Source organism: Rhinopithecus roxellana, chromosome 6, assembly GCF_007565055.1.
Source record: "Rhinopithecus roxellana isolate Shanxi Qingling chromosome 6, ASM756505v1, whole genome shotgun sequence".
In the NCBI taxonomy this organism is placed as follows: Eukaryota; Metazoa; Chordata; class Mammalia; order Primates; family Cercopithecidae; genus Rhinopithecus; species Rhinopithecus roxellana.
The window spans coordinates 81529645-81818002 of record NC_044554.1 but is presented as its reverse complement, the minus strand read 5'-3'; positions in this window follow the sequence as shown (position 1 = coordinate 81818002).

Genomic DNA, 288358 nt, shown 5'->3' with positions numbered 1-288358 from the left:
GGGATTCAGGAATTAGGAGATCAGATGTTCATGATGAGAAGAGGCGTACCACAGTTCTAAGTTTGTTATTGTCATACGCTTAACTCAAATTCACAAGAATATGTATTTGAAAAAAAAGCTATAATGAGCTGATTTGCCAGTGTTCAGAGGAGAAAAGCTTGGATTTTGTTAGACTAAATTCCATGAAGATCCAAATTCCAGAGATACTAGTACACTGTGTGCTCATCTGTCCTAAGACTCAGATTTATCACCTCTGAAATGATAATCTGTTCACCTTAGGGAATCTCCACTGTTCTGGGTCAGAAAAGAAAGGGACAGTGTTGTAAGATCTTGTATTTGAGTTACCCATTAAACTAAGATTGCATTTAAACTTGTCACTTTGACGCTTCAGAGCACACTGTAAAAGAAAGACCTTCTTAACCTGAAAGACAACAATTCTGTATTTGATGGATTAGGACAGGTACAGATACATACGTGTGGCCAGCAGAGGACATCTGGCCTGGGGGGATCCTGAATCTTAGGGGAACCAGAAACATGAGGGCTTTAAAGTATAACAGTGAGACCTTAGAGGAAACTTCCACGGTGTAGCAAGAGCCTGGAAAATACACTTGTCCTTACAACATGGTATGCCACAGAATTTTTCCTCTTCTGAAGACATAGACAAGGCACAAAGTAACTCTTGAAGTGTCCTAAAAAGAAACTATAAAAACCCAAGTAATTATCTCGTGTGGTTTCCATGGGTCCTTTCTTGTTTGCTATTTTAAAGAATAACTTCAAATCAATGGTATCACTTCCAAAGAACTATTTAATATATGATTGGATTAATATGTTTTTTCTTTCTCAGCTTATAATTTGATTAAAGTGGATTTAGATTTTGCAATTTTCATTCAAAAGACTGAATACCTGCTGCTCTGAAACAACATGTTGACTCTCTGTTCAAAAGCTATTAATTGTAACATTTTATTTGCTTGTTTTTCCAGGAAGCATCCATGATGCCCAAACCTTAAGATGTGAATAGAATATTTGCCAAGGTGAAGAACTAGGTACTCAGTGGTAAAATGACATTGGTACCGCCTGAAGTTTGCCTTTAATCAAGTCCATGAATGACACATGAGAATTTTTTTTTTTGCAATTTCTTAACATCAGAAAAAGTATTTTCTGCCAAAAAGATTTGAAAACTCAGAGCCATGGAGAAAGGCAAGCACTTTAATCCAGTGCCGACTTGGCCCCTTTATTGAAGAGTGACGGGAAGAGAGATGACAGACCTACTGCAGATCATCATATTGAAAGCCCAGGGGGAGATTCATTCTTTCCCAACCTAGTGGACTCCTCTGAAAGCAAAAAGTCAGCCCAGTGTGGGCTATTTTTGATCTGCATAAAGGACTGAAAGTACACGCTTGCTCTCCTACACTCTCATTTTTGTAAATACCAGATCACTTACCTGTGGAACACTATTTCTAAAGGGGTCAGCTAATAGTATTATGAGGTTATTCCTGTACTTGGAAACTTAATAAGCAAGGTTAGCCCACCCAACGGTGAGGTACTCAAGTTATGCATTGAGATTTTTTAGTATATTTTTAAAAACTTCAAATGTGCCTACAAAAATTATTATTGGTGACACCCACGTATTCTTTGTGCTTTTTTTTAATTGTCCTTTTTCTTCCTCACCCAACCTCATACCATGTTTATGATCATTTATAGGGACGTAACAAATAACTAACATGCTGACTCTCCTAACTTGAGCTCTTTCCCTTGAACTGGTTGGAGTTTTGGGAGCTCTTCCATGTTCCATGTCACTCACTTTCTGTCCACCTCTCCAGCCCACTGAGCTCTCTGGTCCCCCCCATCGTACAGACCTCCATTCATAATGCTACTCATTCATCTAGAATGTGATGAAAGCCTGCCTCATGCCAGAAACTGCATTAGACACTCAGGAGACCCAAGGGACAACCATCCCTGCATGCACTTGCTGAGATTGTACGGATCAGGGAGGCAAACAATGGCCAACAAATACGACTCACCATATTATTTACTATCTAGGTCAGAGGTATGTGTTGTGCAGATAAAATAGAGAAGGGTAATTTCTTCTGAGTCAATCCAGGGCCGGGAGGGGTGGCCAGGGGAGGCCTCACTGTGAAGCAAAGGACGGATCTGGTAAAAAGGATACATATCATGGGACAGCAGAGCAAAGCTCTTACCCAGAGGGTCCAGACTGTCCAGAAGCAGCAGGCAGGCCAGGGTTGTTGGAGCCCATGGACAGGAGGAGTCACTGTAGGCAAGGGGTAAGGAAGGGAAGTAAGAGCAGCCAAAAGAGAAATACTGAGAATGGAAGGTTGAACAGAGTAACACGGACATCTTCCCTTAGCCTAAGGGAAGAAGAGTTTCTGCAGACTTGTGGGGACAAGAGCGTGGGAGGAGTGGGCTCAACAGCAAATTGGAGAGGCAACAGGAATAGTGGGCAGAGATGCTTCAGAGGCAATTCTGCTGTGAAAGGGGGCTAAGAAATGGGTCCTCAGTGAAGACAATGGGGCAAGTTAGTTCTTCACAGAAAACTGAGGGATTTCAGTGGTATGCCATTAATTAAAAGCAGCACACAGGAATAAACTTATCCCAATTTAATGACAAAGGGCTTAGAAAGCATGCCATCTGTGTGGTTGAAACAATAGAGATGTGAAGATCCAGTTGCCTTTAAATTTTAAAACTTACCTGCCTGTAATTTTAGAAGGCTTATCATTTGAAGGAGGGATTAGGCTTTTTCTGCTGGCAAATCAAGGGAAATAATATAGTGAGAAACAGATTTTGGCTCCATTCAGTGGAGACTCTTTGATAAACAAGCCCTACTGATTCATGCTCTGGGAGGGACTCCCTGTCTCCATCACCATTTGCACGCTTGAAGGCAGTTGTAAATGGTGTTTCTGCACAGTGTCAAGGGATAAAGCAGTGATTCTGCAGGTGCCCTCCAACTTTAAGTTTCTAAAGAGGAAGTGATATTTGAAGAATGTGCTCTCTGTGTAAATCTATTCTGTTCCACGATGAAGGGTCAGAATTGGCTACTTTCTCCCAATGGGAGAAGTGGGACTGCACGGGTTTCATTCAGCTTCTGCCTCCTGCTGTGCCACCTTAATCAAATGCTTATCCTCCCCAGGACCTCAACAGATGCGTGTTACTAAAACACTTACAAAAATCGTAAGTCAAATAAAGTAATTTACAGAAAATTGGCTCTCTGGGCCATGTATATTTCCACAAGACAGAATGGAGAACCCTATACATAGTCTTTCATAATCAAGGACATGGCTTAGAAAGAATCCCTAATCAGGATCAAGGAGATGAACTGTGTTGAACAAGGATAAGTATCATGCAAATATCAGACAAAATCAGAAAACAGGAGTGTGAAACAAATTCCTGCTCTGCCCCTTCCTGTCTAGTGGAGCCATTGCCATAAGGATACAGATGAAAACGCTCAGGCTACACCATGGCATGTGCTGTTCTCCGAATATGGACTGTAACAATAGTGCTTCAGGAACACAGAAGACAGAGCCAGCTCCTGACTCTGCCAAGGTTATGTCAGGGAAGGATTTGGAAAAACCAGGACAAAGGAAAGATGGGTGAGAGTTCCTTAGCAAAGGAAATAGGGTGTTTTCACCCAGAAAGAAATCCATGGGCAGTGTACAAAGACCACCTTGGGCTTTTGGTATGGCTCAACCTCAGGATCTGTTTTTGGGAAAAGATGACAGATTTGATTGGAAGGAAATTAAGACCAGGTCTTGAAGAGCTAAGCTATTTGGACTTTCTCCTGGAGTCATCAAAGGATAATCCCATCTTCAGGTCACATAGATGATCCAGATGGCATGACTCAGACACACTTACTCACCACCTCGCCCTGAGGACACTCCACCACACTGTACCATCATCTCTCACCTCCATTTCTATAATTGTCCTCTACTTGGTGGCCCTGCTTTTCCCTGACTGTGCTCTGTGATGCATTCTCAACACAACAGCCAAAGTGGTCCAGTCAAACACTAAGCAGAACTGCTCCTGATCCTGCCACACAGCCATCTCATTCAGAGAAAAAATTCTAGTCCCTACAATGGCTAACATTGGAGGAATTTTTCTGAGCTCAGAAATTACCACGTCTCTGCTCTAGAAACTCTCATGGCTACCTATGGCTCACCTAATAAGGAGAAGCTTCTACCAGCCCTTTAGACTCGCCATCTACCTTTCCAAACTTACTCTCTACTGTTTACTACTTTTTGTATATTCTTGCTCCAGTCAAACTGGCCTGCTTTATGGCTTGAGCATGATCCCTTTCCTGTCTTTTGTTCATGCCATTGCTTCAGGAACTGTTTCTCTCCTCAAACTGCCATACACCCACCATAATGCCAAAGTCACCATGGAAGTCTCCACTTCTTTAACGAATCTGCTTTGCTTTTCTACCAACCAGTCCAGACCAGGCCTCTTCAGATCTTCTAAACTGAGGACAAGGATCTTCTAAAACTCCCAGCTCTGAACATTTCTTGTAATCTAAACTTCCTTCTCTGAACATTTCTCATGAATCTCCTCTTGCCGCAGCAAGGATGCTATAAGCTAGTTGTAGATGGGACTTGCACACATATTTGTGACAATATAGCAAAACCACTACAGTGATTAATACATGTTTTTGGGGCTATGCAAATATTCTCCTCCTTAAAATGTTACTCAATAATGTTACTGTTGTTTGGTGGACCTTGCCTGCAGAAAATGTTACCATGGTTTGCTAATGGCAATTTTGTATTTCCCTCACTTCTACATTTATTATTTGGGATTATCCTGTAAGGACCATTGCCCGCTTTCCCTTATTTATGTATTCAATCATTTAAATAAATTTATGGATATTACTTTTATTCTTAGAGTTATAATCCAATACATTCATAATTTTTCTTGTTCTTATTAAAATAGTTTCAGCTTTGGCCATTGGGAACTCCTTCAGGATGTTTCTGTGAGGTTTTTGTTTGATTGTTTGTTTTGTTTTTTTTTTGACATGTTCTCATTCTCTCTCTCTTCCTTGCCCCTTTCTTCTTCCTTCCCTTTCTATCTGCTATCTTTTCTCTCTCTTCTTTTTCTTCTTTCTCTCTCCCTTCCTTCCTTCCTTCTTTCCTCCGTCTCTCCTTCCTTCCTTTCTTTCTTTCCTTTCTTTTTCTTTCTCTCTTTCTTTCCTTCCTTCCTTTCTTTCTTTCTTTCTTCTTTTCATTTCTTTCTTTCTTCTTTCTTTCTTCTTTCTTTCTTTCTTTCTTTCTTTCTTTCTTCTTTCTTTCTTTCTTTCCTTCCTGCCTTCCTTCCTTCCTTCCTTCCTTCATCCTTCCTTCCTTCCGTTTCTTTCATCTTTCTTCCTTCCTTCCTTCCTTCCTCCTTCCCTTCCTTCCTTACCTTCCTTCCTTCCTTCCTTCCTTCCTTCCTTCCTTTCCTTCCTTCCTTCCCTCCTCTCTCTCTCTCTCTCTCTCTCTCTTTCTTTCTTTTCTTCCTTTCTTCTTTTCTCTCTTTCTTTTCTTTCTTTCCACTTCTTTACTAGCCCTATTCTTCAGGCTCTTCTTGTATTTTCTATGCTTCAAACCCATACTAAAGTTATTCAGAAAACCTTGTTTTTTGGTATAGGTAAATGGCACCAAAAAAGATCTGGGTAATAGGTATTTTAATTGCTTCAGAAATATTAGCACTTCTAGGGTCCTCAGCAGACAGAGATAAGAAATTATATATATAGGCCAGGCGCGGTGGCTCAAGTCTGTAATCCCAGCACTTTGGGAGGCCAAGGCGGGTGGATCACGAGGTCAGGAGATCGAGACCCTCCTGGCTAACACGGTGAAACCCCGTCTCTACTAAAAAAAAAAATACAAAAAACTAGCCGGGCGCGGTGGCGGGCACCTGTAGTCCCAGCTACTCGGAGGCTGAGGCGGGAGAATGGCGGGAACCCGGGAGGCGGAGCTTGCAGTGAGCCGAGATCGCGCCACTGCACTCCAGCCTGGGCGACAGAGCGAGACTCCGTCTCAAAAAAAAAAAAAAAAGAAAGAAAAAAAAAAAAAAAGAAATTATATGTATATAATCAAGTGTTAAATATATATATACAGTGTTAAATATATATATATATAGTGTTAAATATATATATATATATATATATATATAGTGTTCAATACTTTAAAATTCTCAAACTATTTTTCTTGCAAATAATATCACAGTAGGAGACAGAAGGAATCAATGGTTCTGGTATTTTCTACTCCTAATTTTATTGAGAAGTGGCAAAGTCTTCAGAAGTTTACTAGCTACTCTGCACATTTCCTGCTTAAAGGAAAGAAAAGATAAGATGATAAGATGACATTTCCTGCCTAAAGGAGATGACACACACTCCCCATGGGATATCTTCACTGTGACTAAGGAGGATATTTTTCTCTTCAGGGTGAGAGAGGTGAACCTAATATATATTATATATTATATTATATTATATTATATATAATAATATATAATATATAATGTAATATATAATATATATTTATATATAATAATCCATGAATATCCACATATCTATATTTCTATAACAATTATCCTGTGTATATATATCTTGATATCTCTGACTGTAATCTAACTGTAATTTCAATAGAGCATCACCTGTGTGTTTATTTTATCATCATCATGGCTTCATCTCGCTTAGAAGAATGTAGGCCAGATTTAGGAAGGTTTTGAAGTAAGCTTGATTCTCTCTTTAATAATGGCTTATTTTGTATGTTGTTAAATTATATCTGCCACTATAGAGGAGATTTTGTTAAGTTAATGGATAACTCTAAAATCACATTAGCTTAAAAAAATAAAAGTTTTATTTCAGGCTAAAACAAAGCCTTTTGTGTGGCCAGAGGACATGCTAGTAGAGCTTTCTTTCTTTTTCTTTACTTCTTTTTTTTTTTTGTTATTATACTTTAAGTTCTGGGATACATATGCAGAATGTGCAGGTTTGTTACCTAGGTATACACCTGCCATGGTAGTTTGCTGCACCCATAAACCCATCATCTATATTAGTTATTTCTCCTAATGCTATCCCTCCCCTGGCTCCCCACCCCTCAACAGGCTGTAGTGTGTGATGTTCCCCTCCCTGTGTCCATGTGTTCTCATTGTTCAACTCTCACTTATGAATGAGAATATGTGATCTTTGGTTTTCTGTTCTGTGTTAGTTTCCTGAGAATGATGGTTTCCAGCTTTGTCCATGTCCTTGCAAAGGACATGAACTCATCTTTTTTATGGCTGCATAGTATTCCATGGTGTATATGTGCCATATTTTCTTTATCCAGTCTATCATTGATGGATATTTGGGTTGGTTCCAAGTCTTTGCTATTGTGAATAGTGCCACAATAAATATACGTGTGCATGTGTCTTTATAGTAGAATGACTTATAATCCTTTGGGTATATACCCAGTGATGGGATTGCTGGGTCAAATGGTATTTCTGATTCTAGATCCTTGAGGAATCACTACATTGTCTTCAACAATGGTTGAACTAATCTACACTCCCACCAACAGTGTAAAAGCTTTCCTATTTCTCCACATCCTCTCCAGCATCTGTTGTTTCCTGACTTTTTAATGGTCGCCATTCTAACTGACATGAGATGGTATGATCTTTGACACATCTGAAAGAAGCAGTGGGGAAAGGATTCCTTATTTAATAAAGGGTGTTGGGAAAACTGGTTAGCCATATGCAGAAAACTGAAACTAGACTCTTTTCTTACCCCTTATACAGAAATTAACTCAAGATGGATGGAATACTTAAAAGCAAGACCTAAAACCATAAAAACCCTACAATGATACCTAGGCAATACCATTCAGGACATAAGCATGGGCAAAGACTTCAGGACTAAAATATCAAAAGCAATGGCAACAAAACCCAAAATTGACAAATGGGATCTAATTAAATGAAAGAGCTTCTGTACAGCAAAAGAAACTATTATCAGAGTGAATAGGCAACCTACAGAATGGGAGAAAATTTCACAATGTATCCATCTGTCAAAGGGCTAATATCCAGAATCTGCAAGGAACTTAAACAAATTTACAAGAAAAAAAAAAAAACCACCAAAAAATGGAGCTTTCTTTCTTAAGATTCTCAGCATCATTTCTCCTTGATATGATATATGTAAATCATGACATACAAAGAAAGAGAGAAGTGAAGAGCTCAACACCAGCAATTAAATGCTTTAAAGCAGAAGAGACACAGGATCCTGTTGTTCACACTTTATTGTCAAAGCATATCTTATGACCATAACGAACCTCACACAGGGGCTGAGGAAATGTAGCTTTTCCACATGTCCACAAAGCGAACATTGCAAATATTGATGGACAATAGAAAAATTTGCCCAAAACACTAAGTGAAGTATTTTTTAAATTATTCTTAATATAACTACTTACCTTTCTATTTTAACTTGTTTTTCTATTATTTCCCTTACATGGTTTTATGTAATATTGTGATGTTCATATAGGTTTGAGAAAATTATCATTTTCTTATATAACCTACATTTGTTGAAAAAAGGATGAAAAACTTACTCCTCTAATGGTATTTCCATGGAATGGAAGGATATATATATATATGAGGAAGGATGGCACCAAATGAAAAGCAGAGTAATGGAATTACAACCCATACTGAAGTTTTCTGCTACTGAGTGGGATGGAGGATCCATTCAGCCCAACTTTTCACTGAAAACAATCTGAAAGCTGGACAAATTCCCAAATATATGACCTGCCCACATATAGGTATCAATATAGATGTGGCAACAAAAACTAAAAGAAGAAAATTCCAGATGAGAAGGCATGGTTGTAGGAGAGTCCCAGGGTCCCTGGAAACCCTAGTAGCACCTGTTGGTTTTCAGAAGGAGCCAGAGCTGCAAGACTGGGCTTGAGTGGAGCTAAGGGCAGCTGCTGAGGGGCAGAGAGGTTGGACAAGCAGAAGGGGCTCAAACACAGGCAGTTTCTTCCTTCAGGTATTTGGTAAACTCCAAAGCTGTGTAGGCTGAAAGCCAAAGAGCTAAATCACAAAATCTGAAAAGCAGCAAGGAATGTCCTTCTACTTCCCAGTGTTTGGACGCTCACAAGACAAGGATCCAAGAGAAGAGGAGGTACTGGACACACTGGTGAGAGCGGCAAGCCTGGAGTGGGTGAGGAAGTGAAGTGATATGGAAAATCTGCCACCAGTTTCTCTCTGGCCAATCTGGGCAAAGCTGAAGGCTAAGGAGCTTTTTATTTTTATTTTTTTAAACTGTGGCTGGCATTCTACCAAAAATTACTAGCCATGAAAATAGATGGGATTATCTGAAAACCAAAATAAAAATCAAGGCAGACCTACAGGTGATTATAATTACAGCTAGCAGTAGACTTTAAAATAACTATTATGACTATTTTTAAGAAAATAAGAAAAGAAGCGTAAAATAGGTGAAAAGCTATGAAAATTTAATAGAAAATTTTATTATATGAAGATAAAATTCATACTTATCAACCGAAGAATAATGACTGAAATTAAGAACTCAATGTATGCATTGAACAAAAGACTGCAGAAAAACACATAACTGATGACATAGAAATTAGATTCATAGGAACTACACAAATAGAAATACAGAGAGAGGAAAAAATTTTTTTAAATACCACAAAACAGATTAGAAGTGATATATAGTACATCATCAGAAGGCCTAATCTTCTTGTAATTGCTGTCCCAGAATAATACAGGAAAATGGTTAAAAATAATGTTTTTTACAATGGCAAGGAATTTCCCTGAAACTGATGAATAACATTGAAGTGTATATTTGAGAAGCTCAGTCAGCTCAAGCAGAATTTTTTAAACAAAGAAAAGAAAAAGAAAAAAAAAAAAGCCACACCCAGAACCCAGACACACAAAGTTCAACTATTGCAAATCAAAGCAAGGAAAAAATGATAAAGCATCCAGAGAAAAAAGGGCACATGGTTTATAAATTTACAAGTAATATATGCACAGCTGACTTCTCAGAACAATGGGAGAGGTTAATACGTGAGAAAATACAAAAGAAAACTTACTACACAGGCATTAACAGTAGCATCCTGTGGATTTAAAATGATAATAATTACAACTTATGGTTAACATAAAGCCAGAGTTGGAAGTAGGAGATATATATATATATATATATATATATATATATATATATTCATTGCAGGTGTAGACCTATGTAACAAACCTGCATGTTGTATATGTGTGTGTGTGTGTGTGTGTGTGTGTGTGTGTGTGTGTGTGTGTATGTATATCCAATTCCAAAGTCCTGAGATTATTAAAAAATAGTAAAAGTAATATTTTGGTTCATACTTTATATTTTGTAATATACAAGATGACAACAAAAGTATACTCAAAGATGAAAGATAGTGTGGGTGGAGCAAGATGGCCTAATAGGAACAGCTCCAGTCTCCAGCTCCCAGCGCGAGCGACACAGAAGATGGGTGATTTCTGCATTTTCAACTGAGGTACCAGGTTCATCTCACTAGGGAGTGCCAGACAATCAGTGCTGGTCAGCTGCTGCAGCCCGACCAGCGAGAGCTGAAGCAGGGTGAGGCATCACCTCACCTGGGAAGTGCAAGGGGGAAGGGAAACCCTTTTCCTAGCCAGAGGAACTGAGACACACAACACCTGGAAAATCAGGTAACTCCCACCCCAATACTGTGCTTTACCAAGGGTCTTAGCAAACGGCACACCAGGAGATTACATCCCACACCTGGCCCAGAGGGTCCCACGCCTGGGGAGCCTCCCTCATTGCTAGCACAGCAGTCTGCCATCTAACAGCAAGGCAGCAGTGAGGCTAGGGGAGGGGTGCCCGCCATTGCTGGGGCTTAAGTAGGTAAACAAAGCCGCTGGGAAACTCGAACTGGGTGGAGCCCACAGCAGCTCAAGGAGGCCTGCCTGTCTCTATAGACTCCACCTCTGGGGACAGGGCACAGCTAAACAACAACCAGAAAAAGCAGCAGAAACCTCTGCAGATGCAAAACACCCAGTCCGACAGCTTTGAAGAGAGCAGTGGATCTCCCAACACAGAGGTTGAGATCTGAGAATGGACAGATTGCTTGCTCAAGTGGGTCCCTGACCCTTGAGTAGCCTAACTGGGAAACATCCTCTGTTAGGTGCAGAATGACACCCCACACCTCACATGGTGGGGTACACCCCTGAGAGGAAGCTTCCAAAGCAAGAATCAGACAGGTACACTCGCTGTTCAGCAATATTCTATCTTCTGCAGCCTCTGCTGCTGATACCCAGGCAAACAGGGTCTGGAGTGGACCTCAAGCAATCTCCAACAGACCTACAGCTGAGGGTCCTGACTGTTAGAAGGAAAACTAACAAACAGGAAGGACACCCACACGAAAACCCCATCAGTACGTCACCATCATCAAAGACCACAGGCAGATAAAACCACAAAGATGGGGAAAAAGCAGGGCAGAAAAGCTGGAAATTCAAAAAATAAGAGCACATCTCCCCCTCCAAAGGAACGCAGCTCATCACCAGCAACAGATCAAAGCTGGATGGAGAATGACTTTGACTAGTTGAGAGAAGAAGGCTTCAGTCCATCAAAATTCTCAAAGCTAAAGGAGGAATTATGTACCAAGCGCAAAGAAACTAAAAATCTTGAAAAAAGAATGGAAGAATGGATAACTCGAATAATGAATGCAGAGAAGGCCACAAATGAACTCACAGAGATAAAAACCGTGACACGAGAAATACGTGACAAATGTACAAGCTTCAATAACAGACTCAATCAACTGGAAGAAAGAGTATCAGCAATTGAGGATCAAATGAATGAAATGAAGTGAGAAGAGAAGTCTAAAGTAAAAAGAGGAAAAAGAAATGAACAAAACCTTCAAGAAGTATGGGATTATGTGAAAAGACTAAATCTACGTCTGATTGGAGTGCCTGAAAGTGAGGGGGAAAATGGAACCAAGTTGGAAAACACTCTTCAGGATATCATCCAGGAGAACTTCCCCAAGCTAGTAAGGCAGGCCAACATTCAAATTCAGGAAATACAGAGAACGCCACAAAGATACTCCTTGAGAAGAGCAACTCCAAGACACATAATTGTCAGATTCACCAAAGTTGAAATGAAGGAAAAAATCTTAAGGGCAGCCAGAGAGAAAGGTCGGGTTACCCACAAAGGGAAGCCCATCAGACTAACAGCAGATCTCTTGGCAGAAACTCTATGAGCCAGAAGATAGTGGGAGCCAATATTCAACATTCTTAAAGAAAAGAATTTTCAACCCATAATTTCATATCTAGCCAAACTAAGTTTCATAAGTGAAGGAGAAATAAAATCCTTTATAGATAAGCAAATGCTTAGAGATTTTGTCACCACCAGGCCTGCCTTACAAGAGACCCTGAAGGAAGCACTAAACATGGAAAGGATCAACTGGTACCAGCCATTGCAAACAAATGCCAAAATGTAAAGACCATACATGCTAGGAAGAAACTGCATCAACTAACAAGCAAAATAACCAGTTAATATCATAATGACAAGATCAAGTTCACACATAACAATATTAACCTTAAATGTAAATGGACTAAATGGGCCAATTAAAAGACACAGACTGGCAAACTGGATAAAGAGTCAAGACCCATCAGTCTGCTGTATTCAGGAGACACATCTCACATGCAGAGACACACATAGGCTCAAAATAAAGGGATGGAGGAAGATCTACCAAGCAAATGCAGAACAAAACAAAGCAGGGCTTGCAATCCTAGTCTCTGATAAAACAGACTCTAAACCATCAAAGATCAAAAGAGACAAAGAAAGCCATTACATAATGGTAAAGGGATCAATTCATCAGGAAGAGCTAACTATCCTAAATATATAGGCACCCATTACAGGAGCACCCAGATTCATAAAGCAAGTCCTTAGAGACTTACAAAGAGACTTAGACTCCCATAAATAATAATGGGAGACTTCAACACCCCGCTGTCAACATTAGACAGATCAACGAGACAGAAAGTTAACAAGGATATCCAAGAATTGGCCTCATCTCTACACCAAGCGGACCCAATAGACATCTACAGAACTTTACACCACAAATCAACAGAATATACATTCTTCTCAGCACCACATCACACTTATTCCAAAACTGACCACATAATTGGAAGTAAAGCACTCCTCAGCAAATGTAAAAGAACAGAAATTATAACAAACTGTCTCTCAGACCACAGTGCAATCAAACTAGAACTCAGGACTAAGAAACTCAATCAAAACCACTCAATGACGTGGAAACTGAATAACCTGCTCCTGAATGACTACTGGGTACATAACGAAATGAAGGCAGAAATAAAGATGTTCTTTGAAACCAATGAGAACAAAGATACAAATACGAGACTCTCTGGGACACATTTAAAGCAGTGTGTAGAGGGAAATTTATAGCACTAAATGCCCATAAGAGAAAGCTGGAAAGATCTAAAATTGACACTCTAACATCACAATTAAAAGAACTAGAGAAGCAAGAGCCAACACATTCAAAAGCTAGCAGAAGGCAAGAAATAACTAAGATCAGAGCAGAACTGAAGGAGATAGAGACATAAAAAACCCTCCAAAATAATCAATGAATCCAGGAGCTGGTTCTTTGAAAAGATCAACAAAATTTATACACTGCTAGCAAGACTAACAAAGAAGAAAAGAGAGAAGAATCAAAGAGATGCAATAAAAAATGATGAAGGGGATATCACCACTGACCCTACAGAATACAAACTACCATCAGAGAATACTATAAACACCTCTACTCAAATAAACTAGAAAATCTAGAAGAAATGGATAATTTCCTGGACACTTACAGTCTCCCAAGACTAAACCAGGAAGAAGTTGAATCCCTGAATAGACCAATAGCAGGCTCTGAAATTGAGGAATAATTAATAGCCTACCCACCAAAAAAAGTCCAGGACCAGATGGATTCACAGCTGAATTCTACCAGAGGTACAAGGAGGAGCTGGTACCATTCCTTCTGAAACTATTCCAATCAATAGAAAAAGAAGGAATCCTCCCTAACTCATTTTATGAGGCCAACGTCATCCTGATACCAAAGCCTGGCAGAGACACAACAAAAAAAGAGAATTTTAGGCCGGGCACGGTGGCTAAAGCCTGTAATACCAGCACTTTGGGAGGCCGAGACGGGTGGATCACGATGTCAGGAGATCGAGACCATCCTGACTAACATGGTGAAACCCCTGTCTCTACTAAAAAATACAAAAAAAAACCTAGCCGGGCGAGGTGGCGGGCGCCTGTAGTCCCAGCTACTCATGAGGCTGAGGCAGGAGAATGGTGTAAATCCGGGAGGCGGAGCTTGCAGTGAGCTGAGATCTGGCCACTGCACTCCAGCCCGGGCAACAGAGCGAGACTCCATCTCAAAAAAAAAAAAAAAAAAAAAAAGAAGAGAATTTAAGACCAATATCCCTGATGAACATCAATGCAAAAATCCTCAATAAAATACTGGCAAACTGAATCCAGCAGAATATCAAAAAGCTTATCCACCATGATCAAGTGGGCTTCATCCCTGGGATGCAAGGCTGGTTCAACATATGCAAATCAATAAATGTAATCCAGCATATAAACAGAACCAAAGACAAAAACCGCATGATTATCTCAATAGATGCAGAAAAGGCCTTTGACAAAATTCAACAGCCCTTCATGCTAAAAATTCTCAATAAATTCGGTATTGATGGAATGTATCTCAAAATAATAAGAGCTATTAATGACAAACGCACAGCCAATATCATACCGAATGGGCAAAAACTGGAAGCATTCCCTTTGAAAACTGGCACAAGACAGGGATGCCCTCTCTCACCACTCCTATTCAACATAGTGTTGGAAGTTCTGGCTAAGGCAATCAGGCAAGAGAAAGAAATAAAGGGTATTCAGTTAGGAAAAGAAAAAGTCAAATTGTCCCTGTTTGCAGATGACATGATTGTTTATTTAGAAAAACCCATCATCTCAGCCCAAAATCTCCTTCAGCTGATAAGCAACTTCAGCAAAGTCTCAGGATACAAAATTAATGTGCAAAAATCACAAGCATTCTTATACACCAGTAACAAACAGAGAGCCAAATCATGAATGAAGTCCCATTCACAATAGCTTCAAAGAGAATAAAATACCTAGGAATCCAACTTACAAGGGATGTAAAGGACCTCTTCAAGGAGAACTACAAACCACTGCTCAGTGAAATAAAAGAGGACACAAACAAATGGAAGAACATACCATGCTCATGGATAGGAAGAATCAATATCATGAAAATGCCATACTGCCCAAGGTAATTTATAGATTCAATGCCATCCCCATCAAGCTACCAATGACTTACTTCACAGAATTGGAAAAAATGGCTTTAAAGTTCATAAGGAACCAAAAAAGAGCCTGCATTGTGAAGACAATCCTAAGTCAAAAGAACAAAGCTGGAGGCATCACGCTACCTGACTTCAAACTATACTACAAGGATACAGTAACCAAAACGGCATGGTACTGGTACCAAAACAGACATATAGACCAATGGAACAGAACAGAGTCCTCAGAAATAATACCACACATCTACGGCCGTATGATCTTTGACAAACCTGAGAAAAACAAGAAATGGGGGAAGGATTCCCTGTTTAATAAATGGTGCTGGGAAAATTGACTAGCCATAAGTAGAAAGCTGAAACTGGATCCTTTCCTTACTCCTTATACGAAAATTAATTCAAGATGGATTAGAGACTTAAATGTTAGACCTAATACCATAAAAACCCTAGAAGAAAACCTAGGTAATATCATTCAGGACATAGGCATGGGCAAGGACTTCATGTCTAAAACATCAAAAGCAATGGCAACAAAAGCCAAAATTGACAAATGGGATCTAATTAAACTAAAGAGCTTCTGCACAGCAAAAGAAACTACCATCAGAGTGAACAGGCAACCTACAGAATGGGAGAAAATTTTTGCAATCTACTCATCTGACAAAGGGCTAATATCCAGAACCTATAAAGAACTCAAACAAATTTACAAGAAAAAAACAAACAACCCCATCAAAAAGTGGGCAAAGGATATGAACAGACATTTCTCAAAAGAAGACATGCATACAGCCAACAGACACTTGAAAAAATGCTCTTCTTCACTGGCCATCAGAGAAATGCAAATCAAAACCACAGTGAGAAACCATCTCACACCAGTTAGAATGGCAATCATTAAAAAGTCAGGAAACAACAGGTGCTGGGGAGGATGTGGAGAAATAGGAACACTTTTACACTGCTAGTGGGATTGTAAACTAGTTCAACCATTATGGAAAACAGTATGGCAATTCCTCAAGGATCTAGAACTAGAAGTACCATATGACCCAGCCATCCCATTACTGGGTATATACCCTAAGGATTATAAATCATGCTGCTATAAAGACACATGGACACGTATGTGTATTGCAGCACTAGTCACAATAGCAAAGACTTGGAATCAACCCAGATGTCCATCAGTGACAGACTGGATTAAGAAAATGTGGCACATATACACCATAGAATACTATGCAGCCATAAAGAAGGATGAGTTCGTGTCCTTTGTAGGGACATAGATGCAGCTGGAAACCATCATTCTCAGCAAACTATCGCAAGAACAGAAAACCAAACACCGCATGTTCTCACTCATAGGTGGGAACTGAACAATGAGATCGCTTGGACTCGGGAAGGGGAATATCACACACCAGGGCCTATTATGGGGAGCGGGGAGGGGGGAGGAATTGCATTGGGAGTTATACCTGATGTAAATGACGAGTTGATGGGTGTTGATGAGTTGATGGGTGCAGCACACTAACATGGCACAAGTATACAAATGAAACAAACCTGCATGTTATGCACATGTACCCTAGAACTTAAAGTATAATAATAAAAAATAAATAAACAAACAAATAAATAAATAAATAAAAAGATGAAAGATAAAATGCAACTACAGCAGTAATTCAATTAAATGCAAGAGGTCTATGTACAATTTCAAACAAAAATCCCAGCAGATGTTTTAGTGGAAATTGGCATGCTGATTCTAAAAATGTATATGGAAATGCAAAGGCAAATATATATTTAAGAAAATATTGAAATAGAACAAACTTGCAGGGTTGGCAGTTCCAGATAATAATGTTCATTGAAATTTGGTAGTAATCAAGACAATGAAGTAGTAGAGCAAATATAGACACATATACCTAAGGCGTATCTCTTTTCTATTTCAAGACAGCATTTAAAGCCCATATTGGAGGTAAAAAAGAGATGGAATTTAAACTGTGCAAAATCCAATGAACAGATTTGGATGAAATACCTGAAAACCTCTACCCAGACTTCAGGGATAAAAGAGAGACATTAGAAAAAGTGTAAAGTGGATACATCTTTGAAATAAAAAAAATAAGTGAAGATTGCCACATTGTAGGCAAATTCTGTAAAGAGGAGCAAAACCTGACCATACTCTTACAAAACATTTAAACTAGGGAAATAAAGAACAAAGTATTCTATCATTCAAGTAGGAGAAAATACCAATTTTGACCCAAAGAAATAAACATCTGCCTAGCATTAAGCTATTCCTAGCAATGGTAAAAACAGAGCAATAAGCAAAGATTTTAGAAGGCAAAAGTGGTAGATTTATTCACTTTTATTATTATATATGTGCATGTATGAGTGTGTGTGTATATAAATGTATATGTACTTGTGTGCATGTATGCATTTATGTCTATCTATGAAGAAATATTACCCCATCAAATAAGAAATGAAGAAAAATTAGATATCAAGATATGTAATAACTAATAGCGAATAACAAAATCATTTTAACAAGAAAAGGCAAAATAAATATTGCCAATTATTTTAGATCATCAATGACCAGGGAATTCCCCTGCCACATGAACTGTTTCAAGAATATGAAAACAGAAAAAGTTTCCTTTTTCCTTGTATGTTAGCATGCTCCTAATTCTTCATTCATTCCATATTCTGACTCCCCAAAAAAGGTTTAAATTAAAATTGCAAGCAAAAATTATTCAAAACTAGAGATGAAACATGAAAAACCAAGTGAGTACAATTCTCGAATATAAAATCCAAAACTAAGCTGTGAGCAGGCAATGTATATTCATGGATGAAAGAAAAATTTCATTTTGAAAGTATGCATGAAATAATAAGCCCTAAAAATAGAAGGAAAGATATAGACAACTAGTAGGCATTTGAAAACATACAAATTTCACAGGTGGTTAAACTAACAATTATGAAATGGAATAGCAGAATCCTTTAGCATGACAAACAACATCCATCTTAAATCAAAGGGACTTCCCATTTCCAGTTTGACATTAAAGTGCTTGCAAGTCATCCACTCCATCCTTACAACAAGAAAAAGGATGAACAAGATGAAAATCAGCACTTCTATTTGTCTTGGAAGAAGCTGAGGGATGGGGAGAACACCTTACTTACAGAGAAGTGAGGATTGGAATTACACAGGACTTCAGAAACAAGACCAACAAGACAACAAGAAGAAAGTGTAGTAACATTTTTAAAGCTTTGAAAGAAACTAAGCTAGTATTCTATATCTAGAGAAATTATCTGTAGAAAGTGAAGAAATCATTTTTTCAAACAAAAATTGAGAGAATTGGTCACCAATAACTTCACCATGCAATAAATTTTGAAAAAAAAAGTTAATTTCAGAAAAAAGGAAAAATGTGCTAAGTCAGAAACTTGGTTACAGATACAGAAAGGAAGAGTGATAGAGAAGGAACAAATGAAGGTAAAGTATTATTTTCATTTTTCTAATTCTTAATTGATGTAGCAAATAGAAGTTTGTTCAAATTAATAACAGCAACAATGTGTTCAGTGATTATAACGTAGATAAGCATTGAAATGAATGAAGGAATGTTATTAGGGATAGGTGGAAGATATTGAAAATATTCATTTATAAGGTAACTGCACTACTTGTGAAATGATAACTGTTTTTCAAAAGTGGACTTGGATTAATTGTAAATGTATATTGCAAACTCTAGGACAATCACCAAATAAAAGAGAAATACAATTGATATGATAAGAGAAGAGATAAAATGGAGTACATCATCTAATGATAAAATAGTAAATACAAAATAGCTCAACTAAATACAGGAAAAGCAGAAAAGAAAGAAAAAGGGAAGACAAACAACAAATATAAAAGTTATAAGTATATGCATATTAATACTATATCACATTAAATGTGAATGGCCTAAATACACCAATTAAAAGACAGAGCTTGTCAGAGTGGACTAAAAAGAAACAGGAGCTAAGTATAGTTGTCCACAGAAAACCCATTTTAAATATGAAGATCCAGGAAAATTAAAAGTAAAGGGATGGGAGAGTACATACCATGATAGTACTAATTGAGAGAAAGCTAGAATAGCTATATTAATTTCAGAAGAGCAGATTTCAGGGCAAGCTAGTTTATTAGGGGGGACATTACAAAATGATAACAGAGTCAGTTCTCCAAGAAGATATAACAGCCCTTAAAATGTGTGTACCTAACAACAAAGCATCAAAATACATGAGGCAAAACAGGTAGAACTGCACATCAAAATAGATGAATCCACTATCATAGCTGGAGACTCCAACACTATTAGAAATGAACAGACCCAGCAGGCAGAAAATCAGTGAAGACATAGTAGAACTCAACAGCACCATTAACAAATTTAAAGGAGTAGAAAAACACCTTAACAAATTTAGAAGAGTAAAAGTCTTATGAAGTATGCACTCAGACCACAACAGAATTGTACTACAAATTAATAACAGAAAGATAAATGGAAAATCTCCAAATATTTTAGGTTTAAACAACACAGTTCTGAATAATACATGGATCAAAGAAGTCTCAAGAAAAGTTGAAAAAAGATCTTGAACCAAATGAAAATGAAAATATAAACTATCAGGCTTGGCCTGGGGGCTCACATCTGTAATCGCAGCACTTTGGAAGGCTCAGGCAGGTGGATCCCTTGAGGCCAGGAGTTTGGGATCAGCCTGGCCAATATGGTGAAACCCCATCTCTACTAAAAATACAAAAATTCCCCAGGTGTAGTGGTGTGTGCCTGTAATCCCAGCTACTCTGACATGAGAATCACTTACACCCAGGAGACAGAGGTTGCAGTAAGCCGAAATGGCACCACTGCACTCCAGCCTGGGCAACAGAGCAAGACTCTGTCTCCAAAAAAATTCTTAAATACATAACTTATCAAAATTGCAGAATATAAGAAAATAAGCACTTAGATGGAAACTCATAGCATAAAATATATATATTAGAAAAGAATAAAAATCTAAAATTAAACCAATTGTCTGAGATGCTCAAATGGTGTGATACAATGATTTTAACATCTGTCCCAAATATCTTAGAATCCCAGCTCACTATTGTCAGAACAAGAATCATACATACAAAAAATAAACAAGAACTAAAATTTTTAAAAACTGTAAAGGACAAAAAATTATCCTAATTTAATTGTCATTTTGGAAGGAAAAAATAAAGAGAAACAACTACAGCCAAGAACAAAATTAAATAAAGTAGGTGATTAGAAAATAGTATATGCTTGCCAGTAATAACTCACTATATAATAGATTGATATTGATATTTTCAAAAGCAATAAAAATATAGAAATAATTTAACATGATTTTCAAAAAAATTCTTTTCTAACATCTATAAACAGTTTGAATAAATTAATAAAAGAGTGAGTAGAAATAGTGATTGTAAATAATATGAATCAATGGTTTAAAATTGAAAATTGTTTCCAAATCAGCTCATATATTGAGGTTTCATTTTGTTTTGTTTGTTTCGGTTCTTGTTTGTGACAACATCCCAATGAGATGTTTTTTAACTTTATAAATTCATATTTACCTTCCTGTAGAATCAAATTCATAAACAGAAAACAAAGGAACATCTGAAAAAGAAGTTTCCTTGTGGAGAAAACGCCATGTGTAGGCTTTATGTTATAAATCTGTAGGTGATAAACAACATTGAGCTAGATTGATAAAATCAAACTAATAGAGACTAACACTATAGTGCACTATAAGACAAACTATAAAAAGGTGAATGCCAACAAATTTTGCTCAAAATTAGATACTCTTACATGCATGCATAGATGCACATATGTATTTAGATGTATGTATTTAGACACCCATCAACCCATCTAACATCATTAAGCAATTTTCACATATGCCTTTTCTGTGCATTTGTATTACTTTCTAGCTTTCTACCAAAAATAGATATGATCATGGGTAACATTGTTAGACTCACCTACTAAAAATCTATATAGGTCAAAGATAATTTAAAATTAAAATAATATAATCAATATTTGGACCACTTTTTTTCCTATATAAAGTGGAGATCTCACCCATTATGAATTAAGAAGAAACTCGACAAATACATAAAGGGCACATTGCAAAACAGTGTATGCCATATGTGTTCATCTGTTTTCACACTGCTATAAAGAGCTGCCAGAGACTAGGTAATTTATAAAGGAAAGAGGTTTAATTGACTCACAGTTCTGCATGGTTGGGGAAGCCTCAGGAAACTTACAATCACGATAGAAGGCGAAGGGAAAGCAAAGCACCTGCTTTACAAGGTAGCAAGAGGGAGAATGGCCGAGCAAAGGGGGAAGAGTCCCTTATAAACCCATCAGATATTTGATGAGAACAGATATTTGATATCTCACTCTCATGAGAACAGCATTGGGAAAACCACCGCCATAATTCAATTACTTCCACCTGGTCTCTCCCTTGATACACAGGTATTATGAGGATTATGGGGATTACAATTCAAGATGAGATTTTGATGGGGACACAAAGTCTAACCATATCACCATATAATCTATTTTATGTATGTACATTTACAAGTATGTGGAAATTAAATATTAAACATTTCATGTAATAGTGTGTATATTAATGTGTTATACATATACGTAAGCATACGCAAATAGCAAATAAACTTTGTTGTTATCTCTGGGTGGTGGAATTACTCGTGGTTTTTATATTTATACATGAAATGGTATCAGTTCAATTATAAGAGAAGTTGATAAAGATTACAATTAAGGTCAGTATATTTTGTAGTGAAAATATTTAGCTTTTATTCTTCATCAGTGTGTTTACTCAAAGATGTTAAGATTTTTCTGGCCCATGTCTGCTCCAAGAGCATCATTTTGCATAGATCTTTATGGGGATTATTTCTAACCTTTTGGGCAATATTTTATGTCCACTGCTGAGAAAATCAATAATTTTATACACAAGGCTGTATTTTTATTTTTGTTTCTGAAATTGTTTATTTGCTTAAGATCTAACCTAGCCTTGGTTAGCATTTCAGCTTGTGCTATGTTTAAAGAACACCTTCCAAGTCAAGGTCAGCCCCTGTGGAAGACTCCTCAACAGTCATGGACGGGATGGAGGAGGGAAGTCGCAACATGTTTCTTGCTAAAAGAAACTGTAAACCGTAAATCACTTTCTCACAAGAATTTGTTCATGTTTATTTCCTAAGAGGATATTGAGCAATGTTGCCCCCTTAACCTGGTAAATATGTTAATTTAAGATGTATATCTAATAGTTCCATGATGCATTTGACCACAGTGGTTACCTGAAGGGTGGAATGAGGTAGCTATCTCCAAAGGAGGGATGAGGAGAGGAGTGTCCTCTGACATGATAACTGGACGTCACCACACTTGCATTCCTGGAATAAGCCCCATGTATATAATTCTTTTTATATATTGGTGAATTCTGTTGACTAATATCTGGTTAAGAATTTTTGTCCAAATTTATGAATGATATAACTTATACTTTCATTTTCTTTCTTTTTTTCTTTCATACTATCTTTGGTTTTAGTATTGGGGAAATACCACCTTCATAAAAATAATTCAGAATTTTTTCTCGTAATTTCAGGAGGGGATTATGTACAGTTAGTGTTAATTCTTCTTTAAATGTTTTGTAGAATTCTCCAGTGAAATCATCTTGGCTTGGACATTTTGGAGGTACAGGGTGTAGTTATTAAATCATACATTATAATTTTCCTAATAAAGTGTTATTCAGATTATCTATTTCATATTAGATGAGTTATTATAGTTTTGAATTGGTCTATGTCATCTAAATTGTCAAACAGATATGTATAGAGTTGTTGATTGTATATCCTTATTATTCTTTTGATGTCTTCAGTGTTTATAGTAATATTCCCCCTTTCATGCCTGAGATTAATAATTTATGCCTTCTCTTTTTTTTTCTCTGTCAGTCTTGTGACATAGTTTGTTTCCCCACCCAAATCACACCTTGAATTGTATCTCCCAGAATTCCCATGTGTTGTGGGAGGGACCCAGGGGGAGGTAATTGAATCTTGGGGGCTGGACTTTGTGGTACTATTCTCCTGATAGTAAACGAGTCTCACAAGATCTGATGGGTTAATCAGGGGTTTCCGCTTTTGCTTCTTCCTCATTTTTCTCTTGCTACCATCATGTAAGAAGTGCCTTTCACTTCCCACCATGATTCTGAGGCCTTCCCAGCTATGTGGAACTGTAAGTCAAATTAAACCTGTTTTTGTTTCCAGTTTTGTGTATGTCTTTATCAGCAGCGAGAAAATGAATTAATACAGTAAATTGGTATTGGTAGAGTGGGGCGTTGCTGAAAAGATACCCAAAACTTTGGAAACTCCATAACAGGCCAGGGCTGGAACACTTTGGAGGGCTCAGAAGAAGAAAAGAAAATGTGGGAAAGTTTGGAACCTCCTAGAGACTTGTTGAATGGCTTTGAAAAAAATGCTGGTAGTGAAAAGAACAATAAGGTCCAGGCTGAGGTGGTCTCAGATGGAGATGAGGAACTTGTTGGGAATGGTAGCAAAGGTGACTCTTGTTGTGTTTTAGCAAAGAGACTGGCAGCATTTTGCCCCTGTCCTAGAGATTTGTGGAACTTTGAACTTGAGAGAGATGATTCAGGGTATCTGGAGGAAGAAATTTCTAAGCAGCAAAGCATTCAAAAGGTGACTTGGGTGCTGTTAAAAGCATTCCATTTTAAAAGGGAAACAGCATAAAAGTTCAGAACATTTTCAGCCTGATGATGCAGTAGAAAAGAAAAATCAATTTTTTGAGGAGAAATTCAAGCCGGTTGCAGAAATTTGCATAGTAGCAAGGAGCCTAATGTTAATCCCCAGGACCATGGGGAAAATGTCTCCAGGTCATGTCAGAGGCCTTCATGGCAGACTCTCCCATCACAGGCCCTGACGCCCAGGAGGAAAAAGTGGTTTAGTGGGCCAACCCAGGGTCCTCATGCTGTGTACAGTCTAGAGATTTGGTGCCCTGTGTCCCAGCCATAACAGTCATGGCTGAAAGGGGCCAACATAGAGCTCAGTCTGTGGCTTCAGAGGGTGGAAGCCCCAAGCCTTGGCAGCTTCCATGTGGTGTTGAGCCTGCAGGTGCACAGAAGTCAAAAATTGAGGTTTGGAAACCTCTGTCTAGTTATCAGATGTATGGTAATGCCTAGATGCCCAGGCAAAAGTTTACTGCAGGGGTGGGGCCCTCAAGCAGACCCTCTGCTAGGGAAGTGTGGAAGGGAAATGTGGGGTCAGAGCACCCACACAGAGTCTCTGCTGGGACACTGCCTACTGGAACTGTGAGAAGAAGACTACCGTCCTCCAGACTTCAGAATGGTAGATCCACTGACAGCTTGCAACGTGCGCCTGGAAAAGCTGCAGACACTCAACACCAGCCTTAAAAGCAGCCAGGAGGGAGGCTGTACCCTGCAAAGCCACAGGGGCAGTGCTGTCCAAGACCATGGGAATGCACCTCTTGCATCAGTGTGACCTGGATATGAGACCTGGAGTCAACAGAAATCATTTTGAAGCTTTAAAATTTGACTGCCTTGCTAGAGTTCAGACTTGCGTAGGGCCTGTAACCCCTTTGTTTTGGACTATTTCTCCCATTTGGAATGGCTATATTTACCCAATAGCTGTAACCTCCCCCCCCCCCCCCGCCCAGTACCTAGGAAGTAACTAGCTTATTTTTGATTTCACCGGCTCATAGGTGGAAGGGACTTGCCCTGTCTCAGATGAGACTTTGGACTGTGGACTTTTGGGTTAATGCTGAAATGAGTTATGAGTTCAGGAGACTATTGGGAAAGCATGATTGGTTTTGAAATGTGAGGACATGAGACTTGGAGGGACCATGGGCAGATGATATGGTTTGGCTGTGTCCCCACCCAAATCTCAACTTGAATTGTATCTCCCAGAATTCCCACATGCTGTGGGAGGGCCCCAGGGGGAGGTCATTGAATAATGGGGGCCGATCTTTTCTGTGCTATTCTTGTGATAGCGAAAAAGGCTCACAAGAGCTGATGAGTTTATCGGGGGTTTTTGCTTTTGTTTCTTCCTCATTTTGCTCTTGCCACTGCCATGTAAGAAGTGCCTTTCGCCTCCTGCCATGATTCTGAGACCTCCCCAGCCATGTAGAACTGCAAGTCCAATTAAACCTCCTTTTGTTCCCATTTTTGGGTATGTCTTTAACAGCAGTGTGAAAATGAACTAAGACATCTTCCTAGGGTTTTTCTAAAATCTTTAAAAAGAACCGGTTACTTGTTTCCCTAATATTCTCTAATGATTTTCCATTTTCAATGTCATTGATTTATGTTCTTATTTTTATTACTTCCTTCCTTCTGCTTGCATTGGATTTATTTTGCCCTTCTTTTACTAGGTTCTTGGAAGGAGACTAGAGTAAGACTCTTTGCTCTCTTCAAAATGCATACGTTCAGTGCTATAAATTTCCTCCCCAGTACTGCTTCAGCTGTGACTCACAACCACTGACAAATTGTATTTTCATTTTGACTCAATTCAACCCTTTTAGACTTCATTTTTGACCTGTGAACTATATGAAAATGTATTGTTTTTAGTTGTTAGAAAATCTATTTCATTTTTGCTCTTGATTTCTACTTTGATTCCATTGTAATCATAGTGTACACTCTGTATGCTTTCAATTATTTTAAATTTGTTGAGATTTTTAATTGTACTTGAAGTGAGGTTTTTCATACATTGCATATAGTTTGCCCATGTTCATTATTCTGTCAATCTCTGTCTTGTACTTGATGTTTTAAGACCATTTACAGTAAATGTAATTACTGCTGTTAGAACTTAAATCTGCCATTCTATTTTTTGTTTTCTTTTTGTTCTGTTTTCATTTTGTTAACTTTTTTCTCCCTTACTGGAGCAGTTTTAGAATTTCATTTTGATTTATCTATAGGATTTTTTAATGTATCTCTTTGTCTAGCTTCTTCAGTAGTTACTCCATTTATTACATTACATATACATTAATTTGCCATCACGGTGTGCTCATGCCATCATTTTGCCAGTACAAAGGAAGTATAGAAATCTCATCTGCGATTACTATCTGCCCTCCTCTGTTTATAATGTAATTGTACATTTATGATTGTTGCATTTACACATTCACTTATTTATTTTGCTGTTTCCCTGTTCTTTCTTCACTCTTGACGTTCCTATATTCTGTGTTTTGTCTTGTCTTTCTTGTTTAGAGAATTTCCTTTAGCCTTTCCTTTATCGTAGATCTGCTGGCAAAGCATTTTCTCTTTTTTTTTCCAACGTCAGAATGTTTTGCCTTCCCCTCTATTCCTGAGGGATATTTTTGCTTGACAAGTGATATTGGTTGACAGTTTCTTCTTTTAGCACTTGAACAATGCTTTGCCCCACTTCATCTTTCCTCCATGGTTTCTGATAGAAAATCTGCTGTCTATGAATTCTTTTCCACCCATAGGTAAGGTGGTGTTTCTCTTTGAATACTTTAATGATTTTCATTTGCCGTTAGTTTACAGCAGTTTAACTGCGGTTTGTCTTGGTGCTATTTTATTTGGGTTTATTCTGTTTGGTGTTTGGCCCACTTCTCAAATCTGTAGTCTTACATCTTTTGCCTAGTTTAGAGAGTTTCAGCCCTTTTTTCTTCAAGTACTTTTATAGTATTATTTTTTATTTCCTCTGCTTCTGAGACTCTGATAACAAGAACAATATACCTTTTGTGACAGTTCCACAGGTCTCTGAAGTTTCTTTTATTTTGAGACAGAGTCTCACTCTGTCATCCAGGTTGGAGTGCAGCAGCACTATCTTGACTCACTGAAGCCTCCACCTCCTGGGTTCAAGTGATCCTCCTGCCTCAGTCTCCTGAGTAGCTAGGATTACAGGCATGTGCCACCACATCCAGCTAATATTTGTATTTTTATTACAGATGGGGTTTTACCATGTTAGCCAGGCTTGTTGTGAACTCCTGACCTGAGGTCAGGATCTGCCCACCTTGGCCTCCCGAAGTACCAGGATTACAGGCATGAGCCACCATACCTAGCCCCTGAGGCTTTTTCCTTTTTATTTTTTTCCAGTCTCTCTCTCTATGGTTTAGAATGAATATTTCTTATTGTTCTACTTTCAGGTTCACTAATTCTTTCATCTGTGCCCTCCATTCTGCTGCTGAGCCCATCCATTGAGTATTTTTAAATTGTTGTTTATGATATTTTTCAGTTCTAACATTTCCATTTGGTTCTTCCTTATAATGCCCATTTACTTACTGAGGTTTTCTTTACTTTTCTTTTCTTTTTTCATTTGTCTCAATCACATTTGGTATTGTTCATTGAAGCATTTTTACAAAAGTTGCTTCAAAATCTTTGTCAGGGACTCTAAAACCTGTCACTTAGCATTGACATCTACAGATTTTTTTTTTCATTCAAGTGGAGACTTTCCTGGTTTTTGTATGGCAAGTAATTTTTTATTGAAACCTGAATATTTTGTTTATTATATTCTGGGACTTTGGATCTTCTGGAACCTTCAGTTTCGCTTGGCTTCCTTTGACACCACTCTGGCAGGGGAAGGGAGGGAACTACTTCATTATCTCCAAGTGAATTGGAAGTGCAGATTTCCCTCTTGGTCTCTGCTGACCCCTGAGGAGTATGTGCTCCTCATTACTGCTAGATGGGTGTGGAAGTTCTGCCTCCCCACTTGTCCCCCATGCAAACCTCCTTGGCTGATGTAAATATGAGTTCCTTTTTCTTGTTCCCCACACAGCCTCTACCGACACCCCTGGGGTGGTCTAACTACTGCTAGGGGTGGTGAAAGTCCTGACTCTCTATGAAGCCTCCTTTGACACCATCCCAGTGAAGAAGTAGACTGGCATTTTGTTACTGTCAGGTGAGGCAGAAATCCATGTTCCCTATGTGGTCTCCACTGAGACCACTCAGGGGGTCAGGATCATCACTTCTTGGCAGGGACGAAAGTCCTGGCTCCTGTCTGAAGCTGGCACCACTCTGTTGAGAGCTGTGGGTGGAGACTATTGCCTGGAGAGTGTGAAAGCTTCTTACTTGGCCTTTCATGGCCTGGGTGTGAGTGAGACCACTGTTGTTTTCTGTGGCATTTGATTTGAGTAGATCATGTTTTGCTTAAAAGTATTATTTCTGTTATGCTGCCCCTTTCCTGGTTCTTTGGCTAGACAGAGTAGGGCTTGGGTGAAGGAAGAGATTTAGTTTGTGCCAGTTGACATTTCTGGGTTTCTGGCTTCTTCATCTCCAAGTCTTAGATAGATGAAGCAAAATGAAAACCCAGGAAACTCACCACCCTGTTGTTTCTAGGTCCCAGGGTCCCTGGCCTATCTGCCTTCTCCTTTCAAACTTTCAGAGTTTTCATATGTTTGTTTTATATATACTGACAGTTATAGTTAGCAGGAAGGGTAGAGACAAGAAAGTCCACTCAATCTTCCTGAAAATAGAAGTAAAATGTGATTTTAAAATATAAAGTATGACAAAATGTACATGATAGTGCAGATTTGAAAGTCCCTCATCCATGGGAAAAGACAGATTGTTTTATAGCCATGGTAACAAGTAAATGCCAGAACTGGTTTTAATCCTGCCTGATCCATCAGTGACAACACACCTTAATCCAATCAATTAATAACTGAACACACCACAGAAAGTTGGCCAGTTAGTGACACCTGACACCATGCTTGAAGACAGTGGCAGTCTCACTCCAGTGAACATACTTCTGAACCCAGCCAGTTCATCACAGTTGTGCCTGATAATCTGTTTCTAATGCTGTTGACAACCCACTGCTATCACTGTAACCAACACAACTCTAACCAACACTAACCTGATATGGTTTCTAAGACTAGCATGCAGCTCTGTTCAGTGAGACTGTCCCTAATAAGCACAGCGATTTTTAATTAAGCCTTAAACTCCTCTTTTTTTTCTGTTTTGAAGTTGTTTATTCTGCCTTGGACAAAAGGTAGTCTGTAATGAGGATGAGTTATGCATCCTTTTGATTTACCAAATGAAAGTTCACCCAGGTGACCCAGAGCTCCTCTTCTCTATGTTAGGCTCTTTGCTGTCTACCCTTTGCCTAGCTTCCTTTTACTCCCAATAGAGGTTAAACTGCTAAGAAAAGGTCACTAATTGGAGGAATGAATGAACTTGATGCAGTATTTTTTAAATTTATTTTTAAACTTTCACTTCTACTTCATTCAGCAGAAACATTCTCCTCTCCCTGGTTCCATATAGTTGTGTGAGGCAATAAATTCAGAGCCCTTTACAGAATCTCTCTCTCTCTCTGCCCCCCGCCCCCCCACATCTCTGTCTCTCAGTTTCTCTCACTCTCTCTCTCTCTCTCTGTGTATCTCCAGTCACATCTAGGCATTCTTTCTAAGGAAATGAAATTAAATTAGAATTAGTGAGTCATTTGCTCCTATCTAATTTTTGCCAAAATTTCATGTCAGGAACTATGGAAGAGTTGAAGAGTTAATACATTTTTACATTGGTATTGATTGGCAGGCAGGTTAGTGCATTAATGTGACTCTGGAATAATATCTTCTAAAGCCCTTCAACCTCTCTGTATCTCCCTCTAAGACAAACCAGCACTACACTGCCCACTTCTGTCAGGAAGGGATTAGAAAAGATAAAGGGACATAAAATAAGCAACAGATGTATTGATTTATCAGCAGTAGACAGACCATGCATGGACAAATGAAGGAACTTGTGGACTTCTCTTACTAGATCATGTAGCAGAAATGGGTTAGATGCATTGAGCTAGGTCCATGCTATCTATTTCAATCCAAGCATATAGTTATTGCTTCCCCTTGGCTGAACATTGAAAATATATGAAGATCCATACATTAAGACCCTGCTGTTAATACAGTGTCACATCAAATGTGGTAAGTGCCATGTTGACATTCATGGTCTTTTGAAAGTGCAAAATAAGAAAATATAATTCTAAAGGGGTGCAAACCAGAAGGCTACATAGATGAAGTAATATTTGTGGCCTTGAAGCATGCATAGAACTTTAACAGCAAAATATACAAGAAAGTTAAGTGGGCAAAAGTGATGTGTGATTGTGGAGTGAAGCGTAGTTCTGCTGGTTGGGCCCCTTTAATTCTAAATCAGGATCCAGGAAAGAGATAACACTGGACAGGCAGGTTGCAGACATATTATGACCTGCTTTGCATAAAAAGATAAAGAAATTTGACTTGATCTATAGGCAATGAGAAGCCATGGAAGAGAAGCGGGCATGAGAAATATGGTCATGCTCTAGTGTAGAAACTGGAGAGGAACAAATAGATTCCAGAGGTGGGGAACCCACTGAGGGACGAATAGTGCAAGTGAAAAATGAGCTGTGAAAGCTGAAGTGGGTGTGAGAGAGATTTCAGAGATGGGATCAAGGAGATTTCATTCATTTGGGATTTAGAGGGAAGGATCAAGTGGTGGTTCATGGTAGAAGGCCAATTAAGTTATTTAGGATTAAAGGGAAGAGTCAGATTTCCAGCCTTGACAACTGGATGAACACTATTCAATTAATCAAGCAAGAATAGTTCCACTGAAAAGCAACTGAGTAAAAACAGCGGGATAAAGTGCTTCCTATTTTCATCCCATTTATCAAAAAATTATTGTTCTCCACTTGGCATGTCCTTTCTGAATGCACAGGCTTTCAAACTCTAACATTCACTCTGCTTTTGCCTTGCCGGACTTTGGGCAAAGATGCTACTCTGCTGCTGTGCTGTCAAGGCCACTCTGCTGCAGACAGATGGGGCTCAGAGTTCATTGTGCTGGTCATCATTTTTTTTTTTTAAGTAAGCTAATATTTCAAAAGTCTAAATGTTTTGGCCATAGTTCCACAGTTTGAGTGGCTAAAACAGAGCTGAATCCATTTGTTTTGATGGAAAAATATCTTTAATATCCAATTTCTCCATATGAGTATTTATTATCCTTTGTAAAATACATTTGCATTACTCCCTTTTCATACTGCTGTAAAAAACTATCTGAGACCTGGTAATTTATGAAGAAAAGAGGTTTAATTGACTCACAGTTCCCCATGGCTAGGGAGGCCTCAGGAAACTTACAATCATGACCGAAGACAAAAGAGAAGCAAGCCACATCTTTCCACAGTGAAGCAGGAGAGAGCGAGCGAGCACCCATGGGGAAGTGCCACACAGTTTTAAACCATCAGATCATGTGAGAACTCACTCACCATCATGAGAACAATGGAGAAATCCGCCCCATAATCCAATCACCTCCCACCAGGCCCCTCCTCTGACATGTGGGGATTATAATTAGAGATGAGATTTGGGTAGGGACACAAAGCCATACCATATCAACATTATTATTTAATATCCATGCAATTACAACATTTCAGAAATAAGAGGTAAAATCGTAATAAATAATCTTTGAATTTTACTGTTTTCCTGTTGAATATATAAACGTTCATAACAATGCAAACCTGAAGGCTACTATTTGATAAAAATAAGATTATATTAAAATTGAATTTTCCCCCTAAGAGTCACATAATGAAAAGTTTTGCTACCTTTCTTCTCTGCAGCCATGTACCAGGCTCCTGTCTTTTAGAGAACTTGACTGCCTCACTCATGTTCCTCTTAATTTCCTTAATCTTTTAAATTCTTGGCACTCACTTGTGCTGGGAAACATGACATTTTAGAGGATGGTTATTCCCTCCGCATTTTCAGCCCAGATTGGTGTTCAGCTCCTGGTTCAGCATCTGGGCTCCATCTTCAGAACCTTTCACAACACAACCAGTTTTTCTCCTAAAATGACTTTGTTATCATCTCAAATGACAATGTCCCAAGGCTTCTCTAGACCTTTACAGGGGATTTAAAAGTAACTGCTGTTGAAAGTATCAGAAAGTGCCAAAGAAATCATTAACTCGCTGCAGTGAGTTGCCAAACAAACAGAATTGCTGGTGTCCCACAGACTTCCAAGTGCTTTTTAGCTTATGACTAAAGGTACTAAGAGAAATATTGGAAGGTATTTTATGACTTTTTTTTCTTTAGTTGTTGCTGCAATTACACTTACATTTCCAGAGCAGCTCTATGCTAAAATCCAAATTCTCAAGAAATTCAAAATTTGACCAAAAGAAAAAAAAAAGAGAGTATATTGGATGTTTTCGTTAGAAAAGTCCACCTTCCAGCGACATTCTAAAAAGTATCAAAAGAGAATGTTTTGTATATGATTAAGTAGGTTTGTATGTAAATCCGCAGACATTTCAGAAGGGAGGATTTTTGGATATTGGTCAAGTTACTTGACCTCTTTGAACCTCAATTTCCTCACCTTTATAATGTAAACAATAATTACTTGTTGTAAGATACTATGTAAGTTTCTTTGACAGTTTCCAGGAAGTATTTGATGAGAACAAAGTGACAAGCAAAGACTACACCTAAAAGCATACATGAAAAAGTAAGCATCATGCAATAGGCCTATGGCACCCTGGCTTGGTGCAGCTGCCCCTTCATTACAGCAACACCAGTACGTTCAAATTAACATCCAGCTCTGACCTGCTCATTGAAGAGGAAATCCATGGACAAGAAGTAGAACATCTTCTAGGATATAATTCAACTGCCAGCATTCCTATCTCAACCCTATTATGAATTCTGTGACTTTGGGCATGTTAATTAATGTCTCTGGGCTTCACTTTCCTTGTCTGTAAATCAGTATATTAGTAGTAACTGACATATAAGACTGTTGTAAACATCAATAAAGAACCTACTAAGCATAGTCCCTGGCACTTTTTAAATATGCAGTTATTTATTGTCAAGTTGACATTCATGTCCTTCCACTGCAGCTATTTTGAGGGACCTCACTATTTTCCCCAAACAGTGGTCTTACTGTGCCGGCATCTCATTTCATAGGAGGAAAAGAACACTTACTGCAATGACAGATCACCTTGGTCTAAATCGATGCCACTTGTATATGTTTTATTGGACCAGAATTGCCCAAATAACAAGAAAATATATAAGTATGTGTGTGCATAGGTAATTGACAGATAGACAGAAAGATGAAGAGAGACTAGAAAAGGGGAAACCAAGGAGGCATTCTTGTTTTATAAATATAAGAAAATACATACTTTTTTACACCAAATAATTACAAAACAAAACAAGAAAATGACTAAATCCACATGCCTATATATATCTCGATGCAGAATATCAATATCAATTGCTTTAAATCAGTGATGCATAAATTGCGAGAGCGATTTACAGGAAATAGAATTTGAATATGAGCAGACAAACTAAAATACATATGCGGGTCAGGTCATAATGTTACAAATTTCAAATATTTAAGGAGATATTTACATCCATTTTATTTGTAGTTGCTGTCATTTATTAACATTGACCTAAATGTCTTCCTTCGATTTCTCCTTAAATTTCATCCTAAATTCATAGTTTGCTTTAATTTTACACACACACACACACACACACGCACGCACACACAAACAGACACACAAAGCCAGAATTAAATATATAATCTATATTATTTGTCTTAAAGTTGTTTTGTCTCCCGGAACTTTTAATCTATATTGTAGTTTTGGAATAATGAGTTTGTATGTGTACAGGCATGGAAGTATCTGTCTGGATACTCCAAGTTTTGGAGCCATCTTGCCCCAGCAGAAGACGAAGTCAGCACAGAGAAGAGGCCACAGAACCACACGCAGACCTGGGTCCCTAATCACTAAACAAAATCTCCTTGAGCTTTCTTTATTGATATAATATAAAATCATTTCAGCCAATTTCTGTTTGGATTTTTACTATGCACACCATTGCAACTAAAGAAGGCAACCTAAGTGATCTAGAGAAGGCCCTTTACACACACACACACACACACACACACACACTACACTGGATTTACACAGAGTGATGTTCAAATTAAAATTCTACTGTAACAGGATGAAGTAATGTTGAAATTCGAGAACCTACTTTGATGAATGTAATAATGTTATGTCAGAAGTTATCAGGAAAATTCTAGGTTGACTGATGAGAAAACAGTCATATAAAACCCTCCATAAGAAAACTGAGTCTAGCTCATGAGTTACCTTCTATCTCCTGATTCCAGACCTCACCTTCCTCAGATGCACAACTAGTTCCCAACCCCAACAGACCAGATGCTTGGCCATTCACACGATTCTTATTTGAGTCCACACGACCCATCACATATTTTTCACTATTTAGTCAAGAACTCCTGGTTATTGTTGTGTCTCCAATATGAGTGTTTTGCCATCAAGATCTTACAGAACCTGGCCTAATGTGCTAAAGAGGCAGGAAGCCCTGCACCATGCCCATGGTCTAAAATATTGTCAGATATGAGATGACAACTGGGTTCATACTTTGGAGAGCATTTGTCCAGGCCAAATGAACTAGTTCAAGAAAATGCATATTTGTTTCATCAGCCACAGAGATCTGACCCAGGACATCAAAGCCAAAACGTATATCAAAACCAATTACTTGTTCTTCTATGTTCTGTTAATGACGGTAGTGGTGGGGTAGGTGTAAGGTGTTTGATATTGTGCTCAGAAACTTAATTGTTTTAGCAACAACTAATGTTGATATGGTGGCTCAATACTGATGCATGATGCCCACCTCCTAAATCTAACACAGTAGGCTGGAAGCATACCCATACTCTCAGGAATTGCCTCCAAGATGAAGGGCATAAATCAATCAACACACTGGTACATTGACTATGTATATTTCTCCTCCATCCCTCAACAACAAGAAAACTCAAAGTCTCTTTCCAAGCGGCATTACCATAGAGAATCTGAACAAGAAGTCAGTCTTCTGAGGAGGAGCTTTCTGGTGCTGTGCTGCTGTTTCTGAAATGAGGATGAAATAGCTGTATGGGAGAGTTAACTTGTGGCTTCCCTTACTCTGCCACATTCTGTTTTTTTTTTTTTTGTTTTTTTTTTGTTTTTTTTTTTTTTTTTTGAGACGGAGTCTCGCTCTGTCACCCAGGCTGGAGTACAGCTCTGCCTCCCGGGTTTACGCCATTCTCCTGCCTCAGCCTCCCGAGTAGCTGGGACTACAGGCGCCCGCCACCTCACCCGGCTAGTTTTTTTTTGTATTTTTTAGTAGAGATGGGGTTTCACCGTGTTAGCCAGGATGGTCTCGATCTCCTGACCTTGTGATCCACCCGTCTCGGCCTCCCAAAGTGCTGGGATTACAGGCTTGAGCCACCGCGCCCGGCCTACTCTGCCACGTTCTTAGCTTTCTTCCATAAGCATTTTTTTTCCCCTGAAGCAAGAACAGATTCTTCAAAATCTCAGGAGTTACTCTGAGACAGAAAATTTCATAGAAACTTTAAAAGATTTACAGAAAATTTTTAAAAATGGAAGTGACTGGAAACTAAAACATAATAGGTTAAAATATGTAGAATGCTGCTGAAGCAGCTCTGAGAGGAAAATTTATAGCACCAAATTATTACATTTTGAATGAGAAAAGGCCTTAACCCAATAATGTAAGTTCTTACCTTAAGAATCTAAAAAATAAAGACCAATAAGCAAATAAGCAAACAGGAGAGAAAATAAGGAAAAGATCAGAAATCAATAAACTGAAGACAGAAAAATAATAGAGAAAATAAATAAAATGAAAAGCTGGTTATTGTAAAAAATATCATTGAAATTGATTATTATTATTATTATTATTATTATTTTGAAATAGAGTCTCGCACTGTCACTCAGGCTGGAGTGCAGTGGCGTGATCTCGGCTCACTGCAACCTCCGTCTTCCAGGTTCAAGTGATTCTCCTGCCTCAGCCTCCCAAATAGCTGAGATTACAGGTGCCCACCATCACGCCTACCTAATTTTTTGTATTTTTAGTAAAGATGGAGTTTCATTGTGTTGGTCAAGCTGGTCTTGAACTCTGACCTCATGATCCACCCATTTCGGCCTCCCAAAGTGCTGGGATTACAGGTGAGAGCCACCGCACCCAGCCCAAAATTATTAATATGTAATAATATAAAAAGAAAAAAGAAGTCAACAATAAGTGAAATTGGAGATATCACTAAAAATCTTGCAGCCACTAAAAAGATAATAAGGGACGACTATGAAAAAAATAGATGCTCGTAAACTTGGGAACTTAGAAAAAAATAAATAGTTCCTCAAAGCCCACAAACAACAAAAACTAAATCAAGATGAAACAGATAATCTGAATATCATCGTAAGTATTACATATTTCTTTTAAAATAATTCTTTGTCTAATTGGCACTTCCCTTTTCATATCCAGGCTGGTTAAAACCAAACAAAACAATGCAGCTAAACTCAGATGCTCTACTTCGACACACCTTATATTTTCACATGACTTAGTAGAACAGCTTGCAGAGTATACCTATAGAGGTGATATAGTTGTGTAATCTGTTACCTATTATTTCAGAATAGCTTGCAGAATACCTGTAAATTTAAGGAGAATCTATCAGTCCATCATACTTTCATCATTCTGTACAAAGGCCCCTTTATACTTTCATCATTCTTCTTGTAGAAGTAGACAAAGAGCTCAGATCACACCTCCCACTGAAAACACAACCTCAACTGTGTGTGGAGTATGCTGCAGAATCCAGTTCAGTGTTCAAAAGCCACATCAGCCCTATGAGTTTTTTTCTAATCATTAAGAAAGACCTGCAAAACAGTTATGGTAGAGGCTTCATGCTGGTACTCACACAAGTGAGATCCAGTCTGCCTGATAAAGCCTGCTCACTTCCAGGGGTGTTAAAAGTCTGTATCTTCTCTCAAGAAAAAAACTGGTCACAAACAAGTCAACAAACTGCCCTGAAATCCACCTTTGTAAAATTGAAAAGTCTAGTTTGAAATCAAAGTAGAACTTTGCCCAGACTTGTAGCAGAAGCCAACCAACCAAAAGACATCTTTACAGGAGGATGAAAACACGAGCCTAGACTCCAATTATTTCTAGGACATCTATATCTAGATTTTAGATTCCAATATCTAGAAAATAGCAAAAGGCAAATTGTCATGCAAGAAGGCAAGAAACATGACTGGGAGCCCATGGGTAGGTTGGGAGGTGGGGAACAGAGAACAGAAATGGACTGCATCCACTTAGAAACTAAAATTTAAAAATTCTGATTATAAAACAAGTCAACTTACTACTTACAAAAGAATATGAGCCAAGTTTTTAATATGTGAATTAGAAACCAGAACAAAGTGACATTGCAGATTTGGGAAAGAACCAAGCAAAAATTCTGGAACTGAAAATACTAAGAATGAAATTAAGAACACAAAGGAAACTAATAAACACAGCTGAAGAGATAAGTAGTAAAACTGAATGTGGACCAAAAGTCCATAGAGAGACAGAAATTTAGAAGCCAGGAATAAAGGGCAAAATATAGAGAAGGAATTCAGTGGGCCAGTCTGATCTATATTTAATTGACATCCCAGAAGGAGCAAATGGGGTGATTATTTTTCCTGAAGTGGTAATAGCAGCAAATATTCAAGAACTAATAAAAGATAATTCAAGAATCCCCAGAAACCACCGGGGTGTAAACACAATTCCCACATAGACACACTATGTTATTGAAGGAACTAGGGCAGTAAGACCAGATATCCACACTGAGGTTTGCAGCAGAGGAAGGCGTTTACTTGCAGGCACCAAACAAGAAGGACCAGGGAGCTCATGCTTAAGCTTTGACCTCCCTGATTCCTTGAAGGTAAGGGTTTTCAAAGGCAGTGTAACTGCCCAGCAGGTTCACCTTGCTTGCTACTTAGAGCCAATTTATCAAGATAGGGTAACTGCAACAGAGAAAGAGCAATTCACGCAGAGTCAACTGTGCAGGAGACAGAAGGAGTTTTATTATTACTCCAGTCAGTCTCAGTGAGCATTTTGGGAGCAGAGCTTTTAAAGACAACTTGGCGGGTTGAGGGAAGCCAGTGAGCTAAGAATGCTAAGATTCTCCTGCCTCAGCCTCCCAAATAGCTGAGATTGCAGGTCCCCACCACCTGGTTGGGTCAGAGATGAAATCACAGGAAGTCTAAGCTGTCTTCTTACCCTGAGTCTGTTTCTAGGTGGGGGCCACAAGATCAGATGAGCCAGTTTAACAAGCTGGGTGGTGCCAGCTGATCCATCAAGTTCAGGGTCTGTCAAATATCTCAAGCACTGATCTTAAGCTTTGCAATAGTGATTTATCTCTAGAAGCAACTTGAAGAGGGCCAGAGTCTTGTAGCCTTTGGCTGCATGACTCCTAAACCATAATTTCTAATCTTTTGGCCAATCTGTTAATCCTACAAAGACAGTCTAGTACCAAGGAAAGAAGGTGGTTTGTTTCGGGAAAGGGCTGTTATCATCGTTGTTTCCAACTATAGACTATAATCTAAGTTTCTCCCAAAGTTAGTTTGGCCTATGCCCAGGAATGAACAAGGACAGCTTTGAGGTTAGATACAAGATGGAATTGGTTAAGTCAGGTCTCTTTCACCATCTGTTATAATTTTGCAATGATGGTTTCAGCAGGGGTAAGTTTTGGGAAAGCCGAAGGAAAAGTTGTAGATCATTACAAGGAGGTCACACATTAGTTTTAGCCTAAAAGGGCAGGATACCTAGACATGGGGGCTTACAGGTCACAGGTAGTGTTAAAAGAAAAGCTTCAGCCAAATTAAATTTAAAGGAATTTAATTGCGAATGAACGATTTGCGAATTAGGCAGCCCTAGCCCCTAGAATCACAGCAGATTCAGAGAGACTCCAGGGATGCTTCGTGGTCAGAACAAATTTATAGACAAAAAAAGAAAGGAAAAAAAAGGGAAGTGATGTACAGAAATTGGAAGTGAGGTACAGAAACAGCTGGATTGGTTACAGGTTGGTGTTTGCCTCATTTGGACACAGTTTGAACACTTAGCAGTTTATGAGTGGCTGAAGTGTGGCCGCTGGGATGGGCCAGGGCTCAGCTGTTGTTAAAGGCCCATACTCCTAATTTAGGTTTTCAGTCTTGTCTGCCTATTAGGCTAGGTTACAGCTCACCCACAATGACTCAAAGATGGAAGCAGGGAGTCCTTCTCAGGTCATATTTAGTTTGCTTTAGTAGCAGATTTAAAGATTTTACAATTTGCAATTGGTTAAGGAATAGAAGCTTTGTTTTTAAAAATTTGGAGTCAGCAGAGAAGAACGTCAGCCCTGGCTCATGGATGTGACTTCCTCCAGGCCTGTCAGGAAAAAATGTAGAACAAAGAACGTAGGTCAGTCAGAGTTCAGTCCTCAGGTCCCCCTTATCTGAGGTCTACATGGCAGTGGATTGGATCCCACTGGTGGGGTGGCGGTGATCTGGGTTTCTGAAAAACAACTCAGGGATATATGTTAAGATGTTATCTTAGTTTCTATACAGAAGCAAACATATTGTGATTCTAGCTGCCTTGGCTATTGTTTTGAGCTACTGTTGCTCCCTTTGCTTATTGTGTTGCTTATTTACTTCTCAGTGCTAGCAAGATGCCTGGTACTTCCCTTGAAGGAACTCAAGATTTTCCTTTATTGCTATGCCGGGAGGGGCCCACAGGCTCCTAAGTTTGGTGGGCGGGTGGGGGGTCTGTGTTCTGTCTTATTGTATTGGATATACTGAAAACAAAAGGCAAACAGAAAAACCTCAGAAGCACCCAGCCAGGAACAAAAGAAAGAATTCCCTTAAAGAAGTAAAAGAGACCATCCTGGCGAACACAGTGAAACCCCGTCTCTACTAAAAAATACAAAAAACTAGCCGGGCGAGGTGGCGGGCGCCTGTCGTCCCAGCTACTGGGGAGGCTGAGGCAGGAGAATGGCGTAAACCAGGGAGGCGGAGCTTGCAGTGAGCTGAGATCCGGCCACTGCACTCCAGCCTGGGCGACAGAGCGAGACTCTGTCTCAAAAAAAAAAAAAAAAAAAAAAAGAAGTAAAAGAGATTATGAAAGTTGACATCCCAAGAAAAAAAGGCAGGTGATGGGGATGATACCTTCAGGCTGCTGAAAAGAATAAATGACTGTCGTGGTAAAATACAGGATATATTATTATTAACTATAGTCACCATGCTGTGCAATAGATCTCAAAAAATGTATTCCTTCTGTCTAACTGAATATATGTCCCCCTTAATCATCATTTCCTTGTTTCCCCCATCCCCCTATTCTCTACTTCCAAAAGTTTTGACTTTTTTAGATTCTGCATAAAAGACAAAAGATAACGTGTTGGTGAGGATGTGGAGTAAAGGAAACCCTTTTATGCTGTTGGTGGGAATGAATGTAAAACAGTACAGCCATTAAGGAAAACAGTGTGGAAGTTTCCTAAAAAACTAAAAATAGAATTACCTCATGATCCAGCAATTCCACTTCTGGGTATGCATTCAAATAAACTGAAATCAGTATGTTGAACAGATATCTTCACTCCCATGTTTATTGCAATATTATTCACAATAGCCAAGATATGGAATCTACCTAAGTGTCTACCAAGAGATGAATAAAGAAAATGTGGTACACACACACACACACACACACACACACACACACACACCCCACATGCATACAATGGAATACTATTCAGCCTTAGAAAAGAAAGAAATTCTGTCATTTGTAACAACATCAGTGAACCTGGAAAACATTACTCTCAGTGATATTTCACTTAGAATGTCCAAATTTGTGTTTAACTTATGCTTGTGTTAGTTTAATAGCCTTGTTTTATTTTTATTTGATATGTATCCTATGCTGACACTAAATGTATCTATTTTAAAGCTGTTTTAGAGAATTTTTATATTTGTATTTGTCCTTTGTCAAATTATCTTTTAAATATTAAATTTCCTCATTTCTGTTGTAATTTTGACTTCTATATTCAATTCAAATGGGTAGGATTTTTCTGAAGCTCTTTCTCTAAATAGTGACACATATCCTATTTCAGTGAATTTTTCACAGTTGTCTACCCGACACATCAACTACCACTCTATCATCAATTAGAGACTCTGATCTTTCTTGTCCTTCTGGAGGTAACAGAGACTCTATCATTGAGCCATCTGGAGAAGGGCAGGACCTGGTCTGTGGACTCACTGATACACGATTTTCCATCCTAAATGTGACTCTCCACTAATGTCCAGAGCTTAGTAACAATCACCAAGATGGGAGTCCAAGGATCTTTCTAATTCTTCCTTGTTTGTCATTCATCCATCATACAGGGGCGAAGCTAATTAAATCCTCCACTTCAAACTTCACACCACCAGTGGGGCTGTTCTCGGCCATCCCAGCAATGTCCTCCCTCCCTATTCATGGCCATCATAATGATACAATGATAAAGGCAGGAGGCAGAGAAATTCTAAGCAGCTGGGGTGGGTCTCTGGAGAGGATCCCACCCTTAAGCAGAAAAGCCTGAGATTAGGGCCCAAAGTGAGATCTTGTATCCCTGTTTTCTCACTTGAATGTTGCCTTTTCAGAAACCACCCATGGTATCTGCCCCATGCCTATAAAAACCCCATACTCAGCTGGGAGAAGGGAGAAGCAGTTGGACATTGGAGCATGTGGCTGGACTTTGGAGAGAAGTGGCTTGATTTGAGAGGGACACCTTGATGGCACAACTTCAGAGAAGAATCCAGCTGGAAATGGCTGTACTTCAGGGGCAGGTGACCTTCCTGCCCCATCCCCTTTTCAGCTGTCTTTTTTCGCTGAGAACCACTTTCATCAGCAATACAATCTCCAGCATGTACCATCCCTTAGTTTGCTCATGTGACCTCATTTCTCCTGGATGCTGCAGAAGAACTTGAGAACCATGAGTGCAAATGCAAAAGGTTGTCACACTTGTCCTTTGCCCTTGAGGGAGGAGAGAGACCCTCTCATGTTGTTTTATATTGTTTTATACTCAGAAAAGGAAAGAGAAGCAAAACAAAAGGCAGGTAGCCCGGTGCATAGGAACCAGACCCAAAACCAGGGAACCAGACCTGAAACCGGGCCTGGGCCTGCCTGACCTAAGCCTGCTAGTTAAAATTCGACCCCTGACCTAGCAACTGTTGTTATCTATAGATTCCAGACATTGTATGGAAGGAACTGGGACACCTCCTGTTCTGTTTGTTTCACGTTGACCACCAGTGCTCGCAGCCCCCGTCGCGTACCCCCTGACTTGCTCAATGGATCACGACCCTCTCAGGTGGACCCCCTTAGAGTCGTGAGCCCTGAAAAGGGACAGAAGTTGAGCACCTGACGAGCTCAGATTTTAAGAGGCTAGCCTGCCGATGCTTCCAGCTGATTAAAGTCACTCCCTTCACTATCTCGGTGTCTGAGGGATTTTTGTCCACAGCTCATCCTGCTACATTTCTTGGTTCCCTGACCAGGAAGCGAGGTGATTAATAGACAGTCAAGGCAGCTCCTTAGGTGGCTTTAGCCTGCCCTGTGGAACATCCCTGTGGGAGACTCCAACCAGCTGGAGCAATGTGGGTCCTGAGAGTGCTCCTGGGTAGGCATTTGCCCCAGTGGGATGCCTCGCCAGAGCAGTGTGTGGCAGGCCCCCATGGAGGATCAATGCAGTGGCTGAACACCGGGAAGGAACTGGCACTTGGAGTCCAGACATCTAAAACTTGGTAAGACTAGTTTTTGGAACTTGCCCACTCCATTTGAGTGGAAGCGTGGCCTAATCACCCACGGTGTGCCTTTATTTGCACTTTGGTTTTGTTTTTGGTTTTGACTTGGTTTGAATTGCTTGACAGGACTGGTTTTGGGAACTTGTCCACTCCATTTGAGTGGAAGCATGGCCTGATCACCCATGGCCTGCCTGTACCGGCACTTTTGTTTTTGTTTTTGACTTGACTTGGATTGCTTTATACTTTAGTTTGGGTTGTGACCTGGCTTGGATCTCTTGATACTCTGATTTTGGTTTTGATTTTTGTTTGGCGTAAACTGCGAAAGTGTGTATGTGCCCTTTTTACCCGTTGTTTGTTTTGTGGTGTTCATGTGGTGTGAGCGTGGTGTTTTGTCTCAAAGAAGCATGGGTCAGGCACAAGTAAGCCCACCCCACTAGGAACTGTGTTGAAAAATTTCAAGAAAGGATTTAAGGGAGATTACAGTATTACTATGACACCAGGAAAACTTAGAACTTTGTGTGAAATAGACTGGCCAGCATTAGAGGTGGGTTGGTCATCAGAAGGAAGCCTAGACAGGTCACTTATTTCAAAGGTATGGCACAAGGTAACCTGTAAGCCAAGGCACCCAGACCAGTTTCCATACATAGACTGTTACAGTTGGTTTTAGACCCCCTTCCCCCTAACAGTAGTTAAGAGAACAGCAGCATAAGCAGCTGGCAGAGGCAAGGAAAGACCAGCAGAGAAAAAAAGAAGAAAGAGACAGAGAGAAAAAGAGTCAAAGAGAGATGAAAAGACAGAGAGGAAGAGACAGACAGACAAAGGAGTCAAGAAAAGAGAGAGAGAGAGACAGAAAAAGAGGCAGAAAGAGAGGAAGAGACAGAGGCAAAAGGAAAGTCAAAGAGAGACAGAGAGAGACACAGAAGGTCAAAGAGAGAAAGAAAAAAAGAGAGAAATATACAAGTAGTTAAGAAAAAAAAAGTATACCCTGTTCCTTTAAAAGCCAAGGTAAATTTAAAACCTATAATTGATAATTAAGGGTATTCTCTGTAACCCTGTAACACTCTAATACCACTTTATTGTCAGTGTAAACAAGGGCGTATCCTGAAAGCACTGAGGCCTTCCTATAAAAAATCCTTAACCGAGTAACCCGCGGATGGCCCAGATGCATTCAATCTGCAGTGGCATCTGCTTTGCTAACAGAAAAAAAAAAAAAAAAAAAGAATGGTTATCTTCAAAAAAAAAAAAAAAAAGGAAAAAAAAGGGGGAGGCAGAATTTATGTAACAAGAGTGTTATATGGTAAATTCTTGTCCTGAAATAAATTAACTGGTTGTTTAAAGAAAGAAATGTTTGTAATAAGTCAAAAAGTTGAGACACGTCGAAGAACTGTCTGTGAAAGTCATGAAAGAAAAAAGTTATAAAAAAAATTTATGCAAAAAATGTATAATTTAAAAGTAATAAGGCTTCCTGAATACTATTGAAGAAGTAGTGTATGTGCAAGGTGTATAAGAAAAGTAAAATATACCTTTGGTAAAAGGTTATAAGGAAGCATAGAATGTCAATTTTTACCTACATTAAAAGGTTTAAAAAATTATTGTTTTGAAAGTTTAAGCAAGTTTTAAAACATTAATTGTAAAGAAAATTCTGTGTGTAAACATATTAGCTAAAGTTAAAAAGGTATCATCCAGTTTTTCTGTGAACTTGACATTAAAATAAAAACGCAACAGGTTTTTCTTAAAGCACCAACCTGCTCTTTAACAAAAATTATAAAAGGCTAAAAAGAGTCTATAAAATCTTACCTTATGGTCAAACATGAAAAATTGGATAAATATGTCTACAAGGTTTTATTAAAACTAAGTTTAACATTAATAACACACCAATATAAAGGTAAAATTTAGCTGATCTGGTATAAAAATCATACAGGAAGCATTATTAAATATAAAATGGTGTTTAGCTTTCTTTGTTCTAAAAACTAATAAAAATAGGTGCTAAAGGAAATATTCATTTTACTAGAGGTTCATAGAAGTTTAAGACTTAAACTTTGGCAATTAAGACAGCATACCAAGATGCAAATGCCTGGTTGAAATGGATCAAATATTCTATCTGCACGTTAAACAAAGGCAATTGTTATGCTTGTGGACATGGCAGGCCAGAGGCCCTGATTGTCCCCTTTCTACTAAGGTGGTCCTCCAGTCGACCAGGCATGGACTGCATGGTAGCTCTTTTCAGGATTCTACAACCTAGAGTAATAAGTCATGCCAACCTCTCTCTGTTATATCCCAAAGTCCATCAACCTGTGGGTCAGCCCCCGAGGGCCATCTAGCCTCCGTCTCCCAACACTAAGTTCACTTCGTATCTCTCATGACAGAGAGGAAACTTAGCATTCCTTGAAGACCTGAAGGGATGTGATGAGCTTAAGAATTTTCAAGAGCTTATCAATCAGTCAGCCCTTGTTCATCCCCAAGCGGATGTGTGGTGGTATTGTGGTGGACTTTTACTAGGTACTCTGCCGAATAACTGGAGTGGCACTTATACTTTAGTTCAATTGGCTATCCCTTTCAACCTGGCATTTCATCAACCAGAGGGAGAAAAAATAAGACATCGTAAAACGAGAGAAGCCCTGTATAGGTCTTTCAACTCTCACATCTATTTAGATGCAATTGGAGCCCCACAAAGAATGGCAGATCAATTTAAAGCTTGAAATCAAGTAGTTACAGGATTTAAGTCAATATTTTCATAGATGACAGTCAATAAAAATGTAAATTAGATAAACTACATCTATTACAACTAACAGCAACAAGTTTTTCATGAGTTAAAAGAAAAACTCAGGTCAGCCCCAGCCCTGGGGCTACCTGACCTGACAAAACTTTTTACACTCTATGTGTCAAAAAGAAAAAAAAAAAAAAATGGCAGTTGGAGTTTTAACCCAGACTGTAGGGCCCTGGCCAAGGCCAGTGGCCTATCTCTCAAAACAACTAGACAGGGTTTCCAAAGGCTGGCCCCCATGTCTAAGAGCCCTGGCAATAATGGCCCTGTTAGCACAAGAAGCAGATAAGCTAACTCTTAGGCAAAACCTAAACATAAAATCCCCCCATGCTGTGATGACTTTAATAAATACTAAAGGACACCATTAGCTAATGAATGCTAGACTAACAGGATATGAAAGCTTGCTCTGTGAAAATCCCTGCATAACCATTGAAGTTTGCAACACCCTAAACCCTGCCGCCATGCTCCCGGTATCAGAGAGCCCAGTTGAACATAACTGTGTAGAGGTATTGGACTCAGTTTATTCTAGTGGGCCCAACCTCCAAGACCATCTTTAAACATCAGTAGACTGGGAGCTGTACATGGATGGGAGCAACTTCACCAACCCCTGCAAAGTGACTCTGAAGAAGACGACAAGCCCTGCTCCAGTCACACCCGGAAGCTGACTGGTCCTCGCACAGCCAAAGCATGAAGAAACTCATCACGGGACTCATTTTCCTTAAAATTTGGACTTATACAGTAAGCACTTCAACTGACCTTCCTCAGACTGAGGACTGTTCCCAGTATGTACATCAAGTCACTGAGGTAGGACAAAAGATTGCTACAGTCCTATTATGTTATGATTATTATAAGTGTTCCGGGACTCTAAAAGAAACTTGTTTGTATAATGCTATTCTATCCAAGGTATGTAGCCCAGTCTCTAAATGTTACCTTTGTGGAAGAACTGTAATAGGAGATCAATGGCCATAGGAAACCTGAGAATTAGTATCTGCAGATCCAGTTCCTGATGAATTCCCAGCCCAAAAGAATCACCCTGATCACTCGTAGGTCCTAGAAGTCTCAATCATTAGACGACACTGTATAGCAAGAGTGGGAAAGGACTTCACACTTCCTGTAGGAAGACTACATGGTGGAGTTCAAACCACACAGAAAAAAAAAAATCCATTCAGTAAATTTCCAACGTTTCAGACTGTTGAGGCCCACCCAGAATCCCACTGGGACTAGACGGCCCCCACTGGGCTATACTGGATATGTAGACATACAGCCTATGCTAAGCTGCCTGACCAGTGGACAGGTAGTTGTGTTATTGGCACTGTTAAACCATTTTTCTTCCTACTGCCCATAAAAACAGGTGAACTCCTGGGCTTCCCTGTCTATGCTTCCCGGAAAAAAAAAAAAAAAAAAAAAACATAGCTATAAAAAAATTGAAAAATAATGAATAGCCCCCTAAGAAAATCATACAATATTATAGGCCTGCTACTTAGGCACAAGACGACTCATGGGGATACCGGACCCCCATTTGCATGCTCAACCAAATCACATGGTTGCAAGCTGTTTTAGAAATCATCACTAATAAAAGTGGTCAAGCCTTGACTATTCTGGCCCAGCAAGAAACTCAGATAAAAAATGCTATCTATCAAAATAGACTGGCTCTTGACTACTTGCTAGCAGCTGAAAGAGAGGTCTATAAGAAATTTAACCTTACTAATTACTGTCTACACATAGATAATCAAAAGCAAGCAGTTAAAGACATAATTAGAAACACAGCAAAACTGGCACATGGGCTCATACAAGTGTAGCATGGATTCGACCCTGAAGCCATGTTTAGAAGGTGGTTGCCAGCACTAGGAAGATTTAAAACTCTTATAATGGGAATTATAATAGTAATAGAAACCTGTTTACTGCTCCCTTGTTTGCTACCTATACTTCTTCAAATGATAAAAAGCTTTGTTGCTACCTTAGTTCACCAAAATGCTTCAGCACAAGTGTACTATATGAATCACTATCAATCTGTTGCACAAGAAGACATAAGCAGCAAAAATAAGAGTGAGAACTCCCACTAATAAAAAGTGAGAGTCTCAAAGGGAGGAAATGAGGGAAGAGAGAGACCCTCTCATACTGTTTTATATTGTTTTATACTCAGAAAAGGAAAGAGAAGCAAAACTAAAGGCAGGTAGCGTGGCGCCTAGGAACCAGACCCGAAACCAGGCCTGGGCCTGCCTGATCTAAGCCTGGTAGTTAAAATTCGACCCCTGACCTAGCAACTGTTGTTATCTATAGATTCCGGACATTGCATGGAAGGACATTGTGAAACCTCCTGTTCTGTTCTGTTTCACTTTGACCACCAGGGCTCACAGTCCCTGTCACGTACCCCCTGGCTTGCTCAATCAATCATGACCCTCTCACGCAGACCCTCTTAGAGTTGTGAGCCCTTAAAAGGGACAGAAGTTGAGCACCTGATGAGCTCGGATTTTAAGACGCTAGCCTGCCGATGCTCCCAGCTGATTAAAGCCACTCCCTTCACTATCTCGATGTCTGAGGGGTTTTGTCTGCAGCTCCTCCTGCTACACTCTCACTGGCAGAAAGTAGCCACCTCATACAAAAAGGGCAGAGGGTCCACTGAGATGTTAACACTTAAGCCATCCACGGACAGCAGAGTTAAAAGAGCACTGTAACACTTTCTTTGGGGCTTCAAGGATCTTGGGCACCCCATGCCAAGATGCTGCTGCAGGGCCTGCATGAAGTTCGTTCCCTCCCACCAGCATCCAATAGCGCTAGCCCCGGCTCCTGCATCCACTCACCTGCACACCCCCTTCTTTGATGGGTGGAATGCAGCAGGTCCAAGTGAGTGGAGTGCCCCTGCTGGTGCCAAAACAGCCAGCTAGTTTCAGCACCTGTGCGCTCCAGTTCCTACCTCTTTTACTAGCGTGTTCCCTCCCACAGTAGTTGAGAGCTGTGGGCTGAGTAAACAGGGCACCCACTTTGCGAGTCCCAAGAAGGGGTCAGCGAAATAGCCTGCTTCAATAGCATTCCACAACAGTCCACATGGAAGTCTTAACCACTACCAGTCCCCAAATTCTGTTCCTGAAATTTTTCAATACATGGAACTGCTTACTTTTAAACTCCTGGATCCCCTGGTGAGATGATCATATATGCAGGTTTTGTACCTGGCTCCTGGCTCATGACTCCCGCAGCCCTCTGTTAGAATGTGAGACACTTTAGGCCTCTGGATCAGGCCTCAGAAAACAGCCTCTGACTTTCTCTGCCCTCCTTTCACCAGCTCCTTTTCTCCCCAAGGCAGGAATCTTCTCCTACCTTTCTGTCACAGAGCTGATCATAAAGCAATTCTCTGGCCTACCATGTTTGTTTGTAGGTCACAAGACCCTTATTTCAGAAGGAGTCCCGCATCATACTGGAGAGGAGGGAGTGCTGCCCAGAGAGGTGACCAAGAAGAATCTGGGCAGACAGGCTTGTTAGGTTTCCTCATTTAGTCTATTTTTTATAGACTTTTCTGTTCAATCTTTTGAACAGAATTTTGAAAAAATTATATCTTTTCTGTTCAATCATATTTCTATATGGTTGTCAGTCATGTTTGCCCAAAGAAGTCTCCATAAAAGGCCCAGGAGGACAGGGTTTGGAGACCTTCTGGGTCACTGAACACATGGAGGTCCCTGGAGGGTGACACACCCAAGGAGGGCACAGGAGCTCCCCACTCCTTTCCCTATACTTTGTCCTATGCCTCTCTTTATCTGCATCCTTTATAATAACCTTTGTAATAAGCCAGCAAATATGAATGTTTTCTTAATTTCTGTGAGCTCTGCAACAAATTAGTGGAACCCAAAGAGGAAATCGTGGGAACCCCAACTGGACAGTGGATTAGAAATTCCAGAAGCCTGGACTTGAAACTGGTGTCTGAAAGGGAAGCCGTCTTGAAGGCTGAGCCCGGTGAGATCTGATGCTAGCTCCAGGGAGGTGGTGTCACTAGAACTGAATTAGAGGACACCCACCAGGGGCCCACTGCAGAACTGACTGCTTGTTTGTTGGTGGGAAGAAATTCTTCGGTGCTGATTGTTGTGGTGTGAGAACAGAGGATAAAAACAGTTTGCGTTTTTTTCCTCCTCACATACACCATGTAAGATGTATTCAATTAAAATAATTTAAGCTCGTTTTCTTTTCTGCCTAGAACATAGATGCAGAACTTCTAAATCAAACTTTAGCCAATTGAGTTGAACAATATACCAAAAGGAAAATTTTTAATGATCAAAGTGCTTTTATCCCAGAACTATAACATAGGTATAGAAGCATTTGACAATCCAGTTCTGGTAAAAACTCTCAGCAAAGTAGGATCAGAAGGGAACTTCCGAATGTGAAAAAGTCATCTATGAAATACTACAAATAATATCATACATAACCACTGAAGGCTGAATGATTTCCTCCTAAATTCAGGAACACAGGGACATGCCAGTGCAGTAAGGAAAGGAAAATAACCTAGAATAACAAAATCAATGTCCCAAACCAAACTGAACAACTAATACTACTTGATTTCAAAACATATAAAGCTAAACGAATCACGATTTTAGTATTGACATAAAGATACAGACATGGATCAGTGGAAAGGATTGGAGATTTCAGAAATAGACCTACAATGATATGCCCTGATTTTTGATAAATGTGCAAAGGAAAGCAAGTAACATTTTAAACCAATGGTGGTGGAACAATTGAATGTGCATGTAAAAATTAAATCCCTACTTTGCAGCACATACAGTAATTAGCACAAAACAGGATATACACCTGTATGTGAAACTCACACTATGAGATTTGTAGAAGAAAGCATAGGAGAAACCTTTCTAACCGTGAGTTAGGGAAATATTATTTAGATATGACCAAAAACATGACCCATAAATTGAATAAATTGTGAAGTTGGTCTTCATCTAAAGATAAAATGACTTCCCTTCAAAAGACACTGTTAAGAGAATGAAAAAGCATGTTACAGATGGGGATAATACATTTTCAAGTATTTATCTTTCCAGAGACTTGAATCCAGAATATACAAAGAACTCTTAAAACTCAGTAACTGAGCAGTCACATTTTTAAAAACTTGGCAAACCTTTTAACAGGTGCTTCCCCACAGAAGATATGTGAATGGCAAATGAGCATATGGATAATACTTAGCATCATTTTTCATTAGGGAAACACAAATGAAAATTATTCCATAATATTACTACACAGCTATAAAAATGGCTGAATTTAAGAAGGATGTGGAGGAATTAGAACTCATACATTGCTGGTCAGAATGGATAGTACAATCACTTTGGTAAACAGTTTGGTAGTTTCTTAAAAAAAGTTAAACATTTACCCTATGATCTAGCTATTCCACTACGAGGTTTTACTCAATAAAAAATAAAGGATGGATTTATATATGAAGATTTGTCCATGAATGAATGATTATAGCACTTTTGCTTGTAGCAAAACCAGAAGCCCTTTGTGTGACCTACAAATGTCTATCAATAGGCAAATGAATAAACACACTGTAGTATATTTAAACATCGGTTCATTCCATGACATGGATGAATCTCAACATAATTACACTGAGTGAAAGAAACCAGAAAAAATGATATATACTCTATGATTCTATTTGTATAAAATTCTAGAAAATTAAAACAAATCCATATTGACAGAAGTTAGATCAGTATTTGTTTGGGAACAGATGGGGAAGAGCTGGCCTAGAAAGAAGGCTTACCAAGGCGCATGAAAAACCTTGAGGTGGTAACAAATATGTTTACTATTTTGATGTGGTGATGATCCTACTTGTGCATGTGTGTCAAAACTTATCAATCTGTATACAGTAAGTCCTCACTTAACATCATAGATAGGTTCTTGGAAACTGCATCTTTAAGCAAAACAGCATATAATGAAGCCAATTATTTTTCTTCATCAACATTATAATAAAATGATATGGAAGACAGTAATTCTCAGGACCTGTGGAAATGTTGTTGTACAGTTTATTATTTGCCAATTGTACCTCAATTAAGCTCTGAAAAAAAACCACCAAAACCAGATTTTGATACACCAGTGCAAACACAAACATGGAAGTTCAATAATGCAGACTTCCATGTTTGGGAGTAATTGAAAATTCCTTTTAGTGCTATGCCACCACTGTTTGAATGTCTCAGGTCAGAATTCTACTGATAAAAGAGTATATCATTTTTCCTCTGTTGTATTTTCTGCTGACTTAGATATAAAATATTTTGAAGAGCAGAAAATAACCAAAATTTTTTGACGAAGAAGTGATCAGTTTCATTTGGAAAATTTCTAACTTTTCTTTATTTTTGTTTGTAAGTGTGGCATTTTTTAAAATGTTAAAATGTTCAAGAGTCTATCTGTTGAAAGCCTAACTATGTATTTGGGAGTAATAAACAATATCTTGGTAAGAGCCTTCTAATTTTTTATCTACCTTTCATTTTTGTTTTAGTCTTAACGTTGATTTGTTTTAATTTATCCTTTTATTAATAAGGTGTTGTTTTACGATGACTTGAATTCCAAGAAGTAGCTTGGCTACTTTGTTGAATCTCCTTGGATAAACTTCCCTAAAAAGAGAAAAGAACCATTTTGCATTGACCCCAAAGCTATACATTTGCTGCTTTCTGAAATTTTGCTATAACAAATTTTAAACATACACAATAGTAAAAAGGACAGTGTAATGAACCTTCAGGTAGCCATATCCAGGTTTACCATTTATCAACATTTTACCAATCTTACCAATTGTTACCTATCCTTCTATTTTCATTTTTAATGCTTCACTTTATTATTTTAATCAAAGTTACATATATAAATCCTGACAGATTTATAACTTTGAGCTTAGATTTAATTAATCAAAAAGTTAATTTGATATTTGTATTTCTTTAGTCAACTTATTAAAATTAAAAGTCAAGTTTTATCCTAAATATACACTTATCATGTAGGTGATAAGTGTCTGCAGTTAAAATTTTTTTTTTAATTTCATTTTTACATTTATGGATTTTCTTGAAAGAGAACTATTGATTTTATTGCTGCATTGTCATGAAAAGAAATCCTAACATTTTCCTCTTCTGTCTTCCCATCCTGATTTACCTAATAATTCTGGTGTTCTGCAACATGTCTATCAATATCCACCATCAAGGTTCAGTCACTTATGCAATGACATTTTGTTACACTGCAGTCCTGCAACCACAGGCTCCATCACTTGAAGGGAGAGGCTAAAGTATTAAGTTTTTATCTTTTTTTCCCTTCCTTCCTTCCTTCCTTCCTTCCTTCCTTCCTTCCTTCCTTCCTTCCTTCCTTCCTTCCTTCCTTCCTTCCTTCCTTCCTTCCTTCCTTCCTTTCTTTCTTTCTTTCTTTCTTTCTTTCTTTCTTTCTTTCTTTCTTTTTTGACAGAGTCTTGCTCTATTGCTCAGGCTGGAGTGCCGTGGAATAATCTCGGCTCACCACAATCTCTACCTCCTGGGTTCAAGCCATTCTCCTGCCTCAGCCTCCTGAGTAGCTGGAATTACAGGTGCACGCCACCACGCCTGGCTAATTTTTGTATTTTTAGTAGAGACAGGGTTTCACCATGTTGGCCAGGCTGCTCTTGAACTCCTGACCTCAAGTGATCTGTCCACCTCGGCCTCCCAAAGTGCTGGGATTACAGGCATGAGCCACCATACCCAGCCTAATATTTTACTTTAAACAAACATGTTTGATTACCTACTATTACTTATAATATTATGTATTTTGATTATCATATAACTTTCATTTATTAGTGCTATAATGACTAAATGATTAAATAAAAATCTAAAAATCCAGATTAGAAATAGCTTGTTACATTAATCATAGTCTATCTTTTTGTTTTTTCCAAGAGGCATTCTTTTCTTCATTTTTTGGTGCACATATTTATACTCAGTAATTATAGTATGCATACATGATTTCAGTTTATAGATAGGCTTTCAGTTTATAACGGCATGAACTTCGTAATTAAAAAAAATTTTTTAGAAGAACAGCCTGTGATCATTTTCATGATATATATTTATAAACACATCAATATAAGTGCAACCAGTTCTAGAATGTTCAAAGGAGTTTACATAACCTCTTTATCAGTTATTTATGATGTGTGGCAAATATATCATTTTTTTAATCTGCTTAAATTACTGTAAAAGCCAAAGGCTAAGTACATACCCAGGAAGTATACATACACCTCCCTTGGCTCTCCTCAAGTGTGATCCCCTCCATCCAGGAACACTCTCCTGGAACAGGCCATCAAAGAAATCCTACAGAAACTATTATCAGTTATCTATTTAATCTCAAACCAATGATGTCTCACTGATCTTACCTGGTAGATAATAAGCTGCTTCTTCAAATGAAAGGGCTCTCTACTATTTGAGAAGTTCTGTTGTCCTTGCTGCTCTGCTCCACATAAGGCAGCTCCTAGGTCACCTGCCCTGCCCAGCCTCCCTCTGTTTTAGGAGAAGCCCCATGTGCTTCTCTTCTTGTTGGGCTCAGTTTCCTTTGCAGATATGATGAGTATGACATGGTGCCCTGCAGCTTCACCTTACATATTTGTTGCTCCACATAATTTACAAACAAACTGATGTGGGAACTTTGTTTTAGGTGTTGCCCTGTTCCCTCTTCTTCGTAAGTGCTTGGTAAACAGAAATGATTCAATATATGTGCATCAATCAAGGTCCTGGCAGGAAATAAATAGCATTTTTGAAGAGCTAATTGAAAAGAGATTATGGAAGAGACTAAAGAAAGCCATCAAGGCTTAAAGCCCCTAGGGATTTGCAACAACAAGGTGTCCATTCCCCTTCCCAGGTCTGCAAGGCTCAGTCAATAAATGGAGTGAGTATCAGCTGGTGCAGCAGTAGGACAGCCCAGGAGGGACTGCAGCCAAACCGTGATGATGGGGACAGTGGGCATGGGGAAGGAACAGTATTCTTTCCCTTCTATCTTCTGATATCATTTCAGAGTCTCCCATAGGTCAAACACAATCAGAAGTTGGAGGGCAGAGACTAAAAAAAAAAAAAAAAAAAAAAAATCCACAGGGGTCATCCACGGCATGGAGGAGATCAGAGAAGGGCGGAGGGTGGATGAAGTTGGGGGGCAGCAAAGGGAGAGTCATCAACAAAAGGTAATTGTGAAAGAAATGACAGAATATAATGAATACCAGGCTCATTTGCTGTGCATGGTGCCATATAGCAATCGTGGCACCCAAAAGATGGCCATGAATCAGGTTTGCTAGCTAATTCAGGAGGTTGCAAGCCACAATTTCAGTGAAAATGTAATTTTCACTGTAAGTTAAAGTAATGTTAACTTTTATATTCATAGTTTTAAATTTATTCTTTCCAAAGAATTTTACTATAAATTCAAATATTTTATTAAGTATTATTAAACAGTTACAATGTACTCATTATAATGAAGTATTCTGTATGAGTTAACTTAGTCGATTAGAAGCATAAAATTCTTTTTTGTAGACAAGTATGCTAAAACTCAGGAGGTCAAGTAACTAACGTAAGGAGATAAGGTAGACTCTGGCTCAGAACCAAAGTTTGCCCCAGTGCAACTCAAATACAGACTCAGCTGGAAGCATGCAATTTTCAGAAGACATTTTCCCAAAGCCAATGTTGTCTTTTACTCTTTCCTTTCAACCACCCTGATGTTTGGTCAACCTGATGAAGTTTCCTTGACACTATGATTTTCCTTCTGTGGTTGCTGTGACATCTAAAATCCTTTCTCCCAGGACAACTAGCCTTAAACTCATCTTTCATTATCCAGTTCTAGCAATGATCCCATGACACTTTGTGCTGTAAAGCCATTGACAACCTTCCAAGAGAAATGTGGGTCACTAGAATCATCTGGAGTCCCTTCAACTGGTCACAATGTGAAGAGTTGAAAAAAACTTGAGGAAAAGGGAAAGAAGGTCCCCAACATAAGTGTTAATGAGGAACCCTAGGCCTGCTTGCTCTGAAAATTACAAGGAAAGGACTTGCTACTGGACTTTCCAGAGAGAAAGACAGACAGAGAGAGAGAGAGAGAGAGAGAGAGAGAGAGAGAGAGAGAGAGAGAGAGAGAGAGAGAGAGAGAGAGACAAAGGATGGAAGCAGGAAAAGGAAACTGGAATTTATTAAAGATATGATGGATATAATGAACACTCTTTTTTCATTGAGGACATGCTTTGTGCCAGGCATTTTCAGAGCAACCTCGCCTTATATACATCTTCAAAATCTTCCAAGCAGGCACAGCCATTGACAATTTACAAACTAAGAACCACCACAGAGAAGTGAAGCAACTTTGCATTCCTGATATTACAAAGAATAAGTAGCGGGCTTCTAGTTGTTTAAGGTGACTATAGACCTGATTGCTGTTTTGACCAAGTGTTTTTTGGGGAAGTCAAAAGTTAAATGGGGAATTACCCTAGAAGACATTTAAGCTAAATCTAGTCCTGAGATTTCACAGTTATATATGACATCTATTTAAGGACCTATGAAAGCAAACCAGAAGCAGTGTCATGGAGTGTCTAACATCATGAACTCTTGGAGCTGAATTGCCTAAGTTCAAATTCTGCTCTGACATTTCCACCTGTGACCTTGGTGAAATAATTGACTTCCTCTCTGCTCATTTCATATAGCTGTTTTGACAACTGAGTGAGGCTGAATAGGTGTAAACAGTCTTTAGGACATTATATAACACAGCACCAGACATCTGAATAAGCGTATACTGACATTCATTAACATTTGGATGTAGCCAGCAAAAGATAACAAATAATGGTAGATGATGAGGTTTTATTGTCCATTGCTACCCCCATCAACCTTTTAGTTTATCGGCTGACTCATTGTTTTTCTATGATGATACATCATAATTGTACGTATTTATGGGATACATGTAATATTTTGATACATGTGTGTAATGATCAGATAAGGGTAATTGCAATATCTATCACCTCAACTATTTATCGTTTCTTTGTGTTGAGAAAAATTTCAAATCTTCTCTTCTAGCCATTTTGAAATATATAATAACTTAATGGTAACAATAGTCTTCGTACTGTGCTATTGAATACTAGAACTTACTGCTTCTAACTGTATTTTTGTACCCATTAATCTGCCTCCCTTCATCCCTCTTCTCCCTACCTTTCCCAACCTCTGGTAACTACCATTCTACTCTCTACTTCCAGGCGATCAACATAGCTGACCCATGGTTAAGGCATATTTAGAAATTCACTTGGAAGAAAATATGGCTAAGTTCCAAAAACTATTGCCCTGACTTTGGACAAATTTTGAGAAAAGGTTTTCCAAATTTTCAGTCTCAAATGAAGAATAGTGCAATTTTATTACTTGATGATAAATTATGTGACAGTAATAAAATCCACTGGACAAACAGATATGCCCACTTTTAAATCACTGAGTGCTCTAAAATCCTGCCCTTTGTTGGGAACAGCCAACCAGCAGGAGAAGCAAACACAGTTTGAGGTCACCTGCATTCTAAGACCCTAAATTCTGTTTTTCTGATCACTCCCCTTTGAAAGCAAATGATAATTTTATGTACAGAAATGAAGGTTTTTGCAAGGATTGAAAAGGAAAGATTTAAACATAACTTACTCTTTTAGAAATCTGAGATTAGTTCAGTGGTAAGAGTGCAGAGAGTGAGAGGAACTGGATAGTATCCTGTCTCTGTTGTTCCCTAACCCAAGTTCTCCCTGATACAATGTCTGAGCCATGAAGAAGAGACACTGGTGGCCTGACCTAACCACTAAAGGACTCACTGTTTAGCAGTTGAGATCAACTTTCTGGCAAGCATAGACATTGAGAGTGTGCAGATCCTTCTTATTAGTGCCCACTTGAGGCATTCCGGAAAAGTAGTTAAATGTGGGCTATTTTGTAACAAGTAAAATCCTCAAACTTCTTAACTCACTGTTCTTAACAGCTGATAATTAAAAGAACAGGGTAAGATGTTGAATAAGAGACCCCCAGTGGTGGTTATTAGCAGATGAGGGTATTGAAGCAACAAACAAACAGACAAAAACACCAAAAAACAAACAGTAAAAATTAGATAAACTAGAATATAGTCAAAAATTATTTCAGAAATATGCTGGTAATTGTCAAATAGACTAAAACAATTAATATTAAGAAGTGACACTGATATTCAGATGTCTCTTTTACACACATAGTCCCGACAAGTTTGGGAACATGTGTGTCATCATAAGAAGAAATAACTGTCTGCTTACCATTATATTTTATGTATACTACTTAACTGCCTAAAACTAACTGAACCACTAGAGCTTAAAGATACTGTTCCCTTAATGCCTGGTCTGTATATTCTAAATACCATTTCCACTAAACCTTCATTGGGGCAGGAAATGTACAGAGTGAGCCTGAAATATCTTGTGACACTAGAAGCCATGATACATAAAAGACTGTCTGGGTTATGTCGGAGGAACTCTGAAGAAAACATAAAGAGGCCCCCACTGTCTAGGGTTGGACAGATTGAGTATTGACAAGGATCATGACTATAACAGACAGAAAAGCATCATGTGCTCATACAAAACAGGCAAATCTGCAGGCCGTGTTGGGAGGATACTTATTATTAAGGTGAAAACTGGTAAAGGAGGGAGAAGATAAATTCTGCATCCTGCCTTTCGTCTGCAATCTATCACTCAGGTTAACCAAACCGTTAACCAAATGCAGGTTAAACCATTATAAAGATCTTTCAGGTAATAAATAACTGAGGAAAAATATCCTTAGAATATCATAATTTTACAACTTCTAATAAAATAATGGATATATACAATAATCATCAGTGGTGCTTATTTCACAAAAAAAGAGAGACAAACAGGCATATTTGCTCCTACAGAAGGACCCACTAACACCTGTGCTGAAAACTTACTATACATTTCAATTCAATCTCTTCACATGTTTAGATGTCACTACCAAGTTGCAGAAAATATAGGGGCCAGAGAAAATTTTTTTTCTTTTTTTATCTACTGACATATGTGGTATTTTTTTTTTTTTTTTTTTTTTTTGGTTTGGTTTAACTTTTATTTTAAGTCCAGAGGTACAAGTGCAGGTTTGTTACTTAGGTAAACTTGTGTCATGGGGGTTTATTGTACAGGTTATTTCATCACCCAGGTATTAGTACCCATTAAATATTTTTCCTGATCCTCTCCCTCCTCCCATCCTCCACCCTTCAATAGGCCCCAGCGTGTGATGTTCCCTTCTACATGTCCATGTGTTCTCATCATTTAGCCCCCACTTATAAGTGAGAAAATGCAGTATTTGGTTTTCTGTTCCTGCGTTAGTTTGCTAGAGTGGCCTCCAGATCCATTCACATCCATGCAAAAGACATGCTCTCATTTTCTTATGGCTGTGTAGTATTCCATGGAGTATATGGATCACATTTTCTTTATCCAGTCTATTACTGATGGGCATTTAGGTTGATTCCATGTCTTTGCTATTGTGAACAGTGCTGCAATGAACATATGCATGCATGTGTCTTTATAACAGAATGATTTCTAATCCTTTGGGTATATACCCAGTAATGCGATTGTTGGGGCAAATGGTATTTCTCTCTTTAGGTCTTTGAGGAATTGCCACACTGTCTTCCATAACGGTTGAACTAATTTCACTCCCACCAACAGTGTATAAACACTGGCTTTTCTTGGCAACTTTGCCAGCATCTGTTGTTTTTTTACTTTTTGATAGTAGTCATTCTGCCTTAGACAATTCATTTCTCTAATGATCAATGATGTTGAGCTTTTTCTCATATGGTTGTTGACTGAATGTATGTCTTTTTTTGAAAAGTGTCTGTTCATGTCCTTTGCCCACTTTTTTTTTTTTAATACTTTGTTCTAGGGCACATGTGCACAACGTGCAGGTTTGTTACATATGTATACATGTGTCATGTTGGTGTGCTGCACCCATTAACTTGTCATTTACATTAGGTATATCTCCTAATGGTATCCCTCCTCCCAGCCCCTCCCCACAACAGGCCCCAGTGTGTGATGCTCCCCTTCCTGTGTCCAAGTGATCTCATTGTTCAATTCCCACCTATGAGTGAGAACATGTGGTGTTTGGTTTTCTGTTCTTGTGATAGTTTGCTGAGAATGATGGTTTCCAGCTGCATCTATATCCCTACAAAGGACATGAACTCATCCTTTTTTATGGCTGCATAGTATTCCATGGTGTATATGTGCCACATTTTCTTAATCCAGTCTGTCACTGATGGACATTTGGGTTGATTCCAAGTCTTTGCTATTGTGAATAGTGCTGCAATACACATACATGTGCATGTGTCTTTATAGCAGCATGATTTATAATCCTTTGGGTATATCCCCAGTAATGGGATGGCTGGGTCATATGGTACATCTAGTTCTAGATCCTTGAGGAATTGCCATACTGTTTTCCATATTGGTTGAACTAGTTTACAATCCCACCAACAGTGTAAAAGTGTTCCTATTTCTCCATATCCTCTCCAGCACCTATTGTTTCCTGACTTTTTAATGATTGCCATTCTAACTGGTGTGAGATGGTATCTCATTGTGGTTTTGATTTGCATTTCTCTGATGGCAAGTGATGATGAGCATTTTTTCATGTGTCTGTTGGCTGTATGAATGTCTTCTTTTGAGAAAGTGTCTGTTAATATCCTTTCCCCACTTTTTGATGGGGTTGTTTGTTTTTTTCTTGTAAATTTGATTGAGTTCTTTGTAGATTCTGGATATTAGCCCTTTGTCAGATGAGTAGATTGCAAAAATTGTCTCCCATTCTGTAGGTTGCCTGTTCACTCTGATGGTAGTTTCTTTTGCTGTGCAGAAGCTCTTTAGTTTAATTAGATCCAATTTGTCAATTTTGGCTTTTGTTGCCATTGCTTTTGGTGTTTTAGACATGAAGTCAATGCCCATGCCTATGTCCTGAATGGTATTACCTATGTTTTCTTCTAGGATTTTTATGGTTTTAGGTCTAACATTTAAGTCTGTAATCCATCTTGAATTAATTTTTGTAAAAGGAGTAAGGAAAGGATCCAGTTTCAGCTTTCTACTTATGGCTGGCCAATTTTCCCATTTTAATTATTTATTATATCATTTAATATATTTATTATATAATTTTTAATATATAAAATTGTATATTTAATATATAAATTTTAAAATGTATATTAGATTATATTAAATATATAAATGTGTTAATATATACTATATAATATAATATATAATGTTAATATATAATATAAATATATAAATATGTTAAATATATAAATATATTAAATATATAAATAAATATATATTCAATATATAATATGTAATATATAAAGTTTTATATATTTAATATATAAAATTATATATTATTTAATATTATTTTGTATATATATAATACCCATTCCCTATTTTTTAAATAGGGAATCCTTTCCCCATTTCTTGTTTTTGTCAGGTTTGTCAAAGATCAGATGGCTGTAGATGTGTGGTATTATTTCTGAGGACTCCTTTCTGTTCCATTGGTCTATATCTCTGTTTTGGTACCAGTACCATGCTGTTTTGGTTACTGTAGCCTTGTAGTATAGTTTGCAGTCAGGTAGCGTGATGCCTCCAGCTTTGTTCTTTTGACTTAGGATTGTCTTGGCAATGCGAGCTCTTTTTTGGTTCCATATGAACTTTAAAGCAGTTTTTTCCAATGCTGTGAAGAAACTCATTGGTAGCTTGATGGGGATGGCATTGAATCTATAAATCACCTTGGGCAGTATGGCCATTTTCACGAAACTGATTCTTCCTATCCATGAGCATGGAATGTTCTTCTATCTGTGTGTGTCCTCTTTTATTTCATTGAGCAGTGGTTTGTAGTTCTCCTTGAAGAGGTCCTTTACATCCCTTGTAAGTTGGATTCCTAGGTATTTTATTCTCTTTGTAGCAATTGTTAATGGGAGTTCACTCATGATTTGGCTCTCTGTTTGGTTATGTCATTTCTGATTTCTTTGAGTAGTGGTTTGCAGGTCTCCTTACAGAGATTTTTCACCTTCCTAGTTAGTTTGTGGCCATTGTGAATGAGAATATGCCAGAGGAACATGTTAATTGACAATGCAATAATGCTGTAAGTAAAACCAGACTCTGGGAAACTATATAATGAGCACTCTATGCTCATCAACAAATTAATTGGAATTAATAAAAATAAAATAGAGGGGCCAGGTATGGTGATGTGTGCCTATAGTCCCAGCTACTCAGGAGGCTGAGGCATGAGCATTACTTGAATCCAGGAATTCAAAACCAGCCTGAGTAACATAGCAAGACCCTGTCTCTAAAATAAATAAAAATAAATAAATAAATAAATAGAGGAAGAAGAAAACTGTAGTTTTAAAGAGATCTAAGAAAGATATTAATTGATTGCAATGTACTCTTTTTATTCCCTTAGGTTTAATCAAAAATTTTCCTTTGAGTTCCAGCTTAATTCATGTACAAGTCATTTTCACTTTTAGAAATATCTTGGCATTTATTAGTAATCATGCAATGCCATAGTTCTGTTTTCAGTGTCTGGTTTGTTATGCTATTTGGTCCAAATCCATGTCAAAAACATTTAAATTATACAGTGTGGGGCCCATCTTCCTCCCTGTGAACTGTGTGAAGAAACTCTCATAATCCAGAAATCTTTGAGTTCAATGCCTAGTGTGGAGCTCATTTTCTTCCTGCTGATTGATAAAGCCCAGGGCAACTTTGCTATGAATCTGTGTCTGAGTGGAGCTATCATCTCAGGAACTGTGTGAATGGGCAATGGCTCCCCAGGCAAAGTATAATTCAGAAATGTTTTAAGGAATATTGTTTGAATCACATTTTTTTCATTAGTGTTCAAAACAATCAAAAATTTTCTTCCATATTTTTCAGTGTTCACTTGTCTTTTCACTAAAACAGCTTTACTCTCTCTATATTGTTATTATTGTTGCATTTCTTCAGATTAACAATGCACAGGCCCAACACTCTAGTCATTATGCAGCTCTTAGTTTCCGTCACTCTCCAGAGACTCACAGCTGGATTTGGAAAATTCGCTACCATTTTTCCCTGGGAACACTCTTCCTAAGACAATGACATCAACTGACCAATCACCTAAGTGTAATTTCAGAATCCTCAGATTAATATTCAGGTAGTAGAAGGGGCAGGCAGCTCTCTGGGGCCTCTGTTACAAGGGCACTAATCCCATTCATGAGGGTCGACCCTCATGACCTACGCAGCTACCAAAGACCCACTTTTTAATTCCATTAAAAAGCCCCCAACCTTGGGGACTGGAATTTCAGCATATGAATTTGGGAGAGGTGGTACAAACACTCAGACATTGGCATAGAGACACAGACTTATTGGATTAGGGGCCACCCTACTCCAGTACAACCTCATCCACACTTAACTAATTATACCTGCAACAACCCTATTTCCAAATAAGGTCACATTCTTGGGTACTAGGGTTAGGCTTCCTCTTATGAATTTGTTTCATATTCAAAAATTCAACCTGAAACAAGCACCATCTCTTCCCCTTCCCTTATTACTATTATTTTTTAAATAGAGGCTTAGCCTGTAAGATAACTTAGTTTTGGGTTTGAACATTACTAGTACGCCAGCGTTCCCTCTGTGTCTTCACAACAGACGTTCTCCCTTCTCTTTTGTTTTCCCCAGCAGCCTAATACAGAATTTTGAATTCCATGTCCCCCAATCCATGGGCTTATTTTAATTACCCCAATCACATGTATTGGGAAGCTATGAAGTGCTGATTCCTCAGCATTTCCTATTTCATCTGACCTCAGTACAAACTTGAAGCTTTAAAATTATCCCCAATTTACAGATAAGTAAACTGAGCAGAAAGAGACATAAATGACCTGACTGAGATCAAAGAGACTGTAGGTATGCCAAAGTACAAAAATTGTTTTCCAAAATCTTCAGTGTTTTGAAGGTGATTAAAACAATGTCATCAAATGTTTATTGAGATTCTTTGAAACTTTCCTGTTTTCTTTTCTAAAGAAAGCAAAGCTATATAATTCCAAATCCTAGTCCTAAATCTTATCTCCAGAAACATTTTGTTTTTGTTGTTGTTGTTGTTGTTGTCATTTGTTTCTACTCGTTTTGTATGTATAGAAGGGATAGTGTGGCCTAGTCATTCGTAGTGGCTCTGGAATAACAATGGCCAGATTCTTGCTTCAGTTCTCCAACTTGTTAGATCTGACCTGGGGGATCTGGTGTAACTTCTCTGTGCCTCACTTTTCTGATCTGTACAAGGGGACTAAAAATAGTACCTCTCTAAAAAGACTGCTAAGGGGTTAAAGGCATTTGCATATTTAGGCCTTAAAACTGTGCCTGCCTGGAATATCTGTTACTCAACAAAATGGGCTCTGATGGCTCACCTGGCATTTGTTTATATTGTTGAGCACATGTGACCAACTTTGCAGCAGGAATATGGGGAAGTGGGGATCACTAGATCAAGTCTGTTTGTTCTGCATCTGCAATGCTGTCTGAAGTAAATCTTGGAAATCAGAATGTGTCAATCTGTCATGCGTCAATTATTTGGACTTTTGTCAAATTGATGACTTACAATAAGAGGACTTGAATTCTGTGGGGGAACTGGGGAGGTGGAGGTTCCTTTTTGTTAAAAAAAATTCAATTTCTAGCAAAACAGATCCATAGACACTTGGTTTGAAAAAATATTCAATGTTTTAAAGAAGTGTTTTTGATAACTAGTAGAACAATTCTTTTTACCAGCTTTTTACTTCCTCTTAATTTTCCTAGTTGCAAAATACCTGCCTTAGAAGCATTACCATTCCCTCCTAGGTTGTGATTTGGTAGTGCCATAGTTCTCACTGAGTCCTTGTCTTGATCATATTTCTATGTTCAGATAGTATCCCATGCTTATCTCAAGCTGGATGTTCCATGTAGAATAAAATAGTTGGTACCTGAGGACTGTGTAACAGTATAAAACATTTCCACACGATTTCTTTAAATCAGAATCCAATGCTGAGTCTACACTGTCTTACTTAATTATATTGTCATATAAGTATGCCTATTATAACAGGCGTACTTGTCTCACTGGCAATAGTACAGGGAGATGGCTTTACCAGTGAAGAGAAACAGCCATGTGTTTCCATATTTGTAAGGGATGGCACTCAAAGTTGGCAAAGAAAGTCACTCCTGGTCAAATGGATCTTCAGAAATGTTGTCTGACCAGCCAGATGTGGTCAGGCACATCATGATGTGCCACCAAGGTTAAAGGAAAAGAGCAGCTGCAGGCTTCAGTCTTGGTTTTTCATAAATGCCCCCCTTTCCCATCCATCTGTGCCAAACACACAGCTGGTCTCTGTATTCACACTGAGCTGGTGTTCTATTCTACTGCTCTAACTCAACCTTTCTTAAATCTGCTCCCTGCTTTATCACCCCTGATGTAAAGTTGCTCATCAACTGAAGGTCTGCAAGGTCACTGTGGTTACCTTACAACTAGGTTCTCCTCTTTTCAGTTTTCATGAAACAAGATCACCAGAATATTCCACCCAAAGCCTGACAGTACTAAGCATTCAAGAGCTCTCTTTTGCCTGTAGATGGAGTCGAAACCCCTTCCTCTGATAGTTAAGATTTTCTCCAATGCCAGATAAGTCACTCCCAGGAGCACCTTTCCCACTGAAGCCCCAACCACCTGAGAGCACTTACCACCCTCTGCCTGTCCATCCTTTGTGCATCTCACTGCCAACTCTGTTCTTTCAATTCAGAAAGCTCTTCACATCTGAAAGTTTGCTTTCTCCTTCTTCTCCAAGGCTTTTGTCTCGCAGCCCTTAGAGCAGGAGCCTGATCCACCACCACCCAGTAGGGTCCCATCACGTGCCCCTTCTTCAATAGTCTCTGCACTCTTGCTTTGCATGTGCACACATTAATAAATTGCCTTTTATTTCTTTTTAAACAATTTTACCTCTTGCCAAAGGAAAATAAATGCTAAGTCTTGGTTTAAAATTCCCAAACCATAAATTTTGCATGGACTTAGGACTTGGTGGAACATTTTCACATTCCTTGTGACTAATTGAGAGAGAGAAGAAAAAAAAGAAAGAAAGAAAAAAGAAAGTGAAAGAAAGAAAAGAGAAAGAAAAGAAAGAAAGAAAGAAAGAAAGAAAGAAGAAAGAAAGAAAGAAAGAAGAGAAGAGAGAGAGAAGGACAGGAATGAAGAGAGGAGAATAGACTATAGAGAGAAGGCGGACTAGGAGGAGGGGATCGTGAGGAAGGACTTCCCTCCTGACTGCCGTACGGACGACGGACGACAAAGACCTAAAGAAATACGGAACCTCCTAAGAAAGAAGAAAGAAAAGATTAAAAGGTTTTCAGCAGTCTCTGAGCACCTGAGCTGTCGGCTGCCAAGCCGATTGAATTTTAATGACTTCCCCATGTGTGGGAAGAGAGAGTGATGCATCCTTCGTGTGTTTTACTTCTGGCAAATGTTTCCCTTGGCAAATGTGGAAACTCTTGCAAAAGTCATGAATAAAAAAAGGCTGTAAAGTTTCCATTTCAAATCGCAAGCCATTATTTCCTCGGAACGTGGAAGCTCTATAATGTCATGTGCGCCTCTCAGAATCCCATTTGCGATTCTTCTGCACCTCCACAATCTTTGGAAAGAGATACTTTCCCTGGGTACAGCCAAGATGGAAGGATTTTAAAGAGTTTTCCAAGTCTTACACAGTTCTCTAATTATCCTCTTGATGGAGATGAGCTGGAGACTTTGTTAGAAAAATTGATTCCTATCAGCTATGTGCAAAGAATCGAATGCATACAATTCTAGGGCTGAGGTTGGGAATTTTCACTTCAACAAGTACTTGAGTGAAACAGATGTCAGTTATCCATGAACCGCATGTTGAAAGACATTGGGTAGAGCCCAAGCTTCTCAGTATTGGTTCAAATGCCACCATCAGGGGTTCTTCGTTCCGTTTCCAACCTCATTTGTCGTTGGCCTAACTCATGCAGTCAAATGGGGGTTGCTCTATGTTTGCAACTCCTACATGCGTGCGGTGCCCCAGCTCCTCCCCATCTTGTCACTGCACTTCCCAACCCAGCTCCAACTTCCACACACGCTGTCCCTCCTCTCTTGAAAGGTTCACATCATTTACAATCATTTCGAGTGAAGTTTGATGGTAGTAAGTATATTTACATTGCTGTGCAAACATCATCACCATCTATTTCCTGAACTCTTTTCAGCTTTCAAAACTAAAACTCTGTGTTCGTTAAACACTAACTCTTCACTCTCTCTTTCCCATTCCCTGGCATCCCTCATTCGACTTTCCCTGTCTTTGAATTTGACTTCTTTAGATACTTCCTATATGTGGAATCATACTGTATTTGTCTTTCAGTGACTGTCTTATTTTGGTTTGCATGTGAACTTACAGGTTCATTCATGCTGTTGCATGTGTCAGAAGTTTCCTCCTATTTAAGACTGAATAATATTCCATTGTATATGCAAACAATGTTTTGTTTATCCATTTATCTGCCCAGGGACATTTGGGTTGCTTTCACCTCCTGGCTATTTTGAATAATGTGTGATAGAGGTGCACATTTTTAAAGGGAAGGGGGTAAAGTATGTAGTTAGCATGGCACATGTGAAGTTGCAAAACAGGGAAATTACGACAAATAAATTGGCAAAATTATCTGGAATCCTGAATTTTACCTACAAAGGCATATCTATCATGGGGATCATCAAGCTAAAACTTCAGGGCTCCTCATGTGTGGTCCCTTCCTCCCAGGTACTGATGCTCAGTTTGGGTTCAGAATTGTCTGTTCTTTCAGTTAGGGAAAGTTCCCTGAAAGATGTCACTTTCAAGACCGCAAAACCTGGCTTTACTTTTGTGTGCGTGTATGTATTATACGTAGGCATTTCTTTTTATGTCTGTGTCCCCTACACGTGCCAGTTTCAGAGGAGATGCTTCGAAGAGAGTGGAGGACATGCCAGCTGAAATTCCTGTTTTCATTGTCACTTTAAGAGTATTTATGGCTATAGGGGCCGGGCGCGGTGGCTCAAGCCTGTAATCCCAGCACTTTAAGAGGCCGAGACGGGCGGATCACGACGGTCAGGAGATCGAGACCATCCTGGCTAATACGGTGAAACCCTGTCTCTACTTAAAACTACAAAAAACTAGCCGGGTGAGGTGGCGGGCGCCTGTAGTCCCAGCTACTCGGGAGGCTGAGGCAGGAGAATGGCGTAAACGCGGGAGGCGGAGCTTGCAGTGAGCTGAGATCCGGCCACTGCACTCCAGACTGGGTGGCAGAGCGAGACTCCGCCTCAAACAAAAAACAAACAAACAAACAAAAACAACAAAAAAAAGAGTATTTATGGCTATAATGTCAGAATTCTATGTAAGACATTTTTAAAGTGGTGATATGGTTAAGGTGCTAAAAAGGTTTGTGCATTTTTCTTTGTCTGCATATTGAAAACTTCACATTTATCATATATAAGAGATAATTTGGATGATTTTCTTCCTGAAAGCAGAAAGATATATTATCATTATTTCCTACAGGGTACAGAAAGGCACCTTTCTTCCCAGTACCTTTCCTGCAACACTTGATCTCACAATCCTACGATCCCATTGTATACTGTACCTTCTCTATTAAACATCATCTTTGAAGTTATAGTTTTTCTTTTTAATAAAATAACTACTACCACATTTTTATTAACCTCTCACACTTCCCAAGCCACTTTGTGGAGGACAAATATACAAGATAAGTCTCACATATGTGTTTGCTTTTCAGAAAAATATACACACTGGTGGGAAGCTTAGAACCAACATAGAAGTATGACTTCAAGTAAACACAGTTGAAGGTTAAATTAAATGCCTATATCCAAGGGTTGATAGGATCAGATCCAAGTGTCTGAGACTATCAGAATCTACCAATGCAAAGTTAGGATGTAACCTCACTGTATAATATATTTCAAAAACAATTCGGGATCCTGTGTTAGAAATAAAAGATTCAAATGCTGGCTCAATAGCTTAAATGTGGAACTTTGATATCCCCGGGCTTCGGCATCTGTGTCCTCATTTGCAAAATAAATTTTATTTATTTCTATGGCACTTTTAGTTCTACTGTGATCAATGCTTAAGGCAGAGATTTATCACTCAGATCAAGTTCCAGGTAAGGGCCTCTTCCTTGATACGAGAAAGCACCCACCTGTTAACCTTCATCTTCTCCTTAGCAGAAAACTGCGAGACCACCTCCACCTTGTTAGTCTGTAGCACAGATGAGATATTTAGTTCAATGTTCCTCACCTCTAAGGCCCAACTATTCCCCTTTATTCTACTCCACTGCAAAGAGAGACCAAGTAGATGGAAAAGAAATGAGCTGGCCCTTGAAACGGCATCAGTTTTAGGATACATACCAAAGATTAAATACATTAAGGCTATATTTTGAAGTACTTCACATGGGCCTATGTGTGGACCAGGTGCTGGGAGAGATAATACAGAGACAAATAAAATCCTAGTCCTTCCAGCTGAGTGCAGGACTCAGATACATAGAGGTGGGTATAAGGATAACACAGGAGAGGGAGAGGTAAGAGAGCCTCTGAGAGTTCTGGGTGGGTCATGAGATATCTGATTGAGAGAGAGACTAGGAGAAGAGCTAGGTTTGGAGAGGAAAATAGTGTATTTAGTCTCTCTTAGCTATCTCAGGTTTGAGTTTGAGAAACTATCAATGAATTGAACAAACTGTAATATTATATAATAGAGGTTAATTTTTTCAAATTCTGGAGAGAAGGAAAGCTTTATCGAATAACTCCTTGATTCTGAACTTCACATTTATCTGGCGCTCAACATGTATTAACATGGTCAATACTGGGAGTTTAAATAATTTCGCTCTTAACCCTGATGTTTAGAGTTTAAACAAATATACCCAACAGAAGCATACTTTGGCAGAAGCATATAACCAAGGGAATAGCAAGTAGTATGAATTGGATTGCAGCACCCCCCACCAGACACACACAAAAAAATGTTTTGAAGTCTTAACCCCTAGCACCTCAGAATATGACCTTATTTGCAAATGGGGTCACTGGTAGATGTAGTTAGTTTTAATATGTGGTCATATTGGAGTAGGATGGACCCCTTTTTCAACATGACTAGTGTCTTTATGAGAAGACAGCCATGTGGACAGAGACACAGGAGGATAATGCCATGTGATACTGAGGGCAGAGATTGGAGTGATGCAACTTCAAGACAATGAACGCCAAAGATTGTTGGCAACCACCAGAAGCTGGGAAGAGGGAAGGAAGATTCTCCCTGTGGGTTTTCTAAAGGAGCTTGGCACTGCCAACAACTACAATTTGGACTTCAGTCCTCTCGAGCTGTAAGATGATAAATGTCCGCTGCTTAAGCCACCCAATTTATGTCACTTATGACAGCCCCTAGCAAACCAATATAGCAAGGAGGAGTAGGGGATGGAAAATTATCAGCGTAAGGCAAACAGTCGAAAAACTAAAGTGAACCCTCTGTTAAATCCTTTATAGAGATGATCCTAACACTGGAAGTTCCCCATGAAGAGAACACATCAGAAAGCTTCATGGAAGAACAACACAGAAAGCAACCTGAAGGACACCAATGGGTGGGTAGAGTCTTTTGGGCTTCGGAGACAGCACAAATATGAGGGAATAGGCAAAAATGCACAGGGTCTTTGAGGGGACAGTGTATGCTGGTTACTGGAGGATGAAGGGACACTTACAATGAAAGAGGGGACTGGTCAAATGGGGCACCGGCAAACCAGGGCAGGAAAAAGAGAATGCTGAAGACAGTGAAGCTGGAGCACGACCTCCCCAAAGCTGAGCTTTGGAAAGGTGAGTTGTGTCTGGGTGAGGAGACTGGATTGGAGAAGAAGCTAATGGGAAAGGTCAGTTAGGAGATGGCTGTAACAATCTGGAGAAGATGCAAGAGGGCCTTCCTGGCACAAGTTGGCTGCAGGAGTGGAAGGTTAACTTATAATTGGCCATAGGAAGGAACTGGTCATCAGTGAGGAGTGAGGGATAGAGAGCAGTTCCAAGTTGATGTCATTAGGAGGTCAGAGACAACTGAAAGCTGGCTTGGGGCATAATTGAAGTGCTCCTGATATTCTCCTTTTGAGGAGCTAGTGGGCCATTGAGGGAGCAATGCTCAGCTAATGCTCAATGATGGAGTAAAGCTCAGAATTATAGGGAGAGGTTAGATATGCAAATTTCTACCACCCTAGATGTGGTCACTGGAAGCATAGGAGAGACTGAGACCACTCAAAGAGAGAGGATCTAAAGTTGAGGAATGACCACTTTGGAAAAGGGAATCAAGCCAGTTGCAGTAGTACATGCCTGTAGTCCCAGCTACTCAGGAGGCTGAGGCAGGAGGATCATAAGTCCAGGAGCTGGAGACCAGCCTGGGCAACATAGCAAGACCCTGTCTCTAAACAGCAACAAAGGAATCAGAGGAAGCAGCTGTATAGCACAATTTTCCAAGAGGAGGTAGGGTTGAAGTGGCCCTGCTCATTTCTCTTTACAAAGTCATGGCAATGGATAAGATCTGAAAAATTCTTAGATGTGTTTGGCCTTGCAGACAGCTCAATTGTGTTCACAAGCAGAAGCCAAATAAGGCTCTCTCCATTTGCTCTGTAGGTTTTCTGGGCCTATTGAGAACATAAACGTCACAAATCGTTTGTCTCAGGAAGGCTCTTTTATTAGACTGGACAACCCTAAGAATGGAAAATGCATCTGCCTTGGAGAGATGTCCTTGACAGTGGAACTGGATTTGATTTCTCCAAAGGAAATCCTTGCCAATGACCTCTTTTCCCTTGCATCCCATCCTTGCAAAGTTTTTTAACTAACCTCCAGCCTATGGCTAACCCCACATGGGCTTGTGTGCTTCACAAAGTGTTTACTTCTGTTGATTTCAGGATGTGGTGAATCCTTTAAAAAGCAAGCTATTTTTTGATATTTGACCCATTCAGATGGGATGAGGATTAACCCCAGACGCTCCCGAGGTTGTAAAATATCCAATTAAGTGTTTTAGCTTCACTTTAATGCATTTTTTTTTCTTTTTTTCTGTAGCTATGTAGCTAAGGAGAAAAGCCAGTAAATAAAGTTGGGAGGTTAAGCACTCCCAGTGTTTCCAACCTAAGGCAGAAGCACCATAAATCTCAGAAGGAAAGCTATGCTCAGCCTGCAGCCAGCTCCACTATGCTCACAGGCTACAGGGTTCTCTGCAGTTCAGATAAGGTGAAGATTGCTGATCCAAAAGCCTCATCTGACCTGATTTCCAGTTCCAGCTCCGGCAGTGACTGAAACATGGATTACTGGGAAGTGATTGCCTTGGGGGTACTGTTGCCTTTACTTTTAAATAGGTATGCATTTTACATAGTATTTAAACTTACATTGGTTAAAGTGGACCTGGACAGAACATTGAAGATTTAATAAAACCTTAAACAGGTTAATAGAATCCAAGCACTGCTGTGAACCCTGGAAGCAATCTCTGAGGCATACTTGGGTTAGTGATATTTTTACCTAAGCAAGAATTTTCCCATCAACACTTCACTCTAAGGTTCTCTTGTATGGATGACATTAGTTTATGATATCTTTGAAAAGCAGTTTTTTGTTTGTATGACTCTTCATAGATACATTTGAAAAATGATCCCAGATCAATGTGGACTCTAATGTTGTCCCCAGTGTTCATGACTCTGTTCCCTCATCCTCCCATGGGGCCTTTGCTCCTACAATCTCTGTGAAGGAAGACACTCTGCCCTGGTCTCTGCTCCTAGACCAGAGTTTTGCACAATGCCTGTGAGATTTCTTAAATACACTGTCATTCCGATATTCTAGAAACTCACTCACTCAATTTTCTCACAGAGAAAAGGTATGTTTCTGGTGCTTTTTTGCTTTGTTTTGCCGAGTAGAAAGAGAAGTCTCTTCCTTGCACACTGAGGAGGGTCCCTGGTACATTCACCGCCTTCTCCCTGCACATTATCATCACAGGTAACTCTCATAAGAGCCCTAGGCAAGGCCTTCTCATCTCCACAGAATAGTAAACAAACAAACAAACAAATAACAACAACAACAAAAACCACCAGAAAACCAGATGTAGTGAAAGGCAATGCTAAGAAACCCTGCAGTTTTGCAGTTGTGTCTGGTGTTTCCTGCTGGCCCATGGCATCAAGGCTGGGTTTGCTCTGGGAAGCAGAGCATGCCACCCAGGACCGCCTCTTGTTTCTACAGATGGGAATTAGATAAACAGTCAGACCCAGAATGGTCTTCCCCTGGAGTGTCCACCACTTAATCTCCTTTTGTTTCAGTCATGAAAGAGTGCCATCCTCGGCCAGTTATGGGAATAACAAGAGGAATTTTGGAGCACATACTAAATCTCAACCATGACTCTCAGCAATATGCACACAGAGGTAGGATGGGGATGAAGAGGTTCATCATCTGCCACTCCGTTAGGAGTGGTGCAGCCAAAACCAAATCCACCTCTCTCCAACTCTTTCCCTAGTCAGTCAGGATGCAACTCCCTGGGACAACACAGATGGAATTCTCAGGTCAGCCCAAAGCACGGAGTGGTGTCAATAAGTGACAGCTCTTATGTTTTATTCCCACAGATCCCTGTTCATGAGGTGTAAGGACCAGAGAAGAGACTGGGAGCACCCATGAATATTTCATTTAACTTTTAGCTGTTTGTAACCAAGCTGCTTCCAAATGATTGCCATTTAATTTATAAATGCTCAAAATGCAATCTTTTAAACATTTTACTTGGCCATGTCATCTGAGATGCAGGTCAGTATCTGGTCCAAAGGTGACTCGAGGCACGATCTTCCATTTTATGGTGTCTGTGACTCTACCGGACCTCAGCAGCTCTAGCCTTCTCTGAGGTTCTAGGAAGACAGCTAAGTTGACCTCTCCTGTCAGCAAGTGCTCTGGGGCCCTCTGGCTTCAACTCCAAAGGAACCTGGCACTCTACTCTGCCCCCAAGAAGCAGCAGGGTTATTAGAAGACTATGATTATGCCCATAAGAATAAAATGGAACTGGCTTTTCCTATTTTATGAAGAAAAGTAACATTTAAGTTTGAAAGGGTCATAGGGAAGCTTCCTGAGTAGTTGGAAGGACTGGAGAAAGACTTTCCAGGAATGACACCAATTCCTGGCACAGATGAAAAGTCAGCCGTCACACACAGCCACAGCTCAACATTCAACATTAGGAACTTGGCTTGACTTGACTGATGCCGCCTTTAGCACCGACAGCTTCCTAAGCCTTGAATTTGACATGAAACTCCTGAGAAGCCATTACTGCAACTGCTGCCACTGTAGACAGCCTGCTCCTCTGCCCCAGCCAGCGCAGACTAGTCCATGTTGCCCACTTCAGAACCAAAGTCCAGGCCCTGGATGACTATCAGCCAACATCACAGACCTGTGTCCCAGCTGCAAAGGGGGCTGAAAACATGAGTCACAAAGTCCACATGGAAGGGTTTCATCATCTGGGACACTGTGAAAGGTTAACGGAGAAATATGGATAAAGCACTAAAATATAAAAGGCAGTCAGGAGTACCACACATGACAAGAGCAGACTGTGGAATCCATAGAACTGGGCTGGCTCCCAACCCTGACTCCACACTTGGTGTTTGATAAATGGTAATGAGTGTAACCCAATGGGTTCACTTTGCCCACTGCCCAGACAGAGCCAATTTATCAAGACAGGGTAATTGCAGCAGAGAAAAAGTAATTCACAGACAGCCTGTTGTGCAGAAGAAAAGGAGTTTTATTATTACTCAAATCAGTCTCCCTGAACATTTGAGGATCAGAGTTTTAAGGACAACTTAGTGGGTGGGTGGAAGCCAGTGAGCCTGGAGAGCTGATTGGTCAGGTCAGAGATGAAATCATAGGAAGTTGAAGCTGTCTTTGTGCTTTGAGTCTGTTCCTGGATGGGGTCCATAAGATCAGATGAGCCAGTTTATCAATCTGGGTGGTGCCAGCTGATCCATCAAGTTCAAGGTCTGCAAAATATCTCAAGCACTGATTCTTAGGAGCAGTTTAGGGAGAGTCAGAATCTTGTAACCTCCAGCTGCATGACAACTAACCCATAATTTCTAATCTTGTGGCTAATTTGTTAGTCCTGCAAAGGTAGTCTAGTCCCCAGGTAAGAAGGGGGTTTGTTTCGGGAAAGGGCTCTTCTTGCCTTTGTTTTAGATGATAAACTATAAACTAATTTCTTCCCAAAGTTAGTCAGCTACATCCAGGAATGAACAAGGACAGCTTAGAGGTGAAAAGCAAGATGGTGTTGGTTAGGTCAAAGCTCTTTCCACTGTCTCAGTTACACTTTTGCCATGGCAATTTCACACGTATTAGTATTCAGAGTTCAGGGCTCTCTTACAATGCCTTTCCCTATCTTAGGATTCAGGGCTGCTCTACAACATATTTTTTCCCTCTTTCAATCTGAAATTTATGGCTCAGCAGAGTAAAAGGGGCAAAGTAGACAGGAAGTCTTCTTTACTTTTTTAACTTACTTTATTTTACTGTCATTCTTGATGCCACACCATACCCTCGGAGATGTTCCCTTAAACATCTCAGTCTTTTCTTGCATCAAGCACAACCACAAAACCCTTTTTATTATTAAAAATTTCCTATATTCTGATTTCCTCATTCCTTATTTCTATTAAGCAATCAACTCCCACTCAAAAAAACGGTATTAGGCAAATGTGTGACACAATGTGTTTGAATTCTGTGCCCGGCATTATTAGCTACATGACCTTGACCAAGTCACCACCTTCTATTATGTCATCAGCCAAATTGCTGTAAGGTTGCCTGAAGACTTAAATGGGATAATTCATGTAGCAGTATCTAGTGCTTATTAGATTCTCAATAAAGACTGATTTCATTCCTCAATGTATGTAAAAATATCTGGTACAGTATGCAGCATACAACAGGCACTTAAAACATGTGTTTAATATTTCCTGTGTTTTAAACTAAAAATTTAAAAATATCATTTGAAAATATGTCCACTTTACTTGAAGTCTCGCTGAAAACAAGAAGCAATGCAACATCATGTGTTCACATAAACCTGAGGATTTGGTCCTGTCTTGGTTCATTCAGGCTCTATAGCAAAAGTACCATAGACTGGGTGGCTTTACCAACAAACATTTATTTCTCACAATTCTGCAGACTGAAAAGTTCAAGATCAAGGTGCCAGCAAATTTGGTATCTGGGGAGGGCCTGCTTTCTGGTTCCTAGAGGTCAACTTCTTGCTGTGTCACTACACAGTGGAAGAAGCAAAGAAGATCACTTAGGCCTATTTTATAAGGGCACTAATCCCATTCATGAGGATCCACCCTCACAAGCTCATCTAACCCTAATCATCTCACAACGGCTCCACCTCTCATGATTATATGAATTTTGTGGGGACAAAATGTTCAGTCTATAGCAATCCCCATTTGCAGGAAAGAACTGAGGTTCTGAAAATGGAAAGAGAGTACCAAATTGGCCATGAAAGAAAAATAAAAAAAAAGAACAAACCAAACCCCATGGTCTCTACTGATGTGAGTTGATGAATCACCTAGCAGTCTGAAGATGAACTGTCTGCAAAAGGTCAAGATAAGGTGGACTCCCACCAGGAGAAGATCGAGGAATGCAAATCTGCATTCTTTCAGAAACAAAAATAGGCCTGGGCTGTAGCAAGATGTGATTCTAAGGACTTGAAGATTAAATTGTAAAATCCCTTCTAGAGAAGCTCTCTTCAATAGCTAGGGATAATAATATGTTCCTGAAGTCAAAACTGACTTGAAAATCTGTAGGCATTGCAAGGACTCCTCGCTGAAATGAGAGACCCACATATTTTATTTCTATAGCTCCTGGATCATTATGCAATGTATGGGAACATAGCTCAGAACACTAAGCCAACACCAAGGGGGAAAGTCAGGAAATTCAACCATGTGACCTTGAACCAGAGCATCAGTATGACCACTGTATGTGGGATGGATCAGGACATTTATCATCAAAAATGAAGCAATAGTATTTCATTGGTTTTGATATTGGTATCAATAAATGCATACATTGATTTATCAGGCCTATTACTTTTTGTCAGCTCTTTCTTATTAATCTTGAAATAAATCTTAGTATATAAGAATGTTCTAGGCTTTTGGCTATAATAGACCTTGTCCTTTTCCTATGTTACATACAAGAAAAGAGATACCTGATTATCAGAAAAAAAATATTTTCTGATGATTCACAAAGTCGCAAGTTCTGGGAAAGTGAAATAGTTTTGAAATAAGTAAAAATTTGGTGATGAGTATAGGATTTGGCCAAATGACAAGATAATTTGTGGGTGAAGAAGTTCCTGGATCTTGGATTGGAATACAGTTAGGTTATGACTTAGTGGGCCCTTGTTGTGTTTAATATGTGACTCAGAGCCTGTTAATCTTGCTGTGTTGGGTTTCTCTGGGAGAATAGCATTTGTGATTCATTGTGGACCTAAGAATTTTCTTATTTTTAATCACATTTGGGAAAGTTTTTTCAATAACCATCTTGATGTTGTATTCCATGGCAACACTCTTCTTACTACAGCCACAATGTTGGGACCTTCTTGTCTTATCTTTAAACAAACAAAAAAAATAAATCTTTATATCTGGTTTGGTCTAACATGAAGTGTTTAAGTTTCCTGGAAGGAATTAGTGAATCTATGAACTTTGCATCACACATAAAACAAACTATGCCCCTTGCACAATAAGATTAGTATTGGCAAAATGAATTGATATAAAAAGATTTTTTAAAAACAAGAAATTAAAGTTTTCAAAAATAATTTACAATAAGACTTACAAAAAATTTAGGAATTTTGTTTTAAAATAATTCACAATGGAACTTGGAAAACTGTACACTTGAAATACCACATATGTAATTCCTGAGATAATATATGTATATTTGTACAAATCTTTTTGAAAGAGCAAAATCAATTTGAATTTAGTAATTTAAGATTATTGGACACAAAAATGGCCTCGTTTTGATGGACTTTATTTTTGGGAATAATGTAAAACTCAGCAAAATTGAGTGAAAAATATAGAGATTTTTCCACAAACTTCCTAACCCACACTCCCTACCCCCACAGACTCCCCACTATCAACATCTCCCATCAGTGTGGAACATTTGTTACACTTGATGAATCTACAATGATCCAACATTGTTAACCAAAGTTCACTCCTGATGTACATTCTGTGGATTTGGAGAAATGTATAATGACATGTATGCACCATTACAGCATCATATAGAAAAGTTTCACTGCTTTAATATTCCTCTGTATTCTGCCTATCTGAACTAGCTTTTATTTATTTATTTTGTTATTACCATATGTGTATTTACTGTAAACTTCCAATAATACGGAAATAGCAAAAGTAGAAAGTCAAAGATCCGTACAGTCTCTCATGTTCCCATCACCCCAGCAAAGACAATCTCAACTGAAATTGAATCATAATTTCTCCAGCTTCATAATCTTTGGCCTTAAAAACTTTTTGTGTGTACTGTACAAAAATATATAACTATGGGATGTCATGAATATATTCTTCCACATTTTCTTTTATGAGCTTTTCCATTTCTCTCTTCTTTGTCAGAGGAAAATAGAGATCAGGACCTATGTATCTCCACAGAGAGATTCAATTGTTCTAGTGCCATTAGTTAAAAACGATTTCGCCTTTTTTGCCGAGTTGATGTGGTACATTGATCAAAATGAAATAGACTGTTCTGATTTCACCTCAGGCGTTTAAATACTCAAAAGTTGGCATTCCCTTCTTCACAACAAAAAAAATTTAACGGATAAAAATGAACAATTTGACTTTGACCCATTAGAGAGTGAAGTCACAGGTCAAACCACCATCTAGAAACCTGAGAAGATAAGTGCCTGTAAAATATACAATGTATGAAAAATGAATTTTATATATGAAGAAAACTAAAAACAGATTCCTTACTTTTTTTTTTTTTTTTTTTTTTTTTTGAGACAGAGTTTTGCTCTTGTTGCCCAGGCTGGAGTGCAATGGCAGGATCTCAGCTCACCGCAACCTCTGCCTCCTGGATTCAAGCGATTCCCCTGCCTCAGCCTCCCAAGTAACTGGGATTACAGGCATGTGCCACCACACCCAGCTAATTTAGTATTTTTAGTAGAGACGGGGTTTCTCCATGTTGGTCAGGCTTGTCTCAAACTCCTGACCTCAGGTGATCCACCCTCCTCGACCTCCCAAAGTGCTGGGATTACAGGCGTGAGCCACCGCATCCAGCCCAGATTCCCTACTTTGCACCACATTCCCTAGTGGATTCCAGCATATTAGATGTTTGGATATAAAATATAACAGGGTAACGCTAATAGAATAAGTTAATAGAATAAATTGTAGGATTATATTTTTGACTCCTAAATGAAAATCCATAAAGTAAAATATTTATTAATTTTATTAAACAAAAATTAAATTTCTATTTAAAATTGAGGATGTAGACTTCCATTTTCAACTCTGACATGTAACAGATGGGAAGTCATCACTTCTGTCCTTAACAGCAAGAAAAAAGCTGGACAAGGTAAAAATCAGGGACCTTTCCTGGACCCAAATAAATGAGATCACAGAGCAAACAACCACCTCAACATATGGAGCAGTAAATGCCTCTAAAAAGATAAAGCAAATGAGATCTGTTTATCTAAAGAGAAAACCATAGTACCCCATAATCCGGTAGGAACGTGAAACTAGAGGCTGAGTGTGGGCTGCATGAGGGCGAGAAGTTCCTGAGTCATCAGTCATAGGTGGGTCGCACTTTCTTAAGCTTTTTTCCATATACTCCACCAACCCACACTCTCATGAGAGGACTCCCCTACTCCTCTCTCCCCTCTCCACTTTCTCTCTTTTTTCCTTCCCTACCCTGGCCTCACCTCTCTCTGGCCCTGGCAGTAAAGGGGAAGAGTGGACATCATCAAATCTTGTCTAACCTTTCTTCGTTACAATACAGAAGGCTTAATTCCAGTGATTCCCCAAGATAAGACTGAAATTTAGTCCCAACTCGGGGGAGAGAACTCTACCCTGTTTCAATACTGCTCAAAATGCCCTTCCTCTGTCACCTCAGGCAAGGAAATAAACACACACAAAAAACATAATTTATAAGGAGAAGGCTCCAAAGGCATAGATTTCAAAGGTTGTTAGCTACATGCAAGGAATGAATTAGATTGCAGGGAAAGTTTTAACCCTGAATGAGGGATCTTTGAAGGCCTGCACCCTCAAGGTAGCCCATTATGCACCCCAAAGGCTGTAAATTAATCAAAAGTTTAGAGAATTCTTCTCTTCAAACACACATAGCCTAGAAATATGTTAGTAAACTTTTAGTAAAAATAACACTAGACTAAAGCTAGGAGAAGTGCAAGAAAGTCACTCTCTGAGGACTAGAACAAATGGAAGCCACAAAACCAAGAGAAGAGGAAAAACCAGGGACAATAGAGAAACTGCATGCCTCTACTGCCTGTAGGAATAAGAAACATCAAACAGCCCAACTCTTAAAGGCTTATTTAATCTCAGTATTTATTACCCTACACAACAAAAAATTTACAGACCATGCTAAAAAGATAAACACAGTCTAAAGAGACAAAACAATTATCAGAACCAAACAGCAGTATGGCATAGATGTTGGAATTAACAGACAAACATGGAATGTAATATGATGATGATTAATAATACATTCAAGAGGTTAAAGGAAAAATATAGATAACACACAGGATGAGACAGATAATGCCAGCAGAGATAGAAACTCAAAGGAATCAAAAGAAAATGCTAAATATTAAAAACGCAGTAACATAATAAAGAACAACTTTGATGGGCTGAATTATTCAGTAGAGCCAACTGTGACAAGGAAATAATAACTAAAAATTAAGGTTTGTTAATATAAATTATCTCAACTTAAACACAAAGAAAAATAAGAAAGAAAAAGAACATCCAAACACTGTGCTAAAATATTAAGTGGTTTTAATACTCACATAATTGAAATACTAGGAGGATATAAAAGAGAGAATAAGACGCAGAACACATATTTGAAAAAAATGGCCAAATTTTTTCCAAATTGATGACAGATGGACACCAAACTACACATCCCAAAAGCTTACTAAGCAAGATAAATATACACACACAATCAGACATATATTTGAAATTCAGAAAAGTTAATTGACCACATATTTTATGTTTTTGGACTTTTTATTATGCTCCATTGTCTATGTGTCTATTATGTCAATACCTAATAGTAATGATTATTTTACCATTAAGATAAATATTGTATAATCCCTTCAACTTTTTCTTTTGCAAGATGGTTTTGTCTATTCTACATTCTTTAACTGTTATCTATATACTCTAGAATCAGCTAGCTTGCCAAATTCTACAAAAAAAAGACTGCTAGAGTTTTGATTATGTTTATGTTCAGTCTACAGACTGATTTAAGAATAGATATCCTAAAAACAGAGTTTTATAATCCATAAGCATGGTATATCCATCTATTTATGTCTTAATTTCTCCCAAAAATGTTTTACGTAGAGAGAACTGGCACATGCTCTGTTAGACTTTTATTTTCTATGTAGTTTGTACTACAAATGCAGAAGAGCTAAACTAACATTTAAAATAATAACTTTTACTATTAACATTACTCTTTAAATACATTAGATTCTTGTTTTTCCTTTTAGTTACATTTTTCTGATTATGCATGTGACCATATACAGGCATACCTCCAAGATAATTCAAGTTCAGTTTGAAATCACAGCCATAAAGTGAACATTCAAATACTGTGAATCAGATATATTTTTTTGTTTCCCGGTGCATATAAAATTTATATGTACACAGACTGTAGTCTATCAAGTATTCAATAACATAATATTTGAAAATCAAAGCATATACTTTAAATAAAATATACTTTATTGGCCGGGCGCGGTGGCTCAAGCCTGTAATCCCAGCACTTTGGGAGGCTGAGACGGGCGGATCACGAGGTCAGGAGATCGAGACCATCCTCACTAACACGGTGAAATCCCATCTCTACTAAAAAAAAATACGAATAAAAATAGCCAGGCAAGGTGGCGGGCGCTTGTAGTCCCAGCTACTCGGGAGGCTGAGGCAGGAATGGCGTAAACCTGGGAGGCGGAGCTTGCAGTGAGCTGAGATCTGGCCACTGCACTCCAGCCTGGGCGACAGAGCGAGATCCCATCTCAAAAAAAATAAAATAAAATAAAAATAAAAATTAAAAAAAATATATATATATATATACACTTTATTACTAAAAATGTTAACAGTTATCTAAGCCTTCAGTGAATTGTAATATTTTTGCTAGTGGAGGGTCTTGCCACAACATTGATACCTGCTGACTGATCAGGGTTGTGGTTGCTGAAGGTTGGAGGGGTTGTGGCAATTTCTTAAAATAAGACAACAATAAAGTTCGTCACTTTCATGGACTCTTCCTTTTACAAAAGATTTCTCTGTGGCATGCTATGTTGTTTGATAGCATTTTACCCACAGTAGAATTGATTTCAAAATTTGGGTCAATACTCTAAAACCCTGCCACTACTTTATCAACTAAGTTTATGTAATATTCTAAACCCTTTGTTGTCATTTCAACGATGTTTACAGCATCTCTACCAGGAGTAGAGTCCATATCAATAAACCACTCTATTGGCTCATCCATGAGAAGCAAATCCTCAACCATTCAATTTTATCATGAATTTGGAGCAATTTAGTCACATCTTTGGGCCCCACCAAATAACAGCATATCTGCTTATGGCATGGCTTACCGAATATTTTCAATTTTATATTTTATTATTTTTATAATTTTATAATTCTAGTTCTCTGGCTATTTCCTTTACATCTGTAGTGACTTTCTCCACTGAAGTCTGGAAGCTCCCAAAGTCATCCATGAAGGTTAGAATCAACCTCTTCTGAACTCCTGTTAATATTAATATGATTTAACTCCTCCCATTAATCAAAAATGTTCTTAATCGCATCTAGAATGGTAAATCTATTTCAGGAGGTTTTCAACTTACTTGGCCCAGATCCATCAGAGGAATCACTATCCATGGCAGATATAGCCTCACAAATTTATTTCTTAAATAATAAGACTTGAAAATCAAAACTATTCTTTGATCCATGGGCTGCAGAGGGTGTTGTATTAGCAGGCATGAAAACAACATTCATCTCCTTATACATCTCCATCAGAGCTCTTGGGAGACAAGGTGCATTGTCAGTGAGCAGTAATATTTTGAAAGGAATCTTTTTTTTTTTTTTTTTTTTTTTCTGAGCAGGAGGCCTCAACAGTGGGCTTACAATATTCAGTAAAACATGCCATAAGCCCATATGCTGTTACTCACTCTTTGTTGTTCCATTTATTGAGCATAGACAGAGTAATTAGCATAATTTTTAAGGGTCCTGAGATTTTCTGAATGGTAAATGAGCATTCAATTTAATGCTCAACTTGGCTTCAACTTAAAGTCACCAGCTGTTATCAATCAGTCCCTAATAAAACAGTCAGCCAGTCCTTTGACTTTTTTTTTTTTTTTTTGACAGAGTTTTGCTCTTGTTACCCAGGCTGGAGTGCAATGGTGCGATCTCCTGCTCACCGAGACCTCCGCCTCCCAGTCAAGCAATTATCCTGCCTCAGCCTCCCAAGTAGCTAGGATTACAGGCATGTACCACCACACCCAGGCTAATTTTGTATTTTTAGTACAGATGGGGTCTCTCTATGTTAGTCTGGCTGGTCTTTGAAGCTTTGAATCCAATCATTGACTTCTTCTCTCTAGCTATGACAAACCTGGATGGTATCTTCTTCTAATAGAATGCTCTTTGTCTATACTGAAAATCTGCTTTTTTAATGTGGCCAGCTTCATCGATGATCTTAGTTAGATCTTCTTGATAGCTTGCTGCAGGTTCTACACCAGCGTTTGCTGCTTCATCTTGTATCATTATGTCATGGAGACAGCTTCTTTCCTGAAAACCTCGTGAACTAACCTCTGCTAACTTCCAACTTTTTTTCCACAACTTCCTCACCTCTCTCAGCCTTCATAGAGTTGAAGAGAGTTAGAACCTTGCTTTGGATTAGGCATTGGCTTGAGGGAATGTTGTGGCTGGTTTGATCTATTCAGATTACTTAAACTTTCTCCATATCAGCAATAAGGCTGTTTCACTTTCCTATTATTCATGTATTGTTTTGAGTTTACTTTTAATTAACTTCAATAACTTTTTCCTTTGCACTCATGATTTGGCTCACTGTTAGGAACAAGAGGCTTAGCTTTTGCCCTATCTCAATTTTCGACATGCCTTCCTAAGTTTAATCACTTCTAGCTTTTGATTTAAAGTGAGAGACATGCAACTCCTCCTGTCACTTGAACACTTCAAGGCCATAAGAAGGTTATTAATTGGCTGAATCTCCATATGTTTTCTGTCAGGGAATAGGGAAGCCCAAGTAGAGAGATAGAGCTGGGGAATGGCCAGTGGGTGGAGCAACTCAAACACACACAACAGTTATCAATTAAGTTGGTTATCTTATGTGGGCATGGCTTGCGGTACCCCAAAACAATTACAATTGTAATATTAGAGATCACTGATCACAAACCATCATAACAGATATAATAATGAAAAAGCCTGAAATATTATGAGAATTACTAAAATGTGGCTCAGAGACACAAAGTGAGCATATGTTGTTGTTAAAATGACGCTGATGGACTTGTTTGATGCAGGCTTGCTACAAACCTTCAATTTGTGAAAAACGCAATACTTGCTAAGTGCAATAAAATAGTGGATGCCTGCACAGCTCTATCTCTCTGTTTTGAAAGATTACAAAATATTACTCCATATGAATGTGTTACAATATATTTAACAGTCTAAGGAGCTGGTTGTGAGCTTTTTGTGGAAAAGGTAAAGGAGAAATTGCTGTGGCTTTATTGCAAGTGGTATAGCATGTGGCCACTCTCCTCCCATAGTGTGAAAAGGATTTGTGGAGACACAGTGATTTTGTGATCTTTCATACGGAGATAATCCACAGGAACTGGGCTTGGAGCAAACTATTCAGTTGCTGGCACACCTGGGTTCACAATTCATTGCTAGCACTTGCTGACTTGCTGATCCTTGAAAAAAATCTCCTCATTTCAACTCAGTTTTTTATCCAGAAAACATGTCATTAGGTTTTCCCTAGAGTGGGATGAAATTATGGGCTCATGAACTGTACTCTCTACGACATGAACGAACTGCAGAAGTACAAGGTTGTCATTATTTTAGTTGTGTTTTTGTTCTGAGGGGTTGTTATGTGATCTCAGCTTACTCAGAATCTACAGTTTATCACTTGATAAATGAAAAAGAGCTTTAAACCCAACTCATTCTTCACACTGATGCCTGCATGCTTTTCATATATATATCTGTGTGTCTGTATATATATGCATGTGTATAAAACCACATATATAGAAATATATATATATACGTCTTTCCTATCTTTTCCTTTCTTTCTATGTTACCATTTTAGGTGAAAAGGGCCAACCAACATAGAGAGGTAACACAGTGACTAAGAGTTGATTAGGTCTCTTGGTTATTCTTGTGTCTTAGAATTTGATTGCTTTCTTTCCACATCTGGTGCAAGGTTTGGTTCATTTGAAAAATGTAGCCTCTGGAGGCTGCGATACTCTCACTTAGTCCTAGATGTAATGCACTTTCTTTCTATTCCTCTTGAACCTCCTGAGCTCATAGAGGGGCTGCTATAATTCTGTGCTCATGAGTCATTGCAGAAATACTGTAAATGGCATGGTAAGGACTGGTGGTATCCATGAATACTGTGTGTGTCTCCCCTGCCCTCAGCATGTTCCATTGTTCCACTGGCATCACTGAAAAAACACAAGTGTGAATGTAAAATTATAGACAGCCTTTGCTTTGTACAGTTCTAAAGTTCATGCCTATCAATTACCACCATTTAAACCAGCCCCACAAAACACACTTCAAGTTTCAGCTACCCTGGTACATTAACTGCGAATGATTTCAGTCTACAAATCACTGTGTAAATAACAGATGCGCATCGTGATCATTGACCAATCACATTGCTTCTTCCAAAGTCAGTCAGTGATTGGTCCCTGCAGCTCTGCTTTCACATACAAACAGCAAAGTAAGCAGTTGTATTGGCACCTTATCGCCCCATGATGAACACGTGTGATATTTGAAAAAGTTGGCTCATGAAAAGAAGGAATTAGCCCACAACGATGCAAATGCAGCAAAGAAATCAAAAGTGGTAGTGCTGGAAGTGAAATTTGAATGGAAAGAAAATTGAGTTTCAGAACACATAGCTGTCCTTGGGAAAGGTGACCCTGCCACTGTTCAGGAGCCAATTTGTTAACAGACATGAAGAAAATGGTTATGATGACAAGGAGGGAGATGTAATAGAGGAAGTGATGCTGCCATAAAGAAACTGACATTTAAGAATCTCTCAGAGATATCGAACAACACTAAAGATGTAAAAGTATTGTTCAATCTACTCTTGATGAGTTTTGTATAAGGAGAAAAACATTTAAATTCTCAATGTTTTTAATATTTTAAATTACAGTGCACTAAGTAAATATTATTTTTAATATTTATTTTCTGCTTACTACACATCTGTAACTGATGGGAAGGGAGTTTTTAGGATTTTGACAAAAAATGTAAAATGTAACAGAACAATCATCATTTCCCCAAAGATAAATGAAGATTACTTTACACAATTTCCACTTGCACAGTCATCTTTCAGATCCCGTATTACTGTACAACATGAGGACTGTGTGTATGAAGGATTTCAAAGAGGCAACAGCAGAACATTGCACCACAAGCAGGACCCTTAGTAAGACCCATGCAACTGCTTCACCAAAGGCCTACCTTTGATCTTTCTGTGTATGGTACTTGAATTTTCTTTTGTTAGTATATAAAAAAGGTCTCCATGAATCTGGCCCTGCTCTGGCACTGCATTTCCCACTGCTCCCTTCTGTGCACTGTGGGCCAGCCCACAGTGCAGCATAGCTTGCCTCTGGTCTTCATTGCTGCATGCATCAGTACACACCTTGCAAGACTGGTACAAAGCAGACCAAGATAAACTATATCAAGACTCTAAACTATGCACAGTGCTCTGGCAATCAGAGCACTGTGGCATGACTATGGCCTTATTAAAGTCATGAACTCCTCCATCTTCCCCATTCTACCTCACCTTTCCCACCCTTTAAACAACCCCTCAACCTCCAAAACCAAACATAAGGCTTTTCTCTTCTTGGAAATTTGCTCTGACTTCCTCCAAGTGAAGTGACTACTCCTTCTTTTGTACTACTACGTACCAGCACTGCACATTATAGGGCCTAACCTCATACAGCTGCAGCCTACAGATAAGCAGAAAAACTGACATCTACTCATTATGATGAAAAGCCAATTTGGATGCAGAATACCAAAATTTACTGAGCTTTCTGCTCAACTTTCTGCCAGGCACCACAGTGAGCCACTTTGCTGTCGGTTTTGCATGTACGCTTAAAACCATGCAAAGTAGATGCTATTAGCATTCTTATTTTTGACACGAGGAAAACAAAATCCAGATGGTTGCATAACTTCTTGAGGGGGGGACGGTGGTCACATGGGTAGCAGTTCAGCTGGTTATAGGAAAGGGAAGAAGTAAAAAAGATTTCCATGGGAAACTTATGGGAAAGATACATGTTTTATTACCTGGATTTAAGAGTTTTCTAGGCCAAAATTCCTGCAACCAGTGTTTTTCAGACTGGAGGTTTAAAGCTTTCATTTAGAAAATTGGAAAATAAGATCACTTTAAATACATCTTATACAGACCCTAAAAGACAGCAGACCTTCTGAGTTTGAGGCAGGACTCTAGAGGACTCTTTAGGCTGCATGTACCCTCACTACCCACTGCCTACAGCCACTCCCCAGAGTAAAACACACACACTCACACACCCCCACACACAATATTTTTGGCCTTGATTGCTAAAGAGAAAATTTTTGAAAATCTAATTTTGCAGTCCTAAAACAGAATGTGGACAATCATTGCACATTTACCTAGGTAGTGGAGAATATCCCAAAAGTACTTTGAAGGAAAATCATGTCCATTTTTCTCAGCAACTGTGACATTGAGCCATCTGCCACTATACTTATTCAGTTGAGATTAAATATATTAAAGATATCCTTGAAGTACTACTTAAATTCAGACCATCCGAAAATTTTGTGTTGGGAATGTGTCTTTTCACCTTCAATACAGGAGCTGCATTTAGGAGGTGAGGTAATATGACTCCTTATTTATTCTTGAATTGTTAGAATCTGAGAAATAGTATAAGAAACAGCCCTATGAGACTCAATAATTTTATTAATGTTGTTGGGGATTCATCTGATTGTTTAACATGTACTGAGTTCCTGACCAGCCTGGCCAACATGGCGAAAACCTGTCTCTACTAAAAAAAAATACAAAAATTAGCTAGGTGTGGTGGCGTGTTTCTATAATCCCAGCTACGTGGGAGGCAAAGGCAGGAGAATCACTTGAACCCAGGAGACAGAGGTTGCAGTGAGCCAAGATCGCACCACTGCACCACTACACTCCAGCCTGGGTGGCAGAGCAGGACTTCATCAAAAAAAAAAAAAAAAAAAAAGCAAAACAAACAAGCAGAAACATATATTGAGTTCCCACTATGTACTCAGCACTCTGCTAGGGTGTAGATAGAAAAAGCACTCTGCTAGGGTGTAGATAGAAAAAGAGAAAGTGGTAGACACACTCGTCTCTCACAGATCTTATGTTTTGCAGATAGATTATTAACAGTTACATAAACAATTACTTGACTGGTGGTGGTAATTGCCTGACAATCACAACAGTGGCTCTAATAGTGACACTCAGTCTGTCTTGGTGAGTAGAGTAAAGGCTTCTGTAAGGAAGTGGCATATAAGCCAAGTGCTGAAAGATGAGTAAGAAATAGCTGGATTGAAGGATCATGTGACTCATATGGGAATGCTTTTTTTTTTTTTTTTTTTTTATGAGGATTTGATGATTTCTTTGAGAAATCTGTGGGACAGAGTTCATTCCCCAAGATCAGGAATGGTGGCTCTTTGTTCCAGTAGCTAATTTGTTTGGATGATATGGAAACACACTAGTGAATGATTTCTTAGTGGAAGTTGGCTTTTCATTTTTGTGCCAGTAAATTAGCACAGAGACTTCCTACAGAAGTAAATAAATAAACTAGACTTCATAAATTTAAAAGTTGTGTACATGAAAGGACACTAAGACCCAGGACACGACGGTTTCACTACTGAATTTTACCAAACATTTAAAGAAGATATAATACCAATCCTACCCAAACTATTCCAAAAATTAGAGGGGAGGGAATACTTGCAACTTATTCTATGAGGCCAGTATTATCCTGATGCCTAAATCAGATAGAGTCACATAAAAAAAAAAAAGAAAGAAAACTACAGGCCAATATCTTTGATGAACATTGATGCAAAAATCCTAGTAAAATACTAGCAAACTAAATTCAACAACACATTAAAAAGATCATTCATTATGACTGAGCAGGATTTATGCAAGAGTGGCAAGGATGGTTCAACATATGCAAGTCAATCAATGTGATACATCATATCAACAGAATAAAGGACAAAAGACATTATCATTTAAATTGATGCTGAAAAAACTGATAAAATCCAACATCCCTTAATGATAAAAGAAAAAAAAAAAAAAACTTGACTGGGCGCAGTGTCTCACACCTGTAATCCCAGCACTTTGGGAGACCGAGACGGGCAGATCACGAGGTCAAGAGATTGAAACCATCCTAGCTAACATGGTGAAACCCCATCTCTACTAAAAATACAAAAAATTAACTGGATGTAGTGGCGGGCACCTGTAGTCCCAGCTACTCAAGAGGCTGAGGCAGGAGAATGGTGTGAACCCGGGAGGTGGAGCTTGCAATGAGCCTAGATCAAACCACTGCACTCCAGAGCCTGGGTGACTGAGTGAGACTCCATCTCAAAAAAACAAAACAAAACAAAACAAAAACAACAAAAACCTTTCAGAAACTGAGTATAGAAGGAACATACCTCAACACAATAAAAGTCATATACCACTACTATCATACTAAATGGGGAAGAACTAAAGCCTTTCCTCTAAGATCTGGAACAAGACAAGGATGCCCATTGTCATCATTCTTATTCAAGGTAGTACTGGAAGTCTTACCCTGAGCAATCAGAAAAGAGAAAGAAATAAAGAGCACTTAAGTTGGAAAAGAAGAAGTCAAGGTATATTTGCTTGCAGATGTATAATCTTATATTTAGAAAAACCTAAAGACTGCACAAAAACTATTAAAAGTGATAAATTCTTTAAAGAAGCAGGATACAAAATCAACATACAAACATGAGTAGCATTTCTATATGTGAACAATGTGGAAAATAAATCATAAAGTAATCCCATTTACAATAGCTATGAATAAAATAAAATACCAAGGAATTAACTGAAGAAGTAAAAGATCTCTACTATGAAAACTATAAAACATTGTTGCCAGAAAGATATTCCATGTTCATGAATTAGAAGAATCAATATTGTTAAAACATTCATACTACCCAAAACCATCTACAGATACAGTGCAATTCCTATCAAAATACCAATGGCGTTCTTCATAAAAACAGAAAAAAAAAATCCCAAAATTTATATTGAAGTACAAAAGATGCAAAATAGCCAAAACTATCCTGAGCAAAAAGAACAAGACTGAAGGAACCATATTACCGGACTTCAAATTATACTAGAGCTATAGTGACCAAAATAGCATAGAACTGGCATAAAAATAGATGAATAGAACAATGAAACAGAATACAGAACCCAGAAATCAATCTATACATTTACAGTAAACTCATTTTTTAATAAAGGTGCCAAGAACATACGTTGGCTTGGAAAACTGGATATTCATATGCAGAAGAATTAAACTAGATCCCTATCTCTCACACACACACAAAAATTAAATCAAAATGAATAAAAGACTTAAATCAAGGGTGTCTCATCTTTGGGCTTCCCTGGGCCACGTTGGAAGACAAAGAAAGGTTTCGGGCCACACATGAAATGCACTAACACTAACAATAACTGATGAAGTAAAAATAAATGAATAAAGTTTTAGGAAAGTTTACAAATTTGTGTTGGGCCTCATTCAATGCTCTCCTGCACTGCACGTGGCCCATGGGCCATGGGTTGGACAAGCTTGACTTAAATCTAAGATCCCAAATTGTAAAACTACTACAAGAAAACACTGGAGAAGCTCTCTAAGACATTGGTCTGAGAGAGGTCTTTTTGAGTAATACTGTACCAGCACAGGCAACCAAAGCAAAAATGGACAAATGGGATCATATCAAGTTTAAAAACTTCTGCACAGCAAAAGAAACAATCAACAAAATGAAGAGACAACCCACAGAACGGGAGAAAATATTTGCAAACTATCCACCTGACAAGGGATTAATAACCAGAATATATAAGGAGCACAAACAACTCAATAGGAAAAAATCTAATAATTCGATTTTAAAATGAGCAAAAGCTCTGAATAGACATTTCTCAAAAGAAGACATACAAGTGGCAAACAGGCATATGAAAAGGTGTTCAGCATCATAGTTTATCAGAGAAATGCAAATCAAAGCTACAATGAGGTCTCATCTCACCCCAGTTAAAATGGCTTTTATCCAAAATTCAGGCAATAACAAATGCTGGCAAGGATGTGGAGAAAAGAGAACACTCGTATACTGTTAGTGGGAATGTAAGTTAGTACAACCCCTATGGAGAACAATTTAGGGATTCCTCAAAACATTAAAAATAGAGCTACCATATAATCCAGCAATCTCACTGCTGGGTATATACTCAAAAGAAAATAAATCAGTATTATTGAAGAGATATTTGCACTCCCATGTTTATTGCAGCACTATTTAGCCAAAATTTGGAGGCAACCAAGTGTCCATCAACAGGTGAATGGATAAAGAAAATGTGGTACATATACACAATGGAATACTATTCAGATATATAAAAAGAATGAGACCCTATCATTTGCAACAACATTGATGGAACTGGAGGTCATTATGTTAAGCAAAATAAGCCAGTCACAGGAATACAAACTTAACTTGTTCTTACTTATTTCTAGGAACCAAAAAAATTAAAACAATTGAACTCATGGAGAAGGAGAGTAGAAGAATGGTTACCAAAGGCTGGGAAGGATAGTGGGTGGGTAGGGGAGAAGCAGAGATTGTTAATGGGTACAAAAATGTAGTTATATAGAAGGAATAAGATCTAGTATTTGATAGCACAACAGGGTAACTACAGTTAATAATAATTTATTGTATGTTTAAGAAAACTAAAAGAGTATAAGTTGATTGTTTGTAACATAAAGAAGGGATAAATGCTTGAGGTGATATATACCCCGTTAACCCTGATGTAATTATTGCTCATTGCATGCTTGTATCAAATATCTCATGTACCCCGTAAGTATATACACCTACCATGTACCTATAAAAGTTAAATTTAAAAATATATAAATAAATAAATAAAATAAAATAAAACTGAAAGACTCCCAGAAGATCAGAAATATAATTCCCCTCTACACACACACACAAAAGGACACTATCAAGAAAATGAAAATAATCTATGGACTAAGAGAGAATATTTGCAATTCACATGTGATGATGAGCCTGTATCCAGAATAAATAAAGAATTCTTAAAACTCAATAACAAGAAGATAAACAGCCCAACTAAATAAAATGGGCAGAGGATTTGAATAGACATTTATCCAAACAAAATAAACAAATGGCCAATAAGCACATGAAAAGATACTCAATATCAGAGTCATCAGGCAAATGCAAATCAAAACACAATGAGTTATCACTTTACACCCTCTAGGATAGCTATAATCAAAAAGACAAATATGAGTGTTGGTGAGGATGGAGAGAAATTGGAACACTCATACAGTGCTAGTGGGAATGTAATACAGTGCATGTGGCCCATGGGCCATGGGTTGGACAAGCTTGACTTAAATCTAAGATCCCAAATTGTAAAACTACTACAAGAAAACACTGGAGAAGCTCTCTAAGACATTGGTCTGAGAGAGGTCTTTTTGAGTAATACTGTACCAGCACAGGCAACCAAAGCAAAAATGGACAGTGCAGCCAATTTGGAAAACAATTTGGCAGTTTCTCAAAAAGTTAAACATCAAGTTTCCATATGACTCAGCAATTCCACTCCTGGAATTTCTACTCAAGAGAATTAAAAACATATGTTCCCAAAATAACTTGGACATGAATACTTATAACAACATTATTCATAGTCATCAAAAAGCGAAAACAACCCAAAGGTCAATTAACTGATAAATGGATAAACAAAATATACTGTATTCATACAATAGAATATTATTAAACCATCAAAAGAAATAAAGTGCTGATGTATGCTACATTTCCACAAAAGTGCACACATTGCCTTTTGATTCACAGGCTCAGGCTTTGTCTAGAGAGCTGCAGGATAAAACACCTCAAGAGGGCTCTCTCCAGTTAGGTGATCCAGGTCCACAGGTGAGGCTGTTTTGGATCTGCTTCCCAGTCTTAAAAGGATGAATGCTCTGAAAAAGTCTGACTCATGAGTATGATATTTTAGTTTTAATAGTGAGCCTTAATCATCAATTCATTTTGCTTTCTGGATATTTCTTTAGGTAAGTTTACCAGGCTAAGGCACTTTATTCCCCAAGCAAAAAGCTCTTTCTGGAGGAAGTGCTTAAAATCAACAGAATTACATAAGAGAAGGCCACTAGTGAATACAACATGATTAAAGTAAGTTTTAGAGCAACATTCCACTACGGATTTCATTCCACAGAGTTATCTTCACTAGGAGAAATTTGATGTGGCCAAACCAGGTGCAGCTTTTCACATTTTAGTAGTCTACAATTAATCATTGATTCTAAGGAGGTTTAGAGAAATGGCAAATCCATTAGCATCAGGCAGAATTTAGTTTGAATTTAGTCTCCACTGTTCTGAAGCTCTATAATTTTAATTGAGCCAAGTAAACTCTGTAAGCCTAGCTCATGTTTTAAATGAGCTATTCCTGCCTACTTCATTGTGTTATCATTTTGTAGTGAGGAATAAATGAATTTTATACCTATGAAGTTTTTGGTATGGTGCCTGGTGCATAGTAAATGCTCAAGAAGTGATCATTTATTATTGTTATCATTTAGTTCTCTAATAGTTGTCTATAACCAACATTTATGGACCGAAGTCTTCATTCAAAATTCATTTACAGTGCAAGGAACTCTGTTGAGAGTTCTAAGATGGCTTTGGTTAACAAGACAAACAGCTTTAAACATACAAACCTTCTGATAGAGCAAGGAAAAAAAAATAGCCTTCACTGTTCAATGGTAAATATAATACCATACCTCAGTAGTTCTGAAACATTAGCATGCATGAGAATCACCTGGAGAATGTCTTGACACAGTTTGTTTCTGATTCAGGAAGTCTAGGTTGAGGTAGGAGAATTGTGCTTCTAACAATTCCCACATGCCCATATGGCTGGCCTGAAAGTCACGTTAGAAGAACCACAATTATAAAGGAGGGACAGGAATTGCCAAAAATGACTTGGTAATATTTTTGGTATTGGGAGAAGTGTGCATGGAATTCCGCAGAGATAGTGCTAAATCAGAAGATCTGGAGGAAAATCACTGTGGTATAGAAAGAATAGCAGCAGAGCAGAGATAAGAGTTAGGAACAGGCACAAAGGGGCCAAGGGTTTGGGCTCTCTCACACATTATTGGACATTTAAGCTTAATGGGGAGACTTTTAAGATAGTTAAGCAGCTGCATGATGGGATGCATTTGCCTTGTAGAAATGTGGCTCTAGGTCAGCCTTTTGTTACCACACTGGATAGTTTGCTCTTTCTCAAAACCTCGTTCTACCTGCTTTCCTGAGCTCATGCTGTTTCTTCAGACTGAAATATGCTTCTCTCATATCTCCACATGTTCACACCCAAAAGTTGTTCCTTGGATTACAGCTGATTGTCTTCTTGTTTTCCAGCAATATGATGTCATATTACTTTCCTTAAAATAATAGTGTCTTAAAATTATCATGGCTTCCAGGGAGGAAAAGTCTTATATGTCCCTTAACCAGGCTGTAGTGCAGCCAGCTTTCACTGAATCCTGATAACTGAAGTCTGCAGTTTTTGCCATTTTTCCTTTCTATTAATATGCTTGTCTTCTTTGAGTTTTAAATATAAATATGAATATAAACACAAACATGTAGTTAGTAGACACCAATCCACTATGATTCAAACATATTTTATTATAAAGATTGCAAAAATATTTTCTTTTAAATTTATTTATGGTGTGTAGATAGCCAAATAAAGAACAGTTTCTTCATTTTTATTTCATATATTATTTAAAATTCTTTTACTATATGAAGAAAGGGGATATAATAATAAACATGCAAATGCTTATTTGTGCAAATGAATACGTGGAGTTCACGCAATAAACCAAAGAAAAAGATCTATGGGGGAGAGGGTAAAGAAGTGGTGAAAGAAACACAGACTGAAAATACGGTAGGAGGGAGGAGGAGGAGGGAGTGGAACCTCTCTGCATATACCGCTTTTTTGTAACATTGACTTTTAAAATCATAGTAATGTTTCACATACTCCCACAAAACAATTAAAATTAACAAGGATGGGGGGTGAACCCCAACTGAAATATAAACAGTAATAAATGAACCAAACTAGATTACAAAGAAATAGCAAAATCACATTGAAAGAGGTAAGGGATGGGAGGGAAAGAACTGACCTAAGTAACTCTGGAAAAAAGTATTTTGAGTAGATATTCTAAGATAAAGAGCAAAAAATAACTGTAGGCTAACATTGTACTCCAGTTAGTATACATTTTTCTCATATGGCAATGCATTAGCAAGTCTGAAACCACTTTCCATGTATACAAGAGTTGAATAAATAAGTAAATATATCATAGATAATGAGACACAGGATTCTCATTGTAAGAGGAGAAACGACAAATCAGGAAAGAGGAGGCTAGAATGAAGCTTGTGATATTGAATTGGAGTCACACATGCAATTATGAACTCGTGGACTTTCAGTAAAAATAGCAGTAAAAATACATTTATATAGATACAGTAGAAAAACAAATATGAGTATGCATGGTTTAGTATACATATACATATTTCTTAGCTCTGTCCATAAAAAGGACCGTGAAGCAACAATGGCCTGATAAGAATGAGCACACCTAGCAACCAGATCTTGATTTCTAAATACCACTCTCTAATAAAAGAAACCAGGACTCCTTTAAAAAGTAGTGATTTCAGCACTCAGGTAGAAGAAATATAAGATGAACCCAAAGCGTCTCCTGGTACCAGCAATTAAAGAAGTGCTCGAAAACAAAAAATGAAGAAAGGAATATGCTGGAAGGACATAGGAGCCAACCTGAACGAGCTCCCAGTGACTAATGCAAGAACAATTTGAGCCACATAGTAAATAAAAATAGAATTGAACTATAATCCAAACAATAAAATATGTTTTCATAAGTACATAATGATATGTAATTGAATTAATAAATTGGGAGGATAATTCGTTCTTACAAAGTAATTCAATTAATAAACATAGAATTTATGAGGTATATGAAAAATCACCAGGAAGCAAACACTACTGTGGTAGACAAAGTCCACTAATGGATGCTAAAATTAGTGGGTAAAATTTTCAGAGGAAATGAGATATTAATGTGATCTCAACATACATTCTCCCAAGTATTTACTAACTATAAGAGGAAATATAATGACTTTACCATGAGGCCGCCTGGCAGATACCCTCTTAACTAAGTGATCGATGTTGACATCAGTAATGAGATGTAAACATCACACCTAATATGGTGTGCTGAGAAGGGCACATCATTGCTATGGTATCCCTGTCAAAAATTCATATCTTAGTCTAATCATGAAGACACAACAGATGAACCCAAACTGAGTGTCAAAATAATGAAACTGTATTCTCCAAAAGTCTCCAAGGTTATATAAGCCACGAAAATATATATATATATAGGAGCTGATCCGGATGGGAGAGACTAAGAAGCCTAATAACCAAATGCATTGTTGAAAACTGAATTGAATCACAAAAAAGAAAAGGGACATTAGTGAGAAAAGTGCTGGGATTCTAACAAAATCTGCAATTCAGCTAATAGTATTATATCAGTTTCAATTTTCTAGTTGTGATAATTGGATATAACTATGTGTGTTGTTAACATTAAGAGAAGCTGAATGGGATACATATATAACAAATTATTATTGTAACTTAAATAAATCTAATTTTTCAAAATAAAAATTTTAAAGTAAAATGTTTTTCTATTTTGAAAAAGCATGCTAAAAAACTAGACATCTACGTGTTAGAAAGGAAGGAAGGAAGGAAGGAAGGAAGGAAGGAAGGAAGGAAGGAAGGAAGGAAGGAAGGAAGGAAGGAAAGAAAGAAGAAAGAAAGAAAGAAAGAAAGAAAGAAAGAAAGAAAGAAAGAAAGAAAGAAAGAAAGAAAGAAAGAAAGAAAGAAAGAAAGAAAGAAAGAAAGAAAGAAAAAGGCTTTGTGCAGTGGCTCACACCTGTAATCCCAGCATGTTGGAAGGTCAAGGCAGGAGGAATGCCTGAGGTCGGAATTTGAGACCAGCCTGGGCAATACAGCAAGACCTCCATCTCTAAAAAGAAAAAACAAAGAATGAAAGAAAGAAAGAAATTGGATACTGACCTTACATTTTTCACAAAAGTAACTAAAATAAATTGTGTATATATATACATATATATAATAAATATATAAACAATATATGAATATAAACTATAAAACTTCAAGAAGATAAGATAGGTGAAAAACTAGGTGACCTGAGGTTGTAAATAACTTTTTAGATACAACACAAAAGAACAACTGCTGAAAGAAAAATTGATGAACTTGACTATTAAAATTAAAAAGGCTATGCAAAGACGCTATTTAGAGAATGAAAAGATAAATCACAGACCAAGAGCTAATATTTGCAAAACACATATTGTCCAGAGCCGTGTCCGGAGCCGTGAGGCCCGGAAATTGCCGCGGCCTCTGTTGCTTAAGCTCCGCATTGTGGAGACAAGATGGCGCACTTCCTGGTTCTTCATCATCAACTTTACCCGCGCTCGCAAACTTTTCCCGCCCGCGCGTAGATAACCTCCCATGCCCGGGAAAGACTAAGTCTACCGAGCATGCGCCTGGTGACGTCTCTCATTATTCTCCTCCCCGCCTGCTCTGAGCCCTTCCTCTTCCCTGCCAGCCTATATAAGGCATTGCACCGCCGCCATTAAACGAGACTTGATCAGGATACTGTCTTGTCTCCATTTCTCGTGTTTTCTTGTCTCCTCCATTCCCACTCCCCCTTCCAGGGCCCGTTCGACTGTCCTGCAGGTCGGGACACCTGGCGCCCGGACAGGGAGCTGGACATGGGGGAAAAAGTGAGGAAGAAGGCACTAAAGTCGGCCGAAAGTAAAAGTGGAAGAAATTCCTCCGGACGTCGCGGGAGCCTGCCGCGTTGGAACCAGAGCTCCGGACGTCGCGGGAGCCTGCCGCATTGGAACCAGAGGTGAGTAATAGTGTCTGATTATGGGACAAGAATTAAGCCAGCATCAAATTTATGTAGGGCAATTAAAAGAGGCTTTAAAAACACGAGGAGTAAAGGTTAAAAGTAATGATTTATTTAAGTTTTTTGATTTTGTAAAAGAAACCTGCCCTTGGTTTCCACAAGAGGGGACCATTGACGTAAAGAGGTGGCATAGAGTGGGAGGCTGTTTTCAAGATTATTATAGTACTTTTGGATCAGAAAAGGTTCTGGTGACAGCTTTTTCTTATTGGAATCTAATCAGAGATATAATAGATAAAAAGGAAAAAAGAAAAAGATTCTGAGGTAATGGCGGTGGTTACTCAGAATGAGGAAATATTAAGAGGCAGCTCCCAAACCGACCTCGAAAAATCCATGCCTAATAAAGAAATAGACCTTATATCGCTACAAAGCGACGAGGAAGAGGCTGGGGTCCCTTCAATGACAGATATAGAAACATCAAATAAGGAAAAGTCCAAAAAATACCCAGTTTTACCTACAACTAATGAAAGCAAAAGTAAAAACAACCTTAACCCTTCAGAAGTAAACTGGGATAATTTGGAGGAAGAGGCAGCAAAATATTATAATTCTGACTGGCCACAAACTGTTACTTATCCCCCTCCCTATAATAAGGCTTCTGCCCCTGCAGTTATGGCAGTAATAGACCCAAAAGAGGAGCTTAGAGAAAAGATTGCACAACTTGAAGAGCAAATAAAGCTCGAAGAACTACATCAGTCTTTAATCACTAGATTGCAGAAATTAAGGACAGGAAGTGAGAGCGTTCAATACCCTAAAGGAATAGAGAAACCCTCTCACCCTCAGAGACCCGGATAGCATGTCCCAAAAGGAAGGTCGCTTGGTAGTAGGGATAGGGAGGATTCCTCTCCTCGAGATGTTTTTCCAGTAACAGAAACTACAGATACGCAGGGTCGAGCCTGGAGGCACCACAATGGGTTTGAATTTACTGTAATAAAAGAACTAAAAACTGCTGTCTCGCAATACGGAGCTACTGCCCCATATACCCTGGCCATAGTCGAATCTGTGGCCGATAATTGGCTCACTCCCATAGATTGGAATACCTTAGTTAGAGCAGTTCTTTCCGGAGGCGACCATCTGATTTGGAAGTCAGAATTTTATGAAAATTGTAGAGATACGGCCAAGAGAAACCAACAAGCCAGAAATGGTTGGGATTTTGATATGCTAACTGGCTCGGGTAACTATACGGAAACCGATGTTCAGATGCAGTATGATCCTGGACTGTTTTCTCAAATCCAAGCAGCGGCTACCAAAGCCTGGAGAAAACTTCCTGTTAAGGGGGATCCAGGAGCCTCGCTCACGGGGGTCAAACAAGGACCTGATGAGCCTTTTGCAGACTTTGTACATAGACTTTTAACCACGGCCAGCAGAATATTTGGAAATGCCGAGGCAGGGGTGGATTATGTAAAGCAGCTACCTTACGAAAACGCTAACCCGGCTTGTCAGGCAGCAATCAGACCTTATAGAAAGAAAACAGACTTAACAGGCTACATCCGCCTCTGTTCAGACATAGGGCCCTCATATCAACAGGGCTTGGCTATGGCTGCTGCCTTTAGTGGACAAACCGTAAAAGACTTCCTCGCTAGTAAGAATAAGAATAGCAGGGGGTGCTTTAAGTGTGGAAAAATGGGACACTTCGCAAGGGATTGTAAGGGAGAACTAGCTAAGACCTTAGAGGCAAAAGCTCCAGGCCTCTGCCCTAGGTGTAAAAGAGGAAAACATTGGTCCAACGAATGTAAATCTAAAATTGACAATCAAGGAAATCCCCTAACACCTCAACAGGGAAACGGATTGAGGGGCTGGCCCCAGGCCCTGAAACAAGCTTATGGGGCGGTCAGTTTTGTACCAACCAACAACAATCCGTTTCACAGCTTAGTAGAGCAACCCCAGGAAGCGCAGGATTGGACCTCTGTTCCACCTCCCAGACAGTATTAACCCCTGAAATGGGACCCCAAGCCCTAAGTACGGGTATATATGGACCCCTACCCTCAAACATGTTTGGATTAATCCTAGGGAGAAGCAGCGTCACCATGAAAGGCCTACAGGTCTTTCCAGGAATAGTTGATAGTGATTATATAGGAGAAATCAAAATCATGGCCAAGGCTATTGACAACATCATTATCATTCCTCAAGGGGATAGAATAGCGCAGTTACTCCTGTTACCATTGCTAAAAACAGCTAATAAAGTCCAATCACCCCTAAGGGGAAAGGGAGGATTTGGATCCTCAGACATCTACTGGGTACAGCCCATTACTAATCAAAAACCCTCTCTCACCTTGTGGCTAGACGGAAAGTTATTTACAGGACTGATAGACACAGGGGCCGATGTAACAATTATTAAACAACAAGATTGGCCCTCCAGTTGGCCCACTTCAGAGACCTTAACAAATTTACGAGGAATCGGGCAAAGTAATAACCCTAGACAAAGTTCCAAATATCTCACCTGGAGAGATCAAGAAAGTAATTCCGGTCTCATTAAGCCATTTGTTATCCCTGATTTGCCTGTTAACCCTTGGGGTAGAGATCTTCTCTCCCAAATGAGGGTCATGATGGGTAGCCCAAATGATATAGTCACTGCACAAATGTTGGCTCAGGGCTACCACCCTGGAAAAGGGTTAGGAAAAAGAGAAGATGGCATTTTACAGCCAATCCCAGCCATAGGAAAATTGGATAAAATGGGGCTTGGAAATTTTTAACCGTGGCCATTGACATGCCTGCACCCCAAAAATTTGCTGATCCAATCACTTGGAAGTCAGATGAACCCGTTTGGGTTGATCAGTGGCCACTAACCAATGAGAAGCTTGCCGCTGCCCAACAGTTAATGCAGGAACAGCTAATGGCAGGGCATATTGCGGAGAGTAACTCTCCCTGGAATACACCCATATTTGTTATCAGAAAAAGGTCCGGTAAGTGGAGACTCTTACAAGATTTAAGGGCAGTAAACGCTACTATGATCCTCATGGGTGCCTTGCAGCCCGGACTACCCTCTCCGGTAGCAATCCCTCAAGGATATTTTAAAATTATCATAGACCTTAAAGATTGCTTTTTTACAATTCCCCTTCATCCTACTGACCAAAAACGATTCGCCTTTAGCTTACCATCTATAAATTTTAAAGAACCAATGAAACGATACCAATGGAAAGTGTTACCTCAAGGTATGGCCAACAGTCCCACCTTGTGTCAAAAGTATGTGGCTACAGCCATACACTCAGTTAGAGAGACATGGAAACAAATGTATATTATACACTATATGAATGACATTCTTATAGCAGGAAAAATGGGAGAACAAGTTTTACAGTGTTTTGCTCAACTCAAGCAAGAACTAACCACAGTGGGTTTACAAATAGCTCCAGAAAAAATACAACTAAAAGACCCTTATACATATTTAGGTTTTCAAATAAATGGACCTAAAATTACAAATCAAAAGGCCGTTATCCATAAAGATAAGTTACAAACCCTCAATGATTTCCAAAGGCTCCTTGGAGACATAAATTGGCTTCGGCCATACTTAAAACTCACCACGGGAGACATAAAACCTTTATTCAACACCCTGAGAGGTGACCCCAACCCTAAGTCCCTTAGGTCGTTATCAAAAGAAGCTCTTTTATCACTTAATAAAGTAGAGGCGGCCATTGCTGAGCAATTTGTTACTAACATAGACTATTCACAGCCATTAACCCTTTTAATATTTAACACAACACTAACACCTACTGGTTTATTCTGGCAAAATAACCCTATTATGTGGGTCCACTTGCCTTCATCACCCAAAAAGGTATTACTCCCCTATTATGATGCCATAGCAGATTTAATTATTCTAGGGAGAGACAATAGCAAAAAATATTTTGGAATTGAACCCTCTACGATCATACAACCTTATTCTAAGCCACAAATCCACTGGCTAATGCAAAACACTGAAACGTGGCCGATTGCTTGCGCCTCTTATGCTGGTAACTTAGATAACCATTACCCGCCAAATAAGCTTATCCAATTTTGTAAACTACATGCTTTTGTCTTTCCTCATGTCATCAGTAAAACACCTTTAGACAATGCCTTATTAATATTCACTGATGGGTCATCCACAGGAACTGCTGCATATACCTTTGCAGACACCACTGTTAAATTCAAAACCAGCCATACTTCAGCTCAGCTAGTAGAATTACAGGCCCTAATCGCAGTGCTGTCAGCCTTCCCTAATCAGGCCCTTAATATTTATACCGACAGTGCATACTTAGTTCACTCAATACCTCTACTTGAGACAGTAGCACAAATTAAGCATGTGTGACATATAGCCAAGTTATTTTTACAATGCCAACAATTAATACATAATAGAACAACACCCTTCTTTCTTGGACACATTAGAGCTCATTCAGGATTACCAGGACCTCTATCCCAGGGCAACCAACTGGCTGATATGGCAACCAAGACGGTAGCCATAGCTACAAATACAAACCTAGCCCAAGCACAGGCTACTCATGCCTTACACCACCTTAATGCTCGAACTCTAAGATTAATGTTTAAAATAACTAGGGAACAAGCTAGACAAATAGTTAAACAATGCCAGACATGTATAACCTACCTACCAGTCCCTCACTTAGGAGTGAACCCAAGAGGACTAGTTCCCAATATGATCTGGCAAATGGATGTCACCCATTATTCAGAATTTGGTAATTTAAAATATATTCACGTATGTATAGATACATTTAATGGATTTATACTAGCCACCCTACAAACAGGTGAAGCTACCAAACATGTAATAGCTCATTTATTACACTGTTTTTCTGTAATTGGGAAGCCTAAACAACTAAAGACAGATAATGGTCCTGGCTATACATCTAAAGCTTTCCAAGACTTTTGTCTTAAATTACAAATAAAACATACTACCGGTATTCCATATAATCCTCAAGGACAAGGAATAGTTGAAAGAGCTCACCTATCCTTAAAAACTACCATTGAAAAGATAAAAAAGGGGGAATGGTACCCTACTAAGGGCACCCCTAGAAATATTCTTAATCACACACTCTTTATTTTGAATTTTTTAAATCTAGACGATCTAAACAAATCAGCAGCTGATCGATTTTGGCATTCTGACTCCAAAAAACAATTTGCCATGGTCAAGTGGAGAGACCCATTAGACAACACATGGCATGGTCCTGACCCAGTGTTAATCTGGGGAAGAGGCTCAGTTTGTGTTTTTTCCCAAATTCATGACGCAGCCAGATGGCTACCAGAACGACTGGTAAGACAGGTACCTACCAATAGTCAATCCAGGGAGTAATTTTCTCCCTGAGAATACTCTTCTCCTCTATTGCAGAGATGAACTCCAATTACAGATTCCTCTGGACCCTCGTGCTGACTTACAAGGCATTCCAGGCTCATGCCGGTTTCGGTGATCCACGTGAAGCTCTTACGATATTACAACAATGGCATGGTAAGCCTTGTGATTGCGCTGGGGGATATTTCGCCAGCCCACCTAATCCTTATATCACAACTGTATCTTGCTCCTCTCACACAGCATACCTGCCGTCTAATTCCCTTAAGTGGAGGTGTGTATTAACCCCAAGAATATCTAGTGGAGGGGATAACATAACCTGCCCTTGTACCACATTTTGGGACTCTATACACAGCTCCTGTTTCACCGCTTATCAAAAATGTACCTCTGGCGGTAAAACATACTATACTGCTATCTTAACAAGATCTAGAACCCCTACTATAGGGGCCAGCAATGTCCCTACAGTATTAGGAAATACCAACAACATTATATCAGCTGGCTGTACTGGAACGGTAGGACAGCCTGTCTGCTGGAATATTCGCCCCCCTCTTCATATCTCTGATGGAGGAGGACCACAAGACAAGGCCCGAGAAATTATGGTACACAAAAAACTTGAGGAGTTGCAAAGGTCCTTGTACCCGGAAATTTACTACCACCCCTTGGCCTTGCCCAAAACTCGAGGGAAAGAAAAAATTGATGCCCAGACTTTTGACCTCCTCACTGGTACTCATAATCTGCTCAATAATTCCAACTCTAGTCTAGCCAATGACTGCTGGCTATGTTTACCGTTAGGAGATCCCGTTCCTCTTGCCATACCCAGCAATGACTTAAACTATACATCCAATACTTCCTGCACCATAATTCCTCCCCTTCAAGTGCAGCCCCTAGAATTTTCTAACTCCCCTTGCTTCTACTCCCCTTTCCTCAATGACACCTATGACATCGATGTAGGAAACGTTGAATTCAATAATTGTTCCATCACAACAAATATTTCCCAATTGCTGTGTGCCCCAAACAGTTCAGTTTTTATATGTGGCAATAATAGAGCGTATACCTATTTGCCTGTAAACTGGACAGGACGTTGTGTCTTAGCCACTCTTCTGCCAGATATAGACATTATCCCTGGAGATGAACCTGTACCTATTCCAGCTATAGATCACTTTTTGGGAAGAGCCATAAGGGCAATACAATTTATCCCCTTACTTGTAGGGCTAGGCATCACTACTGCCGTAACAACTGGGGTTTCAAGCCTAGGGGTCTCTGTTACTCAATACACCAAATTGTCTCGCCAATTGATCTCAGATATGCAGGCCATCTCAAGTACTATACAGGATCTACAAGATCAAGTAGATTCCCTGGCAGAAGTGGTGCTCCAAAATAGAAGAGGCCTAGATTTACTAACTGCAGAACAGGGAGGCATCTGCTTGGCTTTACATGAGAAGTGCTGTTTCTATGCCAACAAGTCCGGGATCGTCAGAGATAAAATCAAGCGTCTACAAGAAGACCTAGAAAAACGACGAAAAGAAATGACTGATAACCTGTTTTGGACTGGGTTCCATGGACTCCTCCCCTATATTATACCGTTATTGGGCCCCCTGCTTTGCCTATTGGTCTTACTCTCTTTGGGGCCTATAATCTTCAATAAGCTCATGACATTCATTAAGCAACAAATCGAGGCCATCCAAGCCAAACCCATACAGGTCCATTATCATCGCCTTGAACAAGAAGATCACGGCGGTCCATACTTACGCTTGCCGTAAACCACCTTCCCTGTGCGCTGAACTGGACAGCCAATGACGGGTAAGAGAGTGTCATCTCTCACTAACCTAAGACAGGAGGGCCGTCATAGCTACTGCCTAATCCCATGACGGGTACCAGTGAAGAGATGTGTCACTCCAACCTAAGACAGGCGCAGTTCCCGAGGGACTATCTTCTAGTCACTAATAATATAAAAAAGGAGGACCTGTCCGGAGCCGTGAGGCCCAGAAATTGCCGCGGCCTCTGTTGCTTAAGCTCCGCATTGTGGAGACAAGATGGCGCACTTCCTGGTTCTTCATCATCAACTTTACCCGCGCGCGCGAACCTTTCCCGCCCGCGCATAGATAACCTCCCATGCCCGGGAAAGACTAAGTCTACCGAGCATGCGCCTGGTGACGTCTCTCATTATTCTCCTCCCCGCCTGCTCTGAGCCCTTCCTCTTCCCTGCCAGCCTATATAAGGCATTGCACCGCCGCCATTAAACGAGACTTGATCAGGATACTGTCTTGTCTCCATTTCTCGTGTTTTCTTGTCTCCTCCATTCCTACTCTCCCTTCCAGGGCCCGTTCAACTGTCCTGCAGGTCAGGACAACATATCTGATACAGGACTTATATTCAAAATATACAAAGAACTCTTAAAACTCAGCAATAAGGAAACAAACAACCCAATTAGAATATAGGCAAAAGATTTGAACAGACACTTCACCAAAGATATTCAGGTAGCATAGGAAAATATATCTAACATCATATGTCATTGGGAAATTTCAAATTAAAACAGCAATGAGATACCATTACACACCTATTAGAATGGCTAAAATCAAAGATACTATCAATATCCAAGTCTGGTGAGGATGTGGATAAACTTCTCATTCACTGCTGATGGACTTGCAAAATGGTACAGCTGCTTTGGAAGACAGTATATCCATTTCTTGAAAAATTTAACATACAATCTAGCAATAGTGCTCCCTGGTATTTATCCAAATGAGTTGAAAACTTATGTTCACACAAAAGTCTGCACTCTAATGTTTACAGCAGCTTTATTCATAATTGCCCAAACTTGGAAGCAACCAAGAGATTCTTCAGTAGGCAAGTGGACAAATCATGGTATACTCAGACAACGGAATACTATTCAGCAATAATATTCCATTAAACATGGAAAGATATCAAGGATATTTGAAAGCATATTACTAAGTGAGATATGCCAGTGTGAAAAAGCTATATACTGCATATTCCAACTATGTGACATTCTGGAAAAAGCAAAACTCTGGAGGCATTAGAAAGATTAGTGGTTGCTAGTGTTTTGGTGGAGGGAGAAAGGATAAATAGGTGAAGCACAAGAGATTTGTGGAGAGATGCAAATATTCTGCATGATCCTGTAATAGAAGATAAATGGCATCATACATTTGTCTAAATTTGAATAATTGTACTGCACAAAAATTGAAACAATAATATATAGACATGCCTGAGATATTGTGGGTTTGGTATGAGACCAATAAAATAAATCAAACAATATTTTTTGTTTCCCAATGCATGTAAAAGTTACATTTAAATTATCACGTAGTATATTGCATGCTGTAACATTATATCTAAAAAAAAGTACGTGCCTTAATTTAAAAATACTTTATTGCTAAAAAATGCATACAATCATCTGAGCCTTCTGTGAGTTGCAGTGTTTTTGCTGTGGAAGGCCTTGCATCAATATTGAGGGCTACTGATCAAGGTGGCGGTTGCTGAAGGTTGGGGTGGCTGTGGCAGTTGCTTAAAGTAAGACAACAATGAAGTTTGCTTCCTTGATTGACTCTTCCTTTCACAAAAAAAGATTTCTCTGTAGCATGCAATACTGTTTGCTAGCATATTTCCCATAGAATAACTTCCTTCAAAATTGGAGACAAACCTCTCAAAACCTGCCACTGCTTTATCAACTGAGTGGAGTGGTGGAGGGAGAAGCCTCATTTCAAGACTCAAAAGTGGATAATGAGACAAGGCCACTGGCAGTGAACTACAGTTTTTTTAAAGACATTCAGTCTGATTAGCGGAAAGTGGGATAAAGATGGCAAAAGGACACAGTAATGAGGGTTTCGAGGCACCCTGTCCGTGTGGATGCATAATAAATACAGTGGAACCAGTAGTGGGTGACACAGAGCTGAGGCACTATTATGTCCATGAAGATGACAAGCAAAGCAAGCTCTTGTGAGAGAATGATGACAGCAGGAAGAATCCCCAGGTGACATGGCTACAGGTGCCGATAGGCACTCCTGGCAGGGCATTGAGGAGGAATGGTGTGACTGAAGACCCCAGGCATGCTGAGCTGCATGAACCTTAGGCTGGGCTCTTGGCTTTATTACTCATGCGCATTGAAAGTTCGGGGCAAAAGTCAAAGGACAAAGGGTGTCAATGAGCCTGTTCCCCATGGCATGAACCAGAGCTCTGCTTTGCTTTCCACTAAAACAAAGAACTGCTGGACACGGCCCAAGGAGTTCAGAGCCTTTTATCGTTTTATTTTGTAAATAATCCCATAATTTTATCTGAATTGAGGAGAGTAAACACTAGAAATTCTTTCTCTTCCTGTCTTGTTTTGGTTGCTGTCTTTGGATGCTGAGTCTGTAAATGCAGCATTGATGATGACCTCACTTTCAAGCTTCCATTCTCCTCACTGGAAGCTAAATAGCTTTAGAATAAGTGTGCATCAAATTAAAGAAAAAATTAAACAGTTCCATGTTTTTCTAGTTAGTCTCCCCAGGGTACATTTTCCAAATCTACTCATTTAATGGACACATTGTAATGGAATTCATGATTTCTGAGCAGAAAATGCACAGCATGGGACACAGGCAGACAGATGTGCATGTCTTTAGAAAAGCACCATGTCAGAAAGATATGCCTCACATGAGTCTCAGAGAGAAGCTAGGAAAACTTGTCTTGTTTAGCAATGGCACAATCTTAACTCCTGTACTCTGCTGATTAGGGAGGTGATTAGATCATGAGATTGAAGCCTTCAGGATGGGATTCATGCCCCTATAAACGAGGTCTCAGAGATCTCCCTCACCCTCCTCCTGCCATATGAGACGCAGTGAGGAGGTGGCTGTCTGTAAACCCAAAAGAGCACCCTCATCTGAACATGACCATGCTGGCACCTTGATCTTGGACTTCCAGCCTCCAGAACTACAAGAAATAAATGTCTGCTGTTTATAACCCACCTAGTCTATGGTAATTTGTTATAGCAGCCCAAGCCAAGACAATCGTTTTCCTAGTTTCTCTCTGGGACTAGTCCTATAATATATAGACATGCCTAATCCCAGATAGACAAGGACAGCCTCAGAGAGAAACTACAAAAGTTATTGTCTTAGCTTGGGTTGCTATAACAAATTACCATAGATTAGGTGGGTTACAAACAGCAGACATTTATTTCTCGTAGTTCTGGAGGATGGAAGTCCAAGATCAAGGTGCCAGCATGGTCATGTTCATACGAGGGTGCTCTTTTAGGTTTGTAGACAGTCACCTTCTCACTGTGTCCTCATACGGCAGAAGGAGGGTGAGGGAACTCTCTGCAATCTCATTTATAAGGGAAGGAATCCCATTCTGAAGGCTCCGCTCTCATGACCTAGACACCTCCCTAAGCAGCAGAGTATAGGAGTTAAGGCTGTGCTATAACCTCTGTCTATTCTGTCTATTTTTATTTCATTTATTTATTCATTTAAAATGTATGATTTTGGCATTGTGGTTTGTACTAGAAGTGCAGTGAAAACAAACTATTTACACGTCCCTGCTATTAGGGAACTTTCATTCGTGTACTTTATAAAGATGCAATCAAATTTTCTAGTTGTCCCCTGGTACCCATTCTTTGCCCTTTTTAGATGGGGATCACAATTTTAGCTGTGCATAAGATTCTACTGACCGGCCTTCCATGCAGTCCTGCTGCTACATTCTGGCGACTGAGGCACAAGTGTGAGTGATGGGGGTAGCACCTAAACCACACTTTTAAGAGGAAAGTGCATGAAGGGCACCCCCCATGCACACTTCTGCTCCCTGCAGTTGGGAGGTGTGGATGTCCTTAGGCATCACAGCAGAGGATGCTGTTTGCAGAGCAGAGCTGAAACTAACTGGGGCTTTTACAAGAGGGAAAAATAAGCTTGTACTTTACTAAATGCTTTGCTATGTTGTGTTTTACTGTTTCAACAAGAGCTGAGCCTACTTTTTAAATACATACAAACACTCTGCTTGCTGCCACCTGCCTGGCACAGTCATGGGCAAGCTATTTTGCCAGAATCTCACTCTTCCCAAGAAAAGGTGGGGCATTAACATACCCCTCATGGTAATAGGGTGTGAGTTTGAGATGTTGCACACAAACATTTCTTTTTCAAATCTTAAAAGATACTTAGAACAGTTTGACTAGGGACACATTATAATTCAAACTGGAGCCTTATTACTCTCCTGATTGTAAATTTAGTGACAAATGGGAAGAATCTCGCTGCTGATACAGAGATGAATTCAACTGCCCTCTTAACAACAGTACACAAGGCTGGGTGCGGTGGTTCACGCCTGTAATCCCAACACTTTGGGAGGCGGAGGTGGGCAGATCACTTAAGCCCAGGAGTTAGAGACCAGCCTGGGCAACACTGCAAAACCCCGTCTTGTACAAAAAACTACAAAAATCAGCTGGACATGTTGGCAGCCACCTGTAGTCCCAGATACTCAGGAGGCTGAGGTGGAAGTATCATCGAAGCCCAGGAGTTGGAGGCTGCAGTAAGCCGTGATCACACCACTACATTCCAGCCTGGGTGACAGAGTGAGGCAGTCTCCAAAGAAAAAGAAGGAAAATTTTAAAAACCCAACAATCTAATAATTACATGGACTAACATTTTACTTATGTATATAGATTTGAAGGACGAAAAATGCTATCTACCTCATGCTAATGTGTTTTTCTAAATCATCAACATGCAAGATGTGGACAAGCAAGTCTGTTTCTGGTTCCAATTCTGACGACTCACTTGCTTTGAAACTTAATTTCAAATGTTGAAGTGCAGGTTTAAGTTGCTCACCAAAAAAACATGCAGAGCTGTGACTGTCCTTTGTAAGATGATGGCAAACTGTTTTGTGAACTTCACATCCACCAGTATGCCCTGGGCCAGGAAGAGCACTTCCTGTGCCTTCTTCCTGCCTGAGGATGCCCTTTTGCACTTCTGCACCTCCCTCCACCTGCTCTGTCTCTACTTCCCCAAGGTCCTTTCAGGGTTCAGGTCTTCCCTTGGCTTGGCTGCTGCTGCTGCTGTCAGGGCTGCCCTACCGCTAGTGTCCATGTGACCCCTCACAGGGTCCCAAGTTCCTCCAATGTGTCGCCCTTGACTTCCACAGCACCTCTCAGCCCTTCCTATCTTCTAGCACCTCAGAAGCTCCCCCCACCAAAGGGCAGCAGTAACTTTTCAATGACAAACAGTCCTCCTGGCTTCTTCCTGTCCTCCTCATCAGTCAAGTCAATGTCCCTGAAACCCAGTTATGATATCTTATCTGAAATAGTCTGCAGTCTTGTGCCAGTGATATTCTCTTCCTCACCTATCTTCTGTCTCTCTTTTGCTGGTCTGGTACCTATGGGTTGTGAAGCTTTTATTTCCTCTTTATGCCCCCATCTCAAAGACCATGTGCATCATTTCCATTCTAAAGACTCATAAATCTTTGACCCATTCTAACTGCCCATGAATCTACACGTCCACCCTGAGCAATGCTCCCTGTTTCTGAGGCCCAGGGATCCTTCCCCTGAGCCTGACATCAGCCTCACAGATCCTTTCTGCTGATGGCAGGAATCACAATCTCAGGGTCCCATGCTGACGTTATTTAGCGTTCTTTCAGAGCACGGCTTCTCAAGCATGACGTTTCTCTCTGTTTAGCTCCTCTGCCTCTCTGTTCCTGCATAAAGGACTGAAAACGACGGCGTGAACTGCCAAAGGCTAATCACCTTAGGAATAACATTTCTCAGGTAAATCTATTATGTGAAATCTATACATCTGTATCAATATCTATATTGCTAAAGGTTATGGCAAACCCTTTTTAAATAAAAATGTCTCTTTGAATAAGATGTTATGTCTCATAAATTGGTAATTTTCCAAGTTATAAATAAGTTTGATTTATTCCAAATTCCAAAAGCACTCATCTTTTAAATTAAGTGACTTAATCTGAAGTTCAAATGAAAAATTAATGTGCACAACTAATTGAGTGAAAATGAATAATTATGAAAGGATACTTGCCAGACCAGATGCTAGCACTTACTGTAAAGTCATTATGTTTTTGATGCAGAAATTTATATCGTTATATTTTGACACAGAAGCAACAACACAAGGAATCCAGAAACAGGTGCAGCAATACAGGAATAAGTATAGAATAAAGGTGGTATTCCAAATCAGGTAAAATGAAAGGGATTATTGAAGAAATAAGTTGCCACGTTTTTACTATACATATGAATAAAAGTTGCTTTTTCTTTATGACATAGGATTGTAACAATGTATTTCATTAGACAAAGTACATAAGCTCAACTAAAAATTAAAGAACGTGTAAGAGAACCATTTGAAAGCTTATGAACGCAACAGCCTTCCTAAACAGGAATTAGGAGGTAACAATTTTTAAGTTGTAAAAATATAAACGGTACCAATATAAAGAAAGTTAAGATAAGGGACAGACAATTTTTGCAATTGAGTATGCACACATGGATACACACACAATGTGCACACACACATGTATAATGCATATAACAAAAGATTCATGTATCTAAAATCAAATTACAAAGGCAAAAATCCTGTGATAATCATTTGTTACTTCACCTTTTCGATTTTCAGTTTTCCAGGTTTTAAGTAGGACTTTCTTTGTTTTTCAGTTTTTATGTACAGGTATGGATGTGCAAGTTACTTTGGACAATGAAATATGAATAGATGTTAATTTAAAAAACCAAAATATTACATTAACCCACAGTGAATTTGAGATTGTTGGTTACTACAGCAGCAGCATATTCTAACTTGTCTTGACTGGTACAAAACTCAATTGAAAATAGGAATGAAGTAAATCAGCATTTCATAGGAAAAATATGTAAATGACTCATTAAATACATAAGATATACAGCTTTACTAATAACAGAAATGAGTTCCATTCTTTACCTATTGCAATAGATTTTTCAACTGACAATAGCGGTGTGATAAACTCAGATACATGTCATTAGTTAAATGACATAACATGCAGCCACTAAATGAAAGATTAGATCTACAGATGCTTAGAGAAGGTTGCACATAAGGTATCACTAATTTTAAAAGGTAACTTAAATAATAGAATATCTTACTATTTTCAAGTCAAAACATAAATGAGGGAGGAGAAAGACAGAGACAAGGACAAAGAAGGAAAAAGAGAAAGGGATAGAGAAAGAGAGAGTATCTAGAAGTATATGTATCCAACTATTAATAGAAACTTACACTTGGGAGTAGAATACGGAAGTACAAAGAAAGAGCTTTCAATAGCTAATCTGTATAATTTTAAGGATTGATGGTATTTGGGGTATTTAATGTTTCTGTTTTTGCTTTCCTGTATTTTCCAAAACATAAATATGATATAATTGATATCTAAAAAGGAAAAAATAATAGAGCAGAACACAGTATAAATAGAAGCAATAAATGTTATTATTTAATTCAATAATTACTTAAATGTTTTATTACATATATGTATCACATTTCAAATGTAGGTAGATTTTGCAATGAAAATGCTACACTCTTAAATAGAAGTGAAATAGGTAAAGCTTTTTTTATACTTTCAGTTAATTCATTGGTAAAATGAGAGAGCTGGGTTGTGGAATTTTTACCCGCCTTAATGATATGGAGGATAGCTAAACCTTTTACGCCCAATGGATCATACGATTTGGCCAAGACGTCTCCTATCATTTCCCCAGACTCCTCTCAAATCCCATTAACTGGCCTGCAGATCCTGTGTCCTTTACCTTCCAGAAAGCTGTGTCTCTGTCAGCATCCTATTCTCATCACCAAAATTATGGGACTTTTTTCCTGTTAACATTTGTGGTGTGGGGGAGAGAGAGAAACAGAACTTCCCTCAGAATAACTCCACAAGCTCACAAGTTATCAGCTACAGTTCACTGATGCTGACACAAGCTGTAAGCCTCCTGGTTCAGACACAGAACTTTCTTCCTCACAGCAGGAACATCAGCGTGTTCACATGGGCCCCCATCCCCACATACCCCGGGGGAAACTTGGGGCTCCAGGGGATGCAGGTTTCCCTGCAGTTGGGTACCCTGAGCTTAGGGAAGCTGCTGCTTTTACAGTGAGCGGTGAACATGTCTTCTTGGTTCTGGGGAGACTAGGTGCAGCACCTGGCCAAGGGATGCAGTCTTGCCTGGTGATCTCTCAGTGCTCAAAACTGCCAGCTACAGAAACAACTCTGTGAAGTGGTCCAGGTAAGGGAACAGACAAGCGCTCATGATTTGGGCTCATTCAAGACGTGCAGGCATGCAGGTGGGCCATGGCAGACCCCCCACAACTTACAGTGGAAGATTTTTGAGGGAATTTGTTTTCTTCTAATCTATTAATTTTACCAAATATCCCTTTTTATTGTCTTTCATTAACTGACTTTAAGTCTAGCTGCTGATTTTTGCTCATCTATTCCTATCTTCCTTTGACAAACACCCATTTCAGATTAGAGTTGGAGATGGTGCCAGTCCAATCTCTCTCTCAGGGCTCAGTCTGGCATGGAATGGCCACTGACCACAGGCTGTACCATAATGGCTGGCTCAGGCCAGGGAGGAGGTGGAAGCCTGAGACATGACATCCCTGAGCGCAGTGTCTGAAGTGTGGATTCAAATCAGAACCACTGCAATAGGAAGCAGGATAACATCCACATCACCACTGATGAAAGCGAGGGGCTAGGCTACAGGTAAGAAGAAAACAAATTATTTTAAAATTATTGATTTTATTATTTTTAGTTTTAAAAGTTTTATAGATAAGGAAACTAAAGTGAAAAGACTGTGGTAGCATCACTTAGTCTCACTACCTGCAAAATGAGAATGAGGAACCTTCTAGAAGCTGATGAGACAACACTTTCTCTACGATTTAGCCAATTTTATGTATTCTCAGGAAATTTGCCTGGACTGACCTGACTCCAGGCTGTGGCCTCCCACCCATTGGACACAGCTGTCTTTGGAAAATAAGCCTGATCCTGACAAAGTGAGTGAATCTCCACGATGCTAAACATACCTGCCCCTCCACATGCCGATGCCAATTTCCTCTGCGCGTTTGACTAAAGTTTTCACTTTTTCTCCAGGTACGTTGCAGACCCTGAGTTATTGGTAGGTCAGATAGCAGGTCATTCTCCCTATACATTTGTCCTATAATTACAGCTTTTACTCAGGCCTTTCCTACTAGTCTTTGCCTGTTGACACTTGAGTTTCTGACTGCGGTAGCCTAAGAAGTAGTTATCTGAACTGAGTAACTCTGGGTCCCATGGAAATCACCTAGGAGAAACAGTAAATATTTTTATTCTGAAGAACAGATGCATTTAGTGGATGCTTTCACAGAAAACATGTTTTAATGTGTTTATTTGTTGCTATTGAATTTCTCTCCTATTCTGAAGTGCTCTATGATGCAAAACAAACTACTCAGCGGGGCCTAGGAAGTTAAGCCAGGACTGTGGGATTATCACACAGACAGATGTTACACTCACAAGAGGTGACTTGCTAGCAGCATTGACTTCTTGGCAACAGAATGGTCTGTGCTGCGAGGTAATGAGTTCACTTCAAGGAGAGATATTTAAACAAAGGCTCCATGGAGGGCTGTCTGTTAAGGTTTCTACAGTAGACTTTGGTGATCTTTAGGCTCACTACATGCATTTTACAAAAGAATAAACTAATATTTATGAATACATAAATTTTGCATGTGTAGAAAAAGAAGTAAATGGTCCATATGCTACAGGGAGAGCTTAAAGCTCATCCAGGTAAGGGATCTCTGGACTCTCTCAAAGGGATGCTTGAGAACTGGAAGGGTGAGCCTCCCTTGGTTGGCCCAGGCAGCACTCACTGGACAGCTGTTCTAGCCCCTTCAGTAATTCAGGCAACAAAAGATTCTTGGGAACAAGTCTGCATATCAACGCCTATTGCTACCTGCTATTTCAACCCAGGTGTGGAAATCTGGGATAGACAAAACCAATGAATATACAGAACCTTATTCCTTGTAAATGTATTGTTAAGCTCAGGACAACTTCACAAAATGCAGAAATTGGCTAATTACCTTATGTCCAAAACCCTTGTGCAAACTTTTCAGTGGAGACATGATAGTACTTATTCAGCCTCACAGCAGACTGGAAACACATGAGTTTTATTGTGTTGTCATTGTCCTTCTTCACCGAGGATAAGACTAAGTTCAACCATAGTTTTCTGAGAAGGTGACATTTAATGATTTCAAATTTCAGTGAGGATTATCTTTACTGGTGTGAGGAAAGAGCCTTTTCATTATTTCTTTACTTAGATTTGTATCATTCATTCACCCACAAATTCATGGCCCCCCTGAAGAGCCACCGATGTCCTCCGTGAGATGGACAGAGGGCAATGTACTAGGCTGTATATCCATCACACAATTCAGTTTTGTAGTTAGTGTTAATATGTGCACTCTATTGCAGTCAATTGCTGCCATTGCAAGATGACAGCCCACTACTGTGCTTTCCCTGTGACAGAATCCAAGCAGTGGAATAATGCCAAGAAACTTACACAAGTGACCTATGTGTTAACAGCAAGTTACCCATTCCCAGCCTCAAATCTCACTCGGGAGAGCTCAACAAACCTACAGTGCTTCCCATAATCATCTGGCCACCTGATCTCTACAAGACACTCTTTCTGCCTCCAAAACGCTTTTGAATATGCTCAGCAACTGTATCTCCCATGCTGCTACCCTGCCCTGAACTGCCTCATTCATAATTTGAAATGTCACACTGGCCTGCCAGGTGGCTTTTCTGATGCATATTTATCCCACTGCAATCCCTTCTCCACAGAACTGACTGAGGGATGTTCATAAAACATAAGTCAGGAAAGGACTGTTCATTATAATAGATAATGGAATTAAGGAAAAGTCAAAAATTGACAAATCTCATTGGTGGTGTGTGTGTGCATGTGTGTAGGTTGATCACTAACAGGGCAAAGTCATCACCCGTCAAAACATCCCTGTGACCACGCAAACTTGCTAGGGGTCTTGCCAGGTGCACCCTCGTGGATGCAGGAGACCCACTCCCTGGAAACAGCTATGCTCAGAGGTAGTCACAGCGCCTGCCCTGGAAGCCACCCGCTTGCCCCTTTCTTGTGTTTTCTGGCATTGCCTTCCCTGCAGTAGCCTCTGTAGTTATCTGTGCTGGAGGCCATCACAAAAATGAAATTTACCCCGTGCTGCAGCATAATACACTGAGTCACTCTAGAGCTCTCACATCTGCAATCGGAAACCAGTGCCAGAGCTCTGTCTCTACGCACCGCCCCCCCATGATCACCCTTCCCCATCACCCTGAGAATGAGCCTGCCTCTTGTTTTCCGGAGCCCCCTGGTGAACACCATGGGCAAGTCCCCCTGGGTTAAGGCAAAAGGAGCATGAGGAACACTGTCCTGGCTTCCCCAACACATCCCCCAAGTGGTTTTCAGGACAGGGCCAGGGACCTGCTTCTCTCCTTCCTCACTGTGCAACTGGGCCTATGCTGTTGCCACTCTCTCAGAAGGCTGGGGATGCCTCTCTCCCTTTGGTGCATGTGGTCTAAGACCCTGTCTCGACATTCGACACTCTTTAGTGTGGATGCCTGGAGCCGTGCCTTGCCACTAACAGCCTGCCTGGGAAGGCTTAGCCCCGTTCCAGCCACAGAGTGAGCACCTGTCCCACTACACACAGCACCACAGTGAACCTCGCTCTAGACATCATTCCTTCAGCACGTTTGCCTTCTCTTCAGGTTTGCTCTTCCTCTCTTTTCCACTTATTTGAAGGAAATGGTTTTCCTTCTGTTCCCAATGTGTCCCCAGCCCCCACGAACACTAACACTCGGTGTCCGGTGTATCTTCAAGCCAGCCCCTGCTGCCTCCCTTTGGTCCATTCTCCACTGTTCAGTGACAATGATGCTTGGGATGCTTGGAGCCTTTGGCCTGAAGGAGTTGACTGTTCTTGGGTGACAGTCTTTTACCCCCCACTCCATTCTGCTTCCTGGAGCTAGATTTATCATTCTAGAAAACAATTTTATTATGCCACATGAACCTCAAAACACAATCAAAATTATGCTCAGGATGATTTTTTTTCTTTTAATGGGAGTTTTATTTACATAATTTGATAATAAGACAGATGTTTGAAATTGCTGTTACTCAGAACAATTCCAAGTGAGTGGCCACGTTGCCCTTGGCTTACAGAAGAAAGCCATGACCTGATGAGTGGAGGGATGAGGGTGCTGGAAAAAGTGTGCTGAAGGCCACAGAGAGGTCAAAGGACTTGTGAGGATTCCCAAGTGCCCACCCCTGAGGTGGCTGCCACCTCTCCCTCCCCTAAGCACTCAGCCAGTGCCTTTCCTACAGTCCATCCAGTTACATGTCCAGCATGGTGCCTCTGAATCCTTTCCTGTGACTCACGTTTCTATAAAAACTACTTGGGACCCTTTATATATACACCCCCAAGGTTTCCTGACTCAGGCTGTGATTAGGGCACATCATCCATCAAAAAGTTCCTCCTCCTTCCTTCTCATGTCTGCTTAGCCCAGTTATGACCATCATTCAAGACCCAATTGGGTTAGTGCGAATTTCTGAAAACTTCTGTGTTCCTCAGCCAAGAGTCTTCTCCTCTTTCACTGTAAAAGATTTGTTTCCTGCCAGGCGCAGTGGCTCAAACCTGTAACCCCAGCACTTTGCAAGGCCGAGGCGGGTGGATCACCTGACATCAGGAGTTGGAGACCAGCCTGGTCAACATGATGAAACCCCGTATCTACTAAAAATACAAAAAATTAGCCGGGCATGGAGGCTGGCTCCTGTAATCCCAGCTACTCAGGAGGCTGAGGCAGGAGAATTGCTTGAACCCAGGAGGCAGAGGTTGCAGTGAGCCAAGATTACACCATTGCACTCCAGCCCAGGCAACAGAGCTACACTCCATCTAAATATATATATATTTGTTTCTATAATTCTCACCCATATTTATTCCTTTACATCTATGGGGCAGATAAGATAATTGGCTGTTTGATTGATCTCCCCTGGAAGACTGGGAGCTTTCCTATTTCTTTACCTACAGTATCTCAAACAGAACTCATGGAAGGGATCCATACATATTTTGGGATGTATGAATTGAAAAATAAACATCTAATCACCTTGATTAGGTTCTAAATTCCTCTAGGACTTGAAAAAATTGTAGGTTCTTTTTATTGTTTTCTTATAATATCTACTCAAAAACATTGGGCAATATGAGATTGTCCATTGATCATGTCATTCGTTTATTTCCTATAATCAATTACACTGTAAAATATTATAAACTAGTAGTTATAGTCTCAAAAGGTAGCACAGTGTTTTATTTTTCTTCATACTATTTTTGAGGAGTGGAGCCCTGTGACTTGTGCAATTAAAATGCATGTTATTATGGACCAGCAAACCCAAGGCTTGAGGACCAATTGGTAAATTCATGGAGATATGTACTCCTGCGTGGCCTGTCTTTGGGAGGCATTTCCCTTCATAACACGTGCCACTAGGTGCCAGTGTTGTTCTACTAAAGTGGCCCTCCAAAAGTACAGGTGGTCCCCAATTTTACATGCTTAGCATTCTTGAAAATGAGGACTTTACACAGAAGGTAGAAGGGCAAATCTAGTAGGGAAATGAACTGCGTAATTTATGTTTGTACAGGTTTGACATCACCACATTAAAGAAATGAACAAAAAGATTGACTAAAGGGAAGTACAGGTGCTTATTAGGTAGCATTAAATCAGTTTAGAGACAAAAAATGAAAAATGATCTCTGCTGAGATGCTTTTGAATTTGCAAACCAAGCATGCTCAGTTGTTGCTCATTGAGCAAATGCAAAATGATCTAAAATTAGTATTCAAGATATGATACTATTGCACAAGAAACATTTCCTCTCTCCCTCTTCTCTTTCTCTCTCTTTCTCTTACTCTATCTCTATATATACATACATACATATATATATATATATATAGCTCTCCAGTAAAACTTTCCACATATAGAAACTTAGAATGCAAGTAACTTGTTTCAACATGCCTTGTACCTGTACCTGAATAATTATGAATAATGTTAAAATAGTTTATCTAACTATCATCAATTAGAGGGAAGCTAATGCCAGATTTGCTTGTGTTTCTAATAAATTATTTGGCTGTGCTTTATCCCTGTGCTGTGGTATATACAGAATACCATGTGACTATTACTTGTAATCAGTTTGCCATAAACCATACTAGTTGCAGGAAGTATATAATTCATGATCAGTGTAGTCAAGCCTTCCAGAAAAGATAAATAGGTAAATGGTGTTTGACACAAGGAGAAACAAATGCAGACAACCAAAGTTATTGTGTGCTTGTGTGTGTGCGTGTATGTGTGCGTGCACGTGTGTGTGTGTGAAAGAGACAGAGAAATGTGAGGGCAGGGGAGAATTCATCATGGCTACAGTGTTTTTTTAATATAGCTGCATAAAAATAGATGTATCTGAAGGGTAATAAAATGAACAGGTGAATGTTATGGGTCAAAATTTTCATTATTGGGAACAATTCTAAAAGAAGAAGAAAAAAACACTTTGCTTTTTGATTCCATGTTCATTTCCAGACAAATCCTATATTACCTAACAAAGCAGCACAGTTTAATTTCACACACTACCTGAGATTTAAGGCATCTCTACAGAACAACAGCAACAACAAATAACAAAAAATTTTAAATCCCTAAATAATGCAGCAATAGCAAGCACAATTATTTGCATGGTACATCTTTCTCCTTCCTTTCTTTTACAGTAAGCACATTATTAGGCAGCTGCCAAAGTATAAAGAAACATTTTTCAAACAGCCTGATGAAAGAGACAGGTTCCTGAAGTTGAAAGATTCATCTACTCAGGAAAATCTTCACATATATATCTTTGAATATCATCTCTACCAATTGCTTTTATTAACTTCTCCAGATTCTAATAAAAAACTTTCTCATTGTATTTTTCATTCGTTTTCACATTTTAAACAATATTTCATATCTTTGTCTAGATTCCAGATTTTTGAACCAAGAATATGTCAATATGTCAGTAATTTATTGATATATTGCTTATAAATCAAATCAGCACTAATGGCAATGACGAATTTTGTGGGTAACAACATCAGAAGGTAAAAAAAAAATTCTGGACAAGGATAACATGATAGGAGGAAGGATGAGAAGAAACACTCGTACGTTTTCTGTGCTGCCCTGTAAGCACACATAGAGAGTGATCTGGGACAGCTATTCTATTCTGTCTGAATGCACCAGTTTGTTCAGTCACTCACTTGTCGAGGGACATGGGGGCTGTTTCCAGCTTTGGGTGGAGTCCTTTTTGCGGCTGTCCTTGGCAGCCCCCTAGTCTCTGTGCTGAAAAGGGGAGTCTCTGTCTCTTTAAGACAAAGCTACCACTGGCCACACAGCTTGTATCAGGCCCCTCTGGCTGTTGCTCTTGTGCTTTGCATAGAACAACAGAGTCTCAGGCCTGCAGGGACAGGGAAGAGGCTTCCTGGGCTAGGTCCCTGTTCTGTCAAGGTACCTTTTGCTGGTCTTCCCCGGGAATGTCAGTGTCTCCTGGTGGCAGAGGACAGTCTTGGAGCCAGTGGAGGAGAGTGGGTGCCCTGGCTGCTTGCTATGATCAAGAGTCCATTTTGATCCCCCTTGCTAGAGGTGCCAGAGATCTCAGGTCTGCGCAGGGGAATATGTGCCTACTTGAACTGTCAAATGTTGCTGGTTTGGGAGTGGGGAAATGCTGAGTCTGGGTGGCCTTCTTATGTTGGATTGGGGAGCTGAGATGCCCTACTGCTGTGCTGTTCTTCCAGTTCTGGGGTCCTGAATGAATCACGAGTTCTCCTTCCTCTTACCGCTCTCCAGGCTTCTCCTGTGGCTGTCTGTTGCATTATTTCTATAGTTGTGTTTAGCAGGAAGGAACAGAGAGAAAAATGTCTCCATGATCTCATTGGGCCAGTAGCAGCTGCTAACAAATTGTTAAACAAATAGAAACATCACTCTACAAAACATATGGGAGGTAACAGAAACCCTCAATGGACAGACAATCACTATGTTAATTGAAACAGCACTGAAGATATTCACAGAAAACAACAAAAGTTGCATTTATTGAGTTTTATCAAGTATTTGAGGAACATAAAATTTTAATCTTACGCATGCCCTCCAGGAGAATAAAAATAAGGAGTATTCCCAAAGTAATCTTAAGACTATAGGATAAATATGATATGAATCACCAATTTAGGTAGGTAGAAAAGAAAACCCACAGATCAAAATTATTTACGGGCGTAAATGAAAATATCCTAATAGAATTTTAGAATACTTCAGCCAATAGTACATTAAAAAGGATAAGATCCAAGTTAGCTTCTCCTCCCAGGAATGCAATGCTGATTCCAGTTTAGACAATCTAATTCTGTAGTTAATTGCTTTAAAGATTAAAGAGACAAACCACATGATTCTTACAGTTTATGTAAAAGCCACTTTTGATATAGAAATGTTAAGAACCAGTGTAATAAGAGGTTATGCTGGGTAAAAAGGTGTCAACATGAGAAAGCTGTTGCCTTTCAAAGGAGTGCCAAACCACATGTAAAGTTTTCAAAGAAGACAGTCAAAAATAATTACGTGACTTTTTCATCCTTTCACCCAAAAAAGATTAAAATGGGGGTACAAAGTGCAGCTTTCCACATGTCTAGACACAGAAGAAAATGGAATAATAATTTCTTCCACGTATGACAGACACTGGTAATAATTAAGAAATTGGGGCTGGGCACAGTGGCTCAAGCCCGTAATCCCAGGATAACCCCAGCACTTTGGGAGGCCAAGGCAGGCAGATCACGAGGTCAGGAGATCGAGACCATCCTGGCTAACACGGTGAAACACTGTCTCTACTAAAAATAATAAAAAAAAAAAAAATTAGCCAGGCGTGGTGGCGGGGACCTGTAGTCTCAGCTACTGGAGAGGCTGAGGCAGGAGAGCGGCGTGAACCTGGGAGATGGAGCTTGTAGTGACCCGAGATGGCGCCACTGCACTCCAGCCTGGGCGACAGAGCGAGACTCCGTCTCAAAAAAAAAAAAAAAAAAAAAAAAAAAAAAAAAAAAAAAAAAAAAAATTGGAATTAAGATCTCATGTGATACTATTTCATAAATATAAGCTGAAGTAAAAAACTTCTACAAAAGAAAATGTTGGTAGAAATATAGAGCAAGGAGCGTCTCAACACTGTGTGCCTTTCTGCAAGCTGAAGAGAAATTTGGAAGTATTGAGTAAATTCAAAAATGCATCTATGATGCAACCCAACAATTCCATTCCTCTGTGTGTATCTACTCTACAAAGAAACATGAGCATAAGATGTGTGCAGGGAGGGTCACGGCAACTTTACAAGTCACGTGACGGCCAGACATGTTCTCATGATGCTGCCACCAGAGAAGGCTTAAGCAAATTGCTAGGTCTTCATCTCAGTGTAAGCAGTGAAAATGACTGCCTTACAAATGCAGGTATCCATATGAAAAGATATTTAAATATAAGAAAAAAATGTAAAAAGTAGAAGAACTATACAATAACCTGAAAGAATATGTTGGCCTGGGAGTGGTGATAATAAGAGTAGAAAAAACAGAAGTCATAAAAGTATATGTATCGTGTTACTATTCTACAAATGTAAATATATACAAAAATGGTAACGTATTTTTACAGATTCATATATATGCATGTGTGTGTGTGTGTGTATGTGTGTGCTTATACCTCAACTTTGCCACTCGTAAGGTAGACTGGAAACCCTGGAACCTGCAGCCACAGCTGGACTCCCTCAAACCCCTCAACACCTGTCTCTGTCTAATGTCTTATGTAAGATGTTATAAGCCTTAATTCAAGGCAATGGTGACCTCTAGAAAGAAGAGGGGATTTGACCTTGGAAGACTAGGCAAGACAATGTTTTTGTAATGTTTTATTTTATTAGCAATTAGAGAAGGAATTATGTTTATTATGTTTTATATGTGCATATATCTGAAATATTTTATAATTTAAAGACAACTAATTGTCAGTCTGCAGCTGATACTAAATCCACAGTCTTGTTCCCTAGAGAAAAATTAGGAGCAGGTGCCTGTACATGCCTCTAGAGGTTTCCCTTGCACATACATAATGGATAGCTCCAGCTATTTCACGCTCTACTTCTGTCTCTGTCTTCCCTGTCTCTATCTCCTTCCATATCCTATTCTTATCCCTATGCCAATTTCCATCTTCTTCTCTATTCTTAATTCTATACTCTTCTCTCTTGACCTCTGTTTCGTTCTCTTTCTTGATCTAGCTTTCTCTACCTTTTTACCTACTTTTAAAAAATCATACTGCAGATACTCATTTTATACTCTGCTTTAAAAACATTTAGTCACATTCCCTCAATTTGTTTCCATGTCAGCTCATGTCAACACATTGTATTGTTTCTAGTATCCCCATGGATTTTCACAGATTTCACAGATCATTTATCTTCCACTATTACCAATTACCATCAGGTCATTAATTGTATTTTGCTATTACAGACAAAACTTCCTAAATCTGCATACTTTTGCATGAAATTTGTAGGAAATATTAAAAGAAGTAGAGTGTTGTCTCAGAATGGTTTCTACATTTTGATAGAAATTAATACTAAATATTATAAAACTTCTTAAATGTTAGAGGTAAAATACATCATCATATTACCAAGGAATTTAAGTAAGTATATTTTCACATAAAGTTTATTCTTTTATAAAATTCACCCATGAAGCTGCTCTTATTCTCATATAGAAGAATATCTGAGTGTTTTTAGTTTTTCTCCATCATTAATCATTAAGATTTATAAGATGTAGAGTCGTTTACACTTTATTTCTCTCTGCTGGGGTTATTTTGAATGTTTATAGTTCCCTAAAGTCACATAGAGATTTTCACATTTATTTGCACACAGTAATGTATACAATTATTTAACTTCCCCCTGAACCATTTCTACTTCTCTCTCTCATTTATGGTTTTGTGTACTTCTTTTTTCTCGAGTTAACTACAATTGAACTCCTTTAATACTACTGTTATCATTCTCACCCACGTCTGTTCTTCCTTTGATGCACGATGGTGTGTGTGTTCCTGAAGGAAAGCCTCACCTGTCTCTGTGCCACTATACAGGACCACTGGGATGAAATGCTGGGTTACCCTCTGTGCAGGATGCACAAGTACATGGCTTTACATCTAGTTGGCAACCAATCCCATTACTTCTTTTTCTTCCCTCAAATGAAGACATAAATATTTTGGAACATCAGCTAGTAATGGAGAAAAGATAAGCATCATCTTCATTTGAAATCTCTATAATTAGAGTATCCATGCTACATGAAATTTGGTTCATTTCTCCAGATCTGACAATTGCATCAGTCCTAAAAGTTGACTCTCCCATTTCCTTCATCATGGTTCACAGACGAACGTTCAAATCATGCCCCTCACTGACTGAATGAATGACCTCAGACATTGCTTAATATTTCCAAGCCTTATTTTTCCCATTTCTGAAATGTAGACTAAAATTTAATAAACATGTGAGGAAGATCTAATAAGGTGTGTAAGGACAGGGTCCATAGACTGGCACATATTAAGTACTCAGAGTATGGGTTATTGTTAAATTTCTATTTTGATTAATATTTGATGAGAAGACTGTGCAAAGCAGTGACCAAATCTGGCACTTTCATGCTCAGAACTCATGGTCTCCAAGCAAGCTGATAGTTATACTAATTAGCTTGATTTAAACATTCCAGATTGTATACTTCTGTGAAAACATCACATTATATTTCATAAGTGTAAGCAGTTACAATTTGTTAATCAAAAATAATCTTTAAAAAAGAACTCATGGTAGTACTTTATCGCCCATGAATAATCTAAACTCCCTGGTCTGTCACACAAAACAAACCCCATTGCATTTCTAATATGTTTATTATACTCAGCCCAATCCCTTCCCATCTCCCTATCTATTGCTGGCAACAAATTGCCACAGGAATTAGCAGCCTAAAACAGCCTATACGTATTAGCTCATGATTTGGGTGGATCAGGAATCCAGGCACAGGTTATCTGGGTCTCTTGCATAGAATGAACAACTCATCAGAATTTGTCCAGGATTTTCCCTGTCTTAGCACCAAAAAGGCTTCATCCCAAAAAACTCATTTCCAGGCATGCTGAGATGGGTTTTAGAAACTGCACCAGTTAGAAAATAGAAAGCCCTGCATCCCAGGCACTTCCTTCAGTCCAGGGCCAACTGGATGGCTGGTCACCTAGCTCGAGGTCTCTCACCTAGCTGTATCAAGGCATTGGCTGAGCTGGAGTCATCGGAAGGCTCAACAGGAAAAGAATCCATTTCCATGTCCACATAGTTGGTGATAGATTCATTTCCTTTCTGCCTGTTGGCCGGACGTTGTCCTCAGTCATTTGTCATGTGGACCCCTCCAACATGGCAACTTGCTTCATCAAAGCAAGGAACTGAGAAGGCAATAGAATTTGTTAGCAACATGGAAGCATCATGTTTTGTAAACTAATCACAAAGTGACATCCTATGGCTTTGCCATATTATGTTGGCTGGAAGCAAGTCATAAGGCCAGCACACTCCAGGGGAGAGAATTACACACTGGCAGAAATACCAGAAGGCAGGCATCTTTGTGGGTCATCTTAGAAGCTGCCTAAAATGCCCCTGCTTCAGGAACCTCATTCCAGAGCTACACTAAGAGCTCAACTTTCCCAGGAGTCTTTTCAGTATTTTTTAAATGTTGATTTTTCATTGATGACTGTATGTCCCTTTATTCTCCATGTACTAATAAAATATTCATATTCCTAAATAATAAAATCCAATGACAATTCTATTTTAGAAATATTCCTGATCTCCCTGGCCTCATATTTTCCAGGCATCATTAACTATTCAACCTCTTTCTTATGGCAGTGTGTGTATGAGTATTAATTTAGTGTTTATATGACAACTCGTTGCTTAAGCATTTTTCTTCTCTAACCCATCAAGTCCCTAGGTAAAGGACTTTGTAATCTATTCGTCTACAAAACAGTCTCTTTCACATCAAACCTTTTCCATAAACAGTGTTCCAAAACAAACAGACAAAAAGCCTCCTCCTCATTTCTGTCAAGCCCACTGAAACAGTCCCAAGTGGAGAAGCATTAGAGAAGAAGGCTGCACACCCAGGGGCAGGGGCAACATAGAGGTGATCTTCCAAGTCAGAGGGGACCTTGACAAGAGAATGCCTTAATGCTGAGTCACCACCTGCACTTCACACCCTGCTATTTCACCTGCTTTCGGTGTTTCTGGGGGAAAAGTACTCCAAGAACTGTTAAACCCCGTGGTGTGTTTCTGAGTAATTCATCCCCATCATCAGCCATGGTTCACAGGGTGGAGAGGTTTGGCTTGTCCTGATGTGATATTTATCAGTCAACACAGCCATTACCTAGTGACTTTGTTGAGACCTGCAGAAGACTTAGGGAAACATGGAAAAGATTGAGTGCACTTTTTTTTCCTACTGAAGATATGTATCAGTAAATGATTAATCAAAGAAAGATATTCTTTGAAAATAGCTCCATACACATCTTTTCATAGACTCTTAGATTTATACAGAATCCAAGAGGTCAACTAGACCAGAGATTCTCAAAGGAAACTCCTCTCATGAGGGAGGTTTTTCTTTTCTTGTTTAACTGCTAGACATATTTAGTTGAAATATTGAAATAAGCATTATATTTCCTCTCATTGCTGAAACCATAAAAGAATATATCTTTTGTCATTAAAGTAATAATTTTAACATGCAGAAATCGATTTTTATTATTACATTTTTAGGTAAAGATTATATTTGAAAATAAGTTTATATAGACTTCAAACAGCCTAGACTCAAAAGGAAGTGAAATTCATTGAAATGCCACTACAGCTACATTGTATGCTGCTGGCATACTCATATTCACAGTTTATAACACACAAAAGAACCTAAACTCTTAAGATCAGCTCTAAAACAGATGCATTTTTGTTAACATATCCACTAGTTATGCATGTTCTGCAATAGGAGGAAAGACAGATATACAACATTTTTTTTTTAAAGAACAGACTCAACATTTCAATAGCAGTTTCAGTTAAACTAAATTGGAAACTAGTGTTCTGAGTAACCAAAGTACAAGGTCAGTTCTCCAGCTGAGACTAAAAGTTAGAGAATACATTGGAAGACTTAAGAGAATATAGGCCATACAGTGTGGTGATTTATTTTAAAAATATTTAGAAATATAATTCTCAGGTTTATGACTTAAGAACCAATTTTGATCTAGCCAAAAAATATATATTCAGAGGTACTAAAGCAAGTAACACCGCCATCTAGGGTTGTTCATAGGAACCGTGGAAAAGCTGATCAATATATTCTCTCTAAAATCTCCTTTGATGGAAAGCTTACGGAAAAGTACTATTTGCAAAACACAAAAAGCACCAGCTTCATATTTAGATAAAATGATAATACCACCGTCACTGTTCTGATACGTTCTTATTTGGAGAAATGGAGATAGTTCTCAAAACAGACTCGCGGCTTGCAATTAGTGACACCATAACAAAAGTCTGGAGAGACACATGCCACAAAATAATTCTTAGGTAATGTGAGATGTTTTTATTTGTCCTCTGTGAGAGAGATGGTGCAAATTGGACACATTCAGGAAAACTAAAAAATAAAAAAGTAAAACAGCATCCCTTTTTGTATCAGTCAGATTAGTCGAAGTTCAATTTTGTCAAGCACAACAAAAGTGGTACATAGATGTGGACATAATATCTAGTTTTTGCAAGAATGGGAGAAAATGGTGTGAGCATTTTCTCACACCATTTTCTAGTGAAAGGGGAAAGCTCTCTCATTTTCTCAGAGGAGAATGTGCTAATGACTATTCAAGTTTAAAATATGCAAACACTGAAGTTGTGACTCTACATTTTATACTCTATCCTGAAGATACCCATAAGATTGTGTATATCCGTAATTAGCTCATTAATTGGTTGATGAAGTATCATATTGTACAAACATAATGTGAAACTAAGCAGCTGCTGAAGAATGAGGAAGGTTTACATAAATTGAAGTATCTCCAGCATAATACAATATTCAATAAGCAATACAAAATTTAAGCATTATAAGTAACAAGTATATAATATTACAATATTATTGTATAGAGAATACTTATAAGTATATTAAGCTATATTTATATATTAAAATGCAGATATTAAAATAAACATGAGTCTTTACTGATATTTCTGAGTAATCCAACACCAAGGTGTTCACTTAAGCTCTTCTCTATTGCTTATTTGTAAATTCATTCTCTGACAAGAACAAAACTGAGTCTTATAATCTACTGTTTAGTTACTTACTCATTCAACCCTAATATATATGTTAAGCTGCCTCACAAGTGCTAGCCATACTCCTTTGACAAAAAAAGCCAACAAAAGAGTACAGATTATGCAGTTTGTTTCATTTTTAACAGTGCCCAGTCAGTAGATTGCTTTACAAAGTTACTTAGATCATCCTTTATCCCCCACCCCTTTCAGTGAGCTTTGCAATTTGGAGGCAGTAAGGTTTACAAAGTGGTGTACAGTTCTATGGGTTTTGACAAATGCATAAAATCCTGTATTCACCATCACAGTATGGGGTAGAACCACGTCACCCTAAGATTTGTCTTGGGCAGCCTCCTTTTTCTAAACCTTGCTCTGTCCCCCAGATTCTGACAACCTATGTCTGTCTATCCTTTCTTAGAATGTCATGTGCATGGAGTGATACAATATAGCTTTGGGGAGCTGGATTCTTTCACTTTGCATTGAATATTCATTCATGTTGCTGAGCAAATAAAAAGGCAATCTACATAATGAAATAACTTATTTGCAAACCATATATTTAACACTCATTAATGTCTGAAATATGTAAGAAATGTACACAACTAAATAGCAAAAAAAAGTGATCTGATGAAAAAATGGGCAATGGCCTGCAAATGACCAATAGGTATATGAAAAGGTGCTCAACATCACTAATCATTAGGGAAATTCAAATCAAAGCCACAGTGAGATATCACCTCACACCTACCTAAGATGGCTATTATCAAAAAGATGAAAGATAAAAAGTGTTGGCAAAGATGTTGAAAAAAGAGAACCTGTAGTGTTTCCCAAGATGGCCAAATAGGAACAACTCTGGTCTACAGCTCCCAGCGTGATCGATGCAGAAGATGGGTGATTTCTGCATTTCCAACTGAGCTTTGAAGAGAGCAGTGGTTCTCCCAGCATGGCATTTGAGCTCTGAGAACAGACAGACTGCCTCCTCAAGTGGGTCCCTGGCCCCCATGTAGCCTAACTAGGAGATGCCTCCCAGTAGGGGCCAACAGACATCTCATACAGGTGGGTGCCCCTCTGGGACAAAGCTTCCAGAGGAAGGAACAGACAGCAATATTTCCTGTTCTGCAATATTTGCTGTTCTGCAGTCTCTGCTAGAGATACCCAGGGAAACAGGGTCTGGAGTGGACCTCCAGCAAATTCCAACAGACCTGCAGCTGAGGGACCTGACTGTTAGAAGGAAAACTAACAAACAGAAAGGTATAACATCTCATCAACAAAAAGGACATCCACACCAAAACCCCATCTATAGATCACCAACATCAAAGACCAAAGGTAGATAAAACCACAAAAATGGGGAGAAACCAGAGCAAAAAAATGGAAAATTCTGATAACCAGAGAACCTCTTCTCCTCCAAAGGATTGCGGCTCCTCACCAACAACAGAACAAAGTTGGATGGAGAATGACTTTGACGAGTTGACAGAAGTAGGTTTCAGAAGGTCGGTAATAACAAACTTCTCCAAGCTAAAGAAGCATGTTTTAACCCATCGCAAGGAAGCTAAAAACCTTGAAAAAAGGTTAGACGAATGGCCAACTAGAATAAACAGTGTAAAGAAGACCTTAAATGACCTGATGGAGCTGAAAACCATGGCACAAGAACTTCGTGATGCATGCAGAAGCTTCAATAGCCGATTTGATCAAGTGGAAGAAAGGATATCAGTGATTGAAGATCAAATTAATGAAATAAAGTGAGAAGAGAAGTTTAGAGAAAAAAGAGTAAAAAGAAATGAACAAAGCCACCAAGAAATATGGGACTATGTGAAAAGACCAAACCTATGTTTGATTGGTGTACCTGAAAGTGACGGGGAGAATGGAACCAAGTTGGAAAACACTCTTCAGGATATTATCCAGCAGAACTTCCCCAACCTAGCAAGGCAGGCCAACATTCAAATTCAGGAAATACAGAGAACATCACAAAGATATTCTTTGAGAAGAGCAACCCCAAGACACATAACTGTCAGATTCACCGAGGTTGAAATGAAGGAAAAAGTGTTAAGGGCAGCCAGAGAGAAAGGTCAAGTTTCCCAAAGAAGGGAAGCCCATCAGACTAACAGCAGATCTCTCGGCAGAAACCCTGAAAGCCAGAAGAGAGTGGGGGCCCATATTCAACATTCTTAAAAAAAGAATTTTCAACCCAGAATTTCATATCCAGCCACACTAACTTCCATAAGTGAAGGAGAAATGAAATCCTTTACAGACAAGCAAATGCTGAGAGATTTTGTCACCCCCCAGGCCTGCTTTACAAGAGCTCCTGAAGGAAGAACTAAACATGGAAAGGAACAACCAGTACTAGCCACTGCAAAAACATGCCAAATGGTAAAGCCCATTGATGCAATGAAGAAACTGCACCAAGCAGACCTAATAAACATCTATAGAACTCTCCACCCCAAATCCACAAAATATGCATTCTTCTCAGCACCACATACCACTTATTCTAAAACTGACCACATAATTGGAAGTAAAACACTCCTCAGCAAATGTAAAAAACAGAAATCACAAAAAACTGCCTCTCAGACCACAGTGCAATCAAATTAGAACTCAGGATTAAGAAACTCACTCAAAACCACACAACTACATGGAAACTGAACAACCTGCTCCTGAATGACTACTGGGTGTATAACGAAATGAAGCAGAAATAAAGATATTCTTTGAAACTAATGAGAACAAAGACACAACATACCAGAATCTCTGGGACACATTTAAAGCAGTGTGTAGAGAGAAATTTATTGCACTAAATGCCCACAGGAGAAAGCAGGAAAGATATAAAATTAACATCCTAACATCACAATTAAAAGAACTAGAGAAGTAAGAGCAAACAAATTCAAAAGCTAGCAGAAGGCAAGAAATAACTAACATCAAAGCAGAATCAAAGGAGATATGGACACACAGAAAAAAACCTTCAAAAAATCAGTGAATCCAGGAGCTGGTTTTTGAAAAGATCAATAAAATAGATAGACTGCTAGCAAGACTAATAAAGAAGAAAAGAGAGAAGAATCAAATAGACAAAATAAAAAATGATAAAGGAGATATCACCACCAATCCTACAGAAATATAAACTACCATCAGAGAATACTATAAACACCTCTATGCAAATAACCTAGAAAATCTATAAGAAATGGATGAATTCCTGGACACATACACCCTCCCAAGACTAAACCAGGAAGAAGTTGAACCAATGAATAGACCAAATAACAGGCTCTGAAATTGAGGCAATAATTAATAGCCTACTAACTAAAAAAAGTCCAGGACCAGACAGACTCACAAACGAATTCTACCAGAGGTACAAAAAGGAGCTGGTACCATTCCTTCTGAAACTATTCCAAACAATAGAAAAAGAGGGAATCCTCCATAACTCATTTTAGGAAGAAAGCATCTTCCTGATACCAAAGCCTGGCAGAGGCACAACAAAAAAAGAGAAATTTAGACCAATATCTGATGAACATTGATGCAAAAATCCTCAATAAAATACTGGCAAACCAAATTCTGCAGCACATCAAAAAGCTTACCCACCATGATAAGTCAGCTTCATCCCTGGGATGTAAGGATGGTTCAACATATGCAAATCAATAAACATAATCCATCACGTAAACCGATCCAATGACATAAACCACATGATTATCTCAATAGATGCAGAAAAGGCCTTTGACAAAATTCAACACCACTTCATGCTAAAATCTCTCAATAAACTGGGTATTGATAGAATGTACCTCAAAATAGTAAGAGCTATTTACGACAAACCCACAGCCAATATCATACTGAATGGGCAAAAATCGGAAGCATTCCTTTTCAAAACCAGCACAAGGCAAGGATGCCCTCTCTCACCACTAGTATTCAACATAGTGTTGGAAGTTCTGGCCAGGGCAATCAGGCAAGAGGAAGAAACAAAGGATATTCAATTAGGAAAAGAGGAAGTCAAATTGCCCCTGTTTGCAGATGACATGATTGTACTGATTTGCTTTAATGCGACCCCCAGAGCAAATGCCAGAGAAAAGGCAAGTAGGCAAAGCAAAAAAACTTTATTTACAAGCCAATGTGAAGGAGGGAGCGAGGTTCACCGGTCTCCGGAGGTGGAGGCCGAGGAAGTCGCTCCCGCGTTCTCCGACGAGGTTCCTGGGTCCCGCATAGGAGGAGGGGCCAAGGAAGCCCGTTCCGGCGTTCTCCTACGAGGTTCCTGGGTCCCGCGGAGGAGGAGGGGCCGGGGAAGCTCGCTCTGGCGCTCTGGGACAAGGTTCCTGGGTCCCGCGTAGACGGACGGGCGGAGGAAGTTCACACCGCACGCCCGCCGGGTGCAGCTTTTATGTCCTGGGCCCCGGAGTAGGAGGGCAGTGGGCGGGACATAGGCGGGTCGGGGGCGGGGCGGTAGGCGTGGCTAGGCGGGTTCCGGTTCCTCTCCTTCAGAGGTCGGGTTGCACCTGCGCAGTCGACCCCTGTCTTTCTGGGCACGGGAAAGTTGACAGTGAAGAACCCGGAACTGCGCCATCTTGCCTCCGTTTGTCCAAACATGTATATTTAGAAAACCCCATTGTCTCAGCCCAAAACCTCCTTGAACTGATAAGTAACGTCAGCAAAATCTCAGGATACAAAATCAATGTACAAAAATCACAAGCATTCTTATACACTAGTAACAGACAAACAGAGAGCCAAATCACGAATGAACTCCCATTCACAATAGCTTCAAAGAGAACAAAGTATCTAGGAATCCAACTTACAAGGGATGTAAAGGACCTGTTCAAGGAGAACTGCAAACCACTGCTCAATGAAATAAAAGAGGACACACACAGATGGAAGAACATTCCATGCTCATGGATAGGAAGAATCAGTTTTGTGAAAATGGCCATACTGCCCAAGGTGATTTATAAATTCAATGCCATCCCCATCAAGCTATCAGTGACTTCCTTCACAGAATGGGAAAAAACTACTTTAAAGTTCACATGGAACCAAAAAAGAGCCCACATTGCAAAAACAATCCTAACCAAAAAGAACAAAGCTAGATGCATCACGTTACCTGACTTCAAAATTATACCACAAGGCTACAGTAACCAAAACAGCATGGTACTGGTACCAAAACAGAAATATAGACTGATGGAACAGAACAGAGTCCTCAGAAATAACACCACACATCTACAACCATCTGACCTTTGACAAACCTGACAAAAACAAAAAAATGGGGAAAGGATCCCCTATTTAATAAATGGTGCTAGAAAAACTGCCTAGCCATATGTAGAAAGCTGAAACTGGATCTGTTCTTTTCATCTTATGTAAAAGTTAATTTAAGATGTATTGAAAACTCAAATGTTAGACCTAAAACCATAAAAATCCTAGAAGAAAACCTAGACAATACCATTCAGGACATAGGCATGGGCAAGGACTTCATGACTAAAACACCAAAAGCAATGGCAACAGAAGCCAAAATAGACAAATGGGATCTCTTTAAACTAAAGAGCTTCTGCATGGCAAATGAAACTACCATCAGAGTGAACAGGCAACCTACAGAATGGGAGAAAATATTTGCAATCTACCCATCTAACAAAGGGATAATATCCAGAATCTACAAGGAACTTAAACAAACAAATTTGCAAGAAAAAAACAACCCCATCAAAAAGTGGGCAAAGGATATGAACAGACACTTCTCCAAAGAAGACGTTTATGCAGCCAACAGACACAGGAAACATGCTCATCATCACTGGTCATCAGAGAAATGCAAATCAAAACCACAATGAGATACCACCTCCTGCCAGTTAGAATGGCAATCATTAAAAAGTCAGGACACAACAGGTGTTGGAGAGGATGTGGAGAACACTTTGACACTGTTGGTGGGACTGTAAACTAGTTCCCATTGTGGAAGATAGTGTGGTGTTTCCTCAAGGTTCTAGAACTAGAAATACCATTTGACCCAGCCATCCCATTACTGGGTATATATCCAAATGATTATAAATCATGCTACTATAAAGACACATGCACACATATGTTTATTGCACACTATTCACAATAGCAAAGACTTGGAATCTACACAAATGTCCATCAGTGACAGACTGGATTAGGAAAACGTGGCACATATACACCATGGAATACTATGCAGCCATAAAAATGGATGAATTCATGTCCTTTGCAGGGACATGGATGAAATTGGAAACCATCATTCTCAGCAAACTATCACAAAGATAGAAAACCAAATACTGCATGTTCTCACTCAAAGATGGGAACTGAACAATGAAAACACTTGGACACAGCGTGGGGAACATCACACCCCAGGGCCTGTCATAGGAGTGGGGGGCTGGGGGATGGAGAGCATTAAGAGAAATACCTAATGTAAATGAATAGTTGATGGGTGCAGCAAACCCATGGCACATATATACGTATGTAACAAACCTGTATGTTGTGACATGTACCCTAGAACTTAAAGTATAATAATAAAAAAAAATACAAAAGAAGATAACCTTTGCACATTGTTCTTTGGACTGTAAGTTGCCATAGCTATTATGAAAAACAGTATGGAAGTTGCACAAAAATATAAAACTGCCATATGATCCAGCCATACCACTTCTGGGTATATACCCAGAGGAAATGAAATCCAGATCTCAAAGGGATATGTGCACTTCCATGTTTACTGCAGCATTATTCACAATAGCCAAACCTGGAATCAACCCAAGTGTCCATCAACGGATAAAGGTATAAAGAAGTGGTAGTATATATGCACAGTGGAATACTGTTCAGCCTTAAGGAGGTAATCCTGCCATTTGCCACACATGGATAATCCTGATGACATTATGCTAAGTGAAATAAGCCAAACATAGAAAGGCAAATAGTGCATGATCTTACATATGTGTGGAATTTTTAAATGTCAAACTCATAGAAGCAGAGAGTAGAATGTTAGTTACCAGAGTCTGGTGGGTAGAGAAAATGGGAAGATCAAAAGAAAAAGAAAAAAACAAAAGAAATCTTACTGGCATTTTAACTGGTATTACATTAAATCTGTAGACCAGATCAAATTGAAGAAAATGATATCTTAATGATCTTAAATCTTTCAATCTATTTATTTAGATTTTATTTGTGTGTTTTTTGGTTTTTTTTTTTTTATACTTTAAGTTCTAGAGTACATGTGCACAATGTGCAGGGTTGTTACATATGTATACTTGTGCCATGTTGGTGTGCTGCACCCATCAACTCATCAGCACCCATCAACTAGTCATTTGCATCAGGTATAACTCCAGTGCAATCCCTCTCCCCACCCCCTCCCCATAATAGGCCACAGTGTGTGATGTTCCCCTTCCTGAGTCCAAGTGATCTCATTGTTCAGTTCCCACCTATGAGTGAGAACATGCGGTATTTGGTTTCCTGTTCTTGTGATAGTTTGCTAAGAATGATGGTTTCCAGCTGCATCCATGTCCCTACAAAGGACACGAACTCATCTCTTTTTATGGCTGCATAGTATTCCATGGTTTATATGTGCCACATTTTCTTAATCCAGTCTGTCACTGATGGACATTTGGGTTGATTCCAAGTCTTTGCTATTGTGAATAGTGCCGCAATAAACATACATGTGCATGTGTCTTTATATTAGCATGATTTATGATCCTTTGGGTATATCCCCAGTAATGGGATGGCTGGGTCATGTGGTACTTCTAGTTCTAGATCCTTGAGGAATCGCTATACTGTTTTCCATAATGGTTGAACTAGTTTACAATCCCACCAACAGTGTAAAAGTGTTCCTATTTCTCCACATCCTCTCCAGCACCTATTGTTTCCTGACTTTTTAATGATTGCCATTCTAACTGGTGTGAGATGGTATCTCATTGTGGTTTTGATTTACATTTCTCTGATGGCCAGTGATGACGAGCATTTTTTCATGTGTCTGTTGGCCGTATGCATGTCTTCTTTTGAGAAATGTCTGTTCATATCCTTTGCCCACTTTTTGATCGGGTTGTTTGTTTTTTTCTTGTAAATTTGTCTGAGTTCTTTGTAGGTTCTGGATATTAGTCCTTTGAGTAGATTGCAAAAATTTTCTCCCATTCTGTAGGTTGCCTGTTCACTCTGATGGTAGTTTCTTTTGCTGTGCAGAAGCTCTTTAGTTTAATTAGATCCCATTTGTCAATTTTGGCTTTTGTATTGTCTTTGGTATCTTGCATTTTTATTTTTATTTAGTTAAAAATATATTAATTTTTTTTCCTGATTCTTCTTCTTAGATCCATGGGTAATTTGGAAGTGTATCTTTTATTCTCAAAGTAAGTGATACATTTCATATATCATTTTGTTATTGATTTGTTACAAATTTTGTTATTTATTCTAGTTTAATCCCTTTCTAGTCTGAGAACACACATTGTGTGATTTCTTTTCTATTTGTCAAACTGTGTTTTATTGGTCTACCCAGATGATTGTTCCGTACACAATTGAGGAGAATATGCATCCTACTGCTACTGTTCAATAAAATCTTCTGTAAAATCAATTAGATCAAGTCAGTTAAGAGTGATGTTCCTATATTATATTGTGCCATTTATATCTTACTGTTTTTTTGTTTGTTTGCTTGTTTTGCCAACTTGTTATTTTAATTATTGAGAGAGGAATGTTGAGGTCTCCAAATATGATTAATTTAACTATTTCTCCTTTCGGTTCTATCAGTTTTTGTCTCATGTATTTTGAAGCTCTTTTGTTAGGGTTATACCCATTTAGAGTTACTACGACTTCTTGAAAAATTGACTGGTATTGCTATGCCATATCCCTCTTCATCCTTGATGTCTCTTAGTGCCCTCCTTGCTTTCTTTTCCTATTCTTCTTTCCATGCTTGCCAGTGTGGTGTTGGGATCAGGGAGGGGGTATTTCCTCTGTGGTTCTGATGAAGCCTCCGTGTTCAACAGGCACTGAGGACCTTGACTTCATGATTTGACCTTCATACATGTTATTGAGCCTTATCAGAATGTAATGCTGGGGCTATCATGGAATCCTGGCACCCTTCAGAGGCAGAGCTTTATTTCCCAGTTTTCTTCCCCAAGCTGAAGGAATTTCCAGCAGTTCCTACTGTCTCCAGTCTTGTTGCCATTCTCTGCAGTCCTTAAAGCAGATAGAAGATACAGGTCTTTGTGGAGTTTTGACAGTGGCTGCTGTTTTGCTCCATCACGGAGCATCACAATGGGAAGCTGCTCATGATTTCCTGATATTCCCACTTTTTGGGATCCCTGAAATAAAAGCATGGAAATGTGTGTGGGGAGTGGGGGTTGGGGGAGGGTTAATTCTCCTTTGCCTGAAACCTCCAGTACTTTAACCACTCGTGCCAGCCTATACTCCATCTTGAGCAATTCATTAAAAATGTCTATCCCAATCTTCTTACCCGTTTTTATTTTTTATTTTTTGAGATGGAGTCTCTGTCACCCAGGCTGGAGTGCAGTGGCACAATATCAACTCACTGCAACCTCAATCTCCCAGGTTCAAGTGATTCTCAAGCCTCAGTCTCCCAAGTAGCTCGGATTAACAGGCCTGTACCACCACACCTGGCTAATTTTTATTTTTGGTAGAGACAGGGTTTCACTATGTTGGACAGGCTGGTCTCGAACCCTTGATCTCAGGTGATAGGCCTGCCTCAGCCTCCCATAGTGCTGTGATTACAGGTGTGAGCCACTGAGCCCAGCCTTCTTACTATCTTATATGACCTTTGGTAGCATATGCTGTAGGTAAGCCAATGCTCAGGTATCAAGTCCTGCCTCTCCCTGCAGGTACTTGTCTCTTTCCATTATTCATGTCAGTTGTTTACCCTATGACCTCAATTCTTTCATGAGTTCAAGAAAAGCCTTTAATTTGCAGACTATCTAGGATTATTTTTTTCTTGTAAGACTAGAAGTGACACTCTTTTCAGTTCTCTAGCTCTCTCCACTGGAAGCTCATACCTCTACGTGATATATCACATAACGTAATTAAAAACAAAAATCTTATGATCATCTCAATAGATGCAAAAAGAGCATTTGACAAAATATAGCATATCTTTGTAATAAAAACCCTCAACAAAACTGGCATAGAAGGGACATTCCTCAAAGTAATAAAAGTCATCTATGACAAACCCACAGCCAACATGTAGTACTGGAAGTCCTAGCCAGAGCAATCAAACAAGGGAAACGACATCCAAATTGGAAAAGAGAAAGTCAAACTGTTGTTGTTCACCGATGATATGACTGTATACCTAGAAAACCTTAAAGACTCATCCAAAAAGCTCCTAGATCTGATAAATAAATTCAGCAACGTTTCAGGATACAAAATCAATGTACACAAATCAGTAACTCTGCTATACACCAACAACAACCAAACTGAGAATCAATTTAAGAACACACTGCCTTTTACAACAGCTGCCAAAGACAAAACAAAACAAAACCAACCAACAACAACAACAAAAAACCCTTAAATTAAATTAAATATAATTTTCATCAGAATATTACCATCATTCTTCACAGAACTAGAAAAAACAATCCTAAATTCATATGGAACCAAAAAAGAGTCTACATAGCTAAAACAATACTAAGCAAAAAGAACAAAGCTGGAGGCATTACATTACCTGACTTCCAACAAGGCTACAGTTGCCAAAACAGCATGGTACTGGTATAAAAATAGGCACATAGACCAATGCAATGGAATAGATAATCCAGAAACAAACCCAAATACTTACAGCCAACCGATCTTCGGCACATCATACAAAAACATGAAGTGGGGAAAAGACACCTTATTCAACAAACGGTGCTGAAATAATTGGCTGCCACATATAGGAGGAAAAATCTGGGTCCTTATCGCTCACCTTAAACAGAAATCAACTGAAGATGGATCAAAGAGTTAAACTCAAGAACTGCAACCATAAAAATTTTAGAAGATAACATTGGAAAAGCTCTTCTAGACATTGGATTAGGCAATGAATTTATGATCGAGAATCCAAATGTAAATGTAACAGAACAAATATAAATAAATGAGGCGTAATTAAAATAAAAAGCTTCTACACAGCAAGAGATAATCAACAGAGTAAACAAGCAACCCACAGAGTAGGACAAAATCTTCACAAACTATGTATCCAACAAAAGATAATATCCAGAATCTACAAGGAACTCAAACAAATCAGCAAAAGTAAAAACAAATAATCCCATCAAAAAGTGGGCAAAGGATCTGAATAGACAATTCCAAAAGAGGGTATACAAACAGCCAACAAACATATAAAAAAAAGCTCAACATCACTAATTATCAGGGAAATGCAAATTAAAACAACAATGAGATACCCCTGCAAGAATGGCCATAATTAAAAAATCAAAAAATAGTAAGTGTTGACATGGATGTGGTGAAAATGGAACACTTTTACGCAGCTGGTAAGAATGTAAAATAGCACAAGCACTACGGAAAAACTATGGAGATTCCTTAAGGAACTAAAAGTAGAACTACCATTTGATTCAGCAATCCCACTACTGGGTGTCTACCCAAAGGAAAATAAGTCATATGAAAAATACACATGCATAGGCATGTTTATAGTAGCACAATTCACTATTGCAAAAACATAGAACCAACCTAAATGTCCATCAGCCAATAAGTGGATAAAGAAAATGTGGTATTTTTAAATCATGGGGCCAGGCACAGTGGCTCCTGCATGTAATCCCAGCACTTTGGGAGGCTGAGGCAGGGGTATCACCTGAGGTCAGGAGTTTGAGACCAGACTGGCCAACATGGTGAAATGCCATCCCTACACTAAAGACAAAAAAAAAAAGAAAAGAAAAGAAAAGCCAGGTGTTGTGGTGTGCACCTGGAATCCCAGCTACTCGGGAGGCTGAGTCTGGAGAATCACTCAAACCCAGGACGGGGAGGTTGCAGTGAGCAGAGATGGTGCCATTGTTCTCCAGCTTAGGCCACAGGGCAAGACTCCATCTCAAAACAAACAAACACACATCATGGAATACTACTCAGCCATAAAATGGAATGAAATAATGGTTTTTGCAGCAACCTAGATGGAGTTGGAGAACATTATCCTAGGTGAAGTAACTCAGGAATAGAAAACCAAATATCATATGTTCTCACTTCTAAGTGAGAGCTAAGCTATGAGGGCACAAAAGCATAAAAATGATATAATGGACCTTGGGTATTCACAGGGAAGGGTAGGAGTGGGGTGAGGGATAAAACATCTTTTATTTTTTATAAAACTTGGGTACAGTATACACTGCTTAGGTGACAGGTCCACCAAAATCTCAGAAATCACCACTAAAGACCTTATCCACAAAACCAAAAATCACCTGTTCCCCCAAAATTATCAAAATTAAAATTTTAAAAAATGAAGAAGGTTGTTTTTCATAGTGAAGACGTTTTGGCACCAAATGGTATTTCTAGTGTGTTACTTTTCTAAGGGTGTAACAAAATGAGTTAATGGTAGATGATGAGTTAAGGGAAACATATTTTCAATTTTATCTGTCATTTTCTAGATTTGCAACATTAGATAATTTGCTATATTCTGCAGATCTCGGTTGCCTCCTCTGTAAAATGATTGTGATCTCTCATTTTTGCATTGCAGAGGAAGTTTGAAAAACTCTGACATTCTTCATTTCATTTAGTTCTCCATGCTACCCTGTGGTGTAGACAGAACAAAGATCAGAATTCCCAATTTCATTAAATAGAAAAACAAGGTCAAGTGAAATTAGAGATGTGTATCCAGCTCAAAAGTGGCCAGGGGAGAACCAGACCAGTGAGTGCCATACCACAGCTTAGCACTTTTACCTTAAAAAAAAAAAAATTACATTTTTAACATAGTGGTAGTTTTATCACAAATAATTCCAGAACCTCTTTTAATTTCTAATAAGGACTCTTTGAGGAAGAGATGGTCTAAACTCTTTAGTTCTACTATCCAAGAAGCTTGAGTTAAAAATTGTTGCGGAATACAGTGATTTAAGCTACACCATAGCTTTAGTGTGAGTCACTATTTCCAACATCCATGCTCACTTTTCCAAAATTTATAACCCAATGGACCATTTCTTCATTGTAGTTATAACTAGAGACAAATTAGTTTCTAACTCAATTTGTATTTCATGGAAAAATTGCCTACAGATGATTTTCAAATATACAAATAGGAAACAAAATTTCCATGATGATTTGGAGTTAAATTAAGGTAATTTACTGTGCTAATGAAATACGGAAAAAAAACTTCTCATACTGTTTGAGAGACGCAAATACTCTTTTAGTTTATATTACTCTAAACACTACAATGAGGTGAGTAAGATGCAAGGACTCAACGCCAGATGGGATGGTCAAGAGCCCTTCCTGTGCTTTCAGAGAACGACACTCGTTTCTGCTCTGGAAAGCTGTGATTAGCCAGACACGCCGCTGAGGAACACGGAACTTCACGCCTCAGCGTCTCTATTTCTACGTGCTTTTCTGTGAGATTACACGGGGAAGGTAATGAACGCCATGCGACTTTAGAAAACCTCAAGGGCCCTGTCACCGAAATAATTGCTCTGGGTAGCATTCTAGGCTAGTGCAATAGGTTCTAGGTAGGCACAGGCTTCCTTTTAAGAGCACATTAACAGGCGTTGCCTCTACGTACATTCAAATGTCAGTTTAGCACAATCATTATTTTAACACCTCCAATACATTTTATGTGTGTCTCAAGCAAATAACAACAAAAGCAAGAGCCAAACTTGTGCTTGAATGTTTTTGTAAAAACAAATTTCTTCATGTTTAATAGCGTAACTTGGTTTTAGAAATTTAAATACAGATAAATGAATACAGATAAACAAAAACATGAACTCTCCTGCTGAGATGTAATTGACCATTTTCAGTTTTGTTTGAATCTTTTACTGGGCCTGAGTATCATATCTTATAATACGGTATTAGTATAGATCCTTCAGATGTGTAGAACCATTTATTAAGAATATTTTAAAGGATCAACCTACTATTTGACAGTCATGGCAGTAGTGAATGGGAATTAAAAGAAAAAAAAGAAGTAAACAAAGGAAGAGAAGAGGAAAGGGAAAAAGAAAGGAAAGGAAAGGAAAAAGGAAATACAAGAAAAGAGATCAAATAAATAAATAAGTGACTGAAAGTCTGGGAGTTGGCAAATACATATTCAGACTGATAAAACAGACCTCTTGCTAAAAATAGAATGCACAAAGTACAGGAGCAGCCTGCCTGTCCTGAGAGGCTGGGGAGATTTAGGAAAAGAGGCTGGGGAGGTTGGAGACAGATCTTGATGTATGTAGTCAGCTTTTGCTTGTTGGAGAAAGTAATCATGGGTGATTCAGAAAAAGGAAGATACTTACATAATAAGTAATGGTTTTATACCTATTTTGGTCTTCTCTTACTTTCATAGAATTCATTATCTTTGCATTGAAAGTTATTAACACTTTCAGGACTCCGTGTATGCAAAATTCTTTGAATTGCGTTTCTTACTTTGTGTCGCACTGGTAATTTATCTAGCACAATGAATTGAGTGTGTGTCTTTATGTTTAAAGGGGAGAATAAAATTTAAAACAGCATATTTGATATCATTTATGATTAGATAATAGAGAAATATCAATTTTAATATAATTTTTAGAAAGTAAAGCTTAATGAAAACTTCTTATTAGTGCAACTACTAAAAAACTACAATGACTCTAAGCCCATATCTTACCACACAGTAGGAGATATATATCAGAATTTAAGCAGTAGAGAAATTGTTTCTAAATTTTTTTTTAACTTATCAAAAAAGCATATGATCTAAAAATATCAAGGCTTCCTAAAATGTACAAACCTCACCACAACTCTACTACACAGTTTTGTTTTGGGTTTTGCTATTTTAAAATACAAAACAATTCTTCAATATAACTCACAATTATTTAAGTGTCAGCAATACTTTGTTATGTACATTAATAAATTCTGCTTCCTTTTGTGGGATTAATCACTCCATAATCTTTGCCAGTCTGTTTTCGGGCATTTTACTGTTTCTCTACTCAAATTTGTAATTGCCCTTTATCTATCCCTCTTAATGTTCTGATCAAGAACATTTTTTAAAAAATATATAATTTAAAAAATAAATTTAACACTTAATTCAATGTAGCACTTCTAAATAAACATATATATGTAGTCAAGTTCGTTAGGAACATATGTGTGATTTTTCAAATTTCTTTAATGTCTGAAAAAATATCTCACTGCATGTATGTTTTCTGGTGGGTTTTAATGTAGTATTTATTATTCTTTTTTCCTTACACTAGTGCTTCTCAAATTATCTGTGATGAAGAAACAGATGTATTTTTTTGTTTTGTTTTGTTTATTTAAAAAAATTTATTTCGGGTTCGGGGTGCATGTTCAGGTCTGCTACATAGGTAAACTTGTGTCATGTGGGTTTGTTGTACAGATTGTTTTGTCACCTGGGTACTAAGCTTAGTAGTCTAGTACCCAATTGTTTTTGTTTTTAATTTCCTATTTGATGTAGACTGATATTTACTTTTTATAAGATACAGTGTCAAATTGCTATAGAAGCTTGTAACCACTTTCCATCTCTGTATTTGTCTTGTCATTGAGAACAAATCCTTTCCACCAGCCAAATGGGCTCCTGACCAATTGTACAGGGGAGCGTCCTGCCGGCTCCTTGCTTCTTTCAGCGTTCCACTCACTAGACAAGTGCCTGAACCACCTGCTTCTCTTGTCTATTGATATTCAAACAAAATCTGAATGCAAAAAAAAAAAGAATCCATGATGTAATTAAAGAAGAGAAAGTGTTCTTTTTGCATATATCCTAAAATATCTTTCCTCAAAATGTCAAAAATTCTATTACCAGAAGTGTTCTGATTTTCCTAGAATGCAAGAATTCTTGGAAGAACATTTTACAGATTGCAATGCTCTTTCATGCTCACTTGCTTGTTCTATTGTTTACAAAAAACCAAAACAAAAAAAACAAAAAAAAACTATCTTGGCAGGAGATAATTTTTTATCCCCATTTTACAGACAATAAAACTGACTTACAGGTAACTTGTCCAATGTCTCAAAAATAGCAAACACCAGGATCAGATTTTCTGTGTAGACTTTGAAAGGTTTCCTTCGCTGGTACCAATCAAAGTCAAGATAGCAAATTTTGGTTTCTACTTTTAAAAAGCAGAAAATGTACGGTAAACTCTAGTTTCCATACGAATACAATTAATAATTTACTTCGAATGCCTGTTATTCTACATTGGACTTTATGGCTCAGATGTTTTCAATCATACAATACAAATTTTATGCTACTACTTGGGTAGATGAAATAGCGGGAACATTTGCCAAAAATTCCCCAAAACTTATGAAATGTATTTATCAATTGTCACATAAGATGCTTACACTGTACATTTTAGCTTTTTGGCATTCACAGCATGCACCAAACAACATGTACTCTTTAGAAATTCAGAGTGGTTTTGAGCAGCACAAGCCATCCTATATTTGCACTTGAAAATCGCCACACCTAGCGTCCTCTCTGCAACCTCATGCTTGTCAGCCTCTGACAGTGTAGATCCGTCTGTCTCAGTATCTTTCCTTATTTTCCTTCAACACAAGACAGAACTCTTGCAATTCTCTTTTTCTGTTTTTCTATCCTTCTCTCCAGCTTGATCCTTGATAGACTAGTTCTTCAGGTTCTGTTCTCAGCCTTCTTCTCTTTTGGGTCTCTCTCCAGATGAACTCATTCCCTTTGTTTGCTATAACTTCTCCATACCTTATAACTGACCTATATCTCTAGTTTTGACCTTTTGCCAGAGCTCAAGAGCCATAATTCATGTTGCCTGTGGACACTTCTCTTGAGATCTCCATCCAAAAAACTGAACTCATCATCTTTGCCATCTTGCTTGTCTTCCCATGGGGCAAGCCTGAAATCTAATCCCCTCCTACTCTCATCTGCAAGAGGCATCCAAATCTAAATATTTCCAAGCAAGGTGATCTTCATTTAAACTGAGTTGGGGTAAAAGAAGCCATCCCAGGAGGAGCAACCAGCATGAACCAAGGCAGAAATTATCTGCAATTGGCAGACAGGGTTAGCCCAAGCTCAGGGATGAACACATAGCCAGAGATCTCAGAAGACAGTTGGGTAAGAAAGAGAAGTGAGGAAAAAAATTATCTCTCAGAAGTCTCCTGAGAACAAGGAAATTTTTACCAAAAAGTCAGGAACAAAGGTCAGGTTTCACTGGGCTAGCAAGAATAAACTACAGGGAGGTAGAAACAATTGTAATAGAAAATCACATATTACAAATAGTTCAGTAATTTTGGATATGAAAGGGGAAGAGATGAGAGAGAGAGAAGGAATTATCAGGGTACTACTATGGCATAGAGTATTAAATAAGAGATTAGGAAAATTTTAGTTATATTTTAACAGAAGTTACAAAAACGAAAACCTTATGTTTTTAATCTTCATTTCCACCTTCATAACATATTTTGAAAATCTTTCTATTTCACTAATATTTTTTCTATAATATGTGTAATAGCAACATCATATTTCATTGAACAGAGGAACCAAATATTTAATTAATTTTCAATGTTAAACATTGCATTTATTTCTAGTTCTTCCACTTAAATAATGCAGTCACAGGTACGTTCATAAATATTACAGTAGTCTCTCTCCCTTTATCCACAGTTTGCTTTCTGTGATTTCAGTTACTCATGATCAACTATAGTCAAAAATATTACATACAAGATATTTTGAGAGACCTCATTCACATAATGTTTATTATAGTGTATTGCTATAATTGTTCTAGTTTATTACTATTGTTATTAATATCTTAGTGTACCTAATTTATAAGTCAAACTTTATCATAGGTCTGTATGTATAGGAAAAAACTTAGTATATATAAGGCTTTCGTGCATCCACTGGGGATCTGAGAACATATCTGCTGCAGATAAAAGGGGATTATTATATAGCTTTAGGATATTCAACAGATATAACATTGTTGAATGAAAAAGAAAACAATTCCTGAGGAAGTTCGGTACTGAAAGTTGCCCTCTTAGGAGTTTATAACAAAATGCTCTCTTAATAATAATCCTGCATTCTTTCTAATCTTGAAGTTTTCAGTTAAGCATGTATTTATAGACTTCATTAAAAAATATTTTTTCTGTGAGTAGAAATTTTTAGCTAAGAATGGGATTGAATATATTTTATATTTTTGTCTATTTACAAGTCTGAAATGTTTTGGCATGTCCTTTGCTTGGGATTTAGAAAAAAGCAGTTTTTCTTTTTGGCTATTGACATATAAAATCGCCTAAAACTAATTACCCACTATATCAGTCAATAATCTTTTTTTCCTGTAAGTGACAGGAAAAACTAAAATATGGGTGGTTCAACCAAGACAGAAATTTAATTATTGGTTGAGTGAAGGAATTCTGAGAGAAGGCAGTTGAGTACTCAGATGGCAGTTTCGGGGCCCAGGCATCTATCTTCCTGATCACTATCTCCAGCATGTGGCTTCCACATTTAGGAGTCCCTCATAAACAAACACAGCAGCCAGAGTTCCAGCCATCACATCCACCTTCCACAACATCAGCTGGTGCAGGAAGTCAGGGACCCCGAATGGAGGGACCAGCTGAAGCCAGGCAGAAGAACATAAACTGTGAAGATTTCATGGACACTTATCACTTCCCCAATCAATACCCTTGTGATTTCCTATGCCTTTCTTTACCTTAATCTCTTAATCCCGTCATCTTCGTAAACTGAAGAGGATGTATGTTGCCTCAGGACCCTGAGATGATTGCGTTAACTGCACAAATTGTTTGTAGAGCATGTGTGTTTGAACAATATGAAATCTGGGCACCTTGGAAAAAGAACAGGATAACAGCAATGTTCAGGGAACAAGAGAGATAACTTTGAAGTCTGACTGCCAGTGAGCCGGACAGAACAGAGCCATATTTCTCTTTTTTTCAAAAGCAAATAAGAGAAATATCGCTGAATTCTTTTTCTCAGCAAGGAGCATCCCTGAGAAAGAGAATGTTCTCCTGAGGGTAGGTCTATGAATGGCCCCCTTGGAGGCAGCTGTCTTTTACGGTCAAAGCCAAGGGATGAAATAAGCCCCGGTCTCCTGTAGCGCTCCCAGGCTTATTAGGATGAGGAAATTCCCACCTAACAAATTTTGGTCAGACTGGTTGTCTGCTCTCAAACTCTGTCTCCTGATAAGATATTATCAATGACAGTGCATGCCTGAAACTTCATTAGCAATTTTAATTTCACCCCATCCTGTGGTCCTGTGATCTTGCCCTGCCTCCACTTGCTTTGTGATATTTTATTACCTTGTGAAGCATATGATCTCTGTGACCCACACCCTATTTGTGCACTCCCTCCCCTTTTGAAAATCACTAATAAAAATTTGCTGGTTTTACGGCTCCGGGAGCATCACAGAACCTGCCGAGGTGTGATGTCTCCCCTGACACCCAGCTTTAAAATTTCTCTCTTTTATACTCTTTCCCTTTATTTATCAGACAAGCCAAGATGCTTAGGGAAATAGAAAAGAAACCATGTTAAATATCAGGGGTGGGGTTTCCCCTGATAATCAGCAGGAGGAAATGGAGTAGACTGGGCAGGTGAAGAAGCAGGATAAGCCTGCCCTCGCTCTTTTAAGGATCTTTCCTAGAAATCGTCCCACCATGCCCTTACACTTGACAGAGGTTAGCTCCAGACCAAACCTTGAAATCTTCCATCCATTTGGAGTGTGTAAAGTGTAATGTTATATATGGTGTAATATTAACATAAATAAATAAATGTGCAAAGGTTAGCTGTTTCCCCATGCCACTGTGACACACTTTGCCTTTTTGTGTGAGCACTCTCACCCCCTGCATGCCAGCACCCAGGGTGACACCAACACCCTTGTCCCACCTGGGCTCCTGGGCTGCCTTCTGGTAAGTTCTCCCTGTGTCCGCTCTGGCATTTCCCTGCCCGTGATTCCCACACCCGAATTAGCGCAATCCTCTAAAAGAAAATTGAATGCTAATTCCTGTGAGAACCACACTATTCTACTCTTCACACTGAGAGAGAAAAAATATCCTCCCACCCTCTGGCTTAGGAGACCCTACCTGATAGGGCACTGGTTGGAATTCTTTCCTGGGGCCACACTGGCTTCCTGGTCATATACCCATGAGCACCCAGCGCTGGCCCATGTCCACATGCTCTGCTTCCCACCATTCTCACACCTTGGCCTAGAACCCAAACCTTTCATCCAGAAGTGTCAGCTATTTTAAGGGACATTTTTTAGGTTTTTTTTTTTTTTCATGTGGGCCTCATATATATGAAATTTTACCTATTTTACACTTCTCTGCTACTCTGAAAAGAATAATTTCCTTACCTAATTTTATATGTTTATGACTTCTACTTTAAAAAGTTATTTATCTTTGTATATTTATTTTTAACTAACCACATTTTACTGCATTCAATTATTAGTCATAGTAGTTTTCTAATTTTTCTCCACAGTTTTCCAGAGAACCATGGTATCATCGGCAAGTAGTAATAACCTTATTTCCTCTCCTTTTGGAGTATAGTTCACTTAGTTATTGCTGTAGTGTTTTATTTCATTTCTGATGTTGAAAATAGTACTGATGGGAGATTCCTTCTGCTGTCTCACTTGCAACATGAATGCATCGGATGCTGCATGGTTGCTTTAGACAGCGACCAAATTGCACTGCAGAAGGAGCACTCTATTCCTAATTGTCTAGGTTATTGTCTAAAATAGCCTCTGATTCAAGATAGTGAAGCCTTGAATTCCAGAGGCAATGTTTTATGTGAAGCCAAAAGTGTTTATTGTTTGTTTTGTTTTGTTTTGTTTTTGAGACAGAGTCTAGCTCTGTTGCCAGGCTGGAGTGCAGTGGTGCAATCTTGGCTCACTGCAACCTCTGCCTCACAGGTTCAAGTGATTCTCCTGCCTCAGCCTCCTGAGTAGCTGAGATTACAGGCATGCGCCACCATGCCCAGCTAATTTTAGTATTTTTAGTAGAGACCAGGTTGACCTGGATGGTCTCAATGTCCTTCCTTCCCTTGTGATCCGCTCACCTTGGCCTCCCAAAGTACTGGGATTAGAGGTGTGAGCCACTGCATCCATCCATGAAGCCAAAAGTTTTAAGCATTGATGTTCCTTCATGTCTGTTTTAGATGATAGTCTCTCTCCTACAACTGCAATCGTCTGTGCCATGTCCACAGTGTGTCAGCCCTTGCCAGATCTGTAGCCGTTCTTGACTGATCATTCTAGGAACTGCCTAAGCATTGGTGAAAATATTTTTATTCACTCAAGTAGGTTATCAGGGACAGTAGCTTTTTACAAAATGTACGTCATGGGCGGTTAAAAGGTGTTTCCTGAGAAAAGAATGCAATGGTAAAGCAAATTCCAGAAATGCTAGGTGAAACAGCCTTAAATTGTTCTTTTTCAAAATTACAGAAATCCGTAGAGCTTTCCATTGTCGATGTTCACTGTGAGTCATCAAAAAGGAAATGGTATATGTGCCTCCTTCCCACACACCATGAGACAAAGGGTCAGGTTTTTTTTTTTTTTTTTTTTTTTTTTTTTTTCTTTTTTACATAGGGTTTTACTCTGTCGCCCAGGCTGGAGTGCAGGGAAATGATCATGGCTTACTGCATCCTCCATCTCCCACACTCTGGTGCTCCTCCCACTTCAGTCTCCCAAGTAGCTGGAACTACAGGTGAATTCTACCACAACCAGCCAATTTTTTGTATGTTTTGTAGAGATGGGATCTTGCTATACTGCCCAAGCTGGTCTCAGAGCCCACAACCAGCTAATTTTGTGTATGTTTTGTAGAGCTGGGGTCTTGCTATATTGCCCGGGCTGGTATCAAAGTTCTGGGCTCAAGCAATACCCTCTTCTCTACTTCCAAAAGTGCTGGGACTACAGGCATGAGCCACTGTACCCACCAAAGGGCATCTTACCTACATTCACTGCCAACATCTGATGTGGAGAAACTGACTTTGAAACTTCAATAAAATGTAGGAAAAGGGGAAGATGACTTATACGTATGAATCTAGAGTTTCCAAAGCACGGCCCTGAAAGATTTCCTATAAATTGTCTCATTTCATCATCAAACGGTCCTGAAAGGTCAGCAGGCTGATCCCAGTTTGCTGACACCCAGAGATTAAGCAACGGGGATGCCATTACAAAACTCAAGGACCGGGGCTTGTGCATCAGCCAATGCTCTTCCTGGCTCCCGCATACCCTGTGGGTTAAGCTTACAGTATGGCAAGTGTTTATTTGCATCCTCTTTCTTGGTTAGCCTAACAGTTCTCCAGGGGAAGGGAATTTTGTTTTAAGTTTCTTTTCATCCTCAACAGCAGACGCAATGCCTAATCCAGAGCAGGCACTTGGCACCCATTGTTCATATAATTAAATACACATTTGAATTCATTGATGACTTGCCTGTATCACCTAACTTGGAGCTCTGCCATTGCCTGATTTTATTTCTTCAACAATGTCATTAAAAATGCTTTTACCCACTTGCCACTCTATGCCTTTTATAAAACAGGAGTTTTGCTGTGGCTATGCTATTGCAAGTGTTCACAGCATACAACTAGTTACTCTCTGTGTCCTACAAAAGACTGGTCTTGAGTGAATGTGGTCATGTCTCTGAACCAAAGAGCTGCCGTATCAAGAAAGCATCTAATTCGTGTGCATCCAGGAGATTTGCTCTCTGCAAAGCAATGGCTCATATTCTTGTGTGATGCTTGTCATAACAAGACACTTTCTGTTCCTAGGATCCTCTTCCTATGTGTACCTACTGCTTGTTAATGAATTATCCCAAAATTTAATACCTACAGCAACAATAGCCATATCTCACAGTTCTATGGATTGATTAGGCTCAGCCCAGCAGATCTGGCTTGGGATCCAGCTATTGTTACATATTGCTGATGGTGCATTCCTGAAAGGCTTGACTTGGGCAGCACAGCTCTGAGTGCTCATCTCATGCTGGGTGGTTGGTGCTGGCTGTCCTGTTAGCCGGGAGGATTTACTATCCTGGTTTGCCTGAGCCGTCCCAGTTTAATCACTGAAAGTTTCACATCCCAAGTCTTTACACTTCCCTCCCTGAAACATTATTGTTTTCAACAAATAATGCAGAAAATAAGGATTAAAGTACAACACCCTCGTAGGAGAAGCTCCCAAAATAGGGGTTGAAAGCAATGCTAATTTTAGTGTCAATTCAATGGCATAGATTATCTGCATTCAATAGTTGTTTTCCACTGTTTTTTTTTTTTTTTTTTCTACTTGCTGCTGAAGTTGGCAAGCATGATTTGTGGTCTCCAACAATGGACTTCCCATTGTTGCATCACTCCTGTGATGGGACTTGAGTCTGTAGTTTAAGTGTGTTGCCATCCTCAACAGCCCATCTTTGCTTTTGTGTTGTGGTTTCTATGGACATAGCACTGGTTTGCTTTTTGCAATGTAAACATTGACTGTTTTTTAAGGGTTCAGGTGATGAAAATAAGAATGATTATAATAGCAATGCTAAAATGACCCAGATACTAGCAAAAAAGCAGGCTGTATGACTGTGTTCATTTAAGAGTGGAAAGAATGACACACAAACTGGATTAAGGAAGTAACCAAAACAGAGCATCTTCCCCAATATGCAGTAAAGAATCGGGGTTAGACATGGCAAAGGAGGGATATGAAAGTATGTATGAAGACTGAACCTCACAAATCCCGGAGGAGACGAGCAAATTATTCTAAATCAATCAAAAGTTCATTTTTTTGTCTCCCTGCCAAACACTAATGTCAAAAACAGTGGCTGTTGAAATAGTTGTGCATGGCACACAAACAAACACGCATCACTGGATCATTCCCTTGATTGCTCCATGAAACTGAGTCTACCTGTATGTCCTGATTCTGAGGATGCTACTAATACCCTGAGTATCAATCCCACTATAAAGAAAGATAAAGGACAAATGCCAAACTCTGGGAAAGTTGAGCAGCACACCCCACCCAGAGACAAAGGTAGATGTCCTTGGTTCATTAAAATCTCTTACAAAATTATGTGAGATGGACATTACCATAGGAAAAACAGATACTACAGACTACTGGGACATGGTGAGAGGGGCACCTGGGTTGGAAAACGACCTATTGGGTACTATGCTCACTACCTAAGTGATTGGATCTGTACCCCAAACCTTAAGCATCATGCAATATAACCATGTACTTAATAACAAACTTGTACATATAACCCCATATCTAAAATAAAAGTTGAAAATTATTTTTTAAATTATGCAAGAAAGATCAACACATAAAAAGGAAAACTGGAGAAAATGCATAAACTAGCCATTTACAAATGCAGGCATGGAAGTAGACAATAAAGAAAAACTGCCAAACTTTACTTAAATTCAAAGCAACAGCCTTGAGTATTCCACGTATCCTGTGTACATGTCAACACCAGGCATCATCACAGCCAGAGAAACACCCTGAATGAGAAGAGAAACGGTTATTCTAGACAGAGAAACAATATTGTGGATCTTATCAACATGTAGTTGTTTGCCAATCCAATATACTCTCCTTACATGGGTCTCATCCTGTTGAAGGCTCCAGGCACCAAATACATTGCTAAGTATTGTTCATATATCCACTAAATTTAGTATTTTTAGTCCCACACTAGGCATATACAGGCAGTATTATTGTGTCAATTTTTTTTGAATGAGGAAACCAGATTTTTAAAAGACAAAATGGAATATGGGGGTACATGTGCAAGTTTGTTATTACTACCACAGAGGAAGGCATTGGGGTTGCCCCAGACATCATGACCTAGAGCCATGAGGTTCTGCCTGCCTCTGAGTCTGAGGCCATGTGAGAAAATCAGGATGGGATGATGAGAATCTTACAACATCAGTTATCCCCAGGTCTTTAAATCTAGGCATCAAGGCTCATGGCAACATAAGGCATGTCAAATGAAGCATGAAGTCCAATTTAATCAAAGTTCTAAGCCCTAACTTGCTCATTCATAAATGGGTTAATCCCTAAGGATAGAGTTATTTTAAGGAGTAACTAAGGTAACATCTGCAGAATACTCGGAAGTCATTTGGAAAGGTCATAAGATCAGGAGTAGGAACACTGGTCTTGAAGACCAGTTCTGCCTCTACAGCAAGACACTAATCTCCCTACTTGACTGTTTACTTCTGTGTAAAATGAAGAGATTACATGAGATCTCTCACCCTGATGTTTTCTTAGTGACCCAATAATTCCAGTGTAGTCTGAGAGCTGGAGTGAGCAGAGGCAGGTTCCTAAACTCACTCCTTCCAAAGGCATAACCTGTAAGTAATCCTGCTTCTGTACCAAACTGTACATTGCAGCTCCACAGATGGACTGAGTACCACATCGGAAACTATGACAAGGGCTTGAAGCTGCCAAGAGAAATACAGCACGCAGCATATAAGCCAGATGTGTGTTGTCTAGACGACTTAAGATCATGACCAAAGTCCACTTCCACAAATCAAATTATCTTCTGCGCTCCATCCTACATTTCCAGCCACAGAGAGAATCACTTAAAAAATGTCAACATTTTCCTTCCCCAAGATCTGATCCCATTCATGACACTGGAAAGTCCAACTTTGCCTCAAACACAGTTGCTAAAATTAAAAAGTCAACCTCGACTCTGCACGCTGTCATAGGAGGAATGAGTGGCATTCTTAGAAGAGGCGAGAGGGAAATAATTGTTCATCTGTGCCTCTTCAGGAACAGTGGGAAGCAGCAGCTGTGTGAAGAAACTCGATGTGTCCTAAATATGAACTTCAGAGGATTCTTTAGTGTTGAATCAAATACAAATGTGATAGCTTTGGGATATTTTGACATTTCTGTCAGGCTTTTTTATGCTTTTGCAGGCTCTCACAGAGATGTCTGAGAAATATCCTTACAATGTGAAGTCTGGGATTCAAGAATTTAGGTTTGTTGAGGATTAAAGTTTGGGGACCACTGGTCTGGAGCAGGCTAGATTCTAGTACTAACATCTCCTAGCTGTGTAAACTTCACGAACTTCATTCCTTCCTTGAGCTTTCACTCTCACAGGTTAGATGGTGAAAATATTTATAACATAGATACCAGAATAGTTATATTTTATCATATAGATTTTTTTCTCAGTTAAAGTTCCTATCAACCCTACTTGCTAGTAATGATTGTCTGCATCTTCCAGGAGAAAGAACTTGGGCCCAGAGACAGGAAAGATACATGGTAATAACGAGATTGCCAAATGACAATGGTTTGCATATGTGCTTTGTGAGGTTTCCTGGGTTGTAGATCACATTCAGCACCCAGTCTCTGTGTTCCTGAATGAAGTGAAAGAGAAGACACATAAAGTATAGCTTTCCTTGTTGACTTACTCTGAGAATTTGCCTAGGCTAAAATATTCAGTAACAATTATATTTGGCTTTAAGACACAGAAAATCCAAATAATTACTTTCAGAGATTAATTTTTTCCTCATATAAACAAAGTCTGAAGATAGCAAGTCCAGGGCAAGCGCTAGTGTGCCAGCTCCACAATTTCATCTACACACTGGCACCTTCTGTCCTTAGAATGTGGCTTTTATCTTCTAATCTGCCTCATAATACAAGATGGCTACTGGAGCTTCAACCATTTCGCGACATTCCAGATAGGAAGAAGAGATTAAGGGCAAAATATTACATGTCCCAGCTAGGTCAGACCCTTTGAGAAAAGTTCCTGAAAGTCCCAACTAATGACATCCCTTAAACTCAGCTGGAAAAAAGTGAGAAAATGTTGCTTTTTAGTTGAGACATTGCTACCTGAAATAAATGGGGGATTATGTTCATTGAGAAGAAAAGGAAAAATAGAAATTATGGAGCAGCAAATGGTCTCAGCTATGATTATCAGCCATCATCTCAAACTCCGTTTATCAGAAATGATAGACTGTATCTCATAAGTTCAAGAAGTCTTCCCAAATTCATGCTGATATCCTGTTGATGATCACTGAGCCACATGACAGTCATTGATCTGCCACATGTAGAGCAAATTGTGAAATGCAGATGAAAGACAATTGAACTGGATCACCTAAAGGATGGGTTACTAGGCCCTCCTCTGCTATTGAGTAGCAGCGTACCAGAAGAGACTGTCATCTCTCTGCCTGGACCCATCTTCCTTGTCCGTGAAAGGAAACAATTTGACTAGTCCATGAATGGCCAGTATTAATTGCATGTTGTGCAAGAATCGCAGTTGTTTCCAGCATCTTTTATTGCTGAGCTCACAGTCAGAATCATTTTCAACACAGGGTTCCAGACATCCACTGATAAATTCTAGCATCAAAAGCGTTTAGAGCTGTTGATCATTTATCACATGTTAAGCAGTGTTCTTAGGAGTTTACACAGATTGACATTCAATTTTTAATAGGTAGGCAATTATTACTCCAACATAAAAATGAGAAAATTGAGCAGAGAGGAATAAAATATCACACCAAAACCACACAGACAGAAAGTACCACAGCTGGAGTTCCACCTAGGTACTTTGGTCCCAGAGCCTGGCTTGGATCCACTGAGATTTAGTCTCTACATCCCACACTTGGACTGCATGGCCCTCTATAGATCTCTTAAGGGTAAAGCTTTCTCATTGGCATAAATATCCTCTTATGCCTGCTTCAGGAGGTTAACTAGACCCTGGCCCTCAAAGCATCTCATAAACTCTTCAGGGTATGCAGGAGGCTCCACGTGATACAGCCATGTATGGTGTAGTGCCTCAGGGTTCAGGGTTCAAATAGCTCTAGGAATCAATACAGGAACAAGACAGCCTCTTATGCGATCGACAGAGCTCAGGAAATTCTCGTTGTGCATGCAGAATGTCTATTAACAATTTTGTGACATACAACAGTAATTTACCTCTCTGAGTCTCACTTTCCAATTATAAAGTGGAATTTCTAACAATATCTAGTCCTTGAGCATGTTGCAAAGATCATAGAACATTGTATGGGAAAACATGTTGTGAAGGAGAAAGGGCTAACAAATGGAGGCAGCATGTTGTAGGGTAATTAAGAGGGCCTTTACGCTAAAATGAAGTCAGCTTTGATTCCTGGATCTGCCAAGACAAAAGGCATGAGTTTGAAAATATTAACATCTTTTGATCTCCACTCATAAAAAGTGAGAATAAGAACTCTATTCTCTGCATTTGGATCCGTTTGAATCTCTTGGGTGCCCAGTGGAGCTGATCTGCCTCCATCCAACTTTAAATTACATTTTTCAAACAATTCAAGACAAAAGCCACTTAGCAAGAAAGAGTCAAGGAATCCACCCCTGGCGGCTCAACCCCTAAGCTGCTGAACCACTGTATGCCTATGCCTCTAGCCAGAGAAACAGCCTGGCAGCCCTGCTCCCAATGAACCGGTCCCCAAGCTTGCTGATCCACCACATGCAAGCATGTGCCCCTGGCCTGAAGACCAGCCTGGCAAGCTTACCCCAAGCTAAGCTACTACACCACCTCCACAAACTCCTATAGCCTAGGTCACTAAGGTGCTTGCAAATATTGCTAACATGGATTATAGCTGACAAAACTGAACTATACTACTGGGTCCACCCAGAACAAAAGCCAACACACCCTATCCAATAACACCCTAGATCCCATCTACAGGAATACGTCTTTCCCTACAAAAGCTATTCTATAAAATTGGGGGAATAAAACTGTTCCCCCAGATGCACAGATATCAATGTAGGAATATAAGAAACATGAAAATGCAAGGAAACATGACACCTCCAAAGGAATACGGTAATTCTACGGTAGCAGTCCCAAGGAAAAGGAAATTTACAAATTACCCAAAAAGAAATTTAAAATAATGCTCTTAACGAAACTCAAAAATATATTAGATAATACAGATAAGCAATTCAACAGAATCAGAAAAATAACTTATGATTTAAATTAAAAAATTCAACAAAGAGATAGATATCATAAGATACAAAATCAACACAAATTTATCAGTAGCATTTCTAAACACCAACAGCAAACTAACCAAAAAATAAATTAAGAAAGCAATCCTGTTTGCAATAGCTACCAAAAAAATCCTAGAAATATATTTATCCAAGGAGATGAAAAACCTCTAAAAGAAAAACTATAAAACACTGATAAAAAACTGAAGAAGACACCAAAAAATGCAAAAACATCCCATGTTCCTTGATTGGAAGAATTAATATTGTGAAAAAAAATGACCATACCACTAAAAGAAATATATGGAGTCAATGTAATCTCTATCAAAATACCAATAATATTATCCACAAAAATAGAAAAAATAAGCTAAAATTTGTATAGAATCACATAAGACCCTGAGTAGCCAAAGCATTCCTAAGCAAAAAAAAAAAAAAAAAAAAAAAGAACAAAGCTCTAGGCATCACACCACCTGACTTCAGAATATACTACAAAGCAATAATAACCAAAACAGCACGACACTGATGTAAAAAAAAGACAGACAAATGGAACAAACTAGAGAACCCAGAAAAAAATCCATGCACTTACAGCCAACTGATTTTCAACAAAGGTGCCAAAACATTTATTGGAGAAAAGTCAACCTCTTCAATAAATGGTACTGGAAAGTTGGATATCTGTATGCAGAAGAATAGAACCAGGCTGCTGTCTCTCACCATATATAAAAATTAAATCAAAATGGATTAGACAATTGAATATAAGACATGGAACTATGAAACAAGTCGAAGAAAACATAGGGGAAATGCTTCAGGACATTAATCTAGGCAAAAAATGTATAGATAAGACCTCAAAAGCACAGGCAACAAACATAAAAATAGACAAGTGAGATTTTTTTATATCATACTAAAAAGCTTCAACACAGCAAAGAGAATAATCAAGAGTGAAAACAAAACCTGCAGAATGGGAGAAAATATTTTCAAAGTATTCATCTGACAGGGGAATAATATTTAGAAATACCAGAAACTCAAAACACCTCAACAACAACAAAAACAATTAAATTTTAAAAATGGAAAAATGGTCAGAATAGACATTTCTCAAAGAAAGACATACAAATGAGCAGCACGTATATGAAAAAATACTCAGCACACCTAATCACCTGGGAATTGTAAATTGAAACCATAATGAAATATCATCTCAACCCAGTTACAATGGCTATCATAAAAAAACAAAAAATTACAAATACTAATGAGGATATAAAGAAAGGAGAACTCTTATACACTGTTGATAGGGATAGAATTAGTACAGGCATTATGAAAAACAGTATGGAGGGTCCTCAAAAGATTAAAAATAGAACTACCATATCTGTCAGCAATTCTACTACTGCATGTATATATTTGAAAGCAAGAAACTCAGTATGTCAAAGAGATAGCAGCACTCCCATGTTCATTGCAGCTTTATTCACAGTAGCCAAGATATGGAATCTACCTAAGTGTGTATCAACAATGAATTGATGAAGAAAATGTAGTATAAACAATGAAATACTATTTGCCCATAAAAAGAATGAAATTGTGTCATTCATGGCAACATACATGAGTCTGGAGAATATTATGTTAAGTGAAACAAGCCAGGCAGAGAAAGATTAATACCACACATTTTCACTCATTTGAAGAAGCTACAAAAGTTGTCCTTGTAGAAGTAGAGAGTAGAATAGTGGTTAGCAGAAGCTCAGGGACAGAGTAAGAGAGTATAGGCAGAAGTTTGTTAACAGATCAAAAAGTACACTAGATCAGAGGAATAAGAGATAAGAGGACTAAGTTCTTAGTGTTTCATAGCATTGTACAGTTGACCCTTGAAGAACACAGTTTTGAACTACACAGGTCCACTAACATGTGGATTTTCTTCTGCCTCTGCCTTCCCTGAGACGACAGCAAGACCAACCCCTCCTCTTCCTTTTCCTCCTCAGCCTACTTAGTGTGAAGATAAGATAAAAACCTTTGTGATGATCCACTTCCACTTAATAAGTAGTAAATATATTTTCTCTTCCTCATGATTTTTAATACCTTTTTTTCCTCTAGCTTACTTCCTTCTAAGAATACAGTATATGAGAATACATATAACATACAAAATATGTATCAATCCAGGAGTCCTCAATCCTGTTAGGAACTGGGCCACACAGCAGGTGGTAAGTGGCAGGCAAGTGAGTGAACCTTCATCTGTATTTATAGCCACTGTCCATCACTTGCATTACTGCCTGAGCTCCACCTCCTGTAAAACCAGCAGTGGCATTAGTTTCTTATATGAGCATAAACCCTATTGTGAACTGTGCATACAAGGGATCTAGGTTGCATGCTCCTTATGAGAATCTAATGCCTGATGATCTGTCACTCTCTCCCATCGCCACCAGGTTTTGATCTAGTTGCAAAAAAACAAGCTCAGGGCTTCCACTGATTCTACATTATGGTGAGTTGTATAATTATTACATTATATATTACCATGTAATAATAATAGAAATAAAGTATACAATAAATGTAATGTTCTTGAATCATCCCCAAACCTCCCCTACCCCGGGCCATGGAAAAATCATCTTCCACAAAACTGGTGCCTGGTGCCGAAAAGGTTGGGGATAGCTGTGCTAATCAACTATTTCTGTTGTTGGTAGGGCTTCCAGGAAACAGTAGGCTATTAGCTAAGTCTTAGGGGAGTCAAAAATTATATGTGGATTTTTGAGTGTGTGGGTGTCAATATCCCTAACCCCTGTGTTATTTAATGATCAGCTGTAGTTAACAACAATTTATTGTATATTTTCAAATAGCTAGGGAGAGGATTTTGCATGTTTTCAATATAAAGTAATAATAAATGTTTGAAGGTATGGATTTGCTAATTATCCTGATTTGATCATTACACATTGTACATATGTATTGGCATGTCACACTGTACCCCATAAATGTTTACAATTATTATATGTCATTTAAAAAATACTCCAAAAGAGAATAATCACATACATTTTTCAGTGCTAGTGTGAAAATCTGGATTTCATGTGAAAAGCTTCAAAAATAAGGTTTGGCACAATTTTTTCTTTATCCTTTACTGTCACCCTTTGCTGAGATAGTTTTAAAATCTCATTTTGGAATAGTTCTCTTAAATAAACATCACCTATCCTTGGTTAAAGTCACATCCTTTTTTTATAAAACTGCCAATACCACCTAGTGCTAATGTAATGCCATGCTTATAGTTGTAACTCAATAAATTCTTGCTCAATTAATGCATGCTAAGCTTCTTAGGGTGACCTTACTAGATCTTGAAAGCACGATGTATTTATATCCAAAACAAAGGTAAATGCAAGTCTATTCAGGAGGAAGATATTGGAGAGAACAAAAATAAGAGAGAGAAAGAAAAAACAAAGAAAATCCAAGAGGTGGGGAGGATATATAAGTTTATGATGAGCTTAATCAGAAATCCAGGAAAGAGGAAAGATGGACTGAGTGAAGGCAATAATGATTGAATAGATAATGACAGTGCTGTAGAATTCTCAAGAATTCAAGTAGCCCATCAAGTCCCAAATAAAGACAGGATATATGTTTCACTAGGAAATATTTTCACTTCTTCACCTCCGTAAATGGCAACAGAGGTGAAGAAGTGAAAATATATCCCAGTGAAAATATATATTAAAAAAAGACAAAATCTAAAAAGCATCCACAGAAAATTAAAATTAGACCAATGAAATGAAATAGCCCAGAAATAAGACCACATATGTACAACTATCTGATCTTTAACAAACCTGACTAAAACAAGCAATGGGGAAAGGATTCCCCATTCAATAAATGGTGCTGGGATAACTGGCTAGCCATGTGCAGAAGATTGAAACTGGACCCCTTCCTTACACGATATATAAAAATTAACCATGATGGATTAAAGACTTCAATGTAAAACCCAAGCCATAACAACCCTGGACTAGGTAATACCATTCCGGACATAGGCACAGGCAAAGATTTCATTATGAAGACGCCAAAAGCAATTGCAACAAAAGCAAAAATTGACAAATGGGATCTAATTAAAATAAAGAGCTTCTGCACAGCAAAAGAAACTATCAGTAGAGTAAACAGACAACCTACAAAAAGGGAGAAAATTTTTGCAAACTATGCATCCAGCAAAGGTCTAATATCCATCATCTTTGAGGAACTTTAACAAATTTACAAGAAAAAAGCAAAAAACCCCAGGAAAAAGTGGGCAAAGGACATGAACATACACTTTTCAAAAGAAAGACGTACATGCAGCCAACAGTCATATAAAAAAGCTCAACATTACTGATCATTAGACAAATGCAAATCAAAACCACAGTGAGATACCACCTCACACCACTCAGAATGGTGATTATTAAAAATTCAAACAATAACAGATGCTGGCAAGGTTGTGGAGAAAAAGGAATGCTTATACATTCTTGGTGGGAGTGTAAGTTAGTTCAACCATTGTGGAAGACAATGTGGTGATTACTCAAAGACTTAAAGACAGAAATACCATTAGACACAGCAATTCCATTACTGGATGTATACCCAAGGGAATATAAATCATTCTATTATAAAGACACATGCATGCATATGTTCATTGTAACACTATTCACAACAGCAAACACATAGAATCAACCCAAATGTCCAAGAATGATAGACTGGATAAAGAAAATATGGTCCATGTACACCGTGGAATACTATGTAGCCACCAAAAAGAATGAGATCATGTCTTTTGCAGGCATGTACATGGAGCTGGAGGCCATTATCCTTAGCAAACTAACACAGGAAAAGAAAACCAAATACCACATGTTCGCATCTGTAAGTGAGAGCTAAATGATGAGAACACACTGACACATAGAGGAGAACAACACACACTGGGGTCTTTCAATGGGTGGAGGAGGTTGGGAAGAGGGACAGAATCAGGAAAAACAACTAATGGGTACTAGGCTTAATACCAGGGTGATGAAATAATCTGTACAGCAAACCCCTGTGACACAAGTTTAAGTATGTAACAAACCTGCACTTGTATCTCTGAACTTAAAAGTTAAAAAATAAAAGAAAAGAAAATTTATTTATTTTTGTTTTTGTTTTGTTTTTAAATTAAATTTTACTTTTTAAATTTTTTTTTTATTTCCATAGGTTATTGGGGAACAGATGGTGTTTGCTTACATGAGTAAGTTCTTTAGTGGTGATTTGTGAGATTTTGGTGCACCCATCACCCTAGCAGTATACACTGCACACAAATTGTAGTCTTTTATCCCTCACCGCCTTCCCACCCTTTATCCCCAGGTCCCCAGAGTCCATTGTGTCATTCTTATGCTTTTACATCCTCATAGCTTAGCCCCCACTTATGAGTGAGAACATATAATGTTTGGTTTTCCATTCCTGAGTTACATCACTTAGAATAATAGTCTCCAGTCTCATCCAGGTCGCTGCAAGTGCCACTAATTCATTCCTTTTTATGGCTGAGTAGTATTTCATCATATACACACACACACACACACACACACACACACACACACACACACCACAGTTTCTTTATCTGCTTGCTGATTGGTAGGCATTTGAGTCAGTTCCCCTTTTTTTACAATTGCGAATTGTGGTTCCATAAACGTGTGTACCAGTATCTTTTTTGTATAATGACTTCTTTTCCTCTGGGTAGATAGTCAGTAGTGGGATTGCTGAGTCAAATGGTAGTTCTACTTTTAGTTCATTAAGGAATCTACACTGTTTTCCACAGTGGCTGTGCAATTTTACATTCCCACCAGCAATGTAGAAGTGCTGCCTGTTCACCACATCCACACCAACACCTATTGTTATTTTATTTTTTGATTATGGCCATTCTTGCAGGAGTAAGTTTGTATTGCACTATGGTTTTGATTAGCATTTCCCTGATCATTCATGATGTTGAGAGTTTTTTCATATGCTTATTGTCCATTTGTCTATCTTCTTTTGAGAATTGCCTATTCATGTCCTTAGCCCACTTTTTGAGTTCATTGTAGATTCCAGATATTAGTCCTTTTCCAAATGTATAGATTGTGAAGATTTTCTCCCACTTTTCTCCCACTCTATGGGATGTCTGTTTACCCTGCTAATCATTCATTTTGCCATGCAAAAACTCTTTAATTAAGTTCCAGTTATTTATCTTTGTTTTTATTGCATATGTTTTGGGGTTCTTGGTCATGAAATTCTTACCTAAGCTGATGTCTAGAAGAGTTTTTACAATGTTATCTTCTAGAATTTTTATAGTTTCAAGTCTTAGATTTAAGTCCTTGATCGATCTTAAGTTGATTTTTGTATAAGGTGAGAGATGAGGATTTAGTATCATTCTCCTATATGTGGCTACCCAATTATCCCAGCACCATTTGCTAAAAATGGTGTCCTTTTCCCACTTTATGTTTTTCTTTGCTTTGTTGAAGATCAGTTTGATGTAATTATTTGGGTTTATTTCTGGGCTCTCTATTCTGTTGCATTTGTCTATATGCCTATTTTTATGCCAATACCATGATGTTTGGGTGACTATGGTCTTATGGTAGAGTTTAAAATCAGGTAATATAATGCCTCTAGATTTGTTCTTTTTGCTTAGTCTTGCTTCGGCTATGTGGGCTTTTGTTGTTGTTGTTGTTCCATTTGAATTTTAGGATTGTTTTTTCTAGTTCTGTGATGAATGATGGTGTTATTTTGATGGAAATTGTGTTGAATTTATAGATCGCTGTTGGCAGTATGGTCATTTTCACAACATTGATTCTACTCATCCATGAGCATGGGATGTGTTTCTATTTGTTTGTGTCATCTATGACTTCTACCATCAGTGTTTTGTAGTTTTCTTTGTAGAGGTCTTTTGACTCCTTGGTTAGGTATACTCCTAAGTATTTTATTGTTTTTATAGCTTTTGTTAAAGGGGTTGAGTTCTTGATTTGATTCTTTGCTTGGTCGCTGTTGGTGTATAGAAGAGTTACTGATTTTTGTACATTAATTTTGTATCTGGAAACTGTGCTGAATTATTTTATCAGTAGAGCTTTCTGGGGGAGACTTTAGGATTTTCTAGGTAAACAGTCATACCATCAGCAAACAGCGACAGTTTGACTTCCTCTTTGTCCATTTGGTTGCCCTTTATTTCTTTATCTTGTCTGATTGCCCTGGCTAGGACTTCCAGTATTACGTTGAAGAGAAGTGGTGAGAGCAGGCATACTTGTCTTGTTCCTATTCTCAGAAGGAATGCTGTCAGCTTTTTCCCATTTAGTATTATGTTGATTGTGGTGGTGCTAAGAGGAAAGTTCACAGCCTTAAACACCTAGATCAAAACATCTGAAAGATCACAAGCAGACAATCTAAGGTCGCCTCTCAAGGAACTAGAGAAACAAGAACAAACCAAACCCAAACCCAGCAGAAGAAAGGAAATAACCAAGATCAGAGTGGAACTAAATGAAATTTAATTAAAAAAAAAAAAAAAGAGAGATAAATGAAACAAAAAAACTGGTTCTTTGAAAATATAAATAAAAATGATTAATAGACCATTATCAATATTAACCAAGAAAAGAAGAGAGAAAATCCAAATAAGCTCAATTAGAAATGAAACCAGAGATGTTACCACGGACACCACAGAAATACGAAAGATTACTCAGGTTACTATGAACCCCTTTATATGCATAAACTGGAAACCCTAGAGGAGATGAATACATTCCTGGAAAGTTACCACCCTCCTAGCTTAAATCAGAAAGCATTAGATACCCCGAACAGACCAAAAACAAGTAGGGAGATTGAAATGGTAATAAAAAAATTACCAGCAAAAAAAAAAAAAAAGTCCAGAATCAGACAGATTCACAGCAGAATTACACCAGACATTCAAAGAAGAATTGGTATCAATGCTATTGATACTATTCCACAAGATAGAGAAAGAGGGAATGCTGATCTGATTCTATGGCACCAGCATCACCCTAATACCAAACCCAAAGGACATAACCAAAGAAAGAAAAGTACAGACCAATATTTCTGATGAACACAGATGCAAAAATACTTAACAAAATACTAGCTAACTGAATCCAAAAACATAAAGGAAAAATGATGATTCCACATGGTCAAGTGGGTTTCATACCAGGGAAGCAGTTACGGTTTAACATATGCAAGTCAGTAAATGTGATACACCACATAAACAAAATTAAAAACAAAAATCACATGATCATCTCAATAGATGCAGAAAAAGTATTCTACAAAATTCAGCATCCCTTTATGATGAAAAGTCGCGGCAAAATCAGCATACAGGGGACATACCTCAATGTAATAAAAGAAAATTTAAATTACCATTAAAGGAAGGAGAGCTCGCTTGAGCAGACTTTAGAAGAAAGAGTAACCACTGGAACATCTCCACAGTGCTGATGGAAAATGACTGCCAAGCCATCTCCCAAGAATGAGGGCAAAGAGTCTTTCAGACAAATAAATATTGAGAAGGTTTGCCTTGCAGACTCCCATTAAAGAAAATTTTAAAGGATGGACCTAAGGCAGAGCAAAGTAACCCTAAATAGGAGGCTTGGGGCACAAGAGAAAGTAAGGAACAAATAAAGTAGCCAACATATGAAAAAATCCAGGTGAATTTGAACCTGTATGAGGCAATAGTAACAGTACTAGTTTGTGTGAGGTTAAAAATATGGTAACATTTAAATTTATGCAAATGGTACCAACGGCAAAGAAGTGACTAGAAAGAGTTCAGAAGTTCAGATACTGTAAGGCCCTTGCATTATCTAGATACTTAAGGATAAATATATTAAACACCCTTAGACTTTGTCAGGGTAACTTTGCATTTTATGTATTTTATGGTACACAAAGAATAGAATCAGAGTATACAACTTTTAAATAAATAGAAGATGAAAAAATAAAATGTAGAAAACACTTTATAACAAAACCCAATAGCACTTGAATACTAACAAACAAAATTCAGCAATATTAAAAATAATAACAACAAAGACAACAATAACCCATGGCTACGCTGGGTCTACCAAATGAACTGCTGAGTGGGCAAGTGCCCAGATTAGCAGATTAGAAATTGAATAATCATATGATCACCTTTCAGCAGAAGCTGAAAGATCATCTGATACATTTCAACCTCCATTCACAATATTTTTAAAAATCCCTGGAAAGGAAATCACTTAGCCAGATAAATGTACCTATAAATATAATTCTGCAAACTTAAGTCACAAAGTTACAACCTCTAAAAGCTTTTTCTTTGAGACTAGGAACAAGAATGGCCAACATCCAATAGCTTCAAACATTGCATGTGGAGGGATGGGGAATGTCACATACGGTAAAGTGAAACAAGAAAAAGACATGAAAAGGGTGAGTATTGGAAAGCAAAAGAAGAGTGCTCTCATGATTTGGAAACAATAGAATTATTTAGAAAGAAGACTCCAAAAACTCCATAAATGCCATACATGGAAATTCCAACTATTTTAAAGTGACGATATACAAAGTAAAAAGTTAAAGCTTTTAGAAAATGAAGTTGTAGATAGATCTTTATAGCATAGCTATAGAGGAGGCTTTTAAAACACACAAAAAATACAGAAATTAAAAAAGAAAACATCACTAAATTTGTGTATTTCAAAATTAAAGAAATGTATTTTTTTAATATCAGAAGTCAAAACATATAGGTAGTTAAAATTCCCAGTCAACACATAATGGGTTAGAAACCAAAATTCATGTCATTGTCTTCCAAATCAGAAATAAAGGGATCTTTAAAAAAAGAAAAATTAGAAAATTTTATGAATAATAAATTCAAAATCTTCCAACCTTATGCAACTTTTCATTTGGTACTCCTGAACTATATTCCTTATAATAAAACTGTAATCGTAAGTATAGTGCTTTATTGAGTTCTATGAGTTTTCTAGGGAATTATCTGTCCTGGAAATCACCAAATGTATAACCTTTTAGTGTGTATGGCCTCTGAGATTTGTGACTGCTGTCTGAAATGGGGGCAGCCTCATGGAACTAAGCCCTTTAACCTGTGGGGTCTGTGCTAACTACTACTGGTTAATGTCAAAATTGAATTATATTGAAACACACACCTTGGGGTGGAAATGGAACAGCAGCCCCAGAACACTAATACAGCCACCATCTTTTGATTAAGACCATAGCACTTCCACTGGGCTTTGTCCTACTAAGTATTCTTTCACCACTTTTCTCCAAATTCAGGCAGCAAGACACTGCTTCTCCTTTACCTCTTTGTCTTCTTGTTGCCTGAGATCGTATCTGTTGCTCTCTTTGTACATACATTTCTTGAGCAAAATTACACCTTCCCATGGACTCATCCCTGATCTGAAAAATTCCAGTCTCCACTTCCAACCCTCCCTGGACATCTCCACTTTGATGTCCAAATATTCTTCAAATTCAAACCCATTAAATCCATCCCACCCCCTGAAAAATATTCTCTTCTTCAATGTTTAAAGAAAGCTTTTAGAAAATGTGGACGAGGAAAATGGGATCGGCCCAGTCCAAGTGCACTACAGTGAGGGGAAAGCCTACTCATGTCAAGCTCTCTTTGACGGTCACCTGTGGACAAAACAGATCAGCACAAGTTTGTTCCTCAAAGGGCAGCCACGGGACCAGTAGCATCAGCCTTCCCCATAAGCTTGTCAGAAACATAGGCTCCAAGTACCCACCCTGGACCTTCTGAAAGAGTGTCTGCATTGCATGAGGTCCCCATGATCCACATAGACATTAGAGCAGGAAGAGGCTTGCTCAGGAAGGCAAGGGACACAGGAAACCTCTATGGCCTCTCTGTCTGTAGGGAGATGAGCTGATTGAACCCAGCCAACCCACAGTGCAGGCTCAGCATTAGTAAATTAAACTCACTGCAACTTCTACACCTCAAATGTGCAGGTGAGAAATAGGGCTTTCCTAATACACTCAGACAAGCTCAAACTCTTGGGAATATACTCATGATAAAAGTACCAAAGCATAGCTTAGCCTGGATCTTAGTACACAATGTGCTATCTACAGCGAGGATCTTCCTTTCCTTTATGTCCCACTCCATGCACACTCTAGCTGAGTGGAGAAGACTAGAGATGCAAAACAAATTTAAAAAATGAAGAGTCAACATATTTTTCAGTCAATATTTGTGATGGAAATTTAGATGGAAAATGCTAGGCATGGTAGTTCACTCCTGCAATCTCAACACTGGGAAGCAAAGGCAGGAAGATTGCTTGAAGCCAGGAGTTTGAGACCTACCTGGACAACAAAATGACACCTCTTCTCTGCAAAAAAATTTAAGAAATTAACTGAGTTTGGTGGTGCACACCTGTGGTCCCCGCTGCTCAGGAGGCTTAGGCAGGAGAAGTGCTTGAGCCCAAGAAGTTGAGGTTGCAGTGAGCCATGATCATATCACAGCACTCCAGCCTAGGCAACAGAGTGAAGCCTTGTCTCTCTAAAAAAAAAAAAAAAAAGAAAGAAAAATTTTTAAATTAAACATTTAAATGTAAAGATAGTTTAGCAACTTTCACAGTGAAGCTTACCAAACTGTTGCTGAAACAGTACAGATTTACTATGACTTATCCAGTATTCATGAGCCCAGATTTAGCCAAATAGAGACAAGTTCAAATCACATGTGAGTCATCATGTATGGTGTGATATATTGGCTGTGTTATTGCATCTCTTTGTGGCTCAGACTTCTGAAAATGTAGGAAAAGAGAGAAAACACATATCTTACATTAGAATTTACAGTTTACTCTTAAATTTTCTTCTTGTTTCAAGATCTGTTTACTTCTCATTCCACTTTTAATTTAAAAAATTATTGAAATAATTGTAGGTTAAACATGCAGTTGTAAGAAATAATACAGAGAAATCCTACTGCCCAATTTTCCTCAATGGTAATATTTTGCAAAAATACCATATAATTATAATATTGTATAATATAACCAGAATATTGACATGAATATAATCATCCAATCTTACCCAGATGCCCCATTTTAGTAGGACTCGTAGGTGTGTTCAGTTCCATACAACTTTATCATCCAGGTAGTTTTGTGTATTCACCACCACTGTCAGAAAACTGAACAGTTCCAATACCACAGGGATCTTCCATGTTAATTCCTGTGCCTGGTCCCACAGGCCTATCTCCTGGCAAAACGTAATCTACCATCTATTTTGAATTTTGTCATTTCAAAAATGTAGAAATAAAATTGTAAAATATACAACATTTTCGAATTTTTTTTCACTCAGCATAATTCCCTCAAAATTCACTCAAGTTACTGCATATCTCAACAGTTTGAGCAGTATTCCAAAGCATCGATGTACAACATTTTGTTTAACAATTTACCTGTTTATGTATATATGGGCTGATTCCAGTTCCAAGAAAGAACAGCACACATTTATAATAACGAATAAAGCTGTTATGAACATACCTGTACAGGTTTTTGTGTGAACATAGGTTTCCATTTCTCTAGCATAAATGCCCCAGAGTACATTTGTTGGGTCACAAGCTAATTGCATACTTAGTCTTAAAAGAAACTGGCAAATTGTTTTGTAGAGTGCATATATGTGCATTTTCTACCAGCAATGTCTGAGAGATCCAGTTTTCTGACATCCTTGTCAGCATTTGATGTTGTCACTGTACTTATTTAGCCATTCTGATAGGTATGTAGTTGTCCCTCACTGTGGTTTTAATTTATATTTACCTGATGGCTAATAATGTTGTAAATCTATTCATGTGCTTATTTACCATTTCTATATGCTTTTTGGTGAAATGTTGCTTTATGCTTTTTGCCCATTTTCTAATTGGTTTGTTTTTATAGCAGCTGAATTTTACAAGTTCTCTGTATGGTTTATAGACTAATCCATCGTAAGATATGTGGTTTGAAAATATATTCTCCCAGTCTGTAGGTGGTCTTTTCATCCTCTTTACATGAGCTTTCAAAAACTAAAAGGTTTTATGAGGTCCAATTCATCAATTTTATTTTTTTATTGGATCATGCCTTTGGTGTTAAGTCTAAAAACCTTTCCCTAGCTCCAAATCTCAAAGATTTCTTCCAATATATTTTTTAAAAATGTTATAGTGTTACATTTTACATTAAAATTCATGACTCATTTTGAGTTGATTTTTATATAAAGTCCGAGACTTAACTGGAGAATAATTTTTACCTATGGAAGTCCAATTGCTCAAGCATCATTTGTTGTCAAAGCAATGCTTCCTCTATTGAATTGTTTTTGCACCTTTGTTAAAAATCAGTTGATCCAATTTGAGTTCATTTGGGTGAAAGCATAAGGTTTAGGTCTAAGGCCTGGGTTTTTGTCTTATTTTACTTATCGATTTCTGCATCTAGATATCTGTTTGTTCCAGCACTATTTATTGAAAAGACTGTCAGCCCCTGCCCCGCCCAATTGAACTGGTTCTGCTCTTTTGTGAAATATCAACTGGCTACCTTTGTCTGGGTCTATTTCTGGACTTTCTAGTCTCTTCCATTGATGTTTTTATCTATTGTTTAGTCAATACCACATTGTCTTGATTACTATAGCTATATAGTAGGAATATCAAGTAGAGTGATTCCTCCCACTTTATTCTTCCCAGGATTTTCCAGAGCTACTCTAAGACTTCTCCTCTTCCACAGATGTTTTACTAAAAGTTTGTCTATGTTTTCAAAAAAAGTCACCTTGATGAGATTTTGACAGAAATTATATTCAGCTTATAAATTGATTTAGGTAGAACTGAAATCTTTACTATGCTGGATCTTCTAATCTATTAACACAATGTGCCTCTTCATTTATTTAGGCCTTTTAAAATTTCTTTCATCAGAATTTTATAATTTTCATCATACAGATACTATACATGTTAAGAGCACATATAGTTTTATTTGAAGCAATTAAGAATAGTTTTGTGTTTTCATAGCATTTTTATTTTTAATATACATTAATATAATTAATTTTGGGAATTTGATATAGTATCCTGTAAACTTGCTGAACTTACTTATTAGTTCTAGGAGTATTTTTGTAGATTTCTTGGGATTTCTATGTGGACAACCATGTTGTCTGTGAAGAGATACTCATATTTCTACCTTTTTCATCCAAATGCCTTTATTTTCATTTTTTACCTTGCTACATAGGCTAGACCTTCTAATAATATTTTGAATAAAAGTGGTGAGAGTGGACATCCTTGCCTTAGTCTGAATTTTAACAAAAAAATATCAATCATTTGTTCATTGTAAAGTGTAATGTTAGCTGGAGGTGCTTTGCAGATGTTCTTTATCAAACTGAGAGAATTCTTCTCCTATTTTTGCGAGTTTTTAAAATAATTAATGAGTGCTAAATTTTGCCAAATACTCTGTTCTCCAACAATTGATACGATATTTCTAGCTTAGTGATATGGTGGATCACATCACTTCATTTTCAAATGTTGCACCAGCCTTGCATACCAAGAATAAGTATCACTTGCCTATGGTGTATAATACTTGTAAGGCATTGTTAGATTTGAGGTGCTAATATGTTGTTGAAAAGTTTATGTTAATTAAAAAATAGGTCTTAGTTTCTCTCTCTCTCTCTTTCTCTCTCTCTCTCTCTGTCTCTCTCTCTCTCTCTCTCTCTCCCCCTCTTTCTCTGTGTGTGTGTGTGTGTGTGTGTGTGTGTGTGTGTGTGTGTACATGCACGCTACCTTGGTTTTACTATTAGAGTGTGATACTGGCCTCATAAAGTGAGTTGGGAAGTACTACTCCATCATCTTCTAACCATCTGGTCTTGGAAACTACTTTTTCCAGAGCTTTTAATGACCAATGTAATTTATTTAATAGTTAAATGTCTAGTCAGAGTTTCTATTTCATTTTGGTTGTGTTTTGTTAGTTTTTGATTCTCAAGGAACTGGTTCATTTAATCAAAGTTGTGGGATTTGTGATATAAGGTCATTTACAGTTTTACTTTATTATCTTATGAATGGCTACAGAATCTGTAGTGTTTTACCCCATTTCATTCTCAATATTGGTGATTTATTTGTTTTTTTTTTTTTCAGTGTTGCTAACAGTATCAATTTTACTGATTGTTTTTGAGAAGCAACTTTTTATTTTATTGATTTTCTCTGTAGGTTGTAGGTTGTCTTTTCATCCCCTTTACATGAGCTTTCAAAACAAAATAAAAAAGCTTTACTTTCAAAAAAAGTAAAGCTGCCATGTGACCCAGCAATCACAATTCTGAGTGTATATTCAAAGAAACTTATATCAGATTTGAAGAAATATCTGCACTCCCATGTTTCCTGTAGCATTAGTAACAATAGCCAAGATATGGCAACAACCTGAATACCCATCAACAGATTTCTGGATAAGAAATTCCACACACAGTGGAATATTACTCAGCTTTAAAAAAAAAAAAAAGAGGAGATTCTAGGAGATTCTGTCATTTAAAGAATATGAACAGTCCTGGTAAACATTATTTTAACAGAAGTAAGTCAGATACAAAAAGACAAGTACTTCATCTCACTTACAGTGTGGAATCTAAAAAAGTCAAATAAATAGAAGCAGAGAGTAGAACAGTGGTTACCAGAGATGGAGAGGTGGGATAAATGGGGAGATTTTTATATTTTCAATCTCAGTGATATCTGCTTTTGTCTTTATTCTCTTTCCTCCTCTTACTTTCAGCTTATTTTGCTCTTATTTTTCTAGTTTCTTGAGGTAGGAAGTTAAATTATTCCCTTAGGACTGTCATCCATTTCTAGCATAAGCATTTAAGACTATAAATGTTCTTCTCAGTTTTACTTTCACTGCATCCTACATACTTTGATATGTAGTATTTTTGCTTTCATTTATTAATATGAATAGTTTTATTTATTTTGAGACTTTTAATCTTTCTTCTTTATGCCTGCAGATTCTTTTATTATTTTCTTTCTGTTTGAAAAATTTTCCTTTGGCAATCCTTAAGGGCAGGCTTCTTAGTAACATGTTCTTTTACTTTTTTTTGTTTTTTTACTGTTGAGAATGTCTTTTCTTTCTCCTTCATTCCTGAAGAATAGTTTCACTGGTTACATAATTTGTGGTTGACAATTCTTTCAGCACTTGAGAAATGTACTGCTTTTCCTTGAGGTTTCAGACAAGAAATCAACTTCATCCAAGTTGGTGTTTTCCTATATGTCATGCATTGTTTCCTTTCACCTATTGAGATTTTTTTCTTTGCCTTTAATTTTCATAGTTTATTTATGATTTATTTTTGGCACGAATCTATTTAGGGATATCCTAGTCAAGGTTTGTTCTGCTTCTTGGATCTGTAGATTTGTATCTTTCACCAAGCTTGGAAATCTTTCACTCGATATTTGCTTAAATAGTCTTTCAGCCTTACCTTCTTCTCTCTTCTGAGAGTCTTTCAGTCATTCTATATAAATGTTCAAGCTTTTGTTATTGGCCCACAGATCTCTTGGTCTTTGTTTACTTATTCAGCCTATTTACTCTCCGTTGTTCAGATTGAATGACTGTCATTGATTCATCAAAATTCCTCGCTTCTAGCCTCTGTCATCTCCAGTCTACTGCTGATCTCACTTGGCAAGTTATTTTTTCCTCTTATTTATCAATTCTGTATTTTCCTTTCTCTCTTTTAAAGAACTTCAGTTTCTTTGCAAAGATTTGCTTTTTTCATCTGTTCCAAAATAATTGTTTAGAAGTTTTATGGTTTCTGGAGTTATGTTTAAGCCTTTAACTCAAAATGGTTTGAGTTTATTTTTGTGTATGATATAAGTTAAAGGCTCAAAGCCATTATTTAGCATGTAGATATTCAGTTTTCCCAACACCATTTATTTGACTATTCTTTCCCTCCTTGTGTATTCTTAGTGCTCTCATTAAAAATTAGTTGACCAAGCATAAAACTCCTAGAAGAAAACATAGACAAAAACCTCCTTTACACTAGGGTTAATTGGCAGTAATTTCTTGAATATGACACCAAAAGTACAGGCAACAAAAACAAAAATCAAAAAGTGGGACTACCTCAAATTAAAAAAATATCTACACAGAAAAGAAAGCAATGAAGGAAATGAAAAGTTGACCTAGAGATTAGAAAAAAAGATTGCGAATCATATATCTGAGAAGTAGTTAATATCCAATATACATAGCAAATTGCAATTTGTATAATTCAACAGCAAAAAACAAAAAAAAATGTAACCCAAATAAAGAATGAGCAAAGAAGCTAAATAGACATTTTCCAAAGACATACAAATGGATGTATGAAAAGGTGCTTGGCATTACTAATCATCAGGGAAATGTAAATCAAACCCACAGTGAGCTATCCCCTCACACCAGTTAGTATGACTATTATCAAAAAGACAAGATACAACAAGTGTTGATGAGTATAGAAAGCAAAACCACTTTCATTGTTTGTAGAAATGTGAATTGGTGAATTTTGGCTGCACCAATTCACATTTCCACCAACAGTATACAAGAGTTAATTTCTCTTCACATACAGAGAGAGTATACAAAACAGACAATAAAAGAAAAAATTAAAAAGTAGAACTACATCAAACTAGATGTAGAATATAGAAAATAGTATGAAGGTTCCTGAAAACACTAAAAGTAAAGCTACCATGTGACCCAGCAATCACAATTCTGAGTGTATATTCAAAGAAACTGAAACCAGATTTGAAGAAATATCTGCACTCCCATGTTTATTGTAGCATTAGTCACAATAGCCAAGATATGGCAACAACCTAAATACCCATCAATAGATTTCTGGATAAGAAATTCCACACACAATAGAATATTACTCAGCTTTTTTTTTTTTTTTTTTTTTTTTTAAAAAGAGGAGCTTCTAGGAGATTCTGTCATTTGAAGAATACGAACAGTCTTGGTAAACATTATTTTAAGAGAAGTAAGCCAGATACAAAAAGACAAATACTTCATGATCTCACGTACATGTGAAATCTAAAAAAGGCAAATAAACAGAAGCAGAGAGTAGAACAGTGGTTACCAGAGATGGAGAGGTGGGATAAATGGGGAGATGTTGGTCAAATGGTACAAAATTGCTGTTATGTGAGGTGAATAAGTCTAGAGATCTGGTTACAACAACATTAACTGGCTATAGTTAATAATATTGTATTGTATACTGGAAATTTGTCCAGAAAGTAGATTTCAGGTGCTTTTACCATTTGCACAACAAAAATGATAACTATGAGAGAAGATGGATATGTTAATATACTTGACCGCAGTTACCATTTAACTATGTATTTGTTTATCAAAATATCATGTTATACACCTTAAGTATATAACATTAAAAAGAAGAATTTCCAATATATTGCTATATCTTTTTTTTGGGAGGGGTGTGGGGGGATGTGCCCTGGCTGGAGTGCAGTGGCTCAATCTTTGTTCACTGCAACTTCCACCTCTCAGGTTCAAGTGATTCTCCTGCTTCAGCCCCCAGAGTAGCTGGAATTATAGGTGCCTGCCACTACGCCCCACTAATTTTTTTATTATTATTTTTAGTAGAGACAGGGCTTCACCATGTTGGCTAGGCTGGTCTCAAGCTCCTGACCTCGTGAATCAACTTCCTTGGCCTCCCAAAGTGTTAGGATTACAGGTGTAAGCCACCACGCTTGGCCAATTGCCATATCATTTTTTATGACAGCCTTCAAACCCCATCTGATAATTCCAGCAGCTCTTTAATCTTGGTGTGGGCATCATTTTGTTGTCTTTTCTCATTCAAGTCATGATTTTCTTAATTCTTGGTAATGTTTGCTGCATCCTACACATTTACCTATTATAAAAGGCAACTCGGCCGGGCGCGGTGGCTCAAGCCTGTAATCCCAGCACTTTGGGAGGCCGAGACGGGTGGATCACGAGGTCAGGAGATCGAGACCATCCTGGTCTACACGGTGAAACCCGTCTCTACTAAAAAAAATTACAAAAAACTAGCAGGGCGAGATGGCGGGCGCCTGTAGTCCCAGCTACTCCGGAGGCTGAGGCAGGAGAATGGCGTAAACCCAGGAGGCGGAGCTTGCAGTGAGCCGAGATCATGCCACTGCACTCCAGCCTGGGCAACACAGCGAGACTCCATCTCAAAAAAAAAAAAAAAAAAAGGCAACTCTAGGACCTGGTTAAATCTTTTACTTTAGCAAGTAGTTGCCTTTGTTAGGTCTGGCCTGCTTTGCAGGCTGTGTGGTTCTAATGGAAGTTTACTCATCAGAGTTTTTCAGTGTCATTTCGGTCTCCTTGTTAGATCTGGTACTGCTGGGGCTCCCACTGGTTCCCTTTGTGCCACCTGAAGGGCAGAAAGTTTTTCCCCAGCCTGGCTACTGGGGAGGACAGCATGTGGTGGAATTCAACTCCTCAGTCATCCCCAGCTCATCCCTAGACAGTCTGGAGGGTCTTGGGCCATGAGGACACAGAGGCTTCATGGCTGGGCTGCTGTCTGACTGCGGACCTCTTTCCTGTTCTCCCTTCCCATCTGTTGTCTCTAGGTGGACAAATGACTGCTTGGTAGGGCAGGAGGACACCTCCCCTGGCGGCCGGGCTCCCTGGCAGTCCCCTTGAGGTGCTATCAGGATTGCCCGATGTTCTCAGAGGGTCTCCCATACAATCCAGGGAAGGGAGGAGTCTGCCTGTACTGACACTGGTTGTTAGGTGGGGATCAGCAAAGATCAGGTCTGAGTGGCCACCTGCGAGGGACACAGGACGCCCACCCTGTGCTCTTTCTCAAGTCCTGGGGTCCTAAACAGCTTTCCACCTCCTTCCCTCCCTCCTGATCTTCCTGTGGTTTCTAGTTGTGTTTGGCAGGCACCCATCCATTTGTCATAAACTTCAACAGTGATGAAATGCTTCAACTGAGCACTCACAGGTGAATGACAAGAGCTGTTTGACAAGCTCGTGGGGACCCTAAGGGAGAGGAGTTGACCCTTGGCGCTCATATACTCTGCAAGGGTGACGTTGGTCCCTGATGACTGGGGAAGAACCAGCCTTCTCTCCTGACAAGATAAAGTGGGTGGGATCTCAGCAGCCTGAAGTGGGCGACAATGGGCTGATAAGCCCTCTGGTGCCTACCTGGGCCCACGGCCTTATGTTCAGCTGCCAGCCATTCTCACAAGTGGGCAGCAGACATCCGTTTCTCAAGAAGGACAAGTCTCAGTCATTGGTCTCAGTCAAGCCCACCTGCAGATAATTTTATAAGAAATATGTAAGATCTGTAAGTAGAGAGCTTTAAAAACTAATGGAGCAACACAAAGATTAACAAATTGAGTAATTAAAAGATGTAAGCTGTTTAATGAGAAGATTGAATCTGAAAAAATACATAATTTATCTTTAATCTAAAAATAAAATGCTACCAATAATGGTAATAAAAGAACATTTTTAATACATAATTCAAAGTTCATACGGAAAAATTAGAATGAAAGAATGTCTACAAAATATCCAAAAGATAAAAGCAATCGGAAGACAGGCACAAGCCTCATCACATAATAAAACAAATCTAGAATACAATAATTTTATTCAAAGAATACCAAAATCAATGAAAGAAAATACAGAGCATGGAAATAGAACTAAATTAATATTAGAAATTATATATGATGGATATTATATTTTAAATCAAAAGGAAAGGATGGATTATTTCATTGTTGGCAATGGGAAATATATATGGAAGAAAATGAAGTTGCATCCTTACAATACTCCTTAAAACCAAATAAACTCTGGTTAGATTGCCTGTTTACATCAGAAGAACACAATAAGCCATACAAGTAAGAAAACATGGGTAATTTTTATAAATTTAGTTTGAGTAGGAGGATGTTTTCCTTAAATGTATAAATAAAATGCATCCTGTCATTTTTTTCTTACAGCGTAGCAGAAAAAGGGAAGAAAGAGAGGGTGGCTGTGTACGGATGTTTTTAGAGATATTCTAAGGGTAGGGGACAAGAAACTACAGAAAAATGGGCAAGGTGCATTAAACAGACAATTTCCTGAAAAGAAAATCCAAATGCCACTTGAAGCTTTGCTAGATGACAGAACCTGGCTCACAACTGAAACAAGGACAAAATATCATGCTCCTCCTCTCAGACTGTAGACACCAATATGTTTAGTAATTCACTTTTATTTTGAAGTTATTGGAAAAGAGGAACCTCAGATATAAATGTTCAGTTGTGAGTGTTCACTGCTCACCTATTTGCAGTTGATTTGGCAGTGCTGGCAGTTTCATCTGACATGAAATTCTAGCCACGTGGAAAATAAGCGTGCATCACCTTTATCATTTCACTTTTAACAAGTTGAGCTGCATATGTGCACATAGGTGCTCACACATGTGTACGGACGTGTGCACATTCATCAAATTCAGTGTGGTAGGAAATGACTGGAGAACATCCTTGGTGTTCAGCAGCAGGTCATAAATCGTGGCTAAATAGAGTTCATTGAAACCATGAAACACGACATAGACATTAAAATGTTCTCCAAGTCATGAAAGGAAAGAAATCGTAGAGATTACGGGAAAGGAGGTAAATGGAAAAGGTGTGTAAAGAAGTGGGGTGGCAAATTTTGTCACATAAATGCCTGTGCACTCATGTCTGCAAGGGTACAAAGACAGCAGGAGGACGATCATGGGGAACTCCCTCAGTGAGCCTGGTGTGGGGTCGGGGGAGAAGAAATAATTTTTTTAGTGCATTATTTTATGGCACTTGAATTTTCTACTTTAAACAAACAGTTTTATTAAAAATACTATGTTTTTAAAATAGACTTTTGCAGGTAGCATATAAAACTTCATCAGAGAAAATGAAAGAAAAATAAAGTGAGAAATAGACAAATGGATCCAGAGAACAGATCCTTTTCCCAAATGCATCTTAAGCAAGACCCAATAGTTGGCTGTTAGAGAATGTCCAGTACCCCCAGCCATTGTCAGTATAACTTTATAACTGAACCATTTAGAAATGAACATAATCTGTAAGTAAATTAGCCACATCTAACTTTCTGAGTGTATGTGGCTGTTTTCTTTCTCCAATACTTAAAATTGAGGCTATTTCTGTGCAGAATAGAGGTATTTTTTATGTGTGTTTTCTTGTCTATAGCAATTGAGATGTCAGAAGCAATGAAAAGTACATCTTTGATCTATTCGCTATTGAGGCTTTTTAATTTTAAATTTCCAGCCCAACTTTCAAACTCAAATAGGAATAAAATAGGTACAGTTATAAATAAATACTACAACAGTAACAAATACAAAGGAAAAAAGAAGACGGACTAAACAGCAACTTCCTCATTCTTCCTCTCCTGAACTGGCAGTTCTGGGATGGATTGGCAATAGTCATGCGAAGTGTGGGGTTTATGGCCTGTTTGTGCTGGTCCCACAGGCTCCAGGTTATGAGCTCTGTTGACAGAGGCCAAGGGAGCCCCTGTTTACTGGGAAAACGAATGTTTCTTTACAGCAAAGGATGGGTAATCCCAGATGCTGAACTAAGAAACAGCTTGTTTTTTGTATCAAGGAATTTACTCTTAAAGCATGTTTATTATTTTTAGATTTCAAACCCCAAGGGCTTTGACTGTGGCTGAGTCAGTGTTCCCTGAAACTATTAGTATATTGCTCTCACACATCAAGTTTTAGTATGAATGATTAAAAATAACACTGCACATAACCTGCCAGTTTTGTTAAGCAGATGGACAGGTAAGAGGGGTGACTGTTTATCCTAGACCAGATCAAAATGGGCTCCGGATTCTCAAATGACACATTTAAGGAATAAGTAACTAATTCATTGATCATTGTTTTATTTGTGTTTTTGGTTTTGTTTTGCTTTCTTTTTCTAGAAAATCAAGGCACAGAGTTACATGATGGCCTTACTCAGTAGAATCCAGCCTACTAAGGAAAAAGATTGACTTTCAGGTGACCAAGAACTATCATCAATCACTCCCTGGGTATTCTCGTTGCATCACCCATTCACCCACACACAAGAGACAAAATCCCTTTCACAGCCTCCTTGAGAGATGTCGTGCAGGTGAGATGCATGTATTTGCCTGGAGTTGTGGGCTGAGATCGGGGCCTCTGGAATAATATGGGCAATCATTCTGATCATTCTGATCATTCTAATCCCAGGTAATGGGATCAGAATGACTCTGGCAGTCCTGCGAGCCACGCCTGACAAAGCCAGCTGTGCGATCCCTCTCCAGAAAGGACAGGTCTGAGTAATGGTGGCCTGGCTCCTCTCTGGCTGGGTGGGTCGCTCCTCTGGCCTAAAGCCAGAGAGCAGCTTCCCAGATTAAATCAACGTTTTGCACCACGCCCTGAAGCAAGTGGGGCCATTTCCAGGGACAGCTTTGGGTTGAGTGTGCTGACTGTGTGTCCCAACTGAGCCATCTCAGTGGCACCAAGTCCTGGCGTCTGGACATCTGGGAGACTTCTATTCTTAACCAGGTAGCCCTGAAAACCAAAGCCTCAACTTAGTCTCTTAAAAAAGGGGGAATTACAGTCCCCATGCAACAGGGTAGGTATTCACTAAATACCAGTTCCTTCCTTTTTAGAGTTTATAAAACCTTGATTAACAGAGATTAAGTGCAGAAAGTCAACACTCAGTTCCTGCTTGTTGAATCTGAACTGCCACTGGAAGAAAAGCAGGTAGGGTCAGCAGCACTTTAGGATCTAGAGGCTGAATAAACGACCTACTTCCTCCTAGTTACACATTTAATGTGGACCCTTCTCTGTGAAGAGGGACATTCATTTTCAAGTCTTTAGTGCCAGCACTGGAGGCTACTGCTGACCCAGCAGGAGGGGGTCTTATCAAACATGTCAACACCACTTAAAGCAATGGGCTCAGGAGCCCAAGCCTCACTCCTGAACCCTCCTCTCTGAAGCTTCCTAGACAGGGGCCGAGGTATAATGATTGCATGTTGGAATAAAGCTGACCTAAAAGGTTTCCAGCAACACAGGCATTTAGCACAATGAAATCATACAAAAGTGGGATTCTGTGCAACGTTGTACCAATGGCAGGGCAGTGGGCATGCCTCCCATTGTGGGTGCAGGCAGTAAGGGGTACATTGTCTGCAGAAAACTTTAAGACAATCATAAAACCTTGTAAAAATCAGCCTGGTTTTCATCACCAGTGTTTGCCAGAGGTTCTAAACAACACTGGTGATAAAATGCTCCTTCACCCCAAAAAGATGTTGGCCTATCACCTAAATAACTGCTCCCAGCTACATAGCTGGAGGATTCAACTACACCTGCTCACTTCTAGAATAAATTTGTAAGGGGTAGAAACCCTTTGGGTTCCATTTGAGCGCAATTTGTGTGTCCAAACCCTGGGGTACAACCAGGTGTGTCCAAACCCCTGAGTTTTAAGTGGGACGTTCTAATCAGCGATGATGACAGTGACCATCAGGGTGGAGAAGCAATCTCAGTCTTCCTCTGGCCCTGTGAACCTGGAGCACGATCTGGGAGGTGTGACCTCCTTGTTGAGGAGGAGCAAATGTCTATATTAAATATTTTTATGTTTAATATTAAAGTAAGTTCCTATATTAAATATTTTACTGAATTTGAAGAATGGATTTTTAAATGACATCTATCCTTTTGAAAACTTATTTCATCATTAAAGGATGAATCTAGAAAATAATAATGATGATTGATTATTTCATGTCTATTACTGAAACTAATTTGGCATATATAAGAGAAAAATATTAAAAAATATATTCTTTGTTTGCCTAACACATAAGGTACACCCCTAGCTACATCATCAGGAGTATATTTAAAGACTATTGGCCGGGCTCGGTGGTTTACACCTGTAATCCCGGCACTTTGGGAGGCCGAGGCGGGCAGATCACCTGAGGTCAGAAGTTCGAGACCACCCTGGCCAGCATGGTGAGCATGGCCCGTCCCTGCTAAAAATACAAAAATTAGCTGGGTGTAGTGGCAGGTGCCTGTAATCCCAGCTACTTGGGAAGCTGAGGCAGAATTGCTTGAACCTGGGAGGTGGAGGTTGCAGTGAGCCGACACTGCACCACTGCACTCCAGCCTGGGTGACAGAGCCAGACTCTGGAAAAAAAATAAAAAATAAAATAAAAGATTGCTTTTTATAATAAAGCAAAAGCACAGAACAGAGAAATGATTTCCCCATTCAGCAAATAATCCAAGGAAGGCCTCAAATCTTGGTGATTGATTCCTCAAGTTCTTTCTACTACCCAGATATAAATCCATTTTTTAAAAAAGCCAAGTGAAAATAAGCTCAATCATTTTGGTACGCTCTCTTTTCAGGCACCAGATTTCGACCATATTACCTGAGTTCATGTCCCAGCTCTGTCATTTTTACTGCATGACTTGGAGCAAGTTAGTTAAATTCTCAGAGCTTCAATTTTCTAAATTCTAAAATAGATATTGTTTAAAATAACTTTTCTATTGGTGGTTGTTAAGTCATCACTGTCACTTGGAAGGGTGGTGAGAACTATCTTCTTCTGTCTTGTTCCTTGCCCGGTGCAGAGTTGAGCTGGTATCTGTCACGTAAGTACTGTCAATGGTTGGTGGCTGACCACCTCAGAGAAAAGGCATCCTATAGAAAGATAAAGACTGGCAAATTGCTCCTTCGCATTCTCATGTTGCAATTTCAACCTTTTTTTTTTTGACAGAGTCTGGCTCTATTGCCAAGGGTGGAGTGCAATGACTCTGTCATGGCTGACTGCAGCCTTGACCACCTGGGCTCAAACGATCCTCCCACCTCAACCTTCTGAGTAGCTGGGACTACAGGCATGTGCCACCATGCCTAGCTAATATTTTTACTTTATTTTTTGTGGAAACAGGGCCTCGCTATGTTGCCCAGTTTGGTCTCAAAATCCTGGTCTCAAGCAATCCTCCCACCTTGACCTTCCAAAATTCTCAAATTATAGGCATGCACCACTATACCTGCCCCTTTGTTTTTTGTTCAGACAGAAATTGCTGAATGTAAAGGGTTCTAATGTCCCAGTTGAGAAATGTATAAAAGATAGCTTTTTCATGTTCATGTTCATACAAGCCAAAATGTCACTGCAGAAATAATTAGTTTTATTTTGGTGCTCTAACAACATCCAAACATTTAATCCTGTGGTGCCTTGCATGCACACAGAAAGGAGATTACAGAAAGGAACAGAGCACTATTAAAATTTAGAAGTAATTTTTGCTACATCATGATTTCAGGCCATTTGTAAAGACTATGGATCAGACCTTCCTAATTTAGACATTTGTGGCTGGGTTTTAAGTGCATAGGGAGCTGCAAACTGCATGGAGTCCTTCCCTCAGATGGTGGCATTCTAGAGAAGCAGACACTGGGAAGATGAAAGTTTGGAGTGGGGAGTTACTCATACACCCACCTGAGGAGCAAACACACTGAAACTAGTTCATACACTAAAAATCCATATTACAGGTCAGGAGATGGGATACAAGTCTTTCTGTGATTTTTTTTTTTTTTTTTTTTTTTAAGAGATAGAATCTCCCTATGTTACCCAGGCTAGACACTAACTCCTGGGCACCAACTCCTGATCATCACCTCAGCCTCCCAAGTTAGCTGGAACTACAGGTTTGCAGCATTGTACTTCTGTCATTTGCAACAACATGGATGGAGCTGAAGGTCATTACACTAAGTAAAAAAGCCAGACACAGAAAGACAAATATCACATGTTTTCATTTATAGTCCAAGCTAAAAAAGTGGATCTCATGGAGATAGAGAGTAGATTGGTGGTTATCAGAGGGTAAGAAGGGTGGGGGAAATGAAGAGAGGTAAATTAATAGGCACAAATAAACAATTTGATAGAAATAGTAAGACCTAGTGTTTGATAGATCAGCAAGGTGACTGTGGCTTACAATAATTTATTACATATTTTAAAATAGCTAGAAGAGAATAATTTGAATGTTTCTAGCATAAAGAAAAGACACACATTTAAAGTGATGGATATCCTAATTATACTGATTGGATATTTACTAATTATATAATGTACTAAATTATCACATGCACCCTGAAAATATGTGCAGCTATTGTATATCAAGAAAAATTAAATTTAAAAATGCTTTATGGCTTAAAAATTGCTTTTTCCCCCCCTGAGGTTACACTGTCCTGAAAGCAGCTTGGTGCTTGTTGTTGCTGCCATACCTCCCTAAGCAGCTTACAGCACATAGAGAAAAGTGGCTGGCACAAGACGCAGCTTGACGTGCTGCCTGCCCTGTGCTGCTCTCTGATATGTTTTGTTCTCCCTTCAACTGCCCTCACTCCCAACGCACTTACCAAACTTTGAGGAAAGTAGAATCCAGTTTAACACAGTGACTTGTCCACAATTACTCAGTAAAATGAGAATCGAGTCCTCTGGTCTGAGGCTTCAATGTAAAACCTAAAACTATAAAACTTCTAGAAGTAAATATAGGAGAAAATCTTTGTGACCTTGGCAGAGGTCTTTTAGATACAATACCAAAAGCATAATTCATAAAAGAAATGATAGATTGGATCTTATCAACATTAAAAATTCAGCTCCTTTTTTGAATATACTAAAATATTAAAGAGTAAAATGAGCTCAAACCACAAATTCAAAGATGAGATGATATTTAAAAATAATATGTCTGATAAAGAGCTTGAATCCAGGATGTATAAAGAAATTTTAATACTCAATAATAAGAGGAAAAATGAACCCCATTCAAAAAGTGGCCAGAACGTATGGACAGAGACTTCATCAAATAAGATATCCAGATGACAAATACTCACATGCTCAATGTCATTAGTCATCAGCAAAATGCAGGTTAAAACGACCATGAGATCACACTACATACCTATTAGAATGATTGAAACCAAAAAGACTGCCCATACCAAATGCTGACAAGAATATGAAAGAGCTAGAATTCTTTTTTTTTTTTTTTTTGAGATGGAGTCTCGCTCTGTCGCCCAGGCTGGAGTGCAGTGGTGCAATCTCCGCTCACTGCAAGCGCCGCCACCTCCCGGGTTCACGCCATTCTCCTGCCTCAGCCTCCCTAGAAGCTGGTACTACAGGCGCCCGCCACCACGCCTGGCTAATTTTTTTGTATTTTTAGTAGAGACGGGTTTCACCGTGTTCACCAGGATGGTCTCGATCTCCTGACCTCGTGATCCTCCTGCCTCGGCCTCCCAAAGTGCTGGGATTACAGGGGTGAGCCACCGCGCCCAGCCGAAATTTTATATACTGATGGTAAAAATGTAAAGTGGTACAACCACTTTTGAAAACTGTTTTTTTTTTTTTTCTTATAAGGTTAAATATACAACTACTATAAGACTCAGTCACTCCACTTCTAGATTTACTCCAGAAAAAATTAAATTATGTCTACATAAAAACTAATACATGGGTATTTACAACAGTTTTATTTTAAAATTAAATTATGTCTACATAAAAACTAATACATGGGTATTTACAACAGTTTTATTTGAAATATCAAATAACTGCAAACAACCAAAATGTTCATCCATAGATGAATGAAAAAATGATATATTCACACAATGAAATACAATTGCTCAGCGTGGATAAATCTCAGAATAAATTATGCTGAATGAAAGAAGGCAGACAAAAACATATACTCCAAGTTCCCACCTCATCCAAACAAAGCAAACAATACACACCCCCGCACATATGATAATGAGCTGAAGCTGGGACATCAAGAAGGTGGGATTGACTGGAGCCAGATCGGCAGGAATCCAAAAGAGGCTGAGTTGCCTTAGCAGAGATGTCTATAGCAACCAACAAATTGAGCCTTGGAGCCAGCAACAAGGACAAGGGAAAGGTTGACCAGAAAGCTGAGTCAAGGCTTGCACACAGAGTGAGGTGGTCAAGTTTCCTTCTAGGAGAAGTAGAAACCAGTCTATACGGGGAAACACTTCTCTGCAATTTAGGTCCACAGGGATCTCATTGCCAAGATTAAGCAAAGAGGCAGTAACCAAATTTCACAAAATCCAGAGAAAGCAAAAACCACTAGGATTAAGTGTCAACAGAAACAACAAATAACAGGTTTGATCCCTAAGATATACAGAGTTGGAGATTTTCAAATACATACAAATGTTTCAAATGCATAATTTTAAAAATGATCCATCAACATGAGACTATTAAGAGAAAAAGCATGTAGAAATGTTAGTATAATTGTTAAATACATTTATGTATAACTCAATATCTAGTGAAAATAGATGATATAGGAAAAGAAATTACGTGCAATAAGATGAAATATATAAAATAGACATGAATGGATATGAGTGATGTAATGAGATAGTCTCTTGGCTTGGCTACATTTTGTAAAACTATAGTGACAAATAGTCCCAATATCTCAGTGCCTTGAAACAACCAAATTAATTTACTGCCCACTCTACAAGTCTATTATGAGCCCTTCGAGGCTATGTTCCCTGTTGTCTTTCTTCTGGGACCCAAGGCTCAAGCTACCACAACCTGGAGCATTGTTGTTCACCCTGGTAAAAGAAAAAAGCGTTTCAGGAAGGTTCACAATGGCTGAGAAATGCTCCAGCTGAAAGCTAATGCACCATTGTAGCCTACAGGTCATGAGCTAGCAATAGGCACATGGCCCCAGGCAACCCAAAGAAGCCAGACAGGGCAACCCTGCTAGTGTTCAGAGCAGTCAGCTGCACACATTTGATGAACTGGCCTGATGACTGTCACATTTGAACACAAGCCTCATCAGAGTCCTAGAAGGGGAGAGCAGAGAAAACAGAGGTGAGGCAATCTTCAAGAGCTCAAGGCTGGAAGTTTTCTATAACTAACAAAGAAAAACAGGATTATACAGATCAATGCATACCATACCAGAGAAGATAAAAAATAAGAAACCTGCCACTAATACACTGTGTGAAGACTGTAGAATACAAGAGGAAATCTCAAAAATAGCCAGGTAGGAAAAACAGAGGACTTAAACAAACAAACAAAAAAAGGCAGGATAAATATAGATTTCTCAATATCAACAATGGAAGAAAGAAAACGGTCCAATATTATCTTCAAAAACACGTGAGAGAAAATAACCATCAACCTAGTATGTGTACAGAGAAAAATATCGTTCAAAGAGTGAAATAAAGACATTCAAATATAATCCAAAAAATGGAAAGAATTTTTAAAAACATTGCATTCAAAGAAGCAGGTGCTTCAGGAAGAAGAAAAATTATCCCAGAAGCAAGATTGAGAGGCAAAAGGAAGCAGTGAGCAAACACAATGCGGCCTTGCACGCAGCTCCTAACAAATGTCATCCATAGAAAGTAGTCACAATTGCTATTTGGTATTAACTTTTTAAAAAGCACAGAACTAAAAATCCTCTGTAGCAGTGGTGTTGGCTCAGGAAGGATGTGTTTGATTTCAGTTTCTCATGTTCTTTTGTTGTTCAGATGGATCCTCCCGGGCCTTGAAGAAAACCCTCCCCCACCAGCACCTTTCGGCCCCTTTTGCAGCCAGGCAGGGCTTGGTAAAGCTCCCTTTTTCCTGTTTGGACTGTGCATCCATTCGTTCTATTCACCTTGTGCCAGTGAAGGTGAAACTCATCTGGATCCCACACTGTTACTATTCCTCACATGCCTCGGTGACGTCACCTCTCTGAGGTCAAGAGATTTATTCCCAGTAGAACTCGAAAACTTCCACTCCCGCAGGGCTGGGATAGACTTACTCCTAATGAATTTTTCCCAGGGCCTGGCACCTGCCTCGCTGCTCTTTACTCTCCAGTTTTCCTTTTCCTGAGGGCCTTTGCTGAGGTCACCTCCGTTTCTTTCCCATGGGGGCTTTACAGAGGTCTGTGTCAAAGAGGCAGATTTGGTATATTTTGTTGTATTCAATTTCTTCATGTGTATACAGACACAGTAGTTTGCATAATTGCAAAAGTAAAACCAAGATATTTATCATGCTGTTCCTTTTTAGTCTAAGGTTTCTATTTTCTATTTTCTTTTTGTTTGCTTCTACTCTTCCTCTATCTTTGTGCATCTCTTTGTCTCAACTCTCTTAGAATAACTTCAGTTAATTCATTTGAACCACTTAGTGTGCTATCTTCTGTGTTTTCTCCCATATTTTCATAATAAAAGAACACACACACACACTGAGGAGGTAGCGTTGTTTTAAACATTTTCTGCATCTTGCTATTTCATATGTGACAATATCATGTAGAACACCAAAGAAACTTTGAAGCTTTCTTCAAAGATTTTTGATGGGAAAAAGAAGACTTTTCACATTGGTTCCAGCTTATTGAATAAAATGTGCATCCACACACACACTACACACACACGCGCTCATATACACATCGTTGACTTTGGTTCACAGTATGGATCCCCTATGGAATCTCATTTACAGCCCTTCTCCCGCTTCTTCAAGACTGGCTCAGGGGCAGGCATTGTTTGTTAATATTTCACATGAAAGAACATAAAAGCTTTACAGGAACGGAAATCCATAGACTAACAACTTATATTCCATTAAGAATTAAATTATCTGATACATTAATAACTTTTTCAGTGTTCATAGATATTTATAGCTGAGAAAACCCTCATGATAAACATGGTAGACACCACACCCCTGGCTTTAGAGATAAGGAATGTGAAACTCAACACATGTCTAGCAGATCACCTGAAACCACGCTGCTAGACAATGTGGAGCTGGGAACTCAACTCAGAAACGTCCTACCATCAACTTGAAGCCTTTCAAATTAATATTTATAAAACTTCTTCTTATTAACTGGACTAACAAAGGATACAACTGTTCTAGGTGTCTTAGTTACTCAACTTCACGCAGCTCAACTCCCAAACTCAAGCTCCAAAAGTTTGCTTAAGTTCTCAAGAGCATAAATTGACTAGACATTTGTACGCATAGGTTATTACATATATGTTTATATGTCCACATATATGAAATAATTCTGATGATGAGATGGAATTTTTATTTTTAAATTTAATGAATCTGCAAAAAAACAAATCTAGTCACTAAAAGCCCAGTGTTCTTTGTAAAATTTTGTTAAACTTTGTTAAAAGATTCATTTGGTCCTTTACCCTGATGTAAACAAAAAATTCAACCTCATATTCTCTCCTCTGGCTATTAAATCACCAGCAAAGACAACTGAATTGTCCCAGTCTACTATAAATGATATATTTAAAAAGGTTAGACTCACTTTTAATGAAAAAAGTAAAGTGGCAATTGCAATGCATATAAAAACCACCCCTTTGCCTCTCCACTTTAGGTAGATAAAGGCTTTGTTTCCATGTATGGGCAAATGCCCTCAACATCTCACCCCATTCCCTCATTCAGGAAAACCCCAGCCAGGCAGAGAGCAGAGAATTTCCCCTCTGCACTGCAGACAAGTGATCTTTTGCACTAAGCCACAGGTGCAGGCAGAAAAGAGAATGGGACAAAGACAAGTCATGAAAGAAGTAAATGGAAGTTAGAAACTTCCTTGCTTTTGTGTTCCTAAAAATAATAATAATAAAAATATGCTAAAGCAAATGAAGTCAGATTTCCTTTGTGGAATGTAATTACCTAAAGAGGATCAGCTTTGCTTCATTCAAAAGAGCTGTTCAAATGTTCATATCCAAGCACCTCCCCTCCCTCTCTTCCCAAGTTCTTTAAAACGAATGACTTTCATTAAGGCCTTTTCTGAGATTCTTTCTGGATACACACAACTTATTGCAATGAACCTCAAGCCTTTTTTAAATCTTGAAAGACTGGGTACTGCATCACTACAAGGCACCCAACTCTATCATTTTGTTTTTTACTTAAAATATATAGGTTTGATTGTTTTTGTTTTTTGTAGCTGTAGCTGGCATGAAATTCTCACATGCACACCAAGAACTTGGCAAATAATAAGCCTTCAGTATATCCTAGTATTATTTTTTACCCAATAGACAAGAGTGATTATTGCTTTGTCTCACTGTTTGTGGTCAGCACCTACAGAACCAAGTCCTAAGGAGAAGACAATGATACATTTATTCCGTAAAGCTAATTGAGTAGCCAAACTAATTTATCCCTTTCTCTGCACCTGATCCCCTTATCAACCCCGTTAATGGGTAGCTTATTTCCACTTAGACCAAATAACTAACCACATAAAGTTTCAAAAACCTGAACAAGTTTGTATAACTAATAAGTGGTAGAGCTTAGTTCCAAACCAAGGACTTGTCAGAAATTTTTTTCAGCCCATAATGCATCTCACAGAGAGAAAAAAAAAAAAATTATATGCACTCTCTTCCTTCCCTGACCTAGCCATAATGTTCAAACACTTTCATTAGTAATTTACTTAGTCCTACAGACAGTAAACCTGGTGAGAAACTATGTCTGTACTGGCATTCTGTAGGTAAGGAGAGCTAAGAGGTCACAGCCGTTACTCAGCACAGGTTAAACCTATTTTTCTTTGTTTATATCTGAAGCTTCAAACACTTTTGTTTAAAAGTTTAACATCTGCCCTGTAATCATTTTTGTAATATTGGGTAATCATCTCACCAAAGGGTGTGCCACAGTTGATTCAACCTTTGATACGTGGTTAGGCATTTAGAGAACCTAAAAATGTCTCCTGTGAAGAATTATTAACATATTTGTTATAACACTTGTTATAATAATTATTATAATACTTATTATAATAATTATTAATGTATTTGTTAATAATTACATCTCCTATGAAGTAATTATTAACATATCTGTACATGGTGTTTATTTTGAGATCACTACCTCAGGCAAATGTTTTAGGATCAAATATTGTTAACTCTAGGGTAACCACTAAAAATGTTAAAATAAAAAACTAAGTCAGTAGAGAAGACAAAAGGAAGATATATAAAATGCTTAAGTAAGCCTACAGAAGACAAAAAAGACACAAGAAACAAAAAAATTATTAAAACCAGTATAAAATAGCTAGTAATATAGGGTTAATTCAACCAAGTCAATAAACGGTTTAACTGTAAATAGTGTGAATAAGCACATTAATTGAAAGACAGAGTTGTCCGATTAGATTTTAATAAAAGCAACACCTGCATTTATGGCATCTATGAAAAACTCACTTTTAATATAAAGGCGTAAATAAGTTAAAAGAATGAAGACTGACATACCATAAAAATACTAACAAAAACAAAATAGGAGCTTTGCTATATATTAATATCCAACAAAGTAAACTTCAGAACAAGCAGGATTTATCAAAGAAGAAGATGTATATTATATAACAATAAAAAGGTAATTTCTACAAGAAAACAAACTAAACCTAAATATAGTTGTACCAAATAACCTAACTTGAAAACACATAAGGCCAAAACTAGTAGTTCTGAGAGGAGACAGAGAAATCCACAATTACAATTGGAAGGTTCAACATTCTTCTCTGAATATTTGATACGACACCTAATCAAAAATTAGTAAGGATGTAAATAACCTAAACAACATTATCAGTCAACTTGTCCCAATTGATATTAATAGAATGTTCTACTCAATAAGAACAGAATACACATTATGTTCAAGTGCAAGTGCACATGGAACATTCACCAAAATAGTATTTGGTTACAAAACAGACCTCAACAAATTTAAAATAATAGAAATTATACAAATAGAATAAAATTAAACTAAAAATCAATAATGACAAAAACTAGCCAGAAATTCTATTAATATTTTGCAATTAAAAAGTACACTCCTGGCCAAGCATGGCGGCTCATACCTATAATCCTAGCACTTTGGGAGGCTGAGGTGGGTGGATCACCTGAGGTCAGGCGTTCAAGACCATCCTGGGCAACAAGGTGAAATGCCATCTCTATTAAATATACAGAAATTAGCTGGGTACAGTGGCATGTGGCTGTAATCCCAGCGGCTTACAGGAGGCTGAGGCAGGAGAATTGCTTGAGCCCGAGGGGCGGAGGCTGCAGTGAGCCAAGATTGTGCCATTGTACTCTAGCCCAGGTGACAGAGCAAGACTCCAAAATAATAATAATAATAATAATAATAATAATAATAATAGTAATAATCCATGGGTCAAAAAAAGACTCAAGGGAAATGTTTTAAAAAATACTATGAATTTAATGAAAACAAAACACCACATGTTGAATTATGCAGAATGCAATTAAAAAGTGGTTAGCAAGAAACATACAGTTTTAAGTGCTTTTATTAGAAAAGAACAAAGTCAGGGCCAGACACAGTGACTCATGCCTGTAATTCCAACTCTTTGGGAGGCTGAAGTGAGCAGATGGCTTGAGCCCAGGAGTTTGAGACCAGCCTCAGAAACATAGTGAGACACCATCTCTATAAAAAATACAAAAAAAAAAAAAAAAAAAAAAAAATTGCCAGGCGTGGTGAGCCCTCATCTGTAGTCTCAGCTACTCAGGTGGCTGAGGTGGGAGGATTACCTGAGCTCAGAAGTCAAGACTGCAGTGAGCCATGATCAAACCACTGCACTCCAGCCTGGGCAATGAAGTGAGACCTTGTCTCAAACAAAAAAAATTTAAACATTTTTTTAAAATTAACAAAAAAGAAAGAAAAGAAAAACACCAGGCTGGGTGCAGTGGCTCATGTCTGCAATCCTAATACTTTGGAACGCTGAAGCAGAGGATCACTTGGGCCCAGGAATTTGAGGCCAGCCTGGACAACATAATGAAACTCCATCTCTACAATCAATCGATCAAACAATAAATAAAGTTAGCCAGCCAGGATGGTGCAGGTCTGTCATCTCAACTACTTGGGAGGCTGAGGTGGGAGGATCACTGGAACCTGGGAGGTCTAGGTTGCAGTGAGCCATAATCCTGTTACTACCTGCCAGCCTGGGTGACAGAGCGAGACCCTGTCTAAAAAGAAAAAGAGAGAAAGAAAAGAAAAGAGATACAGAAAAACAATGGAAAACATCAATAAAACGAAGCTGGTTATTTAATTTTATGAACTTTAAAGAAGACTGGTCCAGCAAAAAAGACAGAAAACAGAGAAAGCACAAAATAACAATGTCAGAAATGAGTGGGATCATATTACTACTGAACTCACAGACATTGAAAGAAAAATAGGAAACTATACAAACAACCATATGCTATCAATTTGAAAACATTGATGGAATAGCCCAATTTCTTTTAAATCATAAATTGCCAAAGTTCACTAAGAAAGAAATAGATAACCTGGAGCTATATATACACACACATACAAGTGCTCTTCAATTAATGACGAAGTTACTTCTTGAAAAACCATCATAAGTTGAAAACATCCTGTCAAAAATTGATTAAATACATCTGTTTTAGCCCGTCTTGTATTGCTGTAAAGAAATACCCGAGACTGGGTAATTTATAAAGGAAAGAGGTTTGATTGACTCACAGTTCTGCATGGCTGAGGAATCTAACGATTACAATCACTGCGGGAGGCAAAGGAGAGGCAAGTACCGTCTTCATGGTAGCAGGAGAGAGAGAGCGAGGAAGTACTACACTTTAAAACCATCGGTTTTCGTGAGAACTTACTATCAGAACAGCCTGGGGGAAACCACCCCCATGATCCACCATTTTTTTTCTCTGGATACATGAGGATTACAGGTTCCTAACTCGACACTTGGGGATAACAATTTGAGATTAGATTTGGGTAGAGATACAAAGCCAAACCATATCAACATCTAACCTAAGAAACAGCTGTTATTGCTTAGCCTAGCCTATCTTAAATATGCTCAGGAGCACTTACATTAGCTTATGGGTGAGCAAAGTCATCTAACACAAAAACTATTTTATAATGAAGTGTTGAATATCACAAGTAATTTATTGACTACTGTTCTGAAAGTGAAAAGCAGAATGGTTGTATGGGCACTCAAACTACAGCTTCTAATGAATGTGTATCATGTTTCCACCATCGCAGAGTTGAAAATCATAAATTGACCCATGGTCATTTGAGGACTGTCTGTATTTTATTTATTGCTCGTGCGAGTTCAAAATTATACAGCCTCTTTGAAAATAATCTGAGAGTTTTTTACAAAGGCAAACATACACTTACCATACTAGTCAACAATCATATTTACTCAAGAAGACAAAAAGTTATATTCATACAAAAAACATGTACACAAAAGCTTATAGCAGCTTTATTTATATTCATAATTGCCAAAATATTCATATTCATAATTCCCAAAATATGGAAACAACCCAGATATTCTTCAATAGGTGAATGGGTAAACAAGATGTGTGCATTCACACAATGCAATATCAGCAATCAAAGAAGAACTATTGCTTGATGCACAGCGGATGAATCTTAAATGAGTCTTGATAACTGGAAGAAGACAAATTTAAAAGGTTAAATACCATGTAATTCAATTTTCATGGCCTTCTGGAAAGAGCTGTAGGGACCAGAAACAGATGAGTGATCATCAGGGATTGGATTATAAAAGGGCTGCATAGGGAGTTTTAGGGTGATGGAACTTTTCCATATGGCACCATATTAATTGACACATGACAATGTTTTTTTCAAAATTCATAAGCTCTATACCACAAAAATTTAAATGTATACAAATGTAAAACAATCAACTAGTATGTCATGGGGAACCAAGGTTGTATGGCATAACTGCACTAAATGGGTTGGGAGAAAGTTTGGATTATGACATTTGGCAATGTACTATAAGTCTACAGACAAAAAAAAATTATATTCAAACACTTTAGGTAGTAAATTTGTTTCACACTGAAATATTTGTTAGCAATTCTGAAACAACTTCACATGTAGACTAAATTGAAAAAATTAGCAAATATAGTGTAGGTAATGAGAATGATGCTTTTTACTGTCAGACCAAGAAGTCATAAATAAGCAGGAGGGAATTTAGAATGAAGCTGCAGTAATGTACTGGAGTTAGGTTTGTCAGTATGGACTCATATGCGCACACACACACACACACACACACACACACACACACACAGACAAATAGATATAGATGTGTGCACATGTGTGAGTTAACAAAGAGGAAGGAAGGGAGGGAGGGAGGCAGGAAGAAAAGGTGGGAGAGAGAAAGACAGAGATGATTCCAATTAATAATTGTAGAAGGAATGAGGGAAATAGGAATTTGTCATTAGAACATTTTCACAATAATTACTTCAGGCAAGAACCACTGATGATACTAAAATGAGTGGGTGAGATTTTAAGGGGAAACAGGATATTTGCATAGCCTCTAAGTATCTTCCCCCAAATACTCATCAATTACTTTTGATGATTTTAATATATGCTAAGAATTTAAGAAATTCTTTGTGACTCCTCCATCTTCCTAGAAGGTAGGATTAATTCCTCACTCCTTGAGTGGGGCTGGACTTAGTGGCTCTAATGAACAGAGTACAGAAAGGGGACAATGGTCACATGACAGTGGAGGAACCCAGCTGATCATGCCTCAGCCATGTGATCCAAGCAAACATAACAGTAATAACCCATGTCAACATTGTGCACCTGCGACGTGACATGATGAGAAGGACACATTCATCTCTGTTATCTTCTTCCCAAATCCATAACCCTGGTCTAAATCATCAGAAAACGCCAGACAAATCAAAATTAGGAATATTCTACAACATACCTGACCTGTATTTTTCAACAATGCCACGGCCATGACAGGTAAGCACAGGCTGAGGTTCTACCACAGAAAGAAGAAAACTAAGGTGACTTGAAAACAAATGCAATGTGGGACCCTAGTTCAGATACCAGGGACATTAGTGGAAAAAATTACTGAAATTAGAATAAAGCCTGCAATGCAATTATTAACATTTTACCAATAATCATTTCTTGATTTCGATCAATATTGCATGGTGACCATGGTAATGTGAGATGTTAACTACAGAGGAAGATGGATGACAGATATGTGGAAACCTTCCATACTGTCTTTGCAACATTTCTGTACATCTAAAATGATCTCAGAATAAAAATATGTTAAAGTATTTTGCAAATTTTGTAGGTAAAATAAGGAAAGTATTATTCTTAAAACTGTTATGCATTTGGAAAGTTTTTATATGTTTGCTGTTGAATTTCTACTTTTGTAAAATATTTGCTCCTACCAGCATTTTTCTTATCTATCCACTTACTACTTGTGATTAAGATGAGCTTATGTTAAGGATGAGAGAACACAGACCCATGAATGAGAAGATTCTAGTCCTAGTTCTGTCACTTAAATGACTGTAAGATTTTGGGTGGAGTACTTGATTGTTCAGACTGTTTCCTAATCTGTTAAGTGAAAAGAGCTGTTTCTATCTCATCAGATAATTATGGAGACCAAACTTAAGAACTACATTTTTAATATTAAAGTGTCTTAATTATATTTACATTAAACACTTCAAATTTTATATTAAATTTATAGTTTCTTATATTGTCATTTAAATTTATATTAAAATATATTAAAATTTATATTTAAATATGTGAAATATTATAATGTAAAGCCCACTGCTAATGACATAGGATATAGAATTTGGAAATGCATACTGTATGATACACACCTGGCTTACAGAATAGGAAACAATGTTTTCCAAGTATACTCCCAGGAGGCTCAGTGGCTCACAGTGGCCACCAGGAGCTCCAGTGCACAATGGGATGTGATCCTCCTTTAGAATATTCCAAAGTACATTGGTGTGCTAAATGCTCTGCAAATTCCACTGGAGACAAGCCTGCTTAATATTACTTAATCCAGCATTCTCTCAATCTCCTGATCTCCAGTGATCCACCTGTCTCGGCCTCCCAAAGTGCTGGGATTACAGGCATGAGACACCGCGCCCAGCTCAAGCCAGCATTCCCTAAACTTTGTGGACTAGGATACTTCATTAGCATCTCCCGGCCCTACAGTTCTAAGCCTTGGTTAGTCTGCAAGAGAGAAGAGGCAGAGCATGAAGGAATGACAGTAGATGTGTGTAGGGGGAACTGGAAAGCCGTTTCTTGGAAGTGGAGGTTATATAATTACTTTGGCAGAAGTTAAGTCTGGTTAAAAACAAAACAAAAAAAATCATAGAGGAAGAAGTTACCTCTGGACTGAGAAAGACTTCAGACACCAACTCATGACCTTAGGGGGAGGCACCAATAAGAAGATACGGTGAGCAAAACCACAACAATTCTGCATAAATTCCTTGACATCTCCAAGTTCTACATGTATTCTTATTCCTAGCAATGCCTGGTCTCCCCTGCCTTAACTAATACTCTGGGGCATATTATTTTTTAGAGCTTCACTCTATAGATTTCTGCTGTCTCCCAAATGCAAGTCACATCTTCCATGATGTCTCTCCCAACAGATTCATCAGCAGAAACTATTTTTTATATTTTATAGGTTTGTTTGTGTCTGAGGTATTTGATAGTTCCAGGAAAATCTAGTTGTTTTCAAATCTGTGAACTTTTGTATAAATGTTCCCTTGAGCACCAAAGCTTTTTTTATGTTCTTTAAAAAAAAAAAAAAAAAAAAAAAGGCGCTCACTTGCTAATATGAGTCTGGAAATGAGGCATTTTTAAGATCTATGTTGTTTTTGGGAAAGGGTAGACTGCATAACACTGAGCGTAAGTAGATTAACTGTACTAGGTAAATTTCTGGGAAACAGACCACCAGAACTGTCTATGAAGCAAGAAGCTTGACTTAATATTTCATATCAGAATAACCAGATGTTAAAAGAAAATAAAAACTTTTAATTTCCCAGTGATTTGAAGATGAGAATTTAAAATCATTTAAATTAATATTTTCTACACACTTTACCTTTTTCATCATGACATTTCACCTGAATCTTCCTGTATTAGGACAGGTGTGAGCAATGTATCAACTGGCGAGTGAACAGTCTCCCAACAAGTACACAACTAGCTTGATCGTTGAGTGTGGTTGCACAGGCTTCATGACCAGAGACCCCTGGCCTGGGAGTTCACACACCCATTAAGAAGCCCAGTGAACTTGTGAAAGTTTGTGGCTAGGTCAGAGCATCTGAATTTAAGTCAAGCTCTGCACCCTCAAGTGTGAGGCATGGGGTCATTTATTAGCCTTTCTGAGCCTCAGCTTCCATATCTGTACAATAGAAATAACTGCCCGTACCTCACTGGATTGTTGGGAGGGCTGGGAGGAAAATGAAGAATTTGGTAAACTAAACTGCAAAGCCTCTGATCCTCAGTTCTGAAGAACGACCCCTTTCTATAACTATCCTTACCTTGTCTGGAGCCAAGGAGTAAATTTCTTTACTTCTGGAAAGGTAGAAAAGGAGAACTGGATCAAGCACTGTCCACTGGGATAGGGGCTGGGATTTGGGTTGAGGGAGGGAATTCTTGGGAGGGTTTTGGTAACTAGAAGGTGCTTGGGAGAGCTGTCAGGTAATGGCATCAGAGGGAATGTGCCTTAGAAACTGAGAAAGCTTGAGCTCTGGAGTCCAGTGAGGATGTGTCTGGCCTCAAAACACCACATTCAGAAGTTTCTCTAAGGATGACAGGAGCTATGGTGGAGCTGGATGTTGAACATTTTAGGGAGGACAGGATGGTGTGACAGCGGATTACTGAGCAGCTTATCAAGTTGCAGACCTGGAAAACTCATTTGCAAAGGTTCCTTCCAAGACCCTGAGAGGGGTCCTAGCAATGTGAACATTTATTTATACATTTGCTGATTTTGCAAAATTTTCAAAAGTTATCTATTTTGACTGCATTTGATCAGGGACACATTCTCCTTTGGCCCTGAGGCTCCTCCTGCAGACTCTGTAGGGTCAGTTGCACTGCTAGGACTGAGGACATTCGGGGGTCTGAGTGGAGAGGGAGGGAGATACATATCAACTCAGTTTACTGGGATAGCTGTGTGGTTCTCAGTCATTGACACATACAACTAAGTAACAAGATTACTTCCAGTTAACCCAAAGTAGAAATGGCTCTTCCGAATCTATCTAGTACTCTCAAAGCCTCTCACCAGGTATCTGTACCCAAAAATCAAAACTGGAAGTCACACAGTGACATGACCATTTCTAAGGTGCCTCACTGACATCCATGCCAAATAGAGAATAGAGGTGTGAAATGTCCAGAGCAGAAACAGGAAGCATGTCCGGAACACAAGCTTTGCTTTCTGTACACTGGACATAAAGCTTTGTGCTCCTTTGACTACAAGTTCTCCCCTTCTGAGGAACAGACTCAGTTACGCAGGGGATACGAATATAAACACACACTTCTTATTCTCTTTTTAATGGGAGCCTCGTGCTTCTCGATTGTAGTGTTCAAACCTGCAGCGTTACCTCCACCAGGTAGGTCTGTGTGTTAGGTCAGCATTTGATACAACCGGATGTATCAAAATGTGCCTCAAATACCTGACAAGTCTTATTTGAATGAAATCTGCCATTTCCAGGTGGGACCACAGGCAAAGCTGTTCCCAAAACATCAGCCCAGAAAAAACCTGAGAAGCCAGGGCACCAGCCACAAACTCCTACCCAGGCTGTGACAAGCTGCGATGTCCAGGATAAGAGTAATTTCTTTATTTCTTGTCTTCTTCTTTCTTTCTTTCTTTCTTTTTTTTTTTTTTTCCAGACAGGTCTTTCTCTGTCACCTAGGCTTGAGTGCAGTGGCAGGGTCAAAAGCTCATTGCAGCCTCAATCTCCTGGGCTCAAATGATCCTCCTACCTCAACTGGGACTACCGCATGTACCACCACATATGGATTTTTTTAAATAGAGACAAGGTCTTGCTATGGTGCCTAGGCTGGTTTTGAACTCCTGAGCTCAAGCAATAGTCCCACCTCAGCCTCCCAAAGCACTGGGATTACAGCATGCCCCCAGCCCAAGAATACTTTAATAATACGATTTTTGCACCTAATTCTAAGTTTGCAGTTCTGTTTTTGTAATTGTGTAATGTTTTTAAGAGGATTTTTCTGAATTGCACAAGCTTCAGGCCCTACAAAACCTGATCAGCCCATAGGCTCCTAAAGGCAGGGGCAAGCTCAAGTCCACATAGTAAATCTGGATCAATTAAAAACGGGCAAAAGCTGACATGAAAAATTTGGGCTGAGAAACCAGAAGTTAGAACTCTAATCCCTGGACAGAGTACTGCATGGAAGAAACATGGAGGCAGGTCATGAAGCAGAGCACCACGACCCCAGCCTGCTGAGCATGGATGGCTCTCTCTGATCATCCTCCCAGATTACTACGACCTCCTCTGAGAACCCAGAGGAAGAGGGGTCCTGAATAGGTGTGCCTGCAATTGGGGAAATCTGCAAGCAGCCCAGGGAGGGCACCTGTATTAGTCTGCTGGGGCTGCCTTCACAAAATCCTACTGCCTGGCTAGCTTAAACAACAGAAACTAGTTCTCACAGTTCTGGACCCCAGAAGTCCAAGATCAAGGTGTCAGCAGGATTGGTTTCTCCTGAGGTTTCTTTTCTCGGCCTGGCCCCATCTGCCTGGGCTCAAGGTCGTCTCTCAGGATGGCCAGGAAGCGGGAAACCTGCTGACTGGACTAACATTTTAACAGGAGCATGAGTCTCTGGTTCAGGAAAGGAGCCGACTGCTATAACCACCTGCACGTGTTTCTGTAATGATCTGTCTCCCCTTTGCAAATTTCTTAGCCCTTGCTTCATTGTGCCCTTCATTCTGCTCTGCTCCCACCTTGCTGCAGAAAGCCTTGGAGTGTAGGGCCATGCAGGTCCACAGATCCCAGGCGCAGCTTCACAAAATTCACTGGGTCCCAGGAAAATGTAGAAACTTGGTCTCTCAGAGGACCACAGCTGGGGACAGACATGAACAGCTCCCTAGCTGGACAGACAGGGTTATGGGGGCCTGTTAAACTTACCCAGTGCAGAGGTGGCTGAAGAGGGCCTATACTAGTTAGCAAAGGGTTCACCCAACAGCCAGAGTAAAAAATCATTTAATCCACAAGATATTGCTTACAGTAGGCAAAAGCATCATTAGCGGGCCAAAATTAGTTCCAGCCCTATGTTCATTCCCACATAACAAAGCTTTACAGTAAGCTCTGAAAGAATCAGACTGTGTCTGTTAATTTACTACATCCTGGGACAAGCCTCAAAAATCATTACAGCAACAAAACTTACTCAGCATTCAGCACCCCACAATGTAAAATTCACAGTGTTGCATATCTAATTAAGAACTTACTGGCCGGGGCGGTGGCTCATATCTGTAATCCCAGCACTTTGGGAGGACTATGCAGGTGGATCACCTGAGGTCAGGAGTTCAAGACCAGCCTGGCCAGTACGGCAAAACCCCATCTCTACTTAAAAAAAAAAGTACAAAATTCAGCGGGTGTGGTGGCATATGCCTGTAGTCCCAGCTACTCGAGAGACTGAGACAGAACTGCTTGAACCCAGGAGGCTGAGGCTCTAGTGAGCCAAGAATGCACAAACAACAACAACAACAACAAAAACTTACCAAGTATGTAAAGTTTACGTATTACCCAGTGTATGTGCATTTTATTAAAAATGCTTGCCTTAAAAATATTCTAAACACTCTTTTTAAGACTGGTTATCTGCAGATCTTCTTCACTCCCAGGAGAGGCTGGGGGTAAGAAAGGAGAAGAGGAAGGGAGGGGAGGGCCAAGCATTTTAGCCCCAGGTCCAAACTAGACTAAACAAAAATAGACTTTCCTTAATTCACCTCCAGTCCATGCCCTGTTATCCATAAATAAAGACAATAAATTAACTAAAGGAAAAAGTCAGAAGTGTCATCAAGGGAGTCCCATGCAATCACACATGAATGGGGTCAATTTCCCTGTGCAAAACCCTGTGACCCAAAAGTTTGGAAAACTGTTGAGAAACTGCATACTTTTTTATTTCAGAATGTTCTTTTTTCATCCTATAATTACTTAAAATAGGCCAATCCCTTGACATTGATTAAAAATGGTAGGTTTCAGCATCCTTGGTGGGCAGATGCACACGATGACCCAGTGTTGGAGCACACTGTCCTACAGCACGCTCTGTCCATGCCATGCTGAGTTGGTGCTTTATGGACATTCTGGTGTTTGAAACATACAAAGCTCAGCATTTTCAACATTTCAATGCTAGCTTATAAAGTTTCACATCGACTCACTTTTTACAATGGAGAAACATTATTTTGGATGCAAACTTGAAATTAAATAATTTGATAGTGCTGTGATTACCAGCAGAAGCTCTGCTCCACATGGCCTGGATTCTGGTCTCAACTGGAAGCTCACCTATTTGTGACAGTAGCCAAGTTGCTAGGGCTCAGTGTTGTCACTTCTAAAATTGGGGAAATAATAGTAATTATCTCACAGGCCTGCTGTAAGAATTCAATATTTTAATATTTTTAAATTGCCTAGGACAGTACCTAAGACATAATAAGTCCTATATAAATGTTTGTTACAAAGAAAGTAAACTGGAATAATTATTTAAATAGTCTGTAGAATGACTTAAACCAATGCATAATTGTTACAAAATAGCTTTCTCATAGGTTAATTATGTAGAAAACTAGTATGCAAGTTTTCCCACCTTCATTCTAAATAATGCCAGTAATTTATTCAAATAACGCCAGTAATTTTCAAAACTTGATTGAAAATAGCCATACCAAAAAAAAATGTCTAGGAGTTAAAAATAAATGTGCAAAATCTATCGATACAAATGTAGCCTTGCTCCAGTGAAAAACTTAATGCTCTTCAAAGAGAGGTCCCACATCATGAAAAGGCGAATTCTATCTAGCTTGTCATATTTAATGCACTCTCAGTGACAACTACCACCACCATCACCACCACAAAAAATGAGCAGCACACTTTAAACTTCAGTAAGCAAAATAAACCCAGAAGACGTAGAATCCTGAAAAGCAGGAGAGAGCTATACAGAGGTACTGGGCTTACTAGGTAGTCAAAAATACTGTAAAGATGGTAATTTAAATAGATTAACATTCACATAGGAAAAGACCTACAAAACAGTGGAACTGAAGTCTAGAAATAGAATCAGATACATATGAAAATGTGTTATGTGGTAAAATCAGTGTATCAGATCTGCGAGGGTGAATACTGACTTCTTACATGTGGGTACTGCAGCCAACAGCATGCAGGAGACAGGTCAGCAGGACAGCCTCTCACTTGCCCAGAGCCAATAGAACACCTGCAAATGGAAGGTGTACTCGGTGTACGAGGACACACGCCTGCCTTGTCTTCTAGTCCACAGGATTTTTGTAAATGGAGGGGCCGCCAAGCCTGCATGTCTAAGGTAGACCTCCCCAAATATCCTCCTTGAGACCATGCTCCAGGCCCAGGGGGCCACACTGGCACACTGTGATGTGGGGAGCTGACTCAGTGGGAACCACCCACTTTCCTGTAAAAGGCCCAGATAGACTCGGGACCACTCAGGCAGGGAACTCTAAGGCCCTCTGATCTTGCAATGTGGTCGTCTAGGCTCCGGGGCAGGACACAACTTCGGTCCAGTAGAGTCCTGGCTTTGAGGCAACATCATGCCCAGGCCATGTGCATGCTTAATATTCCTTCTGTGGGTGCTCTTAGCAGAAGGAACATCTATCATGTGTTGAACTTGTTCTCTGATGAAGAGGAGAACTTGATGGAGCTAAAAATCTTGGAAAAATGGTTCCAAGATTCCAGATGCATGTATTAGGTGCTAGAGTCAACTTTCTAGGAATAACACTATTATGACCTTTTGGTTACACAAAAGTCAGATGCAGACCATTCTGGAAAACAGAGAGCTTGGGGCCATATGATTCTAGGATCTAAGCTGTTCTCACAGCACTGGTTTAGAGCTCAGTGGAATAATGCAACACTGATTTTCTTTAAAATCAGAGTTATAGTTCTGCAGTCTGTTTCCCTTCAGAAATTGTTGCCTTTCAAAATGTTTTCTCACTGGAAAGTCCCTGAAAAGCATTTCCCCCAGGATGTTTTTCAGCAGGTGTCTCAGTCCATTCAGGTTGCCATAGCAAAGTACCAAAGATTGGGTGGCTTAAACGACAGATGTTTGTTTCCCACAGTTTGGGAGGCTGGAAGTCCTTGGTCGTGTGCCAGCATGGTTGGGTTTTTGGTGAGGGCTCTTGTCTTGGTTTGCACATGACCACCTGCATGCATTGTCGTCACATGGCAGAGAGAGAGAGAGAAAAAGAGAGAGAGAGAGAGAGAGCCCAAACTCTGGCTTCTCTTCTTCTCTTCCTCTTCTTATAAGGCCACTAATCCCATCACCGAGGCTCCACCTCATGACCTCCTCCATGCCAATCGCCTCCCAAAGTCCCACCTCCACGGTCCCACACATCATGGGCTAGGGCTTCAACAGATGAATTGTTAGTAGACTCAAGCATCCAGTGCATAGCAGCAGGCATGCTGAATGTGTGTACATACCCAAGTATACAGGGGACTGGGAGCAGGAACAAGAAGGCAGGATGGAGAGGGAAAACTTGTTCTCTATCAAACCTCACATGAGGCATATGCTGGTGCACTGTGAATGCATCTGTGCTATTGCACTGGGAAGACTGAAACGAGAACTCTCCCCCTCCCTGTCGTGTGGAACTTGGAAGAAGGTCTGAGGGGAAAAGAATCTAACAAGGAGAGTACTGCTTTCTTTCTGTGGACCTCAAGTTTTTAGGGTTCTGTATTTTGAGTAGAGGGAGATAGATTTTCAGGCTTTTCTTTAGGGGAAGGAAAACTGGTTCCTATTCCCCCAGGCAGGTCAGATTCTGGCCTTAGAAGTGTTCCCTAGGGGCCGGTGGGCGGGGTGGCTCACGCCTGTAATCCCAGCAGTTTGAGAGGCTGAGGTGGGAGGATCACAAGGTCAGGAGTTTGAGACCAGCCTGGCCAATATGATGAAACCCTGTCTCTACTAAAAATACAAAAATTAGCCGGGCCTGATGGTGGGCACCTGTAGTCCCAGCTACTCGGGAGGCTAAGGCAGGAGAATCGCTTGAACGGGGGAAGCAGAGGTTGCAGTGAGCCCAGATCTTGCTATTGCACTCCAGCCTGGGCAACAGAGCGAATCTCTGTCTCAAAAAATGTATAAAAAACAAAAAATAAGAAGTGTTCTGTAGGAGAATGCTGTGGTGCTGAAAGGGATAGTGTCTGATCTTGGCTTCTCAGCTAGAATTTCCCTCCCAAATCCTTACTGAGTGTGGCCACATGTTACCACCTGTCCTCTCTAATGAAATGTGCTGCAGCACTTCCCTGGGGACAGCAGTAAGGGAAGGCAACAATGTCCTAGGTCAGCAAGAAGGCATGTGTAGAATATCACCTGGATCCCAAGAAAGCCATAGCAAAATGTCTGAACACTCAATCCCAAATCCCCAAGCCTAAATTCCAGATTCCGTTTATCAAATGAGGAGACATCCGTCTTTTTTTATCTTTGCTGCATTGACTTTTGTTGACAGGAGGAGTCTAACTGACTTGGAACACTGGATAAACATTTGGTTAATATGTAAATTCTCAAAAACTCTCAGGGAAGAAAGTGAACAAAAGAAGGTTTTTCCTCAAATGTCTGGCTCTTCAAAGTCTTTGTGCTTCGAAGGACTTGGACAGAAATGTGGAAAAAGGACAAATCTGAGATGTTCTAATCATGCAATTGTCAAAGGCTTTCAACATTCAGACTTCCTTATGATTACACATGATCTAACCCAATAATGAATTATTCAGAGCCTTGAATGTTAGCAGAAAGATTTCATGTTTTCACAACTTCAGAAATGAGGAGAGACACTGAATATTATTGTGCAAAGAGTTATGCAAAATGATAGTTGAGCAAAAGTACGAGTACAGGAAAAATTAATGGTGGGAAGCCCTAAGAAATTTAGAGTGACGTAAGTTTAGACTAAGCTGTATTCAGGGAGAAAGAAAAGCAATGTTGAATTGGCATGTGTGAGTGAAGAACTGACAACCTTAACTGAATGGGTGCATTTTAAAAGAGAAAAAGAGAGAGAGATTGAGATTTGGAGTTTGAGACTTGCTATAGGCTTAGCTATATTGTCGGTGGTCAATACATGTGTGTGCAATGAATAAAACAGTGAAAATAAATGCACTTCTGTAAGCAACATCTTGGAAATGAGCAGGCCATATAGAATGAGGGGCAAAATACCTGTGTCTTTGATGAGTGTCTGCAGGATTCTAGATAATTAGCATTACTGAATTATGTGACTTGGGCTTGAATTTTGCTGGGCCTTTTACGAGTTGTGAAATATAAGACAAGTTAATCTTAAGCTTCTGTCCATCTTCTATGAAACTAGTAATGGCACCTGCCTTATAGATTAGGAGGATTCAGTGGCCTGATATGTGTACAGGGATTATCACGTGTCTCAAAAGTATTCTTATCCTTATTGTCATCAACCCTCTCATTGTCATTGGCCTTACTATCATTAGGCACCAGTCTGGTCACCCGTAACTCCTCAGTTCACCCCTTGTTGAGAATTCAATCCAGAAAAATATATTACTAACCCAGACATGAATATTTCCATCTGGCCCTCACTTTTAAACATTGAAATAAGCATGCAATTGAAAAAATTGTTTAAAGTATCTTAAGAAGAATAAATAATAACACCTACAGAAAATGTGTCTAGATGGGAATTTCATTCATCTAAGATCAACTCAGAAAGCAAATTCTTCCACTTGCTTTTGGTGTTACCATTTCCAAGTCATTCTAGCTGAAGCTTTCGATGCCAAAACCCACATCAAAGCAGACAGAAGAAAGCAGAGGCTGGCAGGAAATAAGAGCAGCTCCGGGTCATCTCTTTCCAGGGCTGACAGCCCATCTTGTTCACATTCACAGCATATTTCTTAGAGCAGGCACCCAATTAGAATATGGAGTCCAGACAATGGAAAATGTAATAATTTTGCACTCCCTGTCATTGCTTAAGGGTTGCAAGACCATCTATGGTTTCCTCAAATATAACCTGAGATTACTGTGTTGGGGGAACTCTCTCTCCAGGGGCTCTGTGAGAAAAGGCCTCTTCAAAAGAGAAATCAACACTTTGAGGCCTGAAATAAACTTCTGATCACATTCACTCCAATTACAATGCAAGCTGCTAAGTAGAATTCCTTTGTTAAAAATGGGTACAGAGATGTTTCTGTATAAATATAATTACCTCAATTTATTTAAAGAATGCAAAAAAGAAATAATCTGTACTTTAAACGACAAAGCTTTGCAAATGGCATACCTACCACTACATGAAGTACCCTCCAAGCATGTTGGCTGCCTGGGCTCGGACTGCACAGACCCTAACATGAAATAGCCAAAGTCAGGGTGCATTAGAGGTGAAAGATTCCACACTTAGCTTCCTGCTTTTGGTGCCACACAAATGAACTTCAAGGCTGACGGAATCTTAAAAGACCTGTAGAGGAAACAAGAACTTTAAGAACTGTCAGTCACGTTTACACACAATGGAAGAATAATAATATAATTAATAAAATCAAATCACTATAAAATCGCAAAGACTCCCTGGGCTTATGCTACCATTGACAGATTTGCTCACTCATTCAAAGATTCATTCATTAAAAATTGTTCCCAGCAGCTGATTACATGAATGTCAGTGGGCTGTAAAGACAAAGAGATAAGCACAAGGAATACCAAATCATTTGTACTCCCTGGGGTATGCATGAATGTATCAGTATATGGATTATTGCATGCCATGTGACTGCAAATAGGGGAGAGTGGTTATTTCTCCTCCATAAGTGGGTGACGTGAGGTGCCTTTGGAAAGAGTCTGTGGCCCTGTGCACAGGCAGAAGGAAGTCCCTGCTCCCCACTCCTTTGCATCACTAGATTCTGAGCCACAGGCTGTGGTTGGTGGACTTGATTATCAGAGATCTCTTTGTAATTATGAATGCTGCAAATATTTTCTTGGCTTACCACGTGATTTTTGGCTTAATTTACGCTGTGCTCCAGCTAAGGTGCTTTCCTCATGGATTGAACCCTGGATGTTCTGATGCTTGCTGTGATAACAGGCAACAGAAGTGAGGCAGGTTTCTGAACTAGTCCACCCAGAGCTACCTTCTCCAATGTGAAGTCAACAGCTGCATGAGCCCAGATGGAGAAGTGCTGTAAGTGTAAACCATGAACCAGATTTTAATGACGTGGCACAAAAAGAGTAAAATATTTCAATATTTTAATACTGATTACAGGTTGAAATTATAATATATTGGATATCCTAAATTAAACAAAATTTTATGAGAAACATTTTTTTCTTTTGTCATTTTTAAAAAATATGGCTAATACAAATTTTCATTTCCATATAGAATTCTACACTTTGTGTTTCCACTGGTCACTTAGCTAGAGACTGAGTTTGTCACCGTAAATCAAATGACTTTTGTATCTGGGCTCTGTCACAGAAAAGATTATGCTGATTCTATCCTAAGGCCCAGTTTTCCTTATAGTATTGAATTTCCCTATACACGAGCATGGCAAACTTCAGATTTTCTTGATGTCTCTCAATAAAGCACATAGCCATCACTTATTATTTATTCCTGGTAATGTATAAATGTCTTTTTTCTTTATCTTTTATTAGATTCTCAGGTTGATTTTTGCTTCTTAAGAAATAACGCATTCCATCTCTATTATTCGAGTGGTGGCCCCCCTTATAAATTCTAAGTTAGTCTATTATATTTATTCTATAATTAAAGTATACATACAGTAAACTTCCAAAACAGTAAACAAGACAAATGTAAAGTATAAATTTACCTACCTTCACTTATCCCCACTTCCTAAGGGCAGCGACAATTTTTGTAGTCTTCTAGATACTAACCTTAAATTTCTAACAAAATGTTTATTTTTCTATAAAAAGTAAACTTTTTTTAAACAATAATCATATTTTCCTAAGAGACTGATGAGACAGGTAAAGATTGAGATAAAGTTCCAGTTCTTCCATTGACTACCTGTACATCCTAGAGTAGGTCACTTCACTCTTTGAGCATCAAATTTTCAGTTTCTAAAATGAAAAGATGGCACCACCCTCACAATTGACATGTCTAATCATGAGACCATCAAAACAAGCTAAGGCAGCTTCAGGTACCTACTATGAGTCCAGGGAATGGAGGAGAGTAGGACATTCCCTGTTTCCATCTCCCAGCATCCCCATTATGCTGGTCTCCAAAGCAGCATAGATTCCAGCGTCTTCCACACCCTGTGGCCATGGTGGCCTTTTGCTTCAGGCTCTGAGTGGCCAGGGTGCAGAGGCAGGCTGCTGGGAGCCCTCAGGCCAGTATCCCTCTCAGACAGGTTTGCCCATCTCAGAACTGGTCTTCGTCCTTCCTTTTTCTGGTTCATACCATGAATCCCACACCAGCACCAGCCTTGAAATCTCTACTGAGCCTTTCAGTTCACTGAAACGTCACCTTTTTATACTGTATGTCTGGTAGTGGGCAGGGTGGGGAATTGAGGGCTTCTGAGGAGGCGTGAACCTCGACTGCACCAGACAATTTCAACTCTCCTCTCTACCTGACTTCAGTGGAAGTCCCTTCCTCTAGCCTCCCCAGCGCTGACCCCTTTCTCAAGATGGCTCAAATAAGCCCTCCCTTCTCAGAGGCTTTTCTTACCAACCCTAGGGACACCTGACACCCGTCCAGTGCCCTGTCTCCATTGTATTCAAAACCCAGGGGAACTGACATAGCCCCCTTTGCTCAGACTGTCTCTCTCTCATTTCTCCATCCTCAGGACCTGGCAGACCACCTGGCATCACCAGATGCCCAACACCACTTGTGGAACGAGTGTTCAATGGAGATTAGGATCAAGAGCTCACACAGACATGGCTTCTGCCCTTGTGTAGCTTCTCATCTGCACAAGACAGACATAAATCCAATTCCCACTAGCTCTTACAACAGCAAAGTCTCACAAAGGAAAAGTGCAGATTTGTCATGAAAACATTCAACAGAGGTTCCTGATCCCGTCTGGGAGGTTATGGAGGCTTCCTTTTAAGTCCGGATTCAAGGAATGAGTAGGCACTAAGTGGAGGGCGAGGCTGGGGAACAGAATGGCAAGTGCCCTGGCAAATATTTGTGCAAGACAAGGGGATGTTGACACACTGTGTCCAAGCAAGTAAAAAAAAAAAAAAAAAAAGCTAAAAAACTTAGGTGTGCTCAATCTAAAAATGAATGTTTATCTCCTTATGAAATAAAGAAATGCATCCCCACATACTTGGACATCAAGTTAGAATATTTTGCGGTCTCTTTGCATGGGATGTGCCAGGTGGGGGTGGGTGATGTCACGTGTGATATATTAAGGGGAAGAATTTATATTCCATGTTAAAACTAAACTTGCCAGTGACTTTGATGTCTTCAAATGTTTACAAAAGTTTAACTTAGAAAAAAAAAAAAACCTTAGCTTTTTTCTTTAACAATAAGAGAAATGAGCTTTTAAATTTATTTTTAAGAGTGTTTTACTTAGGAAAATAAATCTTAAAAGAATGCTTCAGTTCCTTAAGCCTCTGTCATAACATTTAGGTAGCATTAAAAAAAAAAAAAAAAAGCAGAAGAGCATGGATTTCAAAGGAAGTTTTAAAAAACTAAAATAAAGGAATTTTTGGAATCTATTTTATTTTAAAATATATTTATTCTTTATAAAACAGTTTTGTGAAAAAATGAATTAATTCAAATTTTCCTATATTTTGGTATAAGTTGTCTGAACATAATTACAAAAGCAGAACTATTTTTGCTATATCTCTAATCAGTCAAAAAATTTCATTTTCTCTAAAAGGATTAAAAGGTAGGTTAATACGCTATTTAAATTTATGTTTAGAAAGGCTTAAGAAGGGATCCAAGGTGTTCAGAGAGACTGATGAGGTTGGTCACGAGACCATGGAATTAGGTGATGGACACAGGAGAAGCCGCAAATGCCCCTGTGTGTGTGTGTGCACATGCGTGTGTGTGTGTGTGTGTGTGTGTGTAGAAATAAAAAGTACAATTTTCCACACGATAAATTTGAGGTGCTAATGACAATTTGATGATATTCGAAATATAGGTTTGAAACTGCAAATGGACATTTGCTAGAGCTGTACATTGAGAAGCCACCCGCACAGTGGTGTTTGAGGAAGCTGCAATTGGGACTGAACTAGCCCACAGGTAGGAAGAATGAAAGAGGAAGAGAAGCAAGAACAGAATCTTGGAAATTTGAAAAGTTAACTTCCCCAGAATAATTATCTAAAAGCAACATAATGTGCTCCAATAGGTCTTATATTTAGACATTATTTTCAATCTGTAAACTCAATAAGTCCTCAATATTTAAGGTAATGGTCATTTAAAAAAAAACAAAAGGAAACCTAAAAAACTGTATCTCAACCAGTTGACCAAGGCCAACATCAACAGTAATGAATCATGTTGATAGTACGTGTTATTGGAATTACGTCATGAGAATGTCACTTAATCTCTGTGGTCTTCCTTCTGATAATCCTTAATCCCAGTCTAATCATGAGAAAAAATCAGACAAATCCCAATGGAGGGACATTCTAGAAAAATACCTGACCATACTCCCCACAAATGCCAAGGTCATCAGAGACATGGAAGATCTGAGAAACTATCACAGCCAAAGATAGACTAAAGAAACATGCTGTCTAAATGTAATGTGGTGTCCTAGATGGGATCTTGGACTAGAAAAAGGACATTAGAAAAAAATACAGAAATCTGGATAAAGTATGGATTTTAGTTAATAATAACGATATATACATATTAGTTCATTAAACATATTAGAAAGATGTTCAATGTTTTTTAAAGTTAAAAATACATAATACAATACACTCTTATAAAAATCACTGTGCTTTAATACTTAACAAAAAGCAGGAAAACTTAGATTGTATTTTTCATTTTAGTATCTTGTTACACTTTGAAAATTAGGACCACTTATTCCAATGGACTTTTTTTTCTTTGTAATGAATTCGTGTCATGATTCAGTGAGCAGGTATGTATTGAGCTCATACCATATAGTAGGCATTCTGCCAGTTTACTGGAGACACTTGGCAGAAAAGATCAGACTGTATATAAATAATTTCAATACAAATTAAAGATACCATATCTAAGGGAGCAGGGAGGCTACAAGATAGGCACAGATTAATGTTATGAATTTTGGAGGAAATACTAGTAAAAATCCTCATGGCACAAAGAACATTAAAGCTGAATGGTGAAAATGCACACATACAAGGAAGCAGTTAAGGATGTATCAGGAGGGGGAATTGCATGAACAAAGCAGAGAGGAACCAGGCAAACTGACCCCAAATAAGGGTGAGCAGTGCATGTGGTTGGAGAGAAAGGGAGGAGTTTAGCGGGCTGAGGAGGTGAGATCGGGAACTCTATCAGGGCTGAGATAACAGTGCCAAGTGCTCTGAGTTTAGGTTTATTGAAGTAAATGGGTCACAGCAGATGTTTCAGAAGTCGGCATATCTTATAGTCAAAGATCTAATGTTAGAACCACACACATTCTACCCTATGAAAGAGCTCAATGCCCCAAATCTGAAAAATAGAAAAATAACGTATCATCATTCCCATTCTCCTAGGGAATGAAGTCCCTTCCAGCTTGAAATTAGATGGAAATCAGAGACGAGAGATGATTTCCTGGGAAGATACCAGTATGCAGAGCCAGAACTCTGGCATTAAGAAAATGCTACTCTTTGGATGTTTGTCCCACCAGATCTCATGTTAAAATTGGATGCCCAGTGTTGGAGGTGTGCCCTAATGAGAGGTATTTTGGTCGTGGGGGAGGATCCCTCGTGAATGGATTAATGCCCTCCTGGGTGGGTGAGTTCTTGTCTATTAGTACCCGAGAGAGCTGACTGTTAACAAGAGCCTGGCACCCCAACCCCTCCCTCTTGCTCTCTCTCCCACCCTGTGATCTCTGGACATGTTGGCTGCCCTTCCCCTTTGGAAGCAGCCTGAGACCCTCAGCAGAGGCAGATGCCAGTGCACTTCTTCTTGTATAGTCTGCAGAACTGTGAGCCAAATAAACTTCTTTTCTTTACAAATTACTAAGCCTCAGGTATTTCTTTATAGACACACTAGCTGACCTAAGACAGGAAAGCACTAAAGCAGTCAGCAGAAAGTGGGCAAAGGTAGATTTGAGGCAGGGAAAAGTAGGAGAAGTAAAGGATCTGCCTTCACACTGTGTCAGATGGGCACAGGTCAGATGGGCAGATGGGAGGGAACTGCTCATCTGTTTTTCAAAAATTTCTTTCTAGGCTGGTGAAAATGCAAATTGGAAACCAACCAGCAAGTTGCGGTTAGTCAATTAAATATATGTGGTCAGCAGAACCTCTTCCGAGGTTCTCTGCAGCTTAAGTGTTACCACAGGTAAGGGAGAAAGCTGGACATATAACATGCGACTAATATTTTTAGTTAACTTTTTTCTTGAGATAATCATAGATTTAAATGCATATGTAAGAAATAATACTAAGACAGCATGAGTCCCTTTAACAAAGCTGTCTGGATAGTTTCATAAGTTTTACAGTCTTATAACTGCTTTTCAGGGTAGCTATAAAATCTTACATTCCCACCAGCAATATACATGAGTGACCCATTTTCTGTACATCCTGGCTTGTGTTTGATACTTTCACTGTTTATTTTAGTCATTCTTATGGGTGTGTAGCAACATCTTATGGTTATTTTAATTTGCATTTCCCTGTAGTTTAATGATGTTGAGTATCTTTTCATGTGCTTATTTGGCATCTGTACATCCTCTTTGGAGAAATGTCCCTTGCTGTCATTTTTAAATTTTCTAATTGGATTGGTTTTTGTTTGATTTCATTGTGTTTTGTTTACTGCTGAGTTTTGAGAGTTCTTTATGTATTCTAGATACTAGTCCTTTGTCAGATATGCAGTTTGCAAACAGTGTTTCACAGAGCAAAAGTTTTTAATTTTGATGAGATCCAACTGATCAATTTTTCTTTTATGGACAATGCTTTTGGTGTCAAGTTGATTAACTCTGCTTAGACCTAGATTCTGAAGATTTTTTCTATTTCTGTTTTGTAAAAGTGTGATAGTGTTAGCTTTGGATTTAAGTCTGGATTCCATTTAGAGAAAATATTTGCATATGGTGGAAACTTAGGCTTCTGCCAACAGCAACTGATGTTGATTATTGCAAGTTTAGATAGGAATTAATATTAATACTGGGTAGAGCAATTTCTCTGACTCTATTTTTATTCAAAATAGTGTTCACAGTTTTATATCTAAGTCTACACAAAATTATTGCTGGAATTTTAACAAGGACTTAATTAACCCTGTAGATTGCATTAGGATCATTGATATCTTCAGTATGTTAATATTCCAATTCATGAACATGGCATGCAGCTACACTTATTTAGGTCGCTTTTATTTCTTTCATCATAATTTTGTAATTTTTAGCATAGAAACGTTGTACAGGTTTTGTTATGTTTATGCCAAAGTAGTAATTGTCTTTGAAATGATTATAATTGGTATTATATTTTAATTTTTCCCCACAGATGTATTGTTTGTTCATATCCGTGCAATTTATTTTTCTATTTGGACTTTTTTCCTGTGACCTTGCTGAACTCTCTTATTAATTCTAGTAGGGTTGTTTATAGGACATTTTGGGATGTTTTGTGAAGATAATGATGTCATCTGCAAACAAGAATAGTTGTGTTTCTTCTTTCCAATCTCTATGGCTTTTATTTATTCTACTTGCCTTACTGCAGTAGCTAGAATGTCCAGTACTTCTATTTTATGTAAGAAATTATGTAAACTTAGTGTTAATTGTTCTTTAAATATTTACTTCCAACCTCCAGTGAAATCACTAGAAATTCCTTTATTTTGGAGCTTTTAAATTGCAAATGCTTATCCTTGCCTTGTGTTTGTTCCTACAGTACAGCCTTCAGTCTCTTACCTTTAAGTATGATGTTAGCTGTAGAGTATTATGGATAATTTTTCCCAAATTCAGGTGTTTCCTCCTAATCCCTAACTTGTTGACTGAAAAAAATTTGTGAAATTCCTTTTTGTTGTTAATTGATGTGATCATCTGATTTTTATCATTTAGCCAGTCATATGTTGGGTTGCATTGATTGATTTTAGAACCTTGAAAGATCATTGCACACCTGGAATAAATCTCACTTTTTTATAATTTATGGTGTTTTAATATTGGTGGATTAAATTTGCTAACATTTCATGGAGGAGTTTTATATCTAAGTTGTGTGAGATATTGCTCTACTTGTTTTTTTAGTAGAATCTTAGAATTTTCTGTGTTATTATTGGTTATGGTAATATTTTTCATATACAATTGGATGGAAAGTGTTTCCTTCTCTTTTATCTTTTGGAAAAGATTATGTATAAATTAGTGTTGGTTCTTATTTAATTATTTGGTTTAAATGTCCAGTGAAATCATCAGTACCACAAGTTTCCTTTACTGGGAAGTTTTAAATCTCTAATTTAATTTTTCTTATGGCTAAAGTTATTCATATTACTTACTTCATTTTGATTGACTTTTAGCAGTTCTTGTTTTTTGAATAATTAGTCCATTTCTTTCAAGTTGTTGAATTTATGTGCACAAAGCTGTTTTTATTGTCATCTTATTATCATCTTAATGACTGCAAGATCTGCACACATCAGATTTTATCCCAGGTATTTGTAGTTATTTGTGTTCATTCTGTTTTTATCATATTTATTACAGTCTAATCAATTTTATTGATTTTTTAAAGAATCGGCTGTTTGTTATATTGATTTTCTCTCTTTTTCTTGGCTTTTATTTCATTGATTTCCAGTCTTATCTTTATTACTTTTTTCCTTCTGCTTACTTTTAGTTTTATTTTGCTCTTCTTTTTCTAGTTTCTTGATGTAGAAATTTAGATTATGTATTGAGAATTTTCTGCTTTTCTATGTGAGCATTGAGTGCTATAAATTTGTATTTTTAGCACTCCTTTAACTGCATCTCACTCATTTTGATATGCTATGTTTTTACATTTACAATATCATCCAGTTACATATATATATGTGTGTATGTGTGTGATGAAAAGAGTCAGTTCTGTAAAACATTTAGTGAGATTTATTCTAAGCCAACTATGAGTGACCAATAGCCAGGTGACACAACCCCTGGATATCCTGAAAACATGTGCCCAAGGTGGCTGGGCTACAGTTTGGTTTTGTACATTTTAGGGAGACATAAGACGTCCATCAATACACATGAGATACACATTGGTTCAATCCAGAAAGGTACGACAACTTGAAATGGGTGCTTCCATGTTCTGGGTAGATTCACAAATTTTCTGATTTCTAATTCATGAACTTTCAATTGGTTGAAAGAGTTAAGTTATTGTCTAAAGATTTAGAATCAATAGAAGGAATGTCTGGGTTCAGATAAGGGGTTGTGGAGACAAAGGTCCCTATTATGTAGATAGAATCAATAGAAAGGAATGTTTCTTATCAGACGTAAAGAGTCTGTTCTATCAGTCTTAAAGTCTCTGTTTTCATGTTAATGCTGGTCAGCCATGCCTGAATTCTAAAGGGAGGAGAGTATAATGAGGCATGTCTGACTCCCACTTCCAATCGTGACCTGAACTAGTTTTTCAGGTTAACTTTGGAATGCCTTTGGCCAAAAGGAATGTAATGTCTGTCAATCAGTTGTGGAACTTAATTTTTGGTTTACGTGTATGTGTGTGTGTGTGTGTCCTTTGAGACTTTCTCTTTGACCCATCGACCTTTAGAAGTGTATTACTAATATGCATGTGTTTAGAGATTTACCTTTTTGTGATTTCTAGTTTGATTCCATTTCGGTTAGAAAACATATTGCAGTATATGCTGCAACATCAGCAAATGGCCTACAATGATGACTATTCCATAGGCACATGATAGAAGTATATATTCTGCTGTTGTTGAGACTGGGTATATATCTATATATGCCTATCTATTACTCTATATCTAAATATACATATAGACAAGTTAGATGTTCTTGGTTAACTGTACTGCTCCAACTTTTTATATTCTTGCTGTTTTTCTGTCTAGTAGATCTAACAGTAGCTAAGTTGGCATACTAAATTTCGTAATTGTACCTGTGGATTTCTCTATTTCTCCTTTCAGCTCTATTGCTTTTTGCTTCATGTATTTTGCCACTTACTCATTTATTGTCATTTGTTTTCCTAGTATTTTGAATAATTATCATTATGTAATGTCCTTCTTTGTCTCCTAATTTTCTTTTTTATAATCTATTTTATCAAATATTTATATTGTCACGGTTTTATAAAACAGTGTTTCCATAGTATATCTTTTTTCCATCATTTTACTTTCAATCTATCTATTTTTTGAATTCAGAATGAGTTCTGAATTCATTTTTTGTTTGTTTTGTGGTTGTTTTTGTTTGTTTGTTTTGCTTTGCCAAATTCTGCCTTTAGCTGGTATATTAATTCCATTTACATTTAATGTTATTATTGAAATGTTAGGGCTTGCAACTACCATTTTATTATCTGTTTTCTATTTGATTCCTCCAATTCTCATTTCTCTGGTTCTTTACTGCATTCTTTTCGGTTATTGCTTTTCTTTGGCATTTCATCTTTATTGGTCTATATCTATATATATTTTCTATATCTATATGTATTTGTCTATATCTATATCTATATATATTTGAAAAGCTTTTGTTTGTTGTTTTCCTGGAATTTACAATATATATGTGAGACTTATAACAACCTATCAATGTAAGCATTTTACCAGTTTGAATAAAGTATGGAAAGTTTACTTCCATTAAATTTTCATATCCTCTCACTTTTAAAGATCATTGTCTTGTGTATCAGATGATGTCATAATTCTTGTTTTAATCATCAAATATAGCATAGAAAACTCATGAGGAGAGAAATATTCTAGTGTTAATAATCCTTATTTCTGCTCTTTTCATTTTTCTGTCTTCTTTCCTGACACTCTAAACGTTCTTCTTTTATGATTTTCTATTTGAAGAACTTACTTAGCCATTTATTCAGGTTTGATCCACTTACTACAAATTCTTTTAATTTTCTTTTATCTGTGAATATTTTTATTTCTCTCTTTTTCTGAAAGATTATTACACAGGACATAAAATTCTGCGTTGTCAATGTTTTTCAGTACCTGAAAACTTGTGTGACACCTTTTTTAAATCTCTATGGTCTCTATGGAAGATAAGTCAGCTGTCATTTGAATCGTTTCCCTACAGGTAAGGCATAATTTCCTTCTAGCTTCTTTCAAGATTTTTAAAGTTTTCTTTTAGTCCTCTAAAGTTTATGAGGTGTTCTTTGTTTGAAACTCTTAGGGTGTATCTTGCTTAGAATTTGCTCAACTTCCTGGATCTGTAGGCTTGTGTCTTTCTCCAAATTTGGGAAGTTTACAGTCATTATTTCTCTGAATACTCTTTCAGTACCAGACCTCTCCTGTCCTGAGACATCAGCGAAACCCATATTAACTATTTGTTGTTTTCTCACAGGTCCTTCATGCTCTGTTGGGTTTTTTGTTTTGTTTTGTTTGGTCTTTTTTTAAATCTTTGTTGTTAAGATTATGTAAATTCAATTGATCTGTCCTCTAGTTTACTGATTCTATTCTCTGGCATCTCCACTCTACTTTAAAACATTCAGATCTAAAAAAAATACGTATTACATTTTTCAATTCAATGATCTTGATTTGGCCCATTTTCAATAGCTTCTACTTCTTTGCCAAGACTTTCTATTTTTTATTTGAGAATAAAAATATTAAGGATTCTTTTTTATTAAAGAATCCTTAATTTTTATTGAATCAGTTACATGGTGGTTGCTTTAAAATTCTTAATTTCTTATTTATCTCAATGTTGATACCAATTTGATTGTATATTCTCATCCAAGTCGTGATGCTTCTATTTCTTGCTACGATGAGAGACTTTCTATTGTATCCTGCATACTTGGCCATTATTTTTAGACAATTCTGGATCCTCTTTTTTTCACATTTGAAAGCAGTCATTCCATTTAGGTTTTGCATACTTGTATTGGCAAAGAAAACCTGAGGACTATAGGAGGTCAAAATATTCCCATCAGCTTCTACTCAAATGTTTTCATTCCTATTGTCAGAGGCTCCCTTTTTCCCTACCAGTGTTCTAGTAACATAGACAATCGAACCGGACGTCACATATTTCAACTTGTGTGCTATGTCAACAAACCCAGATGTCAAAATTTGGTGCAGATATTTGGAAACATTGGACCTGAAGCTACAAGAGGTATTTGATGTTTTAGGGACAGATGTAGAAAGTCTCTAGTTTTTTGACCATGCCTTGTTCTGGAAATTCAAACCCTCAAAACTGTTTCTTTTTTTTTTTTTTTTTTTTTTTTAATAATCTCCTGAGTAGTGATAATGTTTGCTCGCTCCATACTCCTTTTATCTTCAACACCTTCATAGCAAATTTTCTACTACAATGGTCACTTTCTACTAAGGCTTCCATTACTGCTTTATTCCAGGTAACTTAACGTGATAATTAATGTGACCATATGCTTGCAACTGCCAGTGTCTAGTTTTCCACTGAATAAAATTAATTCCCCCTTCAAAACCAACTTGATAAGCTAACCAGCCCTGAATTCCCATTATTGAAGTTCTTATTATCTCCAAATTTATCTCAAAACCAGATACTGATCAGTGAGTGCTCCTTTGGAGAAACAGATACCTCTCTAGATATTTTCAGTAAAGATATACTTAATACAGTCAGTTAAGCCATATACAACCATTGGAAAGTCTGTGGGAGAAAGGTCAAAAGGCCATTTTCAAAAAAATTTAATATGCAAGGATTGTAAGGAAACCAATACCAATAATTCAGCTTCTCACAGTGCCAGAGGGGATGATTATCCATGGGACTTATGGCATCATTGAAAGCCACAGACAATAACCTCAGCTGCTTCCTGACACTGGTGCTGGAGGAAAACAGCTTCTCCTTCCCTTTTACCTACCAAATGGGGTGTGAATGCCTCCCATCCTGGAAACAGAAATTGGAAACTCAAAGAGAAAGAAATTCTGAGAAACACTGATCCAGGCTTCATTAATGCTAGGTGAAAGAAACTGTGGAATGGAAAGGAGTTAATTCTGCATTTTCAGCAGGGCATCCAGCACTAGGGACAGTGGTCCAACTGCTTCAGGGACTCACAAGCTGCACCTCACCCTGGAGCTTCTCTTGCTGGCTTTTTACCTCTTCGCAGGAAACACAAATGTCAGTTTTTCTCCCATTTCACATTTAATTTATCCCATTTTTTAATTCATTATTTACTCCACGATACATGTTTTTATTCATTACTTACATTTGAAAAATATTGAAGAAGGATTCTGGTTATTCTCATTCCCTTTGGTAAATTATTCCTGACCTTCTATTCAAAACAATTAGTTCAAAAAATTCGGCTCTGATTATGTTACTAAAACAAACAAACAAACAAACAAACAAAAACAAACAAGAAAATAATCCTGTAGTCCCCTTTCCTCTGGTATTCCTTGTCTTACATCAAGGATCTTTCTAATCTTACCACTACTTTCTGTCCAAACATGTTTTGTTTTTTATTGGTCTATAACACATACTCTAAATCAAGTATGAATAAGTCAGTTTGTCAACACTTGTTATTTCTCCTAATGATATAGACTTTACTCATCCTTTTCTCTCCAAGAACATTTCTAGTAATATGTATTGGTGTTGACTTTGAGCCACATCCTACCTTGAGGAGACCCAGAACCCAGTAAGATATATAGACAAGAAAACAACTAATCACATCTCAATATCAAAGTGCAATGATGGTGCAGAATGCAAGTATGGTGGGGACACAAAAAGGATGCATGACGCCCTCTTGTTAAGAGTTGTAAGTAAGACTTTTTGGTCATAGTAATACCTTATGTGGCTTGTGATGAACGTGTAGGAGACAGTCAGGTAAATGAGAGGATGAGAATTTTAGAAATAGGTGTTAAGAGGAAAGGGAAAGTTTAGCATGTTCAAATTACAAGTAGATCAGGAAGGAAAGAATAGACAAGACCCTGCCTAAGTACAGAAAGAAATGAGGCTAGGAAGACAAATAGCAATCATATTATTGAAGACCGTGTGGCCATACTTAAAAGCTTTGGCTTACTGTCAAAAATACTATATGGCTTTTAAAACATTTCAATCAGGTGGGTGTCATAACGGAATTTGAATTTTATGAAATCATACACATAATCCTTCAAAGAATAAATTAGAACAGATTGAGCATGGACACTTGGGAGATGGTTCTAGTAAAGCATGATAATAATGATGAGAGCTGTCAGAGAAAACATTGTTCAATGACACATGTTGAAGCATGATAAAGGATACTTTATTCAGTTCATTGCCATAAGCATAGGGGCCATAGCAGAGGGGTTTTGCAGTGGGCAAGTTAGATGGGGTTCAACTTGAAACACAGCAAGTTGAAACTTACAGCCAAGGAGCAGGGTGGATGTCAGTGGGTGGCAAATCACTAAGAGGAAACCTCAGGGTAAGGGTGGATTCTGGCTAAACCAACAGCGGAATTCTTGCTAAAGACAGGCCCTGGTAATCAGATATCACCTGGGGAATGGTGGCAGATGAGGAACCTGAAAAACCGTCAAGAATGAGGGGTTCTTGCTAAACTAAGACAGCAAAGTTTTGCTAAAACTGACTTTTATAAGGAAGTGGACAATTGGGCCTGGGAGAAGGTTCAGAAACCTGGCTAATGTTTCGTCAAGCAGAGAATATTTGTCAGAGCCTCCACAGAGCATCTGCTTGAGAGTGAAGATGAAGAAGAGGGAATCATAGTCAAATCTTTGGGAGATAAGATGAACGTGACCTGCAGTGAAGATGGGGAATCAGAAATGTGCACCTGCAGAGATGGTGAGGGAGTCATGCCTCACCTATTATTTAGGTAATAACTAAAGCTAAACAGCTTGCAAAGAAGTTGAGTTCAGTGTGGGGCCTGTTGAGTCTGAGGTTTTCATGAGAGCTCCAAGTGTAGACAGCCAGTAGCCAGTAGAATATGGAGATAGTGCCAAAGAGAGAGGTGTGAAGTAAAGACACTAATTGAGAATTACTATAGACTAGAGGTCAAAGCTAATAAACAGTCCACTGTCATATCCCTCAGGAAAATTTATATTTAAAATCAGTGGAAGAGGAATGGAGCAATGCAGATGGAATAGATGAAAAAGCAGGATAAGTTGAATGTGAGGAAGTCAAGGCAGGAGAGCCCTCACAGAAGGAAGGAATGGCTGACAACCAAATGCAGCAGAGAAGCCTGAAGGATGACAGAGCACAAAAGGACCATCAAATTCAGCAGCCCCAAGGCCATTCATGACCTTGGTGAGAAGGGAACCAGTAAGATAACACAGACAGGCTGCAGGAGCATCTCCACCTACCATGCTTTTGTTTACTCATCATTCCCAGCTCAGGCATTTGTTAGAGATGCCGGAACAACCATGCTTCACTATTAAGGCTAAACTAGATTCACTCTAACAAAGCTTGTAATCTTCAAGTAATTCAATGCCTATCAAAACAAAATCCAACACACTTTAAACATTGGAGTCAAAATCCCGTCACTCAAGAATGTAACATTCACAATGTCCAGACTCCAACTAAAATTTACTGGACTTGTGATGAAGCAGGGAACTCTGAACCATAACCAGGAAAAAATATTAGTCAATGGATACCACACTAAAACCATAAGTGCCGAATTAATGGAATTGAAGGCAGAGGCTACAACACAACTATTACAAATATGCTCACAAAATTAAAGAAAAGGAAAAGCATAAAAAGAAGAGAAACTGAAAATATAAAAAAATGCATCTTCTAGAGATAAGAATGTTATATTTGAAATAAAAAATATAACTGGAAATAAAAAATATAACAGCAGAGTAGTAGCTGCATAGAAACAGAACAAAAGAAGTCAAAAACTTTTAAACACACATCTTCTTGAGTTTTGGACTGTACCAAGTATCTTAACATAGTTATATTTGGAGTTCCAGAAGGGGGAAGAAAAATATTTGAAATAATGGCCTTTTTTCTCCAGATTTAATAAAAACTATATTTCTACATATAACAGAATCTAAGAGAACCACAGATAAGATTAACACACACACACACACAAGCATGATTAAACACAGGATCATAAAATAAAGAAAAAAATCTTAAAAGAAACCATAAAAAAGCCTTACATACAGGTAATCAAAGATGAAAATGAATGCTTGGTCCTCGACAGAAACATTGCAAACCAGAAGAAAATAAAACAATGTTTTAAAAGTATTGAAAAAGCAAAGGAACCAAGAAAGAATTTCATATCCAGTAAAATTATTCTTCGTAAATGAAATTTAAATAAAGTAATTTTTCATACCAAAAAAAACTAAGATAATTTATAGGTTCAGTAGCACACTTATTCAGCAATGTACCAGACAGAGGTCCTAACTGGTCTTATAAGACAAGAATTTAAAAATGTATATAAAATAAATAAAATTTTTCAGATGACATAATTGCAATATAGAAATTCTGTGGAATCTATTACAGACTATTAGAAAAAGTAAGTGAATTTATCAAGATTACAGAATTGTAGAATAATACATAAAAATCAATTGTATTTTAACAAAATAGCACCAACTAAATTAATTTTTAGAAGAATACTATATATAATAACATGAAAATAACATAGGAATTATATTATTTTAGAGTATGTTATTAATACAGTATAGCATAGTATATTATTATATAATATACAGGAGTTAGCTGAACAATATATGTTCAGACTACCATGGTAAAAATTATAAAAGTTTGTTGAGAAAAATTAAAGATTAAGGTTTAAATAAATTAAAATGTATACGAAGTTCATTGGTTGTAAGACTCCAGTAAGACATATTTTTTTCTTCAAAAGATTTATTTATTCAACGTATTCCCAATAAAATTTTCAGAAATGTAGTAGTGTAAATTAAAAAGGTAATTTCACATTGTTTGGAAATACAGCCATTCCAGAATAACCAAAACAATCTTAGAAAAAAAAAAACAATTTTGGAGGACTTACACTGCATAATTTGGGGTCTTCTAATGAAGCCCTAGGATGATACCGGCCTCAGGATGAATAGACAGATCAATGCAAGGAAATGAGGGGTTCAGGAATAGATAAGGGCACACATGATCGATAGATTTTAACAATGTTGTCCAGTTTTTATTTATGGGACTCCTTCAGTAGATGCATGTTTCTAAAATTGAGCAAGATGCTAATCACATGCCTGCGGCTCCATGAATACTCACTGAAATGGCTTGAATTAGAAAATGAAATAAACAAGAAAGGAAGAAACTTGTTGCTACAGGGGATTAATGGGTGCATGAGATGGGGAATAGGAAGCAGTAGGAAATTCCAAAGAAATGTCCCCTGTAGGATATGGGGTGGGTGGGACACAGGACACAGAGGTCTGGTCAGCCCCAGGGCCACCGGCTGTCTCTAACTGAACCCTGGGAGTCTCATTCAGTGCCTTTTGCCCCCGCGGTACCTTCATTTCTCGCAGCTGCTTTGCTGAGTACATCCGGGCCTGAGAAGTCAGGAGGTTTCTTGCAGGAAGGAAGCACATGCACACCTGCTAGCAGAGGGAGACAATGGAAGTTTAGATTTCCAGTCTCATTTCTTTCCTGTCCTTTCCAGAGAGAATTTAGTGGTACAAAATAAATAAATAAATAAAATAAAATAATTTAAAAAGCATTTGGAGAGCCGGGGGCAGGGAGATACTGGTTGGAGAAAAAGGAAACTTGGATTCTAAATGGGAAAATTTCTATTTGCTCTCTTTTCATGTGGCTAAATTTAAGATGACTGCTTTGGCAGCTGGAAGTAAAGGGAATGTAATAATTTCCAAATCTGAAAAATTCATCCTACTTCTGTGTGCTACAATGTGCTGCTAGTGCTGTCCTAGTGGCAGAGGCCACCGAGGCACACAGGAAGTCCTGTGGGGCAAGAGTTCATGGTTCTGAGGAGGTGAGAAGGAGCTGATCCTGTCTGCTCCCGTCTCATTATAAAAGGCAGTTGCCGTAACAAGTTACTCCACATTCGCTATACAAATTGGAAACCTGAGCATACGGGAGAGAGGACAGGAAAGGCACTAGAAGGCTATGCTGGCTCTTCTCACATCATGCCCATGCCTTATTCTACTGCTGTCTAAGGGAGCCATACATTAAATGTGCTGAATTGATGTTTCACATGGTTTACAGACGACTACAATATTTACTGGTGTTTTAAATTGATGTATAAGAATGTTATGGTGATGTTTGAGAATTTGATTGGCATCTTTAATAAGATGGAAATGCAGGACAGTTTCTCCTAAAATAATGGTGTGTAAGTATCTTGTATCTGAGAATTGTAAGACGTTGTTGCTAAGGAATTGTGTGTGGTTCACCAGGGAATGCTGTTCAGGGTGCTGAGAGTCATAATGTGAAGCAGCTTAGGTAATCAAAAAGGCTTTGCAGGGGCAGTGTTGATTTAAAAAAAAAAGGGGGGGGGGAACTCTGTAAAATATTTGAAGAGATTTATTCCGAGCCAAGTATGAGGACCATGACCCATGACACAGCCTCAGGGATTCTGAAAACATGTGCCCAAAGTGGTTGGGTCACAGCTTGATTTTATCCATTTTAGGGGGACAGAAGTTGCAGGCAGACATCAATGAATACATGTAAGTATTTGGTTCAGAAAGGCAAGACAACTTTGCAGTGGGTGGTGGGCTTCTAGGTCAGAGTTGGAGTCAAAGATATTCTGATTGGCAATTGGTTAAAAGAGTTAGGTTATTATCTGAAGACCTGGAATCAACAGAAAGGAATATCTGGGTTAAAATGAGGAATTGTGGAGGCCAAGGTTCTTATTAATGCAGATGAAGTCTCATAGGTGGCCACCCTTAAAAGCAGTAGATGACAAATGTTTCCTATTCAGACCTTCATTTATTTATTTATTTATTTTCCTAAGATGGAGTCTTGCTCTGTCGACAAGGCTGGAATGCAGTGGTGAGATCGCGGCTCACTGCAGCCTCTGCCTCCTAGATTCAAGCAATTCTCCTGCTTCAGCCTCTCGCGTAGCTAGGACTAAAGGTGAATGCTGCCACGCTAGGCTAATTTTTGTATTTTTTAGTAGAGATGGGATTTTACCACATTGGCCAGGCTGGTCTCAAACTCCTGACCTCAAGTGATCTGCCCGCCTCAGCCTCCCAAAGTGCTAGGATTACTGGTGTTAGCCACCGCGCCCGGTCAAAGAAATACATTTTGAGGTAAGTTACTTTGACTTATCTCAGGGCCTGCTATCTGTTATGTGATGCTATACTAGAATTAGGTTGAAATTTGGAGTCTTATTGCTACAGAGCCTGTTTTTTCAGTCTTAATGTTGCTGGAGCATTTAGGTGGATCTTTGGATGTCTGTGGATGAGACCCCATCCCCAGCCAGTTTTCAGTTCTTGACACTGTCTTGAGAAAAAAATTCAGGGGCAAGTTGGAGTGGATGAGAGAGGCAAAAAGACTCTACTGCAAAACCAATGTCCACACTTAAGAGAGAAGTGCAGGTGGGCTCATTAGAAGGAGTTGCGTATAGTGGAGTTAGGGGTTTTAATTTTATGGTTGTTTCTTTAATCAGGGAGTGGAATAATCATTAGATATTCTGGAAAAGGGATGAAAAAATTATTACATATTCTGAAAAAGGAGGGGATTTCAAGGACCCTCCCACCCCCGGTTACTGCCCCCTTTCTCCCTAACTTGGGTTTGCTTCGAAAGGTCATGGACATGTCATCCTGACCAGGGTTTTTTGTTTGTTTGTTTGTTTGTTTGTTGGCTGTTTACTCTCACTTATTTTGGGGTTTCTGTAATCCTGTGATTTCTTTGCCCAGTTTTGTTTTAGCTGTTGTTTGGGCTTTTCCATGCTCCTATAAACACCCAGTGTTTTTTCTATCTCGTTAAAATCTCTGTTTTGACATCAACTGCACCCAGATTCTAAAGAGAGGAGAGTAGAATGAGGGATGCCCAATGCCCTCTTCCCATCATGACCTGGACTAGTTTTTCAGGTTTCTTTGGAATCCCCTTGGTTGAGAGAAGGGGTCCATTCAGTCACGGGGACCCTTCGAATTGTACTTTTGGTTTATAGCAGCAATAACTGAGCTCCATGCTGCTTTGTAACCGCCCCCTTTTATTCTTTGCCACCAGGTTCCCATCCCTCACCTGCACCGCATCCACACCAGTCTGTTTTTGTCCGCTATTATTAGTCTGGATTTTGTAGACTTTTATATAAGTGAAATCAAACACTATGTACTCAATTTTGACTGGCTTCTTACTAAGCACAATTGTTTTGTAAGTCAATATTTTATTTCTTTTTGTTACTTAGTCTTGTGATATTGTAAAAATATATATTTGGTCTTTGACCCCATTTCATGGCATACAACTCCTAAAATCCTTAGAATCTCCAAAGTGATGTCTTTCTGTATGCTATCTGCAGGCACTTACAGAGTTGAATAACTGCAGGCAGCCCCTAGATAGCTTGAGGATGGAAGCTGCTCATCAGAAAAAACAAAGTAGGGTTAGAATGTTGGGATATTCAGCCCTACCTCCCCAACCTCCAGGGAGGAGAGAGGGGCTGAAGATTAAGTTAATCACCAATGGCTAGTTGTTCAAGTTCATGCCTACATAATGAAGCTTCCATAAAAATCTAAAAGGACAGGGTTCAGAAAACTTCCAGATAGCAGAATACCTAGAGGTTCGCAGAGGATGGTGTACCCAGAGAGAACATGGAAGCTCTTGGCCCCTTTGCCTGTACCTTACCCCATGCATGTCTTCATCTGTGTCCTTTGTAATATCCTTTATGATAAACTGGTAAATGTAAATAAGTGTTTTCCTGAGTTCTGCGAGCTGCTCCAGCAAATCACACACAAAGTGGGTGGTGTAGCAATCCTGATTTATAGTTGGTTGGTCAGATGCACAAGTAAAATAACCCAGAGCTTGTAATTGCTTTTGGAAGTGGGGGGGCCAGTGTTGGGGACTGAACCCTCAACCTGTGGAATCTGATGCTATAACCAGGTAGATAGTGTCTGAACTGAACTAGAGGACCTACAGCTGGTAGCCACTGCAGAAATGATGCCTGCTTAATGTATGGAGGAAAACACCACACATTTGGTAACAGAAGACTTCCGTGTTGATTGTCATTGAGAGAATAGAAAAATCACTTTAGGTTTGTTATTTTCACTCAGTTCTGCTATATGGATATATAACAATTTGTTTATCCAGTTACCTGGTGACGGACATTTGGGTTGTTTCTAAATAGTTTGGAGCTATTACAAATGAATCTGCTATGAACATTTGTGTGCAAGCCTTTGTATGGGTGTACACTTTCCTTTTTCTTGGGAAAAACCCAGAGGTGTATAGGGTTGTCTGTTATTTTAAGAAATGGCCAATCTGTTTTCTAAAGTGGTTGCACCATTTTACATTCCAGCTAATAGAGTACCAGTTGCTCCTCATCCTTGTCAACACTAAATATGGACAGTCTTGTAATGTTAGACACTCTGATAGGTGCATAGTGGTAGTCATGGTGGTTCTGATTTGCCTTGCCCTAAAGACTAATGACATAGAGCAATTTTCATGTACTTATGTACCATGCATATTTCTTCTTAATGTTCAAATTTTTGACACTTTAAAATTTTTTGTTTTATTTTTATCAAGTTATTTATCTTATGTGATTTACAAACACTCTCCTAATCCATGATTGCTTTTTGCATTTTGAAACCATATATTCCAAAGAACAGAAATTCTTAATTTTCATGAAGCTCAATGTATCCATTTTTTTCCTTTACAGCTTATGATTTGGTGTTGTTTTTAAAAAACTTATCTTAACTCAGTGTCACAAAATTTTTCTCCTTCTTTCTTGACATTTTATAGTTGTTCATTTCACATTTAAGTTTGTGATAATTTAAGTTTGAGTTAATTTTTGCATATTGGATGAAAGAAAGTAGTTTTACGTGTGTGTCTCTGGTTACCCACCTGCTCTCCTATATTTGTTGAGAAGTTCATATTTTCTGTCTCCACTGAGTAACTTATTTGACTTTGTCAAAAACAAAATGACTGTATTTATAGGTAGTAGTTTATTTCTATACTTTGTAATCTGGGTCATTAATCTATTTTTTAATCTTGATGCCAATCCTATGCACTTTTGATTACTATGTATTGTAAATAAGGTTTAAAGCCAAATAGTGTATATCCTCCAACACTGTTTTTCTTTTGCAAAGTTATTTTTCTAGGTCCTTAGCATTTTTATATAAATTTCAGAATCAGGTTTTCAATTTGGGATTAAAGTGAAGTGATAGATTACTTTTTGGAGAATAGACAAATTAACAATATTGACTTTTCCAATAAATGAACATGGTATAGCTCTTTATGTAGGTATTTTTGATTTATTGAGAAATGTTTTTTAGTTATCATTGTGCACATCCGCAGTTGGCTGGCCCCTCGCCAGAATATGATCTGCCTTGGTAACTCTTTCATGAGCACTTAAAAAGACTGTGTTCTGCTGCAGGTAAGTCAACTGTTTTCTATAAATGTCAAGTGAATAAACTTGTTGATGATGTTTTGTAATTCTTCTACACCCTTAGTGATTTTATTTTTCTTCTATCAGTTATTCAATGAAAGCTACTGAACTCACTAAATATAATTGTGTTAATTTCTCATTGTTTAGATACTGGTGTCTACATGAGTGGGGAGGGTGAGAGGAGGGGGAGAGTCAGAAAAGATAACTATTAGGTACTGAGCTTAATACCTGGGTGATGTAATAATATGTACAACAAGTCCTCATGACACGTGTTAGGTAACAAACCTTCACATGTACCCCCAAACCTCAAATAAAAATTTTAAAAAATTTTTCTTGTTTTAGTTTTATCAATTTTTGCTTCATGGATTATGGAACCCTATTATTTAGTGTGAACATATTTAGGATTGCTGTTTTCTTGATGAAATAACATTCTTATCAATATGAAATGATCTTTTATATTCCTGATAATATTAGTTGCTATGAAATCTACTTTGATGTACTCAAATAGCTAGTCCAGCTTTCCTGCTATTAAAGTCTGTCCATCCTTTATAACACAGTAAACAGCATGTAGTTGAGTCTTGCTTTTATATCTAATCTGAAAATCACTGCTTTTTAAAATTATTTTTAAATTTGGGAATATTTATAGATTCACATACAGTTATCCAAAATAATGCAGATGTCATATCTATCCCTTAAGCAGATTCTCTCAAGTGTAACATCTTGCAAAACTATAATAAAATGTAACAATGTTCCTGACATTGATACAACACTGTACCACCACAAGCATCCTTCATGTTGCCTTTTTATTGCCACACTAACTTCCCTCCCAGCCCATTCCCTCCTGATCCCAAGCAACCACTAAATTTGTTCACCATTTTTATAATTTTGTCATTTCTAGACTGTTATATAAACAGAATTTGATAACACGTAAACTTTTGGGATTGGTTTTTTTATTCAGCATATGCTTGGAGTTTCTTCTGAGTTGTTGTGCCTTTCAATACTTCATTCACTTACATTGCTGAGCAGTATTCCATGTAATGGACACACTGAGGTTTGTTTAATGATCCACCAACTGAAGGACATCTGAGTTGTTTTCAGTTTTGGGCTATTACCAATAAAGATGCTATAAGCATTTAAAACAGGTTTTTGTGTGAACGTAAGTTTTATTATTCTGGGATAAATACCCAAGAGTATCCAAGAGCCAATTTATATGGTAGTTGCATGTTTCATTTTATAATGAAGTGCCAAACTGTCTCTAGAGTGGCTGTACAATTTGGCATTTTCACCAGTAATAAGTGTAACCCAGTTTCTCTGATTCTTCACTAGTATTCGATGTTTTTATTTTTTTAATTTTATGTTTCCTAATCGGTATGTAGTGATGCTTCATTGTGGTTTTAATTGGCATTGGCCTGAAGGTTCATTATTTTGAGCATCTCATATGCTTATTTGCCGATTATATGTTCTCTTTGATGGGATGTCTCTCCATGTATTTTGCTTATTTTCTAATTGGGCTGCATTTTTTGTTTGTTTTTACTGTTGACATTTGAGAATTCTTTATGTATTCTGGATACTAGTCCTTTGTCGACATGATTTGCAAATATTTTCTCCCAGTGTATTTTTTTCCATTCATTGTCTTCCTAGTCTTTGCACAGCAAAAGTTTTTATTTTGATAAACCTAAATTGATCAATTTTTCCATTTATGGATCACGCTTTTAGTTTCAAGTGTAAGATCTATGCCTAACCATGGAGCCTAAAACTTTTTTTTTTTTTTTTTTTTGAGACAAAGTCTCACTCTCTCTCCTGGGCTGGAGTGCAGTGGCGGGATCTCGGCTCACTGCAACCTCCACTTCTCAGGTAAAAGCGATTCTCCTGCCTTAACCTCCTGAGTAGCTGGGATTACAGGCACCTGCCACTATGCTCAGCTATGTATGTTTTGTAGAGACAGAGTTTCACCATGTTGGCCAGGCTGGTCTCAAATTCCCGACCTTGTGATTCGCCCATCTCAGCCTCCCAAAGTGCTGGGATTACATGCATAAGCCATTGTGCCCGAACTATTTTTTTCTACAAGCTTTATAGTTTTATATTTTACACTTAAGTTCATGATCTATTTTATGTTTATTTTTATAAAAGGTATGAGACTTACAATGAGGTTTGTTTTTCTGTCTATGAATCACCAGTGGCTCCAGCACTATTTGTTGAAAAGGCTATCTTTCCTTCATCGAACTGCTTTTGCACCTTTGTGAAAAATCAGTTGGGCATATTTGCGAGAATCTATTTCTGGGTTCTTTATACTATTTCCTTCAGCTATGCAACCAATCATACCTAATAGTCTTGATTACTGTAGTTATTTATATAATAAGCCTTAAGATCAAGTTGATTGATTCCTACCACTTTATTCTGCTTTTTCAAAATTATTTTAGCTATTGCAGTTCCTTTGCCTTTCAAAATCAATTTTAGAATAATCTCATCTATTCCTAGAAAATTTTGCTGGGCCTTTGATAGATGTTACTTTAAAGCTGTATATTAATTTGGAGACAATTGGCTTTAAACTACATTGGGTCTTAACATTCATGAACATGATATAGTTCTTTATGCATGTGGATCTTCTGTGATTTCTTCCATCCACATGTTGTAGTTTTCTGCATCTATACATCTATCTATCTATCTATATATATATAGTTCATGTTTGCCTAGATATGCACATATTTATTTTTGAGAGATTTAAAATAGTACAGTATTTTAAATTTTGATATCTACATGCTCATTGGAAGTATACAGAAGTGCAATTGGTTTTTGTATGTTTATCTTCCATTATGTGGCATTCTTAAACTTATTAGTTCTAGGAATCTTCTTGCAGAGTCCATGGGATATTCTATGCAGACAACCATGGCATTTGCAAATAAGGGCAGTTTTATTTATTTATTTCAGATATTTCTCTTGTTTTTCTTTTCTGTCTTACACTAACTAAAATTTTCAGTACTGTGTTGAATAAGTATGTAGCAAGCAGACACTCCTGCTTTGTTTCTAATCTTAGAGGGGGAAGCATTCACTCTTTCCTCATTAACCACAATGTTAGCTATAGTTTTTTTCATAGAATATTTATAAAGTTGGGAAAGTTCAAGTTCTTCATTTCTAACTTGCTGAGTTATTATCATGAATAGATTTTGGATGTCATCAAATGTATTTTCTGCATCAATTGATATGGCTACGTGATTTTTCACTTTAGCCATATTATGGCTACATTGAAATAATTGATATATAAATATTGAACTAGGCTTTCATCCCTGGAATAAACCCCACTTGGTCATGATGTATAATTTCTTTTATATATTGCCAAATTCAATTTGCTAATAGCTTGTTAAGAATTTTTGCATTTATATTAATATAGGATGCTAATCTGTAGGGTTGACTTTTTTGTGCTTTGTCTGGTTTTGATAACAGGGTGATACTGGTTTCTTAATATGAATTGGTGTGTTTTCTCTCCTTTTCTTCTTTCTGGGACAGATTGTGAAGAATGAGTATTAATTCATTTTAATCATTCAGTAGAATGCTCTAGTGAAACAATCTGGGCTTGGATTTTTTTTTTTTTTTTTGAGATGGAGGATTAATTGCAAATCCAATTCCTTTAACAGTTACAAGGCCGTTCATATTATCAATTTTATATTGCCTGAGTTCTGAGAGTTTGTGCTTCTGGAAGAATTGGTTCATTTCTTCTAAACTATTAAATTTGTATGTGTAAAGTTGTTCCTGGTATTCTCTAATTCTTTTGACATCTGCAAGGTCTCCAGTGACAGCCCCTGATTAACTCTTTGTCTGCATAGTTTTTATCTTACCTATTATGTTTTTGTCATTCTTAGCAGAGGTTTGTCAATTTTACTGATGTTTTTGAAAATTCACTCCTTTGAGGTTTCTTGAGGTAGGAGCTTACATAATTGATTTCAGAGATTTTCTCTTTTCCAAGGCATTCACTTACCAATATAAATTTACATCTCAGAACTGCTTTAGTAGTATTCTGCGAATTTCTATATATTGCATTTTCATTTTCACTAAGTTCAATATATTTTTTCATTTGCTTTCTGACAGATTTCTTCCTTGAAAAACCTATGGATTATTTAGAAGTGTGTTGTTTAGTTTTTAGGTAAATTTGAAGATTTTCCTATTCTATTTCTATTGTAGATTTCTGGTTTCATTTCTTTGTGTTTGGCAGATACACTGTATTATCTCAATTTCATTAAAATTGCTGAGGTTTGTTTTATGGTCCATGAAATTGTCTACCTTGGTATATTTTTTTCTAAATACCAGGAATATTTCATGTGTTCTGTTCTTTTGGGATACAGTGAACTACCCATGACAATTAGACCCTTTTGGTTCATAGTATAGTGGGTTATTCTATGCCTCTGATGATTTTCTTCTGTAAATTTCTGAAAGACAGTTGTTGATTCATCAACTAAAATTGTGTATTTGTTACCAACTCCTTTCCATTCTATCAGTTTTTCCTTTGCATATTTTGCAGTTGTGTTCTTTAGTGATTATACCAACTGCTCTGGTTTCTCGGTGAACTGACCTTTTTATCATGATAGACCGTCCTTCTTTTTGGTGATTTGCTTTCTTCTAATATTTATTGTATCTACTGTTATATAGTCCACTCCCTTTTTCTTTTGATTGATGTCTGCATGAGGTATCTTGCTGCGTTCTTTATTTTCAATCTGTTTATATGGTTATATTTGAAGTAAGTTTTTAAATAAACAGTATGTAGTTGTGTCATGTTTTAAAGTTCACTCCGAAAATCTGTCTTTTAATTGCTATATTGAGATCATTTATGCATAATGTAATCGTTGAGAAGTTAAGGTTTAAATGTACTGTTTTATTTTTGTTTGTTCTCTCTGCAAGAACATTTCTGAGCTTTCTTTTTTCTGAATTCCTACATTACTTAAAAACTTTTTAAATTTCATTTTTTGTAGTGTTTTGGAGTGTACCTTTTGTATAACTTTTCTGTAATGTTTTGGGGTGTGCCTTTTTTGTATAGTTTTTTGTGGTTTCTCTGGTGTTATATTCCCAACTTATCAAAGTCTACTGGTGTTATCATATTATTAGTTTCAGTAAAATCTAGAAACCTTATCTCTCCTCAGTTTTTTCTAACCATACCTCATTTATAATATAGGTGTCTTAAACATTTACTTCACATACATTAATAATCACAGGAGATAGCTGTAATTTTGTTTTAATGCTGGGCCATTATTTGGAAAACTCAAGAGGAAAAGGAAAGTATATTGTATTTATGCATATGTTTGCTTACTGTATTTTGTTCTTCCTGCTGTTCCGTTTCCTCTATTTATTGTTAACTTTCTATTTTGAGAATGTCCTTGAGCCATTCTTTTAGAGTAGGCTTGATTGTGACAAATTCTCACCGTTTCCCTTTATCTGAGAGTGTTTTGAGTTCCCCTTCATTCATGAAGCATCTTTCCACTGGCTATAGGGTTCTGGGTTATTTTTTAATCATCAACACTTAAAAATTTTTGAGTCACTTCTTTCTGGCCTCTCTAATTTCTGATGGGATATCGCCTGTAATTTGAATGGATTTTCTGCTGTGGTTAGGTTGTTGTTTTCTTTTGGAGTTAAGACTTCTTTGTGATTCGTTTTTTGAAATTTCATTATGTTCTGTCTTAGTGTAGATTTCCTTGGGTTTATCACAAATAGGCTTCCCTTAGTCTCTTGGGTCTATAAGTTTACGTATTTTGTCAAAATTGGGGAATTTTCATCCCTTATTTTGTCAAGTACTTTTCAGCCACTCACTCTTACTTATTTCATTTTGGTAGTCCAGTGATATAAATATTAGATATTTTGTTATTGTCCCACAGATTCCTGAGGCTCTGTTCTTTTCTTTTTTCCTTTTAGTCTGTTTCCTATTGTACAGATGGGGCAATTTCTATTATTTTATCTTCTAGTTTACTGCTCCTGTCCTCTGTCCCTCCATTCTGCTCTTGAAGGCACCCATAGGAGTTTTTGTTTCAATCATTGAATTCCTCAGTTGTACAGTCTAGGTCCTTCTGTATATTTTCCTATTTCTTTGCTGAGACTTTCTATTTATTAATCTATTTCAAGTATGTTTGCAATTACCCATTAAAGCTTTTTTGTATTGATGGCTTTGAAATCTTTGTTAAACTTATTTTATCAACTCTGTGATAGCATCTATTGATTGTTGATATTCATTAACTTTAAGATCTCCTGGGTTTTGGTGTTAGGAGTAATTACTGATTGACATTTTGGATATTATCTTATGAAACTCTGGATCTTATTGAAATCTTCTGTGTTAGCTGGATTTCTGACACCACACTGGCAGAACTGGGGAAAGGTGTTCTGCTAACATTACTTTCAGGTGTGGGTAAAAGTTTCACTGCCCCATTTTTCCTCCACTGAAATCCAAGGTAGGGAGTGCTTCTCTTTCCTTCTAGGTGTACTAAAGAAATATTTCCTAAAGTGTCTCCACTGATCACTGATACCTTACTGGCTGAATAGGATAGATCTACCTTGCTCCTACTTCTCATGTTATCTCCACAGACACCATGGCAGTGTGAGAGGCAGGGCGGGAGTGTGTGGAGGAGATCCTCACTACCACTGAGGGGTGGTGAAGGTCCTAGATCTCTATTAGGCCTTCTCTTCTGCGATTCTGGCAAGGAAGGGAAGGGGTGCCACATTACTGCTGGGTTAGGAAGGAAATTCAGACCCCCGACATGGTCTCCATCTACTCCTTGTGGGTCTAGGCTAGTGACCACTGAGCAGGAACGAACGTCCTGTCTCCCTACCTGGCCTTCTCTGACACCATCCCAGAAAATGACTGGAGCCTCTTGTTATAGTCAGCTGAGGCATTTGACATTGTTGCCATCAAAGGAGCTGGCACTACCATCTTTCTGCAGTTTGGCTGGAGTGTAGAGGTTATAATCTAGAAGTTTTATGTTTTGCTAGGCTGCCCTTTTCCTGATCCCTAGGCTGAAGAGAGCATTTTGTTTTCAGCCTTTCATCCATGTGCATTAGCATTTTTGGCATCTTGGCTTCTTTAGTTCCAAGTCTAAAATATATGAGAAAAAGGTAAAACTCACAGGCCTCATCACCATGTCTTTCCTGGGTTCTTGAGATCCTGAAGTCCTTGGCCAGGCCGCCTTATTCTCTCCTACCATAGTGTCTTCTTATGTTGGTTTTATATATGAAGTGCAGAGATTTTAGTTTTCCTTAGAAGAGAACAGGAAGAGGTATCTTCCTGCATCTGTACATAAACCGAAATCCTATTCTCTGCCTTTCAGTTGAAGTGTATAGATCATTTACATTTCACATGATTATTGATATGATTGGGTATAAATATACGGTATTGCTATTTGCTTTCTGTTTGTCTCATGTGTTTTTAATTCTCTTTTCCTCTTTTCTGCTTTCTTTCAAATTAATTGAATATTTGTAATAGTCCTTACCTTTTAGAACGATATTAAATTTACAGAAAAATTAAGAAGATAGTATAGTTGCTATATATTCTGTACCAACTTTCCTCCTATTAACATCTTAAATTAATATGATATATTTATTACAATTAATGAACAAATACTGATACATTATATTAACTAAGTCCACAGTTTATTTAGTTTTTGTGGTGGTTTACCAAGTGGTTTTTTTTTCCCCTGTTCTCAGATGCTGCCCAAGATATCACATTGCACTGTTGTCATGTCTCCTTAGGCTTCTTTAGGCTCTGACAGTTTCCCATAATTTCCTTGTTTCCATGAGCTTGATGATTTTGAGAGATACTTGTGAAATATTTTGTAGGATTCCCTTCTACTAGAGTTAGTCTGATGTTTTTCTTATGATCAGAATGGAGATAGGATTTTAGGAAAATCACAGAAGCAAAATGGCATTTTTACCATATTATATCAAAAGTGCATACTGCTAACATGACTTATCGCTGCCGATGCTGACCTTGAGCACCCGGCTAAGGCAGTGTTGGTCAAGTTTCTTTATGTGTAAGCTCTTTTTTTCATTGTTCTCCCCCTTCCCATGCTGCACTCTGGAAATAAGCTACTGTGCATTGGACACTTGCAAAGTGATGATTTATCACTTTTTTTATTTTACACCTTACGAGTAGAGTGTCTACATAAATTACTTATATATTTTTTTCCTTTTTGAGATATTTGTACCTTCTCCCTGTTTTTTGTTTTAGTCATTTATTTATATTAGAATATATATTTATGAATTTTTTTTATACTTTAGGTTATAATCCAGTACAACTTTCTGTATTTGGTTGTGTGAATTGTTCTAGCTTTGACTGATTTCTCAATGACGTCTATTGTGGTCTAAAAGCAGAGTTTTTTATTTTAGTCTTTAAAACTTGCTCTTTAGTCTTTAAAACACAAGAGTATTTTATAGCCCAGAATGTGATTTATCTTGGTCATTGTTTCATGGGAACTTGAGAGGAATGAGTATTCTGCTGTTATTAAATAAACGCTCTATAGATATCAATTAGATCAAATTGATTGATGGTGCTGTCAGGTCAATTATATCCTTATTTTCTGCCTGTTTCATCAATTACTGAAAGAGGAATGGTAAAATTACCAACTATTATAATGGATTTGTCTATTTCTACTTGTAATACTGTTACTTTTTTCTCCCATATTTTGATGATATTGTTAAATACGTACACAAAATCTACGATTTTGGTACTATTTTGTACTTTCTGAGCTTACTGGGTTTTTTTCTTTTTCTTTTGTGCATTTCGTGTCCCCTCTGGTCTTAATTGAGTATTTTATGTGACTCAATTTTCTCCCTTCTTTTAGTATATCAATTATATTTCTTTTAAAAAATGTGTTTAGCAGTTACTCCGCAGTTTGCAATATATATTTACAACCAAATTAAGTCACTCTCAAATAATACCATAATACTTCTTGGGTGGTACAGGTACTTTTAGCAGTGTACCCCCAAGCACTCCTTCCTGTCCCTTTTAACTTTGTTGTCGTTCTTTTTCTTTTCTTTTTTCTTTTTTTTTTTTTTTTTTTTTTTGAGACGGAATCTCGCTCTGCCGCCCAGGCTGGAGTGCAGAGGCAGGATCTCAGCTCACTGCAAGCTCCGCCTCCCGGGTTCACGCCATTCTCCTGCCTCAGCCTCCCGAGTAGCTGGGACTACAGGCGCCCGCCACCTACAGGCGCCCGCCACCTCGCCCGGCTAATTTTTTTGTATTTTTTAGTAGAGACGGGGTTTCACCGTGTTAGCCAGGATGGTCTCGATCTCCTGACCTCGTGATCCGCCCGTCTCGGCCTCCCAAAGTGCTGGGATTACAGGCTTGAGCCACCACACCCGGCCTCTTTTTCTTTATGTATATGCTATAATCACTTAACGCACTGTTACTATTAGTACTTTGAATAAACAGTTGCCTATTCAGTCAATTCAGAATGAGAATAATATGAAATTTAATTTTATAATCACTTATTCCTCCTTTGATGCTTTCCTTTCTTTATGTAGATCGAAGCTTCTGAGTAATATTATATTCCTTCTCCCTTTTAAAAAGAAAGTTCTTCTCCCTGAAGAACTCTTTTTAAAATGTCTTGGGGATTAGATCTACTGCCAATACATTTCCTAGTTTTTGTTTGAGGAGGTCCTTATTTCTCCTTAGTTTTTAATGGATCACTTTATGGGATGTAGAATTCAAGGTTGCAAGTTTGTTTTGTTTTGTTCAAGTGTTAAATATTCCACTCCACTCCCTTCTCATTTGCATAGTTTTTGATGAAAAGTCCAATGTAATTCTTATCTTTGTTCATATATCTGTTAGGTGTTTTTACCCTCTCTGGCTGCTCTCTTTGTCTTTGGTTTTCTACAGTTTAATTGTGATAGTCCTAGGTGTATTTACCTACACTTATGCATCATGTTTTATATTCTCTGAAATTCCTGGATCTGTGGTTTGGTGTCTGTCATTAATTTTGGAAAATTTGCACCCACTATTTCTTTAAATATATCTTCTGCTTCTTTTTCTGTCATCTCCTGATATTTCAATAACACATGTTAAACCATTTGAAATTGTCCCAGAGTTCTTGGGTGTTGTGTTCCTTTTTAGTTTGTTTTCTGGTTTCCATTCTTTGAATTTAATTTTAGAAAGTTTCTTTTGACATAACCTTAAGCCCACTGATGCTCTCCTTGCTATGCCTAATCTATCGATGAGCCCATCAAAGACATTTTTCATTTCTGTTATGGGTTGTTTTGATTTCTAGTATTGTTTCATTATTTGTTAGAAATGCTATCTCTCTGCTTACATTACTCATTTGATTTTGCTTTGTTTTTTGCTTTGGAGCCCTCAACATAGCCATAGTTATTTTAAAATTTTTGTCTTATAATTCCAAAATCTCTGCCTGTATGAGGTCGATTCTGATGCTTGTTTTGTCCCCTCAGATAGTGTTTTATCTTGCCTTTTTAGCATATCTTATAATTTTCTTGTTTTTAGAAGCCAGACATCCTATGTCAGGTAACAGAAACTGAAGTAAGTAGTATTCCAGTGTGAAATTTAAATTAATCTAGCTAGCAGGTGGGTTGAATTTAATATTTGCTGTATGTGTAAGCATCAGAGGCTTCATTTTTTCTAGTGTTCCTAAAGAGTCTAAGCTTTGTAGCCTTTTCATTTCCCATAGCACAGGGGAATTTATTATGAGAACACTTTTCCATTTTGCAGGACATAAGTTGTGAGTAGGCTATATTTCCATAATAATACAAAAGGAAGATATAGGAAGTTGCACTCAATAGCTCAAACTTCAGCTCAAATATTCAGCAAGTGACCTCATACAACAGACAATCCCCATGACAATTTTTTGAAGCAATTATTAGTATTACTTCCTAGATAGCAACATTCAGAATCAGACAAAGTTTATGCCCTAAATGGCAGAGTCAAGCCCAATGAACTCCAAACCCCAAGTATTTCCCACTATAGCAGGTTCCCCTCCACTCTGCTACCCTGAACCCTATCCATGTCCAGAGGCTGACTTCTACAGTCCTATAAACTGCTAGCTGTATCAGGTCCTGAAAATGCAACCAAGGAAAGGGACTGGAATTTCTCTCTCAGGGAGAGAAGACAATTGGATGATGTGATCTTCCTGGGAGGCAGATGCCTTTAAAATCTCTGCTATTAATCATGATTGTATTTTGTTAACCAACCCAGATAGCCCACAGTGCTTTCTTCTCCATTATCTTCTTTGGCACACAGTTCCAAGAAAAATAATACTTCTACTGAAAAAAATAAGTATATGTGATTTTTATTACATGGTAAGAAAAAGGAGGAGTAAGCTAGCCCTAGATAATAATTTTCATAATCCTTTCAATAATTCATCACTCCCTCCTAGATACAAGATATTTAAGCTGATAAACCAAGATTGTGTAATACTAATTTGCTCCATCCCAAGTAATGTATCATCTGTTTTTTCCACCCTTCTTCTTTAAAAAATGAGTTTAAAAAAAAGAGATTCACAAAAGCAAAAAAAAAAAAAAAAAAAAAAAAAAAATTGTAATTAATTTGTTGATTGTATCCTTAAGTGAGTGTAAAGGATTCTGGTTTTAAACTACAAAGCCGTATCGTTTTCCACAAGCACTGTCCTTTAATAGTTACTGACCTTTAAAATTGATCAGACAGAACATTTTCATCTGGCACAGAAGGGTATCAGTGATTTTCTTACCCTTTAGCCTTTCATGAAGTCAAAAGTAGAGATGGAGATTTGGGAGATGATAAAGGCCATCTGACAAAAGCATTATTCGGAGTTTGGCTGGACTATTAGAACAATATTCATGTTTCTGGATCCATTTAAGTGATGATATAATTTACTTTTGAAGGTTGTGTTAAATATCAATACAACTTAGAGGCAAGAAGTGAGGTGAAATGTTTCAAAGCTAACAATGTCATCTACAATACGCAGAAGAAATAAAGGTGAAGATGTGAGTAGATGCTTCATTTTTAGTCAACACTTTTAGTGTAACAGGGCACTAAATCTAAAGTCCAACTGATGCACTACCTTTCAAGAGATGCCAAATTCTAAAGAAAATGTTAAAGTCATGTATTTTAATGTGTTTTTAAATAATATATTTTTAAACTATTTTAAAATAACAAACTTTCTAAAATTATTGAATGGTATTTTTCTAAAAATATGTTCTTTCCCAAGAATGGTTATTGGACTCTGACATTTATACAGATAACATGAGTTAGAGTGCAGATGGAGAGAAGGATTTTATGTGAGGATTTCTTCAGAGAAAGTGCCACTACGACCTTTCCCCTCCCACTGAGACAGAGGTGAAAACGGGGTGTCTGCTCCCTTCACATCTCAAGAGAAAAGACTTAAGGTTGATAACCCGGATAACTTTCACATGGTGGCCAGTCATCCGCCTTGCCCGGGACTGCGGGCCTTCCTGAGACATGAGACTTTCTCAAAACTGAGAAAGTCTGGGACAAAACAAGAGGATTCGGTCACTTTCAAACTGGACTCTGGAGTTGAGGAAGAGCTCATGACACCAGTATCTGAGCCATGACATAACACCACCCAGTCATCGTGCTAGAGTCTATTTATTCTCCAAATCCCCTGAGCTATAACATGAGTCATTCTCCTCTCTTCAAACTTCTAATTCATCCTCCCGTCAGCTGATGACTAGCTCCCTATTTCACTGAGAAAATAACACAATAAGAAGAGAGCAGGCACAAGAACTTCCACAAGCCTCCTCGACCATGTCTGAGCCACATGCTCTGCATTCCTTCCTGTAGCAGAGGAGAAACTGTCTGTGGCCCCCACACTTGACTGTCATCTACTATTGCCTCTCCCCTAGTGAGAGACGCATGCCTGCAATTCTGTCCTCTCCCCTATAGCATCAGTTGTTGTTCCTTCTCACACTCTCTTCTAGGTAGTTCTAATCAGCGTAAAAACATGTTGTTACCTTGCCCGTCTTAAAGCATGCACACATGCACACCCACACAATTTCCTTTTCACCCCAGTTACTTCTCATCTAAGGAACTTCTTGCCATTTTCTACTCTCACTGTGGCTTTTTCTCCCAATTTTTATTAACATTACAGTGAGGCTTTTGTCCCAACATGCTACCAAAATATTACTCTTGTGTAAGCTATTAGTAACCCTTACTTTGCTAAATCTAATGACCAAATGTGGGTCCTCATCTTCTGTGCCATATTAGGTACATCTACTCATTCCTATCTCCTAAAAATATTTTCCTAATTGAGTTAGAGGAAAGCATGCCAATCTTACTAAAAAAATCTACAGATAATAAGCACCTATTTTGTATGTAGTCCTATATTAATTATTTTGAGAAATATGTTTAGACCATAAAATGTATTTTCTGCTGCCAACCTATAGACTCAATATGGATGCCTCCCTGGCAGCTCCTTTTCCTTCTGCTTTGCAGGAGAGGGAAAGCTTAACTTTGAAGATCAAAATACTGCTAAATATTTTGGTCTGAGCACACTAACTTCTGAATCAAGAATCTCTCTTGCAAACTGAAATTATGGTGAAACTCCCTATTGCTTTCAAGGGACCAGAACATTTTTTTAAAGCCGAGTGTTTATACACCAGCTTGGGGAAAGCTTCTCACACTGAAAGAAATTTTAAAAGTAGATGACATATAAAAATAAAAGTGAAGTTTGACGTTTTATAAGTATGTTATTCAACTTATTGCTCACAATCTCATTTATATTATTATAATAAAATAAGTGTAAATCCAGAAAATCGTGTGTTTAATACATGCCAGTGATGTCACACAAGGAACAGTGCCTCTATTCACATTCCCCATTTCGAGTCCTGGCCTCGAAAACATCTTTCTGTAGTAACAGGCAAGATCCCTCTAGACAGCATGCTCTGTCATAGCCTATGCTATGTGCAATTATTGCTTTTACATTTGCTGACATTGTGGGTAGACTGTGATGCTTGACTTTTTTGTGTCAACTTGGGTAGGTCATGGTGCCTAGACGTTCAGCCAAGCATCAGTCTTGATGTTGCTGTGAAGGTATTTTTAGATATGATGAACATTTAAATCAGTAGACTTTGCATAAAGCAAATTGTCCTCCATAATGTGGATGGATATGCCTTTTCAAGTCAGTTGAATCTATTAAAGACCCTATGAGCAAACATCAAAATTTCTGAAAGAAGGAATTCTGCTTCCAGACTGTAACATAGATACCCTCTGTTTCTCCAGCCTGCTGGCCTGTCCTGCAGATTTCCAACTCGCCAGCCCCCACAATCACAAGAGCTAGTTATTAAAAGTAACCCCTCACATTGGTTCTGTTTTTCTGGAGAACCCCAATTAGTACAGTAGTGCAGGTGGTTGTGTGTGTGTGTGTGTGTGTGTGTGTGTGGTGTGCTTTTTATTAAAATAAATTGAGGATTTTGCTATTAAAAGTAATGGTTAAAAACTGCAACTACTTTTGCACCAATGTGGTAAATGCCTGACACAGGTCAGGTTCCCTGGAATATAGTCTCTTAGCCAAAGATTTTGAAGAGGAAGTTTATTGGTGAATGCTGTTGGGATCAACAATCGACGGGGGTTGAAGTTGATAGAATTGGAAAAATGCAAGGTTTGTAATGCTATGTGGTCATAAGACAGAAAGCTCTAGGTCCAAAAGGGCCCCAGAGGCACCCTCGTAAAGCAAGGGGGAAGGCCTCTCTCTCCCCTACTGTCACTAGTCTTGGTAAATGTGTTGCCCTGGAGAGAGGCAGGGTCTTGGTCTCTCATTGGCTCAGGCAATGCCTGGAGAAGCACTGGCTGGGCTGTCCTCCTTCAGTACTGTTGGCAGTGTGGAGAATGAGTGCCGCATCCTAGATGCGGCTCTGGGACGTGTGCGCCACTATCCTCTGTAACATTTTAGGATTCCAGAGCTCCAGAGGAGACAAAAATGTTTGCTGATATTTATTTAGCCATTTAGCCGAAACTTTAAAAAGGATTTTTTCAAATAATTTTGGACATACCAGATACCTAAAAAGGTAGTACAGGGTTCACCTGTTTCCCTAATGTTAACATTTTGCATAATCACATGCATTTACTGAAATGAAAACATTAACATTAATAAAACAGTAATAACTAAACTGCAGACTTTATTAATATTTCCCTAGGTGTCCCACAAATGCCTGTTATCTGTTTAGGGCAGTCAAGAATATTACATTACAAGTATTTGTTTTCTCAGTCTTAGGAAAGACAAAATGCAACAGACAACTAAGGATGATGTTATTCAGGTGGTTGTAACAGGGAGAACGCGCATCACTGAAGAGTCCGGTGTCTTAAAGGGGCAGGTAGACAGGTCGAGAGTGAGAATATGTGAGCTGGTAGGTAGATTTCTCCATCTTCATGCTTCTGGGAATACAGGGGTCAGGTGAAGTTCAGCAATGTCTGGCTCTCTTTATCTTTCATGACCTTGCATTTTTGAAGAGTACTAGTCAAGTATCTTGTAGGATGTTCCCAATTTGGGTTTGTCTGGTGTTTACTCATTATTAGACCGGGGTTACAGATTTTGGAGAGGAGCGACATGCACATGAAATGCCCTTCTCATCATATCATTAGCAGTACATGGTACCAACAGGTCTGATTCTGGGTGATGATGACCCTGGTCACCTGGTTAAGGTGGTGTCTGCCAGGTTTCTTCACTCTGATGTTACCATGGTTTCCTTCCTTAGGTACTTTTTTGAAATATCAGTCGTGTTCCAGGTACCATGTAGGCTCTGAAGCTTCAGATTAGAATGACATCTGCTTGTTGCATCCAAATAATTCATACAGTCCCACAGGGAAGCAGACAGATGTGCAAAGTGGGGGTGGGAAGAACAGTCTCAATGGGGATAGAGTTTTCTCAGCCCTAGATTCCCAATGGAATCCCAGCCTTACAGAGTGGGAAAATCAGTCGCAGATCTGACCCTATGCATAAAAGGAGTTAGATTTGAATCATAAGAAAAAGAGCAAGAACCATGTCCAGGAAGTCAGGTACATTCTACATTTGTTTTCTCCTTCCTGCTCCTTAAACAAGCATTCTCTAGGCTGTGTCATTGTTAGTTTCTAAATGTTTGTCCAATCCATTTTTCTTTCCCAATCTATTACCTTAGTTCTCTCCTTCTCCAGTCCCACCTCTGTAGAACATATGGAATGTTCTTTGTAAAGCATGCCCTCCCCCACCCCAAATATTCTTCCCAATGTCACCACACAGACTGATCTAGTTCCACTTTTATATAACAGTATGAGTTGTTTGTCAGTTGCCATGGACCCCCATGTTGAAGGCCATGTTACTGGAGCATGCCCAAAGAAACAAGACACCAGTGCAACCTAAGTGGTCAGGCAGAGGAATGAGACTGAATTAAGAAGCCAACACAGTACACCAGGATCCAGGATCCAATCAGATCTAGCCTGGCATCTCTCCATGGCAGAATCCGGTCAGATCATGCCTCCCAGCAAAACCTAATTGCAAGATCCAATCAGATAGCACCTCATTACCTGTGCTCATAAAGCTCCAAACCCAGCTCAGAGAGACAGAGTTGAGCATTTCCTGCTATCTTCTGTCCAAACAGCAATCAAACTTGCTTGCTGCAAAAACTCAGTGCTTGGGTGTTTGACTTTCCGTTGTGTAGGCAAATGGATCCAGTTTGGTTCAGTGACACTAAAACCCACTAGACAGAATTCCATCTTCCTGACAAAATGCCTAAGTCCTTCATGCCCTTCTAGCCCCTCAGCCCACTACCCTGACTCTCATCCCCCTCTCTCCACCCCAGGGACTCTGCATTACTATGATTTCCTCTCTGTCGAAGCACCTCACCTCCCAGACATTCACCGTTTCATTCCTGCCAGTGGCTGCCTTCCACAAACCCTCTTCTCTGGACTTACTCCTGTGTATCTTTTAAGACCCTCCGTCTGGGCTGCTGAATGGGTCTCCTGGATTCCCTGGGGCACTTCCTCTGCTCACTCCCTGGGTCATTGTACCAAGTGCTGGCTGTAGGGATGCACGCCTCTGTGGTTCATCAATCCTGTGACAGGAAGGACAAGTCACTCAACCTCTTTGTGCTTCAGATTTCTCATCTAAGCCATAACGAAAATGATAGCACGTACTTTTGACAGTGTTTAGCAGAGAGCCTGGCACATACTAAGCAGTAGTAGCTTATTATTACCCCAGTGTCACTGCTGCCACTGTTGTTAGTTTCTGTGACAGGCTCCCACACTGGGCTGTGGAATCCCATAGGGCAGTACCTATGCCAGTATCTTCTTTGAATTCCATGAAAAAAAAAAACAGTTCCCACTACATGTTGGCTTTCAATAAATATGTAAGGAAGAAAGACAAAAGAAGGAAAAAAGTTAACTCCTTATTCTTTTTGTAACACTTTCAAACCAATGTTTCTTATATGCCTAGTACAGACTACTCATACAACCAATTTCTTGTAAAAATGTAAATCACTAATAATCAGTGTTGATGAACGCTAAAAATATTCAGATAGGTCCAACCTAAAATATTACTGGATTTAAGGGAAAGAATCAGAATAGAAATAATTACTAAACTCTGTTTTCCTTTAACAATGTCTTTCCATAAACATTTATTTTAAAAATAATGAGGCAGTGGAAGAACTTCTGAATGGAAAAAGCTCCGCTAAGCCAGAAATGCCAAAAGATTTCTAAATTCTAGACCTTCTCCCAAGAAATGCCTTCATCACTGTGAAATAAGTTCTTGGAAAATGCCTAATATCCATCCAGACACATTCCTTGATGCTAAGAACGACTTCAGGTTCCCGTCTGACCTTTAGTCTAGGGTTCTCTATAGAGAACAGCTGCACAGTGATCCCTGAGTTGTCAGCCAGGATGAGCAGGTTGTTGGAATCAGTGTCACCCACGTCCTGCTGGTCAGTGAGCCCAGTGTAGGGAAAGTGGGCTCAAAGAGTCATGCATCACAGGGCTCAGATCTTTGCTAAAAGATACTTTGCTTTGCAGAAAAATTCACTTCATAATGCAATTAAGTAAGAAATTACATAGTACATTTAAAATATATTTTAGTTTTTGTGTATTTGATTTCTGCAGAAAATGTTGGAGTTGCGAATTTCCAATTCAACCCTATCAATATCATTTTTCTTTATATCTTCTAAAAAAATGGGATACATATGCAGAACATGCAGGTTTGTTACATAGGTATACAAGTGTCATGGTGGTTTGCTACCTATTGATCCATCCTCTAAGTTCCTTCCCCTCACCCCCCACCCCTCAACAGGCCCTGATGTGTGTTGTTCCCCTCTCTGTGTCCATGTGTTTTCAATGTTCAGCTCCCAATTATGAGTGAGAACATGCAGTGTTTGATTTTCTGTTCCTGTGTTAGTTTGCTGAGGTTGATGGCTTCTAGCTTCATCCATGTCCCTGCAAAGAACATGCTCTCATTCCTTTTTAGGGCTGCATAGTATTCCATGGTGTATATGTACCACATTTTCTTTATCCAGTCTATCATTGATGGGCATTTGGGTTGGTTCCATGTCTTTGCTATTGTAAATAGTGCTGCGATAAACATACATGTGCATGTATCTTTATAGTAGCATGATTTCTATTCCTTTGGATATATACCCAGTAATGGCATTACTGAGTCAAATGGTATTTCTGGTTCTAGATCCTTGAGGAATAGTCACGCTGTCTTCCACAATCAACCCTATCAATATTTACTAGGTAGTTACCAACAACATCATACTCGTCACATTATCCCTCACTTTAACAACAATTTTCTCTAGCATCGAAGTATTAACATGGTACCAATATTTTCCACCTTTCCACCATTTTCTTGCTTTCTTCTATCATGAACCCCTTGAAATAATTGTTTATAGTGTCTGCATCTGATATTTGTCCTTCCCTTCTCCCATTCCATCATTCCAGGTGTCCTTCCTTTCAGTGAAAATGTTCTCATCAGGGCCACTAATAAATTTCACTTGATCAAAACTAATGGGAAATTTGCAGTGTTCACTATACAGGCCTTTCAGCAGCATTTGACACAGATTTTGTCATCACATTTTTTAAAAAGGCCCTGTGGGCTCAGCTGTTATCACATCACTCCCTTTGGTTTTCCTCCTGTGTCGTTCCTTCTTCTCCCCAATTCCCAGAAAATTTCTGGCTCAGTCTTATTCTCCCATTCTCACTGCACTCACTCCTCTGAAGCTGCACTATGTGCTGATAGCTTCCTAATGTTTATGTCTCCTGTCCCAACATTTCTTCTGCATGGTACTAGCATGCACAACTGCCTCTCGACTTCTATGCATTTGGATACCAGCTATTCAGCCTTGACATCCCCAAAACTGAACGCTTGTTTCCCCAAACCCCTTAAGCACGTTCCTACCTCTGGGTCCTGAGATGGTAAATGGCTTTCCCCAGGTGATGATATTGAGAGCTTTGGATCCTCAGGATTCCTCTTCTTCTCTAGTTCCTAATGCCCTCAGCCACTGCCACCATCAGCCTCCTAGTAGGACCCGTCTTTGCTCCCTGGGTGGCTGCAAGTTTCTGCGTCTGGGCTCCCATGCCCACCTTTCCCCTCAACTCGCTTCACAACAACAACTTCTCAATGGTTTTTCATCATGATTGGAACGAAACCTAGCTTGGTCATTTGTGTCTTTTAGAATATTTCTAGCCCAGATACCGTAGCTCACACCTGTAATCCCAGCACTTTGGGAGGCCAAGGCAGGCAAATCGCCTGAGGTCAGGAGTTCGAGAGCAGCCTGGCCAACATGGCGAAACCCCATTTCGACTTAAATAACAAAAAAAATAAAAAATAAATACCTGATCATGGTGGTGGGCACCTGTAATCTCAGCTACTCAGGAGGCTGAGGCAGGAGAATCACTTGAACCCTGGGGGTGGAGGTTTCATTGAGCCCAGACGGTGCCACTGCACTCCAGCCTATAGGTGCCTGCCACCATGCTTGGCTAATTTTTGTATTTTTTAGTAGAGACGAGGTTTCACCATGTTGGTCAGGCTGGTCTCAAACTCCTGACCTCAGGTGGAAAAAAAAATTATCTATTTTAATAGCTGGTGTGTCAAATGTATTGACATAAAGTTTTCCCAATATTCCCTATTTTCCTTTCTGTCTGTAGGATCTCTGTAGGTGCCCCTTTTTCTTTTCTTTTTTTTTTTTTTTTTTGAGACGGAGTCTTGCTCTGCCGCCCAGGCTGGAGTGCAGTGGCCGGCTCTCAGCTCACTGCAAGCTCCGCCTCCCGGGTTCACGCCATTCTCCTGTCTCAGCCTCCCGAGTAGCTGGGACTACAGGCGCCCGCCTCGTCGCCCGGCTAGTTTTTTGTATTTTTTAGTAGAGACGGGGTTTCACCGTATTAGCCAGGATGGTCTCGATCTCCTGACCTCGTGATCCGCCCGTCTCGGCCTCCCAAAGTGCTGGGATTACAGGCTTGAGCCACCGCGCCCGGCCAGGTGCCCCTTTTTCATCTCTCTCTCTCCTCCCTCCCCTCTTCCCTGTCTCCTGCCCCTACTTCCTCTCAGCTAGAGATTTATCAATTTTATTCATCTTTTCAAAGAATCATCTTTTGGTTTCTCTGAACTTCTCTGGTGTCTGTTGTTAAATAAAGCTGGTTCTTACTGAGGGGAGGGGGATTCTGGAGTCTGCTTTTCACAGTTCCCCAAGGGCTGGCCCAGAACACCTGGCCCCCTGTGCTCTGTCCGTGGCTGACTGGCCGGCCATTGCCCTTGCCCAGCACACATATTCGCAGCTCCACATATTTATCTTGGTCACTCCATGAAAATCACCCTGCAAATTTTATTATGTGAAAAAATAAATATGAAAAGACTTTTCAACCAGTAAAATACAACTAAATATCAAGGGCGATCATGCTCCGCAAACTGGAAAGCCTCTTTTCAGTCATTTCCTAGAACTCTTCAAGACTCATTTCAAATGTCACCCCATCTACCTGTCCTTCCCAGATTCGAGCAATCAAAGGTGATTTTTTTCCTCCGTGGAACTGATAGGGCCTCCCGATTTTGAGTCTCTGGATGGTGCAGCTCTGCTTCATGTCCCTGATAGGCTGGGCGTGGCCTGAAAGCAGATCATTTTCATAGGAGTAGGTTAACTTGCCTGGCACATTCCAGGTTGCAAAAAAGAACAAAGGAAAGAAAAAAATAAATCAGCCATCAATCTACCAAAGCTTTCTCAGCTTTTTGTCACCTACAATCTCTGCAACCCTGAGCACACTCATCAAACTTTTTGTGCCTCGGTCTCCTCATTTGTCAAATAAAGTCACCTGTACCCACTGGCAAGGTGGTCAGGAGGACTATAAATTAAGATTTGAAAGCCCCAATGCTGGTTTGACAGGGAGTTGGCATTTCGACAATGGAGCTCTGCTTTAATAAGCCACAATAATCCACAATTTTGACTACACTCATTGAGTTAAAACAGTTTTCCTAGGAACATGGTTTCTTCTAATTATGCTGCTCCATCCAGTCCAGCTGTTCCCGTTAGGTGCCTGAGTCAGTGTTCGAGATGTGGATACAGCACAGAAGCCTGGGTTCTGGAGTCAGAGCCCTGGGTTTGAATTACAACTTGGTCTGCCTCTTTCTGGAATGATACTTTCAGGAAAATTAAGATGATGAACACTTCTTTGCACTTCTTTGCCTTCTCCCTCTTGTCTTCTGAGAGCTTATACACCTGTAGGCCCATGTTTGAAGCTCTGCCTCCAACCCACCTGTGCTTCCTCCCCTCTTCCTTCCCACCTCAGGGATGGCTCCCTTGTCCTCTACAAAGCAGACTCCAACCTGGAGACAGGCTTCATGCAGACTCGTTGGCTGTATGTGTAAGGAATTCAGTAGGTGACCTCAAGGGCTTGGGTTTAGAAACATTTGTGAGGGCACCCCTGGCACTGAGGTTTTACCAGCCCTGCAGGAACTGACCTTGGAGAGTGGGAGGGTGTGCAGGACCATCACTCAGGACCCTGGGCGGCTCCAGGGCTTTTGCTTGTCTTTTCAGTGCAGGAGTCTGTAATGCCTTAACCAAGTTATTCATCACTAACAATGCTTAATGACTTCCTCGGTCCTTATTTCTATTTTTGATTCTTACTAATTTTCCAGAGAGAGAGAGACTAATTGGCCAAATTTCTGCCATCTGTACATAGGCAGAAGTCCAATTATCTGTGTGTGTACGTGGTGTAGAACAAGACGCCAGCCTCATAATAAACCTGCCTGGGCACAAACGTCCTCATACCCTACTCACAGTCAGCTTCCCTAGGTTGAAATGAGACACAGGAATGCACCATGTAGGCTCTGCCTCCACCTAAGACCTACAGGACGGGAGCAAGACACGTTGTGCAGTGAGTCAATGCAACTGCAATGTCATAAACATCCCAATATATGGAAACATTGTGTGACAGGCTAGGGGACACTCAATGTTCATGCTGGGTCCGAATTCATTATGGTTACAGTGGTGAATAATTTATCAATGATTTAATTCATTTATTCATTCCACAACAACTTATTGAGCTCCTACTACAAGTCAGGCAAAGTACTATGTGCTGAGGATATTACAGAAATTAAAAGAGAGAAGAATCCCTGTACTCCTGGAACATACATCCTTGGGAGGAGACAGACAATAAATGAGATTAAAATACAATAAAAGTATACACAGAACAGGAGATGGGGTAAGTGGGGAGGAAGCAAGGGAGCCCTGGTGGGGAAGCAGATAGTTCAGGGACCACCTCTCCTGTCAGGTCCTGGCGCCTATTCTGAGCAGGACTCTCTTTTCCCAAACAGAAGGGTTACCTGGTCAGAGTCACTTTGTCACAGGATCACAGAGGCCAGGAACTGGAAGCTTCCAGTTCAGTTAACAGAGCCAAAAGTACTGTCACCTGGGAAGTTATGAAAACTCTTCCGGTAAATTGCAGCTTAAACTGTACCCCTGAGGTATAATTCCTAAACAGAGCTCACACCTAGAGTGACCCATGATTGGTGTAATCCTTAGTTCAGACGAGAACTCCTTGCCAGCATCAGAGGTTGTGCCTCGGGCCCCCAGGTGAAACTTGGTGAAGTTAGTTTACTCTCTCCTCCTGACTTCCCACTCCTGGACAGCTCTGCCCACTCCAAAGTCCCTTGGTATGCAAATATCTCTTCCCAGAAGTGTGACTTCCTTTAGGGAGATTTCCACAAGCCCAGAGGCACCATTAATCTCCCTTGGCTTTGGGCATGGACTTCACCCCCCTTGTCACAGCACTGAACTGTAACTCATGGCCTGATGCCTCCTTCTCCACCATCGAGCCTCTGGCTGTTGCAGGTCTTATTCGTAAATGCCGCATTCATAAACAGAGCAGCATCTTCAGCAACGTTCTTCAGGCAATGGGCAATCTTGGAAGCCTCATTCCTCTTGCTCACATAGTGTTTAGAGAGACCCCATTGCATCCAACTCTTTTATTTAAGTGCAATATGAAAAAGTGTGCTATTTTCCTGCCCGTAGAGAATGAGAGGGAGAGATCAAAGAATAGCTGGAAAAAGGGTATTTAAGAGAGGTTGACAGTAAACTACACCCCCCTATTCCATCATATCCTCATCCTGTGGGCTGACGTTGAAGGATGAAGAAATCCCCACAGGGCCAGGGTTTGGGGAACGGGGCATATCACACGTCTTCTGAGAGCTGAATCTATATCCCTCCCACTCCCCATTGTTTCCAACTATTTCAGTAGTAACAATAAAATTCTTTTTTTTTTTTGAGCCTCAGATAATCCATAGGGTGCTAAAATTGTAAAAGGATATTCCAAGAATAGTGAGCTGAAAGGTTCTAATTAATCGTGGGATAACTGTTCTATATTAAAACCTGGCATTTTTTAGAAAAAAAGAAAAAAACACAATAATTGCAACAGATGAATGAAACATGTTAATTAAGTATGAGGCAATGGAAATACTGACACAGTTGTTACAGAAGAGCAGCTTCCTTAGAGAGCAATAGGAAACTCGGAATTTGTAGACAAAAAAGTCATTGTTTCCCACACACATGGAAATCTTGAAAAGTTAAAGTCCGATAAAAAGATCATGACACGGAGTTTTAAAAGGATGCAAAACCAAAACAGCAAAAGTGTATGCCATATTTTAACAGAAATATATAACAAGCAATATTTGTTTTCCTGTGAAATACAGAGGGCAATAATAACACATTTCAATGACAGGAAGAAAGGGATGTTTCAAAGACACTAGACTATATTAAAGGCAAAATCCCCATCAAAATATGTGATGGACCCCGTGGAGAGGCTGGTAGCAGTGGCGTTTCACATGGATCTGAAAAAGGCAGACAAAACTTGTCAATGTGAACCCAATCAAGAAATCAAATAGTGGGATGGTCCAGATCCACCTGGAATACAGTGGCCTCTTCCTGTTACAAATCTCTTACCAATTCAGTGTTGTCTTTCTGGAGATAGCCACACTGTGGTTCATCCTACACATAAGCTGTGACTATTTCTCTGAGAGACTGAACCTCTCAGACCTGATGCAGTCACCCCTCAGATCCAGCAAAGCAACAATTTTCCTTAGGAAACAAATTTCCTAAATTTCTTTTATTTCCATGTCTACTTTATTTCCAAAATTCTTCTTTTTTGCAATATTCAGTTGAAGGATCATCTCTCGCCTCAGTGTCGACAGTGAATCCGAAGGCTTGTGGCTAGGAGTACCTCAGTGGGGTGGCTGAGAATGTGTCCTAGGCAAGCAGCCCTGCTGGCCAGCTGGCCACAGCCCTGCTTCCCCACTCAGTGTGTGGCCCAGCAGGTGAGTGACCCTCTGGGCACCTCAGCTATCACATATATAAAACAGGGATGAGAATGGCAGCTACCCACTGCATCCTGTGGTTTATGAGGATTGAGTGAATTAACACCTTGCCAACATTAGGAAAGGATGAATGGTTGCTGCACTGATGATAAAGATTTTTACCAACCTAACAGGCCACTAGATCAGAAGTAGACCATGAATTCTAATTCTCTTCCATGAATCAGGATTTATGCATAAAAACCTGACTACCAAAGGGAGAAAGTGGCAAGCAGAGGCAGGAGGACAAATGTGAGATTGCGGATCCCAGACTGGGAAGATAAATTAGATTCTCTACCAACTTCTTCCATTGCATTACTTAGATTATTTAGTTCATTAAAAAGAACACAGCTGGGTGCAGTGGCTCATGCCTGTAATCCCAGCACTTTAGGAGGCCGAGGCGGGTGGATCACGAGGTCAAGAGATCAAGACTATCCTGACCAACATGGTGAAACCCCGTCTCTACTAAAAATACAAAAATTAGCTGGGTGTAGTGGCATGCGCCTGTAGTCCCAGCTGCTCAGGAGGCTGAGGCAGGAGAATCGCTTGAACCTGGGAGGCAGAGGTTGCAGTGTGCCAAAGATGGCACCACTGCACTCCAGCGTGGTGACAGAGTCAGACTGTCTCAAAAAAAAAAAAAAAAAGAAAGAAAGAAAAGAACACTGTGCTCATAATGTATGAAGCTCACTCCGAGGAAGAGACAGGTTCAGGAGTCACAGCTTGGCCCATTCTCACTCTGTGTTGGGACTGTGGGGACCCACAGTGAGCACTGAGAACAGAGAAAGTTGAGTTTTGTTTTGGCCATGGTGTCCAGTGCTGATGCTGTGTTAGTACAGGGTCTCAGGGGAAGCAAACCAAGACACAGTCCTCTCCCCATTGGGGAGAAAAAGACAATAAGGAATAATTGCACAGACCTGTTAGGTCACAACTGTGATGTGAGCCTACAAGAAAAGAACATAGTTCACCTGGAGCATTACAGTGTCTAATCTTGTTGTAAATATCTAGTGAAAAGGCCAGAGTTTGGAGTAAAAAAGGAGCAGGAGTTATTGTTGGCCCCGAAAGCTGAAGATGAATCAGGGTGCCTCATGGGAACACAACAGAGTGGACTCAATGTCACATCCATGAAGAGGCACAGAGGTGAGAGGTGAGGAGAGGGCTGTGCCCATCCACTCCTAACCCTGTTGATAGGTGTTCGCATGGTGGAGAAGATTCCAGAGTCCCAGGCACCTCAGCTGAGTCTGGGTATAGCAGGCAAAACCAGCCATTCAGTGACTAAGGAATTGTCTAGATGTTTCTGAATAATAGTATGGTAATGCTTTCCACACATTTTTTTCCCACAATGGAAAATGAACTTTTGTTCCCACCTGCAGCATCACACTGCAGAGTCCACTCGGAAGTCTGGAGCGGGTGGGCGGGAGCAGCGCGTGCTGCGAACCTGGAAGCCAGAGCCCTGCATTATGCGGCGGGAGCTCTCCAGAGACTGTGCCTGTGAATGGGGCTTTTGTTCCCGCTGCAGGCCCTGGTCCCAGCCATTCATGGGCTCAGTAAGTGAGGAAAGGTGGGGAAGACCTGCCCTCGTGGATACGTCCTCACCACCTGTTGGCACAAAGGGCTCTTTCTAAAATCCTCTTACGTAAGAGGCTGTGTTGGCTCGGAGCGCTCCCAGACATTCACAGGAAGGTCAGATAACAAGAGCCACTCAGTCAATGGGGCTCTGATTGGAGAACAATGCTGCTGCAATTGTGTTTGTTAGAGAAGACTTTGAATGCAGCCTGGAGTCTCTTGTTCTGCTCCTAACAACATCCTTTCTCTGCTGCTGGGTGAAGCAGGTTGACTTGTTCTGTGTGAGACCCAGTGGGTCTTTGTCCTGAAGCCTCATTTAGGAGCCCCAGATGCCCTCTTTTGTGAGCCCCAGAAGGCTGTTCTTACACACATGGAGGGAGAATGAAGGCCTAGGAGACTGCTCGTACAGCCTGTGTGTGCTGGGCTCCTCCACCATGACTTGATGCCTAAGAACTTCTCCTCTGGGGCTCTCTTGATCTCTCTCTGTCTCTGTCTATCTGTCTCTTTATCTCTCTGTCTCTCTTTTTCTGTTTGTCTCTGTCTCTATCTCTATATCTCTCTCTGTCTCTATCTCTGACTGTCTATCTCTCTGTCTCTCTGTCTTTTTATCTCTGTCTCTATCTCTTGTCACTCTTTGTCTCTCTGTCTGTCTCTCTGTCTCTATCTGTCTGTCTCTATCTCTCTCTCTTATCTCTCTCTGTCCTTATCTATCTCCATGTCTCTATCTCTTGTCTGTCTCTGTCTCTAACTGTCTGTCTCTCTGTTTTTTTCATTCCCCTTCTCACCAGGAAAGAATCTCTAGAAAATTTGCTAGAATCTCTCTCCAAGCAAAGGCCAATAAACCCTTCCTTGGGCTCTGGAAGAAAATGCACTCTGACTGTGGAAGTCCCAGCTCTAGTAGTGCCCTGGGCTGGCATCCTGTAGGAAAGGGTTAGCTCAGATGGTGAAGAGCAAAGAAGAATATGCTTGGTGGAAGAGGTGGAACTGAATCCTCCCCACACCACTTACTGGGCAAGTCCCAGCTTCTTTATTTATGGGATGAGAACCAAATCACCACAGGATATTCGTGAGAGTTACCTTACATCTTAAGGTGAAATGCTTGGTGAGAATATCACTGCTAGTATCTACGTGTCATGAAGTTTCAACATTATTAGCAACCGGGACTAAGAAGTCTTCAAAACAAAATTAATCATGCTTAGAAATTCAGCATTGAAGGAAGAATACTGTCTCCTGGAACTATTGGTCTATGTAATTAAAATAAAAAAAGATGTGGGCTTTTCCCAGTAAAGGGGGAAAAAAAACTTCTGAGAACACTGGTTGAGCACAATCTTTTGGTCAGTCTGTATCAGAGACCCAACTCTCAGGCCAAGGGGCAGCTCAGATGCAGACAGCCAGCAGTCCACAGGGCAGCAGATGTGCCAGGCACCTGGAAGGAAAGGGGTCACAGGCTAGAAACTCAGGAAGATCATGCAGAGAATGAGATGGAGTCTATGGAAGAGGAGATGCAGTCTCAGCATTGGACACAATAAACTGTGCCCGAACAGGGGAGGGCAAGGCTGTAGAAGAGAAGAAGACACCCAGGAAGAGCATGTTACAGGCCCAGGAAAACAACGACCCAAGGAAGGACAGAGGGAGGGACTAGGTCTCACAGGGTCTACAGCAGCCCATTGTCTGGAAGGATGCACCACATCCATCTGGGGGTCCTGTGTTGGGGACAGGATCTGCCCAGAGGTCTCGTTTCTGCTCTGGCCCCAGTACATCTGGATATAGCTTTTCACCCACCAGTGGTTGGAAGTTGCCTAGTGTCAATGGTAATACACAGGCAGAAACAATTCTGATCACCAAATCACAGTATCCTATTTTATTTTTATGTTCTAGCTATGGAGAAAGGGAGAAAATCTGCCTCCCGGGTTCAAGCGATTTTCCTGCCTCAGCTTCCCAAGTAGTTGGGATTACAGGTGCACACCACTATGCCTGGCTAATTTTTGTGTTTTTTGTAGAGACAGGATTTCATCATGTTGTCCAGGCTTGTCTCAACCTCCTGACCTCAGGTGATCCGCCCGTCTCGGCCTCCCAAAGTGCTGGCATTACAGGCGTGAGCCACTGCACTGGATCTGTACTTTTCAAATACTAAGCAACCAATCCAGAGCCCATAGCTCCAACTACCTCCTTACGGCTCTCACACTCCGACCACTGTCCTCCTGCCCTAAACACCCAAAGGCCTGGTGTCAGACCATGAGGCACAGCCCCTCTGCCCCAGCACTCTGAAATAATTCAAACCAGCCAATTCTAGGCCTTCCCACCCTGCCCTACCTGTTCCTTCCCATGAAAACCACAATAAAAGCTCTTGTCCACACTTTCCTCTGCTCCTTCTGCCTCCTGAGTGACTCTAGTACTTCTCATGTGGCCCTGCATGGTGTGGTATGTCCCCTTCTCTTAGGAAATGTGAGTAACAAACTATCTTCCACCGGAAACCATCTCCTGAGCTGCTGGCCTCAGTGTCCTTGAATTGTAATAAACTCCACATTGTAAAACTACGGACAAGGCTGCAGAAAGCCTCTAAGTTTCACCTCTCCAACTCTGCCTTCAGACCAGCTGCTGAGTGTTGACTGGCACAAACAGCTGCTGAGGTCTGCCCAGCCCACTGCCTCAGGCCTGTGTCCCATCTGCCTTTACCCTTCTCACCTCCCCGTTGGGAGCAGACCCCTCCTGGCCTTCCCAGCTTCCCCAGCATTCCCCTCAATGCATCCTCAGCCCTGCAGAGGGGCTCTGACACCACAGCTTCTCTTTCTTTAGTTCAATATCTGGTTCCTGAATCATTTGCCTTCTGAAAGTGCTCACTGGTTGCAAAAGGAAAGAACAGCAGCAAGAATTATCATAGGAAACCTTGAAAATGACTGACCTCTACCCAGCCTCATGTCTAGACTGGGGAGACGCCTGAGCTGCTGGTAAGAGTCTCTACTGTGTGGCATCCTGTGCTTGCTTCAAATGGGGAAAGAGGCATTCTGGAATTGATGGTGGACATGGAGCCATGGACATGGCCAAAGACCCTCTGTGTGGGCTTCCTGTCACTGAACCCCACCTCAAATACCAGCTGGCCATTTTGGTGGTTTCCCTGTAAAGCAGGCTGAAGGGCAGGCACGGTGACTCACGCCTGTTAGCCCAGCACTCTGGGAAGCCGAGGCAGAAGGATTGCTTGAGGCAGGAGGATAGTTTGAGCCCAGGAGTTCGAGACCTGCCTGGGTAGCAGAGTGAGGTCCTGTCTGTATGAAAAATACAAGTTTTAAAATGTGAGAAATTTTTTAAATTAAAAAAAGAGGAAGCTGAGTTCTAGCTTCCTACAGAATGATGCCCAGCCCCTTCACATGTTGGGATTTTTTGTATGAACTTAACGTAGTCACTTTTTAAGGAGAGTGATACATTTCCGGATGTACTTTAAATTGCTTTCATAAAGGCTTAATATCTTCTTGTCTTGCTATCTCACACTGCTTTTTTTTCCCCCCAAGAGACCCTACTTTCCCTTCTTCTTTAAAAAGGGCCTCTAATTTGGTTTCTATATGGGAACACAGGGTATGATCAAAGTTGTGTCTATGGGGGCTTCCCAGACAGGGAAAGGGTATGGTCCTGTATCTGGAAAGTGGTATATATGGAGTTCCTGCACAGGGAAAGGACACGATCAAGGCTGTACATATGAGGGTTCCTGTATAGGGAAAGCTTTTATCAAGGCCGTCTGACCCGCCTTGGCCAAGGCTTGGCATGGGGTGAACATGTGACTTGACTTGGTTAACAAGATGGAAAGATAAATGTTGGGGTTTCTGCCAAATCACTTGCTCCATGATAAAAGGAGTGAGCACTGTGATGGCAATGTCCCTTTTGTCCCACTGCCTTCCTTCTCGTGCTGCTGCCATGAAGACAGGTGCTTGAGCTGGAATCTTGAAAGCGTTTAAGGAGTCTTGCAGGGGTGCCTCCAGCCCATGAGACCACCAAGCTCAGGGCCTCCTTGGAAGTGTGAGAAGCAGCTCAGGTTTCAGCCACTGTTCATTGGGTTATATATTTTCAGCCACAAACATCTTAAATAGCACAGCCATGTGCGATTTCTGTAATAGTCTTTCACAGCATGGAGCCTGTAGTCATTCCATTTGCTCAGAACTCCTTGGACTGACTTCTTAGCCCTCCCTCCACCCTAGGCCGCAGGGCTGTGGCAGCTCACAGTGCTAGTTTATTGTCCTTCTGTCCCACAGCACAGAGCTCATTGATCGTGATGAGCACCTCAGCATGTTTTGATGAGTTTTTATATTTACATGTCTTCATCCAACCACGAGCCTCTCCAGGGCAGAAGGAGGACGTAAACTCGAACCACCCTTCTGATGTTGGGCATGCCACAGGGCCCTGCTTATAAATGTCTGATGCATTTAAACTTCTCTTCCTGGAAATAAAGCTCAGTTCTCCAAAGAAATTGGATGCCTCATGCAGTGACATTTAATTTTGATGTTGGAGGTTCAGCAGTGTGTACCAGGGGAAGCAGCTTGTGCTGATTTGAGAGCATCACAGTGTGAGGTCATGGGATGTTCACCCCAAGGGGCCACTGGCATCAGCTCCCTGAGCCCCTGCTTCCCCATGTCTTTTTCCAGTCTGCCTACATCGGACAGAAACACATTTTCCTTCATTCCCAAAAATCTATGTTAACCTCCTGTGCTAGTTACTAGGATTGAATTTCCTCTCCTTAGAACAGGGAACTGAAGATGGAAATCCAAACCTATATGGCCTGGGAAATAACAAAATCCTCTCAACTCAGTCCAATGCTCCCTGAAACTGATACTGCCTTCCCAATTCATTTATTTCTATTTCCATAGCATTTCCTGACAATAGGCAGGAATTTATAGTAAAGTTCTGGGAAACCAGGAAGGTGGATTCCACCGGTTCCTGGCACATCTGCAGCCGACTCGCAGGCAGACATGTCCAGGGAGGCCCGGGCTCTCTTGCCGGCTAGGGAACGTGGTTGTCCTGCAGGACGTTCCACTCCCGTGACTTGTGAAATGACCTTCAGACAGATTCTCTGACAGTAATATGCTACATAAGTGCACTCTGAAGAAATGAGATGCATCATGTACAGACACTGAGGATGAAGGAGTGCAGGGAATGCCACTCTCAAACCTGCTGCTTTGGTATATTGATTATCAAGCCAAAGGCACTTGGAAAGCAGCAACTGCATGGAGAGGCTTTCTCTGAACTCCTCTAATCAGCCAAAGATAGAGCCCCCAGAGGAACTCAGTTGTCATCAATCCCATCCCAGGGAGTTTCATTATCTAGGGAAGAAGGCTCTTATCACAGGGGAGGAGGCTAGAAACTGACATCACACCCAGACAGACCTCATCATCTATTCTCCTAAGGGGCAACTCATCTTTCCCCCAAAGTCATGACTCTCCCGCAAGTTGCCTGAAACCCCTTCCCTTCCCCACTATGAAGAGGGTATATAGGCTTCTACAGCTCACTGGGTTTTCGGGGAATTCACTTAACTGTCCTGTGATGCCCCAATGCACATAATAAATGTGTGTACTTTCCTCCTGTTAATCTGTCTGTGATCCATTTCTTTTGCAGAGACTCAGTTATGGAACCCTCACATGGTGGAGAAAACGTCTTCCCTCCCCTACAGGAGTGAAGAGAGGGAGAAGACCCCTCACGCATCCAATGCACCAGCATCACAAGGAGGCCAGTGCCGCCTTGTCGCCCGACTCCCACTGACTCAGCGCAGGAGACAGGAGCTGCCAGAGGGAGGTGGCACTGGAGGCGAGGCCTGAAGGAAAAGAAGTTCACCGGAAAGAAGGGCCGTGGCAGTGGGAGAGAAAGGGGCAGCCTTTGCAAGAGCTGGGCCGTATGAAAAAGGTGCCCAGAATAAGATGAAGGGACAGTGGAGGGAGAGCACTGTGGGAGGTCCTGGGACCCCAGCCTGGTCCCTCTTTTGGGCTGAATTGTGTCCCCTCAATTCATATGTTGAAGTTCCAACCCCCAGGACTCAGCATCTGACAAGATGTGGAGATGGGTTTTTAAATAGGTAAAATGAAGGTTAAAAGGTAAAATGAGGTTATTAGGGTGGGCCCTAATCCAACCTGACTGGTGTCCTAATAAAAGGAGGAGATTGGGGCACAGACACACACAGAGGAATGAGCACGTGAGGGCACAGAGAGGGGATGGTCACCTAGAAGCCCAGGAGAAAGGCCTCAGGAGGAACCAACTCTGCTGATGCTTTAATCCCAGACATCCCCTCTCTAGGGCTGTGAGAATAAATGCCTATGTGTCCGCCGTCCACTGTGTGGCACTTTGTGGTGGCAGCCCGACCTGATTAATACAGGCCCTGTGCAGCCACCTCTGCACCATGTGAGTTTAGCAAGCCGCCTTTCTGTTGTCTTTCCGGGTGGGGGGGCTCCCCATGTCCATCCCGAGCAGTCGTCCTCTCAGAGACTACATTTCTACATTTCCTTGGGACCCAGTGGGTTTTGTGAAGCTGGGCCTGGGATATGTGGACGTGCATGGCCCTGTGATCCAGGGCTTTTCACAGAGAGGTGGGAGCAGAGCAGAATTAAGGTCATGATCAAGCAAGGGCTAAGAAAGTTGCAAAGAGGAGCTATGATGATTACAGAAACATGTGCAGGTGGTTACAGCAGCCGGTTCCTTACTGGAGCAAACAGGCATCCTGTGAGAATGTCAGTTCAGTCAGTGGTTTCCTGCTTCCCAGCCATCCTGGGAGAGAACGCTGAGCCTGGGGGATGGGCCAGCATTCCCCACACGGGCCTGGTCATGTGTCCGGGATCCCTGCTGCCCCCTTCAAGTGCTGCTTTCCACTCACTGGCTGGATCTAGTCCTTCCTAGGCAGGGGCTGGGGCAGAGTAGGAAATCCAAGGCACAGGGACACGGGTTTGCATCCAGGCAGCCTCATCAGCCAAGGAGCAGCATGGTAGTTTTATGACATGGGAAGTAGAGGCTGCTATGCCTCCTAATTGGGTCTTATGGGAAGGGGTCAGGCAAACTTCTTGAAGGAAACATCATTTCTACTAAATCCAGACAAGGTGAGGAGGATTGGATTAGACACAAGAGGGAAGGGACAAACTTGCAGGTAGAGCCTGCGTGTTCAAAGGCAGGTGAGGCTAAGGGGCACTGCGAGAGGTGAGGGAGGCTCCCAGCCTGCATAGTGTGAGGACAAATAGGCTTTCCTTCCACAGGGTGCAGTGCAGCCATCCCAACCAGTCTCTCACCATCCTGGGGCACCTCCTTCCTCCCTGCCTCTGCCACTGGGCAGGTTCGCTGTGGAGTGATAGTGACTTGGCTTACAGACCTGTGCAGCCTGCTTCTCCCTTGCCAGAAGAACATGTGAGTCAGGGGAGGCTGCCTCTGCCCAGCTTTGGGGATTATTCCTTGGTGATGGGCCGGTGACATAATCTCCCTTCCTAAAATGGTGTTTGGGAGTCTTCTGTTGGAAGACTAGTCTCTCCTCAATCTGTGGATACAAGTTGGTGATGACACGTTTGGAGAGACCAGGGCTACTGTCTGAGAACCAGGAACAGAGGAGAAAAATGTGACAACATCACATGCTGAAGGTGGAAGGCACCTTGGTGCCCAGCTCTGAAGGGGTGAACTATGAAGGAGGGTGCAGGGCCACTGAGGTCTGGGGCTGCTGGTCTCCTCCCCCTCCCCTGGCAGTGCAGGTGAAACTCCCAACAAGGATTGGTTCTATGAGTCAAAGGCTTCTTGAGGGTCCATCTTGCCCATTCATCCCTGCCCTATCATGAATCACGAAATTGGCGGTCTTTGAGTAAATGACCTGAATCAAGGGCTTACTGGGCACTTCCTGCACCATCTTCAGGTAGTCTCACTGAGGAGGTGGGGTGTCCAATCAAAAGAGCCATTCTGACCCTCAGCTGCATTGAGCCTCAGTTTCCCCAACTGTTAAATGAGCTAGTGGGACAAGAATGTCTCTAGGCTTCCATTTGGTGCAAACTGAATTTTAGAGTAATTTAATGGCAGTGCTGGGCTTATGGTCACTTGAAGTTTTCATCCACTAGGAAATGGGTTGAGAAACCTGTGCTTGATTTTAATTGTACATTTGCCATTTTCTAACATAATCATTGCCTTTTTATAGGTTCGTGTTTTTCTGTAGTTTGCAACTTTCATTGCCACTATCTCTCGTCTCTCCCAACAACGTGCGTGATGGGCCCTGTGTTTGTCCTCACACTCCCAATGAGACAGCGGGGCTGGGAGAGTTTCAGGGGATTTCCCACGGTTGTGCAGCTGGCAAGAAATTCGACATGAGCTTCTTTAACCCCAAATAATCATCCTTTACACTCAGCCAAGAGCAAGGCTCACCTTTCTTAAACAGCATCCCAGAGAAGCCAGCAATTGGGTTTATGGTTTTGCAGTGCTTGGAGGAAGAACATTCTTTAGGTTGTAACAGGCTCGGTGCCTATCAATAGCAGTGGTAATGTACATGCCGGCACCCTACCCACAGTTTCCAAGGAAGCAGGTTGAAGAAACAAACAAAGAAAGCAGGAAGGTGGGGAGAAAAGCATTTAGGGTCAAGGGGAATTCCGGAGCCGGGTTGAGATGGCTGCACAAAGGCACCAGGAAAATGACTTCAAAGGCACCAAAAAACCATCCTCAAAGGGCCTGGACTTGAACACGTTCAAATGAGGAGACAGTGCGGAACTTAAGCAGTCCAGGCCTCTGTTTCTAATGGAAACCAAGCATGCTACAGGCCAGAATGTCTCCCGGTTGGGGTGGTCTGTAATCACGATGGTGTGAGGGTGAATACGACATGGGGGCTACCCAGGGACCACTAAAAACCCTTTCTCAGGGCTATCCTGAGCCCTGGAACACTGGGAAAAGGAGAGAGTCAGAAAGGCCTGGATGAAGTCACTGCTTTCTCCCTCACGGGTGATGAGAACACCACACCACACTACCCTCCCTTCTCCCACTGTGCTGGTGCTGCCTGTGCAAATGCTCTTCCCACCTCTCATGTTCCCCCTGGGGCTCTGGCCACTCTCCCCCTCCCAGCTCAGTGGGTCCCTGTGCAGAGCATCTTGTTCCTATCTCTCTGCCTTTGTTCACAGCTTGCTGCTCAGATGTCACCGACTCTGAGAAGCCTTCCTAGACTCAACCACTCAGTCTTTCACTCATCCACTTATTTAGTAAGCACCTCTCTATGCCAGCCACCGACAGGGATATGGGCAAAGTAGAGAGTTTTTGTGAGACCCAAGACATCATTTGAGGCTGAGGAGCTGTTTTTAGGAAAAAGACACAAAATTATGAATGCCAAATTAGGTGCAAGGTCCTGGAGAGGTTGTGACTGTGCGGGCACACGTCATGAGTTTCCTGATAACACACCCAGATGCAGGTAAGACGTGCCCTTGGGTGGGGTACCTGCATTCCAGTGGAGAGAGGGGATGGTAAATGGAAAAGTAAACACACACGTTTCGGAGAATCATGCTGTAGAGAAAACTAGCAGGGTAGGCACCAGAAGGTCTGGGTCCAGGGACTCAGAGTTGCCTACTGTGACAGAGGACTCTGAGCCATGGGACACATGCACAGGGGGTGACGTGTCCAGGTGGAGGGAACAGCAAATGGGAAATCCAGAAGGCAGAGTGGAGGGAAGGAGCTCAGGTCACAGAGGAGCCATATGGGGCAGGAGTGGGTGGGGTGATACACCAGCTTGGGGCCATTATGAGGGCCTTTGAGTGAGACAGAAAGGAAGGGACAGTAACATACTTGACTCAGGTATTTCAGCTTCATCTTGTCCTTCCCTGTCATTGTGCACCATTTTTATATCATTCACTGTATTAAGAGGTAAACTTAGGTGTGGCAAAATGTTAATAATTTCTTTGAGCATTCAGAGATTCATGAATCAAGCAGCTTCAGACTTCAAGTTCTTCACTGCTCCAGCCAGGAAGTGCTTGGGGGAACCTTTATTAAGGTATTTCAGAAGGGAGACAAAGAAAATAGTTGATTGGTTCAAGTGGAAAATTCCTACTTGGAGGTTAGTAGGTGGTTTCCGATTGATTAACCCGAAGTTTCATTTTGCTGTTTGCATTGAGTTGGGTTTCTGTTTGCTTCAGTAGGAACCCACCTCAGCCTAATGGCTTCCCAATTCATTATTTTAACAACTGCATTCTAGTTTCCTAATGTGTATATATGACCAACATTCCTGCTTTACCATAAACTTCTTGAAGGCCTCAAACACAAATTCATCTAAATATCATTTTTCCTTGCCCCACCTCTTAGACTCTTGGCAAAAGGCCTGGCAAGTATTAGGTGCTCATTAAAGGCTCTGTAAAGTAGAAGATGTAGGAACATGGTTCTGAATCATTTTTCTCTGTCTCTCTCTTTGAAGCCATGACTAGAAATCATTTAATTTAGAACACGTTCCTCCAGGCAGTTTCATGCTATGCTAATTCCTGGAAATATGTAAAGGCATTATCTCCACTGTCATGAGAGGAGGGCGGCGCCAAAGCCCAGCAGAACTCCATGTGCTCAGGCATCTACCAGGAAAGTACGGCTCATCAGCTGCACAGGGTTGAGCAACCTGTGATTTCATTTGGCCTCTTCCTAGATAAATGGTAAATTTTAATGACACAGCAGGAATTTCAGGGCTCAGGGAGGGGATGGAACAAGATCACAGCATGGAGAGAGGCCTTTGGGTGGGCGGTGGCTGTGGGACATACAGAGGGTGGGCCAGGGTTGGGTGAGGGGGGCAACTGGAGCTCCCTAACATGATTAAATGAATGGAGAATAGGTGTTTAAGTGCTCTTATTTCAAAGTTCAAGAGGATAGCTCTATGATTCGTGAAAGTTTTCTTTTTTAAATAAAAAGATGTGGCTGAGAACATGAAGGACAGGGAAAAGGAGAGCAGCTGCACCACCCTGGGTTCTGGCCCTGGAGACTCCCGGGTTTTCGTGGCCTGAAGGCTTCCACTTCCAGCTCAGCTAAGCAGGAACTGAGCCACACTCCGCGGGGCATTTCCGAGGGGCAGTGGGAGCTGCACAAAGGAAATTGAGCTCCGGTCCACGGAGCATGGCTGTTAAGAGCCAGAAGGGGGACTGTGGCCTGGGTGTATGTGTGTGTGCTATGTATATATGTGTACCTGTGCAAGTGTGGAGATTGTAGGAAGAAGAAACTAGGGCCTACTTTTCTGTGATTGGTAAAGGACAGTAGGAAGGTCAGCAGAAGATGAATCCATTTGGGAGAAAGAACAATAGATCAAACTTGTAAAACAAATGCATATGCTCCTGTTGCCTGTCTTAAGATGAATTCCATTTCTATCAACATTCTAGAAGATGTATTTAAATTTATATCTGAACCAGAAAGCAAGGAATGGCATCATCTGAGGAGCAGAGACTAGAAGGAATTCTTGGAGAAGAGTAAGCAAATGGAATCTAATTAATGAAGAAACCAGATGATGCCAGTTAAATGATGGCCACTCACATTGGTGAGGGTGGATCATGTACTTTACTCATTCTATGGATTCAAACCTTTCTTCATTAATTAGATTCTTCAATAATCAATTAGATTTTCATCAGTTTCAGCTAATGTTTCACTGAGAGAGCCACTAAAGAAGTAAAAGTCATATCTTAGAAAAAATAGAGCATTTGGTTAAACACACACACTGGAAATGATGAGGTTTGAGGTCCTCCCCTTCTCACTCATTAACGGAACCGGCAGCTGCAGAAGGTTCTGGAAATGTGCTGGTGTTCAGAAGCAAGGCAGAGATTCCGAACATCCAGCATCCAGAGGACACGAGGCCAGGCCACCTGCAGCTCATCCTGAGTGCTGGGCCCCACGGGGGCTGAGAAACTCATACCCATCAAGAACTATGAGATCCAGATATTTGGTTATAGAAGTGACACACATGCAAGTCACCACATGTATATCAGAAACCAACACAAATAAGTAGGAATATATTTGAAATTTAAATTAAGATTCGTATCTTCAAAGAGATTTGAGAAGATGGGCAGGTATTAAAAAGGTGTTTAAAAAAATCAATAGATGGGCTGAAAAACAGCTTTTAAAAAAAGAACAAAGCAACGCAAAAAACAAATGAGTAAACTGAAAGAAGGGAAAGAGTTTTTCCAAGAATCAAGACAAAAGGGCAGAGAAGTAGAAACTACAGCGACAACAGCAAAACAAACATACAACAACAAAACAGAAAAATGAAATTAGCTGCAGAAGTCCCAATCACCAAAAACATCCCAGAGGGCAAGAATATGAGCGCCTAATTTATCTTGTCCAAAGGAAAGCTGCACTCATAACAATATCTATTTCTCCTCAGTCAGTGATTGTCCCTCCCATATTAAGAATCCTTTAGGCCTAAGATTAATATGAGAGGCTAAAAGCCTTCAGAAAGAGGACCAACTGTAAAAGTTTCTACATGATCTCATCCCTGCAGATTGAGGTCTCCAGGACTGAATCACTGTCAATGCATGGGCATGCAGCTTCTGTTCTTTCCAACTGTGTCTTTCCTTGCTTAAGAGTGCCCACATGACCCGCAGTTTATCTGATTGAATTAAGGCCCATGAAATTCAATATGGTGTAACTGGCTATTCTCTGCTTCGTGCTGAACTTACCAGCTTTGTGGTAAATAAAAGACTGCTGGAATCTCTGAAAGAACAAACTAGAAATATCCATTTTTTTAACAAAATATTCTGAGACAAAAGGAATTCTGGGATAAGATGGGCATGATAATTATGAAATCAGCTTTAAAACTTTTCATGAAATTTTTTTCTCTCTCAGCCAGGCTTCCACCAGAGTAATTCTTGACACCTTGGAATATTAGGTGAGGTGTATTTAGGGCTGTTCACATCCCCTGTGTTACTTTTAAGTTGCCTTCAGTCTCCAACATAGGCATGGCTTCTTAAAGGAGGAAGTGAAGAGGTGAGGGATGGGCGCTCTGTCAACAATATTCCAAAGCTGCTATATTAATCAGGCCTCTCTCAGAAACAGAACCATCTGTCTCCTAATATCTCCTATTGGTCTGTTTCCTGGAGGTCCCTGACTAACATGACTAACACAGCAAGTATGGAAGATAGATAGATAGATAGATAGATAGATAGATAGATAGATAGACAGATAAAATTAGTTCACAAGGTTATGGAGGCTGACAGGGCCAAGATCTATGATCAGTAGGCTTGAAACCAAGGAAGAGTCAATGTTTCAGTTCAAGCCTGAATACAGGAAAAGACACCCAATTCAACAGTCAGGCAGGAGATGTCCCTCCTACTCAGCCTTTTTGTTCCATTCGGACCCTCAATGAGTTGGATGATGCCCACTCACATTGGTGAGGGGGGATCATGTACTTTACTCATTCTACGGATTCAAATACTTATCTTAGCCAGAAACACACTCACAGACATACACGGAATAATATTTGACCAAATATCTGGGCACCTGGAGCCCAGTCAAGTTGACATAAAATAAACCATCATAGCTACTATCTTCATCCATTTTGTGCTGCTATAACAGAATACATAAAACTAGGTAATTTATAAAGAATATAAAATTATTCTTTCACAGTTCTGGAGGCTGGAATTTCAATATGAAGGTACTGCAGATTATGACCCAGTTTCTCTGCTTCCAAGATGGCACCTTGATCCCTGCCTCCTTTGGAGAGGAGGATCATTGTGTTTTCACATAGTAGAAGAGTGGGAGAGAGAGAACTTACTCCTGAAAGCCCTTGTTATGGCAGTGCTATGGTTTGAATCTTTCTCCCCTCAAAAATGCATGTAGAAACTGAATCCCCAATGTGGCAGTATTGAGAGGTGGGGCCTTTAAGAGGTGATTGGTCACGAGGGATCTGCCCTCATGAAAAGAGTAATCCATTCATGGATTAATGGGTTCAGGAATTAATGGATTAATTGGTTGTCATGGGAATGGAACTGGTGGCTTTATAAGAAGAGGGAAAAAGACTGGGGCTAGCATAATCAGTCCCCTTGTCATGTGGTGCCCTATGCCACCTTGGGACTCTGCAGAGTCCCCACCAGCAAGAAGGTCCTCACAAGATGCAGTCCCTGGACCTTGGACTTATCATCTCCAAAACTGTAAGAAATAAGTTCCTTTTCTTTATAAATCACCCAGTTTTAGGTATTATGTTATAAGCAACAGAAAACAAATTCAGACAGGTCACATTAATTCATTCATGAGAGTGGAGTTCTCATAACCCAAACACCTGTCATTAGACATCACCTCCCAAAACTGTTGCTTTGGGAATTAAGTTTTCAACACGTGGATTTTGGGGGACACATTAAAACCATATCAATTATCAACTGGAATAATTAGATATTTCAACACGGAATCTAGATGTCTCACAACTATACAGTATATCAACAGACATCTGCAAGTGAGATGATTCCTTATCTGTTGACAACCTCAATTTCATTCAGGCCATGGTGAACAAGCACATGATGACACACAGGCATCCTGTGAGCTGATCCAGAGAGAAACAAAGATTATGATAAGGCTCTTGTCCTTAGGGATTATACCATCTCCTGGGGAGGAGAAAGGGGCATAATGAACTCTAAAGACAGACAGATGTTTCCAAACACCCAAGAGAAATGCTCTGGGTTAGTGCTTCTCCAACATGAACACTAAAATAGACCAAGAGATTGGGGAGAGTTCACACATTGTCATGAGGACTGGGAGGAAATGCCTGGAGGAGCCCTCTAAGAGGCAGAATGCGCTAGCAGCCTCATGTCTCATTTCAATATTGCACAAGGGCAAGAGAACCCAGCTAAGAGCAAGGAATCAGAATAAGATAGGCGAGTGCTGGCGCCTCTCTAACACACGATATGGTGAAACCTTGGGAAATGAGTTAACAACCGTACCTCCAATTTCCTCATCTGGGAAATGAGGATAACAATACACTCCATGGGGGCTGGTGAAAATTACACAACTTTGTACTTGTGATATGCTTAGGACAACGCAAACACTAAGTGTCCATTAAATAACCCAAAATATAAATTTTGCATTTTGTTTTACATTATAAAAAGCAATTTCTTACTAGTGAAATCATTCTTCCTATTTGTATTCTATTCCTAACTTTATTACTCCAAATCTTTGAGGGATCTCCTGGTAGTCAACCCTGGCTCACCTAGGCACGCTCTGAGGAGTGTGTGTAGCTACAGATTGGGTGTGGGCTCTGCTTTCCACAGCCAAAGTCTGGACAAGTTTATGAGATCAATAACAATTCTTAAAAAAACAAAAAACAGGCCTGGCGCGATGGCTCACGCCTGTAATCCCAGCACTTTGGGAGGCCGAGGCGGGTGGCTTACCTGAGGTCGGGGGTGTGAGACCAGCCTGACCATCATGGAGAAACCCCATCTCTACTGAAAGTACAAAATTAACCAGGCATGGTGGTGCATGCCTGTAATCCCAGCTACTCAGGAGACTGAGGCAGGAGAATCGCTTAAACCCGGGAGGCGGAGGTTGCAGTGAGCTGAGATCACGCCACTGCACTCCAGCCTGGGCAGCAAGAGCGAAACTCCATCTCAAAAGAACAAAAACAAAACAAACAGTAAAGCAAAATGAAACAGGTTCCTCAGAGTAGGAAATTTTGGAGGTTTTAATATGCAAATGTACACTATAATTCTCCAAAAGATGTTAAATTCTGCAATGTTGCCCTGATTTCTCTGACAGTGGGTCCAAACTGCACTCCAAAACATGTAACACGTATCCTCTATGATACCCTCATGCCTCAAAGCACAGTGTATTGAAAGCTGCTCTGGGTGACAAAGGTGGTGAAAATTTTAATTAGCTGGATTATGATGGACATTTCACAATGTATATATATGTGTGTGTGTGTGTATATATATCATAACAAATTGTATACTTTAGATGTATACAATATTTTATTTAAATATATACAATTCTTATTCTCCAGCTATACCTCAATAAAGCTGGAAAAAAGCTAAAATAAAAAAATACTTTAAAAAGTCTAACAGGTAGTTTAGGCCTTATATCCTTCTATAATTTATGTGCAGATGCCCTAGGAGCAAAATTCATGTCTGATTATTTTTCTATTATGCACAGCAAATAGTATACCAGCCAATGCATTGTGTGCCTATTTAATTCAGCCAAGTAAAGAAAGGAAGGAAGGAGAAGGAGAGAGATCAGATCCCAGGAAACCAAATATGAACTACTCAGAGACTATTATGTTTATGGAACACTGAGGCAACACTTGATAAAATTTGGGGGATTTCCAGGCTGTATTTCCTGTTATTGTTTTGAGTTTTGTAGAAGAGAAGACATAACTCAGAATTAACTAGATAATTTATGTATTTAGTAATTTAGCGTGTATTTAGTAACTTAGTAATTCATCATGATTAATTTTAACAGAAAAAGATACTCTAGTCACTTTCAAATGGTTTTTAAATTAAGCTAAGATATATTTTCATTTTTAAATATTTGTATCATATATCTTTCATTTTTAAATAAAGTGGGAAAATAGAACATTATATATAGACATTTGTAAGAAAAAAATTTTCTTGATTGATCAATCTTTAGCTACAGAAATGTTTCATAAAGCAAAAACCAACTATAATTTCCTATCCCATAGCATACATTTCCTCCTGCAAATATTAGTTTCTGCTGCTATCAGAAACTACTGTCGATGTTTGTTTTTTTATTTTGTGGTGGTGGTAGTGGTTGTTTATTTTTACTGAATGAATTAGCAAGCCCTTCCCATGTGTGAGGTTGTTTTGTATTTCCATCATTAGTCCTCACCATGCTTGTGCAAGATTTAAGTTGTTATTCTTCACTTAACTGATGAATAAGGCCAAATTCAGAGAGGTTAAGCCTTGGAATTCTACAGCAGCTCAACCGGCTCTCTGTCCAGAGACAAAGCTGTGGCCCCTCTGCTCTCCCATGCTGTTATTGTTTGTGAGTTACACCAGTCAAAACAACAGATTAAACACAAAAGATATCTGAATTTCAGGATCTTTGGGGGTAACTGATGAGGCCCTGTCTGGTCACCTGATGGTAAGACAAGCACAAAACCGGAGAGACCAGTTGTTCTGCTTGCGTCAATGTGAAGGCAGAACATTCTCATCAGACAGACCAGTGAGAGTCATTTACCCATTAACGTGTTCTCCAGAGCTAAGGAGAATGTGAGCAGCACATTCTACTGCACAAAGTGGGAGCTAGCATTCAATGCCAAGGTTTTGGCAAGCAAGGATGCATTGACATGGAATGATGGGGAATTTAAACAATGTATCATTGAAATTTGGCAGCAGGCACCTGATTCTTAATTAGAAAAGTACCTGGAAGACTCACGACATGGCCTTGGTTTTGGAGGAGGATGGTTTACAGTCAGGACAGGGTGGGAATCAGGGATGGAATAAAGGAGAGGAAATATTTGTTTCAGACAGATGACTGCACCCCTGCAAGAGGAGTCGGGGCAGGAGGAAGGGCAGAAGGGGTAGAAGTTCTGATGGGGTAAGGATGTAGGAAAATCTTCATTATGAATAAACGTTTGAAAGAGGGTTTCATCATTAGTCATTAATTTATTCATTTATTCACTCACAAATCTGGGGAAACTGTAGGGACAGGGCAAAGGTCATTGCCCTTTTCCTACTGAGAAATGATGGTTTAGTGACTGAGAGACCGGAGCAGGATACGCAACAGCATGGAGCGGATGCCACTGACTGAGAAGGTGGGAGCAGGAACTGGAGGGAAGGCCCTGGGACTCTGGCTGTGGGGGCCACTGCTATAGCTCCCTCAACTTTGAACCGAGGGTCCTTTCATGTTAGTTTGTCCAATAAACATTTAGAAATTTATAGCTTAGACCCGGCGCTGCGGCATGCGCCTGTAATCTCAGCACTTTAGAGGGCCGAGGCAGGCAGATGGCTTGAGGTCAGAAGTTTGAGACTAGCCTGGGTAACATAGAGAACCCCTGTCTCTACTAAAAATACAAAAATTAGCCCAACGTGGTGGTGCATGCCTGTAGTCCTAGTTACTCTACACAGGAGGCTGAGGTGGGAGAATCTCTTGAGCCCGGGAGGCGGAGGTTGCAGTGAGTCAAGATCTCACCACTGCATTCCAGCCTGGGTGACAGAGAGAGACCCTGTTTAAAAAATATGTATATGTATAGAGAGAGCTCAGTTTAGATTCTGTCTTGTATATATTCAGTCCCTTTGCTGTGACCTAGAAAATAGTTCCATGTGAAGCTCAGTCTAAACATGAAGGGATGTTTAAAACAGCGCTTACAGCACAGGGGCTCCTTGCAGTGATGGAGGTATGGGTGAGCCCTGAAGGGGAAGGAGGGGTTTGGCAGAGGCATTGGGTCTATTTGCATGTAGTTGGGGTCTATTAAATGTGATGCAGAAGTAAATGTGACTCCACCTGAGTTGATCGCATTGAATGCAACACAGGCTCATCCTGAGTATATTTACTTCAAGTACCACCAAACGACAGGGAGGAAATGCTAGTCCTCAGAATGCCTCATCTATAGGGGAAAACACTTGATTATCTACTGGGCTTGGAGCTTATGTCTCCAAAGGCATTCTAATCTTTCCATGCTTCCAAGTGCTTGACTAATCTCTCCTTTTTCTAAGGTACTTTCCCCCACGGTTTCCTTCAGACACTCTTCTCTTTGGGTTTGAGTGTGAAGACTCACGTGTGACTCTATACAGTGCCAATGTCTCTCTGCTTCTTGATCTTTAAGCATTTTAGGGATACCTGCCTCTAGGAGACTCTTACCGCCAGTGTGTGCTTTAACCCGAGGATTGAGTTCTGGGGCTGTGGCATGTGCATTTTTGTAGCTCTAACATAAGGCCAGGCATAGAGTAGGCTGCTAAATAAAATAAAATAAGGAATTAATGCAGGTATATGTGTAAACTGAAAGAAGACTAGAGAGCCAGCTGGGAATGCTCAGGACAAAGTGGGAAGCAAGTTCAAGGTCAGAGAGGCAGGCAGAGTACCAGGATCAGTGTCAGGATGGATGAGAACATGGTCAAAATCCAGGTCAAGGTTTAAAGAGCTGGAATTCAAGACCAAGAGTGCAGGGAAGGGAGCTGGCAGCTCCAAGTGAAATTGCTTCAGTGAAAACTGACCTTATCTTGCCTTGTAAAAATAAGGTATAATCTTGAATCCTAGAATGTAAAGACACTAACTAGAACTGGAAGAAATTGATCTATGCATGAGTAGCTGCATTGCCTCATGGCTTAGTCTCCCTAGACCTCAGCTTCTAATTTGTGAACTTGGAAGAATGTTGAGACAACATAATGTCAGGAGATGTGGGGGCTAGAATCCAGGATAATAGCTCCACTGCAGCCCAGCCATTACTTTTGGTGTGATGCAACAGCATTTGGGACTAAAGTGAATGGAGCAGGAGCCCACATGCTCTCAAATCCCACAATTGGCAGATAGAGGAGAAACACACTAGAGAGTGAGGCAAACTCTTCCCACCTTGGTTTTGTGACTGTCATGAGTGACTTCAACTGAAGACAGGGTTGGATCTGGAAATGCATTTACCTGCGCTTCTCAAGGCTGCTGAATGATTGGGTCTCAGACACAAGAGAGGTCATTGGGACAGTAAAGCGGGTGCAACCTGCACTCCATAGGCCACAGGGGCTCAGAATTCTCTAGAGCCACCCAAATTGACATCCTGGCCTGGCATTCTTTCCCTTCTCATTGTAAACAGTCACCACTCCAAAACTTTGCTTGTGCCCCTCCATAATCCCCTTCCCTTGGCCCTTCACAGGCAACCACTGGTTTGCTTTCTGTCACTTTGGATTAATTTTCCTTTATTTTTTGGTCTGATGTCTTTCACTCAGCATAATTACTTTGAGATTTACCCATGTTGTTGTATACATATCAATAGTTAATTCCTTTTTATTGCTCAGTAGTATTCCATCAAATGGATAGGACATAATTTGTTTATTCATTGACCTGTTGATGGCCATTTGGGTTGTTTCCAGTTTTTGACTATTACAAATAAGGCTGCTATGAACATTTGTATCCAAAACAAAATAAAATTAGAACCATGTATTATTGCAGTATTGGCCATTATAAGATATCTGAATATTTGTTTTCTAAGCATTTTTTTTAATTTGTAGGAGTTCTTTGGTGTAGCACTACTAACATAGTAGCTTAAAACATGCTGGAAAAGTAGTCTAAGTTATTGCTCAATTTGTCATAAAAGTCAGTTTGTACTGGTAAGCCATGAAAGTAACTCAGGAAAGGTGTTCATTTAGAGGCAAATGTTATCGTTATTGTGAGGCCACAGTGTTGCTTTGCAAAGAAACTAGGACTCAAAATCAAGTGAACAAGTTATTTCCTTCATTCTGTGACTCATGATATATGAACAGAATGAAGTCTTTTCCTTCTCTATATTTAACTTAATCCATGATTTCTATAGGAGGCATCATATTGCATGGGGCCCAGAGTGTCACATCTAAACTCTTCACCACCAATATTCCTTCCAAAGTCTTACTCTGCCAGATAGAGTCCCCACCCTCCTCCCCTGCCCCCACTTGTACTCAGCTTTTTCCCCTCTACTTTTCAGAGAAGTTCTCTTGGGCATGTGCATCCTGGTTCTCAACAAGTCTCCCAGATTCTGAAGGCTGGCTCATAACCAATCACAGACTCAAAACAGAGGATCTTTCTCTGCAAACATCATTGCACCAGTGCTGTGAGGAGCTCCACTAAGTTACCTTATGTATATATGGAGAGACAAATCCATTACTATAATTGCAGACTCCAACACCCATCTTTCAACAATGGATAGATTGAGAAAACAGAAAATCAAATAACCTGAATAGTATTATCAATCAGTGTGACCTACTAACATATATCTATCACATTAATTGAATCCATGTTTAAAAACCTTCCACAAAAAGAAAAAAAACACCAGCACAGGTGTTTTCAATGGCGAATCCTATCAAGCATTTAAGGAACAAACAATACCAGTTCTCCACAATATCTTCCACAAAATAGAAGCAGAGAGAGTGCTTCATAACTTATTCTATGATACCAGAATTTCACCAATACCAAAATCAAATTAAGACACTACAAGTAAAGAAAATTAAAACCAATTATCTGTTATGAGAATAGGTGCAAAACTTCAAACAAAATACTAGCTTTAAATCAATCCAACAGTTTATCAAAAGAATTATACAACACAACCAAGTGGGATTTATCCCATATATTCAAGGCTGGCTCAACATTTCGAAGTCAATTAATTCATCACATCAACAAGCTAAATTTTAAAAAATTATCATATTATTATATCAATTGATGCAGAAAAGCACTTGATAAAATCCAAAACCCATTCATGATTTAAAAAAAGATCCTCTTACCAAAATATTCATTAATTGTAACAAATAACCATACCCTGTATATATATGAATTCATATATATAAATATATGAATATATATGGTGTGGTTTTATATGTGTATATATATATATGATGCTGACAATGGGGCAAATGGGTGTGAAATATATAAGAACTCTCTTTGCAAACTTTCTGTAATGTAAACTAACTCTGAAATTAAAAGTTTCCTTTTTTAATTATTTTTCAATTTGGCCCATTTTCTAGTGGAGAAAGGAAGCAACTTTATATACAACTATAAAGCAGGGAAGAAGGTGGAATGTGAATTGTTCTGATGGTCTTAAATGGTAGGACGTTATTAATGTGCGGAAAATAAAGTTGAGAAGTTGTAACTTTGCATGACATTTCAAAGCACTGCTAAAGGAGGATGTAGCCTGGAAAGTCACCAGCACTGTGAAAACAGTGGCTGCCCAAGTTCTTGACTGTGTTGTCATACAGGTACCTCACTCAAAGGGTGGGTGCCAAACTGGGAGACTGTTTGTGCTTCTGTTGTGTGTGTGGTGTTTTTTGTTTTTTGTTCTATGTTTTCTTTCTAATTTAGTCTTAAGGTCTCTCTCACATGAGTGCGATAAACTCTAGCACTTCCCTGATTCGGGAATTTGGTGATAGATGTTTACAGTGTGCCTTTCATAAGATACTTCTTTATCCTTGTGGATAGGCTGATACCTAAGTGTCACCTGTGACCAGCTGTCACTTTCACAGAAACTGATTTTTACTGGCAGATGCCCTTGTGGATCATGTCTGACCTGTGTTCAGTTTATTCCTACTAAGATAGCCAATGTCTAGGAAAGCCCTGCCCAGGAGAGAAGTTATGTGCTGGTCTATGGATTAGGTGAGAAAGAGGAGGCAACTCAACAAAATCCATGAAATCAAAGAAGCAGATTCTTACAAATCCCAGAGAGAAGAAGGCAGCATGCTTCACAGGGCCAGTGGGAAAGGAGGAGCCAACAGGGAAACGGACATTCAAACAATGGATAGGGAGCAAGAGAGAGAATAAGGGGCCCATGGGCCAAAGTGTTTATTAGAGTCCAGGACATTACCCAAGCAGGCTTCCTAAGGGGTGTTCTAATTGATTAGAGCCAGCAGGCATCAGCTCCGTGGAGTCACACTGCAACTGAGACATGGTCACTATGGCACACCTGTGAGGTCCATGCTGGGTGTGGGAGTCAGTGAGGTAAGTCAAGTAGGTTGCATCCAGCTGTCTCATAGGAAAGTGGTCACCAGGGGGTGATTTATAGGGCAAATATCCAGGTCAACCACACTGAGGAACTGGGAGAAAGTGAAGAACTAGACACCATGTCAAGGGTAACAAGGAAGTTAAACCTATATTCAAAATGGATATGGAAGCCACACAAAATTATAGGAATTCACTACAGTTTCCTATGCCAGTCTGCACATTAAAATCACAGAAATACTGCTTAGAAATACAAATTCCTAGGCCACCTATGGTGATGTTAATTTAGTCGGTCTGCAATGGAACCCAGGAATTCTTATATTTAAATGGGTGTACATTTTAGCCCTAAGCCTTCCGTTTAGATGATTGCAACCACAATTCTTTCAAGCAAATTATTCAGCTACTTGGAATCCACATCCGCATCCTTTTCTCCTGACTGAAACAGAGGAAAGGATTTTTCCCTAGCCCATCCTAGGAACGTATAACTCACTCACCACTCCCTATTACAAACAATACCCCTGCTCTATGGTTTGTGTGGAATGTGACTTCAGGTAGTGATCTCATTTGAATGGTTTCCTTTATACCTACACAGCCACCTATGTGTCCCTGTCAATGTTGTTTTTGTGTTTTCCGCATATCAATGCATATGTTTCCAAGTACACGCCTGAGAGCTAAGAGAAGTCTTCAACCTGGATGCTAGCTAGTTTGAACTGATGAAGCAGTGAGAGGTGTCGCATGGTACAGCTTGCATTAAACTGGTTTGCACTTCAACTTCAGTGGGTATGTAAACCCCCAGAACCTTGTTAACTGCAGATGTTGATTCAGTAGATATAGGATGGGGGTGGAGAGTCTGTTCTCAGGTGAGATGGAGGCTCCTGCTCTGGAATGCAAGGCTTCACTCCACTCCCTCTGGAAGAGGCGTGTACTCTTGGTCTCTGAGGCAAGCCCTTACTCTCCCCAGGTGACTGGGTGCCCTTGGCTCTGATGTAGACCATTCCCCTCTCCAGGTGACAGTGGTACCCTTGCTGTCTGATATAAGGCATCACCCTCTCCGGAAAGTAAATCTCCAGTGGCTGGGAGGCAGCTACATTATTGATCTTCACCAAACTCTCTGTGAGATGGAGACTTGAGTGGGGAGTGTTGTGCCTTGTGGTGTGTGTGGAGTAAGGCTTACCTTACAACTCAGCAATGGTGAAAGGGAGGAACGGTATCCCAGGACACCAGTGGCAGCTCATATTTTCTCTTGAGAATCTGGTTGGGTGGGCAGACGTCCACGGTAAGGGGCCCTTCTTCAACAGCTTCCGGGTACCAAGAGGCATCTCTCTCCCCTGTCCATGGTTTGAGAAACTCAGGAGGTGCTGCATTCCCTGCACGTTACTGGGCTGTTGCTATTGTTTACCTGGTCCCTGCAGGCATGCTATTTAAAAAATATCAGTACTCTGATTTGCACAGATTTGCACAGTACTCTGATTTTTCACTTATCTGTGGAATGTTCGTCAACACTAATTTGTGCCCAGTACTGCAGTTTGTGCTCTACCTACAGCAATGAAGAAAACATAACCTTTGTCCTCACATAGCTTTCACCGCAGTTCAGGAAATAAGCATGTCAATCAATAATCACAGAGCTGATCTATGATGTGATGGTAGATGCCTTCACTACACAGATACTTTTAATCAGCTACTATGTGCCCAGCACTACTCTGGATACTTGTAATTCATCAATAAACCAATAACAACAAAAACATGGATTTCTTGGCCAAGCACAGTGGCTCACACCTATAATCTCAGCACTTTGGAAGGCTAAGGTGGGTGGATCACTTCAGGTCAGGAGTTTGAGACCAGCCTGGCCAATATGGCGAAACTCCGTCTCTACTAAAAATACAAAAATTAACCAGGCGTGTTGGCACATGCCTGTAATCCCAGCTACTCGGGAGGCTGAGGTGTGAGAATTACATGAACCCAGGAGATGGAGGCTGCGGTAAGCCGAGATTGTGCCGCTACACTCCAGCCTGGGCAACAGAGTGAGACTCCATCTCAAAAAAAAAAAAAAAAAAAAGATTTATTCTTAAAACTTATCTTCTGAGACGGGGTGGTGCATCATAAGTAAAACAAATAAGTAAATGTCATAATATGCTGCATATTAATAGAGTCTATGGAAAATCAGAGCAAGCTAAGTGGGCTTGGTGCAGAGGTACACAGGAAGAATAGGATTGAATGCTTTCTGACAGACTGTCAGGATTGACTTTCTGGATGAGGTGATGTCTGAGGTGGGAATTCAAGAGGTTGGATATTTTCAAAGGTTCCCAGAAGACTAGGGGAGCTGAAGCACATCAGCTGAAGGAAAGAGCATGCTAACGGTGTCTAGCTTCAGTCTCTTTTGTGCTTCTGGATGCAGCTGGCTTCCTTTATAGCTCAGGAGTGACTGGGAAACACAGGACCCGTGGGCGGAAGGCAGGTGTCTTGTCTCTCTGTAGTCTCTGTATATGGCAGAAGTTAGTTAGGTTTGCCCTTATTCCCAATAAAATATTCCTATTTATCAAAATTCCTTCTTCATTTAAGAGGAAGAGGCAAACGGTCACTCATTGAATCTATGTGAAATCCGAAATAGACCTATTCCACAATGAATATACACAGATTAAAAGTTAAGTAACAACAATGCCTCAACTGGGGAGCAGTGTTGGCTGTGAATATCAGGCACTGGGCATGGGGCTTGGCCAGCAGGGCACAGTGTCTTTCTGCCCTTCACCTCCCTCTGATAGGAGGAAGGCAGGGGCAGCTCTCGGTGAAGGTCAGCCCAGCACAGAGAAAAGCATGTCAGTTCCATGCTGAAGATGCCCAGGATAGGCAACCCGGTGAGGCTGAAGACAACAGCCACAGCCGAGGGTCCCTCCAAATTCAGTTCCATCATGCCAAAACAATCACGCAAACAGAAAAACACATCTGACCACGTCAGGGTGTGTGGCAACAAGTAGACTAAACATTGTGATGATTTTTAAATTTCCTCTTTTCCTCCAGATGTTTTCTTGATCAAACTGGAGTACATTCATTTGCTCATAAGTGCATGCTTGTGTTTTAGCAAGTACCTGCATCTTGTTTAGCATCACATGGATGAATACATGCCTATATATAGTCATACCCTAAAGGCACCATATAAAGATGATCATTGCTCAAATAACAGGGCATGCTATGAGACTCTTGTAAATGACAGACAGGTCCGCCCGACCCCCAAGCCCTGTATTCCTTCACTCAGCACAAAAGGGGCCTGGATGGCAAGCACTGAGCTCAGAGGTTAAGGTAGTTTGATTTAAGCACCCAGGGATTGCATCTGTTGTGAAGCCTAATGATGGAACAGCTTGAGTGTAAAACATAGACAGCAATGGGAGAAAGCTCTGGTCCTGACACTGGAGAAGCTCCCAATTTCAGACTAGTGAGAAGAGCACTCTAAATAAATAAATACAAGGCATGGTAATGTGTGCTGCAACACAGGAACACCCCAGGAGGAGGAAGTGAGGACCCTGCTGGGAAGAATTAGCTACAATTTTGGCAGAAAAGATAATTACAAAAGCTATGTAGAAATGTCTACTGTATCATTTAGATGAAAACAGGTTACAAACTGGTGTGTGCTTCTCCTTCTCAATTGTGTGAAATATATGGTTATCTGAGAAAGATGCTAATAATAGTTGTTTTAAGATATAGGGATTATAAGGAATTTCTGGGATGAGTTTAACTTTAATATTAATAATGACTAACAAAAATATCAAAAGCACAAAAATACAAATTGAAATATTTAAAGCTAGATGTAAGGAAATTAAGATGGAATTTGATACTTTTCTCACTAGAAAAAAAGTCACTCATCTTACTCAAAGAAACTACAGAATGCTTCTTTAGAGACTTTTCAAAATGACTTCTTACCTGAGTTAATTTTGGGGTCATTCAGTCCAGAGTTAAAACATAACTAGAGGCTATTTCCAGATCACTCTCTAATCCGTGATTTCCTTAGAGGCTTTCAGCCAGTTCTCTCAGTTTGCAGTCTGCAGAGATTAGCAGAGCCAAGGAAGTAGAAACAAGCCAGCTTCCTCAGTGTGGACCACTGTGTCCTCACACCTCCTTCGATTAAGGTAATAAAAAGCCAGCACCACCCGTGTACCCGGGTCTGGCGATACACAAAATAGCTAGGTGTACAGGCAACCTGGAAATCAAGAGACCTAGATGTGCATTTTGAGCAACATCATGTCACCATACCAAGTGAAGTGAGGATAAAACTATATTCACACAGCTCCTGTGAGAACAGTTTTGTAAACTGTGATGTGAAACATAAAGGTCACTGTGGGTGTTTCCTGAAGTCCTTCACATTTATTGGGTGTCAATGATATAAAAATCACTGTTTTAAGTAAGTAGCATCTGGGACTTTGTCTGCTGGGCAAACAGATGTGGACATGAATGATTCCAATCAGAGTTCCACCACAAAGTTAAAGAAGGTGTGGGAATAGCATCTGGAGGGATAGGATGGGAACAGTGGTAGTAGATGATGGACAAGCACTTTCTGGAACTGAGAAACATAAAAGCACTCAGAAATGGGAAAGTTAAAGGTGTGATTCAAGAAATGGCAAACCTCGGTATTGTACCTAAAATATGCAGCAGGTTCAGTGGAGGGAAGAGTGGACAGAGGAAGGAGATCAGGCTGAGTAGAGCTGAGGAAATAGTCTGGATTTTATTCTGAAACAATGGGGAGCCACTGAAGGCTTTCCAGGGAGGGCCTGGCACATTCTGGCAGGGGAAAGGCCATGCTGAGGTAGTCAAGAAAAGCAGAGTGGGAGTGGCAGTCCAAAGGAAAGTTACGATGTGCCAGGCATTACCTTCTTGAGTGACTCTTCTAGGCCATTTTACTTGCATCCAAAGAGCCATTCTGCATTCATGTTGACATTCTAACTGAAGTTTTGACAGTCCTATGTTCAATGCAATTAACGAAATCATATTTCCCCCGACTCTACACTGCTGCTATTTCGGGAACAGATTCTACAATTGACCCAAATTATAGTAGAGCTGTTTCGTTGTTGTTGTTGTTTGTTTTTCTGTTTTTGTTTTTGTTTTTGCTTTGCCTATTGTTATCGTTTGGATCTGTGTCCCCACCCAAATTTCATGTTGAACTGAAATCCCCAGTGTTGGAGGTGGGGCCTGGTGGGAGGTGATTGGATCCTGGGGGCAGATTTCTCAAGAATGGATTTTTACCATCACCTTTGGTATGGTCCTCATGATAGTCAGTGAGATCTGGTGGTTTGAAAGTGTGTGGCGCCTTGCCCATCTCTCTTGTGCTCCTGCTTTCACCATGTGATATGCTTTCTCCTGCTTTGCCTTTGCTTTACCTTCTATGGTAATTGTAAGCTCCCTGAGGCCTCCCCAGCAGCAGATGCTGGCATTATGCTTCCTATACAGCCTGAAGAACCATGAGCCAATTAAACCTCTCTTCTTATCAATGATTTAGTCTCAGATATTTCTCCAGAGCAAAGCAAGAACAGCCTAATACAACTATGTTCCACAGGATAAATTAAACTGTCAGATCCCCTGATCCAAAATCTGATTTGGTGCAAGCCTTCTCTAAATTAAAAGAAATTGTGCTATCAAAACACTAAATCTACTCACAGTGACCTTTCGAGGAGCAGTAGCACCAGATCCTCAGGGAAGCTCCAAGTCCAGAGGTGGTCAATACTCCTCAGACTCCTGAATGCCAGGTCATGCTTTCCTAGCCTAAACAGGCCACTGCATAGGAACACAGAATCATCACAGAAGGCACCCTTGGAGAATTAAAAGGTGTTATTTTTTTAAAGCAGTATTTTTAATAGCACAACCTTCTAGTTGATAATGTGTTATTAAAGGGAGAAAACAAACCCTTCACTCAGATTCCCATCTGAGATGTAAACAGGAAAAGGTGCTCAGACACAAAGCCTCCCAGGCTTTATGAAGGTGGTTCTGGCTGACCACATAATTCCCAAAATGTGCACCTGTCTCTGTGGCTAAAGCCATCACAACCTAACTGACCCTCTCCTTACAGCCACATGAAACCAACTCAAGAGCCAGGACATCTAACTTTTGGACTAAAAATATAACCAGAGAAAGCTAGGCACTACATGCTCTGTCTTCCCTGTTTTTATTTTCGTTAAGATATTACTTTTTATAACCACAGTAACCAACATCTTGATAAGATTCCAATCATAGTGCCAGAGTTTGTGTTTAGCCACCGAGTGCACGGAATTAAAGGGAAGCATGGAAACAGTCTCATTGAGGACAGCGGGAGTAACCAAGGCTGGGAGAGAAGAGAGAAATCCACAGTTCACCGTGGGTGGAAAGTCTGGGCCAAGACACACCAGCTCTTCTCCCTCAGTAAATTTTTCTATGAAAATTAATGGATTCTGTAATCCAATATAGGGAGACACAGGCCACATGAATCACACTGTGCAGTATTAGATTTAATCACACAGATCTTTACTACCGCTTAACTCTGGGTCAGGTACTGTGCTGGGCACATGCCAGGGAAGATGATACACAAATGAATGGTGCCTCATTGGCTTCATTTAAGCACATGCACATACACAAACATGCACACATACACATGTACACACACAAAAGTACACACACTCATGCACACATGCACACTCACATGCACACATATGCACATATATACACACATACATATGAACATACAAATGTGTATGCACAGCCATACCATCCATGGCACAAGATAACAAGCTTTCCTCACCATCCTCATACCCCAGGCCTGTGTTTACATTCCACATGTGGATTTGACGAAGATGAGATAGGTGGCCAGACATGGGAGAGTGAAGTGACTTCAGGAAGGGGCAGAGGGAAGCTTCTGCTGCACCATGAGAAATGCGAGGGTGTCTGTAGGCAGATATCTGACAGTGCTGTCCAGGTGGAGGAAGACAGTCCAAATGTTCTGGACACATGGGCCCCCACCCCACGGCGGGACAGCACCTAGTGCATGAGGACGAGAAATGCAGCCTGGGAGAAAACGTGCAGGTCAGTGTCCCACTGACCCATCCTAGCACCTTCCCTTCAGAGGACATGGCAGGAAACCTGCTGCCTGTGTCCAACTCTGGCCAGGCTGCAGACAGCAGGTTTTGTTTTGCTGCAGGGCAGTAATCAGATGTAATAAATTCAGAGAGCAGGTGAGGGGTTGAAAGATTCCAAGTTGATAAGTGATGAACTTTCAACAATTAGAACAGTTCTGGAATGAAACGGACTTCTCTCCAAAATAAAGAAGTGCCTGCCCACTCCACAGCAATTCCCAACACCAGCCAATGGCCACCTCTGGAAAGAGATTCAAGCACTAAACTGAGGGCAGCTCACCTGCTGCCAGATGTGACCCTTCACCTCTTCTAACCCTCAACTCCTGGGCACTCACCCAGCTCACCAAGTGCTGCAACAAGACTGAGCAGAGAACCAGGGGAAGTTCCAGCAGGACAGGTCTTGGGAGTGCATCTCATTGATATGTTCCATTTTACAGATGGGAACATTGTAGATGGAAAGGGAGGTAGTGTTGACAAAAGCCTCAGAGTGAATACTTTGTATGGATTTATATTTGTAAACATGTATGTGCAGTATAATATCCTCTCAAAAAGTGCACAGCTCGTAAGTGAGCAGCTCTCCACAGACAGATTAGGACACAGAACATTAGCGTTACCTCCACCCCTTACAGACTCCTCAGACTTTCCAGAGTCACTGACTTTTTGACACAGTCATTTCTGACTTTTTGAGCCTTGAATAAATGGAATCATATGGCTTGGTTCTGTCACTGAACATTACATTTGTGATAATCATACAAGTTACCATGTGAAGCAGAGGTTTATTATTTTCCATTGAATGAATATAACAAAATATATTCATCCATTAAATGTTGACAGATATTGGTTCCTTTGCAGCTGAGAGCTAGTGTACCATAGCTGGTCTTATAATGTCTTTTGGTGAATATGGATTTGCAAACCTGTTGATTACACACGTTAATTAAAATAACTGACTCAGAGGGTGTGCACGCATTTGTCTTTATCAGAGAATGCCAAAGCGTTTTTCAAAGTGGTGGTACCAATTTGCACATCTCCCAGTAGAGCTGTGCCACATCCTACATGGAAGAGACACAAGGAGGCCAGGCTGCTAATTTTGGGTCTGCCATGAGTCATTGTGACCCTGGGAAAAACAATTCATTTCTGGGGACCTCTGTTTTTCCCTCACGTGAGTGCTAAGGTATCTTCTACCCTTAATTTTTCTCTCATTCTAGAATATATACTGAAGATATGCTTTGATGTCTACTCAGGGAAATACACATATATTCATGTATTTATGTATATATATGTATGTATTTATGTATGTATATAAGATGTATATAATGAGGAAAACAGGTTAAAAAGCACTGAATTTGACAGATTACAAATGTACTTTTATGCTGATATTATATACATCGGGATTTGCCTTATAATACAAGGTTTCCTCTTCATTTAAACAACTCTGAAAATAATGCTCGAATTAACAAGCCAACAATATTATCTGCAATGAATAGAAAAAAAACTAACTGACAGGTATAAAAAGAACAAAAGAGGCCGGGCACGGTGGCTTACGCCTGTAATCCCAGCACTTTGGGAGGCCGAGGCAGGTGGATCATGAGATCAGGAGATGGAGACCATCCTGGCCAACATGGTGAAATCCCGTCTCTACTAAAAAAAATACAAAAAATTAGTTGGACGTAGTGGTGGGTGCCTGTAGTCCCAGCTACTCAGGAGGCTGAGGCAGGAGAATGACATGAACCTGGGAGGCAGAGCTTGCAGAGAGCCGAGATTACACCACTGCACTCCAACCTTGGCGACAGAGCAAGACTCCGTCTCAAAAAAACAAACAAACAAAAATAAAAATAAAAAGTAAAGGAAAATGCCTAATTCTGCCTAAGTACTTGAAATGTTGGCAATAAACACATGAAACATTACTTATTTATACTTCTTAGGCAGAGTATTGTTTTGTCTTTGGGTTAGAAGCCCAATTTCTGCATGACAGGAATGCCAAAAGCTGTTCCAAAATGGTCAACTGGGCCCTCAAGTATCTATCATCTGGCTCTATCTTGTGGGAAAAAAAAGTGAGAGCTTTTCACATCCCGATCTTAAAAGGGAAGAATGAAGGAATACCCAGATATTATTGGTAGCAGGGAGCAGACTTTTCCCAGCCATCTCCCTAGATTTTATTCTTGTCAGTGGGAAGGGAGTTAGACAACTTCATACAGAAACTTCCACTGGAATTGAATCTTCAGGGAGTGTAGGGTTGGTACAAACATAATGAGGCTAATAAACACTACAGCCAGAGCATGGTGAGCTAGATGTACATGGATGCTGCAACAACTCACCTGCTGTAGAAGACAAGGGGGACCTGAGAGGGAGATTCTTCTCCAGGTTGTAGAACAGACTTGTGCAAATGACAGGAGAACTTTGACAGAATTCTGGGAGTTATTCATCACTCTTCTGAGCATGTTACCTGTGTTCCACTCTGTATGTTTTCCCACGATGCTTTCTACTGAAAAGGTCAAGAATTCCTGGCAAGATAGCAGTAATAACATGTGTTTCTCTACTTACCCTCTTCTGAGACTGACATTGAGATGAACAACAGAATACACAATATAGAAAATCTTAAAACAATGCTTGGAACAAGCCACTCACATGCCAGGAACAGTAAAGAATCCCTGCCAGATAAAGTGCATGTGGACCCAATTTGAAGAACTTCAAAGAGGGTGAAAATGAAGCTTCAGACTATTAATAAATT